Source organism: Bufo gargarizans, chromosome 5 (genome assembly GCF_014858855.1).
Source record: "Bufo gargarizans isolate SCDJY-AF-19 chromosome 5, ASM1485885v1, whole genome shotgun sequence".
Classification (NCBI taxonomy): Eukaryota; Metazoa; Chordata; class Amphibia; order Anura; family Bufonidae; genus Bufo; species Bufo gargarizans.
Window position 1 is genome coordinate 452,836,730 of NC_058084.1, and position 275,003 is coordinate 453,111,732.

Genomic DNA, 275,003 nt, shown 5'->3' on the forward strand with positions numbered 1-275,003 from the left:
TCCCCCCCTCTATGAGTGATGAGCAGCCTGAGCTCTCCGGCTTCCGACCCTTCTTTTCGCGCTGCCGAATCAGACCGAGTCACGTGACCCGAGAATGTCACGTGACCCAGTGACGTCATGAGGTCCGTTTCCTGTATGGAGTTTAGCCGCTGGCCTTTCTGATTGGCTGCCTCTCCGCCGGTGTTGGTTGAGTGCGGCACGTGACCGGTGCGGGGGACTGAGCGGAGTCGGTGAGTGTTTTTTTGGGGGGGGGTCTGTCTGGCGTTGGGATAAAGTGGAGACAGACGTATGGGAGAAATGAGTCAGCATAGGGGATGTGCACTACAACAGTCAGCCTTCTGAACAGAGAATGATAACGCATCTGTTCCACCTTGCTGACGGTTTCCATGCAGACACCATAGCTGTTCTGTTGCCAGAATGCCAGCCTAAAGGACCGGGAGGAGTGATTCGCAAACAGGGGCGTCCATTTAATATTTTAATAGTTCAACATTTGAGCCTCTCGGTTCCAGGTCACCAGTGTCGGGGGGGGAGGTGGTGTCTGAGTATATGGAGAATATCTATCCCGTATGGGGGTCTAGGACGCAATAAAAATAAAGCAAATAGCGCCATGCCTGTCTGTGTCTGGTACTGCAGGTCAATGCCAAAATTGAATACCTGCAATACCAGACACAGCCGTGGCTAAAGGTGGTGCTATTTTTGGGAAAAGATCAGACCGTTTAAAGGGCTAATTAAAATCCTTATAGTGCGATTATTCAATATATAGTGCTCTTACATTTTTCTGTGGCTTAGTTTCTTTAAAAATTGACTTTTATAATATGTTAATTACCTGGCTACCAGCAAGTATGGCGGTTACTTGCTGGTAGCCGCCGCATCCTCCTTTAAAAAAAACGCCCCCTCCTTCTTCGGCTGGCCCTGTCTACGTTCCAAATCTCGCACCTGTGCCGTACCGGTATTCAGTCGGCGCAGGCTTGCTCAGCCGCTCCTTCCTCAGTGCGCCTGCGCTGATGACGTCACATCTACACCAGGCGCACTGAGGAAGGAGCGGCCGAGCGAGCGTCGTCCTCTCAGTGCGCCGACTGAAGACTGGTACGGCGCAGGCGCGATATTTGAAACGCAGACAGGGCCAGCCGAAGGAGGAGAGCGCTCGCTGGCCCTGTCAATCAACAGGAGGAGGGGGCGTCTTTTTGAAAGGAGGATGCGGCGGCTACCAGCAAGTTACCGCCCTACTTGCTGGTAGGCAGGTAATTAACATATTATAAAAGTGCGGTTTTTAAAGAAACTAAACCACAGAAAAGGCTAAGAGCACTATATATTGAATAATCGCACTATAAGGATTTTAATTAGCCCAAAAATGACTTTTGGGGGGTGACAGAAGCCCTTTAAAGGGGTTGTCCAGGTATACCCTTAATCTAATATTGACATCTGAGCACTGGTTGTACTGTTGCCGAGCAGACGGCCAGCGAGGACATGGAAGGTACCGATAGAAACATGGGGCGATCGTGGACCTTAGAAGTCAGAAAGGTTGTCTGGCTTTGGAGCTGTTAACCCCTTGGGGGTCTCTCCTGAACGTAAAATAACCCCACCAACCTGTCCACGGTCAGGTCGTCGCTCTGTTCCATCCACTTCAGTCCCCGCAAGACCGGGAAGCGGCTTGGTCCCATTGTGGTCACAGTGGCTTGCACAGCATTGATGTACCATTCAAGCTGCTGAGGCCTATGATTGGCTGCAGTGATGATGGGACCCGGCCACTTATTAGTCCTGCGGGTACCAAAGTGGCTGGGAACAGAGCGGCGTTGGGACTGCAGACAGGTGAGTGAGTTTTTCTATGTCCAGGGGGACAGGGGAGACCCCCAGGGGTTGTCAGTCAAAAAATGTACTTCACATATTGATCAATAAAGTAAATTTTGTTCGTATCTTTGTTTTGTATATCTCAGAGGAACCCTTCACCCGTGTTGCCAAGATGGCCGCCAAGGTTGCCAAAGGGGCCATACGCAAAGCCAAACCAGTAGTGTCTAAGACCTCTCTGAACAGCCCGTATCGGAAGATCTGGACCCCGGTGGTGGGAGATGACATGCAGTTCATCCTGAGAACATTGGTGGAAAAGTTTGAGCAACTTGGACTGAAAAAGATCGAGACGCACATTAAATCCTCAAAAGGCAAAAAGCGCAGAAAAACGAAACCTTCAGATGGAAACGGTATTGATTCTGTCAAAGAAGAGAAAGACCCCGACACAGAGACCCCGAAAGACGAGGCACCGAAGATGGGATGGACCCACGTGGAGCTTCGGAAACTCCTGGCCATAGGGATTAATGAGGTGACCCGCGCTCTGGAGAAAAACCAACTGGACCTGGTGATGGTGTGCAAGTCCGCCAAGCCGGAGATGATCACCAAGCACATCATCGAGCTCAGCTTCAGCCGGGAGGTCCCCGCCTGCCAGCTGCCGCGGCTCAGCGAGAACATGGCGCCGGCTCTTGGCCTGAACTCTGTGCTGGCGCTGGGCTTCAGAAGAAGCTCCGATGTGTTTCGGGAGCAAGTAGAAGCCATCTTGCCACTAGTGCCGCCGTTACACGTCCCGTGGCTCCAGGCCAGTTGGAGGAAAAACAAAGTGGTCCCTGCATCGGTGGAAGAGGAAAAACCTGAAGACGAGGGCCCCGTGACTCCGGCCTCCCCCAGAAAACGGAAGAGCTCCCCCCTCACCGAGCCGACGGCTGAGGTGAATCTGCAGGAGCTCAAAGTCAAGAAGATCGTCCCGAACCCCAACAAGAAACGGAAGGTTAAAGTGAAGAAATCGCTCGGTAAAAAGTAACGTCGTTCCGGCTCCAGTAAACTGAGAGAATATAAGACTCGTTTTTTATTATTTTTACAGCAAACTTCAAATGTATTTTTTCAGAGATTTGAGCGAAAACTGTTGCGTTCCTGTGTCTTGGGGGGTGTAGTAAAAATCCTGCATTCTGTGATAAGCGTCCAGTGTCTTCCCTTTTCATCCCAGTCCGGCAGCTCTATTGATTCCTGCTGAAATCCAGCACTGCTTCCTCCCTTACTGATGGTGGCGCTATTGTACTACAGTATTCCCAGCTTTCCTTGCGGTATAATTGATGGGGTTTGGCCTGATGAACACGACCGTTTGTATTTTGTGGTCTGCAAAATGCAGATGACTTCCTTGTCGCATTTTCTTCTTTTTTTGCGGACACATTGATTTCAATAGGTCTGTGGTCTGCATTTTGCGACCAAGTATAGGACATGTTCTATATTTTTGCGAAATGGACATACGGATGCAGAAGGCACACGGATGATAAGAGTGCTTTTCGCATCTGTATGTCCATTCCGTAAAAGATAGAATATGTCTACAAAATGCGGATCACGGACCCATTGAAGGCAATGGGTGCACACAAAAAAAAACTGATGCAACACAGACGTATCCATGTTTTGCGGACCGCAAAATACAGTCATGTGAATGAGGTCTTCTTCATTTTGATAAAGGGTCATGCACACGACTATAGGGCCGCCGCATGCGGATGGTGGACCCGTTCACTTGAATAGAGTCCTTGGTCTACATCCGACGGTTCACACCGCAAAAAAGTTGTGCGTGCACTACTTTTTTGCGGTGTAGAGGCACGGACAGAAACCCCACGGAATCACTCCATAGGATTCCGTGCCTCCATTCCCCTCAAACCCCTGCGGAAATGCAGCAGTGTTGCACAAATGCGTGACTGCTTCTCCATTCACTTCTGTGGGGCTGGTGGAGGTAGATGGGCGCCATACCGCCAAAGTCCCATAGAAGTGAATGAACACTGAACACCTGACTTATCAAAACTGGTGTAACGGGCTTAGTTGTCCCTAGCAGCCAATCAGATCCCACCTTTCATTTATCAGAACTCCTTTGGAAAATTGAAAGGTGGAATCTGATTGGTTGTTATGGGGAACTAAACCAGTTTTGATAAATCGGGGCCTATATGTCCCTATGTGTTTACATCAGACAACAAGCATGAAGACATTGATGAATCTCCCCCACAGAGCTGTCAATCCACCGATTCTCTCCGTAGGCTTAGTTCAAAGTGGGTTCCGTGCTTAAAATGCGTGCAATTCACCTCCCGTGGGGGAAAACCGCACGGTAATTTAGATGCCATGTTTTAGTTTGCACCAAATCCACATCCAAAGTTCTCATTAAGGGCTCTTTCACACTTGCGTTGTCCGGATCCGGCATAGAGTTCCGTCGTCGGGGTTCTATGCCGGAAGAATCCTGATCAGTTTTATCCTAATGCATTCTGAATGGAGTGAAATCTGTTCAGGATGCATCAGGATGTCTTCAGTTCCAGAGCGGAACGTTTTTTGGCCGGAGAAAATACCGCAGCATGCTGCGCTTTTTGCTCCGGCCAAAAATCCTGAAGACTTGCCGCAAGGCCGGATCCGGAATTAATGCCCATTGAAAGGCATTGATCCGGATCCGGCCTTAAGCTAAACGTCGTTTCGGCGCATTGCCGGATCCGACGTTTAGCTTTTTTAGAGTGGTTACCATGGCTGCCGGGACGCTAAAGTCCTGGCAGCCATGGTAAAGTATAGTGGGGAGCGAGGGAGCAGCATACTTACCGTCCGTGCGGCTCCCCGGGCGCTCCAGAGTGACGTCAGGGCGCCCCAAGCGCATGGATCACGTGATCGCATGGCACGTCATCCATGCGCACGGGGCGCTCTGACGTCACTCGAGCGCCCCGGGAGCCGCACGGACTGTAAGTATACCGCTCCCCCGCTCCCCGCTCCTACTATGGCAACCAGGACATTAATAGCGTCCTGGCTACCATAGTAACACTGAACGCATTTTGAAGACGGATCCGTCTTCAAATGCTTTCAGTACACTTGCGTTTTTCCGGATCCGGCGTGTAATTCCGGCAAGTGGAGTACACGCCGGATCCGGACAACGCAAGTGTGAAAGGGCCCTTAAAAGAGTAGAATCAAGAACCGCAAGGAATTTGGAAGCTAATTCTGCGTCCGTCATCTACATAGCTACTACTGTGGATTTTACCTCAACGAAAATCCACACATAATACCTTTTGTTGTACATGATAAAACTGTCCGCCTGCAGCCACCACTAGGGGGAGCTCTCCCCAGTGGAGGCTGTAGAAAAATGCCCTGGTTTTATCTGAAGAGCAGGAGGCGTCTAGGCATCTACCCTGTCCCTCCTCCATTCCAGGCCCCATAGTAGTGGTGTGCCTCCGTGGTGGCTACATTCCAGGGGAGGTTTACTACGACCAGCCTTTCATACGCCCTTCAGCTCTCATATTGCCATCAGAGGAAGGAAGAGCCGGAAGCTTGTGAATATGACTCCTCGGCTTGCCATCTCTGGATGGGACTCCTCACACGACCCTCCATCAGCGGCCATTTTGGCACCAGGGTGTTGGCAAGCCTGTCTTGTGCCTTAATGAACCAGCGATTGTATATATTTTTTTTTTTGGGGTGGGGGCAGGGTCGCCTTTCAGGAGCTATAACTTCTCCTATCCTCAGGATAGGTCGTTAATATCGGATGAGCAGGGGTCTGATACCCAGCAGAGATGGCTGTGTGGCGTGCAAACGCAACCTCCCCGGGGAGATAGGTCATCAATATTAAAATCTGGGAAAACCTCTTTAAGGAGTTCACTTTTTGGCATATATAACATGATGCGAGTCGTTTATTAAGGCAATTGTGACTATATTTTCAACTAAAATAGTCACAAGTCCCTTTTAACACCGTGTTGGGCGGAGCGGGGGCATGCCTGCCAAAACAACGCCAGCCAGGAGCTGGCGTAGTTTATTTGCCAGGTACACGGACTGCCATGGATGCGCCTAATTTATTACGAGGCGAAAAGGGGAAGCTAAGACCAGCGTAGTAAATGTGCCCCGAAAACGTTATTCTCTTGGTCAGTTGTCAGAAATATTAGGCAGAAAAGAATCAATATTGTAAAGGCCTATACATCTTTATTTACAGATTGGTATATAGACATCATGGTAGCCATGTTTGTCTGCTTTCTAGAAGGTCAATGCAAGTTTAATCTTGGACAGAAAATTACTAGGAAAGAGTTAGGGTACTTTCACACTAGCGTTTTTGTTTTCCGGTATTGAGTTCCGTCCTAGGGGCTCTATACCGGACAAAAACTGATCAGTTTTATCCTAATGCATTCTGAATGGAGAACATTCCGTTCAGGATGCATCAGTTCAGTCCCTCTTATGTTTTTTGGCTGGAGAAAATACCGCAGCATGCAGCAGTTTTCTCTCCAGTCAAAAATCCTGATTACTTAATTTCCAATAAAATGCATTAATGCTGGATCTGGCCCCAAGTGTTTCGGCAAAATGGATCCGGTTTTGCGGTCTGCGCATGAGAAAAAAAATAAACACCGGATCCGTTTTTCCGGGTGACAACCGGAAAGACAGATCCGGTATTGCAATGCATTTGTGAGACGGATCCGGATCTGTCTCGCAAATGCATCCGTTTACGTCCTGATTGTCGGAATCCTCTGCCGCAAGTGTTTAAAGGTCCCCTTAGAAATCTTTACATAAACATTCCCAGGTTGTAAACTGTGGGGGATTCCAACAGGTACCATGAAATACACTTCATGGGATCATGGCTTTACAAAAGACAATGAACAAATGACGGAATGTTCTAAAGATTTTTTTTTTCTCTATCACTGAATAGAAAAGGGGGTATTATTGTATCATGATATCATATGCAACATTTTGATGTTTAGATATATATTTTGTATACAATTGTTTCCCTCTTGTCTTCAACTCAGCGCAGATAGCAAATTCTTGTTAATTTTTGATTTGTGGAAATAAGGCCTCTTTCACACTTGCGTTGTCCAGATCCGGCGTGTACTCCATTTGCCGGAATTACACGCCGGATCCGGGAAAACGCAAGTGAACTGAAAACATTTGAAGACGGATCAGTCTTCAAAATGCGTTCAGTGTTACTATGGCAGCCAGGACGCTATTAAAGTCCTGGTTGCCATAGTAGGAGTGGGGAGCGGGGGAGCGGTATACTTACCGTCCGTGCGGCTCCCGGGGCGCTCCAGAGTGACGTCAGGGCGCCCCATGCGCATGGATGACGTGATCAATGCGATCACGTGATCCATGCGCGTGGGGCGCCCTGACGTCACTCTGGAGCGCCCCGGGAGCCGCACGGACGGTAAGTATACTGCTCCCCCGCTCCCCGCTACACTTTACCATGGCAAACAGGACTTTAGCGTCCCGGCAGCCATGGTAACCATTCAGAAAAAGCTAAACGTCGGATCCGGCAATGCGCCGAAACAACGTTTAGCTTAAGGCCGGATCCGGATTAATGCCTTTCAATGGGCATTAATTCCGGATCCGGCCTTGCGGCAAGTGTTCAGGATTTTTGGCCGGAGCAAAAAGCGCAGCATGCTGCAGTATTTTCTCCGGCCAAAAAACGTTCCGGTCCTGAACTGAAGACATCCTGATGCATCCTGAACGGATTTCTCTCCATTCAGAATGCATCAGGATAAAACTGATCAGGATTCTTCCGGCATAGAGCCCCGACGACGGAACTCTATGCCGGAAGACAAGAACGCAGGTGTGAAAGGGCCCTAAGTTGGAATCTCCTCCATTACAGATCCTTGCTTGTTTTCATAAATCGAAAACTGTTTATCAGAGCAGTATAAACATTCAGACACAGTACAATTACAGATTAGTGTTAATTACAGATTTTTTACGTTTTACTAGTTTTAGGCCTCATGCACACGACAGTTTTTTTTCACGGTCCGAAAAAACGGGGTCCGTGGGTCCGTGATCCGTGACCGTTTTTTCGTCCGTGGGTCTTCCTTGATTTTTGGAGGATCCACGGACATGAAAAAAAAGTCGTTTTGGTGTCCGCCTGGCCGTGCGGAGCCAAACGGATCCGTCCTGAATTTCAATGCAAGTCAATGGGGACGGATCCGTTTGATGTTGACACAATATGGTGCCATTTCAAACGGATCCGTCCCCATTGACTTTCAATGTAAAGTCTGGAGTTCTTTTATACCATCGGATTGGAGTTTTCTCCAATCCGATGGTATATTTTAACTTGAAGCGTCCCCATCACCATGGGAACGCCTCTATGTTAGAATATACTGTCGGATATGAGCTACTTCGTGAACCTCAGATCCGACAGTATATTCTAACACAGAGGCGTTCCCATGGTGATGGGGACGCTTCAGGTTAGAATATACTGAAAAACTGTGTACATGACTGCCCCCTGCTGCCTGGCAGGTGCTGCCAGGCAGCAGGGGGCAGACCCCCCCCCCCCTGTTTTTAACTCATTGGTGGCCAGTGCGGCCGCCCCCCCTCCCTCCCCTGTAGTTAACTCATTGGTGGCCAGTGCGGCCGCCCCCCCCCCCCCTCCCTCCCCTGTGCGGCCGCCCCCCCCCTCCCTCCCCTGTAGTAAACTCGTTGGTGGCCAGTGGGCCCCCCCTCCGTCCGCTATAGATAACTCATTGGTGTCCAGTGGGCCCCCCCTCCGTTCGCTATAGATAACTCATTGGTGTCCAGTGGCCCCCCCTCCCTCCGCTATAGATAACTCATTGGTGTCCAGTGGGCCCCCCCTCCCTCCGCTGTAGATAACTCGTTGGTGGCCAGTGGGCCCTCTCCCCTCCCTCCCCCTCCTAATTAAAATCGCCCCCCTATCATTGGTGGCAGTGGTGAGTACCGTTCGGAGTCCCAGTGTAATCGCTGGGGCTCCGATCGGTAACCATGGCAACCGGGACGCTACTGCAGTCCCGGTTGCCATGGTAGCTTAGCAATTTGTAGAAGCTTCATACTTACCTGAAGAGCTGCGATGTCTGTGACCGGCCGGGAGCTCCTCCTACTGGTAAGTGACAGGTCTGTGCGGCGCATTGCTTATAGCACAGACCTTTCACTTACCAGTAGGAGGAGCTCCCGGCCGGTCACAGACATCGCTGCTCTTCAGGTAAGTATAAAGCTTCTACAAATTGCTAAGCTACCATGGCAACCGGGACTGCAGTAGCGTCCCGGTTGCCATGGTTACCGATCGGAGCCCCAGCGATTACACTGGGACTCCGATCGGTACTCACCACTGCCACCAATGATAGGGGGGCGATTTTAATTAGGAGGGGGTGGGAGGGGAGAGGGCCCACTGGCCACCAATGAGTTATCTATAGCGGACGGAGGGGGGGCCCACTGGACACCAATGAGTTATTTATAGCGGACGGAGGGGGGGCCCACTGGACACCAATGAGTTATCTATAGCGGACGGAGGGGGGGCCCACTGGACACCAATGACTTATCTATAGCGGACGGAGGGGGGGCCCACTGGACACCAATTAGTTAACTACAGGGGAGGGAGGGGGGGCTGGCTACCAAGAAGTTAACTACAGGGGAGGGGGGGGGGGGGCGGCCGCACTGGCCACAAATGAGTTAAAAACAGGGGGGGGGGGGTCTGCCCCCTGCTGCCTGGCAGCACCTGCCAGGCAGCAGGGGGCAGTCATGTACACAGTTTTTCAGTATATTCTAACCTGAAGCGTCCCCATCACAATGGGAACGCCTCTGTGTTAGAATATACTGTCGGATCTGAGTTTTCACGAAGTGAAAACTCACCTCTGAAAAAGCTTTTATGCAGACGGATCTTCGGATCCGTCTGTATGAAAGCAACCTACGGCCACGGATCACGGACACGGATGCCAATCTTGTGTGCATCCGTGTTCTTTCACGGACCCATTGACTTGAATGGGTCCGTGAACCGTTGTCCGTCAAAAAAATAGGACAGGTCATATTTTTTGGACGGACAGGATACACGGATCACGGCCTCGGCTGCAAAACGGTGCATTTTCCGATTTTTCCACGGACCCATTGAAAGTCAATGGGTCCGCGAAAAAAAACGGAAAACGGCACAACGGCCACGGATGCACACAACGGTCGTGTGCATGAGGCCTTATACAATGAAAACCCTTTATTTTTAAAGAAGAAAATTATTTTGTATCCCAAGACCCTTAACTTTTTTTTTTTTCTTTCTACGTCGCTATTTCAGGCCTTGATTTTTGCAGGATGACTTGTAGTTTTCGTTGGAATAATTTTTGGGTACATAACACTTTTTGAGCAGTTTTTATTCCATTGTAGTTTTTATTATTTTGGTTGGGAATAAGCAAAGAGCAATTCTGGCTTTTTTTTTTCATGATAATTGTGTAGAGCGGCCGAGTACAGCGCTCGGATATCTCCAGAATTCCTGGCCAACTACTCCATTCATTTCAGGGGGGCTGCAGACGATACGGGACCCATTCTTGTGAACATTTGGTTCCTAACTGTAATATCCCCACTGAACTAATAGCTAGCCCTCTATAGGGTTGGACGATATTAAAAATATTCCCACGATAACGATATTAAGAAATTTATCGCAATAACGATATATATCGCGATAAATGCCCATTTAGAAGAAAAAAAACACTTGGGGCCACAAGAAGACGTTATACTGTATGGGGGCAGCCACAATGAGGTGTTATACTGTATGGGGGCAGCCACAAGGAGACGTTACACTGTATGGGGCAGCCACAAGGAGACGTTACACTGTATGGGGCAGCCACAAGGAGACGTTATACTGTATGGGGACAGCCACAAGGAGGCGTTACACTGTATGGGGCAGCCACAAGGAGACGTTACACTGTATGGGGCAGCCACAAGGAGACGTTACACTGTATGGGGGCAGCCACAAGGAGACGTTATACTGTATGGGGCAGCCACAAGGAGACGTTACACTGTATGGGGCAGCCACAAGGAGACGTTACACTGTATGGGGGCAGCCACAAGGAGATGTTACACTGTATGGAAACAGCCTCAAGGAGACACTACTGTATGGGGGCAGCCACAAGGAGACATTATACTGTATGGGGCAGCCACAAGGAGACGTTACACTGTATGGGGGCAGCCACAAGGAGACGTTACACTGTATGGGGGCAGCCACAAGGAGACGTTACACTGTATGGGGGCAGCCACAAGGAGACGTTACACTGTATGGGGCAGCCACAAGGAGACGTTACACTGTATGGGGCAGCCACAAGGAGACGTTACACTGTATGGGGCAGCCACAAGGAGACGTTACACTGTATGGGGCAGCCACAAGGAGACGTTATACTGTATGGGGGCAGCCACAAGGAGACGTTACACTGTATGGGGCAGCCACAAGGAGACGTTACACTGTATGGGGCAGCCACAAGGAGGCGTTATACTGTATGGGGCAGCCACAAGGAGGCGTTATACTGTATGGGGCAGCCACAAGGAGACGTTACACTGTATGGGGGCAGCCACAAGGAGACGTTATACTGTATGGGGCAGCCACAAGGAGACGTTACACTGTATGGGGCAGCCACAAGGAGACGTTACACTGTATGGGGGCAGCCACAAGGAGATGTTACACTGTATGGAAACAGCCTCAAGGAGACACTACTGTATGGGGGCAGCCACAAGGAGACATTATACTGTATGGGGCAGCCACAAGGAGACGTTACACTGTATGGGGGCAGCCACAAGGAGACGTTACACTGTATGGGGGCAGCCACAAGGAGACGTTACACTGTATGGGGGCAGCCACAAGGAGACGTTACACTGTATGGGGCAGCCACAAGGAGACGTTACACTGTATGGGGCAGCCACAAGGAGACGTTACACTTTATGGGGGCAGCCACAAGGAGATGTTACACTGTATGGGAACAGCCTCAAGGAGACACTACTGCATGGGGGCAGCCACAAGGAGGCGTTACACTGTATGGGGGCAGCCACAAGGAGACGTTACACTGTATGGGAACAGCCTCAAGGAGACACTACTGTATGGGGCAGCCACAAGGAGGCGTTACACTGTATGGGGGCAGCCACAAGGAGATGTTACACTGTATGGGGGCAGCCACAAGGAGACATTATACTGTATGGGGGCCACAAGGAGACACTATACTGTATGGGGGCAGCCACAAGGAGGCGTTACACTGTATGGGGGCAGCCACAAGGAGGCGTTACACTGTATGGGGGCAGCCACAAGGAGACGTTACACTGTTGGGGCGGCCACAAGGAGACGTTACACTGTATGGGGGCAGCCACAAGGAGACATTATACTGTATGGGGGCAGCCACAAGGAGACATTATACTGTATGGGGGCAGCCACAAGGAGACATTATACTGTATGGGGGCAGCCACAAGGAGACGTTACACTGTATGGGGGCGGCCACAAGGAGACGTTACACTGTATGGGGGCAGCCACAAGGAGACACTACGGTATGGGGGCAACCACAAGGAGACATTATACTGTATGGGACCAGCCACAACGAGACACTATACTGTATGGGGGCAGCCACAAGGAGACGTTATACTGTATGGGGACAGCCACAAGGAGACACTATACTGTATGGGGGCAGCCACAAGGAGACACTATACTGTATGGGGGCAGCCACAAGGAGGCGTTACACTGTATGGGGGCAGCCACAAGGAGGCGTTACACTGTATGGGGGCAGCCACAAGGAGACGTTACACTGTTGGGGCGGCCACAAGGAGACGTTACACTGTATGGGGGCAGCCACAAGGAGACATTATACTGTATGGGGGCAGCCACAAGGAGACATTATACTGTATGGGGGCAGCCACAAGGAGACATTATACTGTATGGGGGCAGCCACAAGGAGACGTTACACTGTATGGGGGCGGCCACAAGGAGACGTTACACTGTATGGGGGCAGCCACAAGGAGACACTACGGTATGGGGGCAACCACAAGGAGACATTATACTGTATGGGACCAGCCACAACGAGACACTATACTGTATGGGGGCAGCCACAAGGAGACGTTATACTGTATGGGGACAGCCACAAGGAGACGTTAATTGTTATACTTTTATGTCATTTTTCACCATTTCGGGTATCTGTAACTAGTCAATTGACTTCTAGTAACAACAAAAACATTACAGGGTTAATTCTGTACCAGAACGAGTGGTTTATAGTAGGGAGGTCCCGATACCAATTATAACAATTAAATAAATAACACATTTATTTTGTGACCACTGACCAACCAAAAGTCCAAAAATCAGCCCCCCAGCCTCTCATGTGCCCCCCAGCCTCTGATCACCCCCCCTTATTAATCATTGGTGGCAGTGGCCACAGGGTCCCCCCCCCCATCATTGGTGGCAGTGGGCAGTGCGCGCCCCCCTCCCTCCCCAGTATTAATCATTGGTGGCAGTGGCCACAGTGTCCCCCTCCCATCATTGGTGGCAGTGGGCAGTTCCGATCGGAGTCCCAGCAGTGTAATGCTGGGGCTCTGATCGGTTACCATGGCAGCCAGGACGCTACTGAAGTCCTGGCTGCCATGGTATGTTAGTGAGCAGCATTATACTTACGTGCACCGTTGCCGCCGGTTGCTCCTTCTTCTGTCTGTGCGGCGCATTGCTAATGCTTATAGCATTAGCAATGCGCCGCACAGACCTATGAGAAGAAGGGGCGGCCACGGCGCACGTGAGTATAATGCTGCTCACTAACATACCATGGCAGCCAGGACTTCAGTAGCGTCCTGGCTGCCGTGGTAACTGATCGGAGCCCCAGCATTACACTGCTGGGACTCAGATCGGAACTGCCCACTGCCACCAATGATGGAAGGGGGAGGGGGACCCTGTGGCCACTGCCACCAATGATTAATACTAGGGAGGGAGGGGGGGCACACTGCCCACTGCCACCAATGCAGAGCCTGAAGAACATTCCCGACCTCTGAGAGGACGCTGTGATCCGCGCAATTAACCCCTCAGGTGCCACACCCGAGGGGTTAATTGCGCGGATCACAGCGTCCTCTCAGAGGTCGGGTGCCGGGAATGCGAGTCACAGAATTCCTTCCCTCACGCCGAACTGCTAAGAGTGCCGCCGCAAGCGGCCAGCAGGTATCGGCAGTGGTATCGGGGACATTTGCACGAGTACAAGTACTCTGCAAATGTCCAGTATCGGTTCATGCTGGGGCAGGCGGCCGCGGACGCAGATTTTGAAGCGGTCAGCGCACATGACATGTCAGCGCATATCGCAGTTTTTTTAATACCGCGGTATATCGTGATACCGGTATATAGCCCAACCCTAGCCCCCTATCCATGGGATCCCTTCAAACAACCGGAATACCCCTTTAAAGAGCACCTATCAGCACAATCGGGCATGTTGCCTGAAAAGGTTTATCATGCTGAGTAAAATGATTCTTGTTAGATTCGGTTGCAGTGTTACCAAGAAAGTAGACTTGTATTCTTCATGCAAATTAGATCAGCAGGATCACTCCTACCACACAGTATACCTGGATTACTAGGGTTGCTCCTGCTGACTCATGCTCTTTGAAATAAAACTCCACAATTCCCCCTACAAGAGTGGCAGCCGCACAGTGCTCCCCATAACAGTGCTAACCACACACTGCTCCACATAAGGACTGTTTCACATGAGCGTGTGCAGTCCGGAAATCAGTCTCCGTGTGTGAGCGTGATCCTTACACAGGATCATAATATCCGTATAATTCTGTGTCAGTAAGGTCATGCAGAGGCACACAGCATTATAAATCAGTATAATGCCGTGTGATCCTGGAAGACGAGCAGTGTCCAGAACGGAGGATCACGCTGACGCACGGAATGTGATTTCTGGACTGCACTCGTCTGAATGAGCCCTAACAGTGCTAACCTCACCTTCCAACTCTTGAAAAACACAAAGAGGGACATTACAATTTTTTCATACTAGGCCACGCCTCCAACCCCCCTCCTTCCCCCCCAAAAAAACATAACTATCCACACCTAGTCCCCTTAATGCCCCCACATAGTAATTATTCCCCCTTTGTGCCAGCACATAGTAGTAATACCCACATTGTGCCCCCGTCACAGTAATAATGCCCACATTGTGCCCCTCACCGTAGTTATGCCTATTTTGTGCCCTCTTCATAGCAGTAATGCTCACATGTGCCACCCCCCACAGTAACTATGCCCAGATATAACCAGATGTGCCCCCTTCACAGTAGCTATGCCCAGATATGTGCCCCCTCACAGTAGTGATGGTCAGATATGTGCCCCCTTCACAGTAGTTATGCCTAGATGTGCCCCTCACACTAGCTATGGCCAGATGCCCACTCACAGTAGCTATGCCAGATATATGCCCCCTTCACAATAGTTATGGACAGATATGTGCCCCCTCACAGTAGTTATGCCCACATATGTGCCACCCCACAGTAGTTTTGCCAGATATGTGCCCCTTCACAATAGTTATGGACAGATATGTGCCCCTCACAGTAGCTATGCCAGATATGTGCCCCCTAACAGTAGTTATGTCCAGATATGAGCCCTATTTACAGGAAGATAAAAACAAAATGGTAAATGCTCACCTGGTTCCTCGGATGATCACAGCTCCCAGCAGCAGGATACAATCACATATCGCACTGCTGTGTAGGAGGAGAAGCAAAGAGGCCGATTCCACTGATCCTCCTCCACAGAACATCAGTGCAATGTGTGAGGGCATGGTGCTGCTGCTGGGGAGCGCCGGCAGCTGAACGGTGAAGCGGAGAGTAGACGGATCCCTGCTTCACCATTACAATCAGAGCGGGACATACCTCATCCATTTCAGGACAGTGGGACAGCCACTGAAATCCAGGACTGTCCTGCCGGATCCGGGACGGTTGGGAGGTATGCAGTACTCATCATATCAGTTCCAGTCATAAAGTGCATCCCATAGTAGCGCCAACCACACAGTGCTCCACATAACAGTGCTAGCCAAACAGTGCTTCCTGCACACAACAGTGCCAACTTAAAGGGGTTGTGTCACTTCAGCAAATAGCATTTATTATGTAGAGAAAGTTAATACAAGGCTCTTACTAATGTATTGTTATTATCCATATTGCTTCCTTACCTGGCTGGATCCATTTTTCCATCACATTATGCACTGCTCGTTTCCATGGTTACGACCACCCTGCAACACATCAGTGTGGTCATACTTGCACACTATAGAAAAAAGCACCAGCCTATGTGAGCTCCCACGGTCCCGGCCACCAGCGAGGCCAGCAGTTTTTCCTATAATGTGCAAGCACGACCACCACTGATAGATTGCAGGGTGGTCGTAACTAGGGGTGAGTGAATCGAGCTTAGGATCCAAGATCCGAAGTCGATTCGTTCCCTAACTTTGTTTTAATGCTTTACAGGGACAGACCTGTCTCCGTTGTGTTGATGTGAACAGTGAAGGGTATGGTAAAGTCCCGGAATAGGGGTATATCTCACCCAGATTCCTCAACTGGGTGAGGTAAGATCCAGAATGGCGCTGGCATCAGCAAGCATAGTTGCTGGTGCTATTTTTATTTATTTGTTGTATGGGCTGAATTTATTTGGATTGGGAAGGTAGGTTTGGTAGTGGGTCCTTTCCTTTCCCCCCTATTCCAGGGAAGATTTTCCCCTAGCATGAGGGATTGCCAGGTGTAATCCAACTGGGATCGTTAGTGGGAAGTAAAAGCCCATCCCAGACTATCAGTCTGGGGAGAGAGTGATTTGGAACAGAGACCTGCAGAGGCTCTGAGTGGTCTCAGCCAGGAGGACTTAGGGGCCACAAGGCTATGTGAAGCTTGATCTCTTCCCAGTGTGGACTGTTGATTGATGAGCGGACCTACTAAGGACTTGGAGCCTGAGACCCTGACCCTAAGGCTACTTTCACACTTGCGTTAGGAGCGGATCCGTCTGGTGTCTGCACAGACGGATCCGCTCCTATAATGCAAACGCTTGCATCCGTTCAGAACGGATCCGTCTGCATAACTGTTTATTTCAGATCTGATTTTTCACTTCGGAAAACTCAGATCCGACAGTATATTCTAAACACAGAAGCGTTCCCATGGTGATGGGGACGCTTCTAGTTAGAATATACTGAGAACTGTGTACATGACTGCCCCCTGCTGCCTGGCAGATGCTGCCAGGCAGCAGGGGGCAGACCCCCCCCCCCTGTATTTAACTTATTGGTGGCCAGTGCGGCCCCCCCTCCCTCCCCAGTATTAATTGTAACCAGTGCGGCCCCCCTCCCTCTATATTCATCGGTGGCCAGTGCGGATTCCCAGTATTAAATATGACCAGTGCGGCCTCCCCCTCCCCAGTATTAAATATGACCAGTGCGGCCCCCCTCCCTCTATATTCATTGGTGGCCGGCCAGTGCGGATTCCAAGTATTGTGACCAGTGCCGCCTCCCCTCTCCCCCCCCCCTAATTAAAATCACCCCCCCCCCATCATTGGTGGCAGCGGAGAGTAACGATCGGAGTCCCAGTTTAAATCGCTAGGGCTCCGATCGGTTACCATGGCAACCAAGACGCTATTGCAGTCCTGGCTGCCATGGTTACTTGGCAATAAATACAAGCATTATACTTACCTGAAGAGCTGCGATGTCTGTGTCCGGCCGGGAGCTCCTCCTACTGGTAAGTGAAAGGTCTGTGCGGCGCATTGCCTATAGCACAGACCTATCACTTACCAGTAGGAGGAGCTCCCGGCCGGTCAGACATCGCAGCTCTTCAGGTAAGTATAATGCTTGTATTTATTGCTAAGTAACCATGGCAGCCAGGACTGCAATAGCGTCTTGGTTGCCATGGTAACCGATTGGTAACCGATCGGAGCCCCAGCGATTTAAACTGGGACTCCGATCGGTACTCTCCGCTGCCACCAATGATGGGGGGGTGATTTTAATTAGGGGGGGGGGGAGAGGGGAGGCCGCACTGGTCACAATACTTGGAATCCGCACTGGCCGGCCACCAATGAATATAGAGGGAGGGGGCCGCACTGGTCATATTTAATACTGGGGAGGGAGGGAGGGAGGGGGAGGCCGCACTGGTCATATTTAATACTGGGAATCCGCACTGGCCACCGATGAATATAGAGGGAGGGGGGCTGCACTGGCTACAATTAATACTGGGGAGGGAGGGGGGGCCGCACTGGCCACCAATAAGTTAATTACAGGAGGAGGAGGGGTCTGCCCCCTGCTGCCTGGCAGCATCTGCCAGGCAGCAGGGGGCAGTCATGTACACAGTTCTCAGTATATTCTAACATGAAGCGTCCCCATCACCATGGGAACGCCTCTGTGTTAGAATATACTGTCGGATCTGAGTTTTACGATGTAACTCAAATCCGATGGTATATTCTAACATAGAGGCGTTCCCATGGTGATGGGGATGCTTCAAGTTAAAATATACCATCGGATCGGAGAAAACTCCGATCTGATGGTATATTAATAGGGACTCCTGACTTTACATTGAAAGTCAATGGGGGACGGATCCGTTTGAAATTGCACCATATTGTGTCAACGTCAAACGGATCCGTCCCCATTGACTTGCATTGTAAGTCTGGACGGATCCGTTTGGCTCCGCACGGCCAGGCGGACACGAAAACGCTGCAAGCTGCGTTCGGGTGTCCGCCTGCTGAGCGGAGCGGAGGCCAAACGGTGCCAAACTGATGCATTCTGAGCGGATCCGCATCCACTCAGAATGCATTGCGGCTGTACGGATCCGTTCGGGCGCCGCTTGTGAGAGCCTTCAAACGGAACTCACAAGCGGAGCCCCGAACGCTAGTGTGAAAGTAGCCTAAGCTGTGTTCTTTAGGTGAGTCAGGGATATGATGTTTATATTAGCAAGTGCCTAGACGGGCTGGTGTTTATTTTGTATTGTTTATGCTGGTGAAAATAAACCATCATTTGGACTTTAATCCTGGTGTCCGTGAAGAAATCTGTTATTCGCACCCCCTAAGAGAAGGCGATCCTTTACACCGTACAGCATTAAAATGTGTGGGCTTTGGTGAGGCAAACTTTAAGTGTTAAGTCGCACAAGACTTCGGTGAAGAACTTTGCCCATCGATTCTACAACTTTAATTTCCTTTTAAAACAGCAATCCGAAGTCGGCTTCAGTACCTTTAATAGTCAGAATGTCATCACACGTTGTGCACCCCTGGTCTAGAAGAAAAATAACCCAGGATCCCAGTTTTTGAACTTTTAATATTTGTGTTTTTACTGGCAAGGCTGAGGGGCCACGAGGCTATGTGAAGCCTGATCTCTTCCCAGTGTGGACTGTTGGTTGATGAGAGGACCGACTAAGGGCTTGGAGCCTGAGACCCTGACCCTAAGCTGTGTTCTTGAGGTGAGTCAGAGATATGAAGTGCCTAGAAAGGCAGGTGTTTATTTTGTATTGTTTATGTTTGGGCTGGTGAAAATAAACCGTCATTTGGACTGTAACCCCTTTCCGCCCAGCACAGTAATAATACGGTGCAGCGGGACGTGACTTGCCGCCCAGCACAGTACTATTATGGCGTGCTGATCGGGCGGGTGCAGGAGCTGCGCCCGACCAATCAGCTGCAGGGGACCGGCTGTTCCAGTTAGCCGGAACCCTGCTATATGCTCCGGCATCGGTAAAAACACAGATGCCAGCTCATTAACCCCTTCTATGCCGCGGTCAGCTCTGACCGCGACATAGAAGGGGTTTGCTGCGGGTGAGGGAGCTGTGGCGGGGACCCGATGGATGGGAAGGCAGCCCGATGCCGTGCAGAGGCTGCCCAATGCCTTGCACGGCATTGGGACCTGCCTTCTACGGGTGCCCAGGAGATCCAGCTGACGAAGCTGAGGCGAAACGCACGTTGAGATTCCTTTCCGGACCTGTGCTGCTTCTTTCACCCCCATCATGTCTTGCGGTATACATTAATGTTATTATAATTATTTATTTGGCTCAGTTTTCCCTTACACTATAGGGCCTTGCATTGCTATTTCTTGAGGGACTTACTTTTTTCTCTCTTGCTCTTATTATTAGCTCTTGCCGTACTTCTGTCCTCGGCTATTGTCTCTATCAGAGCAATAGGTTTCACCCCTTTGGGACTGTTATATGCTTAGAGGACACTTGAATGTTATATACTGGGCCTTATATCATCGGTATTATCTCCATGATTGGATTATGTATGTATGTTTTATCTGTGTTCGACATGTTCTACAACTTTTGGTGGGTTTTAGCGGCATAGGCCAGTGGATTCTGGCACTTGTCTTTCTGCTGGTGTTCCCTGTTATTTCTATTTTTATGTATATTTGATATGCTATGTATTTATTGGAAGATAATAAAATAAATTATATTTTGGATTATTTTGGGCATTTTTTTGTTGTTGTTTGTTAACAACAGTGCAGGTATATATTGGTTTCTAATTTGTGCCCATACTCATTGTGTTACATATTGAGGCTTGTTTTTGGTTTTGCTCGTAGGCAACCTGTTAGTGTATTACTCAGTGTCATACACTAACAGGCAATGCATTGCAATACAGATGTATTGTAATGCATTGCAGAGGGGATCAGACCCCCAAAAGTTAAGGTCAGAAATAAAGTAAAAAAAGAAGAAAATGCCCCTTTCCCCTGATCTTATAATAAAAAATCGAAAAACCACACATATTAGGTATTTCCGCGTCTGTAACGATTGGCTCTATAAATATATCACATGATCCACCCTGTCCGATAAACACTATTTAAATCACAAAAAGTGCAACACCAAGCGATCAAAAAGGCGTTTGTCACACAAAATTATACCAATAAAACTGTCACTTCATCCCGCAGAAAATGAGCCCCTACATAAGAAAATCGCAAAACAAAACACAAAAAAAAACTATAGCTCTCAGAACATGGAGACACTAAAACATCATTTTTTGTTTCAAATATGCTATTATTGTGTTAAAGTGAAATAAATAAAAAAAAGTATACACATGACCTAACCCCTCAGATGAACACCGTAAAAAAAAAAAAACTGTATAAAAAAAAGCTATTTTTGTCACCTTATATCACAAAAATTGCAACACCAAGCGATCAAAAAGGCATATGCCCCCCAAAATACTACCAATCAAACTGTCACCTCATCCTGCAAAAAATTAGACCCCTACCTAAGACAATCGGTCAAAAAATCAAAAAGCTATGGCTCTCAGACTATGGAGACACTAAAACATAATTTTTTTTGTTTCAAAAATGCTATTATTGTGTAAAACTTTAATAAAAAGTATACATATTAGGTATTGCCACGTCCGTAACGATCTGCTCTATAAAAATATCACATGACCTAACCCCTCAGGGGATCGCTGTAAAAATAAATAAATAAAAACTGCAAAAATTACCACATTTTTGGTCACATTGCCGAAACCTGAAAACCCACCTCTTCAGACAAGCCTACAACCAGTGACCCTGCTGCCTCTATACCGCCATGACCAGCTTCACCTACTGTGTCCTTCTCCCATACCATGTAGATTGTAAGCCCTCACGGGCAGGGCCCTCTCTCCTTCTGTACCAGTTTGTAACTCATCTTGTTTATGATTAGTGCAATTGTCTGCATTATGTATGTGCACCGCTTATCCTATGTACAGCGCTATGGAATGAATGGCGCTTTAATAATAAATAATAATAATAATAATAAAGTGTAATAATGAATGATCAAAAAAAATCATATGTACCCTACCCAAAAATGGTACCAATAAAAACATCAACTCTTCCTGCAAAAAACGAGCGCCTGCACAAGACGATCGGCAGAAAAATAAAAAAAATAAGGCGTAAAGAAAATGGAGACACAAAAACATATTTTCTTTTCAAAAATGCTTTGTTATGTAAAACTGAAACAAACAAGCAAAGAAAGTAGACATATTTGATATCATTGCGTCTGTAACAACATGCTCCTTAAAAATACCACATGATCTACCCTGTCAGATGAATGTTATAAAAAATTAAAAACAGCCATTTTTTTGTTACCTTGCCTCACAAAAAACTTAATATAGAGCAATTAAAAATCATATGTACCCCTAAATAGTACCCAAAAAACTCTCATCTTATCCCATAGTTTCCAAAATGGGGTCACTTTTGGGAGTTTCTATTGTAGGGGTGCATCAGGGGGGCTTCAAATGGGACAAAACCAGCAAAATCTGCCTTCCAAAAACCATATGGCGTTCCTTTCCTTCTGTGCCCTGCCGTACGTCCTTAAATCAGTTTACGACCACATGTGGGGTGTTTCTGTAAAACGCAGAATCAGCGTAATAAATATTGATTTTTGTTTGGCTGTTAACCCTCGATGTGTTAAAGAAAAAAATTTATTAAAATAAAAAATCTGCCAAAAAAGTTAAAAATTTGAAATTTCATCTCCATTTTCCTTTAATTCCTTTCACAACGTTTGTAAAATCAGTTTTGAGTAGCTTGAGGGGTGTAGTTTATACAACTGGGTCATTTATGGGGAGTTTCCACTATGTAAGCCCCACAAAGTGACTTTAGACCCGAACTTGTCCTTAAAAAGTGGGTTTTGGAAATTTTCTTAAAAAATGTAAGAATTTCTTCAAAAAATCCAAGCCTTCTAACGTCCTAAAAAAATTAAATGACATTTCCAAAGTGATTCCAACATAAAGTAGACATATGGGGAATGTTAAGTAATAAATATTTTATGAGGTATCACCTTCTGTTTTAAAAGCAGAGAAATTTAGAAAATTGGGAATTTTTCAAAATTTTTGGTACATTTGGGATTTTTTCATAAATTAAGGTGAAATATATTGACTCAAATGTATGACTATCATGAAGTACAATGGGCCAGATTTATCATTAGCTCAGGTCAGAATAATGGAGTGAAAAAGTCCCCAAAAAAGTCCCAAACGCTAAAACTGCGCACAAATTTGCGACTTTTTTCTGCTCTGCACTATGCTCGCCAGTTTCTGAAAGTGGGCGTGTTTTCTTATGTAAATTAATCTCTAGACAGATTTATTATTGGGACTATTTAAAAAGTCGCAAAAAAGTTGCAAAAAAGTTGCAATTTCACTCCAGTGAGGACCATGCTTATCTTATGAGACTTTTTAATAGAACATGCGACTTTTTCATAAAAACGTGTGACTTTTTCGTAAAGATGTGCAACTTTTGTAAAGCTGCTTACTGACGGATAAACTGCTACCATCAAACCACATTTATTACAGTCTTAAAGGGCCGATCATATAAAACTGACTTTAGCCATATGTTAAAGTGGAGTGAGCTGTCAGAGTAATGATAAATCTGGCCCAATGTGTCTCGAGAAAACATTCTCAGAATGGCTTGGATAAATAATAGTGTTCCAAAGTTAATACCACATAAAAGTGACATATGTCGGATTTGCAAAAAATGGCCCGGGCAGTAAGGTGAAAACTGGCCCGGGGTAGAAAGGGTTAATCTTGGTGTCCGTGAAGAAATCTGTGATTGTGACCCCCTGAGAAAAGGTGATCCCGTACAATTGGTGGAGGATGCGGGCAATACAGAAGGCAAGATATGATGTTGGCTGAAAATGCCCAGATACATGAAATATATGATGATGATGCACCACTTTTCCTTTGCAGGCTGTGATCAGGGAAGAAGGAAGAAGCTCCCCCTGCTGGTAAAAATGTATGTGATTTGACAATGCTGATTGATAATGTTGGTAGCACAGAGCTGAGGGAACCCACTGTGGTAAATGTGTAGGAAAGTGTTGCAGTGCTAGAAGGTGTACCACACAAACCAGATGCAGATAAGCAGTTTCCACAGTGTTCTATGGATTATGAGCTCATGTGCAGTGTTGACATACGAAGGTATCGTGACATACGAGGTGATCCAGGCCGATGAAGGAGTGCCTGGGTGGGTTCATGAAGTGAACCGGATTGAGTACCGGAAGGACCGGGAATCATTGGTGGCCACACATAGTGATATTGAGAATGTGTCGCAACCAATTCCCACTGAGAAAGCAGAAGAGACAGTTTACGGCCCGAAGTCTGCTCTGGGTAAACAGCCAGTGAGGTACCTGAGCAGAAGGCTGACTCCCATAAAATACTGGGCGTGCTAACTTGGGTGTGGCAGACTAAAGGGAAAAGTGTAACACTGGCCACATCTTCCGGAGGACACGGTGCGATGTGGAAAAATGCGGTCGGAAAAAGAGGGGGGGAGGGATATGTGGTTATGTGGATAGTGAAGGGTATGGTAAAGTCCCAGAAGAGGGGTATATATCACTCAGATTCCTCAACTGGGTGAGGTAAGTAAGATCCAGAATGGCGCTGGCTTCAGCAAACATAGTTGCTGGAGCTATTTTTCTTTATTTGTTGTATGGGCTGGATTTTATTTGGATTAGGAAAGTGGGTTTATTTTGTATTGTTTATGTGTGGCCAGGTGAAAATAAACCGTCATTTGGACGTTAATCCTGGTGTCTGTGAAGAAATCTGTTATATTAAGTGGATCTTTTACACCGTACAGCATTAAAATGTGTGGGTTTTGGTGAGGCAAAGTTCGCAAACTTTGCCCATCGATTTAAAACAGCAATTTGGCTTAAGTACCTTTAATAGTCAGAATGTCATCACACGTTGTGCACCCCTGGTCTAGAAGAAAAATAACCCAGTATCCCAGTTTTTAAACTTATAATATTTGTGTTTTTACTGCCAAGGCTTAACAGTTCCTCGCAATCACATTATTTGTTATGAAGTCAACTATGTTATCTAAGTTTATGTTTTGCTTTCTTTTACTTCCCTGTACTGCTGATGGATTCATGCTATACTATCAACAGGTGGAGTCACTACATCTACTACATGAGATATCCTACATCAGTTCCCAGTAATCATTATCTTCCTTCTTATGAATCGGGACTAAACACAGTCACTGAGCTGCAGGGGTTAAAAGTTTGTTCTCAGAAGTTCTCCGCCCTTTGTAGGAAGTAAAGAAACCTTTTCACTTTCGATTCCTGCTCTTCCTCACTACAATGGCGTCTGCTGACCTGAGGGACGAGCTGAACTGCTCCATCTGCCTGAGCCTTTATACGGATCCCATATCCCTGAGATGTGGACACAACTTCTGCCGCTCATGTATTGTAAGTGTGCTGGATGCACAGGAGGCAGGCGGAGTGTATTCCTGTCCTGACTGCAGAGCGGAATATCCAGAGCGTCCGGCCCTGGAGAAGAACAGGACGCTAAGTAATATAGTGGAGCGTTTCTTATCTACTCAGCCTGATATGGAGAAGATCAGAACCTTCTGTAGTTACTGCACAAAGTCTCCTGTACCAGCTGTGAAGTCATGTCTGCAGTGTGAGAACTCTCTATGTGATGACCACCTGACCATCCACAACCAGACGATGGATCACGTATTATCAGAACCCACCAGCTCCTTTGAAAACAAAAAATGTTCCATTCACAAGAAGGTTCTGGAGTATTACTGCCCAGAGGATGATACTTGTCTATGTGTGTCTTGCTGTCTGGTTGGCACGCATAGGGGTCATCAGGTGGAACTTCTAGATGAGGCTTCAGAGAAGAAGAAAAAGAAACTGAAGAAATACCTGGATGAAGTAAACCCACAAAGAGCAGAAATAAATGCAAGAATTCAGAGGCTGCACAATCATAGGAGGAAAATCCATGAGAAGGCCTCTGAGAAGAGGAAGAACATCAATAAGTTATTTATAAACATTAAGGAGCAACTGGAAATTGCAGAAAAGAAGGTTCTGAGTGAGATCTCCAGGCAGGAGATTAAGATGGTGTCTCAGATAGATGATCTGATCAAGAAGATGGAAATAAAAGAGGACGAGCTGTCCAGGAAGATGCATCATGGGGAGGAGATGTTTCGTGTCACTGACCGAATAAGACTCTTACAAGAAAGTGACATTACAGTATGTAGTCCTGGAGATGACGAGGGCACAGGTGGAGATGGTGGACAAACTAATTCTGAGGAGGTGGGACTGGTCCCAGAACAAGCTGAAGTTCATGTGTTTGATAAAGTGCAGGATAATGAGACTGACCCAAAAACCGTCCTAAAAGAATCAGACCAAAGAGCATCCCTTAGTGACAAGAGCGTGGTGACAGAAAAAGCTGCAGTCAGTGACGATGAGATGGCTGATGATCTGGAAAATGTTCTAATCCCATCAATTTTACACCAATCTATTAAGGATGTTGTCACCTATGTAAGATCAGCGTTCGAGATCCATGTTCCTGACATATTGCTGGATGTGGACACGGTTCATACATGGGTGGCATTGTCAGAAGATCTGAGAACAGCATTACATTTGAAAGAAAACCAGAGCCGACCAGAATCTCCAGAAAGGTTTCAGACATACTGCCAGGTATTAAGCCGATGTAGCTTCTCCTCAGGACGACATTACTGGGAAGTAGAGTGGAACCAGATAGGAGATTGTGGCATCCAGTGGCGTAACTACCGGGGAAGCAGCTGCTTCGGGGCCCGGGCTGCCAAGGGGGCCCGGCGCCCCGGCAGCGTGTGTGACAGTTTATTTTTAAGTTAGTTAAATATCGTGTTCAGGGCCCCTTCACAGCAGCCGCTAGTGTGATCTAATTTTACTGTCTGCTAAAGTCTCCTGGTCTGGGATTCGAACCCACAACCTCCAATCTATCAGTGAATCAGTGGCAAAGCATTTACCCTCACAGCCATAAAGGCTGCATTACAACTGACTGTAAAAAAAAAAAAAAATACATCTATACACATGACAGCTGCCCAAACACACCTAGCACTGCTATATCTGTATATGACAGCTGTCCCTGCACACTCAGCTCTGCTATATCTCTATATATGACAGCTGCCCCAGCAAACCCAGCTCTACTACATCTATACACATGACAGCTGCCAAAACACAGCCAGCTCTGCTACATCTATACACATGACAGCTGCCCCCAACACACCAGGCACTGCTATATCTCTATATGACAGCTGTCCCAGCACACTCAGCTCTGCTATATCTCTATATATGACAGCTGCCCCAGCAAACCCAGCTCTACTACATCTATACACATGACAGCTGCCGAAACACAGCCAGATCTGCTACATCTATACACATGACAGCTGCCCCCAACACACCAGCACTGCTATATATCTATATGACAGCTGTCCCAGCACACTCAGCTCTGCTATATCTCTATATATGACAGCTGCCCCAGCAAACCCAGCTCTACTACATCTATACACATGACAGATGCCTAAACACACCCAGCTCTGCTACATCTATACACATGACAGCTGCACCAGCACACTCAGCTCTGCTATATCTCTATATATGACAGCTGCCCCAGTAAACCCAGCTCTACTACATCTATACATGACAGATGCCCAAACACACCCAGCTCTACTACATCTATACACATGACAGCTGCCGAAACACAGCCAGCTCTGCTACATCTATACACATGACAGCTGCCCCAACACACCAGCACTGCTATATATCTATATGACAGCTGTCCCAGCACGCTCAGCTCTGCTATATCTCTATATGACAGTTGCCCCAGCAAACCCAGCTCTACTACATCTATACACATGACAGATGCCTAAACACACCCAGCTCTGCTACATCTATACACATGACAGCTATCATATATAGAGATATAGCAGAGCTGAGTGTGCTGGAACAGCTGTCATATAGAGATATATCTGAGATACTGCTATATCTGTATATGACAGCTGTCTCAGCACATTCAGCTCTGCTACATCTCTATATATGAGCAGCTGCCATGTGTATAGATGTACACTTAGCCAGCTATAACAGTAGAAGTCTCATATTTTTTCAGCCAGCATCAAGGCAGCTCCTATGGTCTAGTGGTTAGCTGCTCTGCCTCTGAAGCAGAAGGTCGTGGGTTCGAATCCCAGCAGACTCTTTTCTGAAATACAAGCACTGACTCCATATAAGAACATACAGGGCGGGACCACAATACAAGGCGGGACACAGGAAGAGGCTGCATCGCATCGCTGACATGGAGGTAAGTAGAAGTGTTTATTGTTTTTTTTTTTTAATACCCACTGTTACTGCCATGGGGGGAGCGGAAGGCACCTGATACTGGCACATGGGGGGGAGTGGGGTTGGCACCTGATACTGGCTAGGGGGGGGGGGGGAGAGAGGCACTTGATACTGGCACTTTTTTTGTGGTGGTGGTGGGGGGGAAGATGGCACTATGATACTGGGACATGGGGGGGGGGAGGCACCTGATACTGGCACCTGGAGGGGAGAGGGGGGGTTGGCACTTGATACTGGCACATGGGGGGGGAGGCACCTGATACTGGCACATGGGGAGGGGGGAGGGAGAGAGGCACTTGATATTGGCACTTTTTAGTGGGGGGGGGGAGAGATGGCACTATGATACTGGGACATGGGGGGGAGGAGAGAGGCACTTGATACTGGCATGTGGGGGGGGGGGGGTTGGCACTATGATACTGGCACATGGGGGGAGAGGCACTTAATACTGGCACTTTTTTGCGGGGGAGATGGCACTATGATACTGGCACATGGGGGGAAGAGAGAGGCACTTGATACTGGCACATGGGGGGTGGGAAGGAGAGAGGCACTTGATACTGGCACATGGGGGGAGATGGCACTATGATACTGGGACATGTGGGGGGGGGGAGAGGCACTTGATACTGGCACATTATTGGGGGCATTATGGGGGACACTAGGCTGGCAGCCTATCAGAGGCTGGGCACTGAGGGGCATCTACTGGGGCACTATATATGGGGCATTTTATACTGGTACATTTTGGGGGGCACTAGCAGGAAGGGGGGAGAGGAGCACTATGGGGGAATTTACTGGGGGCACTATATAGGGGTATTTTATACTGGCACACTATGGGGGCACTATGGGGACATTAGCTCAACTGGGGGCATTACAAGGGTGTATTTTTTGCACTGTCACATTATAAGGAGAATTATTACTACTGGGGGGGGGGGGGGCATTATGGTGGGTTTTATTACTGCCCCATGGTATGACCCCCTAGTAGCAGCACCGGCCTCTCCCTGCTTTGCTATCCCACTGCCCCTTCTCCAAATCCTTATTATAAAATCTTTCTCATTAGGATAAAACACAACATCAGCTCCGCCGAGCACCCGGCCAAGTGTGGAAGTGGCGTCCGAGATCCCCAAGGGCCGAGCCAAGTAACTGTAAGTGTTCATGTGGAGTATGTTTATGTTATGCACATATAGCCTACACTGTGCCCCACAATGTACAGTATACTGCTACACTGTGCCCCACAATATACAGTATACCGCTACACTGTGCCCCACAATATACAGTATACCTCTACACTGTGCCTCACAATATACAGTATACTGCTACTGTGCCACACAATATACAGTATACCTCTACACTGTGCCACACAATATACAGTATACCGCTACACTGTGCGACACAATATACAGTATACCTCTACACTGTGCCTCACAATATACCGCTACACTGTGCCACACAATATACAGTATACCGCTACACTGTGCCTCACAATATACCTCTACACTGTGCCACACAATATACAGTATACCTCTACACTGTGCCACACAATATACAGTATACCGCTACACTGTGCCACACAATATACAGTATACCGCTACACTGTGCGACACAATATACAGTATACCTCTACACTGTGCCTCACAATATACCTCAACACTGTGCCACACAATATACAGTATACCGCTACACTGTGCCTCACAATATACCTCTACACTGTGCCACACAATATACAGTATACCGCTACACTGTGCCTCACAATATACCTCTACACTGTGCCACACAATATACAGTATACCTCTACACTGTGCCACACAATATACAGTATACCTCTATACTGTGCCACACAATACACAGTATACCGCTACACTGTGCCCCACAATATACAGTATACCTCTACACTGTGCCACACGATATACAGTATACCGCTACACTGTGCCACACAATATACAGTATACCTCTATACTGTGCCACACAATATACAGTATACCTCTACACTGTGCCCCACAATATACAGTATACCTCTACACTGTGCCCCACAATATACAGTATACCGCTACACTGTGCCCCACAATGTACAGTATACCTCTACACTGTGCCCCACAATGTACAGTATACCTCTACACTGTGCCCCACAATATACAGTATACCGCTACACTGTGCCAAAGGAGTGGGGTTTACACAGGAGGAGGGAGGTGCGAAGCGCGCTGAGGGGGGCCCTTACAAATATTTGCTGTGGGGCCCAGTCACTTCTAGTTACGCCCCTGTTCCTAATAATTCTTTAGGTGAGTGTATATGTGCTACCGAACAGTAGTTTTGCCAGATATGTGCCCCTTCACAATAATTATGGGCAGATATGTGCCCCCTCACAGTAGCTATGCCAGATATGTGCCCCCTAACAGTAGTTCCGTCCAGATATGAGCCTCATTCACAGGAAGAAAAAACTAAATGGTAAATGCTCACCTGGTTCCTCGGATGATCACAGCTCCCAGCAGCAGGATACAATCACATATCGCACTGCTGTGTAGGAGGAGAAGCAAAGAGGCCGATTCCACTGATCCTCCTCCACAGAACATCAGTGCAATGTGTGAGGGCATGGTGCTGCTGCTGGGGAGCGCCGGCAGCCGAATGGTGAAGCGGAGAGTAGACGGATCCCTGCTTCACCATTACAATCAGAGCGGGACATACCTCATCCGTTACAGGACAGTGGGACAGCCACTGAAATCCAGGACTGTCCTGCCGGATCCGGGACGGTTGGGAGGTATGCAGTACTCATCATATCAGTTACAGTCATAAAGTGCATCCCATAGTAGCGCCAACCACACAGTGCTCCACATAACAGTGCTTCCTGCACACAACAGTGCCAACTTAAAGGGGGTTTTGTCACTTCAGAAAATAGCATTTATTATGTAGAGAAAGTTAATACAAAGCTCTTACTAATGTATTATTATCCATATTGCTTCCTTACCTGGCTGGATCAATTTTTCCATCACATTATACACTGCTCGTTTCCATGGTTACGACCACCCTGCCATCCATCAGTGTGGTCATGCTTGCACACTATAGCACCAGACTATGTGAGCTCCCACTGTCTCGGCCACCAGCGAGGCCAGCAGTTTTTCCTATAGTGTGCAAGCATGGCCACCACTGATAGATTGCAGGGTGGTCGTAACTAGGGGTGAGTGAATCGCGCTTAGGATCCTAGATCTGAATTCGATTCGTTCCCCAACTTTGTTTTAATGCTTTACAGGGACAGACCTGTCTCCGTACAGCATTACAATGTGTGGGCTTTGGTGAGGCAAACTTCGCTAAGTGTGAAGTCGCACAAGACTTCGGTGAAGAACTTTGCCCATCGATTCTACAAAAGACAGCAATCCGAAGTCGGCTTCAGTACCTTTAATAGTCAGAATGTCATCACACGTTGTGCCCCCCTGGTCTAGAGGAAAAATAACCCAGGATCCCAGTTTTTGAACTTTTAATATTTGTGTTTTTACTGGCAATGCTTAACAGACTTAGGCCTCATGCACACGGACGTATATTCTTTCTGTGTTCCTTCCGTTTTTTTTGCGGACCGTATACGGAACCATTCATTTCAATGGGTCTGCAAAAGAAAAACGAAAGTTGCTCCATGTGTATTCCATTTTCGTATGTCCGTATTTCCATTCTGCAAAAAAAAATAAATAGAACATGTCCTATTATTTTCCGCATTACGGACTAGAATAGGACTGTTCTATTAGGGGCCAGCTGTTCCGTTCCGCAAAATACGGAATGCACACGGACGTTATCCGTATTTTATGCGGACCACAAAATACATACGGTCGTGTGCATAAGACCTTACATGGCAGGCCTGGAGGTCATGATTAGACTTTGGGCTACCAGACCATTCTATCAGTTCCTCGCAATCACATTATTTGTTATGAAGTCAACTATGTTATCTACTTTTATGTTTTTATCTTTCTTTTACTTCCCTGTACTGCTGATGGATTCTTCCTATGCTATGAAAAGGTGGAGTCACTACATCTACTACATGAGGAATCCTACACCAGATCCCAGTAATCATTGTCTTCCTCCTTATGAATCAGGACTAAACACAGTCCCTGAGCTGAAGGGGTTAATAGTTTGCTCTCAGAAGATCTCCGCCCTTTGTAGGAAGTGAAGAAACCTTTTCACTTTCGATTCCTGCTCTTCCTCACTACAATGGCGTCTGCTGAGCTGAGGGACGAGCTGAACTGCTCCATCTGCCTGAGCCTCTATACGGATCCCGTATCCCTGAGATGTGGACACAACTTCTGCCGCTTCGTGTATTGTAAGTGTGCTGGATGCACAGGAGGCAGGCGGAGTGTATTCCTGTCCTGACTGCAGAGCGGAATATCCAGAGCGTCCGGCCCTGGAGAAGAACAGGAAGCTAAGTAATATAGTGGAGTGTTTCTTATCTACTCAGCCTGATATGGAGAAGACCAGAACCTTCTGTAGTTACTGCACAAAGTCTCCTGTACCAGCTGTGAAGTCATGTCTGCAGTGTGAGAACTCTCTATGTGATGACCACCTGACCGTCCACAACCAGACGATGGATCATGTATTATCAGAACCCACCAGCTCCTTTGGAATGAAAAAATGTTCCATCCACAAGAAGGTTCTGGAGTATTACTGCCCGCAGGACGCGGCTTGTCTATGTGTGTCTTGTTGTCTGTTCGGCAAGCACAGGGGACATCAGGTGGAACATCTAGGTGAAGCTTCAGAAAAGAAGAAGAAGAAACTGAGGAAATATCTGGATAAACTAAACCCACAAAGAGCAGAAATAAATGCAAGTATTCAGAGGCTGCACAATCATAAGGGGAAAATCCATGAGAAAGCCTCTGAGAAGAGGAAGAACATCAATAAGTTATTTATAAACATTAAGGAGCAACTGGAAATTGCAGAAAAGAAGGTTCTGAGCGAGATCTCCAGGCAGGAGATTAAGATGGTGTCCCAGATAGATGATCTGATGAAGAAGATGGAAATAAAAGAGGACGAGCTGTCCAGGAAGATGCATCATGTGGAGGAGATGTGTCGTATCACTGACCCAATAAGACTCTTACAAGAAAGTGACATTACAGTATGTAGTCCTGGAGAGGATGAGGACACAGGTGGAGATGGTGGACAGACTAATTCTGAGGAGGTGGGACTGGTCCCAGGACAAGCTGAAGTTCATGTGTTTGATAATGAGACTGACCCAAAAACCGTCCTACAAGAATCAGACCAAAGAGCATCCCTTAGTGACAAGAGCGTGGTGACAGAAGAAGCTTCAGTCAGAGACGATGAGATGGCTGATGATCTGGAAGATGTTCTGATCTCATCAATTTTACACCGATCTATGAAGGATGTTGTCACTTATGTAACATCAGAGTTCGGGATCCATGTTCCTGACATACTGCTGGATGTGGACACGGCTCATACAGACATGGGATTATCAGAAGATCTGAGAACAGCAACAGATTTGGACATAAATCAGGGCCGACTAAAATCTCCAGGAAGGTTCCAGACATACTGCCAGGTATTAAGCAGATGTAGCTTCTCCTCAGGAAGACATTACTGGGAGGTAGAGTGGAACCAGGCAGGATACTGGGGCATCGGAATGTCCTATCCCAGTATAGAAAGGAATGGTTATCAGTCTGGTATTGCCTATAACGATAAATCTTGGTGTTTGATTCTGTCTGATAAAACATGTTCAGCATATCACAACTCAGTAAACCTAGTCCTTGAAGTAAATCCAACTTGTCCAACACTTGGAGTCTTCTTAGACTATGAGGCCGGGACGTCTGTCCTTCTACCAGCTGTGTGACCCCATCAGACACTTGCACACCTTCCGCGCCTCCTTCACTGAACCCTTACATGTTATCCTCTATGTCGATGGAGCCTCTGTTAAAATAAGAAGCTGAGTCCCATGCTGCCCACATTATAATCACTATATCGATCTGTAGAAAAGTTACCCTCAGCAGGACCTTCTGAGAACACAAAACATATGGCAGCTGCCATTTTTCCTGTTTGATTTGTTTTTTCCTTCTTTGGAGATTGGGGGGGCATTTTTCATGAGGTGAAATTTGAAGTCAGTTTTTCTTGAGTCTGTGTTTGGAGTACTTTCTGCCACATTTATTAAATGTCACATGTTGTTTGATAAATTTGTCTTGTCCTTAAACCTAGAACTCTTGTCTAGAAAAGCTTCTCCACTTTTCTTACTTCACTCTCCTCCTAGATTGAGATTGCGACTTAAAAAAAAAGTCTTAATGATAAATTTGGAGTGAAAGTCATTAACATAACTAGGCTACTTTCACATTGCCGTTTCGGGGTCCGCTGGTGAGATCCGTTCAGGGCTCTCACAAGCGGCCCAAAACGGATCAGTTTTGCCCTAATGCATTCTGAACGGAAAAGGATCCGCTCAGAATGCATCAGTTCGCCTCCGATCCATCAACAATCTGCTCTGGAGACGGACACCAAAATGCTGCTTGGTGTCCGCTTGATAATGCGGAGCCAAACGGATCTGTCCTGACTTACAATGTAATTCAATGGGACGGATCCGTTTTCACTGACACAATATGGTGCAATTGAAAACGGATCCGTCCTCTATTGACTTTCAATGGTGTTCAGGACGGCTCTGTTATGACTTTGTTCATGATAATGCAAACGGATCCGTTCTGAACGGATACAAGCATTTGCATTATCGGTGCGGATCCATCTGTGCAGATACAAGACGGATCCGCACCAGACGCATATGTGAAAGTCGCCCTAACCACACCCACTTTTCCACCCACATTACGAAACTGGAGTGAGTGGTGTAAAAAAGAAAAAAGCCAGAATTCTGGAGAGAAATCACGATAAATCAGGGCCAAGATGCAATAGCATCAATGCTTGATCCGAATGGACATTTTAAAGGGGTTTTCTGGGGAGAATTTGTTAACGGGCCAGAAACTGTTAGCCCCTTTAGTGACATTCACGTACATGTTGGCGGGTTTTAAATATGGCGCCCACTCCGCTAATGGTGACAGCCTATAAGACGCACCCTTGTTTACAAATAAACTAAGAAAGGGTTACTTTGTATCAATTTATTTCATTAACAAAAGCTGATACTTCATCTAGTACTTTTCCTTCATCTACAACTACCAGACAAACAATCTTATCAACCTCATTACAACTATCAGACTAAAACATAGCCCCTTCTTATTAACCCTTTCAATACCAACTTCCTTAATAACTGAACCAGATGATAAAAAGCAAACCGGTTCAAACAACTTCTAATATCAAACCCATAACCCTATTATTTCCCCAATCCTAAGGATGGCTTCGCACGATGTGGCTTTTGTTGCAGAATTTTCTACGACTGAAAATCGTTTCCATTCATTTGAATGGGGCGGCAAGCGGTGAAGTGACTTTCAGTTGCAGTAATTTCAGCGTGTGAGGACACCTAAGTCTTCCATTACTCAAAGACTAAGGGGATCATTCACTAAGATGAAATACGCCTAAATTAGACGTATTTCAGGGGCAGATGGCAGCCTTCCGCAGCGGTATATGATCTGGCAGTGACGGCGGGCGGTTGCGCTGTGTGACTCTTGTATATGAGCATCCATTGGATCATGTATGCAACCTAAAACAAGTTGTGAATAATACATTTCACCGATTAATGGCAAATTGAATCAGCTGTGTGCAGCAATTTTTTCTATTACGGACTACGACTAACAAGTCTTTTGCGAGCACCAGCGACAACGGTGTGCAATGCTTCACTTTGTGATCAATATCAGATCGGCTGTCACCCCCGCCAATCAGCTGTTTGAAGAGAAGGTTTGCGTCGTGCCAGCGCTGCCTCCTCTTCGCTGTTTACCTTCTCGCTGTTGCATCTGTAATTACACCCAAGCCGTCCCATTCATGTCAATGGTACAGGATCGCTTCTATACAAGTGTATGGGAACATTCCGTACCATTGACATGAATGGGACGGCTTGGGTGTAATTACAGATGCAACGGCAAAAAAGGTAAACAGTGAAGAGGAGGCGGCACGGCGCGCGCCTTCCCTTCAAACAGCTGATCGGCGGGGGTGCCGGGTGTCCGACCCCAGCCGATCTGATATTGATGACCTATCCTGAGGATAGCTTTATAAGAGCTTTGTTGCACTCCGTATTGGTCCAGCTGTGAATAGGGTTCCCACCCCAGTTACAGTTGATTAAAGATCACAGCATTAGAGCTTCGGTTGAAATGCTTTTATTTTTGCATTAATTAGATAGACATGTGGCAATCTCGTGTGAACATTTTCGGCACATAGGCCTTCGTCAGACACTATGCCGCAGTCGGTAGCCTGGATAGAAGGAGGATGTACACACCTGGTGAGTTGGTGCATGTAGCACTACAGAGTAAGTGGTGTGCCGAAAACGTTCACACGAGATTGCCACATGTCGCATTCAACCGAAGCTCTAATGCTGTGATCTTTAATCAACTATCCTGCGGATAGGTCATCAATAAATATAACTTGGACAACTCCTTTAAACCAGTGAATGCAAGTTATCATTTTGCTTTTACAGTATATTTTTTTCTCGAAACTTTATTGTTGATTTCGATAAAAATTTTGTTGATTTTTCTCTGTATATTCAAAAAACTGCATAATGGCGTTCTAGACCTGCAGGACCTACTAGTTCACAAGGTGTTTCCATGTTTTGTCTTCCACACTCCTTTAGGCCTCCTGCACACGACCGTTGTGTGCACCCGTGGCCGTTGTCCCGTTTAACGTGTTTTTCTGCGGTCCCATTGACTTTCAATGGGTCCGTGGAAAAATCGGAAACTGCACCGTTTGGCAGCCGCGTCCGTGATCCGTGTTTCCTGGCCGTGAAAAAAATATGACCTGTCCTATTTTTTTCACGGCCAACGGTTCACGGACCCATTCAAGTCAATGGGTCCGTGAAAATCACGGATGCACACAAGATTGGCATCCGTGTCCGTGATCCGTGTCCGTGATCCGTGTCCGTTTTTTCCTATTATTTCAATGGCAAACTTGACTTAGATTTTTTTTTCATTTTTCATGTCCGTGGATCCTCCAAAAATCACGGCAGACCCACAGAAGAAAAAAACGGGCATGGCTCACGGTACAACGGAACCACGTTTTGCGGGACGTTAAAAAATACTGTCGTGTGCAGGAGGCCTTAGCATCATCAAATTACACTTCTAACCATCATTATGGTAGCAAACATACAGTTTAGCTGGAGCTGGAGTAGTTAATTTGCCAGGTGCACGGACTGCCATGGATGCGCCTAATTTATGACGAGGCGAAAAGGGAAAGCTAAGACCAGCGTAGTAAATGTGCCCCGAAAGCGTTATTCTCTTGGTCAGTACAATTACAGATTGTTTTGTTTGTTTTTTTTACGTTTTACTAGTTTTATACAATGAAAACCCTTTATTTTTAAAGAAGAAAATTATTTTGTATCCCAAGACCCATAACTTTTTTCTTTTTCTTTCTACGTATATCTATTTCAGGACTTGATTTTTTGCAGGATGACTTGTAGTTTTCGTTGGAATCATTTTTGGGTACATAACACTTTTTGAGCAGTTTTTATTCCATTGCAGTTTTTATTATTTTGGTGGGGAATAAGCAAAGAGCAATTCTGGCTTTTTTTTTCATGGTAATTGTGTAGAGCGGCCGAGTACAGCGCTCGGCTATCTGCAGAATTCCCAGGCCAGCTACTCCATTCATTTCAGGGGGGCTGCAGACGATACGGGACCCCCATTCTTGTGAACATTTGGGTCCTAACTGTAATATCCCCACTGAACTAATAGCTAGCCCACTATCCACGGGATCCCTTCAAACAACCGGAATACCCCTTTAAAGAGCACCTATCAGCACAATCGGGCATGTTGCCTGAAAAGGTTTATCATGCTGAGTAAAATGATTCTTGTTAGATTCGGTTGCAGTGTTGAGAAAACAGACTTGTATTCTTCATGCAAATTAGGTCAGCAGGATCGCTCCTACCACACAGTATACCTGGATTAATAGGGTTGCTCCTGCTGACTCATGCTCTTTGAAATAAAACTCCACAATTCCCCCTACAAGAGTGGCAGCCGCACAGAAACATAACTATCCACACCTAGTCCCTTTAATGCCCCCACATAGTAATTATTCCCCCTTTGTGCCAGCACATAGTCATGCCCACATTGTGCCCCGTCACAGTAATAATGCCCACATTGTGCCCCTCACCGTAGTTATGCCCACATTGTGCCCTCTTCACAGCAGTAATGCTCACATGTGCCACCCTCACAGTAGCTATGCCCAGATGTGCCCCCTTCACAGTAGTTATGCCCAGATGTGCCCCCTTCACAGTAGTTGTACCCAGATGTGCCCCCTTCACAGTAGTTGTACCCAGATATGTGCCCCTCACAGTAGTTATGGCTAGATATGTGCCCCTTACTAGTTATGGACAAATGCCCACTCACAGTAGTTATGCCCACATATGTGCTACCTCACAGTAGTTTTGCCAGATATGTGCCCCTTCACGATAGTTATGTCCAGATATGTGCCCCTTACTAGTTATGGACAAATGCCCACTCACAGTAGTTATGCCCACATATGTGCTACCTCACAGTAGTTTTGCCAGATATGTGCCCCTTCACGATAGTTATGGGCAGATATGTGCCCCCTCACAGTAGCTATGCCAGATATGTGCCCCCTAAGAGTAGTTCTGTCCAGATATGAGCTCCATTCACAGGAAGAAAAAAACAAAATGGTAAATACTCACCTGGTTCCTCCGATGATCACAGCTCCCAGCAGCAGGATACAATCACATATCGCACTGCTGTGTAGGAGGAGAAGCAAAGAGGCCGATTCCACTGATCCTCCTCCACAGAACATCAGTGCAATGTGTGAGGGCATGGTGCTGCTGCTGGGGAGCGCCGGCAGCCTGAATGGTGAAGCGGAGAGTAGACGGATCCCTGCTTCACCATTACAATCAGAGCGGGACATACCTCATCTGTTACGGGTGTAAAGGGGGAATATTAATCACCAATATTTATGCAAATATCGATAATATTCATAAATAGGAGGAGCCATCTATTGATGACTCCACCTATTTATACCTTTATATAATAACACAATACTTTCAGTTTGCCTTACACTACCAGCTAATCACTAAACTAGCTGCATGCGCCTTACTAACTACCGCTAGTAACCACGCGTTACACAGTAGGTACAAATAACACACAATATTTATTAACACCTACAGTACACAACGCACGCAATAGACTAACAATACAGTACTAAACTACACTAGACAATCCCAAATTCCACCCCACACACTAGCTATACAATACAATAATACATTTACATACACACAACTATCGGTAACCCACCCGCCTGGCTACTTACTGTCTCTACGGGGTACAAGGGGTTAAACACAATTGTGGCACTGCAGGGATACAGGGAGTGCAGAATTATTAGGCAAGTTGTATTTTTGAGGATTAATTTTATTATTGAACAACAACCATGTTCTCAATGAACCCAAAAAACTCATTAATATCAAAGCTGAATATTTTTGGAAGTAGTTTTTAGTTTGTTTTTAGTTTTAGCTATTTTAGGGGGATATCTGTGTGTGCAGGTGACTATTACTGTGCATAATTATTAGGCAACTTAACAAAAAACAAATATATACCCATTTCAATTATTTATTTTTACCAGTGAAACCAATATAACATCTCAACATTCACAAATATACATTTCTGACATTCAAAAACAAAACAAAAACAAATCAGTGACCAATATAGCCACCTTTCTTTGCAAGGACACTCAAAAGCCTGCCATCCATGGATTCTGTCAGTGTTTTGATCTGTTCACCATCAACATTGCGTGCAGCAGCAACCACAGCCTCCCAGACACTGTTCAGAGAGGTGTACTGTTTTCCCTCCTTGTAAATCTCACATTTGATGATGGACCACAGGTTCGCAATGGGGTTCAGATCAGGTGAACAAGGAGGCCATGTCATTAGATTTTCTTCTTTTATACCCTTTCTTGCCAGCCACGCTGTGGAGTACTTGGACGCGTGTGATGGAGCATTGTCCTGCATGAAAATCATGTTTTTCTTGAAGGATGCAGACTTCTTCCTGTACCACTGCTTGAAGAAGGTGTCTTCCAGAAACTGGCAGTAGGACTGGGAGTTGAGCTTGACTCCATCCTCAACCCGAAAAGGCCTCACAAGCTCATCTTTGATGATACCAGCCCAAACCAGTATTCCACCTCCACCTTGCTGGTGTCTGAGTCGGACTGGAGCTCTCTGCCCTTTACCAATCCAGCCACGGGCCCATCCATCTGGCCCATCAAGACTCACTCTCATTTCATCAGTCCATAAAACCTTAGAAAAATCAGTCTTGAGATATTTCTTGGCCCAGTCTTGACGTTTCAGCTTGTGTGTCTTGTTCAGTGGTGGTCGTCTTTCAGCCTTTCTTACCTTGGCCATGTCTCTGAGTATTGCACACCTTGTGCTTTTGGGCACTCCAGTGATGTTGCAGCTCTGAAATATGGCCAAACTGGTGGCAAGTGGCATCTTGGCAGCTGCACGCTTGACTTTTCTCAGTTCATGGGCAGTTATTTTGCGCCTTGGTTTTTCCACACGCTTCTTGCGACCCTGTTGACTATTTTGAATGAAACGCTTGATTGTTCGATGATCACGCTTCAGAAGCTTTGCAATTTTAAGAGTGCTGCATCCCTCTGCAAGATATCTCACTATTTTTGACTTTTCTGAGCCTGTCAAGTCCTTCTTTTGACCCATTTTGCCAAAGGAAAGGAAGTTGCCTAATAATTATGCACACCTGATATAGGGTGTTGATGTCATTAGACCACACCCCTTCTCATTACAGAGATGCACATCACCTAATATGCTTAATTGGTAGTAGGCTTTCGAGCCTATACAGCTTGGAGTAAGACAACATGCATAAAGAGGATGATGTGGTCAAAATACTCATTTGCCTAATAATTCTGCACTCCCTGTATATGACGCGTTCCGGCCAGCCAATCACTGTAATACCAATAGACAACAAGACTACTGGCATTACAGTGATGGCAGTAGTTACCTGCATGTTTATTGGCTGCTTAGCAGCCGCGAAATGTGCGGAAAGGAGACTCGAACATGGCGCTCAAGCGCATGCGGTACTCGGCCGAGTACCACCATGTGCCGAGCATAGAAATGCTCAAGCCGAACAGTTATTTGGCCGTGCATGCTCGCTTAACACTAGTCCTGTATATTACACTGCACCCCATGTATAGTCCTGTATATTATACTGCACCTCATGTATAGTCCTGTATATTACACTGCACCCCATGTATAGTCCTGTATATTACACTGCACCCCATGTATAGTCCTGTATATTACACTGCACCCCATGTATAGTCCTGTATATTACGCTCCACCCCATGTATAGTCCTGTATATTACACTGCACCCCATGTATAGTCCTGTATATTACACTCCACCCCATGTATAGTCCTGTATATTACACTCCACCCCATGTATAGTCCTGTAAATTACACTACACCCCATGTATAGTCCTGTAAATTACACTACACCCCATGTATAGTCCTGTATATTACACTGCACCCCATGTATAGTCCTGTATATTATACTCCACCCCATGTATAGTCCTGTATATTACACTGCACCCCATGTATAGTCCTGTATATTATACTGCACCCCATGTATAGTCCTGTATATTACACTGCACCTTATGTATAGTCCTGTATATTACACTGCACCCCATGTATAGTCCTGTATATTACACTCCACCCCATGTATAGTCCTGTATATTACACTGCACCCCATGTATAGTCCTGTATATTACACTACACCCCATGTATAGTCCTGTATTTTACACTGCACCTTATGTATAGTCCTGTATATTACACTGCACCCCATGTATAGTCCTGTATATTATACTGCACCTCATGTATAGTCCTGTATATTACACTGCACCCCATGTATAGTCCTTTATATTATACTGCACCCCATGTATAGTCCTGTATATTATACTGTACCTCATGTATAGTCCTCAATATTACACTGCACCCCATGTATAGTCCTGTATATTATACTGCACCCCATGTATAGTCCTGTATATTATACTGCACCCCATGTATAGTCCTGTAAATTACACTGCACCCCATGTATAGTCCTGTAAATTACACTGCACCCCATGTATAGTCCTGTATATTACACTGCACCCCATGTATAGTCCTGTATACTATACTGCACCCCATGTATAGTCCTGTATATTACACTACACCCCATGTATAGTCCTGTATTTACACTGCACCCTATGTATAGTCCTGTATATTACACTGCACCCCATGTATAGTCCTGTATTATACTGCACCCCATGTATAGTCCTGTATATTACACTGCACCCCATGTATAGTCCTGTATATTACACTGCACCCCATGTATAGTCCTGTATATTATACTTCACCCCATGTATAGTCCTGTATATTATACTGCACCTCAAGTATAGTCCTGTATATTACACTGCACCCCATGTATAGTCCTGTATATTACACTGCACCCCATGTATAGTCCTGTATATTACACTCCACCCCATGTATAGTCCTGTATTTTACACTGCACCTTATGTATAGTCCTGTATATTACACTGCACCCCATGTATAGTCCTGTATATTACACTGCACCCCATGTATAATCCTGTATATTACACTGCACCCCATGTATAGTCCTGTATATTACACTGCACCCCATGTATAGTCCTGTATATTATACTTCACCCCATGTATAGTCCTGTATATTATACTGCACCTCAAGTATAGTCCTGTATACTATACTGCACCCCATGTATAGTCCTGTAAATTACACTGCACCCCATGTATAGTCCTGTATATTACACTACACCCCATGTATAGTCCTGTATTTTACACTGCACCTTATGTATAGTCCTGTATATTACACTGCACCCCATGTATAGTCCTGTATATTACACTGCACCCCATGTATAGTCCTGTATATTATACTGCACCCCATGTATAGTCCTGTATATTACACTGCACCCCATGTATAGTCCTGTATATTACACTGCACCCCATGTATAGTCCTGTATATTACACTGCACCCCATGTATAGTCCTGTATATTACACTGCACCCCATGTATAGTCCTGTATATTACACTGCACCCCATGTATAGTCCTGTATATTACACTGTGCCCCATGTATAGTCCTGTATATTACACTCCACCCCATGTATAGTCCTGTATATTACACTCCACCCCATGTATAGTCCTGTATATTACACTGCACCCCATGTATAGTCCTGTATATTACACTACACCCCATGTATAGTCCTGTATTTTACACTGCACCTTATGTATAGTCCTGTATATTACACTGCACCCCATGTATAGTCCTGTATATTACACTCCACCCCATGTATAGTCCTGTATATTACACTGCACCCCATGTATAGTCCTGTATTTTACACTGCACATTATGTATAGTCCTGTATATTACGCTGCACCCCATGCAAAGTCCTGTATATTACACTCCACCCCATGTATAGTCCTGTATATTGTACTGCACCCCATGTATAGTCCTGTATATTACACTGCACCCCATGTATAGTCCTATATATTACACTCCACCCCATGTATAGTCCTGTATAATATACTGCACCTCATGTATAGTCCTGTATAATATACTGCACCCCATGTATAGTCCTGTATATTACACTGCACCCCATGTATAGACCTGTATATTACGCTGCACCCCATGTATAGTCCTGTATATTACACTGCACCCCATGTCTAGTCCTGTATATTACACTGCATCCCATGTATAGTCCTGTATATTACACTGCACCCCATGTATAGACCTGTATATTACACTGCACCCCATGTATAGTCCTGTATATTACATTGCACCCCATGTATAGTCCTGTATATTATACTGCACCCCATGTATAGTCCTGTATATTACACTGCACCCCATGTATAGTCCTGTATATTACACTGCACCCCATGTATAGTCCTGTATTTTACACTGCACCCCATGTATAGTCCTGTATATTACACTGCACCCCATGTATAGTCCTGTATATTACACTGCACCCCATGTATAGCCCTGTATATTACACTGCCCCCCATGTATAGTCCTGTATATTACGCTCCACCCCATGTATAGTCCTGTATATTACGCTCCACCCCATGTATAGTCCTGTATATTACGCTGCACCCCATGCATAGTCCTGTATATTACACTGCACCCCATGTGTAGTCCTGTATATTACACTACACCTCATGTATAGTCCTGTATATTACATTGCACCCCATGTATAGTCCTGTGTATTACATTGCACCTCATGTATAGTCCTGTATATTATACTGCACCTCATGTATAGTCCTGTATATTACACTGCACCCCATGTATAGTCCTGTATATTACACTGCACCCCATGTATAGTCCTGTATATTACACAATAATCCACTGTAAAGTATCAGAAATATATTTAAAATGTTGCTTTATTGTGAAAATCTTACATCTTATGAACAATTTATTACCCCCTTCGTCTCACACACAATTTATCTCTCCTATTATCTTGTACGTAATTTATCACTCCCACCATCTCACAATGTATAACTCCCACCATCTCAAACATCTGGTCAGATTAACAGTAAAACTGTCTTTGTTGCCCACAGCGACCAATCACTGCGCAGCTTTAATTTTCAAAGAGCCAAGTACGAACTGAAAGCTGCGCTGTGATTGGCTTCTATAGGGATCAGATTTTCCTGGGGTCATATATCCTACCCCTCATCCCAAAATATATGTGAAGAGAATGAAGAAACATGATGAAAATTTCAGGCAAGAACATGTATGTACACGATGTGATATCAAAAAAGTGAGTCCAGTACATTCAATATGGCCGCTCTCATGCTAAGGCACTTCTTGTGATGTCATCAATAGATGCTTGTCCCCCTGCCCCCCCCCTCCTCTGGCTTGACCTTTTTACTTGTGATGTCATAATGGGCATGACTCGCTTACTTATGACATAATAATCAGGGGGTGTGGTCTAATCACATAAATAGGGGCCACGCCCTGACAGCAGTGTCAGTATCTCTAGCTGGCTCTCACCATGGGGAAGAAGAGGAGGTTGACGATTCCTGTGGTGAACGCTGTAGAGAAGATGGATGTCGGCCCTCGACAGTATCCCGACGACGTTGACATGGAGTCCGATCACGAGGACGACAAAATGGATGTTGGCCCTCGCCAATATCCGGAGGATGTGGAGATGGAGGACCTTCCGGGGAAAACCACCAACATCAGAGCCTTAAGTACCCGGAAGAGAAAGCGGCCATCTTGCATAATCTGCCGCCGGCTTTAACATCTGCCGATAGGCCCTTGCTATACCATCTGCCCCATGGCCACCATTTAACATCTGCTGCTTGGCCCCACTTACCATCTGCCGCCTGGGGCCATTTACCATCTGCGGCTTGGGGCCATTTACCATCTGCAGCTTGGGGCCCATTTACCATTTACCATCTACCCCTTGGGGCCCACTTACCATCTTATCCTAGGGGCCCACTTACCATCTACCCCTTTGGGCCCATTTACCATCTACCCCTTGGGGCCCACTTACCATCTACCGATGGTTTTTACCATCCAAACCATCTGAAATTCCAGTGAAGATGAGCAGAGCACCACCAGGTCCGGTAAGTTTGGCCGCTTCCCTCCGTCTTCTCCTTGTGTTTTTGTAAACAGTTTTTTTTATTTGGGTATTTTCTCTTCTAGGATCCGATTACAAAATAACATCAGGAACCTCTGGTGACAATATTCTGTCCCTGAAAATCTGCCAGAGGTGCGACCCCCGACCTCCTCTCTATAAGTTAGCGGACCTGAATCCAGCCAATCCCGAAGACGGAGCTAGAGCCGCAAAACAATGCACTTAAAACCTAAAACCTTTTATAAATAAACATAGCATTTTAAAAAAAAGAAAAAAACTGTGTTTTATTTCTCTTAATTATCAAATTGCATAAATCGTACTCAGCTCATTTTCTATGGGTATCCTAAGGGTATATTATGTAAGCTCAGAGCTGGATCCTGAGGGGGATAGTTCCCTATTTTTAAAAGCGTTATATTTAAAGTCACACATTTTTGCATAAAATCTGGGTGTGTCAAAAACTGCCACTTTTAGTATGGCAGAAAACTAGCACAAATCTCAAAATAAATGATCCCCCAGGTAATACTCCATCTACTAGTTTTATCTCCACTAAGGGTATGTTAATAAAGTGTGAGCCCATTACATTCAAGATGGCCGCTCTGATGCTAAGCCACCCTTTGTGATGTCATCATTAGAATCCTAGCATGGTTACACTTTTTGTGATGTCACCATTAGAATCCTGGCACGATAACGCTTCTTGTTTCCTTAGAAACACTATCTGTGATGTCATCGGCTAGAGAGTCTGAGTGTCATAATCAGTGGCATGACTCCGGGGCATAGATAGGGGGTCAGCTACATGGAGAGCACCCGACAGTTTAGGGAGGGTGATGAGGGACTGGTGGTGCTCCCCCCCCCCTTTTTCCCCTTCCTAGGTTATAGTCAGGCCTCCTGCTCTTCTGGTGGTAGGTTTGGGTAGGGCAGGGTTAATGGGGGCTGGGAAGGAGTGTGAGGGGTTAATGGAGGGTGGTATTGCCAGTAAGCAGGAAGGGGAGGTGGTTGTAGTTAGGGGTATATATACGCCCCCTTCTGCCCCTGCCTCTTCCTCTTTTCCGGAGAAGGCAAGCTGGCCCGCCCTCCCTCCCCTTTTGATGGTGTTGGTTTGCCTTGTGTTTGGTTGGTCATATTGTTTTTCTTTCTCGAGGTCCCTGAGTTGCTGCGGAATTCGGAAGTCACAGCTGGCGGCAATGTGGAGAACAGGAGCATAATCGGAGCTGAGTTGGCGCACGTGCCCTCTGGTGTTCAGGGATTGGCACACCGCACAGAAGGAGTGGTTGGAGGAGGAGTTTAAATTTGCCTGTTTAACGTGAGCTGTGGCCGACAATCACCCAGTAAAAGAGTTAAACATTTGAACGGTGTCCGTGTCCTTGTGTTTTAGGATAAATGGGATATGGGGTGGGGCCTGAAGGTAGGTCCTATTCTAACCCAGGTGTTTTCCTGAATACCAACAGTCCTGCAACCTTTTGTAGCGCAACTGATTGACTTTAACTATTAAATGACAGCTGCAGTCCACAAGATTGTATTCAACTGAATGCATTCATTTAGATTGCAGCTGTAGTTCAATAGTTAAAATCAATAAGTTGCACTACAAAAAGTTGCAGTGTAGCCACAGCCTAAGGCCTCATGCACACGGTCGTTGCTCGGCCGTTCCATGTATTGGGGACTGCAATTTGCGGTCCCCAGTGCACGGGCACTAACCATGTGGCTGCTGTGACGAATCCAGACTCATTCAACTTGAATGGGTCCGTGATCCAGTCCTCACTAGGGCTGCAGCTATTGATTATTTTAGTAAGCAAGTATTCTACCGATTAATCCAATGATTAATCGATTACTCTAATAAGAGAAAACTAATTAAAAGAACGTTTTCTACAAAAACTCACCAGCCCCCCTGCCATCAGTCTCCCCTCCCTTGTGCCATCAGCTCCCCCCTCCCTTTTGCCATTAGTTCCTCCCCCAGTGCCATTAGCTTACTCCCCCAGTGCCATCACTTGCTCCCCCCAGTCCCCCCTCCAATGCAATTTGTTCCTCCAGCAGTGCCACCAGTTCCCCCTCCAATGCCACCAGCCCCCCCATGTCATCAGTTGCTTCCCCTCCCAGTGCCAACAGCATCCCCTCCAATGCTACCAGCTTCTCCCCCAATACCACCAGCTCCCTCCAGTGCCATCAGTTCCCCCACTCCCCCTCCTAGCCATCAGTGCCCAGCTGCAGCGCCAGTGAACTAAAATGTTCTGACGATTTGTGTACGTCAGGATCCAGTGCAGCGCTGTGCGGGCAGGCGGGTGACAACGGAGCGTGAGTGATAGCAAGCTCTTCACTTACACTCCGTGGTCACATGGCACAAACGAATCATCGATGCAAAAAATTTGCATCAAGGATTTTCTGGTGTCGATTTAATGGATTAATTCGAGTAATCGTTTTAGCTCTAGTCCTCACCACAAAAAAATAAGTTCTATTTTTTTTCATTTGTGGTGCAAACGCATGGACAGAAAACCCATAGTGCTTACATGGGGTTCTGTGCCTCCGTTCTGCACCATACCTCCCGATTTGCAGAGCATTTCAAGTGAATGGGTCTGCATCCGTGATCAGTGAGCACACGGTCAGAGCCCGATTTTTGTGTGCTGCAATATGGGCCACGGCCGCAGTGGGGGGGCACACTGGGGGCCAGGACAAAAGTAGGGGGGGGGGCAGCTATAACAACGATACATTTACACAAGTACGCTTAGAAATGCTGCGATACTTTACCCAATACCTAAAACCGCAACAGAGAAGAAAAGTCCTGCTGTCTGTGGATGACACTGCTATGGGGGGGGGGGGGGGATCTATGGATGACACTGCTATGGGGGGGATCTGTGGATGCCACATACCGTATATAGCATCTTATGCTATATGTGTCATCCACAGATCCACCCCATGACAGTGTCATCCCCATTTCCCCCTCCATAACAGTGTCATCCACAGATCTCCCTCCCCGCCTCTCACAGGAGTGTACATTTGACATTTCTAAACTGTAATCCATATCCTGCAGTAACTTTAACTTTAAAGCGGCCGCCAGGGGCGTAACTACAAGTGACTGGGCCCCACAGCAAATATTTGTAAGGGCCTCTCCAGCGCGCTTCGCACCTCCCTCCTCCTGTGTAAACCCCACTCCTTTGGCACAGTGTAGCGGTATACTGTACATTGTGGGGCACAGTGTAGGCTATATGTGTATAACAAACATATTTCATATGAAAACTTACAGTTACTTGGCCCTTGGGGATCTCGGACACCACTTCATAATAAGGATTTGGAGAAGGGGCAGAGGGATAGCAGAGCAGGGAGAGGCTGGTGCTGCTACTAGGGGGTCATACCATGGGGGAAGTAATAAAGCCCACTATAATGCCCCCCCCCAGTAGTAATAATTCTCCTTATAATGTGGCAAAAATACCCCCTTGTAATGCCTCCAGTTGAGCTAATGTCCCCATAGTGCCCCCATAATGTGCCAGTATAAAATGCCCCATATATAGTGCCCCAGTAGATGCCCCTCAGTGTCCGGCCTCTGATAGGCTGCCGGCCTAGTGTCCCCCATAATGCCCCCCAATAATGTGCCAGTAAGTGTCCCCATAGATGCCCCCCATCATGTGCCAGTAGTATCAAGTGCCTCTCTCCCCCCCCCACATGTCCCAGTATCATAGTGCCACCCCCCCCAATGTGCCAGTATCAAGTGCCTCTCTCCTTCCCACCCCCCATGTGCCAGTATCATAGTGCCAAACCCCCCTATGTGCCAGTATCAAGTGCCTCTCTCTTCCCCCTTATGTGCCAGTATCAGGTGCCAACCCCCCCTCCCCCCAGGTGCCAGTATCAGGTGCCTCCCCCCCCATGTGCCAGTATCAGGTGCCAACCCCCCCTCCCCCCTAGGTGCCAGTATCAAGTGCCTCTCTCCCCCCCATGTCCCAGTATCATAGTGCCATCTCCCCCCCCCCCACAAAAAAAGTGCCAGTATCAAGTGCCTCTCTCCTCCCCCCCCCACATGTCCCAGTATCATAGTCCCATCTCCCCCCCAATGTGCCAGTATCAAGTGCCTCTCTCTTCCCCCCCATGTTTCAGTATCATAGTGCCATCTCCCCCCCCCCCCAAAAAAAGTGGCAGTATCAAGCGCCTCTCCCTATGTGCCAGTATCAAGTGCCTCTTTCCTCCCCCCCATGTCCCAGTATAATAAACACTTCTACTTACCTCCATGTCAGCGATGCAATGCAGCCTCTTCCTGTATGTCCATATATGGAGTCAGTGCTTGTATTTCAGAAAAGTTTCTGCTGGGATTCGAACCCATGACCTTTTGTACCAGAGGCAAAGGACTTAACCACAAGCCCATAAGAGCTGCCTTGCTGCTGACTGAAGAAATATGAGACTTCTACTGTTATAGCTGGCTAAGTGTACATCTATACACATGACAGCTGCTCATATATAGAGATATAACAGAGCTGAGTGTGCTGGGACAGCTGTCATATAGAGACATAGCAGTGCTGGGTGTGTTGGGGCAGCTGTCATGTGTATAGATGTACACTTAGCCAGCTATAACAGTAGAAGTCTCAGGTTTTTTTTTTCAATCAGTTGCAATGCAGCCTTTATGGTTGTGTGGGTAAATGCTTTGCCACTGATACATTCAAGGTTGTGGGTTTGAATCCCAGACACAGTAGGAGACTTTAGGAGACAGTAAGATTAGATCACATTAGCGAGGGGGCCTGGTCTGCTGCAGCTGCTGCTGTGAAGGGGCCCTGAACAGTAAGACAAGAATTGATATTTAACTAACTTGAAAATAAACTGTCACACACGCTGCCGGGGCGCCAGGTCACAGTAGTTTTGGGATGCCTCTGTAATCACTTTCACAGAAGCTGGGACAGGCTACAGACACCAGTACAACTACATTAAGCTGAGAGCTATACATTCCACATTATTTGTGAGACCGTTGTAAATGTGTTTATCTTTCTTTTTATTTTGTTCCTTATAGAGCTCTCACTAAATTGATAAATGACAAGAAAAATAACTGGGACTTGTGTTTAGATGCAACATTATTTTCCACAAGGTCGAAGGTCCAAACAACAACCACATTTTCACCCTTTCTCTTGATGTACGGCAGGGAGGCAGTTTTCCCGCCGAGGTTCCTGTTGAACTGCCGGTGAGTTGTTACTGTTTTTTTCTGTGTCCGCTACAGTAAAATATTTGAGTATAGTATATGTAATAATTGTTTAAATACAGATCTCGCCTCGTTCTGCTTGCGTTATTCAACATAAAGTGGCACATAAAATTGTCATAACATTGAACCAGAAATAAGTTTGTTAAAGAGAAGAAATTACCTTCTTCTACAGAAAACTTCCACTTAGGCCTCGTTCACATCACCATTTCTCCTTTCCGTTCTCCGGCCCCGTTGAGGAGCAGAAGAACGGAAAGGACGGATTCTGCAGATAACTGAGACCTAACTGAGCGTAACGGAGCCTAAGGACCCCATAGACTATAATGGGGTCTGTTCGGTGTCCGCTCAGACTTTCGTCTCATATTCTGAGCAGACACCGAACGGACCCCATTGTAGTCTAAGGGGTCTTTAGGCTCCGTTACGCTCAGTTAGGTCTCAGTTATCTGCAGAATCCGTCCTTTCCGTTCTCCTGCTCCTCAACGGAGCCGGAGAACGGAAAGGAGAAACGGTGATGTGAACGAGGCCTTAGCTGATTCATAACACATGCTGCAGACATGACGTAACCTTCATCTTCTAGTGATTATGAAGCGTGGACCACCCAGAGAGAGAGATCATTATATTATATAGAGACTGCCTTCCTGATGCCATACAGCTTTTCTTTACAGGTGAATGAACTTTCTCCATGTTGGATACCACACTGGCTTCTCTTAGCCAGTTTCAAATTTTAACTGTAATTTCTCATTATACATATAAATGTTACTTTTGTATAAATAATAACCGCATTTGCTGCATCCCATTTTATGACATCGCTGCAACTCTATAGCGTGGGAGGATGAAACGACAACATGAGATGGTGGATTTTAGAGTAAAAAACACAAAGAAAACTCAGTTTCTCTTATTGAACACAGATTAAAGGACCTTTTTGGCGTTATAATTATTTTTTTTTGGGACACTATATAAATTGAGAAATGGGGTTATGACTCTTTGTTTTAAAGGAAAACTAGTGATAGGAATATCAAACTGTATTGCTAACACTGTAGTTCCATCTGCTCCATTTTTGTCAGTTACCAGATTGCTGGTAAGGCCTCGCCAACATCTGCACCCTCCAGCGCACGGATTTGGGCTTCCCCATCGGAAAGCATTAACTCAGTGCTTTTCTATAGGGTTTTTAAAGACACTGGTTGTGCTCATGCAAAACGTGAGGATGTCCCGTGTCATTTTACGTAGTTAGCCTCCGTGGCCGTTTGCTACACAGCCAATAGAGTATGAATTAACCTTGAAAGGTAATTAATAATTAGCATTGCAGGGTTCAGGGGACATGGGCACTACACCCAAACAGTGTCCCTGTAAAGAGAAACTTCTTACTGTACTTATTGTTATCTTTTGGAAGTCATCACAGTTGTAATCAAAACTCTGCATAGGCCCAGTGACAGGAGGACCGATGTGCACCATAAATGATCATAGGATGTCCTAACGTCATGGATTGTTTGGTAAAGTGCCAGTTTGAGGTTGCTCTCCGGCCTTCATCCAGCAGAGAGGTGAACACTGTCGCCGACACAATGCATTCCTGATACAACTGCTGGAATTTGTTCTCACCCGCAACGTCTTTCTTTTTGACCAACACATCTACCACCAGCTCAGGGGCGTCGCTATGGGCAGTCCTTGTGCCCCGACGTTTGCTAACTTGTACCTGGGCTGGTGGGAGAAGGAGGTTGTGTTTGGTGATGCCATGGAGCAATACACATCAAATGTGCAACTGTGGATCAGGTACATCGATGATGTGCTGATACTGTGGAAAGGGACACGAGAGCATTTTATGGCATTTGTGGCAACACTAAATGTGAACCAGATGGGTCTGTTTTTCACGTTCGAGGTACAAGAACAACAGATTGCATTTTTGGATCTAATGATTACCATTGGCACTGACAGGAAGATCACTACGAACCTATTCAGGAAGAAAACATCGACTAATAATCTCCTGCATTGGGAAAGTGGTCATCCACTGGCCCTCAAAAGAGGTATCCCGAAAGGTCAGTACCTGAGGGCCAGGAGGAACTGTTCAGAGCTGGGGGACTTTAGAGCCGTCGCTTCTGACCTAAGAGTCCGATTTATGAATCGGGGGTACCCAGAATATACTCTAAAGAATGCGTTCCATCACTCTATGAGTACAGACCGTACACGGCTCTTAGTTCCAAAACCTAGAAATTGTGATGACCCTACACCCAGAATTGTCGCAACGTTCGATAAAGCCCATAAAAACGTCCGCGACATTTTACAGAACCATTGGTCCATATTGCAATCAGACCCAGATATTGGTGAGCTTGTTCCGGATTATCCTTCAATTACGTATAGACGCAGCTCTAACTTACGTGACCGCCTGGTACACAGCCTATATACACAACCGCAGCCTGAGACCTGGTTGAAAAATACTCTAAAAGGTAATTTCCCTTGCGGTTCATGTATTATTTGCAAGTATATCTTGAAAGGCGGATTTTTTACCAGTAATACAACGGGAAAAAGATACAAAATACTCTCATTTATTAGATGTACGTCTATAGGTATTGTGTATCTGATTAGTTGTCGTTGCGGCTCACAATACGTTGGTAAAACCAAACGTGAAATGAGACGTAGATTTTGAGAACATATGTCTGATATCCGGAACAAGCGCGACACATCAGTGGCACGTCATGTATGTGAGATGCATGACGGTAACCCTGATGTGTTGAAAATACAGGGAATTGATCAAGTGAAAACATCTGTTCGTGGAGGTGATATTGATATACCCCTCCTACGCAAAGAAGCAATGTGGACTTATAAGTTGCAGACGGTTCAACCACAGGGGCTTAATGAGGCCATATCATTTGCCAGCTTTATTTGATGTATCAGCCACACTATAATCTGGGAGGATGTGCTGTATCCCAGTTTTTGAGTTGCATGTTTGCTGTTACTGTATTGCTCCATGGCATTATTTACTTATTACTTTTTTTCATTTTTTCATTTTTCAGTGCATTTATGTTTGTGCATGGTTGTATATCATAACGCACATCATTTGGCTATGGTTGATTTGTTTGTTTTGATTTTGAGGTCAGTAACAAGGCTATAGCCTGGATTGTGTGGTATTTGCCCTTCCCCGCTGGTGGTATACAGCTCAGACGGTGATCGGCATTAGCTACTTCAGAGACCGCTATGCTTTGTGGGTCTCGATTGCTGGAAACGTCTCTGTATCATCAGACAATATATGGGCCGCAATTATATTTCCCCAATAAATTGCGCGAGTGCGCTATACTTGCCGAGAGGGGTAAGCATCAGAACGGCTTCCTCCGGTCAGAGGACGGAACTAATTAGTCCGCCCCCTAGCTCTGATTGGTTCAGGAACCGCACACCCCTCTCGATAGGCGGGGCTTCGGCCATATGACGTCGGCGTGTGTCTGGCCGCGCGCGGCCATTACAACGCCGTAGCCATAACACGCTACAGTGTGGCAATCTCGTCCTGCTAAAGGCATATTAGCTCCTGAAGATACGTGACAGTTACATGTCGCGTTGAAACGCGTAGAGCTGCTGCTATCTGTTGGAGCACGGCTCTCTAGGCAGGGTGCACCTGATGCAATAATAGATCCTGAAGCCTGAGAGTGTGTATGTGACGCATGAATGGAGCCAAAATATACTGGCTATGAGTGATTGTGTTTAGCCTCGATTTACTGGCTTCAGGTGCAGGGTTGTAACGTATATACTGGCCGCAGCGGCACACAAAAACTGATCATATCACTGCACTACATGGTAATGTGAACATGTCCTTTGAGACCCTTCTATGTAGTGACAGTGCGATCAAGTGTGTGTAGTATTATGCGACCGATGACCTAAGTGGCGCAACCGCACCTGTAATTAAACACATCTCTCAGTACTACTAGTACACTAGCGTCCATTTACAGCGAATCCGTGCTCCAAATCTGGACTTGCATATTAGCTACCACCAGCTAGCAAGTAATTTTTTAGCCCAGTCTCTCACCTGTCCAGAGGATTTATTTATGACCGTCCTCTGTACCGCTGTGAAACTGGTGCCTGATGGTCACAGTTGTGACATATAGTCTTTTGCCCCCTTTTAAACGGACTACAATAAAAGGTTGTTTTGTTCATTTTTAAACGTTCATCAGGCTGTGAATTTATTGCTCTCCAGTGTCCCACAATAATTAACAGGTTAATGTTATGTACAGATAAACATTTCACTGCACAGACAAATTATTGTGGATTTCTAAATTGTTAATAGTTTTAATGTTTTTCAAAGTGGCAGTAAAAAAATAATACTTGACAAACTATGTTTAACTTCAAATTTAACATAAAAGTGAAAAAGCCTATACATTAGATAGATAATAATTGCACACGTGGCCTATTGTCAGATATTGTTAGCCGCTCTTTACTCTTAAGAGGCTCCATATCCTCCTAGGGCTTGGATGAGGCTGTGATGATCTTCCTTCACAGAACAGCCCTTCGGTCTCCAATAGTCTCTTATGCAGGGACTCCTCGAGGCGGTTTGCTCCTTCCCTCTGGAGCGGTTCAAAAATAAAATAGGTCAAACTCACCAAATCTTTAGCAGAAAGCATATTACAATCTATATCTGTTATATTATTAAACACTACAATTTCCATGTTGAGGATAGAAGGCGTAGAATAGAAAGAATGAGAGCTCTTTCCATTTTGACTTGAAGCATCTATATCACCCCCATATGCAGGGCCGGATTAAGAGCATCATGGGCCTGGTGCTGAGGATTTTGCTGGGCCTTTTTATGGAAATATATACATAATATGTAAAATCATAAATAACATAACACATTAAAGGGATACCGTCACCAGGTTTCACCCCTGTCAGCTAAAAATATGCTGATGTTCAGGGCGTCTTCACGATTCCTAATGTGGGCTTATAAATGTCATATGTGGGCTTATTTAGCTAAAAAACAGCTTTTACTAACCTGTCAGTCAAACAAATAAGGTGCCCGAGGGGATGTTAATGGATGCAAGGTGCCGTCTGCACCCGCCACCGTTCGTGCCAGACTTCTGCGCCGCCTCCCGCCCTCCCCCTCCTGCTGTAAGATCTCGCGCATACAAGGGTTGAGCGAAGTGCCGGCGCATGAGCACTTTGCTGTAAGAAGCCAAATGGAGAAGTCCGCACGGCGCATCAGGCAGAGCCCTGTGCGCAAAATCTTACAGCAGAAGAAGGGGGAGGGAGGCGCAGAAGTCTGGAAAGGCGGCGCTGGGCACGAATGGCGGCGGGTGCAGACTGCACCTTGCTCCATTAACATCCCCTTGGGCACCTTATTTGTTTGACTGACAGGTTAGTAAAAGCAGTTTTTTTAGCTAAATAAGCCCACAGATTACATTTATAAGCCCACATTAGGAATCATGAAGACGCCCTGAACATCAGCATATTTTTAGCTGAGGGGTGAAACCTGGTGACAGAATCTCTTTAAAGAAATTACTGTTTCTAGCTGCTGTGGACTGTGGACTAGCAGCTAGAAACAGTAATTTCTTTGTGTTGTTATTTAGACTGAGCTCAGTCTCAGCATGCTTAGGCTACTTTCACACTAGCGTTCGGCTGTCCACTTGTGAGCTCCGTTTGAAGGTTCTCACGAGCGGACCCGAACGCAGCCGTCCAGCCCTAATACATTCTGAGTGGACACGGATGCGCTCAGAATGCATCAGTCTGGCACCGTTCAGGCTCCGCTCAGCAGACGGACACCTGAACGCTGCTTGCAACGTTCGGGTGTCCGCCTGGCCGTGCGGAAGCAAGCGGATCCGTCCAGACTTACAATGTAAGGCTACTTTCACACTCATATAATGCAGACGGTGGCTCCGTTCAGAACGGATCCATCTGCATTATATTGTCAAAAAAAATGTCTGTGAAATTAGCCTGAACGGATCCGTCCAGACTTTTACATTGAAAGTCAATGGGGGACGGATCTGTTTGAGGATTGAGCCATATTGTGTCATCTTCAAACGGATCCGTCCCCATTGACTTAGGCTACTTTCACACTAGCGTTCGGGTGTCCGCTTGTGAGCTCCGTTTGAAGGGGCTCACAAGCGGACCCGAACGCTTCCGTCCAGCCCTGATGCAGTCTGAGTGGACGCGGATCCGCTCAGAATGCATCAGTCTGGCACTGTTTGTCCTCCGCTCAGCAGGCAGACACCTGAACGCTGCTTGCAGCGTTCAGGTGTCCGCCTGGCCGTGCGGAGGCAAGCGGATCCGTCCAGACTTACAATGTAAGTCAATGGGGACGGATCCGTTTGAAGATGACACAATATGGCTCAATCTTCAAACGGATCCGTCCCCCATTGACTTTCAATGTAAAAGTCTGGACAAATCCGTTCAGGCTACTTTCACAGACATTTTTTTGACAATATAATGCAGACGGATCCGTTCTGAACGGAGCCACCATTTGCATTATATGAACGGATCCGTTCAGAATGGATCCGCTCTGAACCGAACGCTAGTGTGAAAGTAGCCTTTTAGCCAGTCAGTAATTTTCATAGTGCTGTTCTGATTTATGGACACAGCTCTCAGCATGCTTAGCCAGCCTTCTATCTGGCTGTGCTTCTTGAGAGTCACAGTCCACAGGCTGTTTCTGAGCCTGCTGAGAGCTGTGTCCATAAATCATAACAGCACTATGATTGCCCTGATACACTCATCTAGTTGGAAGGCAGGGCATCTCATACCTGCTGCAGCCTGCCTCCAGAAGCTCCTGCTGCTGCCTGCTGTCTCCGGCTCTCCGTGTGGTGTGTGGGCTGCCTGTGACCCTGTGACCCAGCGCCTGTGGGCCGTCGCCGTCCTGGTCGAAACTGTGGTGCAGGAGGAATAATCGCGGGCACACTACTGAGTTCATATCTGGCGGGCATTATTTATAGGAACCGCACCAGCTGTTCTGACGTCCTGCCTCCGGCTGTGACGTATATCCGGTGGCAGTGGCAGGACGTGAGAGCAGCTGGTGCTGTTCCTGTAATGACGCGGCCCGCCAGATATGAACTCAGTGCGCCCGCGATTATCCCTCCTGCACCATGCGGATGCGATGCGCTGTGTACAAATCGGCAAAAGGCCGCTCCCGACGGCCTTTTGCCTGGCACGGATGGGCCTATTTTATGGTAGGGGCCTGGAGCTGCAGCTCCATCAGCCCCTACGTTAATCCGGCCCTGCCCATATGTTAAGACAAAATAGGGTCAACTTTATCTTAAGTATTTTTGCTTAACAAAAGGCAGAGGTACCTAGGGTCCCCTTGAGCATGCTTGTGAGTAGAGCGATTCCGTTGGCTCCAGGAGATGAAGAGGACCTTATGAAAGAAGATGGCAGTGCATACAAAGGACAGTTTAATCCAAGTAAAACCTACCTTCACATGCCCTCCATGGAATACAAGTGTAACAGTGACCAGCTGGAGTCTTTGCATAATACGTAAAAACCACAGAAGGTGACAGAGCCATTTTTATTATGTTGATGAGGAACCTACTGAAACAAGTTTACGATTCAGTTTTAACATATTTCTGGAGACTAAATTGGTCTTCAGTGCAGTGGGGGAGGCAGGAGCGCTCCTGAATCCACAGCCACGACAGAGGGCTGTAGTGCAGAACTACTACTGGTTATGGTTCTTGGAGGGTTCTTTGCGTGCACATACGAAAGTAATCACACAACAGTCCAAACACCACCTGATTTAAGTGACTTGGACTATATAACCCTAGATTTCACCTTTGATGGATCCCAATAAGTATCAGCGGTGTTTAGGTGATACGGGCGCTTCATTCTCCACAGTCACAGGATTCGTGGTAACCACATAAGTATTCGTCACTCACATTAGTCGCATTGGCACATGGATATACATGTGAGCAGTAACGCCATGTCAAGGCTTCAACCCTTGTTACTGACCATTCATAGACATTTGGTACTCCAGATGTTTTGGACTACACCTCCCATGATGCTTTTCCAGCATTAAGAGAAATGTATTTCCCAGCAGCTGGAGTGCCAAAGGTTACCAACCTCTGAACTAGACGGTGATCACGGTGCACAATGTTGAAGTCTCTGTGCAAACTGGAAAAGCTTTTCACATGGACATGAGCATCAAAGATGGCGCCTCTTCATCCGCCTCGTGTTCCATAGGAGAACATGCTGGTCCAAGTTGTCTCACACACAAAAAAAAAATATATGGTTAGAGTTAATGGCATGACAGACACAGTGCATGCAGATCTGTGTGCAACATATATACAGCAGACAGACACAAGGATTATGGGGGCCACACAGTATTAAATAAAATAATTGGCAGTGTTATACATACACAATGCACAGACGGAGATTACAGAATTCAGGGACAGATTGGGTTGCAGATGTGGGGCAGTCCCTCTGGCTGGGGTGCAGTGACCGATAGATTGGGGTGCAGTCTCTCATCCATCCCTAGTGAGTGACTCGATGGCTGGGCTTTTGTTACAAAAAATATGGCATGGCTTTGAGATATTGCAAATAAATATTTTGTTGTCAAACTAGGGTTGCACACAGGCCTCATATACTGTGCGGCCCCTCCATCCAATACACTGTCCCACCAATGTACTGCCGAGACCCCACCCCCAATATGCTGCATAACACCCCCCTAATATACTGCTCCATTCCCCTCCAATATACTGCACAAATCCCCCCAATATACTGCACAAATCCCCCCAATATACTGCTCAAATCCCCCCAATATACTGCTCAAATCCCCCCAATATACTGCTCAAATCCCCCCAATATACTGCTCAAATCCCCACAATATACTGATCAAATCCCCCCAATATACTGCTCAAATCCCCACAATATACTGATCAAATCCCCCCAAATATACTGCTCAAATCCCCCCAATATACTGCTCAAATCCCCCCAATATACTGCACAAATCCCCACAATATACTGATCAAATCCTCCCCAATATACTGCTCAAATCCCCCACAATATACTGCACAAATCCCCCCAATATACTGCACAAATCCCCCCAATATACTGCTCAAATCCCCCCAATATACTGCTCAAATCCCCACAATATACTGCTCAAATCCCCCCCAATATACTGCACAAATCCCCACAATATACTGCTCAAATCCCCCCCAATATACTGCACAAATCCCCCCAATATACTGCTCAAATCCCCCCAATATACTGCTCAAATCCCCACAATATACTGCTCAAATCCCCCCCAATATACTGCACAAATCCCCACAATATACTGATCAAATCCCCACAATATACTGATCAAATCCCCCCAAATATACTGCACAAATCCTCCCAATATACTGCACAAATCCCCCCTATATACTGCACAAATTCCGCCAATATACTGCACAAATCCCACCAGTATACTGCACAAACCCCCCAATATACTGCACAAATCCCCCCAATATACTGCACAAATCCCCCCAATATACTGCACAAATCCCCCCTAATATGCTGCTAAAATCCCCCAATATACTGATCAAATCCTCCCAATATATTGCTCAAATCCCCCCCAATATACTGTACAAATCCCCCCCAATATGCTCATCAAATCCCCTCCAATATGTTGCACCCACCCCCGGATGGCTGATAGTGCTGGGGGCAGGGAGAGACCAACCTGATCAAAGCCAGCCAGCAATGACCCCCAATATGCTGCACCCACCAACCCAAAAAGAGCAATGCCCCCCCAATAAGCTGCACCCTCCAACCCAAATGGAGCAATGCCCCCCAATAAGCTGCACCCTCCAACCCAAATGGAGCAATGCCCCCCAATAAGCTGCACACACCCCCCGGATGGCTGATAGTGCTGGGAGCAGGGAGAGACCGACCTGATCCTGATCGGACCCAGCCAGCAATGCATCTGAAGCGCGCTGTGTACACACGTGCGCATTGTGAGGGTAAGGAGAAAAGACAGTCAGATCTCCCTACCCCTGAGGTCGCACACGCGGTGTCAGTGAGTCAGCGCTCCCTGTAATTTCCGTGCTGTGGTAGTGTGCTTGCGCTGAGGCGCACCCCCCCAGAAGTTGAGGCGCACCCCCCCAGAAGTTGAGGCGCACCCCCCCAGAAGTTGAGGCGCACACCCCAGGAAGTCACGAGGGGTAAGGTATTTTCACGAAGTAAGGATTTTTGTTAGAACACCGGCCTTCACTCAAACTGCCTAAGCCTGCCCAGCCTTAGGCTACTTTCACACTTGCGGCAGTGTGATCCGTCGTCGGAACTGCCCGCCGCATCCACCGATCTGGCTGTGACTGAAAGCATTTGTGAGACGGATCCAGATGCGGATCCGTCTCACAAATGTATTGCAAGAACGGATCCGTCTCTCCGCTTGTCATGAAGATAGATGGATCCGTCTTGCACCTTTTTTTAAAAATTTTACCGATCTGCGCATGCGCAGGCTGGAAGGACGGATCCTGCATTCTTGTATTTTGAATGCCGGATCCGGCACTAATACATTCCTATGGGGAAAAATGCAAGATCCGGCATTCAGGCAAGTCTTCAATTTTTTTTGCTGGAGATAAAACTGTAGCATGCTGCGGTATTATCTCCGTCCTGATCAGTCAAACAACTGAACTGAAGACATCCTGATGCATCCTGGACAGATTACTCTCCATTCAGAATGCATGGGGATATGTCTGATCAGTTCTTTTCCGGTATAGAGCCCCTGTGACGGAACTCTATGCCGGAAAAGAAAAACGCTTTAGGTGAGGATGAATTAGCGAGATGGGAAAACCCCTTTAACCCCATTTAAAAAAAAATATCACATTCCAAGAGCTATAACTTTTTATTTTTTTCATCCATGTACTTGTATGAGGTCCTAATTTTTGCAGGACAAGTTATAGTTTTTAATGCACCATTTTGGGTACATGTGATGATTGATTAAAGCCAGCTGTTTAGCTAAAACCAATTTTGTTTACGTCAGTAAAAAGGCGTATTAGTGGTCACTAATCAGGCTGACATGGCAGGCGGAGGCCATCATTAGGCTTTGGGCTACCAGACCATTCTATCAGTTCCTCGCAATCACATTATTTGTTATGAAGTCAACTCTGTTATCTACTTTTATGTTTTGCTTTCTTTTACTTCCCTGTACTGCTGATGGATTCATGCTATACTATCAACAGGTGGAGTCACTACATCTACTACATGAGGAATCCTACACCAGATCCCAGTAATCATCTGGACTAAACACACTCCCTGAGCTGCAGGGGTTAATAGTTTGTTCTCAGAAGATCTCCGCCCTCTGTAGGAAGTGAAGAAACCTTTTCACTTTCGATTCCTGCTCTTCCTCACTACAATGGCGTCTGCTGAGCTGAGGGACGAGCTGAACTGCTCCATCTGCCTGAGCCTCTATACGGATCCCGTATCCCTGAGATGTGGACACAACTTCTGCCGCTGGTGTATTGTAAGTGTGCTGGATGCACAGGAGGCAGACGGAGTGTATTCCTGTCCTGACTGCAGAGCAGAATATCCAGAGCGTCCGGCCCTGGAGAAGAACAGGAAGCTAAGTAATATAGTAGAGCGTTTCTTATCTACTCAGCCTGATATGGAGAAGATCAGAACCTTCTGTAGTTACTGCACAAAGTCTCCTGTACCAGCTGTGAGGTCATGTCTGCAGTGTGAGAACTCTCTATGTGATGACCACCTGACCGTTCACAACCAGACGATGGATCATGTATTATCAGAACCCACCAGCTCCTTTGGCAACAAAAAATGTTCCATCCACAAGAAGGTTCTGGAGTATTACTGCCCGCAGGACGCGGCTTGTCTATGTGTGTCTTGCTGTCTGGTTGGCAAGCACAGGGGACATCAGGTGGAACTTCTAGATGAGGCTTCAGAGAAGAAGAAAAAGAAACTGAAGAAATATCTGGATGAAGTAAACCCACAACGAGCAGAAATAAATGCAAGAATTCAGAGGCTGCACAATCATAAGGAGACAATCCATGAGAAAGCCTCTGAGAAGAGGAAGAACATGAATAAGTTATTTATAAACATTAAGGAGCAACTGGAAATTGCAGAAAAGAAGGTTCTGAGCGAGATCTCCAGGCAGGAGATTAAGATAGTGTCCCAGATAGATGATCTGATGAAGAAGATGGAAATAAAAGAGGACGAGCTGTCCAGGATGTTGCATCATGTGGAGGAGATGTGTCGTATCACTGACCCAATAAGACTCTTACAAGAAAGTGACATTACAGTATGTAGTCCTGGAGAGGATGAGGACACAGGTGGAGATGGTGGACAGATGAATTCTGAGGAGGTGGGACTGGTCCCAGGACAAGCTGAAGTTCATGTGTTTGATAATGAGACTGACTCAAAAACCATCCTACAAGAATCAGACCAAAGAGCATCCCTTAGTGACAAGAGCGTGGTGACAGAAGAAGCTGCAGTCAGTGACGATGAGATGGCTGATGATTTGAAAGATGTTTTGATCTCATCAATTTTACACCGATCTATGAAGGATGTTGTCACCTATGTAACATCAGAGCTCGGGGTCCATGTTCCTGACATACTGCTGGATGTGGACACGGCTGATCCAGACATGGGGTTATCAGAAGATCTGAGAACAGCAACAGATTTGGACATAAATCAGGGCCGACCAGAATCTTCCGGAAGGTTCCAGGAATACTGCCAGGTATTAAGTCGATGTAGCTTCTCCTCAGGAAGACATTACTGGGAGGTAGAGTGGAACCAGGCAGGAGATTGTGGCATCGGAATGTCCTATCCCAGTATAGAAAGGAATGGTCATAAGTCTAGTATAGGCAATAATGATAAATCTTGGTGTTTGTTTCTTTCTGAAAAAAGACATTTAGCATTGCATAACTCAGTCAAAATAATCCTTGATGTAAATCCAACTTGTCCAACATTTGGAGTCTTCTTAGACTATGAGGCCGGGCGTCTGTCCTTCTACGAGCTGTGTGACCCCATCAGACACTTGCACACCTTCCGCGCCTCCTTCACTGAACCCTTACATGTTATCCTCTATGTTTTCAACAGAGCCTCTGTTAAAATAAGAAGCTGAGTCCCATGCCGCCCACATTGTAATCACTATATCGATCTGTAGAAAAGTTACCTTCAGCAGGACCTTCTGAGAACACAAAACATATGGAAGCTGCCATTTTTCCAGTTTGATATATTTTTTTCCTTCTTTGGAGATGGTGGGGGGATGATTTATCATGAGGTGAATATTTGAAGTCAGTTTTTCTTAATGAACCAGCGATTGTTGTTTTTTTCGGGGGGTGAGGGCAGGGTCGCCTTTCAAGAACTATAAGGCCTCTTTCACACGGGCGTCGTGTGTGAGGGCCAGATAGGATGCGGGTGCGTCGCGGAAAAAAGCGTGATTTTTCCACATGAGTGCAAAGCGTTTTAATGCGTTTTGCACGCATGTGAGAAAAATGTTTGGTACCCAGACCCGAACCCGGAATTCTTCACAGAAGTTCGGGTTTGGGATCGGTGTTGTGTAAATTTTATTATTTTCCCTTATAACATGGTAATAATGGAAAATAATAGCATTCTTAATACAGAATGCTAAGTAAATTAGGGATGGAGGGGTTAAAAAAATAAATAAAATTAAAGTCACCTCATCCACTTGTTCGCGCAGCCCGGCTTGTCTTCTTTCTTCTTCATTTAGGACCTGGGAAAAAAGGACCTTTGGTGAGGTCACTGCGCTCATCACACGGTCCATCACATGGTCCATGGTTGTTAGATTCGGTTGCAGTGTTCCCAAGAAAATAGACTTGTATTCTTCATGCAAATTAGGTCAGCAGGATCACTCCTACCACACAGTATACCTGGATTACTAGGGTTGCTCCTGCTGACTCATGCTCTTTGAAATAAAACTCCACAATTCCCCCTACAAGAGTGGCAGCCGCACAGTGCTCCCCATAACAGTGCTAACCACACACTGCCCGACATAAGGACTGTTTCACACGAGCGTGTGCAGTCCGGAAATCAGTCTCCGTGTGTGAGCGTGATCCTTATACAGGATCATAATATCTGTATAATTCTGTATCCGTAAGGTCATGCAGAGGCACACAGCATTATAAATCAGTATAATGCCGTGTGATCCTGGAAGACGAGCAGTGTCCAGAACGGAGGATCACGCTGACGCACGGAATGTGGTTTCTGGACTGCACTGAATGAGCCCTAACAGTGCTAACCTCACCTTCCAACTTTTAAAAAACACAAAGAGGGACATTATTTACAATTTTTTCATACTAGGCCACGCCTCTAACCCCCCAAAACGTAACTATCCACACCTAGTCCCCTTAATGCCCCTGTATAATATCCATATAATTCTGTATCCGTAAGGTCATGCAGAGGCACACAGCATTATAAATCATAGTAATTATTCCCCCTTTGTGCCAGCACATAGTATCAGGGCCGGACTGGGGATAAAAACCAGCCCTGGAGAAAGTGTCACACCAGCCCCACAGCGTCGCGTCCTTATTCACTTGTTTATAAAAGGGGAAAGCATTCATTTTAAAACACGTGTGTAAACACGAATATGAACTTTGCCCCCACAATAGTCCTTTTGTAGAACCCCCATTGTGTATATTATCACAGTAGACCAGCTTTTCCCAACCAGGATGCCTCTGGCTGTTGCAGAACTACAACTCTCAGCATGCCCAGACATAGCAATATGGCAATCACTAAAAAAGAGATGCTTGCTAAAACAAAAGTGTGTATGAACTCAGCATCCTGCGAGGGGGTAGAGAAGCCTGACCTTTCAGTTACCAGGCTTCCATACTGTTACAAACTTGGTGTTGTGGCCTTTGACTCAAAGTTTGAATCAAGGGGCACAGCGTCAAGTCTGCAACATGACGGAAGTCTGCGAATCAAATGTCAGGCTGTAGTGCTAAGAGCTTGTGTAGCAGAAGCCGGGCATTTGATTTCCCAGGCTTCTGTCATGGATGGTACAGCTGGGCCCTTTGACCTCAGGGCACAACCTGTGCATATGTATTTTACAGAAGACTGGCAAATCAAATGCCAGGTTTCTACTCATACTGACTGGCTGCAGGTATGGCCAGGCCGAGCCACACGAATTTTATAGGCTTGCAGGAGTTTGGGGGATCTTTGGATGGCACTGTTATGGAGGGGATCTGTGGATGACACTTATGGAGGGGATCTGTGGATGACACTTATGGAGGGGATCTGTGGATGGCACTGTTATGGAGGGGATCTGTGGATGACACTTATGGAGGGGATCTGTGGATGACACTTATGGAGGGGATCTGTGGATGACACTTATGGAGGGGATCTGTGGATGACACTTATGGAGGGGATCTGTGGATGACACTTATGGAGGGGATCTGTGGATGACACTGTTAGGCCTCATGCACACGACAGTATTTTTTCACGGTCCGCAAAAACGGGGTCCGTAGGTCCGTGATCCGTGACCGTTTTTTCGTCCGTGGGTCTTCCTTGATTTTTGGAGGATCCACGGACATGAAAAAAAAATCGTTTTGGTGTCCGCCTGGCCGTGCGGAGCCAAACGGATCCGTCCTGAATTACAATGCAAGTCAATGGGGACGGATCCGTTTGACGTTGACACAATATGGTGCAATTGCAAACGGATCCGTCCCCATTGACTTTCAATGTAAAGTCAGGAGTGTCAGACGGATCCGCTCATATAATGCAGACGGTGGCTCCGTTCAGTACGGATCCGTCTGCATTATATTGTTAAAATATTTCTAAGTGTGAAAATAGCCTCAGACGGATCCGTCCAGACTTTACATTGAAAGTCAATGGGGGACGGATCCGTTTGAAAATTGAGCCACAGTGTGTCATCTTCAAACGGATCCGTCCCCATTGACTAAGGCTACTTTCACACTAGCGTTCGGGCGGATCCGTTCTGAACGGATCCGCTCATATTAATGCAGACGGAGGCTCCGTTCAGTACGGATCCGTCTGCATTAATAACTTTAAAAAAATTCGCAAGTGCGCAAGTGCGAAAGTAGCCTGCGCGGATCCGTTCAGACTTTCAATGTAAAGTCAATGGGGGACGGATCTGCTTGAAGATTGAGCCACATTGTGGCATCTTCAAACGGATCCGTCCCCATTGACTTACATTGAAAGTCTGGACGGATCCGCACGGATCCGCACGCCTCCGAACGGCCAGGCGGACACCCGAACGCTGCAAGCAGCGTTCAGCTGTCCGCCTGTCCGTGCGGAGGCGAGCGGAGCGGAGGCTGAACGCCGCCAGACTGATGCAGTCTGAGCGGATCCGCCTCCATTCAGACTGCATCAGGGCTGGACGGCTGCGTTCGGGTCCGCTCGTGAGCTCCTTCAAACGGAGCTCACGAACGGAAGCCCGAACGCTAGTGTGAAAGTAGCCTTACATTGTAAGTCTGGACGGATCCGCTTGCCTCCGCACGGCCAGGCGGACACCCGAACGCTGCAAGCAGCGTTCAGGTGTCCGCCTGCTGAGCGGAGGCCAAACGCTGCCAGACTGATGCATTCTGAGAGGATACGCGTTCACTCAGAATGCATTAGGTCTGGATGGATGTGTTCGGGGCCGCTTGTGAGAGCCTTCAAACGGAGCTCACAAGCGGACACCCGAACATTTTAACTTGAAGCGTCCCCATCACCATGGGAACGCCTCTATGTTAGAATATACTGTCGGATATCAGCTACATCGTGAAACTCAGATCCGACAGTATATTCTAACACAGAGGCGTTCCCATGGTGATGGGGACGCTTCAGGTTAGAATATACTAAAAAACTGTGTACATGACTGCCCCCTGCTGCCTGGCAGGTGCTGCTAGGCAGCAGGGGGCAGACCCCCCCCTTCCTGTTTTTAACTCATTGGTGGCCAGTGGCCCCCCCTCCCTCCCCTGTAGTTAACTCGTTGGTGGCCAGTGTGCGCCCCCCCCCCCCGCCCGACACTGTTATGGAGGGTACCTGTGGATGACACTGTTATGGGGGGGGGATCTGTGGATGACACTGTTATGGAGGGTACCTGTGGATGACACTGTTATGGGGGGGGGATCTGTGGATGACACTGTTATGGAGGGGACCTGTGGATGACACTGTTATGGAGGGGACCTGTGGATGACACTGTTATGGAGGGGACCTGTGGATGACACTGTTATGGAGGGGACCTGTGGATGACACTGTTATGGAGGGGACCTGTGGATGACACTGTTATGGAGGGGACCTGTGGATGACACTGTTATGGAGGGGACCTGTGGATGACACTGTTATGGAGGGGACCTGTGGATGACACTGTTATGGAGGGGACCTGTGGATGACACTGTTATGGAGGGGACCTGTGGATGACACTGTTATGGAGGGGACCTGTGGATGACACTGTTATTTAGGGGACCTGTGGATGACACTGTCATTTAGGGGACCTGTGGATGACACTGTTATGGAGGGGATCTGTGGATGACACTGTTATGGAGGGGATCTGTGGATGACACTGTTGCAGAGGGGATCTGTGGATGGCACTGTTATGGGGGATCTGTGGATGACACTGTTATGGGGGATCTGTGGATGGCACTATTATGGGGGATCTGTGGATGACACAGTTATGGGGGATCTGTGAATGGCACTGTTATGGGGGATCTGTGGATGGCACTGTTATAAAGGATCTGTGGATGACACTGTTATGGGGATCTGTGGTTGGCACTGTTATGGGGGATGTGTGCTATGACACATAGGGCCATGAGGGGGGCCAGCATAAGATGCTATATGTGTGAATGACACACATATAGCATATTATGCTGGTCCCTCTCATGGCCCTATGTGTCACAGCATTACTTTATTAATGTCCCCTCATGTGTCCTAAACCGCGCACATATCTTTGTATGCAAAGTCTTTCTTTACTGCTGAAACACTCGCTTTTCTATTTAAACTCCTGTTGATAAAATCACCAGCCTCTGTACTCCGCCTCCTACCTGACACACAGCCCTGAACACCGGTGTAACATTACATTACCCTACTTCGTGAGATTTCCCTACCTCGTAACTTCTGGTCGCACCGGAAATGACATGAGGAGGCGTACCGGAGTTGTGCCGATCTGCGCATGTGCAAAACGACGGTTTAGGGAAATCTCACAGCGGAGTTCAGCTGACACCAGGACACTGCGCATGCTCCGGAGAGCCTCACCAGCCTTAGAGAAGGTAAAAATTACGGTCCAGTGCGCAAGCGCGGCTAACTACAGAACATTCATCCGATCTCCGCACCTGCGCAGTGTGGGGGTAGGGAGATCTGATGGCCATTCTTTCTGTTATATATAGATATATTTATTTAACAGAAAAAATGGCCATCAGATCTCCCTACCCCCACACTGCGCAGGCGCGGAGCTTGGATGGATGTTCTGTAGTTAGCCGTGCTTGCGCACTGGGCCATAATTTTTCCCTACTCTAAGGCTGGTGAGGCTCTCCGGCGTATGCGCAGTGTCCCGGTGTCAGCTGAACTCCGCTGTGAGATTTCCCTAAACCGTCGTTTTGCACATGCGCAGGTCGGCACAACTCCGGTACGCCTCCTCGCGTCATTTCCGGTGCGACCGGAAGTTACAAGGTAGGGAAATCTCACGAAGTAGGGTAATGTAACGTTACACCGGATGACAGCTCTGCACAAGCAGCAGCTACCAGGCTAAAGGACCTTCCGTGATGTCATGATCACATGATCAGTCACATGTGTGGGAGGAGTCAGGCTCCGGGCAATGTCTGTGCCAGTGTTCTGCCAAATCTCTATACAGGGAGTGCAGAATTATTAGGCAAGTTGTATTTTTGAGGATTAATTTTATTATTGAACAACAACCATGTTCTCAATGAACCCAAAAAACTCATTAATATCAAAGCTGAATATTTTTGGAAGTAGTTTTTAGTTTGTTTTTAGTTTTAGCTATTTTAGGGGGATATCTGTGTGTGCAGGTGACTATTACTGTACATAATTATTAGGCAACTTAACAAAAAACAAATATATACCCATTTCAATTATTTATTTTTACCAGTGAAACCAATATAACATCTCAACATTCACAAATATACATTTCTGACATTCAAAAACAAAACAAAAACAAATCAGTGACCAATATAGCCAGCTTTCTTTGCAAGGACACTCAAAAGCCTGCCATCCATGGATTCTGTCAGTGTTTTGATCTGTTCACCATCAACATTGCGTGCAGCAGCAACCACAGCCTCCCAGACACTGTTCAGAGAGGTGTACTGTTTTCCCTCCTTGTAAATCTCACATTTGATGATGGACCACAGGTTCTCAATGGGGTTCAGATCAGGTGAACAAGGAGGCCATGTCATTAGATTTTCTTCTTTTATACCCTTTCTTGCCAGCCACGTTGTGGAGTACTTGGACGCGTGTGATGGAGCATTGTCCTGCATGAAAATCATGTTTCTCTTACCTTGCAGACTTCTTCCTGTACCACTGCTTGAAGAAGGTGTCTTCCAGAAACTGGCAGTAGGACTGGGAGTTGAGCTTGACTCCATCCTCAACCCAAAAAGGCCCCACAAGCTCATCTTTGATGAAACCAGCCCAAACCAGTACTCCACCTCCACCTTGCTGGCGTCTGAGTCGGACTGGAGCTCTCTGCCCTTTACCAATCCAGCCATCTGGCCCATCAAGACTCACTCTCATTTCATCAGTCCATAAAACCTTAGAAAAATCAGTCTTGAGATATTTCTTGGCCCAGTCTTGACGTTTCAGCTTGTGTGTCTTGTTCAGTGGTGGTCGTCTTTCAGCCTTTCTTACCTTGGCCATGTCTCTGAGTATTGCCCACCTTGTGCTTTTGGGCACTCCAGTGATGTTGCAGCTCTGAAATATGGCCAAACTGGTGGCAAGTGGCATCTTGGCAGCTGCACGCTTGACTTTTCTCAGTTCATGGGCAGTTATTTTGCGCCTTGGTTTTTCCACACGCTTCTTGCGACCCTGTTGACTATTTTGAATGAAACGCTTGATTGTTCGATGATCACGCTTCAGAAGCTTTGCAATTTTAAGAGTGCTGCATCCCTCTGCAAGATATCTCACTATTTTTGACCTTTCTGAGCCTGTCAAGTCCTTCTTTTGACCCATTTTGCCAAAGGAAAGGAAGTTGCCTAATAATTATGCACACCTGATATAGGGTGTTGATGTCATTAGACCACACCCCTTCTCATTACAGAGATGCACATCACCTAATATGCTTAATTGGTAGTAGGCTTTCGAGCCTATACAGCTTGGAGTAAGACAACATGCATAAAGAGGATGATGTGGTCAAAATACTCATTTGCCTAATAATTCTGCACGTAGTGTACCTTGCGAAAAGTCTATACCTGAAGTGGCGCGGCTGCACAGGAATCAGCGGGAGGAGGGTGTGCACGGTGCTGCGCAAGCGCACATCCACTGGCTTAACAAATAATTATTGCAGCACCGCGATAGAAGTACTTCATACACCACGCGTGCGCATTTAGGGGTATAGAGATTTTGCAGCACAAAATGTTTCATCAGATCTCCCTACCCCTGAGTGCGCAGACGCCCACAAATCATCAGTTGCAGTTCAGCTCTACTATGTGCTGATCTCGGTATCCAGCACTCAGCTCTGCGGTAAGGATGAACTGCAACTGATGATTTGTGCGCGCCTGCGCACTCAGGGGTAGGGAGATCTGATGAAACATTTTCTGCTGCAAAATCTCTATACCCCTAAGTGCGCACGCGCGGTGTACGAAGTACTTCTATCGCGGCGCTGCAATAATTCTTTGCTAAGCCGGTGGATGTGCGCTTGCACAACACCGCGCACACCCTCCTCCAGCTGATTCCTGTGGGGCTGCGGCACTTCCGGTATAGACTTTTCGCAAGGTATAGAGATTTAGCAGAACACCGGAGACTGCTGTTGGGGGCGGGGGAGGGGCTCCTCTCTCTGTCAGTCACTCACTCTGTATAATATATACTGCAGCAGCCAAGGAGCCTACTCGCTGTCGGCACGGCCGGCCGTGCTGCAGTCAAGGCTACCGGCCTAACGGGAATTTTCCCGGTATCCCGGTAGACCAGTCCAGCCCTGCATAGTAGTAATGCCCACATTGTGCCCCCATCACAGAAATAATGCCCACATTGTGCCCCTCACCATAGTTATGCCCACTTTGTGCCCTCTTCACAGCAGTAATGCTCACATGTGCCTCCCGTCACAGTAGCTATGTCCAGATATGCCCCTTCACAGTAGCTGTACCCAGATGTGCCCCCTTTACAGTAGCTATGCCCAGATATGTGCCCCTCACAGTAGTTATGGTAACATATGTTCCCCCTCACAGTACACTTTACAGGGACAGACCTGTCTCCGTACAGCATTACAATGTGTGGGCTTTGGTGAGGCAAACTTCGCTAAGTGTGAAGTCGCACAAGACTTTGGTGAAGAACTTTGCCCATCGATTCTACAACTTTAAAGACAGCAATCCGAAGTCGGCTTCAGTACCTTTAATAGTCAGAATGTCATCACACGTTGTGCCCCCCTGGTCTAGAAGAAAAATAACCCAGGATCCCAGTTTTTGAACTTTTAATATTTGTGTTTTTACTGGCAAGGCTTAACAGGCTTAGGCTTTAAATGAGTTTTTCAGAAACAGCACACCGATGTAGTTTGTAATTCAACCTTTATTTACCAGTGGTATATTCTCAAGTTATTTTATGACATTTATTGCTGTCTGCAACGTTTCGGGCCCATTTGGTGCCCTTTGTCAAGCTATAAATGCAAAAAAATAAACACAGGACAATATAATTAAAAACAGAAAGGAAGAAAATTCATGTACACATCAGTCGGAATTCATATACATATATATATCTCAGTTCGCATGAAACATATTGTATTATTACTCCTTGGTAGATGGGAATTTCATCCATGATTTAACTATTTTTTCAATGAATCATTCATAATTCATATCCTTCAAAGGACTGTAGCTCATATATGAGTGCTAAGTTAATATCAATTACTAGCATGATTAGACAAATATATGAGAAGTACCCGCATACATCCATTCATGTTTTCATGTCTTATCTGTTATGAATTATGAACTGTGATTTCTCATGAATTTTACTCCAATCATGTTAGTTTCGATTCTGATGCACATATACGCAAAGAACAAACCCCCTCCCCCGCAACCCCTCTTTACATGAATGGATGTATGCGGGTACTTCTCATATATTTGTCTAATCATGCTAGTAATTGATATTAACTTAGCACTCATATATGAGCTACAGTCCTTTGAAGGATATGAATTATGAATGATTCATTGAAAAAATAGTTAAATCATGGATGAAATTCCCATCTACCAAGGAGTAATAATACAATATGTTTCATGCGAACTGAGATATATATATGTATATGAATTCCGACTGATGTGTACATGAATTTTCTTCCTTTCTGTTTTTAATTATATTGTCCTGTGTTTATTTTTTTGCATTTATAGCTTGACAAAGGGCACCAAATGGGCCCGAAACGTTGCAGACAGCAATAAATGTCATAAAATAACTTGAGAATATACCACTGGTAAATAAAGGTTGAATTACAAACTACATCGGTGTGCTGTTTCTGAAAAACTCATTTAAAGCTATAATCTCACTCCGCGGGTGGAAGGAGGCAATAAGAGACGAGCACCCACAAAAGCCATCCAAATTAGACGTGTGCTGAGGTGTCATTACGATTAACAGGCTTAGGCCTCATGCACACGGACGTATATTCTTTCCGTGTCCCTTCCGGTTTTTTTGCGGACCGTATGCGGAACTATTAATTTCAATGGGTCTGCAAAAAAACCGGAAGTTACTCCATGTGTATTCCGTTTCCGTGTGTCCGTATTTCCATTCCGCATTACGGACTAGAATAGTACTGTTCTATTAGGGGCCAGCTGTTCCTTTCCGCAAAATACGGAATGCACACGGACGTTATCCGTAATTTTTGCGGACCACAAAACACATACGGTCGTGTGCATGAGGCCTTACATGGCAGGCCTGGAGGTCATCATTAGACTTTGGGCTAACAGACCATTCAATCAGTTCCTCGCAATCACATTATTTGTTATGAAGTCAACTCTGTTATCTACTTTTATGTTTTGCTTTCTTTTACTTCCCTGTACTGCTGATGGATTCTTCCTATGCTATGAAAAGGTGGAGTCACTACATTTACTACATGAGGAATCCTACACCAGATCCCAGTAATAATTGTCTTCCTCCTTATGAATTGTTGTGGTAAAAATATTAATAGTTGTAATCAGCCCGCATCATAGTTAGTGTAAGGAAAAGGCAACTCCATCTTCCCTCAGCCGCAGCCATGATAACCACACAAATGCTACCATCTTCATTCAACTCTCCTGAGCATACTCCTCCCTCCTCCATTGCCCAGTAGCCGTCCTTTATTGACTAAAACAAAAGGTGTAAAAGGGGCTGGCCCAAGACAAGGATACAGGAAGTGATGACATATCAAAGGACAGGGAGGGGCAGCCAATGTGGCTGTGCAGACAATGACACACCCCATACAAACACATGTATACAATAATCTACCATTACCACTGAGAGACATGATGACAATCTATAAAACACACACACATCCTAAGATAAAATGTCCGCATAATAAAATTTCCACAACAGTCCCTCCTCTTTGTCATATGCTCCCCAGTGTCCCTTGACGAATCTTGATCTTCTTCTTTGCAAAAAAAAACTGTCTTGTCTACGAAAAGTCCTGAATCCATAAAACAAATAGAAAACAGAAAGTCAATCTTGACACGTAGCTTCTTTTCTTCGGGAGGTGACGTTTCGCGTTGGTCGCCGGCTGGTTTGGAATCCTCTGCATCTGGTCCATGGTTTGGTCTTCAGGGCGTCTTGTCTGTTCGGGCTTCGGTATATCAGTCGATTAGACATCAGGAACATCTCACTCCGGCGTATAGAAGGAATGGAGACAAAAAACATAAGTATATGTCCTATTTCCTTTCGCCCGGATCCAATGGAAAACCAGTGAGCCCCAAGACCTCCCAAAGTTTTAAAAAGGATTCTGACTCTCACTAATCATAGCTCCGCCCCTGCCCTGCTCCTGTCAGTATGGGCCTGACCCTTGTCAATGGTGTCTGCTAGCCTGGCATAACCATATACCTTCCTCACAACTGGAGGATCCCAAATCTACGGGTCGCCTAGCTGCCCGGACACCCATACAGGATTAACAAGCGAGGAGCAGGAGCCAGAGCTAATATTAATATCGTCTATCAACAAATGCCTCCTTGTAACAAATAAACAAAAGTGATACTCTGCATTCTTTGACTTAGTTGAGCAGCTTCTTGCAGTGACCGGTGTGGATCCAGTTGTCTCGTCCCTCGAACTTCAGAGAGGTTGGCGTCATCAGCAGCACCTGGAATGGCCCAAGATATCTCGGCTCTAGTCCCGTCCTCGGATGTTTCTTTAGCACGACCCAATCACCTGGTTGGCTAGAATGAACACTGGTTATTGAGTCTGGGTCCGGGAGCAATTCCCGAACCCGGTGGTGGACATCAGGTGATAACCCGTGGGGCTGCCTGGAGGGATACCTGATGGAATAAAAGGGTTACAGCGGAACATTCAGGCCATGGATCGGACCGTGATTTTTACCTACTTTGCAAAAATCTGACCCAAGTACCAGCAAAGAAAAGGCAGTTGTGATTGATTGACATTTGAGAGGTTAGAAAGTTTGAAGATCGTTGATTTCTGCACCACTTTCCCCCCTTCTCATCGGCCTTAAAACCAGGACGAAGAGAAGCTGGATTAGCATAGTGCATCGTCTCAAGGTTAGATGGAGAGATGACGGAGGGATGAGAGAGAGAGATAGAGAAAGAGAAAAAGAAAAGCTCTTCTCTTGGACTCTGCAGTCTTAGCGGGATGGGAGTACATGACAGTGTTAGTTCGCACTGTCTGGGACTTTTGAATGTCCTGTTGCTGGAGATCGATGGATTCGTGCAGCCACAGTTCTGCTTTCTGGAGGGAACCATGGCTTTGGAGTCTAGTGGGGAATTACGGACGAACTTTTTCCCAATCCAGACCTCAAAGGTCCCTTCTTTGGGGATGATCCACTCTGAACCTACAGTCCCTTGGTGCCAATCTTTGAGGGGGCTTAACAACTCCTCCTCTATAGATGGATTTCATGTACTGCTTGGCTCTCCTATAGTAGTCAGAAGTGGTACCCTTCTGATCCCTAATTTTCCCTAAACCCATGCTCGAGCATAAATTTTCCTGCGACCTACGCACGGAATTTTCTAAAAGTAGGTGCGTCCACCTCCAGTGTCCTGCGACAAACGCCTGGACGGCTGCTACTCCTCTTCGTTCGCCTCTGAGTTGCCCTAGGGTTTCTGGCACCGACACACGGACTCCGTTCACCCTAGATAGACCTCAGGAAAAGGAGTAATCAGTGTGAGGAAAGGGCTCTCGCCGACACACGGCGGCCCTCTGAGTCTCCTAATGAGATATACCAGCCTCGGTTTTGGCTCTGAATAGTGACCTGACCACAGGATAGGGCTTCCAATTGACCTGGAGTAGAAAAGGGAGGTGCACAGAGAACACACAGTGCCTTCTGTGGGGACGAGGGGTGCACAGGAAACAAACACACAGTACTCCTGTGGGGAATGGGGTTACTCACATAGCTATTGGTATGCCCAGGTGATATACATCACCTTGTCTCCTTAAAAAAAAATGCTCATCAACTCACTTTCCTTTGCCGATATGATTCTATATAGTCAAGCTGAACAGCACACGAAGCCCTTTTTGCAGTGACTGATCAAAAACCTCTCTCAGCAGCAACCCTTGAATTCAGACAGTAGTTCCCACACAATATCATGAGACCCCCAGTACTCCTAACCAAATCTACAGAGAAAAGAGAGGAGAGAGAGAGAGAAAGCAGCAAATATGCAATAAAAACCTAAAAAATAAAAATGAGTAAAAGAAGAAAAATGTAAATATAAATTAATCAAAGAAATACCCACACAAAAATAGACAAATATAACTGAAAAAAATAAAAAAAGGAAAAAACACTTGATTATCTACATTGAGCTTCAGTAAAAAATTAATTTTACCTTAAAACCCAAAACTCATGCAAAAACTAAACCCTTAGGAACACATACAATTGTATAGGACTGAATTAACAAATCAATGTCCTGGAGGGTTCCCCTGAAACCGTACAGGAGAAATTCCTACCCACCCAGTAATTGAAATGTTAATTTTTCCCCAGCCCCAAACAGCTTCAGATTCATTTGACCAGAGAAGCAGGATTTAACATCACAAGGTCCCAAAACCGGTTTCTTTCACATTTTAACCGTTCATATTTTGATTTAAAATCTGCTTCACTGATCCAAGATCTTGGCTGTCCCTGCGTTCTCTGCCTTTGCAAAGAAGCATCGCTGGGACCACTACCCCACCTCGCCGAATAAGCCACTTGACTTCTAGGTGTGGTTCTGGGGTACTCAACATACCTGTGTCTGTTGCCATTAGCAACATTACAATATCGTGCAATGTGACCGTATTCCCTGCATGAGAAACAAAGGATAGCTCGCCTCCCTCCACAATAACTTGCACATGGCGATTTGAATTGGCGCACAACATTAACCATCCTAGCATGAGTAGCTCCCACATTACGATCTGTATTGAGTCCACTTACCACGGACTCATCTGAGGAATCTTCTGGCATTGTGTTAACACTTCCAGCTCCAGGGTCAGACAAATTGTCCATCTCCATCCCTGAATCGGTTCCACTATCTGAACCACAATCCTCAGACTTCTCCGTGCTTACAGCCCATACATTTCCTCTAATCCCAGACACATTACTCTCTAACGGTTGTTTCAATAACTCTGGCAATTCCCTTACAGCACCCAGTGCATGCATCAGGCTTCCAGATAAACCTTCATTCTCCTTGCACCAGAAAACAAACACCACAATGGTTGCTACAAAAAACAAAACACTAGTACTAGTTGTCCCAATACTTTTGGCACAGAACTACAAGTACCTCCTTTCTACACTGTAATACCCACATTAATTATGCCAAACAAGTCTACAATTCAGTGTAACAGCCACAGATACACAAACATTAAGCAGAATCATCAACTATAGGACGATTTCACCACTAAACTGCCACTAATGCTCACACAATGGTTCCTGTATCAGACTGGTCACTGAGCTATAACATAACCGAACACTAAACCGATATCAGCACAAAACTTATTAAAACAAAATCAAACTGTACATAGAAAGGTTACAAAAAGACAAGATAACTATTCAACAAAACTAACATTTCAGGCAAAAATAATCAAATCGCTTCCCATAGCAAACTAATTAAGATGGCCGACAAACTTAAAGATGGCCGACAAGCATGGTAAAGATGGCCGACAAGCATGGTAAAGATGGCCGACAAGCATGGTAAAGATGGCCGACAAGCATGGTAAAGATGGCCGACAAGCATGGTCACACAAAGGAAATCAAGATAGTGTCTACAATATCCAGCAATAAAAACAGTTTTTATATTTCCCTATGTTTAAACCAGAGAAAAACCTCCACTCTATGGGTGATTTACAGGCTAACAATACAAAAACCACTCTGAACGCTGTCTCTAATGTACAGACACTAAAACCAATTGCTGCCTCTATAAAATCGCCTCTTACAAAATCACAGTAACATAAAAGTTAAGAAGTTACAAAAAACACAATTCCCTGTCCTGCTCATCATACAATCTCTGTACAATCAACACAATGGAAAAACACTTACCCCATTCCTTACACCACTCGATGCGGCAGACAACAACCACATAGGTTGTTTGAACAGATTTTTCTTTCCTCTGATACCAGCAGATTGGAGGACACAGATTTCAGTTCACAAAGAGCAAAACTTTCTCAAAAATGAGAGTAAAGAAAAGGATATTACCTTATGCCGGCCTTTTTTGCTTTTTGAAAATTAAATTGTGTCTCCTTTTAAGTTCTGCTGATAACAGGGAAAAAAATTATTTCCTTCCTGAGCTCGCCATCTGTTGTGGTAAAAATATTAATAGTTGTAATCAGCCCGCATCATAGTTAGTGTAAGGAAAAGGCAACTCCATCTTCCCTCAGCCGCAGCCTGTTAACCACACAAATGCTACCATCTTCATTCAACTCTCCTGTGCATATCCTCCCTCCTCCATGCCCAGTGCGTCCTTTATTGACTAAAACAAAAGGTGTAAAAGGGGCTGGCCCAAGACAAGGATACAGGAAGTGATGACATATCAAAGGACAGGGAGGGGCAGCCAATGTGGCTGTGCAGACAATGGACACACCCCATACAAACACATGTATACAATAATCTACCATTACCACTGAGAGACATGATGACAATCTATAAAACACACACACATCCTAAGATAAAATGTCCGCATAATAAAATTTCCACAACAGAATCAGGACTAAACACAGTCCCTGAGCTGCAGGGGTTAATAGTTTGTTCTCAGAAGATCTCCGCCCTCTGCAGGAAGTGAAGAAACCTTTTCACTTTCGATTCCTGCTCTTCCTCACTACAATGGCGTCTGCTGAGCTGAGGGACGAGCTGAACTGCTCCATCTGCCTGAGCCTTTATACGGATCCCGTATCCCTGAGATGTGGACACAACTTCTGCCGCTCGTGTATTGTAAGTGTGCTGGATGCACAGGAGGCAGGCGGAGTGTATTCCTGTCCTGACTGCAGAGCGGAATATCCAGAGCGTCCGGCCCTGGAGAAGAACAGGAAGCTAAGTAATATAGTGGAGCGTTTCTTATCTACTCAGCCTGATATGGAGAAGACCAGAACCTTCTGTAGTTACTGCACAAAGTCTCCTGTACCGGCTGTGAAGTCATGTCTGCAGTGTGAGAACTCTCTATGTGATGACCACCTGACCGTCCACAACCAGACGATGGACCATGTATTATCAGAACCCACCAGCTTCTTTGGCAACAAAAAATGTTCCATCCACAAGAAGGTTCTGGAGTATTACTGCCCGCAGGACGCGGCTTGTCTATGTGTGTCTTGCTGTCTGGTTGGCACGCATAGGGGTCATCAGGTGGAACTTCTAGAAGAGGCTCCGGAGAAGAAGAAAAAGAAACTGAAGAAATACCTGAATGAAGTAAACCCACAAAGAGCAGAAATAAATGCAAGAATTCAGAGGCTGCACAATCAGAAGGGGAAAATCCATGAGAAAGCCTCTGAGAAGAGGAAGAACATCAATAAGTTATTTATAAACATTAAGGAGCAACTGGAAATTGCAGAAAAGAAGGTTCTGAGCGAGATCTCCAGGCAGGAGATTAAGATGGTGTCCCAGATAGATGATCTGATGAAGAAGATGGAAATAAAAGAGGACGAGCTGTCCAGGAAGATGCATCATGTGGAGGAGATGTGTCGTATCACTGACCCAATAAGACTCTTACAAGAAAGCGACATTACAGTATGTAGTCCTGGAGATGATGAGGGCACAGGTGGAGATGGTGGACAGATGAATTCTGAGGAGGTGGGACTGGTCCCAGGACAAGCTGAAGTTCACGTGCTTGATAATGACACTGACCCAAAAAACATCCTACAAGAATCAGACCAAATAGCATCCCTTAGTGACAAGAGAGTGGTGACAGAAGAAGCTGCAGTTAGAGACAATGAGATGGCTGATGATCTGGAAGATGTTTTGATCTCATCAATTTTACACCGATCTTTGAAGGATGTTATCACCTATGTAACATCAGAGTTCGGGATCCATGTTCCTGACACATTGCTGGATGTGGACACGGCTCATACAAATATGGGATTATCAGAAGATCTGAGAACAGCAACAAATTTGGAAGAAAACCAGGGCCTACCAGAATCGCCAGGAAGGTTCCAGATATACTGCCAGGTATTAAGCAGATGTAGCTTCTCCTCAGGAAGACATTACTGGGAGGTAGAGTGGAACCAGGCAGGAAAATGGGGCATTGGAATGTGTTACCCCAGTATAGAAAGGAATGGTTATCCGTCTGGTATAGACCATAACGATAAATCTTGGTGTTTGTTTCTCTATGATAAAAATTGTTCAGCATATCACAACTCAGTCAACCTAGTCCTTGATGTAAATCCAACTTGTCCAACATTTGGAGTCTTCTTAGACTATGAGGCCGGGCGTCTGTCCTTCTACGAACTGTGTGATCCCATCAGACACTTGCACACCTTCCGCGCCTCTTTCGCTGAACCCTTACATGTTATCCTCTATGTTTTTAAAGGAGCCTCTGTTAAAATAAAAAGCTGAGCCCCATGTCGTCCACATTATAATTACTATATGGATCTGTAGAACAGTAACCCTCAGCAGGACCTTCTAAGAACACATAACATATGGCAGCTGCCATTTTTCATGTTTGATTTATTTTTTTCCTCCTTTGGAGATGGTGGGGGGGGGGGGGGGCGATTTATCATGAGAAGAATATTTGAAGTCAGTTTTTCTTGAGTGTGTTTGGAGTACTTTATGCCACATTTATCAAATGTCACATGTTGTTTGAAAAATTTGTCTTGTCCTTAGGCCTTATGCACATGTCCGTTGTGTGTTTTGCGGTCCGCAAAACACAGATGGTGTCCCTGTGCGTTCCGCAATTTGCCATTGATATAACTGCCTATTCTTGTCCGCAAAATGGACAAGAATAGCACAGGTTATTTATTTTTTTGCGGGACCACAGAACGGAGCAACGGATGCGGACAGCACACAAAGTGCTATCCCCATCTTTTGTGGCCCCATTGAAGTGAATGGGTCCTCATCCAAGCCGCAAAAATTGCAGCTCGCATGCGGGCCAAAACAACGGCCGTGTGCATAAGGCCTTAAACCTAGCACTTTTGTCAAGAAAAGCTTCTCCACTTTTCTTACTTCACTCCCCTCCTAGATTGAGATTGTGACTTTTAACCACCTCAGCTCCCCTAGTTTAAACACCCTTAATGACCAGACCACTTTTTACAATTCTGCACTACACTACTTTCACCGTTTATTGCTCGGTCATGCAACTTACCACCCAAATTAATTTTACCTCCTTTTCTTCTCACTAATAGAGCTTTCATTTGGTGGTATTTTATTGCTGCTGATATTTTAACTTTTTTTGTTATTAATCAAAATTTACCAATATTTTTGCAAAAAAATGACATTTTTCACTTTCAGTTGTAATTTTTTTTTTTTAAACTACATTTCTATATAAATTTTTCTCTAAATTTATTGTTCTACATGTCTTTGATAAAAAAAAAAGTGGTTTGGGTAAAAGTTATAATGTTTACAAACTATGGTACAAAAATGTGAAATTCCGCTTTTTGAAGCAGCTCTGACTTTCTGAGCACCTGTCATGTTTCCTGAGGTTCTACAATAGACAGTATAAAAACCCCACAAATGACCCCATTTCGGAAAGTAGACACCCTAAGGTATTCGCTGATGGGCATAGTGAGTTCATAGAACTTTTTATTTTTTGTCACAAGTTAGCGAAAAATGATGATTTTTTCATTTTTATGTTTTTCCTTACAAAGTCTCATATTCCACTAACTTGTGACAAAAAATAAAAACTTCCATGAACTCACTATGCCCATCACAAAATACCTTGGGGTGTCTTCTTTCCAAAATGGGGTCACTTGTGGGGTAGTTATACTGCCCTGGCATTTTAGGGGCCCTAATGCGTGAGAAGTATGTGTACAAAATGTGTAAAAAATGCCCTGTGAAATCCGAAAGGTACTCATTGGAATGTGGGCCCCTTTGCCCACCTAGGCTGCAAAAAAGTGTCACACATGTGGTATCGCCGTACTCAGGAGAAGTCGGGCAATGTGTTTTGGGGTGTCTTTTTACACATACCCATGCTGGGTGAGATAAATATCTCTGTCAAATGACAACTTTGTATAAAAAAAATGGGAAAAGTTGTCTTTTAGAGAGATATTTCTCTCACCCAGCATGGGTATATGTAAAAAGACACATTGCCCAACTTCTTCTGAGTATGGCGATACCACATGTGTGACACTTTTTTGCAGCCTAGGTGGGCAAAGGGGCCCACATTCCAAAGAGCACCTTTAGGATTCCACAGGGCATTTTTTACACATTTTGATTTCAAACTACTTCTCACGCATTAGGGCCCCTAAAATGCCAGGGCAGTATAAATACCCGACAAGTGACCCCATTTTGGAAAGAAGACACCCCAAGGTATTTCGTGATGGGCAAAGTGAGTTCATGAAAGTTTTTATTTTTTGTCACAAGTTAGTGGAATATGAGACTTTGTAAGAAAAAAAATAAAATGAAAAAAATCATCATTTTCCGCTAACTTGTGACAAAAAATAAAAAGTTCTATGAACTCACTATGCCCATCAGCAAATACCTTAGGGTGTCTACTTTCCGAAATGGGGTCATTTGTGGGATAGTTATACTGTCCTGGCATTTTAGGGGCCCTAATGCGTGAGAAGTAGTTTGAAATCCAAATGTGTTAAAAATGCCCTGTGAAATCCTAAAGGTGCTCTTTAGAATGTGGGCCCCTTTGCCCACCTAGGCTGCAAAAAAGTGTCAGACATGTGGTATCGCCGTACTCGGAAGAAGTAGGGCAATGTGTTTTGGTGTGTATTTTTACATATACCCATGCTGGGTGAGAGAAATATCTCTCTAAAAGTCAACTTTTACCATTTTTTTAATACAAAGTTGCCATTATAGAGCTATTTCCCTCACCCAGCATGGGTATATGTAAAAAGACACCCCAAAACACATTGCCCTACTTCTTCTGAGTACGGCGATACCACATGTGTGACACTTTTTTGCAGCCTAGATGCGCCAAGGGGCCCAAATTCCTTTTAGGAGGGCATTTTTAGACATTTGGATCCCAGACTTCTTCTCGCGCTTTAGGGCCCCTAAAATGCCAGGGCATTATAAATACCCCACATGTGACCCCATTTTGGAAAGAAGACACCCCAAGGTATTCAATGAGGGGCATGGCGAGTTCATAGAAGATTTTTCTTTTTTGGGCACAAGGTAGCAGAAATAGATTTTTTATTATTTTTTGTTTATTCTCACAAAGTCTCCCTTTCCGCTAACTTGGGACAAAAAGTTCAATCTTTCATGGACTCAATATACCCCTCAGTGAATACCTTGAGGTGTCCTCTTTCCGAAATGGGGTCACATGTGGGGTATTTATACTGCCCTAGCATTTTAGGGGCCCTAAAGCGTGAGAAGAAGTCTGGAATATGAATGTCTAAAAAAGTTTACGCATTTGGATTCCGTGAGGGGTATGGTGAGTTCATGTGAGATTTTATTTTTTGTCACAAGTTAGTGGAATATGAGACTTTGTAAGAAAAAAAAAATCAATATCTGCTAACTTGTGCCAAAAAACACATACGGACGTCTGAATGGAGCCTTACAGGGGGGTGATCAATGACAGGGGGGTGATCACCCCATATAGACTCCCTGATCACCCCTCTGTAAGGCTCCATTCAGAGGTCCTTATGTGTTTTGCGGATCTACGGATCGGATCCGCATAACACATACGGACCTCTGAATGGAGCCTTACAGGGGGGTGATCAATGACAATGGGGTGATCAGGGAGTCTATATGGGGTGATCACCCCCCTGTAAGGCTCCATTCAGAGGTCCCTATGTGTTTTGTGGATCTGATCCGTGGATCCATAAAACACATACGGACCTCTGAATGGAGCCTTACAGGGGGGGTGATCAATGACAGGGGGTGATCAGGGAGTCTATATGGGTATCACGACCGGTGTGTCTATCACATACGTGACACAGAGGGAGGGAAAGAGGAAGGCCCTGTCCAAGGGAGAGGGAAAGGTGGTGACCCCTATCTCACCTTGAGGCTGGCACCTGACTGCCCTAACGTCCCTAGACGGGTTCCTCACCCGTACACCGATCACGTGCCTAAAACCCTGGCTTTCCCTAAGATGAGCCCTAGATAGTGAATAGGGCGGTGGGAACACTACTCCGCACCACTAGCTCTAAAGGAAAACACCAAGGGGAGGACAGACAATACAGACTAAACATATAATCCCAGGTGGGCGACAACAGAAGACAACAAAAAGCCCAACAGGGATCCGGAGGATAACACTCTGGAACAACAACCAGGATTTACAGCTCCAGTGGGTCAGTATAGAAGTCCAGGCAGGAAGCTCTATATCTGGCAACCAGAGAAGTGAGAGAGGAGAATATAAGGAGGTTGGGAGTGACAGACAAGAAACAGCTGAGGAGGAGAAGCTACGGATCCCTGAGTGAGACAAAAAGGATTGCAAGGCAAACACAGAAAACTATCATTAAGAAACAACGTGATCTTTAGACATAGAGCGCGCAGTCACCCGCTGCGACTTCCTGACCCCGGGTATAACGGAGTCAGACGTGGCTCTTGACACCCTCGTGACAGTACCCCCCCTTTCACGAGGTGGCCTCCGGACACTCAGGACCAGGTCTCTCAGGATGAGAGGCATGGAAAGCCTGAACTAACCTGTTGGCGTTTACCTCTGACGCTGGAACCCACATTCTTTCCTTGGGACCGTAACCCCTCCAATGCACCAGATACTGAAGAGAGCGGAGGACCAAACGAGAATTAACAATTTTGGATATTTGAAACTCCAGATTACCATCCACAATAACCGGAGGAGGTGGCAGCGGTGATGGTTCTAGAGGCGGAATATACTTCTTGAGTAACGACTTATTGAAGACGTTATGGATCTTAAAAGTCTGAGGTAGCTCCAGGCGAAAAGCCACGGGGTTAATGACGGCTACTATTTTATAAGGACCAATGAACTTAGGACCCAGTTTCCAAGAGGGAACCTTCAACTTAATATTCCTAGTAGACAACCACACAGTCATTCACTCCTAGGTCCGGACCTGGCGACCGTTTCTTATCAGCCATGCATTTATATTTACCTCCCATATTTTTCAAGTTAGCTTGCACCTTCTGCCATACCGATGAAAGAGATGACGAAAACCGTTCCTCTTCGGGAACCCCAGAAGACCCCCCCTCTTTGAAAGTACAGAATTGGGGATGAAAACCATATGCACCAAGAAATGGTGACTTGCCAGTGGATTCCTGACGGCGATTATTTATGGCAAACTCGGCTAACGGTAAATATGATGACCACACCTCTTGGTTTTCAGACACAAAACACCTTAGATATGTCTCAAGGTTTTGGTTGGTACGCTCAGTCTGTCCATTGGACCGAGGATGAAAAGCTGAGGAAAAGGACAAGTGTACCCCCAAACGGGAACAAAAAGCTTTCCAAAACTTAGAAATAAACTGGGTTCCCCGATCCGAAACCACATCGGAAGGGACCCCGTGAAGCTTCACAATTTCACTGATAAACACCTGAGCAAGAGTCTTAGCATTAGGAAGTGCGGGTAACGCAATAAAGTGTACCATTTTGCTAAACCTGTCTACTACTACCAAGATAACAGTTTTACTCGCAGACAAAAGGTAAGTCAGTGATGAAATCCATTGACAGATGTGTCCATGGCCTATTGGGGATGACAAGTGGCAATAAAGACCCTGCTGGACGTGTATGAGAGACTTTTGCGTGTGCACAAGTAGAACAAGTAGACACAAAATCCATTACATCCTGACACAACCTTGGCCACCAAAAACGACGAGACAATAGCTCCAAGGTTGCTTTACTACCCGGGTGCCCAGCAAGTGCCGAATTATGATGTTCCTTTGATAATTCGAGACGCAGGTTTAACGGTACAAACAATTTCTCTGAGGGGCAAGAGGCCGGGGCGTCCCCCTGGGCCTCTAACACCTTCCCCTCCAGAACAGAGTGTACAGCAGAGACAACCACTCCTCTTTGTAAAATGGGTACCGGATCACTAACATTACCCCCTCCAGGGAAACTACGAGATAATGCGTCTGCCTTGGTATTTTTTGCCCCAGGACGATAGGTGATAAAAAAGTTAAATCTGGTAAAGAATAGCGACCACCTAGCTTGTCTAGGGGTGAGACGCTTAGCCGATTCGAGGTACAGAAGGTTTTTGTGATCCGTAATCACCGTGACGGGGTGGATTGCTCCCTCTAAGAAGTGACGCCACTCTTCAAACGCCAGTTTAATCGCCAACAGTTCCCTATTTCCAATATCATAGTTCTTTTCAGCTGTAGATAACTTTTTGGAAAAGAAAGCGCAAGTACGCCATTTGCCAGGAGACTGACCCTGAGACAATACAGCTCCCACCTCTGACGCATCTACTTCAACAATAAAAGGCTGGGAGACATCAGGTTAAATTAGAACAGGTGCCGAGGTAAATCTCTCTTTTAGAGAGGAAAATGCAATTTTAGCGGCGTCAGACCATTTAGAAAAATCAGTCCCCTTCCTAGTCATGTCAGTAAGGGGTTTAACGATCACCGAATAATTTTTAATGAACTTTCTATAGAAATTTGCGAAACCCAAAAACCGTTGTAGAGCTTTAAGGTTCTCAGGAAGATCCCAATCTAAAATTGCCTGGACCTTCCTAGGATCCATATGGAAACCTGAAGCAGATAATAGATATCCCAGGAACTGTATTTCCTGAACTGCAAAGACACATTTTTCAATTTTCGCATATAATTTATTCGTCCGTAGGACCTGCAGTACCTGTCTGACATGTACTTCATGTGTTTTCAGATCAGCCGAATAAATTAAGATATCATCTAGGTATATCACCACAAACCTGCCGATAAGGCCTCTCTTACACTTGCGTTGTCCGGATCCGGCGTGTACTCCACTTGCCGGAGGTACACGCCGGATCCGGAAAAACGCAAGTGTACTGAAAGCATTTTAAGACAGATCCGTCTTCAAAATGCTTTCAGTGTTACTATGGCAGCCAGGACGCTATTAAAGTCCTGGTTGCCATAGTAGGAGCGGGGAGCGGTATACTTACAGTCCGTGCGGCTCCCGGGGCGCTCCAGAATGACGTCAGAGCGCCCCATGCGCATGGATGACGTGCCATGCGATCACGTCATCCATGCGCCTGGGGCGCCCTGACGTCACTCTGGAGCGCCCCGGGAGCCGCACGGACGGTAAGTATGCTGCTCCCCCGCTCCCCGCTACACTTTACCATGGCTGCCAGGACTTTTGCGTCCCGGCAGCCATGGTAACCATTAAGAAAAAGCTAAACGTCGTATCCGGCAATGCGCCGAAACGAAGTTTAGGTTAAGGCCGGATCAATGCCTTTTAATGGGCATTAATTCCGGATCCGGCCTTGCGGCAAGTGTTCAGGATTTTTGGCCGGAGCAAAAAGCACAGCATGCTGCGGTATTTTCTCCGGCCAAAAAACGTTCCGTTCTGGTGGCCACCCGACGGCTTAGGGAGGGTGGGCAGGGAATGGTGGCCCTTCCCCCCCCTGTTTCCTACCCCTTTAATATATACTTCCTCTGATGCCCGTTCCGGTGGGCATGCAGGGGTTAATATAGGGTTCCGGTTAGGAGAGTGGGCGGTCAGCCGGGAGGGCATATATGCCACTGTCCCGCCTTCCCTCTTCCTCTTTGAGCGGAAGCGCTTTGTGGTCTGCAGCGCTCTGTCCGCATGGAGATGGCCGCCTCAGATGCCCCTCTGCTGGAGGCTTTGAGGGCGAGATTAGCTGAGGGAGGTGAGGGATGGCTGCGCTCATTTCTGAGCAGCCTCGGTTCCCCTCAATCTTCCTCCTCCCCTGGCTTGGCGTGCGCCCCTGCGGAGGTAATGCCCGTCGATCCCGATACTGCGGTGGGGGGCCGGCGGTCTGCTCGGCACATCCGCCCCCCCGCTAGGTTCGGGTACAGTCCCCCCCCTTCATTTCCACTTACCCTGACTGCTCCGGCCGGCGCTGATGTCTCTCATGCTGGCCGGCAGGTCCCCTGTGCTGCCGAGTCAGCGGTGGCTCCGCCCCTTCCGGTTCCCTCTCCTCACATGTCCCGTCCTGCTGCCGCTTGTTTAACTGCGGCTTGGAGCGGTGGTATAGTTATGGGTGCTCAGGCCAGCAGCTCCTCCTCCCGGAGTCTCCCTCTCACCCCCCCAGCATCTCAGTCCTTGCCCCCTCATGCTCCCCAGGGACAGCAGCAATTAGATGGGGCTCTGCCACCAGCTGCAGTTGTGGAAGTGGCCGCCCCTCTGTCTCATAATGACAATGGGGTGCGGGTGGAACCCCTTTCTGCCCCTGCAGTTCATGCTTACCCGCTGCCGCCTCCCCTTTCCCTTCCCCAGGGGTCACGCCAGCGCAGGGTTCGGTCCAGCTCGTCGTCCTCCTCCCCGGAGAGCAGAAGACGCGTTCGGCGAGGTTCCCGCAGGCGTCACTCCCGCCGCAGGTCTGATGGCTCGGCGCGGAGCAGGCGCTCCAGATCCTCCAGATGGCGTTCGCCGTCCTCCTCTGAAGGGTCGATGGCTGCGTCGGGGGAGTCTGGTCAAGCAGTTCGTTCGCGTCGCGCTGGGCGGTCGCGTCCTCGGTCATCCAGGGTCCGTGGCCTGGCTCCTACGGCGTCTGTGCAGCCTGAGGTTCCGATGCCTGCTGCTCCGGTGATTCCTGTCTCTTCTTCCGGTGAGTGCCATTCTGTGGGTATATTGGGGGCGGGGGCGGGGGAAACGAACACGGCTGAGTTATTGAAGATGTTGTTGGATCGGTTGCAGCCGCCTGCCCAGGTTCAGGGACCCCCCTCCTAGCGTTAAACAGGCGCCCGTGCTTGCGGGAGTTCACAAGGATTCATGTTATTGCGGGGTTAGCCTCCTTGGTTCCCACCTGGAGGAAGCGGTTAGGGAAAAGGTGTGGGCTAACCAGTATGTGGATGTTTGGTCCCTCATATCGGTTGACCAACACACGGTGGATAAGGAAAGGCGTTTTTCGGATAGACCTTCTGAGCGTAGACCCCGGGTGGCCAAGACCATGAACAATTGGTTGCATCCTGAGCGATGTTCCGAGCTGTTCGTTTATCAGGATATTATTTATAGTGCTTATAAATCGCACGGGGGCAGTGCCTGGTGGCGGTATGATGAGGAGTTTCGTCGTCGGTTGGCGTTACACCCGGAGATGGGGTGGGGGGTTAAGGCGACGGATGTGTGGTTGAGGTTAATGGTTGTGCAGAGGCCCCCTCCCTTTCCAGCGGCGGCCGCTGGTTCAGAGGGATCACCTTCCCATGGACCGGTGGCCGTCCGTAGCCCCGGGTCCTGCTGGTTATTTAACGAAGGAAGCTGCAGGTTCGCCGGGTTGTGTAGATTCAAGCATGAGTGCTCCGCCTGCGGAGGCCCTCATCCCGCTAATAAGTGTACCCGCCCCACAGTTAGGCCAGCCAAACAGTTTGAGCAAGGGGGTTTTAAGGACCCCGGTGAGCGTGGCAGAGATGGGCCCCTGGTTAGACAGGTACCCCAATAAACAGGCTGCGGCTCAACTCCGTTTTGGTTTTTCCTTCGGGTTTTTTATCCCTTTTGTTCTTAATCGTTCTCCGGTTTTTTCGGATAACTTGAAGTCGGCTCGGGAGCTACCAGATGTTCTTAGGGACAAGGTCTTTAAGGAGGTTTCATTGGGTAGGATTAAGGGTCCTTTTGATGTGTTACCATTCCCTAATTTGCGAGTCTCTCCGCTGGGCGTTGTCCCTAAGAAAGAACCGGGTAAGTTCAGGTTGATTCATCATCTATCTCACCCGAAGGGTTCGTCAGTTAATGATGCCATTAGTCCGGAGGATGCCTCGGTGTCTTATGTCTCCTTTGACCGTGCGGTTGCGTTGGTCAGGGAGGCGGGCAAAGGGGCCCTCCTGGCTAAGTCGGATATTGAATCAGCTTTCCGTCTGCTTCCTGTTCACCCTGATTGTTTTCATTTACTAGGTTGCTGTGTAGACGGTAAGTTTTACTATGACACCTGTCTCCCTATGGGTTGTTCCATTTCATGTCATTATTTTGAGTTGTTTGGTTCCTTTCTGGAATGGGTCATCCGTTATGAGTCGGGCTCTACGTCAGTTTTGCACTATTTGGATGACTTTCTTTTTGTTTCTCCAGGGTCTGGTGATGGTTGCTTGTTATTGCTGAATCTGTTTTTGGAGAGGATGGCGCAGTTTGGGGTTCCGATTTCCATGGAGAAAACAGAAGGCCCGGTCACGTGTTTGTCGTTTCTGGGTATTGAGATTGACACAGTTGATATGGTTTTTCGGTTGCCAGGTGATAAGCTTCAGAAGCTTTTAGATTTAATTGATGGGTTTTTGGCAGTTAAGAAGGTTACTCTCCTGCAGATGCAGTCTCTTTTGGGCCTCTTGTGCTTTGCTTGTAGGGTGATGCCCATGGGCCGTGTTTTTGCCCGCCGTTTATCTTTAGCCACCAGGGGTGTTCAGTCCCCCCGTCATCGCATCCGGATCACTGCGTCACTGAAGGAGGACTTGCGGGTCTGGAAGGCTTTTCTACAATCTTTCAATGGTCATACCTGTTACATGTCTGTGGTTACCCCTAACTCTGAACTGTCTCTGTTTTCGGATGCTTCCGGGTCATGTGGTTTTGGTACGATTTTGGGGGTGGAATGGTGTGCCGGCGAGTGGCCTGACGCCTGGCGATCGGCTGGTTTGTGCAAGAACCTTACGTTATTGGAGTTGTTCCCGATTGTGGTGTCGGTGGAGTTGTGGAGGGACCGGCTAGCCAATAAGCATGTTTCTTTTTGGACGGACAATTTGAGTGTGGTTTATGCTGTCAATACCTTGTCTTCCTCTTCTCTCCCGGTTCTGGCGTTGCTCCGGCATCTCGTACTTCGGTGCCTCGAATGTAATATCTATTTTAGGGCTCGTCATGTTCCAGGTGTTGATAATAAAATTGCTGATGCTCTTTCCCGTTTTCGTTGGCAGGATTTCAGGTCTTTTCTTCCGGGAGCGGATTTGGAGGGCAGGGAATGCCCGTCGTACCTGTGGGACCTGGTGGACAGGAGCTGATGTCGCTGGTTCGATCGTCTGTTTCCCCGGCGACTTGGCAAGCGCATGGTAAGGCGTGGGCTGAGTGGTGGGAAATGGTGGATGACAGGGACGTGGTTTCCCGGGATGACCTACGATTGGATGTCACAATTGATTGGTTATTGCGCTTGCGGGCTACAAGAGTTTCTGCAGCGGCTGCGTAACGACGCCTGGCTGGTGTCGCCTTTCATTTCAAATTGCGCGGATGGGTAGATGTGACTAAGCAGTTCATTATCCGTCAGGCCATGAAGGGTTGGAGAAAGGAGTTAGTCTCTCGGGAGAGCCGAAGACCGATCTCGTTTAACTTGCTGGGTAGGCTTCTGTCCAGGCTTCCTGAAGTTTGCACGTTACCTTTTGAGGTAGCGTTGTTTTCGTGTAGTTTTAGCGTAGCCTTCTTTGCGGCCCTGAAGTTGGGAGAATTGGTTGCCCCTTCTGGTAGCAAGCCAGGGGGTCTTTCTTGTCAGGACGTGGTGTTAGGTAATGATTCTTTGAGGATTCGGGTCCGACGGTCTAAGACGGACCAGTTTGGCAGGGGTGCCTGGATTCCGCTATATCCGGTGTCTGGTATTTCTTGCCCTGTTAGGTTAGTGGGTAGCTATAGTTTAGTTTGCCCGGAGTGCCGTAATTTCTTTGCGCATGCGGACGGTTCTCCCTTGACCAAATTCCAGTTTACCCGGGTTTTGAGGTCTTGTTTGGAGTTAGTTGGGGTGAATCCCAGGGAGTTCGGTACTCATTCATTCCGTATTGGGGCGGCCAGGGCAGGTTTACCCGAATCGGAGGTTATGAGAATTGGCAGGTGGAAGTCAGCCTGCTTTGCAAGGTATATTAGACCGGACCTTCTGTTATAAAAAAAAAAAAGATATGGGAAGAGTGTTGTTATAATTTATTTATGTACATTTTACTTGTATGAGATGCTCAATATGATGGTTGTTTGCAGGTCTCTTGGTTTTGTATGGCGTTTGCTTGGTGCTAACTCTTTTTTCTTGCAGGTCCTGGGCGTCCGGCCGTGTGGATCGTGGGCCATTCGTATGTTTTCTGGGCGGCTCAGAGAGCTGATTGCCGACCTGGGGGGAGGTCCCTCGGCTTCCGTGAGGTGGACGTAGCCTGGAGAGGAATCCGGGGTTTGCGATGGGCTCAGCTCCTGTCTCAAGTGGTCAAAATCGGTTCGCAGGCCAGTGGCCCGGTTATTTAAGTTTTACATGCTGGGGGGAACGATATGGGTTCTGTTCCCCTGGTGGAATTGTTGACCCTCATCAGGTCCGATTTGGAGCGTTTTCCTTCATTTTTTCGTGAGGTGGTCCTGGTCTGGTCTGAGGTTGTTCCTCGGGTGGTATGGCAGGGTGGGGAGGCGGTCGAGAGGTGTAGGAGAACGATTAATGCCTGTATTTCCCGTTTCGTCAGGTCCCGGGGTGGTGTGGTTGTCAGACACCGGCAGCTTGAGGGCGATAACCGTTCATTGATGAGGCCCGATGGGGTACACCTGAATGATATAGGTTTAGATATCTTCCTTTCAGGTATCCAGGATGGGGTGGAGCAGGCCATGTTTTTGTTGGGTGGTGGTCGGAGCCCCGTTTGAGGGCGGTGCTCCTCCTTGGCGGCTAGTTATTGCAGCGTAAAGGTGTTGGAGGAAAAATGGGCGGATCCGCACGCTGGGATACCAGCGGCTGGTGGAGAGCACGGTTCAAGGTTATAGTTTTGCCGTTTGAATAAAGCTGTGGCCGATTACCACCAAACAAAATAAAAGGTTAAAAGTTGAACGGTGTCAGTGTCGTTATTGAAGGGGTTAGTGTCACTACCAGAGCTTTGAGACGTTCTCACAGCTCTGTGTCTCCACCCCTGTGATGATGTCACTTAGAGTTTGGAGGTGTTCTCACTGTTCTGTTTCTCCGCCCCTGTGATGAGGTCTTTACTCCCAGCTGTTCCTCCTGCGTTTGATTTCCCTGCCTTTAAATCACCCCTCCTCCTATTGCAGGGCGTGGATTATATTTCTCTTTTCAGTTGTAGCTCTGCCTTGAGTATCTTCACTTGTTAAGCTATTAGTTCTCTGGACCTGTGTTCTGTTGCTGCAAGCACTCCGGATATTGCCAGCGGCCCTTGGATCCGTCTTCTCTACGGCTGCAGCTCCATCAGCTAAGTGTGCAGACATTGTTGTGTACCTGGTGATTTTCTGACTGGATCTGAGGTGGCCACGGTTCCCTCCATATTCTGAGCAGGGCATCGGTGGCCGTGCCTCTTCCACTATTGTAGGGGTTACAGGGCTCATCAGTCTTAGGCACGCGGGCATGTCTCGTTCCACCACATGGATCCGGGCATGTGCTTTAGCAGCATAGGGAGAGTGTTGAGGGTCTGACAGGGGTCACCCTTTCTCTTCCCTAGTTTGGGTCCGGTCAGTAGCTCTTTTTACTGTGTATGCTCTTGTTACCCTTAAACAGCCATGACATTATAATCCACCAAAACCGTCCTTGTTGACATGGATCCGCTTTCTGGCTTGGTTGACCGCATGCAGGGTCTTTCTTTGGAAGTAGCGGATCTCCGTCAATCTGTGACTCAGCTACAAGCATTGGGCTCTGCTCCGGCTCATGGAGTCTGTTGCAAGCCAAAGGTCTCACTTCCGGAAACGTTCTCCGGGGCCAGTGAGAATTTTGTTCGCTTCAGAGAGGCATGTAAACTCCATTTTTGTTTGTGTCCCCACTCCTCTGGTAATGAGGAACAGAGGGTGAGGATTGTCATCTCCCTGCTCAGGGGTAATGCTCAGACTTGGGCTTTTTCGCTGCCATCAGGGGATCCTTCCCTTCGATCCGTGGAAAGATTTTTTGTGGCCCTGGGGCAGATATATGATGACCCGGATCGTGTTGCTCTGGCAGAATCGAACTTACGTGTTTTATGCCAGAACAAACTGTCTGCGGAGCTTTATTGTTCTGAATTTCGGAGATGGGCAGCTGATTCAGGCTGGAATGATGCTGCACTCCGAAGTCAGTTCTGTCATGGTCTCTCAGAGGGTTTGAAAGATGCCTTTGCTTTCCATGAGAGACCAACGTCCTTAGAGTCTGCCATGTCATTGGCGGTACGCCTTGACAGGCGTCTAAGGGAAAGAAACAAGACCTCTCCGTCCAGCCATTGTCAGTCTAGGGGCAATGGTGCGGACTCATTCAGTATGCAGGGGTCTCATCCTGTCTCGCTCCCCTCTGAGGAGGAGCCCATGCAGCTAGGCCGACTTGCCCCTGATAAAAGAGGATTTAGTCCTCAGAATATGGTGTGTTTTTGTTGTGGGGGCATAGGTCATTTGGCAAATGTTTGTCCGTCTAGGAGATTCCTGAACTGTACTAAGAGTGATAATAAGAGAAAAACCTCAAGAGGTAGATCATCAAGTTCTGCTTCATCTGCTACTTTGGGCAAAGTTGATGTGGGAATTGATGCTATTCCTCTGACCTGCAGTTCCCGTTTTCTCCTGTCTGCCAGGGTGGCGCTAGAGAGCAAAGTCATTCCTTGTGAGATTTTTGTCGATAGTGGAGCGGCCGTCAATCTTATTGACACTCAATTTGTAGCCTTGCATGGTTTTCAGGTTTGTACATTAGAAAAGGATATACCTGTTTTTGCTATTGACTCTGCCCCACTCTCGCAGAGATCTCTGAAAGGCATTGTTCACAATATCCGGCTAGCTATAGGTGACACTCATGTGGAGGAGATATCTTGTTTTGTCCTTAACGGATTGCCTTCTCTCTAGTTTTGGGGCTACCCTGGCTCACTAGACATAACCCCACTATTGATTGGCAAGGAAGGCAAATAAATGAGTGGAGTGACTTTTGTAGAGAGAATTGTCTCACAGCGACTTTTGCAGAGGTGTCTACTAAAACTCTGCCATCATTTCTCTCTGATTTCTCGGATGTGTTTTCCGAGAGCGGTGTTCAGGAGCTACCTCCTCACCGGGAGTTTGACTGTCCCATTAACCTCATTCCCGGCGCCAAGCTGCCAAAAGCACGCCTCTACAATCTCTCACAACCGGAAAGACTCGCAATGCGAACCTATATCTCCGAGAGTCTCGAGAAGGGGCATATTCGTCCCTCAAAGTCACCTGTTGCGCGGGTTTTTTTTTTGTTAAAAAAAAAGATGGCTCTCTGAGACCTTGCTTAGATTTTAGGGAGCTGAACCGTATCACGATTCGCGATCCCTATCCCCTTCCTCTGATCCCGGACCTCTTCAACCAAATTGTTGGGGCCAAGGTGTTTTCCAAATTGGATCTGAGAGGCGCGTACAACCTGGTCAGGGTCAGAGAGGGGGATGAATGGAAAACGGCCTTTAATACCCCTAACGGGCATTTCGAGAATCTCGTTATGCCTTTCGGCCTGATGAATGCTCCGGCCGTCTTTCAGCATTTTGTTAATAGTATTTTCTATCATTTAAAGGGAACCTGTCACCGGGATTTTGTGTATAGAGCTGAGGACATGGGTTGCTAGATGGCCGCTAGCACGTCCGCAATACCCAGTCCCCATAGCTCTGTGTGCTTTTATTGTGTCAAAAAATCGATTTGATACATATGCAAATTAACCTGAGATGAGTCCTGTCCCTGACTGATCTCATGTACAGGACTCATCTCAGGGTAATTTGCATATGTATCAAATCGATTTTTTGACACAATAAAAGCACACAGAGCTATGGGGACTGGGTATTGCGGATGTGCTAGGGGTGATCTTGCAACCCATGTCCTCAGCTCTATACCCAAAATCCCGGTGACAGATTCCCTTTAATGGGGAAATTTGTATTGGTGTATCTTGATGATATTTTGATTTTTTCCCCTGATGTTCAGACCCATCAGGATCATCTTTTTCAGGTCCTGCAGATACTGCGGGAAAATAAACTGTATGCCAAGCTGGAGAAATGTCTTTTTATGGTATCGGAGATTCAATTTCTGGGTTTTCTCCTCTCTGCTTCTGGTTTTCGCATGGATCCGGAGAAGGTCCGTGCCGTGCTGGATTGGGAGCTTCCTGAAAATCAGAAGGCATTGATGCGCTTTCTGGGTTTTGCTAACTACTACAGAAAGTTCATTTTGAATTATTCCTCTATTGTCAAACCCCTTGCTGACATGACAAAAAAGGGGGCGGATTTTTCCTCTTGGTCGGAGGAAGCGCTTGCAGCCTTTTCTAAGATTAAAGAGAGTTTTGCGTCTGCTCCCATCTTGGTGCATCCCGATGTTTCCTTATCTTTTATTGTTGAGGTGGATGCTTCCGAGGTGGGTGTGGGTGCAGTTTTGTCCCAGGGCCCCTCTCCTGCCAAATGGCGACCTTGTGCCTTTTTCTCTAGAAAACTCTCCCCGGCAGAGAGAAACTATGATGTGGGAGATAGGGAGTTGTTGGCCATCAAGTTGGATTTCGAGGAATGGCGCCATTGGTTGGAGGGGGCCAGGCACCCTATCACCGTTTTTACCGACCATAAGAATCTGGCGTACTTGGAGTCGGCCAGGCGTATGAATCCGAGACAGGCCAGATGGTCTCTGTTCTTCTCCAGATTCAATTTTGTTGTTACTTTCCGCCCTGGGATCAAGAATGTGAAGGCTGATGCTGTCTCTCGCTGTTTTCCGGGAGGAGGAAACTCTGAAGACCCGGGTCCCATTTTGGCGGAGGGGGTAGTTGTTTCTGCTCTATATTCCGATTTGGAGGCCGAGGTCCAGGCTGCCCAGTCTGAGGCACCTGCCCGTTGTCCCTCCGGGAAGTTGTTCGTGCCTCCTGAGCTACGTCACAAACTCTTTAAGGAACATCATGATACAGTTCTTGCTGGTCACCCCGGGAGTAGAGCCACGGTAGATCTCATTGCTCGGAGATTTTGGTGGCCGGCTCTTCGTAAGTCTGTGGAGGGTTTTGTGGCGGCTTGTGAGACGTGCGCTCGCGCTAAGGTCCCTCGTTCACGACCTTCAGGTTCCCTTCTCCCGTTACCCATACCTTCCCGTCCTTGGACACACCTGTCCATGGACTTTATCACGGATCTTCCTCGTTTCTCGGGGAAGTCGGTGATCCTGGTGGTCATGGACCATTTTAACAAGATGGCTCATTTCGTTCCTTTCCCTGGTTTACCCAATGCTAAAACGTTGGCGCAAGCTTTTGTCGACCATATTGTTAAATTGCACGGCATTCCCTCTGATATTGTTTCCGATAGAGGCACGCAGTTTGTGTCCAGGTTCTGGAAGGCTTTCTGTTCTCGCCTGGGGGTTCGGCTGTCCTTCTCTACTGCTTTTCACCCGCAGTCGAATGGTCAGACTGAGCGCCTCAATCAGAATCTGGAGACATATTTGCTCTGTTTTGTGGCAGAGAACCAGGAGGATTGGTGTTCATTTCTCCCTCTTGCTGAGTTTGCTTTGAACAACCGTCGTCAGGAATCTTCTGATAAGTCACCATTTTTTGGTGCATATGGGTTCCATCCGCAGTTTGGGACATTCTCGGGAGGGGCTCTTTCTGGTTTACCTGAGGAGGAGAGATTTTCCTCGTCTTTGTCTACCATTTGGCAAAAGATTCAGAGTAATCTCAGAAAGATGAGTGAGAAGTATAAGCGTGTGGCTGATAAGAGACGTGTGCCTGGTCCGGACCTGAATGTGGGTGATCTGGTGTGGTTGTCTACAAGAAATATTAAACTGAAGGTTCCCTCCTGGAAATTGGGTCCCAAGTTTATTGGGCCTTATAAAATTTTGTCAGTCATCAATCCTGTTGCCTTCCGCCTTGATCTTCCACGGGTTTGGAAGATACATAATGTATTCCACAGATCTCTCTTAAAACCATATGTCCAGCCCACGGTACCCTCCTCTTTGCCGCCTCCTCCGATTTTGGTTGATGGCAATCTGGAGTTTGAGGTTTCCAGAATTGTGGACTCTCGCATTGTCCGCGGTTCTCTTCGGTACCTCGTTCATTGGAAGGGTTATGGTCCTGAGGAGAGGATGTGGGTTCCAATGTCGGACATTAAAGCCACTCGCCTTATCAGGGCATTTCATAGGGCTCATCCTGGGAAGGTGGGTCCTGGGTGTCCGGAGTCCACCCGTAGAAGGGGGGGGTAGTGTCACTACCAGAGCTTTGAGACGTTCTCACAGCTCTGTGTCTTCACCCCTGTGATGATGTCACTTAGAGTTTGGAGGTGTTCTCACTGTTCTGTTTCTCCGCCCCTGTGATGAGGTCTTTACTCCCAGCTGTTCCTCCTGCGTTTGATTTCCCTGCCTTTAAATCACCCCTCCTCCTATTGCAGGGCGTGGATTATACTTCTCTTTTCAGTTGTAGCTCTGCCTTGAGTATCTTCACTTGTTAAGCTATTAGTTCTCTGGACCTGTGTTCTGTTGCTGCAAGCACTCCGGATATTGCCAGCGGCCCTTGGATCCGTCTTCTCTACGGCTGCAGCTCCATCAGCTAAGTGTGCAGACATTGTTGTGTACCTGGTGATTTTCTGACTGGATCTGAGGTGGCCACGGTTCCCTCCATATTCTGAGCAGGGCATCGGTGGCCGTGCCTCTTCCACTATTGTAGGGGTTACAGGGCTCATCAGTCTTAGGCACGCGGGCATGCCTCGTTCCACCACATGGATCCGGGCATGTGCTTTAGCAGCATAGGGAGAGTGTTGAGGGTCTGACAGGGGTCACCCTTTCTCTTCCCTAGTTTGGGTCCGGTCAGTAGCTCTTTTTACTGTGTATGCTCTTGTTACCCTTAAACAGCCATGACAGTTAGTTGGGGTTGGTATGCGGGGCTAGAGGAAGGTTCGGAGTTCCCCTTCCCATTCCTTATGGTGCAAACAGTCTGGTGGCCACCCGACGGCTTAGCGAGGGTGGGCAGGGACTGGTGGCCCTCCCCCCCCCCTGTTTCCTACCCCTTTAATATATACTTCCTCTGATGCCCGTTCCGGTGGGCCTGCAGGGGTTAATATAGGGTTCCGGTTAGGAGAGTGGGCGGTCAGCCGGGAGGGCATATATGCCACTGTCCCGCCTTCCCTCTTCCTCTTTGAGTGGAAGCGCTTTGTCCCTCCCTCCCCTGTGAGTTGATAGTTTGGTTCTTGGTTCGGATGGTGTGCTCAGAAGTGATTCGGGGGAACGGTTATAGGGGCAAAGTGCCTCTTTGGAATGTTTAAAGTCACAGCTGGCGGCTAGTTATTGCAGCGTAAAGGTGTTGGAGGAAAAATGGGCGGATCCGCCCGCTGGGATACCAGCGGCTGGCGGAGAGCACGGTTCAAGGTTATAGTTTTGCCGTTTGAATAAAGCTGTGGCCGATTACCACCCAACAAAATAAAAGGTTAAAAGTTGAACGGTGTCAGTGTCGTTATTGAAGGGGTTAGTTGGGGTTGGTATGCGGGGCTAGAGGAAGGTTAGTTATGGTGCCAACAGTCCGGAACTGAAGACATCCTGATGCATCCTAAACGGATTTCACTCCATTCAGAACGCATTAGGATACTCCTGATCAGGATTCTTCCGGCATAGAGCCCTGACGACGGAACTCTATGCCGGAAGACAAGAACGCAAGTGTGAAAGAGCCCTAAGATGACTAAAAATATCATTAACGAAATGTTGGAAGACAGCAGGAGCATTGGTCAGACCGAAAGGCATGACTAAATTTTCATAATGCCCCTCAGGGGTGTTAAAAGCTGTCTTCCACTCATCCCCTTCCTTGATACAAATCAGATTGTAGGCCCCCCTAAGATCAAGTTTGGAGAACCACCTAGCACCCGCAATCTGATTAAAAAGGTCAGGAATGAGAGGAAGAGGGTATGGGTCTCGGATGGTTATCCGGTTTAGCTCGCGGAAATCTAGGCAAGGACGCAGGCCCCCATCTTGCTTTTTAACAAAGAAAAACCCTGCAGCCACGGGTGAAGAAGAGGGTCTGATGTGTCCCTTAGCCAGACTCTCGGAGATATAATCCTTCATGGCTTGTCTCTTGGGACCCGAAAGATTATATAACCTGGTCTTGGGTAATTTTGCACCGGGAATCAGGTTAACCGGGCAATCATAAGGACGATGAGGTGGTAACTTCTGACAACCCTTTTCAGAAAAAACTTCCTCAAAGTCCGAAATAAATGTAGGTAGGGTAGCTATGGAGGCGACTAAGCAATTGCTATTTAAGCAATTCTCTCTGCAATGCTCACTCCACTCCAATATCTCCCTGGCCTGCCAATCCACCACTGGATTGTGCGCTACCAACCAGGGAAGACCCAATACCACAGGAGAGGGAAGGCCCTCCAGAACGCAACATGAAAGACACTCATTATGGTGGTCCCCTACCCGAAGGTGTAAGTTATGGACAATTTGAGTGAGGTTTCTCTGAGACAGAGGAGCAGAATCAATAGCGAATATGGGAATAGGGCTCTGCAGCGTACAGAGAGACAAACCCATAGTGCGGGCAAAATGGGCATCTATCAAATTTACCCCTGCTCCACTGTCTAGAAAGAAAGAAATAGTCTCCGTCTTAACACCAAAAACAATAACCGCTGGCAACACAAATTGAGATGTTCGTATGGAGGAAACGTATACCCCCCGGCTGACATCCTCCGCACAGCCTGGGGTTAGTAGTTTTCCGACGGTCTTTTGTTTTTGAGAAAGGAGGGACAGACATTAATGAAATGACCCCTCCCCCCACAGAAAAAACAAGCCCCACGCCTACGGCGAGCCTCAGGAGGATGGACCTGACGAGTAGTTCCTCCTAGCTGCATTGGCTCGTCTAAGTCAGTACAGACTAACTGCTGCTTGGGAGGGGTTACCAATTGCTCAGGAATTTTCAATCTCTCCCTAAGACGTCTATCTATTCTGATAGAGAGGGACATAACAGCATCCAGGGAAAGGGGGTCTCATACAGCGCAAGCGCATCCTTAACCCTTTCGGATAACCCAGAGCAGAACTGACTCCTGAGAGCCGGGTCGTTCCACTGAGTATCCGTAGCCCACCTACGAAACTCTGAGCAATATTCCTCTGCTGGCCGATCTCCCTGTATGAGTCTCCGTAACTTCGACTCAGCCAGGGCGACTCGGTCAGGGTCATCATATATGAGACCCAAGGCCCCAAAAAATTCATCCACTGACCGGAGAGCCTGGGAACCAGGGGGTAAAGAGAATGCCCAGGATTGCGGGTCCCCCTGAAGCAGGGAAATAACAATCCCCACCCGCTGTTCTTCATTACCTGAGGAGTAAGGGCGCAGCTTAAAATATAATTTACAGGCCTCACGGAACGTCACAAATTTTTCCCTTCCCCCAGAAAATCTGTCAGGAAGAACAACCTTGGGTTCTGCAACAACCTGGTTACCCATAGCAACCACTGGGCTTGCGGTCTGCTGCATTTGCTGCTGTTGCAGGAGGACAGACGCCTTCAATCCTGCCACCTCCAAAGACAGGCCTTAAAGTTGTTTTGCCAAAGCAGCAAAAGGATCCATACTGGATTCTAAATAGAGAGAGAAAAAGAAAAAAAAATTTTTTTTTCTTTCTTCCCCAAAAATAAGGGCCAGATATAATATCACGACCGGCGTGCCGATCACATACGTGACACAGAGGGAGGGAAAGAGGAAGGCCCTGTCCAAGGGAGAGGGAAAGGTGGTGACCCCTATCTCACCTTGAGGCTGGCAACTGACTGCCCTGACGTCCCTAGACGGGTTCCTCACCCGTACACCGATCGCGTGCCTAAAACCCTGGCTTTCCCTAAGATGAGCCCTAGATAGTGAATAGGGCGGTGGGAACACTACTCCGCACCACTAACTCTAAAGGAAAACACCAAGGGGAGGACAGACAATATAGACTAAACATATAATCCCAGGTGGGCGACAACAGAAGACAACAAAAAGCCCAACAGGGATCCGGAGGGTAACGCTCTGGAACAACAACCAGGAATCACAGCTCCAGTGGGTCAGTATAGATGTCCAGGCAGGAAGCTCTATATCTGGCAACCAGAGAAGTGAGAGAGGAGAATATAAGGAGGTTTGGGAGTGGCAGACAAGAAACAGCTGAGGAGGAGAAGCTACGGATCCCTGAGTGAGACAAAAAGGATTGCAAGGCAAACACAGAAAACTATCATTAAGAAACAACGTGATCTTTAGACATAGAGCGCGCAGCCACCCGCTGCGACTTCCTGACCCCGGGTATAACGGAGTCAGACGTGGCTCTTGACACCCTCATGACAATGGGGTGATCACCCCCCTCTAAGGCTCCATTCAGATGTCCGTATGTGTTTTGCGGATCCACACAAAACACGGACACCTCGGATCCGCAAAACACATACGGACATCTGAATGGAGCCTTCCAGGGGGGTAATCAATGACGGGGGGTGATCAGGGAGTCTATATAGGGTCATCAGGGGTTAATAAGGGGTTAATAAGTGATGGGGGGGGGGGTTTAGTGGTGTTTGGTGCTACTTTACTGAGCTGCCTGTGTCCTTTGGTGGTCAATCCAAGCAAAAGGGACCACCAGAGGACGAGGTAGCAGGTATATTAGACGCTGTTATCAAAACAGCGTCTAATATACCTTTTAGGGGTTAAAAAAATCGCATCTACAGCCTGCCAGCGAGCGATCGCCGCTGGCAGGCTGTAGATCAGCTAGTTTACCTGCACTTCCTGTGAACGTGCACGCCTGTGTGCTCGCGTTCACAGGAAATCTCGCGTCTCGCGAGAAGATGCCCCGGCGCGTCCAGGAGGAATAACAGGGCCGCCGCAAAGACGCAATCCTGCGTGCGGCGGTCCTGAGGCGGTTAAAAAAAGGCCTAATGATAAATCTGTAGTGAAAGTCATTAACATAACTAACCACACCCACTTTTCCACCCACATTACGAAACTGGAGTGAAATCATGATAAATCAGGGCCAAGATGGAAATTTTAACCACTTAAGGACCACAGGTTTATACCCCCCTAGTGACCAGGCCCTTTTTTACAAATCGGCACTTCACAACTTTAGCGGTTTATTGCTCGGTCATGCAACTTACCACCCAAATGAATTTTACCTCCTTTTCTTCTCACTAATAGAGCTTTCATTTGGTGGTATTTCATTGCTGCTGACATTTTTACTTTTTTTGTTATTAATCGAAATTTAACGAAATTTTTGCAAAAAAATGAAATTTTTCACTTTCAGTTGTAATTTTTTTTTTCAAAAAACGACATCCATATATACATTTTTCTCTAAATTTATTGTTTTACATGTCTTTGATAAAAAAAATGTTTGGGTAAAAAAAAAATCGTTTGGGTAAAAGCTATAGCGTTTACAAACTATGGTACAAAAATGTGAATTTCCGCTTTTTGAAGCAGCTCTGATTTTCTGAGCACCTGTCATGTTTCCTGAGGTTCTACAATGTTCAGACAGTAGAAAAACCCCACAAATGACCCCATTTCGGAAAGTAGACACCCTAAGGTATTCGCTGATGGGCATAGTGAGTTCATAGAACTTTTTATTTTTTGTCACAAGTTAGCGGAAAATTAGGCAATTAGGGGCCCTAATGCGTGAGAAGTAGTTTGAAATCAAAATGTGTAAAAAATTACCTGTGAAATCCTAAAGGTGCTCTTTGGAATGTGGGCCCCTTTGCCCACCTAGGATGCAAAAAAGTGTGACACATCTGGTATCGCCGTACTCAGGAGAAGTTGGGCAATGTGTTTTGGGGTGTCATTTTACATATACCCATGCTGGGTGAGATAAATATCTCGGTCAAATGCTAACTTTGTATAAAAAAATGGGAAAAGTTGTCTTTTGCCAAGATATTTCTCTCACCCAGCATGGGTATATGTAAAATGCATTTTGCACGCGCGTGAAAAAAAGCTGAATGTGGTACCCAGACCCGAGCCCGGACTTCTTCACTGAAGTTCGGGTTTGGGTTCGGTGTTATGTAGATGCTATTATTTTCCCTTATAACATGGTTATAAGGGAAAAAAATACCATTCCTAATACAGAATGATTAGTAAAATGTTGCTTGAGGGGTTAAAAAAATAAAATAATTAACTCGCCTCATCTAATTGATCGCGCAGCCGGCATCGTCTTCTTTCAGGACCTGCAAAAGGACCTTTGATGATGTAATCGCGCTCACCACGTGGATCCTCCTATCTTCATTCAGCAGGACCTGCGCTGACGTCACCACGTGGTGAGCTCGATTACGTCATCAAAGGTCCTTTTGCAGGTCCTGAAAGAAGAAGAAAGAAGACGATGCCGGCTGCTCGATCAAGTGGATGAGGTGAGTTCATTTTTTTAACCCCTCAAGCAACATTGTACTAATCATTCTGTATTAAAGGGGTTGTCCAGGTTCAGAGCTGAACCTGGACATCCCTCCATTTTCACCCCGCAGCCCCCCTGACATGAGCATCGGAGCAGTTCATGCTCCGATGCTCTCCTTTGCCCTGCGCTAAATCGCGCAGGGCAAAGGCATTTTTCTGAGTTCCGGTGACATACCGGGCTCTCCATGGAGCTGACAGGAACCCCGGTGACGTCACCGGCACTGATGGGCGGGATTTGGCTCTGCCCTAGCCAGTAAAACGGCTAGGGCAGAGCTAAAGCCCGCCCCTCAGAGCCGGTGACGTCACCGAACACACTGCTGGGCGGAAGTTACCGCCCGGCAGTGTGTTATTGTAAACACAAGAGCCTGTGCCCTGCGCGATCTAGCGCAGGGCACGGGAGCGCATCGGAGCATGAGATGCTCCGATGCCAGGCTCAGGAGGGCTGCCGGGGTGAAAATAAGGGTATGTCCGGGTTCAGCTCTGAACCCGGACAACCCCTTTAAGAATGCTATTATTTTCCCTTATAACAATGTTATAAAGGAAAATAATACAGTGAATTTACTTTAATGGAGTCCGGGGTTGCTCATCCCTATCATCTCCTAGCAACCATGTGTGAAAATCGCACCGCATCCTCACTTGCTTGCGGATGCTTACGATTTTCACGCATCCCCATTCATTTCTATGAACCCGAGTTGCATGAAAACCGCAGAATATAGAACATGCTGCGATTTTTCACGCAACACACAAGTGATGCGTGAAAATCGACGCTCCTCTGTGCAGCCCCATTGAAGTGAATGGATCCGGATTCAGTGCGGGTGCAATGCGTTCACCTCACGCATTGTACCCGTGCGGAAAACTTGCTCGTGTTAAAGGGGCCTAAGTCTTCCATTACGCAAAGACTAAGGGGGTCATTTACTAAGCTGAATTACTCCTATATTAGGCATATTTCAGGGGCAGATGGCATCGCAGTGGTTAGTTGCAGCGCTATCTGCGATTTCGCCCCGCTCACGCCAGTTCTAAAATTGTGGGCGGGGAAGGGGACAGGACGGCAGGCCCGGCTCATTCACCATTTTCTGCGCCTGTTTTAGGCGTAGAAAAAGGTCTACATGTAAGACAGCTCAGAAGTCGTCCTACATTTAGAACTGGCGCTGGATGCCCCGAAGTCATGGGGAGGCCGGCGTCTCTTCATAACTTCGGTGGAACCACTGCCGACTATGGGACTTTATGAAGACTGGCGTCTAAAACACCGATCTTAATAAATGTGCCCCTAACTCGCCATACCGGACTCATCTCTTCCAAACACACAGAGGAGACAAACAATAGTTTTCCATTAGTGAGGTATGCAGGCCGACTCTCCATCCCTAAAAACACCACAAACAGCATATTCACCAATGGTAATGCCGCACACATTGCAACATTCAGGACCCGCTCTCTGATTAAAACAAATAAATAAATAATCCGCGTGCACAATGGTCATTCAAACATTTTGATCAACGCTTTAAACCAGTGAATGCAAGTCAGCATTTTGGTTTTACAGTATTTTTTTTCTTGAAACTTTATTTAAAACCTTTTGATGATTTTCTCTGTATATTCAAACAACATAATGACGTTCTAGACCTGCAGGCCTTCGGGTACTCTCACACTAGCATTTTTCTTTTCTGGCATAAAGTTCCATCCTAAAAGAACTGATCAGGTTTATCCGCATGCATTCTGAATGGAGAGTAATATGTTCAGGATGCATCAGGACGTCTTCAGCTCAGTCTTCTTGACGTTTTAGGACGGAGATAATACCGCAGCTGCTGCAGTTTTCTCTCCGGCCCAAAAAACTGAACACTTTCCGGAATGCCGGATCCGGCATTAATTTACATTGAAATCTATTAGTGCTGGATCCGGCATTAAAAATACTGCAATGCCAGATCTGTCCTTCCGGTCTGTGCATGCGCAGACCTTTAAAAATGTGAAAAAATATATAGAAACGGATCCGTTTGTGCATATGACAAAGGGACAGACGGATCTGTTTTTGCAATACATTTGTGAGACGGATCCGCATCCGTCTACAAATGCTGTCCGTTTGCATGCAGATTGCCTGATTCGGCAGGCAGTTATGGCAACGGAACTGCTTGCCGGATCGCTCTGCCGCAAGTGTGAAAGTAGCCTTACTAGTTCACAAGGTGTTTCCATTTTTTATCTTCCACACTCTTTCACACTAGTGTTTTTTTTTGCGGATCAGTCATGGATCTGCAAAAACGCTTCCGTTACAATAATACAAGGGCATGCATCCGTCATGAACGGATCCGGTTGTATTATGTCTTCTATAGCCATGACGGATCCGTCTTGAACACCATTGAAAGTCAATGGAGGACGGATCCGTTTTCTATTGTGTCAGAGAAAATGGATCCGTCCCCATTGACTTACATTGTGCGTCAGGACGGATCCGTTTGGCTCAGTTTCGTCAAGTGGACAGCAAAACCCTGTCTGGTGTCGGCCTCCAGAGCAGAATGGTGACTGATCGGAGGCAAACGGATGCATTCTGAGCGGATCCTTTTCCATGCAGAATGCATTAGGGAAAAACGGATCAGTTTTGGACCGCGTGTGAGAGCCCTGAACGGATCTCACAAACAGAAACCAAAACGCCAGTGTGATAGTAGCCTTACACTTATAACCATCATTATGGTAGCAAACATACAGTTTAGCCAAGATCATTCTTTTTCTGAAAATGTATCTTTTTGAAAAACAAAAAACGTTTCTCATGTCCCATAAAACTTCTTTAACACCTGCAATAAGACGGCTTATAAGACGCATCTCTGTTACTAAAATACCAGGAAAGAGTTACTTTGTAACAATTACCTCAATTAACCAATGAATCATTACTCTAACTTTATGCAATACTATTGGTTAGGCTATATTAAGCTAATTATCTATCCTTACCTATTTAACCCCCCTTTTTCCTTATTAACCCTTTCAATACTAGCTTACCATTTTAACCTATCAACCTTACTTCTATCTGTATCTCAGCAATCACCTCTAACTTTGTCCCGCTACCTTCCTGTCTTATTTATCACCAATAGCTTATTGCCCTGAGATTTCCACCCATAACATAAAGCAGACGGACACAAAGCTTTACGCCAAAACCCAGGAGTGCAAGCCAACAACCTATCCATACCGTAATCAAAGAAGTCAAGCTTTTGTATCACCCAAAGAGTCCAAAAAGAGTCAAAAAAGAACAACCTCAAAGCTAAGAAAACTTAGGCTACTTTCACACTAGCGTTTTAGTTTTCCGGTATTGAGTTCCGTCATAGGCATTTTTTCTCTATTCATTGTCAAGGGGGACAAAACCGAACTGAACAGAACGGAGCGCTCCGAAATGCATTCTGTTCTGTTTAGTTGCGTTCCCATTACCTTAGGCTACTCTCACACTAGCGTTTTTACTGGATCCGGCAGGGTTCAGCAAAAACGCTTCCGTTACTGATAATACAACCATCTGCATCCGTTATGAACGGATCCGGTTGTATTATCTTAAACATAGTCAAGACGGATCCATCATGAACTCCATTGAAAGTCAATGGGGGACGGATCTGTTTTCTATTGTGTCAGATTGTGTCAGAGAAAACGGATCCGTTCTGTTGTGGTAAAATATTAATAGTTGTGATCAGCCCGCATCATAGTTAGTGTAAGGAAAAGGCAACTCCATCTTCCCTCAGCCGCAGCCAGAGAACCACACAAATGCTACCATCTTCATTAAATTCTGAGCAACTCCTCCTCCCTCCTTGCCCAGTATCCGTCTTTTATTGACTACCACAAAAGGTGTACAAGGGGCTGGCCCAAGACAAGGATACAGGAAGTGATGACATATCAAAGGACAGGGAGGGGCAGCCAATGTGGCTGTGCAGACAATGGACACACCCCATACAAACACATGTATACAATAATCTACCATTACCACTGAGAGACATGATGACAATCTATAAAACACACACACATCCTAAGATAAAATGTCCGCATAATAAAATTTCCACAACAGTCCCTCCTCTTTGTCATATGCTCCCCAGTGTCCCTTGACAAATCTTGATCTTCTTCTTTGCAAAAAAAAACAGTCTTGTCTACGAAAAGTCCTGAATCCATAAAACAAAACAGATGATGGAAAACAGAAAGTCAATCTTGACACGTAGCTTCTTTTCTTCGGGTGGTGACTTAGGAGGTGGCGTTTTGCGTTGGTCGCCGGCTGGTTTGGGATCCTCTGCATCCGGTCCATGGTTTGGTCTTCAGGGCGTCTTGTCTGTTTGGACTTCGGTATATCAGTTGATTAGACATCAGGAACATCTCACTCCGGCGTATAGAAGGAATGGAGACAAAAAAACATAAGTATATGCCCTATTTCCTTTCGCCCGGATCCAATGGAAAACCAGTGAGCCCCAAGACCTCCCAAAGTTTTAAAAAGGATTCTGACTCTCACTAGTCATAGCTCCGCCCCTGCCCTGCTCCTGTCAGTATGGGCCTGACCCTTGTCAATGGTGTCTGCTAGCCTGGCATAACCATATACCTTCCTCACAACTGAAGGATCCCAAATCTACGGGTCGCCTAGCTGCCCGGACACCCATACAGGATTAACAAGCGAGGAGCAGGAGCCAGAGCTAATATTAATATTGTCTATCAACAAATGCCTCCTTGTAACAAACAAAAGTGATACTCTGCATTCTTTGACTTAGTTGAGCAGCTTCTTGCAGTGACCGGTGTGGATCCAGTTGTCTCGTCCCTCGAACTTCAGAGAAGTTGGCCGTCATCAGCATCACCTGGAATGGCCCAAGATATCTCGGCTCTAGTCCCGTCCCCGGATGTTTCTTTAGCACGACCCAATCACCTGGTTGGCTAGAATGAACACTGGTTATTGAGTCTGGGTCCGGGAGCAATTCCCGAACCCGGTGGTGGACATCGGGTGATAACCCGTGGGGCTGCCTGGAGGCATACCTGATGGAATAAAAGGGTTACAGCGGAACATTCAGGCCATGGATCGGCCATGATTTTTACCTACTTTGCAAAAATCTGACCCAAGTACCAGCAAAGAAAAGGCAGTTGTGATTGATTGACATTTGAGAGGTTAGAAAGTTTGAAGATCGTTGATTTCTGCACCACTTTCCCCCCTTCTCATCGGCCTTAAACCAGGACGAAGAGAAGCTGGATTAGCATAGTGCATCGTCTCAAGGTTAGATGGAGAGATGACGGAGGGATGAGAGAGAGATAGAGAAAGAGAAAAAGAAAAGCTCTTCTCTTGGACTCTGCAGTCTTAGCGGGATGGGAGTACATGACAGTGTTAGTTCGCACTGTCTGGGACTTTTGAATGTCCTGTTGCTGGAGATCGATGGATTCGTGCAGCCACAGTTCTGCTTTCTGGAGGGAACCATGGCTTTGGAGTCTAGTGGGGAAATTACGGACAAACTTTTTTCCAATCCAGACCTCAAAGGTCCCTTCTTTGGGGATGATCCACTCTGAACCTACAGTCCCTTGGTGCCAATCTTTGAGGGGGCTTAACAACTCCTCCTCTATAGATGGATTTCATGTACTGCTTGGCTTTCCTATAGTAGTCAGAAGTGGGACCCTTCTGATCCCTAATTTTCCCTAAACCCATGCTCGAGCATAAATTTTCCTGCGACCTACGCACGGAATTTTCTAAAAGTAGGTGCGTCCACCTCCAGTGTCCTGCGACAAACGCCTGGACGGCTGCTACTCCTCTTCGTTCGCCTCTGAGTTGCCCTAGGGTTTCTGGCACCGACACACGGACTCCGTTCACCCTAGATAGACCTCAGGAAAAGGAGTAATCAGTGTGAGGAAAAGGGCTCTCGCCGACACACGGCGGCCCTCTGAGTCTCCTAATGAGATATACCAGCCTCGGTTTTGGCTCTGAATAGTGACCTGACCACGGGATAGGGCTTCCAATTGACCTGGAGTGGAAAAGGGGGGTGCACAGAGAACACACAGTACCCTCTGTGGGGACGAGGGGTGCACAGGAAACAAACACACAGTACTCCTGTGGGGAATGGGGTTACTCACATAGCTATTGGTATGCCCAGGTGATATACATCACCTTGTCTCCTTAAAAAAAAATGCTCATCAACTCACTTTCCTTTGCCGATATGATTCTATATAGTCAAGCTGAACAGCACACGAAGCCCTTTTTGCAGTGACTGATCAAAAACCTCTCGCTCAGCAGCAGCCCTTGAATTCAGACAGTAGTTCCCACACAATATCATGAGACCCCAGTACTCCTAACCAAATCACGGACTCATCTGAGGAATCTTCTGGCCTTGTGTTAACACTTCCAGCTCCAGGGTCAGACAAATTGTCCACCTCCATCCCTGAATCGGTTCCACTATCTGAACCACAATCCTCAGACTTCTCCGTGCTTACAGCCCATACATTGCCTCTAATCCCAGACACATTACTCTCCAACGGTTGTTTCAATAACTCTGGCAATTCCCTTACAGCACCCTGTGCATGCATCAGGCTTCCAGATAAACCTTCATTCTACTTTCCATTGCACCAGAAAACAAACACCACAATGGTTGCTACAAAAAACAAAACACTAGTACTAGTTGTCCCAATACTTTTGGCACAGAACTACAAGTACCTCCTTTCTACACTGTAATACCCACATTAATTATGCCAAACAAGTCTACAATTCAGTGTAACAGCCACAGATACACAAACATTAAGCAGAATCATCAACTATAGGACGATTTCACCACTAAACTGCCACTAATGCTCACACAATGGTTCCTGTATCAGACTGGTCACTGAGCTATAACATAACCGAACACTAAACCGATATCCAGCACAAAACTTATTAAAACAAAATCAAACTGTACATAGAAAGGTTACAAAAAGACAAGATAACTATTCAACAAAACTAACATTTCAGGCAAAAACAATCAAATCGCTTTCCATAGCAAACTGACAAAGATGGCCGACAAGCATGGTAAAGATGGCCGACAAGCATGGTAAAGATGGCCGACAAGCATGGTAAAGATGGCCGACAAGCATGGTAAAGATGGCCGACAAGCATGGTCACACAAAGGAAATCAAGATAGTGTCTACAATATCTAGCAATAAAAACAGTTTTTATATTTCCCTATGTTTAAACCAGAGCACAACCTCCACTCTATGGGTGATTTACAGGCTAACAATACAAAAACCACTCTGAACGCTGTCTCTAATGTACAGACACTAAAACCAATTGCTGCCTCTATAAAATCGCCTCTTACAAAATCACAGTAACATAAAAGTTAAGAAGTTACAAAAAAACACAATTCCCTGTACTATTCAGCACACAATCTCTGTACAATCAACACAATGGAAAAACACTTACCTTATCCCTACACCCTCTGATGCGGCCGACAACAACCACATAGGTTGTTTGAACAGATTTTTCCTTCCTCTGATACCAGCAGATTGGAGGACACAGATTTCAGTTCACAAAGAGCAAAACTTTCTCAAAAATGAGAGTAAAGAAAAGGATATTACCTTATGCCGGCCTTTTTTGCTTTTTGAAAATTAAATTGTGTCTCCTTTTAAGTTCTGCTGATAACAGGGAAAAAAATTATTTCCTTCCTGAGCTCGCCATCTGTTGTGGTAAAAATATTAATAGTTGTAATCAGCCCGCATCATAGTTAGTGTAAGGAAAAGGCAACTCCATCTTCCCTCAGCCGCAGCCTGTTAACCACACAAATGCTACCATCTTCATTAAATTCTGAGCAACTCCTCCTCCCTCCTTGCCCAGTATCCGTCTTTTATTGACTACCACAAGACAAGGATACAGGAAGTGATGACATATCAAAGGACAGGGAGGGGCAGCCAATGTGGCTGTGCAGACAATGGACACACCCCATACAAACACATGTATACAATAATCTACCATTACCACTGAGAGACATGATGACAATCTATAAAACACACACACATCCTAAGATAAAATGTCCGCATAATAAAATTTCCACAACAGTTCCCATTGACTTACATTGTGGGTCATGCCGGATCCGTCTTGCTTCGCACCACATCGCGGACAGAAAACTGCAGCATGCTGAGGTTTGCTCTCTGGTATGTGAGCGCAACCAAATGGAACGGAATACATTTTGGAGCACTCCGTTCTGTTCAGTTACGTTTTGACCCCATTGACAATGAATGGGGACAAAACAGAAGCGTTTGTTTAGGGTATTAAGACCATATGACGGATCTCAATACCGGAAAATGTTAACGCTAGTGTGAAAGTAGCCTAACGCCTGTCAATTATTCAATTAAAGCACTAATTATTTTCCAAACATTTTAGAGAAGGGGCAGTTCCAAAATAAGTGTAGGAAGCTTTCCTTCCCACCACAACCCTCTCTAGGTCATACATCTGTTCTAACCGAATCTCCTTTTTTCTGAAGTTCCCTCTCGGAGGACAGCATGCATCCCCATCCATACAACAGCTTTCTGCCACGCAGACTCTTACTTCTCCATACTTTTTCCACTTGAGCTCCACTCAGTAAATTAATATCACACATCAAATCTTTTTCACGCACGTCCTTCAACAGTTTCTTTTATAGTCACCCGCACCTACTGCGTCCTTCTCCCACACCATGTAGAGTGTAAGCCCTCACGGGCATGGCCCTCTCTCCTTCTCTACCAGTCTGTAACCCGTCTTGTTTATGCTTAGTGCAATGGTCTGTATTATGTATGTGCACCCCTTATCACATGTACAGCGCTATGGAATGAATGGCGCATTAATAATAAATAATAATAATATTCATCATATCATTCATACTTAGATTGTGAAGATCATGTTTTCTTATAAATTGCTCAACCGCAATATAATGTTTAGAAACCGTATCACCTAAAGGGATGTTTCTGTATCAGGGTATCCAGTGTGAGCGCGTCAGCATCCATCCTGCTTTGTAGTTTCACATTTCTGCTGCTATGGTTTATTTTTACCTATTTGTGCTTTAGAATTAATCATTAAATAAACCTCTAGGTCTAGAAAACCAATTCCACCTTTATTCCGTTCTTTGACTACATGCTCTCTCTTCAAACGCTCCATCTTACCAGGGGAACCCAAAAATTGCTTGATTTAACTTTTTGGTCATTTTCACAGATGGTGGGAAGACAATAGCGACATATAAAATCATTGAGAGGATGACTGCTCTAACTATTAGGCTCCATTCAGACGTCCGCAAATGGGTCTGCATCCGTTCCGCAATAAGGGAGCGGGTGCGGACCTATTCATTCTAAATGGGGAAGAACGGAATGCGGAGAGCACACTATGTGCTATCCGCATTTGCGGAGCATGGCCCCGAACTTCCGGGCCGCGGCTCCTCCAAAAAATAGAACATGTCCTATTCTTGACAAGAATATGCAGTTTTATGGGGGGTGCCAGCCGGGTGTATTGCGGATCCGCAATACACCAAGGACGTGTGAATGGACCCTTAAAGGGGTTGTCCAGATTCAGAGCTGAACCCCTCAGGCCCCCCTGATATGAGCATCGGAGCATGCTCTGATGCTCTCCCTTCCCCTGAACTGAATCGCACGGCAAAGGCATTTTTTGGGGAGATCCAGTGATGTACCGGGCTCTCCATAGGGACTGCTAGGCGGAGGCTTCCCGGTGACATTACTGGCACTAAGAGGTGAGCTTTAGTACTGCCGTAACCTGTAAAACAGCTAGGTCAGCGCTAAAGCTCGTCCATCAGAGCCGGTGACATCATCAGGAACACTGCTAGCCAGAAGCCTCCGCCCAGCAGTGTGCCGTTGTAAACGGATAAAGCCTTAGCGATACAGCGCAGGGCAATGAAATGATCCGATGCTCATGTCAGGGGGTCAGAGGGGTGAAGATGGGGATATGTCTAGGTTTAACTCTGAACCCGGACTACCCCTTTAATGTTTTACCAGTAAAAGTTAAAATTCTCATCCTCCAAAACTTTAGTTTGTTTGCAATTCTTATTCCGAGTTTGTTTCAGCTCTCTTTACCCATCAAGTCATTATCAAAGACTACACCCAGCACGATCCAGTGTCGCTGTCGTGCAACGCCCGCGCCCGAGGGGTGCTATGTGAGTGTAATGGAGGTGGTATGCCAAGTGAGGGTAGTAGTACTCACAGTTCAGTTGTTCCCTGGGCCGGCCTGCAGTGGAGGGGAAGACAGCACTAAATCCTCCGGGGCACTCTCTATTGCAGGGAACACCAACCATATGGTGGCTGAGGTGCCCTTGATGGTAATGGGTATTTAAGGTGCGTTTGCGGCCGGGCCCCTGTGTTGTTCGTGACGCCAGCACCGTAAGGTGCAAATGTTGAGAGTAGTAGAAAGGATGAGGAGTCCGTTGTAATAAACAGTTGAACATTTACTTAAATCAAATGTATTAAGACCGTTGGTACAGTTCTTCAGTACAGTACAATTGTATGGCATAAAGGAGTATTCAGAAATTAGTTTAGCTGTAATCCTTACAACAGGTCTGGCAATTGTCAGTTGAGGAGTTTTCCTAATACTGTTACTTTACAGGCAAGACAAAAGTTCTCTTCGTAAATAGCTCTAGCACTCAGGTACTGAATATAATGGTTTCCTTACTTTATATTGAGCAATCCAATAAGGGCATTCTTCCTCGTGGCAGGCAAACTCTCTGCTACATTATCCTTATGCAGGATGCTCTCCTAAAGTATTCAGGTTCACTATGTCCCGGAAGGCATTTAGTGAAAAAGGATAATTATGGACTTTAATCATCCAGTTGGGTCCCAGTAACTTTAAGTTCCTCCTGGTCACTGGTGCTTGTGAAGTCCCTTGGCTAGACTCCGCTCTAATCTTCACTAGACTTGCTCCATATTCGTACATAGACTTACTTGTCTGTGCTGGGCTGCTGTGACTACTTGGTCTGTCCTCTCCAGGCTTGATCAGGGCCCAGAGGAAAGAAAGGTCTGAGCCTGCTCTGCTCCTCCATACACTTCCTTCTCCTCTCTGCTTCCTATTTTCTTCTACTACACACTCTCCACTGAGTCAGCAAACCCCAAGCTATATATAGTATGTGGCGCCAGAACCACATAGGGGGAATAGATGTAATGATAATGCCAGCCTGAACTTAGGAATTGCAATAAATTAATTACATATACAGAAATTTAAGGGGACCACTTATACACACATAAGTAGGACACTGCAGTCTGATCCTCCAAACCTTTTCAAACTACATTTACTCCAATTTAGGCTACATGCACACGACCGTTGTGTGTTTTGCGGTCCATATGCATTCCGCAATTTGCGGAACGGCACAGACAGCCATTAATATAACTGCCTATTCTTGTCCGCGAAATGCACAAGAATACGACAGGTTATATTTTTTTGGGGACCACGGAATGGAGCAACGGATGCGGACAGCACACGGAGTGCTGTCCGCATCTTTTGCGGCACCATTGAAGTAAATGGGTCCGCATCAGAGGCGCAAAAACTGCGGCTCGGATGCGGACCAAAACAAAGGTTGTGTGCATGTAGCCTAAAGGTTTCAGGGAATACCATTTGGGTCAATGCATTAAACATAAAATCCTGGCTCCCTCTGTCAAAGGCTTTTTCAAAGTCAATACCAAATACAATCAGGCTTTTCTTTCTCTCTTGACAATTATCAATTATATCTCGCAGAAGATTCAGATTATCGGTTATTCTCCTTTCCGGCATCACACATACTTGTTCTTCACCAATCACACTAGTAATCATCTCGCCTGGTCTATTCGCCATTACTTTTGCAAGGATTTTATAATCGACATTTAGTAAAGTGATCTGACGCCAGTTACTCAATATTTATTCTGCCCCTTTTTTGTCGATCGGGACAACCGCCCCATCTTTCATAGAGTCACACAGCAATCCATTCTACACCATCTAATCACCACACAAATGTCTTTGCCAATTACCGTTTATAGTGAGCTTGGTTCTGCGCTGTATTCATGTAATGAGCTTGGTTCTGGTGCTGTATTCATGTAATGAGCTTGGTTCTGGTGCTGTATTTATGTAATGAGCTTGGTTCTGCGCTGTATTTATGTTCCTTGCTTGGTTCTTGTCGTATATCTTCTATATAAAAAGAATCTTCATATAAAAGAGAGAGAAAAAAATATACCCAAAAATTATATCATCCTTCAGGCGATTATGTCCGCCTGAAGGATCATATAATTCCGGTGCTGTATTCATGTAATGAGCTTGGTCCTGGTGCTGTATTTATGTACCGGGCTTGGTTCTTGTAATGTATTTAATGTAATGAGCTTGGTATTTCACCACCAGTTCCATTCACTGCTAAGGGACTTCTGAAAATAACCAGTGCTCAGCTATTTCTGAAAGTCCCATAATGGTGAATTGAAGGGTGGTCGTGCATGGTTGTGGAGATGTGTGTGTGTGAGGGGTGGGGGCACCAAAAAGACTTCTCGCACAGAGTAACATGTAAACGAAGACCGGCCCTGTCTGCAGCAGAGGAGCATTTTTTTGTTGGATTATCCTGTGCAACAATATTGTCACAACATTGCTGGTTACGATTTAGCCACCAATACGGTATTTTATGTTTGTAATTGAATTATTAAAGTCTGTGAATGTTTTAATAAGGTATTAAGGTTTTGTACAAAACATACAGGGTAATACAGCGCCCCATACCTCTTATCCAGTGATGCCTCCTCTGATATAGGCTTCTCTTTCCTCATCTTCTCCATTCTGACCAGACCACCATGATGATTTCTTTCAGCCATCTCTTGTTTCTATTAGTATAAAATAGCCGGCTGTATATCAATTATAGAACTACATTTATTTTATATAGAGTATCCATAAATCACAACTATTTACCCCAATAAAAAACTTTAACCCCTTCCCGACCAGCGCCGTAATAGTACGGCGCAGCAGGACATGACTTGCCGCCCAGCGCCGTACTATTACGGCGGGCTAATCGGGTGGGTTCAGGAGTTGCGCCCGCCCAATCAGCGGCAGGGGTGACTGATAGCCGTACCCCTGCTGTATGCGCTGGCATCAGTGAAATCTCTGATGCCGACGCATTAACCTTTGATGTGCCGCGGTCCGTGTTGGCAAGGAAGGCAGCCCAGGGGCGGACATACCGCCTGTGCAGCCGGTGTGGCTGCACAGGGGCCCAAAGCAGGAGGGGGCCCCTTCTTACCAGCAGCAGGGGGAGATGAGCGCTTCCATTGTTGAAGCGCTCATCTCTATTCATCTGTATCGCTGTCCTTAGGACGGCGATACGGATGGATGCTGCGTTGGGGCAGGGGAGAGGCGTCTCCCTCACCCAGTCCTCTCATAGGCTACACAATCTTGCAAAACTGCAGAGAATCAGCGGGACACAAACCGCTGCATGCCTGAGTTTGTGTCCGGCCAATTCCATGCATTCTCTGCCTGATCAGGTGGCCGGAGCGTAGTGCTGCAGGGGCGAAAGTAGCCTTAACCTGTATGTTTTGTATTGCTATAAGTAATGTTAGGACGGAATAGGTTATGTTGAGAACTTGGGGGGGGGGGGGGGTTGGACAGGCACATTCTTTGCACAGGGGCCCTCTGCTGTCTGTGTCCGCCCCTGAGGCAGCCCGATGCCTTACTTAGGCATCGTGGCTACCTTCTGTGACAGCCTGTGAGATCCAGCCCCCTGGATCTCATAGGCAAGCTGGCTGTAAAAGTATTACACTTCTAATACACTCGTGAGATTGTGAGCCAGCTTTCTTTGTTCAAAGTTTGTATATAATTGTTATTTGGCATTTCTGCCACTAGATGCCACTGTTTCGCAGTTACAACGAGTGTATTCTGGGATTTGAATATATAAAATAGATGATGACTAGAGTTGAGAGAACACCTGGATGTTCGGGTTCGAGAAGTTCGGCCGAACTTCCCGGAAATGTTCGGGTTCGGGATCCGAACCCGAACCCCATTGAAGTCAATGGGGACCCGAACTTTTCGGTACTAAAAAGGCTGTAAAACAGCCCAGGAAAGGGCTAGAGGGCTGCAAAAGGCAGCAACATGTAGGTAAATCCCCTGCAAACAAATGTGGATAGGGAAATGAATTAAAATAAAAATTAAATAAATAAAAATTAACCAAAATCAATTGGAGAGAGGTCCCATAGCAGAGAATCTGGCTTCACGTCACCCACCACTGGAACAGTCCATTCTCAGATATTTAGGCCCCGGCACCCAGGCAGAGGAGAGAGGTCCCGTAACAGAGAATCTGTCTTCATGTCAGCAGAGAATCAGTCTGCATGTCATAGCAGAGAATCAGGCTTCACGTCAGCCACCACTGCAACAGTCCATTGTCATATATTTAGGCCCAGCACACACACAGGCAGAGGAGAGAGGTCCCGTAACAGAGGATCTGGCTTCATGTCAGCAGAGAATCAGTCTGCATGTCATAGCAGAGAATCATGCTTCACGTCACCCAACATTGGAACAGTCCATTGGCATATATTTAGGCCCAGCACCCAGGCAGAGGAGAGAGGTCCCGTAACAGAGAATCTGGCTTCATGTCAGCAGAGAATCAGTCTGCATGTCATAGCAGAGAATCAGGCTTCACGTCAGCCACCACTGCAACAGTCCATTGGCATATATTTAGGCCCCGGCACCCAGACAGAGGAGATGTTCATTCAACTTTGGGTAGCCTCGCAATATAATGGTAAAATGAAAATAAAAAGAGGATTGAATGAGGAAGTGCCCTGGAGTCCAATAATATATGGTTAAGGGGAGGTAGTTAATGTCTAATCTGCACAAGGGACGGACAGGTCCTGTGGGATCCATGCCTGGTTCATTTTTATGAACGTCAGCTTGTCCACATTGGCTGTAGACAGGCGGCTGCGTTTGTCTGTAATGACGCCCCCTGCCGTGCTGAATACACATTCAGACAAAACGCTGGCCGCCGGGCAGGCCAGCACCTCCAAGGCATAAAAGGCTAGCTCTGGCCACGTGGACAATTTAGAGACCCAGAAGTTGAATGGGGCCGAACCATCAGTCAGTACGTGGAGGGGTGTGCACACGTACTGTTCCACCATGTTAGTGAAATGTTGCCTCCTGCTAACACGTTGCATAACAGGTGGTGGTGCAGTTAGCTGTGGCGTGTTGACAAAAGTAACGACAGATTTAGCGGGATATAAATTTGAGGCCTAGTATTTAGGCGCTGGGTGACCGGTATGGATTTACTGACAGAATTAGACTTGGAAATGCACAGTAGCGTGTGTGTGAAGTTATTCTGAATGACCCTATGTGCACCTTGAATATTATATACCCTTTTAGGGATAGATTTCAAATAGCTCTGATACAGCAGAAACCACTAAATTATGAAATTGCTAAATTGGGAATTGTATTTCAACCCAGAACACAAAATGTGCTTTGACGGACACTAAATAACTTGCCCAGCCACAACAGTACAGCGGTAACGACAGATTTAGCGGGATATACATTTGAGGCCTAGTATTTAGGCGCTGGGTGACCGGTATGGATTTACTGACAGAATTAGACTGGGATATGGCCAAAAAATAACCACACTATTGCTGGTTAAATGCACTTGGTGTGACAGCTTGACCAACCACACTACTGAGGGTTAAATGCACTTGGTGACGGGCGCAGCTTGCCCCTGATGTAGTATATGGCCAAAAAATAAACAGACTATTGCTGGTTAAATGCACTTGGTGTGACAGCTTCACCCTGATGTAGGCTTTAGCCAAAAAACAACCACACCATTGAGGGTTAAATGCACTTGGTCGCAGCTTGTGCTGGCGCACCACAAGACACAAAATGGCCGCCGATCACCCCAGAAAAAAGTGACTGACAAACGGTCTGGGCAGCCTAAAAACAGTGAGCAATTGAATTTCAGCAGCTCAATGACCCACAGCTGCAGATCGATCGATTAATCAAGTCCTTTGGAGGAGTTAATCTGCCTAATCTCGCCCTACTGTCGCAGCCGCAACCTCTCCCTACGCTGATCAGAGCAGAGTGACGGGCGGCGCTATGTGACTCCAGCTTAAATAGAGGCTGGGTCACATGGTGCTTTGGCCAATCACAGCCATGCCAATAGTAGGCATGGCTGTGACGGTCTCTTGGAGCAAGTAGTATGACGCTTGTTGATTGGCTGCTTTGCAGCCTTTCAAAAAGCGCCAAGAAAGCATCAAAAAGCACCAAGAAAGCGACGAACACCGAACCCGGACTTTTACGAAAATGTCCGGGTTCGGGTCCGTGTCACGGACACCCCAAAATTCGGTACGAACCCGAACTATACAGTTCGAGTTCGCTCATCCCTAATGATGACTCATGCAGGCTGTTTTTGTGAGGAGAACCAGGAAGTTAAGGTGCTGACATCTTGAGAGGATTGTGTGTGAAGGAGGCCATCTCGTTACATCCTGGCTGCAGGGAGCCTGAAAGTGATCGTAGTTGCGGAAAGGAGAGACTGATCGCTGCTTACTATTTGATCCTGCTTGTTGGAGAAAGGATTGCTTCCAAGAAGGCTGCTGTGAGCTGTGTAGTGAAACATCATCTACCTCGGCAAGGCCGCATTTCTGTAAAGGGACTTGTGGCCATCCCGGTCAAAGCCACCCTCTGAAACCGAAGGGAATCAAGTCTGTGAACCCGTTTATGCTTCATAGTTCATCAGGGACTCCAGTACTAGAAACCAAGTTTAGGCCTGCAAGTAGTTAGGTAGATAGGGTTCTATTTTTGCTAGACTGCACAGAATTTTTCTGCAGCGCGGTAATGACTTGTAGGCTCTGCTGTGTCCGCCACCGGCTAGGTTTGTCCCCTTTTGCGGCACAGCACAACTCATCCTGCTGAGTTCTCAAATCATCATTATTCTTACTTTCCTCTACTTTATTGCCAATTCCACCGTCAGTAGATGCATCTTTACAGATCGCAGCATCTGTGGTTGGAACTTCACTAGTACAATTATATGACAATAGTCTGTGAAAGACCTTCAGCATATGGAAAATATTCCTTATTTTCTCGGTCTCTTTTCTGACTAAAATACGCATACAGTAGTCTATCTTGTTTTCCTTTTCACATTCTGCATGTAAATCAAACCATATCTTCTGCAAATCATACTTTTCGCTAGGCTTAAATGTAAATTGTAATCTACTCTTATCAGCAATAGAATGTATTATTTCCATACTGACAACCTCAGTAGATTCAAGGCTGGGCTTCTGTCAAAAGCACATCTTGGTATGTCTGGCACTTGTTGTCCTCCTTCAGAAGTTTCCTCTTCGATTCTCCGACTTATTAAAGCTTGATAATAATTTTTTGAGTTCAAGCTTGAATATGCATCGGTATGGTAGCTCGCCAATTGTAATATGTCTCCAAATGTAAAATATAGAAAAACCACGGGGTGCTCTTCCCCGTTGAGCTCTTGGGAAAGCACAGCCCCTAGTCCTACTCCCGAGGCATCTGTTTGAACTACAAACTCCCGCTTGAAGTCGGGCGTCACCAGAACTGGGGACTCACATAGGGCCGACTTCAAACGGGAGAACGCCTCCTCCTCCTTCTCCCCCCAGCGAACCATCACCGACTTTCTACCCTTCAAGAGGCCGGTTAACGGGGCTGCCAAGGTGGCAAAATGGGGAATGAACCTCATGTAGTACCCAATCAGGCCCAAAAATGACCGTACTTGCTTGGACGTACGAGGCCTGGGCCAATTAAGGATTGCTTCAACTTTATTCACTTGGGGCCTAATGACTCCGCGTCCAATCACATACCCCAAATAGCGAGCTTCCTCTAGTCCCACCGAGCATTTTTTTGGGTTGGCAGTTAACCCCGCCTTCCTTAGAGAATTTATCACTGCCTGAAGTTTTGACAAATGACCCTCCCAGTCTGGGCTAAACACGACTATATCATCCAGATACGCGGAGGTATACTGGTGATGGGGCTTGAGGACGACATCCATCAGACGCTGGAACGTAGCCGGAGCGCCATGCAACCCAAAAGGCAACACCCTATACTGAAAAAGCCCCTCCGGGGTGACAAAGGCCGTCTTCTCCTTTGCCGCCTCCGTCAGAGGTACCTGCCAGTAGCCCTTCGTGAGATCTAGGATCGAAAAATACCGGGCTTTTCCCAGCCGCTCTATCAACTCGTCTACCCGAGGCATGGGATAGGCGTCAAATTTTGATACCTCATTCAATTTCCTAAAATCATTACAGAACCGTAATGAACCATCCGGTTTGGGAATAAGGACAATCGGGCTAGCCCACTCGCTCTTTGACTCTTCTATGACCCCTAGACGTAGCATCGATCTTACCTCCTGCGAAATGGCCTGTCGCCGAGCCTCCGGTACTCGGTATGGTCTTAGGCGGACTTTCACCCGAGGCTCGGTGACAATGTCATGCTCGATCAAGGTGGTACGTCCAGGAAGGTCAGAGAATACGTCCCTATTCCGACTAACAAATTCTTTCACCTCTTGTGCTTGTTTGGTCGACAGTCCGTCCCCTATCGTCACCCCAGCGGCGTTCTCCGGAACACCTGGTGACCCCGGGTCACTCCCTGACGTCCCGACAGAGGGCGGGCTGTCTGCAAACAAATTCTCTCTGTCTCTCCAAGGTTTTAGTAGATTCACATGATATACCTGTTAGGGCTTCCGCCTCCCTGGCTGGTATATCCTGTAATCAACTGGGCCCACCTTCTCCTTAACTTCATAGGGTCCTTGCCACCGGGCCAAGAATTTACTCTCGACCGTGGGCACGAGTACAAGAACTCGGTCCCCCGGGTGAAATGTCCTTACCCGGGCGGTTCGGTTATATACCCGACTCTGGGCCAGAGTTACCAGGCTCCCAGAGTCCAGCAGGGCCTGCACAGAGTGTCCATTAACAACGACATCACACACCGGAGGGGTGTCCGCCGCCAGCAGGGGGTCAGCTATATACACAGGTTGGGCATAAAAAGAGGACCGGCAAGCGAACCCGCAGTCCATGGGTTCGGATGCCCTAGGGCAGTTGGATGCCACATGTCCCCAGTCCTGACAATGCCAACATCTGATCCTCGCAGCCTCCCTCCTCCCCAGGGTATTCCTCCCACGGACTGGAGATCCACTCCCCTCCTTATGTGGTGGGATCCCTTTTTCAGGATCCCGGGTCGGCAACGGGGGCTGACGTGACTTCGGTAGTACCGCTGAGTCCCGCACCAAATCCTGAGTGGCCATATACCTCTCCACCAGGCTAACCAGTTGTTCCAGGTTGCCTGGATCGCCTTGTCCCACCCAGCGCTGTATGGCTCTCGGGAGGGTACGCACGAACCTGTCGACCACAACCCTTTCAACCATCTGAGAAGTGCTCAATATTTCAGGCTGAAGCCATTTTTTTACTAGGTGAAGTAAGTCATAGGCTTGTGACCGGGCGGGTCGGGACTCGGCAAACACCCACTGATACACCCTGTGCGCTCGCACATAGGTGTTTACCCCCAACCTGGCCAACACCTCAGTTTTTAGCCTCTCATAGTCCTTGGCCTCATCGCAGCTAAGGTCAAAATAGGCCTTTTGTGCGTCCCCCACCAGAAAAGGCGCCACCACCTCGGCCCACTGCTCCAACGGCAGCCTCTCTTGCTCCGCAGTTCTTTCGAATACCATCAGGAATGCCTCTATATCATCTCCCGGACCCATTTTCCTCAGGGCGGATCGGACTTTGTCCCTGGCGGTAGACACAGTCGGGGTTGTCGCAGTTGAAACTCCTTGCAGGGATGTTCGCACGACTCTTGCATGGCTACCAGCTGCTGCATTAGGAGAGTGTTTGTTTGCTGCTTTGCACACATAGCCTCCTCATGTCTTTTTTGCTGTAGCTCATTACTTTCCCTCTGAGCCTGCAATGCCTGTTGCTGCTGTACATTACTCTGAATCAGGTGATTAATGGCCTCCTCCATCTTGTCAGGAACCATAAAACTTGCAGGCCTGATATATGACATGCAGTCCAACACGACTTTTGCCTCAGGCCTGCCTCACTGCAGGAATGCCCGCTCCAAGCCACCAATTGTGGGGATGTGCTCGTGGTAGGCTACGGTAGCGGCGGCAGTATTGAGGCAATCACAGACAGTCTTTGTGATACACCGTGACTTTATTCACACCAAAGGCATAACAGGCAATGTGCAGACCACACAGGGGCATATTCACATAGTGCATAAAACAAAAGTCCTTCCATAGAAAATAAACAGCAGGTTTGAGTCACCTTGGTTTGGACAGACCACAGCAGTTCTGCAGGCTTGTGAGCTACCTGCCTTTGTCTCCCTCAGGCCAGAGCCCCTTCGGCTCGTAGCACCACAGGTCCCAGGCTATCCTTCAATGTGTGCTGCGCCCAGACTCTCCTTCACCAGCACTCACTCTGTCTGTGGAAATCTCCAGCACAGCAAGACACACCCCACCCCCATCATCAGCAGGCTGGGTTCTTAAAGGCCCAGCTCCACCAAAAACCTGGGCTGGCCGTGGGGAACAGGCACCCCCCCCACTCTTTACCTGTTCCCAGTAAGAACCGGCCCGGACACGCTGCGCCAGCAGCATTCGCCGCTGTAACCGCAATGATCCGGTTCTTACTCCACCGAGGCCAGGACCTCTGGTGGCACGTATCGTCCGTCCATTATTATTCCGGGGACTCTCCTACAATACATTATGGAAAAAAAATATTTGTTGTCACTAATATTTTTCCCAATATCTGGGCCTGACACACAGATGCTATTGCAGCACAGATATGACAATTCACTGCAGGGACCGTTTATAGGAAAAATATGGATAAATTATGGAAAAAATATAATTGTTTTCAATAATATTCTTCCTATCTCTGCCCCTGACACACAGAAAGTTTTGCTGAACAGATGTCACAAGTCACTGCAGACACCCTCTATAGAAAAAGAATCGCAAAGTATGGGAAAAAAAAAAAATCGAAGACTTTGCAAGATTAAGTTGCTGCCACCACACACAATAAGTCTTTAAAAGGACTTTTGGGTCTTTGAAAAGTTTTAAATGGAATAAATTGCAATCACAAACTCCCTACACTATCTGTCCCTTCCTAAGCGCAGCTCTCCCTGACTCGCAATGAGCCGAACCCGCGTCATCGGGTGCTATATATATATATATATATATATATACACTACGTGCAGAATTATTAGGCAAATGAGTATTTTGACCACATCATCCTCTTTATGCATGTTGTCTTACTCCAAGCTGTATAGGCTCGAAAGCCTACTACCAATTAAGCATATTAGGTGATGTGCATCTCTGTAATGAGAAGGGGTGTGGTCTAATGACATCAACACCCTATATCAGGTGTGCATAATTATTAGGCAACTTCCTTTCCTTTGGCAAAATGGGGCAAAAGAAGGACTTGACAGGCTCAGAAAAGTCAAAAATAGTGAGATATCTTGCAGAGGAATGCAGCACTCTTAAAATTGCAAAGCTTCTGAAGCGTGATCATCGAACAATCAAGCGTTTCATTCAAAATAGTCAACAGGGTCGCAAGAAGCGTGTGGAAAAACCAAGGCGCAAAATAACTGCCCATGAACTGAGAAAAGTCAAGCGTGCAGCTGCCAAGATGCCACTTGCCACCAGTTTGGCCATATTTCAGAGCTGCAACATCACTGGAGTGCCCAAAAGCACAAGGTGTGCAATACTCAGAGACATGGCCAAGGTAAGAAAGGCTGAAAGACGACCACCACTGAACAAGACACACAAGCTGAAACGTCAAGACTGGGCCAAGAAATATCTCAAGACTGATTTTTCTAAGGTTTTATGGACTGATGAAATGAGAGTGAGTCTTGATGGGCCAGATGGCTGGATTGGTAAAGGGCAGAGAGCTCCATGTCCGACTCAGACGCCAGCAAGGTGGAGGTGGAGTACTGGTTTGGGCTGGTATCATCAAAGATGAGCTTGTGGGGCCTTTTTGGGTTGAGGATGGAGTCAAGCTCAACTCCCAGTCCTACTGCCAGTTTCTGGAAGACACCTTCTTCAAGCAGTGGTACAGGAAGAAGTCTGCAAGGTAAGAAAAACATGATTTTCATGCAGGACAATGCTCCATCACACGCGTCCAAGTACTCCACAACGTGGCTGGCAAGAAAGGGTATAAAAGAAGAAAATCTAATGACATGGCCTCCTTGTTCACCTGATCTGAACCCCATTGAGAACCTGTGGTCCATCATCAAATGTGAGATTTACAAGGAGGGAAAACAGTACACCTCTCTGAACAGTGTCTGGGTGGCTGTGGTTGCTGCTGCACGCAATGTTGATGGTGAACAGATCAAAACACTGACAGAATCCATGGATGGCAGGCTTTTGAGTGTCCTTGCAAAGAAAGGTGGCTATATTGGTCACTGATTTGTTTTTGTTTTGTTTTTGAATGTCAGAAATGTATATTTGTGAATGTTGAGATGTTATATTGGTTTCACTGGTAAAAATAAATAATTGAAATAGGTATATTGTGACGAAACCAACCTCGCCACGGTGTTTTGGAGGGGGCTGGTTGCCAGCCTCCTGCCTCAGGATTATGGCCCATACTAACTTTAAAGAAGACAGGCCGGCCGCACAGCTTAAATCTGTCTTTGGAATTGTATTTTGTTATGTGAGGGTACCCAGATGGCTAGTTTAATTGTATTCGTGTGGTCTGAGTGCCATTCGCCTAATGATATGCACTCAGACTTGAGCTATCTGGGAATATGTTAAATGTCTGTGGTTGCTAGGAGGGTGTGACATTGTGTGTTTAAATGGTGATGTCTGTCCTGTTGTCTCCACATGTGTATTGGTGATCTCCCCTTTGTCCTGAGAGATAATTGGATTGTCCCTCGGTTGTCTCTGGGGCAGAGAGGAGGAAACCATGATGCATTGTGGGGATGTGTTGTATCCGTTCGGTGTGTCGCAGTCTCCATTCTGGTCCCCTGGGGGCGTGTCTACCAGATGGGGACCTGCATAAATACAGGCGGGTAGCCCTCAATAAAGTGTTCCTGTTTTATCCTTCATCATGTTGAGACTGGTGTTTGGATAACTGATCAAAACTGGGGGATTGCTATACGCTGAAGATTTGCTATACTCCCCTGGCATAACTACTAGCTCTTGTAAGAGCTGTTCCTGCTCTCTGGCTGTAGGAGAGGTTCACCCACTGGAGCCTGGAGCCTTGTCGTAGGTCCAGCGTGGGTGGAGGACGGTGAGACCCCAACCAAGCTGCGGCGGTTCCTGGGGTCTGCAGGGCGTACGGTGTCAAGTGGAGTGCTTGGAGTCCTCGGAAAGCACTAGGAGCATCTATCGATGGAGGTACCCGGTCGGGGTGCTAGGAGATCCGTTACATATATATTTGTTTTTTGTTACGTTGCCTAATAATTATGTACAGTAATAGTCACCTGCACACACAGATATCCCCCTAAAATAGCTAAAACTAAAAACAAACTAAAAACTACTTCCAAAAATATTCAGCTTTGATATTAATGAGTTTTTTGGGTTCATTGAGAACATGGTTGTTGTTCAATAATAAAATTAATCCTCAAAAATACAACTTGCCTAATAATTCTGCACTCCCTGTATATATATATATATATAGAATAAAGAATGACACCGCAGCACATCCGTTTGGTGAAAAAAGTGGGACCCTTTATTCACCTATGCGACGTTTCGGTCCGCTTGCTTGATAATGGTCCCAGCAAGCGGACTGAAACGTCGCATAGGTGAATAAAGGGTCCCACTTTTTTCACCAAACGGATGTGCTGCGGTGTCATTCTTTATTCTATATGATACACCTTGGAAAGGTGTCTTCACCGCTGGCACCCAAACAATCCACTACCAGGAGTGCTGCCTTGAATATCCATCCCTATATATACAGGTCCTTCTAAAAAAATTTGCATATTGTGATAAAGTTCATTATTTTCTGTAATGTACTGATAAACATTAGACTTTCATATATTTTAGATTCATTACACACAACTGAAGTAGTTCAAGCCTTTTATTGTTTTAATATTGATGATTTTGGCATACAGCTCATGAAAACCCAAATTTCCTATCTCAAAAAAATAGCATATTTCATCCGACCAATAAAAGAAAAGTGTTTTTAATACAAAAAAAGTCAACCTTCAAATAATTATGTTCAGTTATGCACTGGGTCGGGACTCCTTTTGCAGAAATGACTGCTTCAATGCGGCGTGGCATGGAGGCAATCAGCCTGTGGCACTGCTGAGGTGTTATGGAGGCCCAGGATGCTTCGATAGCGGCCTTAAGCTCATCCAGAGTGTTGGGTCTTGCGTCTCTCAACTTTCTCTTCCCAATATCCCACAGATTCTCTATGGGGTTCAGGTCAGGAGAGTTGGCAGGCCAATTGAGCACAGTAATACCATGGTCAGTAAACCATTTACCAGTGGTTTTGGCACTGTGAGCAGGTGCCAGGTCGTGCTGAAAAATGAAATCTTCATCTCCATAAAGCTTTTCAGCAGATGGAAGCATGAAGTGCTCCAAAATCTCCTGATAGCGGCTGCATTGACCCTGCCCTTGATAAAACACAGTGGACCAACACCAGCAGCTGACATGGCACCCCAGACCATCACTGACTGTGGGTACTTGACACTGGACTTCAGGCATTTTGGCATTTCCCTCTCCCCAGTCTTCCTCCAGACTCTGGCACCTTGATTTCCGAATGACATGCAACAGTCCAGTGCTGCTTCTCTGTAGCCCAGGTCAGGCGCTTCTGCCGCTGTTTCTGGTTCAAAAGTGGCTTGACCTGGGGAATGCGGCACCTGTAGCCCATTTCCTGCACACACCTGTACACGGTGGCTCTGGATGTTTCTACTCCAGACTCAGTCCACTGCTTCCGCAGGTCCCCCAAGGTCTGGAATCGGTCCTTCTCCACAATCTTCCTCAGGGTCCGGTCACCTCTTCTCGTTGTGCAGCGTTTTCTGCCACACTTTTTCCTTCCCACAGACTTCCCACTGAGGTGCCTTGATACAGCACTCTGGGAACAGCCTATTCGTTCAGAAATGTCTTTCTGTGTCTTACCCTCTTGCTTGAGGGTGTCAATGATGGCCTTCTGGAGAGCAGTCAGGTCGGCAGTCTTACCCATGATTGCGGTTTTGAGTAATGAACCAGGCTGGGAGTTTTTAAAAGCCTCAGGAATCTTTTGCAGGTGTTTAGAGTTAATTAGTTGATTCAGATGATTAGGTTAATAGCTTGTTTAGAGAACCTTTTCATGATATGCTAATTTTTTGTGATAGGAATTTTGGGTTTTCATGAGCTGTATGCCAAAATCATCAATATTAAAACAATAAAAGGCTTGAACTACTTCAGTTGTGTGTAATGAATCTAAAATATATGAAAGTCTAATGTTTATCAGTACATTACAGAAAATAATGAACTTTATCACAAAATGCAAATTTTTTTAGTAGGACCTGTGTATATATATATATACAGGGAGTGCAGAATTATTAGGCAAGTTGTATTTTTGAGGATTAATTTTATTATTGAACAACAACCATGTTCTCAATGAACCCAAAAAACTCATTAATATCAAAGCTGAATATTTTTGGAAGTAGTTTTTAGTTTGTTTTTAGTTTTAGCTATTTTAGGGGGATATCTGTGTGTGCAGGTGACTATTACTGTGCATAATTATTAGGCAACTTAACAAAAAACAAATATATACCCATTTCAATTATTTATTTTTACCAGTGAAACCAATATAACATCTCAACATTCACAAATATACATTTCTGACATTCAAAAACAAAACAAAAACAAATCAGTGACCAATATAGCCACCTTTCTTTGCAAGGACACTCAAAAGCCTGCCATCCATGGATTCTGTCAGTGTTTTGATCTGTTCACCATCAACATTGCGTGCAGCAGCAACCACAGCCTCCCAGACACTGTTCAGAGAGGTGTACTGTTTTCCCTCCTTGTAAATCTCACATTTGATGATGGACCACAGGTTCTCAATGGGTTCAGATCAGGTGAACAAGGAGGCCATGTCATTAGATTTTCTTCTTTTATACCCTTTCTTGCCAGCCACGCTGTGGAGTACTTGGACGCGTGTGATGGAGCATTGTCCTGCATGAAAATCATGTTTTTCTTGAAGGATGCAGACTTCTTCCTGTACCACTGCTTGAAGAAGGTGTCTTCCAGAAACTGGCAGTAGGACTGGGAGTTGAGCTTGACTCCATCCTCAACCCGAAAAGGCCTCACAAGCTCATCTTTGATGATACCAGCCCAAACCAGTACTCCACCTCCACCTTGCTGGTGTCTGAGTCGGACTGGAGCTCTCTGCCCTTTACCAATCCAGCCACGGGCCCATCCATCTGGCCCATCAAGACTCACTCTCATTTCATCAGTCCATAAAACCTTAGAAAAATCAGTCTTGAGATATTTCTTGGCCCAGTCTTGACGTTTCAGCTTGTGTGTCTTGTTCAGTGGTGGTCGTCTTTCAGCCTTTCTTACCTTGGCCATGTCTCTGAGTATTGCACACCTTGTGCTTTTGGGCACTCCAGTGATGTTGCAGCTCTGAAATATGGCCAAACTGGTGGCAAGTGGCATCTTGGCAGCTGCACGCTTGACTTTTCTCAGTTCATGGGCAGTTATTTTGCGCCTTGGTTTTTCCACACGCTTCTTGCGACCCTGTTGACTATTTTGAATGAAACGCTTGATTGTTCGATGATCACGCTTCAGAAGCTTTGCAATTTTAAGAGTGCTGCATCCCTCTGCAAGATATCTCACTATTTTTGACTTTTCTGAGCCTGTCAAGTCCTTCTTTTGCCCCATTTTGCCAAAGGAAAGGAAGTTGCCTAATAATTATGCACACCTGATATAGGGTGTTGATGTCATTAGACCACACCCCTTCTCATTACAGAGATGCACATCACCTAATATGCTTAATTGGTAGTAGGCTTTCGAGCCTATACAGCTTGGAGTAAGACAACATGCATAAAGAGGATGATGTGGTCAAAATACTCATTTGCCTAATAATTCTGCACTCCCTGTATATGACGCGTTCCGGCCAGCCAATCACTGTAATACCAATAGACAACAAGACTACTGGCATTACAGTGATGGCAGTAGTTACCTGCATGTTTATTGGCTGCTTAGCAGCCGCGAAATGTGCGGAAAGGAGACTCGAACATGGCGCTCAAGCGCATGCGGTACTCGGCCGAGTACCACCATGTGCCGAGCATAGAAATGCTGAAGCCGAACAGTTATCTGGCCCTGCATGCTCGCTCAACACTAGTCCTGTATATTACACTGCACCCCATGTATAGTCCTGTATATTATACTGCACCTCATGTATAGTCCTGTATATTACACTGCACCCCATGTATAGTCCTGTATATTACACTGCACCCCATGTATAGTCCTGTATATTACACTGCACCCCATGTATAGTCCTGTATATTACACTGCACCCCATGTATAGTCCTGTATATTATACTGCACCCATGTATAGTCCTGTATATTATACTGCACCCCATGTATAGTCCTGTATATTACACTGCACCCCATGTATAGTCCTGTATATTACACTGCACCCCATGTATAGTCCTGTATATTACACTGCACCCCATGTATAGTCCTGTATATTACACTGCACCCCATGTATAATCCTGTATATTATACTTCACCCATGTATAGTCCTGTATATTACACTCCAGCCCATGTATAGTCCTGTATATTACACTGCACCCCATGTATAGTCCTGTATATTACACTGCACCCCATGTATAGTCCTGTATATTAACTGCACCCCATGTATAGTCCCTGTATATTACACTGCACCCCATGTATAGTCCTGTATATTACGCTCACCCCATGTATAGTCCTGTATATTACAACTGCACCCCATGTATAGTCCTGTATATTACACTCCACCCCATGTATAGTCCTGTATATTACACTCCACCCCATGTATAGTCCTGTATATTACACTACAACACCCCATGTATAGTCCTGTATATTACACTGCACCCCATGTATAGTCCTGTATATTATACTCCACCCCATGTATAGTCCTGTATATTACACTGCACCCCATGTATAGTCCTGTAGATTATACTGCACCCCATGTATAGTCCTGTATATATACTGCACCCCATGTAGTCCTGTATATTACACTGCAACCCTTATGTATAGTCCTGTATATTACACTGCACCCCATGTATAGTCCCTGTATATTACACTCCACCCCATGTATAGTCCTGTATATTACACTGCACCCCATGTATAGTCCTGTATATTATACTGCACCCCATGTATAGTCCTGTATATTACACTGCACCCCATGTATAGTCCTGTATTTTACACTACACCCCATGTATAGTCCTGTATTTTACACTGCAACCTTATGTATAGTCCTGTTTATTACACTGCACCCCATGTATAGTCCTGTATATTACACTGCACCTCATGTATAGTCCTGTATATTACACTGCACCCCATGTATAGTCCTGTATATTATACTGCACCTCATGTATAGTCCTGTATATTACACTGCAACCCCATGTATAGTCCTTACCCCATGTAGTCCTGTTATTACACTGCACCCATGTATAGTCCTGTATATTACACTGCACCCCATGTATAGTCCTGTATATTACACTGCACCCATGTATAGTCCTGTATATTACACTGCACCTCATGTATAGTCCTGTATATTACACTGCACCCCATGTATAGTCCTGTATATTACACTGCACCCCATGTATAGTCCGGTATATTACACTGCACCCCATGTATAGTCCTGTATATTACACTGCACCCCATGTATAGTCCTGTATATTACACTGCACCCATGTATAGTCCTGTATATTACACTCGCACCCCATGTATAGTCCTGTATATTACACTGCACCCCATGTATAGTCCTGTATATTACACTGCACCCCATGTATAGTCCTGTATATTACACTGCACCCCATGTATAGTCCTGTATATTACACTGCACCCCATGTATAGTCCTGTATATTACGCTCCACCCCATGTATAGTCCTGTATATTACACTGCACCCCATGTATAGTCCGTGTATATTACCTGCACCCCATGTATAGTCCTGTATATTTACACTGCACCCATGTATAGTCCTGTATATTACACTGCACCCCTATGTATAGTCCTGTATATTACCTGCACCCACTGCACCCATGTATAGTCCTGTATATTTACACTACACCCCATGTATAGTCCTGTATATTACACTGCAGCCCTATGTATAGTCCTGTATATATACTGCACCCATGTATAGTCCTGTATATTTACACTGCACCCCATGTATATCCTGTATTGCACTGCACCCCAGGTATAGTCCTGTATAGTACACTGCACCCCATGTATAGTCCCTGTATATTACACTGCAACCCCAGGTATAGTCCTGTATATTACACTGACCCCAGGTATAGTCCCTGTATATTACTGCACCCCATGTATAGTCCTGTATATTACACTGCCACCCATGTATAGTCCTGTATATTTACACTGCACCCCATGTATAGTCCTGTATATTACTACGGCACCCATGTATAGTCCTGTATATTACACGCACCCATGTATAGTCCTGTATATTACACTGCACCCCATGTATAGTCCTGTATATTACACTGCACCCCATGTAATAGTTCCTGTAATTACACTGCAACCCCATGTATAGTCCTGTATATTACACTGCACCCCATGTATAGTCCTGTATATTACAGCTGCCACCCCATGTATAGTCCTGTATATTACACTGCACCCATGTATAGTCCTGTATATTACACTCACACCCATGTATAGTCCTGTATATTTACACTCACCCCATGTATAGTCCTGTTATTATACTGCACACACCCATGTATAGTCCTGTATATTTCACTACTGGCACTTAGTGTATAGGCCTGTATATTACACTGCACACCATGTATCCTGTATTACAATCCACCCTGTATAGCCTGTATATTACCTGCACTCCCATTTAGTCCTGGTATACTGCACCCAATGTATTCCTGTATATTAACACCTGAACCCCATGTATAGTCCTGTATTTTTACACTACACCGCCCATGTATAGTCCTGTATTTTACACTGCACCTTCATGTATAGTCCCTGTTTATTACACTGCACCCCATGTATAGCCTGTTATATTACACTGCAACTCATTTATAGGTCCTGGATATTACACTGCACCCCTGTATCTTCCTGTATATTATACTGCATCCTCAATGTATAGTCCTGTATATTACACTGCACCCCTATGTATAGTCCTGTATATTATACTGCACCCCATGTATAGTCCTGTATATTACACTGCACCCCATGTATAGTCCTGTATATTACTGCACCCCATGTATAGTCCTGTATATTAACTGCACCCCATGTATAGTCCTGTATATTATACTGCACCCCATGTATAGTCCTGTATATTACACTGCACCCCATGTATAGTCCTGTATATTACACTGCACCCATGTATAGTCCTGTATATTACACTGCACCCCATGTATAGTCCTGTATATTACACTGCACCCCATGTATAGTCCTGTATATTACACTGCACCCCATGTATAGTCCTGTATATTATACTGCACCCCATGTATAGTCCTGTATATTACACTGCACCCCATGTATAGTCCTGTATATTACACTACCCCATGTATAGTCCTGTATATTACACTGCACCCCATGTATAGTCCGTTATTACACGCACCCATGTATAGTCCTGTATATTACACTGCACCCATGTATAGTCCTGTATATTACACTGCACCCCATGTATAGTCCTGTATATTATACTGCACCCATGTATAGTCCTGTATATTACACTGCACCCCATGTATAGTCCTGTATATTACTGCACCCCATGTATAGTCCTGTATATTATACTGCACCCCATGTATAGTCCTGTATATTACACTGCACCCCATGTATAGTCCTGTATATTACACTGCACCCATGTATGTCCTGTATATTACCTGCACCCCATGTATAGTCCTGTATATTACACTGCACCCCATGTATAGTCCTGTATATTACTGCACCCCATGTATAGTCCTGTATTACACTGCACCCCATGTATAGTCCTGTATATTACACTGCACCCCATGTATAGTCCTGTATATTACACTGCACCCCATGTATAGTCCTGTATATTACACTGCACCCCATGTATAGTCCTGTATATTACACTGCACCCATGTATAGTCCTGTATATTACACTGCACCCCATGTATAGTCCTGTATATTACACTGCACCCCATGTATAGTCCTGTATATTACACTGCACCCCATGTATAGTCCTGTTATTATACTGCACCCCATGTATTCCTGTATATTACACTGCACCCCATGTATAGTCCTGTATATTACACTGCACCCCATGTATAGTCCTGTATATTACACTGCACCCCATGTATAGTCCTGTATATTACACTGCCCCCATGTATAGTCCTGTATATTATACTGCACCCCATGTATAGTCCTGTATATTACACTGCACCCCATGTTAACCCTGTTATATTAAACTACCCCATGTATAGTCCTGTATATTACACTGCACCCCATGTATAGTCCTGTATATTACACTGCACCCCATGTATAGTCCTGTATATTACACTGCACCCCATGTATAGTCCTGTATATTACACTGCACCCCATGTATAGTCCTGTATTTACACTGCACCCCATGTGTATAGTCCTGTATATTACTGCACCCCATGTAAGTCCTGTATATTACACTGCACCCCATGTATAGTCCTGTATATTACTGCACCCCATGTATAGTCCTGTATATTACACTGCACCCCATGTATAGTCCTGTATATTACACTGCACCCCATGTATAGTCTGTATATTACACTGCACCCATGTATAGTCCTGTATATTACTGCACCCCATGTATAGTCCTGTATATACCTGCACCCCATGTATAGTCCTGTATATTACACTGCACCCCATGTATAGTCCTGTATATTATACTGCACCCCATGTATAGTCCTGTATATTACACTGCACCCCATGTATAGTCCTGTATATTACACTGCACCCCATGTATAGTCCTGTATATTACACTGCACCCCATGTATAGTCCTGTATATTACACTGCACCCCATGTATAGTCCTGTATATACTGCACCCCATGTATAGTCCTGTATATCACTGCACCCCATGTATAGTCCTGTATATTACACTGCACCCCATGTATAGTCCTGTATATTACACTGCACCCCATGTATAGTCCTGTATATTACACTGCACCCCTGTATAGTCCTGTATATTACCTGCCACCCCATGTATAGTCCTGTATATTACTACTGCACCCCATGTATAGCCGTGTATATTACTACTGGCACCAATGTGTATAGTCCTGTATATTACACTGCACCCCATGTGCATAGTCCTGTTAAATTACACTGCCACCCCATGTATGAGTAGTCCTGTATTATTGTACACTGAACCCCATGTATAGGTCCTGTATATTATCACTGCACCCCATGTACTAGGGGGGGGGGGGGGTCCCCCCCTGTATAATATACTGCACCCTCATGTATAGTCCTGTATATATACTACACCCCATGTATAGATCCTGTATATTACACTCGCAAGCCCTATGTCTAGTCCTGTATATTACACTGCACCCCATGTATCGTCCTGTATATTACACTGCACCCCATGTATAGTACTGTATATTATACTGCAACCCCATGTATAGTCCTGTATATTACACTGCACCCCATGTATAGTCCTGGATATTATACTGCACCCCATGTATAGTCCTGTATATTACTACTTCACCCCATGTATAGTCCTGTATATATTACCACTGCACCCCATGTATAGTCTGTATATTACACTGCACCCCATGTATAGTCCTGTATATTTACACTGCACCCCTGTATAGTCCTGTATATTACACTGCAGACCATGTATAGTCCTGTATATTACTACTGCACCCCTGTATAGTCCCTGTATATTACACTGCACCCCATGATAGTCTGTATATTAAACTGCACCCATGTATCTGTATAATACAATTCACCCCAATGTATAGTCCTGTATATTACATGCCCCCAGTAAAATCATGTATATTACAATCACCCCATGTATAGTCCTGTATATACACTGCACCAATGTATGTCCTGTTATATACCTGCACCCAATGTATGCCTGTATAATACCCTCCACACCATGTATAGTCTGTATATTACATGCACCCATGTAAAGTACTGTATATTACACTCACCATGTATAGTCTTTATATTACACTGCACATCATGTATAGTCCTGTATATTTACACTGACCCCATGTATAGTCCTGTATATTGCACCCACCCATGTATAGTCCTGTATATTTACACTGCACCCCAGTATCGTCATGATCAATCCACCCAATGTAGAGTCCTGTATATTACTACTGCACCTCAGTATAGTCTGATATTACACTGCACCCAAGTATAGTCCTGTATATTACACTCCACCCCAGTATAGTCCTGTATATTACATGCACCCAATGTATAGTCCTGTATTTACACTCTCACCCCATGTATAGTCCTGTCAGTACACCTGCACCCTATGTATAGTCTGTATATTACACTGCACCCCATGTACAGTCCTGTATATTACACTGCACCCCATGTATAGTCCTGTATATTACACTGCACCCCATGTATAGTCCTGTATATTACACTGCATCCCCATGTATAGTCCTGTATATTATACTGCACCCCATGTATAGTCCTGTATATTACACTGCACCCCATGTATAGTCCTGTATATTACACTGCACCCCATGTATAGTCGTATATTACACTGCACCCCATGTATAGTCCTGTATATTATACTGCACCCCATGTATAGTCCTGTATATTACACTGCACCCCATGTATAGGCCTGTATATTACACTGCCACCCATGTATAGTCCTGTATATTACACTGCCCCCATGTATAGTCCTGTATATTACGCTGCACCCCATGTATAGTCCTGTATATTACACTGCACCCCATGTATAGTCCTGTATATTACACTGCACCCATGTATAGTCCTGTATATTACACTGCACCCCATGTATAGTCCTGTATATTACACTACCCTCATGTATAGTCCTGTATATTACATTGCACCCCATGTATAGTCCTGTATATTACATTGCACCTCATGTATAGTCCTGTATATTACACTGCACCTCATGTATAGTCCTGTATATTACACTGCACCCCATGTATAGTCCTGTATATTACACTGCACCCCATGTATAGTCCTGTATATTACACTGCACCCCATGTATAGTCCTGTATATTACACTGCACCCCATGTATAGTCCTGTATATTACACTGCACCCCATGTATAGTCCTGGATATTACACTGCACCTCATGTATAGTCCTGGATATTACACAATAATCCACTGTAAAGTATCAGAAATATATTTAAAATGTTGCTTTATTGTGAAAATCTTACATCTTATGAACAATTTATCACCCCCTTCGTCTCACACACAATTTATCTCTCCTATTATCTTGTACGTAATTTATCACTCCCACCATCTCACAATGTATAACTCCCACCATCTCAAACATCTGGTCAGATTAACAGTAAAACTGTCTTTGTTGCCCACAGCGACCAATCACTGCGCAGCTTTAATTTTCAAAGAGCCAAGTATGAACTGAAAGCTGCGCTGTGATTGGCTTCTATAGGGATCAGATTTTCCTGGGGTCATATATCCTACCCCTCATCCCAAAATATATGTGAAGAGAATGAAGAAACATGATGAAAATTTCAGGCAAGAACATGTATGTACATGATGTGATATTAAAAAAGTGAGTCCAGTACATTCAATATGGCCGCTCTCATGCTAAGGCACTTCTTGTGATGTCATCAATAGATGCTTGTCCCCCTGCCCCCCCTCCTCTGGCTTGACCTTTTTACTTGTGATGTCATAATGGGCATGACTCGCTTACTTATGACATAATAATCAGGGGGTGTGGTCTAATCACATAAATAGGGGCCACGCCCTGACAGCAGTGTCAGTATCTCTAGCTGGCTCTCACCATGGGGAAGAAGAGGAGGTTGACGATTCCTGTGGTGAACGCTGTAGAGAAGATGGATGTCGGCCCTCGACAGTATCCCGACGACGTTGACATGGAGTCCGATCACGAGGACGACAAAATGGATGTTGGCCCTCGCCAATATCCGGAGGATGTGGAGATGGAGGACCTTCCGGGGAAAACCACCAACATCAGGGCCTTAAGTACCCGGAAGAGAAAGCGGCCATCTTGCATAATCTGCCGCCGGCTTTAACATCTGCCGATAGGCCCTTGCTATACCATCTGCCCCATGGCCACCATTTAACATCTGCTGCTTGGCCCCACTTACCATCTGCCGCCTGGGGCCATTTACCATCTGCGGCTTGGGGCCATTTACCATCTGCAGCTTGGGGCCCACTTACCATCTTATCCTAGGGGCCCACTTACCATCTACCCCTTTGGGCCCATTTACCATCTACCCCTTGGGGCCCACTTACCATCTACCGATGGTTTTTACCATCCAAACCATCTGAAATTCCAGTGAAGATGAGCAGAGCACCACCAGGTCCGGAAAGTTTGGCCGCTTCCCTCCGTCTTCTCCTTGTGTTTTTGTAAACAGTTTTTTTTTATTTGGGTATTTTCTCTTCTAGGATCCGATTACAAAATAACATCAGGAACCTCTGGTGACAATATTCTGTCCCTGAAAATCTGCCAGAGGTGCGACCCCCGACCTCCTCTCTATAAGTTAGCGGACCTGAATCCAGCCAATCCCGAAGACGGAGCTAGAGCCGCAAAACAATGCACTTAAAACCTAAAACCTTTTATAAATAAACATAGCATTTCTTTTTTTAAAGAAAAAAACGGTGTTTTATTTCTCTTAATTATCAAATTGCATAAATCGTACTCAGCTCCTATTTTCTATGGGTATCCTAAGGGTATATTATGTAAGCTCAGAGCTGGATCCTGAGGGGGCGAGTTCCCTATTTTTAAAAGCGTTATATTTAAAGTCACACATTTTTGCATAAAATCTGGGTGTGTCAAAAACTGCCACTTTTAGTATGGCAGAAAACTAGCACAAATCTCAAAATAAATGATCCCCCAGGTAATACTCCATCTACTAGTTTTATCTCCATTAAGGGTATTTTAATAAAGTGTGAGCCCATTACATTCAAGATGGCCGCTCTGATGCTAAGCCACCCTTTGTGATGTCATCATTAGAATCCTAGCATGGTTACACTTTTTGTGATGTCACCATTAGAATCCTGGTACGATAACGCTTCTTGTTTCCTTAGAAACACTATCTGTGATGTCACCGGCTAGAGAGTCTGAGTGTCATAATCAGTGGCATGACTCCGGGGCATAGATAGGGGGTCAGCTACACTGCAACCTTTTGTAGCGCATATGATTGACTTTAACTATTAAATGACAGCTGCAGTCCACAAGATTGTATTCAACTGAATGCATTCATTTAGATTGCAGCTGTAGTTCAATAGTTAAAATCAATAAGTTGCGCTACAAAAAGTTGCAGTGTAGCCACAGCCTAAGGCCTCATGCACACGGTCATTGCTCGGCCGTTCCATGTATTGGGGACTGCAATTTGCGGTCCCCAGTGCACGGGCACTAACCATGTGGCTGCTGTGACGAATCCAGACTCATTCAACTTGGGTCTGTGATCCGTCCTCACTAGGGCTGCAGCTATTGATTATTTTAGTAAGCAAGTATTCTACCAATTAATCCAACGATTAATCGATTACTCTAATAAGAGAAAACTAATTAAAAGAATGTTTTCTACAAAAATTCACCAGCCCCCTGCCATCAGTCTCCCCTCCCTTGTGCCATCAGCTCCCCCCTCCCTTGTGCCATCAGTTCCCACTCCCTTTTGCCATTAGTTCCTCCCCCAGTTCTATTAGCTTACCCCCCAGTGCCATCAATTGCTCCCCCCATTTCCCCCTCCAATGCCATCAGTTCCCCCTCCAATGCAATTTGTTCCTCCAGCAGTGCCACCAGTTCCCCCTCCAATGCAATTTGTTCCTCCAGCAGTGCCACCAGTTCCCCCTCCAATGCCACCAGCTCCCCCATGTCATCAGTTGCTTCCCCCCCCAGTGCCAACAGCATCCCCTCCAATGCTACCAGCTTCTCCCCCAATGCCACCAGCTCCCTCCAGTGCCATCAGTTCCCCCACTCCCCCTCCCAGCTATCAGTGCCCAGCCGCAGCGCCAGTGAACTAAAATGTTCTGACGATTTGTGTACGTCAGGATCCAGTGCAGCGCTGTGCGGGCAGGCGGGTGACAACGGAGCGTGAGTGATAGCAAGCTCTTCACTCACACTACGTGGTCACATGGCACAAACGAATCATCGATGCAAAAAATTTGCATCGAGGATTTTCTGGTGTCGATTTAATGGATTAATTCGAGTAATCGTTTTAGCCCTAGTCCTCACCACAAAAAAAGAAGTTCTATTTTTTTTTATTTGTGGTGCAAAGGCATGGACAGAAAACCCATAGTGCTTACATGGGGTTCTGTGCCTCCGTTCTGCACCATACCTCCCGATTTGCAGAGCATTTCAAGTGAATGGGTCTGCATCCGTGATCCAGTGAGCACACGGTCAGAGCCCGATTTTTGCGTGCTGCAATATGGGCCACGGCCGCAGTGGCGTCTCTAGCTTTCAAATTTTGGGGGGGCACACTGGAGGCCAGGACAAAAGTAGGGGGGCAGCTATAACAACGATACATTTACACAAGTACGCTTAGAAATGCTGCGATACTTTACCCAATACCTAAAACCGCAACAGGGAAGAAAAGTCCAGCTGTCTGTGGATGACACTTTTATAGAGAGGGGGATCTGTGGATGACACTGCTATGGGGGGGATCTGTGGATGACACTGCTATGGGGGGGATCTGTGGATGCCACATACCGTATATAGTATCTTATGCTATATGTGTCATCCACAGATCCACCCCATGACAGTGTCATCCCCATTTCCCCCTCCATAACAGTGTCATCCACAGATCTCCCTCCCCGCCTCTCACAGGAGTGTACATTTGACATTTCTAAACTGTAATCCATATCCTGCAGTAACTTTAACTTTAAAGCGGCCGCCAGGGGCGTAACTAGAAGTGACTGGACCCCACAGCAAATATTTGTAAGGCCCCCTCCAGCGCGCTTCGCACCTCCCTCCTCCTGTGTAAACCCCACTCCTTTGGCACAGTGTAGCGGTATACTGTACATTGTGGGGCACAGTGTAGGCTATATGTGTATAACAAACATATTTCATATGAAAACTTACAGTTACTTGGCCCTTGGGGATCTCGGACGCCACTTCCACACTTTGGCCGGGGGCTCGGCGGAGCTGATGTTGTGCTTTATCCTAATGAGAAAGATTTCATAATAAGGAGTTGGAGAAGGGGCAGAGGGATAGCAGAGCAGGGAGAGGCTGGTGCTGCTACTAGGGGGTCATACTATGGGGGAAGTAATAAAACCCACTATAATGCCCCCCCCCAGTAGTAATAATTATCCTTATAATGTGGCAAAAATACCCCCTTGTAATGCCTCCAGTTGAGCTAATGTCCCCATAGTGCCCCCATAATGTGCCAGTATAAAATACCCCTATATAGTGCCCCCAGTAAATTCCCCCATAGTGCTCCTCTCCCCCCTTCCTGCTAGTGCCCCTCATAATGTACCAGTATAAAATGCCCCATATATAGTGCCCCAGTAGATGCCCCTCAGTGTCCGGCCTCTGATAGGCTGCCGGCCTAGTGTCCCCCATAATGCCCCCCAATAATGTGCCAGTAAGTGTCCCCATAGATGCCCCCCCATCATGTGCCAGTAGTATCAAGTGCCTCTCTCTTCCCCCCCACATGCCCCAGTATCATAGTGCCACCCCCCCAATGTGCCAGTATCAAGTGCCTCTCTCTTCCCCCCCATGTGCCAGTATCAGGTGCCAACCCCCCCTCCCCCCCAGTTGCCAGTATCAGGTGCCCCCCCCATGTGCCAGTATCAGGTGCCAACCCTTCCTCCCCCCACTAGGTGCCAGTATCAAGTGCCTTCCTCCCCCCCATGTCTAATTATCATAGTGCCACCCCCCCACACACAAAAAGTGCCAGTATCAAGTGCCTCTCTCCTCCCCCCCATATGTCCCAGTTTCATAGTGCCATCCCCCCCCAATGTGCCAATAGCTAGTGCCTCTCTCCTTCCCACCCCCCATGTGCCAGTATCAAGTGCCTCTCTCTTCCCCCCCCATGTCCCAGTATCATAGTGCCATCTCCCCCCCCCAAAAAAAAGTTGCAGTATCAAGTGCCTCTCCCCCCATGTGCCAGTATCATAGTGCCAAACCCACCCATGTGCCAGTATCAGGTGCCAACCCCTCTCCCCCCCCCCTGTGCCAGTATCAGGTGCCATCCCCCCTCCCCCCTCCCCCCTCCCCCCATGTGCCAGTATCAAGTGCCTCCCGCTCCCCCCATGGCAGTAACAGTCGGGTATTAAAAAATAATAATAAACACCTCTACTCTCCTCCATGTCAGCGATGCGATGTATGTTCATATATGGAGTCAGTGCTTGTATTTCAGAAAATTTTCTGCTGGGATTTGAACCCACAACCTTCTGTATCAGAGGCACAGCACTTAACCACAAGCCCATAAAAGCTGCCTTGCTGCTGACTGAAGAAATATGAGACTTCTACTGTGCTGAGTGTGCTGGGACAGCTGTCATATAGAGATATAGCAGTGCTGGGTATGTTGGGGCAGCAGTCATGTGTATAGATGTACACTTAGCCAGCTATAACAGTAGAAGTCTCTGTTTTTTTTCAATCAGTTGCAATGCAGCCTTTATGGTTGAGTGGGTAAATGCTTTGCCACTGATACATTCAAGGTTGTGGGTTTGAATCCCAGACACGGAAGGAGACAGTAAGATTAGATCACATTAGCGAGGGGCCCTGATCTGCTGCTGCTGTGAAGGGGCCCTGAACAGTAAGACAAGAATTGATATCTAACTAACTTAAAAATAAACTGTCACACACGCTGCCGGGGCGCCAGGTCACAGTAGATTTGGAATGCCTCTGTAATCACTTTCACAGTAGGGCCCTCCTAACAAGTCACACACACACACACGTGCCTACTACCTGTGCTCTTCCAATTTATGGGTTCCCTTGTCCTCTCCTACCAGCATCACAGCAGTGATGCCCCCACACCAGCATCAAGCCTACTCTGGGACGTCACGAAACCTTGTTTCCTTGCTACTGCCAATGCTCTGAGAACTTGGTTGCACCACAGAGCAGAGCCTTGGTAAAAGGAAAATGTGCAGGAAGACTCAGGACAGAAGATGACGTGGACAGACACAAAAAGGGTATGGGAAAATACAGGAGGCCTGAGAGGCATCCACAGAAAGACAAGAAAATGGGAGGAGTACAGACCGACAGAGAAGGACAAGACACACAACAATCATGGAACAAGCTGAGACAGAGGTACCTGTTCTTCCCACATGCCCCAGTCCTCCAAACTCACAATCAATTGTTGGCAAAAAAAAACTTATCTGATTGGCCTCCCAGTATAGACTGAGCCTGAGGTCCACCAGCCTGGGTCAAAGTTGTACAAAGCTATAAGGGTGGCTGCACATGGTTTGTATAAAAAGCCTCCCTATAGTGAGGATGATACTGAGAGAATACTAAAAAAGGAGTACTGGCAAAGCAGGCGCATAGCTAGGGAGGCAGCCGAAACATGTGAGTCAAGGCCAAGGGGAAGGGGGGGGGGATCAAAAAGCCACAGTATCTTTTCCTAGGGCAGTGGTGGCGAACCTATGGCACGGGTGCCAGAGGCGGCACTCAAAGCCCTCTCTGTGGGCACCCGCACCCTGGAAAAAGTCTATGGTGTACCAATATGCCTTAGACTTCTGCTATTCATTAGAGCAGGGCGCACTATGAACAGCACAGGCAGCGCACTGAATGTATGCAGGCTATTATAGCTAAATGATAAAGTACATGGAAGATATACTATACTGGACTATAGTATTGCCGTGTTGGCACTCTGCGATAAATAAGTGGGTTTTGGGTTGCAGTTTGGGCACTCGGTCTTTAAAAGGTTCTCCATCACTGGCCTAGGGTGTCAGAAAGCCTAGATACCTTTCTGTGGCAAACCCTGGCTTTTAGGCACCCCTTGGCAGTGATGGCCAGTTCGCAGTGTTCGCCAGCAAACACATGCGGGCTGCCATCTTTAGTAAGATAGACTCACCCGCCCGGCGATGCACAGTTAAGTCCTTACCTGTGCTGGGAGCCTTTCTGAAATCAAACACAGTCACCGGGAGCAGGCAGTTCAGAGAACAGCCCGATGAAGGCCCCTGGCAGCTGTTCTCGGAACCGCCTGTTCCCTGTGACTGCGTTTGATTTCAGACCGGCACAGGTAAGGGCTTACCTGTGCATTGCCGGACAGGTGAGTCTACCTTACTAAAGATGGCAGCCCGCATGTGTTCGCTGGCGAACACTGTGAACTGGCCATCAGTGCCCCTTGGTTACCGTTGTGGGTGGTGTGATGGTCCTGCCTTCTGGTGTACAGAGTCTTTTGTTAGACAGGCTGGAAGACATGACGGTGTGTGCCGCTACCAAAAGGCAACTGTGCTATGGTCTGACCTCTAAGAGAAGGCAGAAGAGACATTTACAGACTGTTGGGGACCATTTAAGAGAGTGCGTGGACTAAGTCAGCAAAAGGTACCACACATTTATGGTTTTGGACTTTGGCGCCCGCCACACCTCTAAGACAGATTGGCCACCCGTTGAAGTTCTGCACCCTGCAGACTGGGCATTTCAGAAAGGTGTATTGAGAGTTACTTCACGCCTGTGGTCAACTGGTAAGATTGCATAGTGTATATAGAGAGACTTAGAGGGGATTATCACCTTCCCTGCCCATTTGGGAAAAGCCTGCTCTGTGAAATACCTGAGAACTGTGCCGGCTGCATGTGTATGTGCTACAACCTCCATCATCCACTCAGTAGAGAGAGACTGCCTCCACCATCCGCCAGCCCTCCTGCCTTGCTGCTTATCTAACACCAAGGGCACTCCAGCCACCACCAGGCAGGAGCCCCCAAAGGTCCAGGGTCTGTCCTGAGGAGAAGGCTAAGTTGTGCCCCTTCCATGCACGGCCTACGGAGCGCCATGGTGAGGGCTGACACTGTGAGTACAACTCCCACCATCATTGCCACAACCATCACTACACTACTCCCACCCGGGGCCCGATGCACATGCACCTGAACAGGGTTTCTGCAAAAGAGAATTTCCACTTATTTTCCGCAGAAAACACAAGGATTTGTCCCATTGTATGATAGCGGGGGTAATGAATCCTTGCAAAGATCTGCAGCAGTTCAATCCACAGAAATACGAGGGTCAGGCCCAAATTTCTTGTTTAGAAAATTTGTCAGATTTTATTCTTAAGTGTGAACATGGCCAAAGAGTCCCTGCAAAAAATATCCATATAGTAGTGACTATTATACACTGAGTTCTAGCATGCAGCCAGTACTGGTGTATAAAACAACCACAGTATGTCACCACGGAGCCGCAGGCAGCCACATTTATGTCCTATGAATTATTATATTATATATAAATTATAATGAAACTGCAGAACAGCACGGGAGGCAGTTATAGGGCAGATTTAGGTCTAGGTCAGGGGGTCGGAGGCCCCACACAGCAGAAAGGAGCTGCAGATTCTACATTCACAGAACTCAAGGGGGAAGTCGCAGTGTAGTAACCACCCGACCTGTGCAGATCTACAAACTACATCTCCCAGAATGCCTGCGAGCAGAAGAGGCGGCGCCGTACCCGGACTGACCAATCAGATACAATTTCCGACTTTGCGTTCCAAAAATTAAGTCAAATCTTGGAACGCAGCTCAGCCAGTGTTCTGCCCAAAATCCTTACTTCGGCAAAATACCTTACCCCTCGTGACTTCCGGGGATGTGCGCCTCAGTGCAAGCGCATGGGTAAAGTAAAATTACATGGCACGGACAACGCGCGTGCGCACTCAGTGGTAGGGAGATCTGACGGTCTTTTCTCCTTACCATCACACTGCGCACGTGCGGATTGTCAAATCTCCTTACCCTCACAATGCGCACGTGTGTACACAGCGCGCTTTAGATGCATTGCTGGCTTCGATCAGGATCAGGTCGGTCTCTCCCTGCTCTCAGCCATCTGGGGGTGTGGGTGCAGCATATTGGGGGGGGGGGGATTTAATCAGTATATTGGGGGGGATTTGATCAGTATATTGGGGGGGATTTAATCAGTGTATTGGGGGGGATTTAATCAGTATATTGGGGGGATTTGTGCAGTATATTGGGGGAGGATTTGAGCAGTATATTGGGGGTGGGGATTTGTGCAGTATATTGGGGGGATTTGTGCAGTATATTGGGGGGGATTGTGCAGCATATCGGGGGAGGGGTGCCCATTCCTTGCCCTCTTGAATTAGAGCGTTTAAATAATATATGACATTTTTTATTTATTTATTTTTATTTCATTTGCAGATTGGTTGTGTGTATAAGCAGTGTTTAGGCGACATAAATTGCATTCAGGAATCAGGATTAATCTCGTATAAAGTAGCATTGTCTTTAAATGTCGTTATCTTTATCTTTGTGCATTTATCTTTTTCTGGGACAGTGGTCCATAGATGACCCCCTGCAGTGCAGGGACATTTTCAGAAAACATTGTTATTAAATGATAGTCACCATAGTACATCAGACGGGGGAAACCATGAATCCAGTAACAGACTCCACTCTGTCTCCCTGATTGTATACAGAGGATATGCCTGCACCGCCGGGGGTGATCTTTCTGATGTTTTATGTTGGCTAGCATTTGATAATATTGTGTAACACAAACAGCCGTGTGTTACATATGTAACGTGTATATGTTGTGCTGTGTATAACATTTGCTGTACGCTGGCCCAGGAAAGAACTCTATGAGAGCAGGGACAGGCTACAGAAACCAGTACAACTACATTAGGCCTCATGCACACGACCATTGTTTGCATCCGTGGCCGTTGTGCCGTTTTCCGTTTTTTTTCGCTGACCCATTGACTTTCAATGGGTCCGTGGAAAAATCGGAAAATGCACCGTTTTGCAGCCGAGACCGTGATCCGTGTTTCCTGTCCGTCAAAAAAATATGACCTGTCCTATTTTTTTGACGGACAACGGTTCACGGACCCATTCAAGTCAATGGGTCCGTGAAAGAACACGGATGCACACAAGATTGGCATCCGTGTCCGTGATCCGTGGCCGTAGGTTACTTTCATACAGACGGATCCGAAGATCCGTCTGCATAAAAGCTTTTTCAGAGGTGAGTTTTCACTTCGTGAAAACTCAGATCCGACAGTATATTCTAACACAGAGGCGTTCCCATGGTGATGGGGACGCTTCAGGTTAGAATATACTGAAAAACTGTGTACATGACCCCCCCCCCCCCGTTTTTAACTCATTGGTGGCCAGTGCGGCCGCCCCCCCCCCTCCCTCCCCTGTAGTTAACTCATTGGTGTCCAGTGGGCCCCCCCTCCCTCCCCTGTAGTAAACTCATTGGTGTCCAGTGGGCCCCCCCTCCCTCCCCTGTAGTTAACTCATTGGTGTCCAGTGGGCCCCCCTCCCTCCCCTGTAGTTAACTCATTGGTGTCCAGTGGGCCCCCCCTCCCTCCGCTGTAGATAACTCGTTGGTGGCCAGTGGGCCCCCCTCCCTCCCCCTCCTAATTAAAATTGCCCCCCCTTTCATTGGTCGCAGTGGAGATTACCGATCGGAGTCCCAGTGTAATCGCTGGGGCTCCGATCGGTAACCATGGCAACCGGGACGCTACTGCAGTCCCGGTTGCCATGGTTGCTTAGCAATTTGTAGAAGCATTATACTAACCTGCGAGCTGCGATGTCTGTGACCGGCCGGGAGCTCCTCCTACTGGTAAGTTACAGGTCTGTGCGGCGCATTGCTTAATGATCTGTCACTTACCAGTAGGAGGAGCTCCCGGCCGGACACAGACAGCGCAGCTCGCAGGTTAGTATAATGCTTCTACAAATTGCTAAGCAACCATGGCAACCGGGACTGCAGTAGCGTCCCGGTTGCCATGGTTACCGATCGGAGCCCCAGCAATTACACTGGGACTCCGATCGGTAATCTCCACTGCCACCAATGATAGGGGGGGAGATTTTAATTAGGAGGGGGAGGGAGGGGAGAGGGTCAACTGGACACCAATGAGTTAACTACAGGGGAGGGAGGGGGGGCCCACTGGACACCAATGAGTTAACTACAGGGGAGGGAGGGGGGCCCACTGGACACCAATGAGTTAACTACAGGGGAGGGAAGGGGGCGGCCGCACTGGCCACCAATGAGTTAACTACAGGGGAGGGGGGGGCGGCCGCACTGGCCACCAATGAGTTAAAAACAGGGGGGGGGGTCTGCCCCCTGCTGCCTGCAGCACCTGCCAGGCAGCAGGGGGCAGTCATGTACACAGTTTTTCAGTATATTCTAACCTAAAGCGTCCCCATCACCATGGGAACGCCTCTGTGTTAGAATATACTGTCGGATCTGAGTTTCACGATGTAGCTCATATCCGACAGTATATTCTAACATAGAGGCGTTCCCATGGTGATGGGGACGCTTCAAGTTAAAATGTTCGGGTGTCCGCCTGGCCGTGCGGAGGCAAGCGGATCCGTCCAGACTTACAATGTAAGTCAATGGGGACGGATCTGTTTGAAGTTGACACAATATGGCTCAATTTTCAAACTGATCCGTCCCCCATTGACTTTCAATGTAAAGTCTGGACGGATCCGTCTGAGGCTACTTTCACACTTAGAAATGTTTTAACAATATAATGCAGACGGATCCGTTCTGAACGGAGCCACCGTCTGCATTATATGAACGCAGGGACTCCTGACTTTACATTGAAAGTCAATGGGGACGGATCCGTTTGCAATTGCACCATATTGTGTCAACGTCAAACAGATCCGTCCCCATTGACTTGCATTGTAATTCAGGACGGATCCGTTTGGCTCCGCACGGCCAGGCGGACACCAAAACGACTTTTTTTTCATGTCCGTGGATCCTCCAAAAATCAAGGAAGACCCACGGACGAAAAAACGGTCACGGATCACGGACCTACGGACCCCGTTTTTGTTGACCGTGAAAAAAAACTGTCGTGTGCATGAGGCCTTAAGCTGAGAGCTATACATTCCACATTGTTTGTGAGACCGTTGTAAATGTGTTTATCTTTCTTTTTATTTTGTTCCTTATAGAGCTCTCACTAAATTGGTGAATGACAAGCAAAATAACTGGGACTTGTGTTGAGATGTAACATTATTTTCCACAAGTTCGAAGGTCCAAACAACAACCACATTTTCACCCTTTCTCTTGATGTACGGCAGGGAGGCAGTTTTCCGCGCCGAGGTTCCTGTTGAACTGCCGGTGAGTTGTTACTGTTTTTTTCTGTGTCCGCTCAATATTTGAGTATAGTATATGTAATAATTGTTTAAATACAGATCTCGCCTCGTTCTGCTTGCGTTATTCAACATAAAGTGGCACATAAAATTGTCATAACATTGAACCAGAAATAAGTTTGTTAGTTAAAGAGAAGAGAAGAGATTACCTTCTTCTACAGAAAACTTCCACTTAGGCCTCGTTCACATCACCGTTTCTCCTTTCCGTTCTCCGGCTCCGTTGAGGAGCAGAAGAACGGAAAGGACGGATTCTGCAGATAACTGAGACCTAACTGAGCGTAACGGAGCCTAAAGACCCCATAGACTATAATGGGGTCCGTTCGGTGTTCGCTCAGATTTTCGTCTCATATTCTGAGCAGACACCGAACGGACCCCATTATAGTCTATGGGGTCTTTAGGCTCCGTTACGCTCAGTTAGGTCTCAGTTATCTGCAGAATCTGTCCTTTCCGTTCTTCTGCTCCTCAACGGAGCCGGAGAACGGAAAGGAGAAACGGTGAAGTGAACGAGGCCTTAGCTGATTCATAACACATGCTGCAGACATGACGTAACCTTCATCTTCTAGTGATTATGAAGCGTGGACCACCCAGAGAGAGAGATCATTATATTATATAGAGACTGCCTTCCTGATGCCATACAGCTTTTCTTTACAGGTGAATGAACTTTCTCCATGTTGGATACCACACTGGCTTCTCTTAGCCAGTTTCAAATTTTAACTGTAATTTCTCATTATACGTATAAAGTCTAAACTGCATATTAATTTTAAAGAAATAAAGTATATTGCACACACCTTGACATGCTATTTTTGTTACTTTTGTATAAATAATAACCGCATTTGCTGCATCCCATTTTATGACATCGCTGCAATTCTATAGCGTGGGAGGATGAAACGACAACATGAGATGGTGGATTTTAGAGTAGAAAACACAAAGAAAACACAGATTAAAGGACCTTTTTGGCGTTATAATTTTTTGGGACACTTTATAAATTGAGAATGGGGGTTATGACTCTTTGTTTTAAAGGAAAACTAGTGCTGGGAATATCAAACCGTATTGCTAACACTATAGTTCCATCTGCTCCATTTTTGTCAGTTACCAGATTGCTGGTAAGGCCTCGCCAACATCTGCACCCTCCAGCGCACGCATTTGGGCTTCCGCATCGGAAAGCATTAACTCAGTGCTTTTCTATAGGGTTTTTAAAGACACTGGTTGTGCTCAACGTGAGGATGTCCCGTGTCATTTTATGTAGTTAGCCTCCGTGGCCGTTTGCTACACAGCCAATAGAGTATGAATTAACCTTGAAAGGTACTTAATAATTAGCATTGCAGGGTTCAGGGGACATGGGCACTACACCCAAACAGTGTCCCTGTAAAGAGAAACTTCTTACTGTACTTATTGTTATCTTTTCGAAGTCACCACAGTTGTAAGCAAAACTCTGCATAGGCCCAGTGACAGGAGGACCGATGTGCACCATAAATGATCATAGGATGTCCTAACGTCATGGATTGTTTGGTAAAGTGCCAGTTTGAGGTTGCTCTCCAGTGTCCCACAATAATTAACAGGTTAACGTTATGTACAGATAAACATTTCACCGCACAGACAAATTATTGTGGATTTCTAAATTGTTAATAGTTTTAATGTTTTTAAAAGTTGCAGTAAAAGAATAATACTTGACAAACTATATTTAATTTCAAATTTAACATAAAAGTGAAAAAGCCTATACATTAGATACATAATAATTGCACACGTGGCCTATTATCAGATATTGTTAGCCGCTCTTTACTCTTAAGAGGCTTCATATCCTCCTAGGGCTTGGATGAGGCTGTGATGATCTTCCTTCACAGAACAGCCCTTCGGTCTCCAATAGTCTCTTATGCAGGGACTCCTCAAGGCGGTTTGCTCCTTCCCTCTGGAGCTGTTCAAAAATAAAATAGTTCAAACTCACCAAATCTTTAGCAGAAAGCATATTACAATCTATATCTGTTATATTATTAAACACTACAATTTCCATGTTGAGGATAGGAGGCGTAGAATAGAAAGAACGAGAGCTCTTTCCATTTTGACTTGAAGCATCTATATCACCCCCATATGTTAAGACAAAATAGGGTCAACTTCATCTTAAGTATTTTTGCTTAACAAAAGGCAGAGGTACCTAGGGTCCCCTTGGGCATGCTTGTGAGTAGAGCGATTCCGTTGGCTCCAGGAGATGAAGAGGACCTTGTGAAAGAAGATGGCAGTGCATACAAAGGACAGTTTAATCCAACTAAAACCTACCTTCACATGCCCTCCATGGAATACAAGTGTAACAGTGACCAGCTGGAGTCTTTGCATAATACGTAAAAACCACAGAAGGTGACAGAGCCGTTTTTTATTATAATTTGCATTTATATCGTGTAAAGTTATGCCGCAGCGCTTTACAATATTATTAATGGTGAAATTAAACAATATATGTGACCATTATAACATTTTATAGGAACAATATGTTGATGAGGAACCTACTGAAACAAGTTTCCGATTCAGTTTTCACATATTTCTGGAGACTAAATTGGTCTTCAGTGCAGTGGGGGAGGCAGGAGCGCTCCTGAATCCACAGCCACGACAGAGGGCTGTAGTGCAGAACTACTACTGGGTATGGATCTTGGAGTGTTCTTTGCGTGCACATACGAAAGTAATCACACTACAGTCCAAACACCACCTGATTTAAGTGACTTGGACTATATAACCCTAGATTTTATTCCAGGACACGGAGGCTCCTATTGCTGTCTCTCTCTTTACTGTGTTTCCATAGCAGCAAAGAAAAAAAAACACCTTAAACATGCAGTAACTATGGCAACAAGCACCACCCTGTCCCTCCCAGTGTCCATATAACCCCTAGTCACACTGGAGCAGTCCTCTTTCTTTGCTGCTCCAGTTAAGTATACACTTCCGTAGCAGTTGTCTTATGCCCTGAGGTGTTCCCATTTGGGCACTCCTTAGGGCATTTTATCTAATTTTATCTCATTTTATCTCATTTTATCTCATTATTGTAATATTGTGATATCTACTGTTTATCAACCTGAAGGTTTTCCTTACTAGTGTACGTTTTTTCGTTTACATATAGATTTCTATATATATATTCTTTTTCCTTTCGGTTGCCTCTCCTCTCCCCGCCGTTTGCGGCGTTTCTCTGCTTCGGCTGGGGAGGAATAGGCTCACCGTTTCTTCCTTTCTATCATAGCGGGGTAGTACCCTCTTACCCCTCGTTGTCCCCAGGCCTGCGCTGCTCGTCCGCGCTTTTGGGAGGAGGCGGCGCCATTTCGCGCGCTTCTTCTCCTTCTTCTTTGTTCTCCTCCTCTCTTCTCGCGAGATCTCGGGTGCTAACTGCGGCCAAGGTCTCGCGGGATTTCGTGCGGCGCGCTGTTCAGGAGCGGTTCTTCTGCCTCAGTTGGTCCAGGGGCCACGTTTCTCCCTCACCCAGGAGATCTAGTGTCCCTACCAGGGAACCTCCTATAGTGGATGCCCAGAGCTTGGCCATTCAGCGCTCATTATCAAGCGCTATCATGTCTGCCATGGGGTCCATGTCCACAGCAATTTCACAATCTGTGACCCAAGCCCTAGCCATTCAGCCCCCTCATGCCTCCAGAACAACAGAGAACGATGGCATTGTTCCATCCACTGACGACGCGCTAAGGTCGCGTAAAAGAGCCTGTCCGCGCCAGGCAGAACGTGCGCGAGGTTGGAAGTCGGCGCGGTCACAGCCCGAACATGTTTCTGACTCTGATAGAGAGTCTGATGAAGAGGCACGGCACTACTCCCTGCATGGCTCAGAGGAGGATTTGACTGGGGTCGTAGTTGACCCTATTGATGTAGATTTGCCGCCACCCCCTGCTGCGGCATACCCGGATGCCCCGTCTGGGTCTGCGGATCCTCTTGTGGATCCTTTGGGGGATCTTATGTTTGACCCCAATGCTTTACACCACCCGTGGTCTTCTGAGTGGCTTCCTGCCACGCATGTAGCCCAATACATTGAGTCAATGACCCGTAAACCCCTCACCAAGGAGGCACGTACCAAACTGCGGGCTGAATGCCCTAGGCCCCATAAAGTTTGTGAGACGCCGGTGGTGGACCCAAAGATGGTCCAGTTCTTGACTAAAACAGGGTTTAATCCCCGCAAAGGCCTGGATTCTGCCCTTAGGGCATGCCAGGATAAAGTTTTGGACATCATGGGGCCACTGGCCAAGATTCTGGACATGGCCGAGGCGGCCAGGGCGGCTGGTAATCAGGTCGACCCTGAAGAATTAACTGGATGGGCTCAGAGAGCGGTTTGCCTTACGGGCAACGCTAACACATCGTTGGCTATAGAACGGCGCAAAGCGCTTCTTATGAAAATTGAGCCGAAACTGGCTAATTTGGCTATTTCTGAGGCGGGCAAGGATGCCCAAGGGCTCCTCTTTGGAGAGCCTTTTATTAAAGAGCTCGGTAAATATGTTGGGGCTTTTACTGCCCTTGATAAGGCGCAAACGTCTATGCGTAAGGTTTTCCCAAACCGTTTTTCTGCCAGGGCCGGCAGTTTCAGGGGCCGTCTGCCCGGCCGTTCCTCCTCCTATGCCCATGGTTCGGGCAGAGGCTCCTTTGTCCACAGACCCTCGTTGCAGGACCAGCAACATCAACCCTCCTTTTTTCCCACCCGGGGCGGCTACAACCGCGGCAGAGGATTCCGTGGACACACTGGCTCCAGGAAACCATACGGTGAGTCATCTATTCAAGGTTCCTCCTATGTCCAATTGTCCGGTGGGGGGAAGACTCCAGTTCTTTTCCCATGCGTGGAGAAAAGTATCTTCCGACCCGTGGATTCTGTCTACGGTCAGGGGATTCGTGATCGAATTAGTGTCAAACCCTGTGGGTATTTCTCCCCCTTGTACCCGCGTGCCGTCCGGGTCCGCTCGCGCACTCATGGAATCGGAGCTCTCGGCCCTTTGGGGCAAAGGGGCAATAGAGTTGGCTCCCGGGGACTCCTTGGGGGTCTTGAGCAGCATCTTTCTGGTGCAGAAAAAAGGGGGTCAGCTGCGCCCCGTCATCAATCTGAAGGCACTGAACAGTTTCGTCAGGTACCGCCATTTCAAAATGGAAGGGATTCATCTCTTGAGGGACATGCTCCTTCCAGGAGATTGGATGGCGAAATTAGATTTGAAAGACGCGTCAAGGGATTTGTTACGTTTTGCCTGGAGAGGTCAAGTGTGGCGCTTTACGTGCCTTCCCTTTGGCCTCTCGTCCGCCCCTTGGTGTTTCACCAAGCTACTGTGCCCTGTGGTAGCCTGGTTGCGCAGTCGGGGAGTGCGTCTGATAGTATACCTGGACGACATTTTGTTCATGGCGTCCAGTCCGGTTTCCCTTCTGTCGCACCTGCGGTTGGCCACCTCCCTCATCTCCGGTCTGGGGTTCATCATCAATCAGGAGAAATCTTGTTTGATTCCGTCCACCACTATGGAATTTTTGGGTTTCCAGATCGATTCGGTCTCACAATCTCTCAGTCTGCCGCAGTCAAAGGTTCTGAGTATTCGGAAGGAGTTGAGGCACGCTCTGTCGTTACCTCAGCTATCCCTAAGACATCTGGCCCGGATAATAGGGCTTCTGGCTTCCTCCATCCAGGCAATTTTTCCGGCGCCCCTCCATTACAGGGCGCTTCAGCGCCTCAAGATTGCTCACCTTCGGGAGGGTGCATCTTATGCCGATACAATCGTGCTGGATACAGAGACCAGGCACGAGCTGAGCTGGTGGATCCACAACCTCTCAATGTGGAACGGCAGAGCCATTTTTGGGCCTCAGCCGGACCTTATCATCGAGTCGGACGCCAGTCTCCATGGGTGGGGCGCACATTGCAATGGCGTCTCCACCGGGGGTCCTTGGTCCCGGAGCGAATCCCGGCTCCACATCAATTCCCTGGAGCTGCTGGCGGGATCTTTGGCGATCCGCAGCTTTGTCAACAACACGGTCAAGGTTTGTGTCAGACTCCGCATGGACAACGTGTCGGCGGTCCGGTACATCAACTTTATGGGTGGAACGCGCTCGTCAGTGCTCACTCATTTGGCCATGGATTTTTGGGACCAATGTTTCTCCAGGGGGATCATGGTGGTCGCGGAATACCTTCCGGGTCTCCACAATGTGAGAGCAGACTGGAGTTCGCGGTATCTTTCGGATGCCAGCGACTGGAAATTGGATTCCGGGGTTTTCGATGCCGTGTCATCTCGATGGGGTCCATTTTCCATCGACCTGTTTGCATCGCGCCTCAACGCTCAGCTACCCAGATTTTTCAGCTGGCGTCCGGATCCGGAGGCGGAAGCGGTGGACGCTTTCCTCCAAGAGTGGTCGACCCCAGTCCTGTACGCATTCCCTCCATTTGCTCTAATCCCGAGGGTTCTTCTCCAGATCCGCCGCCAGTCAGCGGAATTGGTTCTCATTTTGCCCCTTTGGAAGTCGCAGTCGTGGTTTCCCCACCTTCTGGATCTTCTCATCGCCGAGCCAGTCTTGCTCCCCGTTTTTCCCCACCTGCTCAGGGATCCGGCGGGTCGGTTTCATCCTCTACTCATCGACGGAACTTTACACCTCCTCGCGTGCAGAGTCTCAGGGGTCCCTGGGAGGTCTCAGGAGTTTCGGAAACGGCTCGTTTCTTGCTGGCAAGCGCTTGGGCACCCGGAACCAGACGAGCTTATCGCTCAGCTTGGGATTCCTGGCCTCGTTGGTGCCTCTCAGGGAACCTGGATCCCACTGAAGCTCCTGTAACGGCTATTTTATCATTCTTGTCTGCCTTGTTTAATGAGGGTAAGGCGTATCGGACTATTAATCTTTATAGGTCTGCCATCTCGTCTAGGCACTCGGGGTTTGAAGGTCGTCCGGCGGGCCAGCATCCCCTGGTCTGTAGATTGTTGCGGGGTTCTTGCCTGTCTCGTCCTCCGAGACCGCGTTTTTCCGCTACTTGGGATGTTTCCATCGTTTTGTCCTTCCTCCAGGATTGGCCCTCTAATGACGTCCTGTCGTTGAGGCAACTCTCGGCTAAGTTGGTCACCCTCTTGTGCTTGATCTCCTGCAAGAGGGTTTCTGACGTCCGGGCGTTGGATCATGATGCACGATCCTTCTCGCCTGTGGGTGTGACGTTTAATATCTCCCGGCGTACGAAGACAAACATTCGCTCGGTGTCCTATCTGTATTTTCCGGAGTCTCCGCAACTTTGTCCTGGCATTTGTCTGCAGGAATACAAACGTCGTACCTGTATGTTGCGTGTTCCTGAGTTTCCTCATCTCTTTATTTCCTTTCGTAGACCTTTTCACCCGGTGACCAGCGTTACCCTTTCGCGTTGGGTCAAATGGGTTTTATCCCTGGCGGGTATTCATACCTCCATTTTTATGGCTCATTCGGTTCGCAGTGCCTCTGCCACCTCTATGACGGTTTCTGGTGCCCGTTTAGAGGATGTTATGAGGTTGGCGGATTGGTCTAGAGCGTCTACCTTTCGTGAATTTTACTTCAGGCCACCATCTCATGCTTTCTCGTCTGTGGTGGCCCAGCTTTAAACTTGCAATAGGAGCCTCCGTGTCCTGGAATAAAATTTCATGATTTTACTATTCCATGACATAAAGTCATGATTTTATAAAGGACACGGAGGCGAGTATTGCCCACCCGTTTTTTCCCTCCCTAGAATATCGATTGTTTTATCTGTCATTTTGATAGCTTGATTTATTTCATTCGTATGAATCAGTTGATATGTGTCTTCCTGTGTCTGAATTGTATACTACCGTATGTATTTGCTTGGTTTTTCCTAGGTTGATGTTCAAGCCAAGATGTCCGGAATGTTCGCAGTTTCGTTGATCGAGGTTCCAGTCAGGATGTCCGGAATGTACACAGTCTCGTGGACAAGTCGGATCCGGACCTCCGTTCCAGTTGTCGGTTTCTAGTTCGGGAGACCTGAAGTCTGTTCGTCATTCATGTTTGGGCGTCCATCAGTTTGCAGTTTGTGGACCACCAAAGAAAGAGGACTGCTCCAGTGTGACTAGGGGTTATATGGACACAGGGTGGTGCTTGTTGCCATAGTTACTGCATGTTTAAGGTGTTTTTTTTTCTTTGCTGCTATGGAAACACAGTAAAGAGAGAGACAGCAATACTCGCCTCCGTGTCCTTTATAAAATCATGACTTTACGTCATGGAAAAGTAAAATCATGAAATTTCACCTTTGATGGATCCCAATAAGTATCAGCGGTGTTTAGGTGAAACAGTCACAGTATCAGCGGTGTTTAGGTGATACGGGCGCTTCATTCTCCACAGTCACAGGATTCGTGGTAACCACATAAGTATTAGTCACTCACATGGGTCGCATTGGCACATGGATATACATGTGAGCAGTAACGCCATGTCAAGGCTTCAACCCTTGTTACTGACCATTCATAGACATTTGGTACTCCAGATGTTTTGGACTACACCTCCCATGATGCTTTTCCAGCATTAGGAGAAATGTATTTCCCAGCAGCTGGAGTGCCAAAGGTTACCAACCTCTGAACTAGACGGTGATCATGATCACGGTACACAATGTTGAAGTCTCTGTGCAAACTGGAAAAGCTTTTCACATGGCAGATGACACTTTAAATGCAATACTCCACACTGGACATGAGCATCAAAGATGGCGCCTCTTCATCCGCCTCGTGTTCCATAGGAGAACATGCTGGTCCTAGTTGTCTCACACACAAAAAATATATATATGGTTAGAGTTAATGGCATGACAGACACAGTGCATGTAGATTTGTGTGCAACATACTATACAGCAGACAGACACAAGGATTATGGGAGCCACACAGTATTAAATAAAATAATTGGTAGTGCTATACATACACAATGCACAGACAGAGATTACAGAATTCAGGGACGGATTGGGTTGCAGATGTGGGGCAGTCCCTCTGGCTGGGGTGCAGTGACCGATAGATTGGGGTGCAGTCTCTCATCCATCCCTAGTGAGTGACTCGATGGCTGGGCTTTTGTTGTAAAAAATATGGCATGGCTTTGAGATATTGGAAATAAATATTTTGTTCTCAAACTAGGGTTGCACATAGGCCTCATATACTGTGCGGCCCCTCCATGCAATACACTGTCCCACCAATGTACTGCCGAGACCCCCCCCAATATGCTGCTCAAATCCCCCCCAATATACTGCACAAATCCCCCCTAATATACTGCACAAATCCCCCTGAATATACTAATCAAATCCCCCCAATATACTGATCAAATCCCCCCAATATACTGATCAAATCCCCCCAATATACTGATCAAATCCCCCCAATATACTGCACCCACCCCCTGGATGGCTGATAGTGCTGGGAGCAGGGAGAGACCGACCTGATCCTGATCGGACCCAGCCAGCAATGCATCTGAAGCGCGCTGTGTACGTACGTGCGCATTGTGAGGGTAAGGAGATTTCACAATCCGCGCATGCGCAGTGTGAGGGTAAGGAGAAAAGACTGTCAGATCTCCCTACCACTGAGGGCACACACGCGGTGTCCGTGAGTCAGCGCTCCCTGTAATTCCCGTGCCGTGGTAGTGCGCTTGCGCTGCGGTGCGCACCCCCGGAAGTTGAGGCGCACACCCCCGAAAGTTGAGGCGCACACTCCCGGAAGTCACGAGGGGTAAGGTATTTTCACGAAGTAAGGATTTTTCTTAGAACACCGGCCTTCACTCAAACTGCCTAAGCCCGGCCAGCCTTAGGAGCAGGAAACCGGGAAGTGAACAGCAGAGCTGGCTGCAGGGGAGGATGAATTAGCAAGATGGGAAAAGCCCTTTAACCCCATTTTTTTTTAAATCAATTAAAGCCAGCTGTTTAGCTAAAACCAATTTTGTTTACGTCAGTAAAAAGGCGTATTAGTGGTCACTAATCAGGCTGACATGGCAGGCGGAGGCCATCATTAGGCTTTGGGCTACCAGACCATTCAATCAGTTCCTCGCAATCACATTATTTGTTATGAAGTCAACTATGTTATCTACATTTGTGTTTTGCTTTCTTTTACTTCCCTGTACTGCTGATGGCTTCATGCTATACTATCAACAGGTGGAGTCACTACATCTACTACATGAGGAATCCTACATCAGATCCCAGTAATCATTGTCTTGCTCCTTATGAATCAGGACTAAACCCAGTCCCTGAGCTGCAGGGGTTAATAGTTTGTTCTCAGAAGTTCTCCGCCCTTTGTAGGAAGTGAAGAAACCTTTTCACTTTCGATTCCTGCTCTTCCTCACTACAATGGCGTCTGCTGAGCTTAGGGACGAGCTGAACTGCTCCATCTGCCTGAGCCTTTATACGGATCCCGTATCCCTGAGATGTGGACACAACTTCTGCCGCTGGTGTATTGTAAGTGTGCTGGATGCACAGGAGACAGGCGGAGTGTATTCCTGTCCTGACTGCAGAGCGGAATATCCAGAGCGTCCGGCCCTGGAGAAGAAAATGAAGCTAAGTAATATAGTGGAGCGTTTCTTATCTACTCAGCCTGATATGGAGAAGACCAGAACCTTCTGTAGTTACTGCACAAAGTCTCCTGTACCAGCTGTGAAGTCATGTCTGCAGTGTGAGAACTCTCTATGTGATGACCACCTGACCGTCCACAACCAGACGATGGACCATGTATTATCAGAACCCACCAGCTCCTTTGGCAACAAAAAATGTTCCATCCACAAGAAGGTTCTGGAGTATTACTGCCCGCAGGACGCGGCTTGTCTATGTGTGTCTTGCTGCCTGGTTGGCAAGCACAGGGGACACCAGGTGAAACTTCTAGATGAGACTTCAGAGAAGAAGTTATTTATAAACATTAAGGAGCAACTGGAAATTGCAGAAAAGAAGGTTCTGAGCGAGATCTCCAGGCAGAAGATTAAGATGGTGTCCAAAATAGATGATCTGATCAAGAAGATGGAAATAAAAAAGGACGAGCTGTCCAGGAAGATGCATCATGTGGAGGAGATGTGTCGCATCACTGACCCAATAAGACTCTTACAAGAAAGTGACATTACAGTATGTAGTCCTGGAGATGATAAGGACACAAGGGGTGATGGTGGACAGACTAATTCTGAGGCGGTGGGACTGGTCCCAGAACAAGCTGAAGTTCATGTGTTTGATAAACTGCAGGATAATGAGACTGACCCAAAAACCGTCCTCCAAGAATCATACCAAAGCGCATCCGTTAGTGACAAAAGCATGGTGACAGAAGAAGAAGCTGCAGTCAGTGACGATGAGATGGCTGATGATCTGGAAGATGTTTTGATCTCATCAATTTTACACCGATCTATAAAGGATGTTGTCACCTATGTAACATCAGAGCTTGAGTTCCATGTTCCTGACATACTGCTGGATGTGGACACGGCTCATACAATTATGGGGTTATCAGAAGATCTGAGAACAGCAACATATTTAGAAGAAAACCAGGGCCGACCAGAACTGCCAGAAAGGTTTCAAACATACTGCCAGGTATTAAGCCGAAGTAGCTTCTCCTCAGGACGACATTACTGGGCAGTAGAGTGGAACCAGGCAGGGAAATGGGGCATTGGAATGTGTTATCCCAGTATAGAAAGGAATGATCATCAGTCTAGTATGGCCTATAACGATAAATCTTGGTGTTTGATTCTGTCTAATAAAAGATGTTCAGCATTTCACAACTCAGTCAACCTAGGCTCTGATGTAAATCTAACTTGTCCAACACTTGGAGTCTTCTTAGACTATGAGGCCGGGCGTCTGTCCTTCTACGAGCTGTGTGACCCCATCAGACACTTGCACACCTTCCGCACTTCCTTCACTGAACCCTTACATGTTATCCTCTATGTTTTTAAAGGAGCCTCTGTTAAAATAAGAAGCTGAGTCCCACGCCGCCCACATTATAATCACCATTATGGATATGTAGAAAGCTTGCCTTCAATAGGACCCTATGAGAACGTGAAGCATATGGCAGCTGCCTGTCACGGAATGTGTACAGGAAACAAGACAACACAAAATGAATATACGACTCACTGGATCCAAAACTAAGGAACAAAAAGGGAGACCCCTGCATAAGACCTGGCACTCTCCCTTACTGCTCAGCCTATGCGAAAATCCCAATGGTAGATGATCGCATATCCTCCTACCTCGACTGTATAACACCCGAACACCCTACAATAGTGAAGGGACACGACCACCGGCTCCCTACACTAGATACGGAGGGAGTCAGGGTCACCTGGGATCCAGCAAACAGAAAAACACAAATGAATGCACAACACTTATCTTGTAGAAGACTGAGAAGTAGGATCAGCATGCACACACACTCCAGGAAGTAATATAAACCGCACACTGATGCATTATGGGGAGGAATTTAAAGGGATGCAATCAGTACAACTACATGACAGCTGAGAGAGGCTAACGAGATGAGGAACTGAAAGCAAAACAAAGGAAGCTCAAGGAGGAGGTTCTGAAAGGCATCTGTCAGAGCTTCTCAGATGTCTGGTGGTGACACTGCCATTTTTCCTGTTATATATTTTTTTCCCTTCTTTGGAGATTGGGGGGGGGGGGGGATTTATCATGAGGTGAATATTTGAAGTCAGTTTTGCTTGAGTCACTTTATCAAATGTCACATGTTGTTTTATAAATTTGTCTTGTCCTTAAACCTAGCATTTTTGTCTAGAAAAGCTTCTCCACTTTTCCTACTTCACTCTTCTCCTAGATTGAGATTGCGACTTAAAAAAAAAAAGTCTTAATGATAAATCTGGAGTGAAAGTCATTAACATAACTAACCACACCCACTTTTCCACCCACATTACGAAACTGGAGAGAGTGGTAGAAATCATGATAAATCAGGGCCAAGATCCAATAGCATCAATGCTTGATCCGAATGGAAATTTTAAAGGGGTTTTCTGGGGAGAATTTGTTAACGGGCCAGAAACTGTTAACCCCTTTAGTGACATTTTGGCGGGTTTTAAATATGGCGCCCACTCAACTTCTGGTGACAGCCTATAAGACGCACCCTTGTTTACAAATAAACGAAGAAAGGGTTACTTTGTATCAATTAATCTAATTATTTCATTAACAAAAGCTCAGACTTCATCTAGTACTTTTCCTTCATCTACAACTACCAGACAAACAATCTTATCAACCTCATCACAACTATCAGATTAAAACATAGCCCCTTCTTATTAACCCTTTCAATACCAACTTCCTTAATAACTGAACCAGGTGATAAAAAGCAAACCGGTTTAAACAACTTCTAATATCAAACCCATAACCTTATTATTTCCCCAATCCTAAGGACGCCTTCGCACGATGTGGCTTTTGTTGCAGGATTTTCTATGGCTGAAAATCGATTCCATTCATTTGACTGGGGCGGCAAGCAGTGAAGTGACTTTCAGTTGCAGTAATTTCAGCGTGTGAAGACACCTAAGTCTTCCATTACTCAAAGACTAAGGGGGTCATTTACTAAGCTGAAATACGCCTAAATTAGGCATATTTCAGGGGCAGATGGCAGCGCAGTGTAGATGGCCCCGCTCACGCCAGTTCTAAAATTGTGGGCGGGGAAGGGGACAGGACGGCAGGCCCGGCTCATTCACCATTTTCTACGCCTGTTTTAGGCATAGAAAAAGGTCTACATGTAAGACAGCTCAGAAGCCGTCCTACATTTAGAACTGGCGCTGGATGCCCCGAAGTCACGGGGAGGCCGGCGCCTCTTCATAACTTCGGTGGAACCACTGCCGACTATGGGACTTTATTAAGACTGGCGTCTAAAACACTGATCTTAATAAATGTGCCCCTAACTTGCCATACCGGACTCATTTCTTCCAAACACACAGAAGAAAGATTTCCCACGGCGCAAGGAACCGACCACGAATCAGAAGGTTATGAGTAGAAGTTTTTTATTTGCAGCGATACAACGCGTTTCAGGGAAACACTCCCCTTCATCAGGTAAAAAATGCTGCACCTGATGAAGGGGACTGTTTCCCCGAAACGCGTTGTATCGCTGCAAATAAAAGACTTCTACTCAGAACCTTATGATTCGTGGTCGGTTCCTTGCGCCATAAGAAAATCTTTGTGCACTGGAAACTCGCATCTTCTTGGGGATTTCAGGCATCTCCGTTAAGAAGACCTCCTATCCATGGCTGCAGACTGACCACCAACCGAGTTCCAGGAAGATATCCTGACAAGCTTTTCATAGAGTTGTGCCTATCAATAGCACAACAGTCCAAGGTGAGCCTTATACTAGAACCAATACTTAAGGCTACTTTCACACTAGCGTTTTTCTTTTCCGGCGCTGAGTTCCGTCCTAGGGGCTCAAATCCGGAAAAGAACTGATCAGTTTTATCCTAATGCATTCTGAATGGAGAGTCCGTCCCTGAGGATGCATCAGGATGTCTTCTGTTCAGTCTTTTTGACTGATCAGGCTTTTCAGAAAAACGTAGCATGAAGTATTTTTACCTCCGGCCAAAAATCCTGAACACTTTGACTGAACGCCTGATCAGGCTTTTTTCCCATTGACTTGCATTAACGCCGGATCCGGCGCCGTGTGTTCAGTCAAAACGGATCCGGCTTTTGCATGTTAAACCCGAAAAATAGGAAAAAAAAGTTAAAGTCCATAAATGGCGGATCCGTTTTTTCCCAATGCATTTTTCCATTGTGATCGAAAGCCTGATCAGGATTCAAATGTAATCAGTTTTCACACGTTTTTCCGGATCCGGCGGGCAGTTCCGGTGTCGGAATTGAACGCCGGTATTACCCTATGGTGCGCCTTTTTGCCTAAACAGCACAAGTTAGGGTACTTTCACACTTGCGTTGTTTGATTCCGGCAGGCAGTTCTGTTGCCTTAACTGCCTGCCTGATCAGGCAAACTGTATGCAAACGGATGTCATTTTTTCTGACTGATCAGGCATTTTTCAGACTGATCAGGATCCTGATCAGTCTGAAAAATGCCTGATCAGTCAGAAAAATGCATTGCAATACCGGATCTGTTTTTCCGGTGTCATCAGGCAAAACGGATCCGGCATTCCGGTATTTTAAATGCCGGATCCGGCACTAATACATTCCTATGGAAAAAAAATGCCGGATGCCGGCATTCAGGAAAGTCTTCAGTTTTTTCGCCGGAGATAAAACCGTAGCATGCTACGGTTTTCTCTTTTGCCTGATCAGTCAAAATGACTGAACTGAAGACATCCTGATGCATCCTGAACGGATTGCTCTCCATTCAGAATGCATGGGGATAAAACTGATCAGTTCTTTTCCGGTATAGAGCCCCTGTGACAGAACTCTATGCCGGAAAAGAAAAACGCTAATGTGAAAGTAGCCTAAAGCCTGTGTACCTGAAACACACAGAAGAGACAATCAATAATTTTCCATTAGTGAGGTATGCAGGCCGACTCTCCATCTCTAAAAACACCAGAAACAGCATATTCACCAATGGTAATGCCGCACACATTGCAACATTCAAGACCAGCTCTCTGGTTTTATATATAAAAAAATAATTAAAAAAATCAGTGTGCACAATGGTCATTTAAACATTTTGATCAATGAATGCAATTCATCATTTTGGTTTTACAGTATTATTTTTTTTTACTTTTTTTAAAACTTTTTGTTGATTTTCTCTGTATATTCAAAAAACAGCATAATGGCGTTCTAGACCTGCAGGCCTTACTAGTTCACAAGGTGATTCCATTTTTTGTCTTTCACACTCATTTACCATCATCAAATCACATCTATAACTATCATTATGGTAGCAAACATACAGTTTAATCAACATCATTCTTTTCTTAAAAACTAAAAACTAAAACATTTCTCATGTCCCATAAAACTTCTTTAACACATGCAATTATTACATGCGTATTTTTTGGCTTATAAGACGCATCTCTGTTTACTAAAATACCAGGAAAGAGTTATTTTGTAACAATTACCTCAATTAACCAAATTAATCACTACTCTAACTTTGTGCAATACTATTGGTTAGGCTATATTAAGCTAATTATCTATCCTTACCAATTTAAACACCCCCCTTGCAATAGAACTTTCTTACTTCTATCTGTATCTCAGCAATCACCTCTAACTTTGTCCCGCTACCTTCCTGTCTTATTTATCACCAATAGCTTATTGCCCTGAGATTTCTGCCCATAACATAAAGCAGACAGACACAACGCTTTACGCCAAAACCCAGGAGTGCAAGCCAACAACCTATCCATATGGTAATCAAAGAAGTCAAGCTTTTGTATCACCTAATGCTCTGAGTCCAAAAAGAACAACCTCAAAGTTCAGAAAACTTAGGCTACTTTCACACTAGCGTTTTTACTGGATACGTTATGAGCGGATCCGGTTGTATTATCTTTAACATAGCCAAGACGGATCCGTCATGAATTACATTGAAAGTCAAATGGGGGAGAAAATGGATCCGTCCCCATTGACTTGCATTGTGGGTCATGACGGATCCGTCTTGCTCCGCATCCCATGACGGAAAGAAAACCACAGCATTCTGCGGTTTGCTCTCCGGCATGAGAACGGAATGCATTTTGGAGCGTTCAGTTCTGTTCATTGACAATGAATGGGGACAAAATGGAAGCGTTTATTTCCAGTATTGAGACCCTTTGACGGATCTCAATACCGGAAAATATTAATGGTAGTGTGAAAGTAGCCTAACGCCTGTCAATTATTTAATTAAAGTGCTAAAGGGACAGTTCCAAAACAAAATACGTGTAGGAAGCTTTCCTTCCCACCACAACCCTCTCTAGGTCATACATCTGTTCTAACCAAATCTCCTTTTTTCTGAAGTTCCCTCTCGGAGGACAGCATGCATCCCCATCCATACAACAGCTTTCTGCCACGCAGACTCTTACTTCTCCATACTTTTTCCACTTGAGCTCCACTCAGTAAATTGATATCACACATAAAATCTTTTTCACGCACGTCCTTCAACTGTTTCTTTTTATATTCATCATATCATTCATACTTAGATTGTGAAGATCATGTTTTTCTATAAATTGCTCAACCGCAATATAATGTTTAGAAACCGTATCACCTAAAGGGATGTTTCTGTATCGGGGTATCCAGTGCGAGCGCGTCAGCATCCATCCTGCTTTGTATTTTAACATTTCTGCTGCTATGGTTTATTTTTACCTATTTGTGCTTTATAATTAATCATTAAATAAACCTCTAGGTCTAGAAATCCACTTCCACCTTTATTCCGGTCTTTGACTACATGCTCTCTCTTCAAACGCTCCATCTTACCAGAGGGACAAAAAAATTGCTTGATTTAACTTTTTGGTCATTTTCACAGCGACATATATAAAATGACTGAGAGGATGACTGCTTTTACTATTAAAGGGGTTGTCCAGGTTTAGCGGTGAACCCGGACATATCCCCATCTTCACCCCTCCGGCCTCCCTGATTTAATGCTTCGATGCTCTCCTTTGCCCTGCACTGAATCGCAGGGCAAAGGCATTTTTTGGAGATCCGGTGATGTACCAGGCTCTCCATAGGGACTGCTATACGGAGGCTTCCGCCCAGCAGTGAGCCCGGTGACGGCACCCGCTTACTGAACTGGGAAGGCCGAGACCTTATCCTAATCCAAGCGAGGAAAAAATAGGCTATATCATTTGAAAATGTGACCATATCGCTCTTTCCCGATTTCTCTGCGGAACTTCAGAAGAAGCGTGCCACCTTTGTATCTGTAAAGAGACGCTTAAGGGAACTTAACTTACAATATTCCATGGCGTACCCTGCTCGTTTGCGCGTTGTGGATGGCGGGAAAACAGTCTTCTTAACGGACCCCCGAGAAGCAGAGGACTGAGGGACCAGATGCCCAAGACACTCACCACCCACTTGAATGGTATTGTGGTTCTGTGAGTTCTTTCTCTTTGTCCTCCTACAGGAGAATCTCTTTATTGGACAGAGATGATATTTTTCACAGTCTACACCTTGGACTATCGGTATCGTAATTGCTTATAACTTTACCCAATTGTTACAATCCTAGTTGTCGGTACCCCCTGACTAACCAAGGGTAGCTTAATGATGTCCATCGCACTGGTTATTCTTTATAGCTCTATGACTAAGTTAAGAGAAACCGGTAAGATACCTGCATAGATATTTCACCACATTACACTATGCAGGTCCCCGACCTTGTAGCCACAAAGATGGTTTCTACATCTTTTAGGGTACTTTCACACTTGCGTTGCTTGATTCCGGCAGGCAGTTCCGTTACAGATCAGGCAAACTGTATGCAAACGGATGTAATTTTTTCTGACTGATCAGGCATTTTTCAGACTGATCAGGTTCCTGATCAGTCAGAAAAATGCATTGCTATGCCGGATCCGTTTTTCCGGTGTCATCAGGCAAAAGGGATCCGTTTTTTTTTTGTTTTTTTTTTCATTTTTAAAGGTCTGCGCATGCGCAGACCGGAAGGACGGATCCGGCATTCCGGTATTTTGAATGCCGGATCCGGCACTAATACATTCCTATGGCATTCAGGCAAGTCTTCATTTTTTTCCGCCGGAGATAAAAGCGTAGCATGCTACGGTTTTCTCTTTTGCCTGATCAGTCAAAACGACTGAACTGAAGACATCCTAATACAAACTGAATGGATTACTCTCCATTCAGAATGCATGGGGATATGCCTGATCAGTTATTTTCCGGTATAGAACCCCTGTGACGGAACTCTATGCCGGAAAAGAAAAACGCAAGTGTGAAAGTACCCTTATACAGTTTCTACAGTTTTGGTTATTTACGTTTTGTTCTATATTATTTCTTTTTGTTAAGGTATGGCACAGAGGCATTAGACACAGAATACATAGGGTAGCTCAATTAAGGGAGTGGAATGTGATGTTAAGTCGACCATGCTCTTCAGATACTGGATATCCTGCAGTTGTTACAATGACACATCCATGGCCACCTTAAATGTGATGTCCTGGAATGTGAGGGGATTTGGAGGCCCCAGAAAAAGGATAGCAGACTTCTCTCATGTCCGTAAATATAATCCCCATATTCTTGGTCTACAGGAGATACATTTAACATCAGACACGGCAGGGAGGCTTAGGAAACCATGGGTACAATGGTCAGTACATGCATACGGAAATTCATACTCCAAAGTATCCTTGTTGATACACCGTACTATTCGCTGGGAAACACAGAAGACAATAGTGGACCCTGATGGAAATATATTTTTGTCTTTGCATACATTAACTGCATCCCATACATAGTGTTAAATATATATAACCCCCCACCCGCCAATGTCTCATCCTACAAGCAGCAGCAGGATTTGCAGCGCAATACCCTGACACTAGACTGATATGCATGGGAGACTTCAACATGGTAATGGACAGCCATCTAGACAGATTTCATGCTGAGGCAGATGGGACAGGCCAGCAGTCTTCTCACGCCGCGTTGTCAAGATTAGTTACTGAGATGGGTTGGGTAGATTTATGGAGGGAACGACATCCTAGACAAGAAATATACTCTTGTTTTACACGGGGAGCATTGTCGAGGATAGATTATATATTCGGCACAACCTCCACATATGTTCAATATGGTCCACAAGGGGTGGCGGATCATGCACCCATAGTGGCGAGGTTGATACTGGCTGATACCACGAGATCTGTGGCTAACCTTCGCATCCACCCCTTCTGGGTGACCCTTATGACAACTAACAATCATATACCAGACCAACTCAATATGTTCCTGGAGGCAGGGGCGGACATATCGCCTGTGCAGCCGGTTCAGCTGCACAGGCGCCCGGCGTGTGAGGGGTCCCATTCATACTAGTGAGCACTTCTGGAAGCGCTTACTAGTATGAATGGGCCCCATCTAGTATGCAAGAGAGAGGCGCTTACTTACCCCTCCAGCTCCGCTTCCTCCCTGGTCTCCTCCAGCCTGACTGCGTTCAGCGCACACTATGACCTGACGCTGTACGCAGTCAGGTCACGTGACTGTGCAGCGCAGGCTGTTGGAGACCAGCAGGGCAGGAAACCCCGGCGGACATGGAGAGCAGCGGAGCAGGAGAGGTAAGTTTAAATGACAGTATTTATTTTTTGTCTGATCTGAGGTCTGATGAGGGCGCCTGTCACATCGATATGGGGGGCCTGAATAAATAATTAACAACTGATATTAGGGGGGCTCCTCCTAACTCTGGGGGTTCTGAGCAAGTGACATATGGGGGGGCCTGAGCAATTGACATATGGGGGCCCTGCCTATTTTATATACTGGCAGACATGGGGGGCACTATGGGGGCCCTATCTTGTATACTGGCACACATGGGGGGCACTATGGAGGGGGAGGAGCAATATAGGGGCCCTATTTTATATACTGGCACACATGGGGGGCACTATGGAGAAGGGGGGAAAGGAGCACTATGGGGGCATCTTCTGGGGCCCTATCTTATATACTGGCAGACATGGGGGGGCACTATGGAGGGGAGGAGCACTATGGGGACCCTATCTTATATACTGGCACACATGGGGGGGCACTATGGAGAAGGGGGGAAAGGAGCACTATGGGGGCATCTTCTGGGGGCATCTTCTGGGGTCCTATCTTTTATACTGTCAGACATGGGGGGGCACTATGGAGGGGAGGAGCACTTTGGGGGCCCTATCTTATATACTAGCACACATGGGGGGGCACTATGGAGAAGGGAGAGCATCTATGGGGCATCTACTGGGGACCTTATCTTATATACTGGCACACATGGGGGGCACTATGGAGAAGGGAGGAAAGGAGCACTATGGGGGCATCTTCTCGGGCCCTATCTTATATACTGTCAGACATGGGGGGGCACTATGGAGGGGAGCACTTTGGGGGCCCTATCTTATATACTAGCACACATGGGGGGGCACTATGGAGAAGGGGGAGCATCTATGGGGCATCTACTGGGGACCCTATCTTATATACTGGCACACATGGGGGGCACTATGGAGAAGGGGGAGAGGAGCACTATTGGGGTCATTATATAGGGGAATTATACTGGCACACATTATAGGGCATTTTATACTGGCACATTGTCAGGTACCATGGGGATAAAGGGAGGTGCACTATTGGGGCAGGATATAGGAGTATTTTATACTGGCGCAAATGATAGGGCACTATGGGGACCTTGACTTAACTGGGGGCACTAAGAGGTTATTTGGGCACACAATAAGGGGCATTGGCACACATGAGGGCACTATGGGGACCTTGTCTCAACTGGGGGCACTAAGAGTTTTTTTGGGCACACAGTAAGGGGCATTGGCACACATTATGAGGGCACTATGGGGACATTGGCTCTACAGGGGGCACTAAGAGGAGGTATGTTTTATACTGCCACACAACAGGGCACTTTTATTTTTACTGTAACACATTATATTACTACCGTGGGCATTATGGTGGGCTTTATTACAGTTGAGGGACTATGAGGAACATGAATACTAGTATGAGCACTATGGGAGTATTATTACTTCTGGGACACAGTGGGGAAATTATTACTGTAGGGGCACTATTATTACTATGTGCTGTCTGGTAGATAATTATTTCTATTGGTGGGACTTTGGGGAGCAGTATTACTGTGGGGGCACCCTGGCACGGTATCAGCTTAGCACAATTATTTTTGGGGAACATTATGCTTACACTATTAGTGTCAGAGACACTGTTTCCTGGGCACAGTTATTTTTTAGGACACTGTGTGCCAATAATTATTGAAGGGGAACTATCTGTGTGTAACCTGTATAGGGAGCACAGCGGGCACAGTATTGGGGGTGGCAGGATGGGGTGTTCAGAAGGTGGGAGGATGATGGAAAAGTAGGAAACTAAGATGTCTGTCAAACTCTGCAGAGAGAAGAGATGGCTGAAAAATCATCATGGCGGTGTGGTCTGAAAGAAGAAGATGAGGACAGAGAACATCTACATCAAAGGAGACGTCACTGGATATAAGAGGTGGCGCTGTATTAGGCTACTTTCACATCTGCGTTAGGCTACTTTCACACTTGCGGCAGTGTGATCCGGCGGGCAGTTCCGTCGTCGGAACTGGCCGCCGGATCCGCCGATCTGCTGCTGCCTGAAAGCATTTGTGAGACGGATCCGGATGCGGATCCGTCTCACAAATGCATTGCAAGGACGGATCCGTCTCTCCGCTTGTCATGCGGACCGACGGATCCGTCTTGTACATTTTTCGCATTTTTACCGATCTGCGCATGCGCATGCCGGAACGACGGATCCGGCATTCCGGTATTCTGAATGCCGGATCCGGCGCTAATACATTCCTATGGGAAAAAATGCCGGATCCGGCGTTCAGGCATTTTTTCAGTTTTTTTCGCCGGAGAAAAAACCGTAGCATGCTACGGTTTTCTCTTTTGCCTGATCAGTCAAAACGACTGAACTGAAGACATCCTGATGCAAACTGAACGGATTACTCTCCATTCAGAATGCATGGGGATATGCCTGATCAGTTCTTTTCCGGTATAGAGCCCCTGTGACGGAACTCTATGCCGGAAAAGAAAAACGCTAGTGTGAAAGTACCCTAAGTGATTCTGGCAGGCTGTTCCAGCAGAGAATAGCCTGCTGGAATTTACTGGATCCGGCACTGCTGGATGCAGACCGAATGTCCGCCAGCCCCATTGACTATGATGGGGTACGGCAGAGATCCGGCCACAATCTGGCAAAAATGCAGAGAATCAGCGGGACACAAACTGTTGCATGCCTGAGTTTGTGCCCGGCCGATTCCTTGCATTTTCTGCCAGAGCGTAGTGCCGCAGGTGTGAAAGTAGCCTTGCCCAGTATGTTTTGTATTGCTATAAGTAATGTTAGGACGGAATAGGTTAGGTTGCGAATTTGTCTTGGGGCGGGGGGGCTCAGGCAATTCTTTGCACAGGGGCCCTCTGCTGTCTGTGTCCCCCCCTGCCCGGAGGTACATGATAATTCAACGGATGACCTGTTGCTATGGGAGACGTTGAAAGCTTATATACGCGGCTGCTTTAAATCCTTCATATCCTATATTAAAAAAGATGCACAACGTAAGGAGGAGGAACTGAGTCGCCAATATAAAGAGGCAGAGAGCCGATACACTTCTAACCCCACTGAGGACAGCAGAAGGGAGTGGATGCAGGAGGGGGAGGCAATTTATGATACACCTTAGAGAGAGAAGTGATCGTAAGCTGTTTTTCCTTAAACAACAAACATTTGAATTGGGTAACCCGGCAGGTAAAATACTGGCCCATGTGGTGCGGAGCAACACAGCAGCCCCATCAGTGTTGCACCTACACACTACAGGGGGTACCTTGGTCGAGGAGGCTGAGGGAATAGTGACTAGATTCCAAGAATTTTACCGAGACCTGTATAGATCTATGGTGCAATATACCCGCCCTGAATTGGATAACTATCTTCAGGAAGTTACTTACCCATAGCTGAGTAACCAGGATAGAGAGCTCCTCGATGGAGAGAGAACACTAGAGGAAGTTCAGATTGCTATAAAAGGAGTAACCCCGGGGAAGTCACCTGGGCCAGATGGCATCCCGCTAGAAGTGTACTCCAAGTGTATTGACGTTCTGGGACCACAAGTACACAAAATGTATCTGGCAGCACAGCAACAAGGGGCCTCCCAGAATCTTTGTATGATGCTTCTATAGTGGTGCTGGAATGCGGCTCTTACAGGACTATTTCCCTGTTGAATATAGATTACAAAATCCTCACTAAGATATTAGCTAATAGATTGAATAAAGTAATCCCTGCTATTGTACATGGGGATCAATCCAGCTTCATTCCGGGACGATCAACATCGAGCAATATAAGAAGGGCACAGGTCATTGCTCAGGTGGGAGTGAGGGGACATAAACAATGGGACTTAGCCTCCTTAGACACGGCCAAAGCATTCGACCCAGTGCAATGGCCATACCTATTAGATGTACTGAAACACTTCGGCTTTGGTCCGGTCTTCATCAAATGGATCTCTATAATAAAAGGAAGGAAGGAGGCCAGAGGAAGCGCATACAAGCGCGAAACGGCCGTTGCCATTTTTTTAAATTTGCATTTATCTTGTCTGTCCCGCTGACCCAATGTTTACTCACTTGCAGAATAATGAAGGGCAAAAATATGGAGAGAATATGGAATACTCACCTTGAAAGATTTATATGACAATGGGGTCCTATATTCTTTTGTGCAACTACAGGAAAATTTTGGAATCTTGCGCATTAACTTTTTTAGATATCTACAAGTGCACCACGCTCTCCACGCACAGTTTCAGGATAGTAGATCAGCCATATTGACTTATCCACTGATAGGGATACTTAATACACAAGGACCCAGGGGAATTATATCAGCTCTATATACCCACCTACTGAGAAACCCAATGGCTTTACACCCTTTGACGGTTGAAACTAAATGGAGGGAATTCTTCCCTCATTTATGTGTAGAAGACTGGCAGGAGGCATTGGAGTCTCCCTTAAAGATTTTGCCCTCTATTAATAATAGGCTAATACAACTATTAATTCTACATAGATGTTACTTGACCCCTACCAGATTGTATAAGATGGGTAGAGTACCACATACTAGGTGTCATAGATGTGCATAGACAAACGCCGATTTCTGGCATATGATGTGGGAATGTAGCTACATTAAATCTTTCTGGCGGGGAGTTGTTAATACTTTAACCACTATGATCCCCAGCCCTATCTCTTTCTATCCCAAGGTGTGCCTACCGGGGATGCTGGAGGAAGAGGTATGGCCCCACCATATTAGGATATTCTTGAGGGAAACCGTGTTCCTTGCGAGGAAAGCAATAGCACTTAGATGGATGGTGGATCGACCGCCCACTATAGGACAATAGAAATCCCTGGTCAACCAAATTATTCCTTTTGAAAATGTAGTATTTAAATATAGGAAATGCTCACAAAAATTCTAGAAGGTGTGGGGAACGTGGTGCTCATCATCTCTGACACTGCCCAACTCCAGACACTTACATTCAGACATGCCAACTCTATAATGCTGTAAAACACTCCCCAAAGGAATCTTTGTTACACAAGATTTTGACTTTATTGAATGAAATACATGGAAGTGCATAATGTTATCCCAATTTAGTCTGACACTGGCCCAGATTCAGGTAGATTTGCCCATTACTTACACCTGAGCCGCTCAGCTGAATTTCTCTGCGCTGGAGCAATTTTGCCAAATTGCCACCTGATTCAGGAATCGTTTGTTCATTTAATTTGCTCCTGTTTAAGGCAAAGCTGAGGGCGCAAGGCCGTGCAAGTCAAAGTGGGTGTGCCCCTATGTAAATGAGGAATTTTCGGCTCAGCAGAGGTTTGCTAGCATAATTTCAGGGCAAATCCTGCTCAGCTGCTTGCACTGAGCAAATAAATAGGAGCAGACTTGCGCAGGTTCTTTGCTGAATTTCATCCTGCTTTTTCCTACCCCCCCCTGAGCAAGGAAATTCAGCCCTTTTGCAAGACATGGCACCTCCCAAAGGGACCAAAATAAGGAAGGCCAACTTTGTGGCTGCAGAGATGGACATCCTGATTGCTGCACTCCAGCAGCATAAGGAAGTCCTATATGGTGCCCAGCGGGCAAACACCACCATTGCCCAAAGGAGGGCTATATATGAAGCCATTGCCCTGGACATCAATGCCCTGGGTAATGAAGTGCGTACCTGGGATGACATTTGGCCATCTTTTGCTAACTTGCCCCTGCTTTTAACAGGAGCAAGTTTGCCCAGGGAAAAAAGCTTGCACGCTTCCAGCGCAAGATGCGCATCACACGCGCATGTTTCTGAATCATCGGCAGTACCTAATTTGCATATTCGCTGAGGGAATTCCATGAAGGCGCAACTTACACCCCGCGCAAAATTGCACGAAAATTGCGCAGGAACAGCTAGGCTGCGTGCGCGGGAAAATGGCCGCATTTCAGGCTTAACTGGTTTACAGAATCAGCCGCAAATTTGCATAGGAGCAAATCAGTACTTGCGCGGCGCAAATCACACTTGTTCCCGCGCAAGTGCTTCTTGAATCTGGGCCACTGTGTATAAGCAATGTAACGCTAGAATCACTTCTTGTAACATAGTAACACAGTAACATAGTACATAAGGCCGAAAAAAGACATTTGTACATCCAGTTCGGCCTGTTATCCTGCAAGTTGATCCAGAGGAAAGCAAAAAAAAAATGTGAGGTAGAAGCCAATTTTCCCCACTTTAGGGGAATAAAAAATTCCTTCCCGACTCCAATCAGGCATCAGAATAACTCCCTGGATCAGCGACCCCTCTCTAGTAGCTATAGCCTGTAATATTATTACACCCCAGAAATACATCCAGGCCCCTCTTGAATTCCTTTATTGTACTCACCATCACCACCTCCTCAGGCAGAGAGCTCCATAGTCTCACTGCTCTTACCGTAAAGAATCCTCTTCTATGTTTGTGCACAAACCTTCCTTCCTCCAGACACAGAGGATGTCCCCTCGTCACAGTCCTGGGGATAAATAGATGATGGGAGAGATCTCTGTACTGACCCCTGATATATTTATACATAGTAATTAGATCTCCCCTCAGTCATCTTTTTTCTAAAGTGAATAACCCTAATTTTGATAATCTTTCAGGGTACTGTAGTTTCCCCATTCCAGTTATTACTTTAGTTGCCCTCCTCTGGACCCTCTCCAGCTCTGCTATGTCTGCCTTGTTCACAGGAGCCCAGAACTGTACACAGTACTCCATGTGTGGTCTGACTAGTGATTTGTAAAGTGGTAGGACTATGTTCTTATCACGGGCATCTATGCTCCTTTTGATGCAACCCATTATCTTATTGGCCTTGGCAGCAGCTGCCTGATACTGTTTTTTGCAGCTTAGTTTGCTGTTTATTAAAATTCCTAGATCCTTTTCCATGTCAGTGTTACCGAGTGTTTTACCATTTAGTATGTACGGGTGACTTGCATTATTCCTTCCCATCTGCATAACTTTACATTTGTCAGAGTTAAACCTCATCTGCCACTTATCTGCCCAAGCCTCCAATCTATCCAGATCCCTCTGTAGTAGTATCATTCCTATTGTATGTACTAACTAATGCCATACCTTCTTGTTTATACTTTAATAAAACGAGTTTAAAGAAAAAAATTCCCAGTTGGGGGTTGAAAGGTCAGGAGAGATTTGAGGCCAGAGGAAAAGCCTGGTGGTCTGTCAGAACTGTGAGAGGACCTGGCGTTGTGACTAGTTTAAGTTTAGATGCAAACTTGCCCCAAGACATAGCCAGAGAAAGTATGAGTGGAGAAGGTTGAGGGTGGAGCATCTAGGTCTGTGAGGAGGATGAGAGCCAAAAAATACAGCCAAGTGTGGCGCTGTTTCATGTTCTATCTCCACCCATAGTTTCGTAGAGCGATTATGAAGAAGGTCAAGGACACAGTTTGCAATCGCTGCCCTGTAGTACGTGAGAAAGTTGGGGAGGCCAGCTCCGCCAGAGGTCTTTGGACATGTCAGCAGACTGTAACTCAACCTCACCCGAGAGTTCTTCCATATAAATTGAGAGGTCAGTCTCCTAAGGCGGGCAAAAAATGCTTGAAGGAACCCACATGGGATCGTCTGAAATAGATACAGTAGTCTGGGCAAAATGTCCATCTTAAGGGCGTTGATTTTACCAAAACAGGAGATTTGGAGAGAAGACCACCAATGGAGACTCAGCTCAATTGATCTCAGTATGGGTTTATAATTAAAATTAAAATGGTGGAAAGGATTTGCAGGTAGGTGGACACCTAGGTACTTAATGGATTGTGTAGCCTATTGGAAGGAAAATTCTTCCCTAAGTTGGGTGACTTCTCGGTGGGGGAGGGTGATGTTCAGTAATTCTGACTTTTGGATATTCATCTTGAAGTTGCTGAGACGTCCACAGAGCTCGAATTCACCCAGCCTAGGTGATGATAAATATAAGAGGAGGTCATCTGCAAACAATGACAGTTTGTGTTCGGTTTTACCTATTTGTATTACCTTAATGGACTGGTTTGCTCTAAGGGCAATAGCTAGTGACTCCATAACTAGGATGTATAGGCAGGGCCATCTTTAACGCGGGGCAAAAGGGGCAGCTGCTCTGGGCCCAGTTGCTCCTAGGGGGCCCAAGGCAGCTGCCTCTTGAGTCCCGCTGGCCACTGCCCACAATTGCCGGCTCCGTGTCCCGATCCTATCCTACTATGCATGGCTCGCATAGTGAAGGACTTACCCATAGGTGAAAGCTCTATACCAGGGGTACTCAACTGGTGGACCGCGGTCCAAATCCGGACCGCGGTTGCCAGCGGTCCGGACCCCTGCATGCAGTCGCTTGCTAAAGGTGCCAGCTCTCACGGGGGTGTCAATGCAGATGGAAGCGGTCATTGCTAGAGTGCTGGGAGCTGCGGTCCTGTCACTCACCGCTCAGCTTCCCGCGCTCCTCCCCTCCTTCAGGCCAGCGGCGCTCTGAATGGTGAAGTAGGAAGACTTCTCCCGCTCCACCATTCAGCCTGCAGGCATGGATCGCGCTGCCGTCCTGTGTAGGAGGAGCCTGCAGCTCGGAAATCTGCTTAAGCCTGCCCACATAGTTCTGTAGAGTGATCTGTGTCTGCAGGGGAGAGAGGACTGTGAGCTGCAGGAACGGGACAAGGTGAGTAGGTACTGTAGTTTTTTTTTGTTTCTTTGTTTCTTTTTTTTAACACAGAGGGGGCACATTTGGCATTTCTACTCTGGAGGGGGCACAATGGGCATTGAAAATGTGAAGGGGGCACAATGGGCATTTCTACACTGGAGCGGGCACAATGGGCATTGCTAATGTTAAGGGGGCACAATGGGCATTTCTACTCTGGAGGGGGCACAATGGGCATTTCTACTCTGGAGGGGGCACAATGGGCATTTCTATTCTGGAGGGGGCACAATGGGTATTTCTACTCTGGAGGGGGCACATTGGGTATTTCTGCTCTGGAGGGGGCACAGTGGGCATTGCTAATGTGAAGGGGGCACAATAGGCATTTCTACTCTGGAGGGGGAACAAAGTGCATTTCTACTCTGGAGGGGGCACAATGGGCATTTCTACTCTGGAGGGAGCACAATGGGCATTTCTACTCTGGAGGGGGCACAATGGGAATTTCTATTCTGGATTGGGCACAATGGGCATTTCTATTCTGGAGGGGGCACAATGGGCATTTATACTCTGGAGGGGGCACAATGGGCATTTCTACTCTGAAGGGGGCACAAAGGGTATTTATACTCTGGAGGGGGCACAATGGGCATTTTTACTCTGGAGGGGGAACAATGGGCATTTCTACTCTGGAGGGGGCACAATAGGCATTGCTAATGTGAAGGGGAAAAATGGGCATTTCTACTATGGAGGGGGCACAATGGGCATTGCTAATGTGAAGGGGGCACAATGGGCACTTCTACTATGGAGGGTGCACAGTGCACAGAGGGCATTACTACTCTGAAGGGGGCACAGAAGGCATTATTACTGTGAAGGGGCACAATAGGCATTACTAGCACAGAGGGCATTACTACTATTAAGGGGGCACAATGGGGATTTCTACTATGGAAGGGGCAGAGAGGGCATTATCACTGTGAATGGGGCACAGCGGGCATTTTTACTGTGAAGGGGGCACAATGGGCATTATTGATGGGGCACAATGGGTATTATTACTGTGAATGGGGCGCAATGGGGATTATTACTGTGAAGGGGGCACAATGGGGATTATTACTGTGAAGGGGGCACAAAGAGGGCATTACAATTGTGAAGGGGCACAGATAGGGCATTAGTACTGTGAGGGGGCACTTAGGGTATTCATACTCTGTGGGGAGGAACTAAGGAGGCATCGCAATGTGTCAGGGGCACTAAGGAGCATCATAATGTGTGGCGGCACCAAGGGATCACCGTGCTGTGAGGGTGCACTTATGGGTATCATACTCTGTGGAGCACTAAAGGGATATCATACTGTCTAAGGGCCATTAAAGGGGCATCATTATTGTTAGGGGGCACTGAAAGGACATTTTTACTGTTTGGTGAGCAGAAAGGAGATTAGGTGGGCTTGGGGGTGTGGATTATTGTAACAAAAATAATAATAATAATGCAGCGCTACACACCAATGGTGTTGTCCCTCCTTATATATTTTTATGTTTTGCAACTCGGACCTTCATCCTACAGCAGACTCAGGTATGTGGACCTTTACAAAAAGTACTTGAGTACTCCTGCTCTATACTCACATCTTCCTGGTCCTCGGCTCTCCGCTGTGAAGGCTGCGCAGATGTGAGGTTGTGCTGTGACCTTACGCTGTGCGCGTCAGTTCACGGCACTGCAAATAAAACACATAGTTATGGGTCGGCGCTAATTGTTTTCCCCTAGATGAATGCTCACAAGCGGTCCCTCTCCTGGAGCCGTCTCTCCTTACTCCTGGCTTTTGGCTTCCTCGATCCCTGAACCGACCGGCAATAGAAACTTTTTCTTCCTTCAAAAGGACATAAATATAGTGCAGACCCGCAAAGAAACAGGTTCACCGTGCTTTTATTGTACTTACAAGACCATTTCTTGCCACATCACATATACAAAGTTTTTGTGTACCTCTGCCCGACCCGGGTTTTGCTACCAGCTTCGTCTGGGGCGTCCTGATTTCACATTCCTTAGGGCAGTATTTATTATCCGTCCCACCAATCACATGTTCTCCCAACCCCCTGTATCACCGGGATTTGGCTTTGATACATTACCTATCCATAAAACAACTCACACATATTTGTTTCAACTTCCAACAATAAAAATAGACATTGCAATTATAAATATTTAAATGCATATCCATCTACCGTTCATAAAAACTACTGTACTACTGCAACATCCTCCTCTGTGGCCTCCCGTCTAGCACTCTCGCACCCCTCCAATCTATCCTCAACTCCGCTGCCCGACTAATCCACCTCTCACCCTATTACTCCACCTGTCCCCTCTGCCAATCCCTTCACTGACTCCCTATTGCCCAGCGAATTCACTTCAAAGTACTGACAAATACATACAAGGCCGTCCATAACCTGTCCCCTCCCTACATCTCTGAGCTACTTTCCCGATACTTCCCCACACGCACTCTCCGATCCTTACAAGACCTCCTTCTCTCCTCTTATCGCCTCTTCCCACAATCGCCTCCAGGATTTCTCCTGTGCCTCCCCCATACTCTGGAACTCGCTTCCCCAACATATCGGACTCTCACCTACAGTGGAATCCTTCAAAAGAAACCTGAAAACCCACCTCTTCAGACAAGCCTACAACCAGTGACTCTGCTGCCTCTATACCGCCATGACCAGCTTCACCCGCACCTACTGCGTCCTTCTCCCCAGTGGCATAGCGTGGGTTGCCAGCACCCGGGGCAAGCCAAAAATTGCTGGCAACCCAGCAATTTTTGGCTTGCCCCGGGTGCTGGCAACCCACGCTATGCCACTGGGGAGAAGGACGCAGTAGGTGCGGGTGAAGCTGGTCATGGCGGTATAGAGGCAGCAGAGTCACTGGTTGTAGGCTTGTCTGAAGAGGTGGGTTTTCAGGTTTCTTTTGAAGGATTCCACTGTAGGTGACCTGAAGTCTGGGGCCGAATGCGGCAGTATGGGCCAAATTCTCAATCTTCTCCCCCAACCCTACCATGAAACAGATATGTGGATGGACATTACTATTACAGTAGAATACCGCACCATACCTGTTACATCCAGTGACGTCTCCTGTGATGTAGACTCTCCTCGACGTCTTCATTCAGAGATAAGACCGCCATGATAACTTCTTTCAGCCGCTTCTCGTCTCTATATTATATTAATATTATATTATATTAATAATAAAGAGGGGGCCATTATATTAATAACAAAGAGGGGGCCATTACATTAATAATAAAGAGGGGGCCATTATATTAGCAAAGAGGGGGCCATTACATTAATAATAAAGAGGGGGCCATTATATTAATAACAAAGAGGGGGTCATTATATAAATAACAAAGAGGGGGTCATTATATTAATAATAAAGAGGGGGTCATTACATTAATAACAAAGAGGGGGTCATTATATTAATAACAAAGAGGGGGTCATGATATTAATAATAAAGAGGGGGCCATTGTATTAATAATAAAGAGGGGGTCATTACATTAATAATAAAGAGGGGGTCATTACATTAATAATAAAGAGGGGGCCATTACATTAATAATAAAGAGGGGGCCATTATATTAGCAAAGAGGGGCCATTACATTAATAATAAAGAGGGGGGCATTACATTAATAACAAAGAGGGGGTCATTATATTAATAACAAAGAGGGGGTCATTATATAAATAACAAAGAGGGGGTCATTATATTAATAATAAAGAGGGGGTCATTACATTAATAACAAAGAGGGGGTCATTATATTAATAACAAAGAGGGGGTCATGATATTAATAATAAAGAGGGGCCATTACATTAATAATAAAGAGGGGGTCATTACATTAATAATAAAGAGGGGGTCATTACATTAATAATAAAGAGGGGGCCATTACATTAATAATAAAGAGGGGGCCATTATATTAGCAAAGAGGGGCCATTACATTAATAATAAAGAGGGGGGCATTACATTAATAACAAAGAGGGGGTCATTATATAAATAACAAAGAGGGGGTCATTATATTAATAATAAAGAGGGGGTCATCACATTAATAATAAAGAGGGGCCATTACATTAATAATAAATAGGGGGCCATTGTATTAATAATAAAGAGGGGGTCATTACATTAATAATAAAGAGGGGGTCATTACATTAATAATAAAGAGGGGGTCATTACATTAATAATAAAGAGGGGGCCATTACATTAATAATAAAGAGGGGGCCATTATATTAGCAAAGAGGGGCCATTACATTAATAATAAAGAGGGGGGCATTACATTAATAATAAAGAGGGGGCCATTATATTAGCAAAGAGGGGCCATTACATTAATAATAAAGAGGGGGTCATTATATTAATAACAAAGAGGGGGTCATTATATAAATAACAAAGAGGGGGTCATTATATTAATAATAAAGAGGGGGTCATCACATTAATAATAAAGAGGGGCCATTACATTAATAATAAATAGGGGGCCAGTACATTAATAACAAAGAGGGGGTCATTACATTAATAACAAAGAGGAGGTCATTATATTAATAACAAAGAGGGGGTCATGATATTAATAATAAAGAGGGGCCATTACATTAATAATAAAGAGGGGGCCATTATATTAGCAAAGAGGGGGCCATTACATTAATAATAAAGAGGGGGGCATTACATTCATAACAAAGAGGGGGTCATTATATAAATAACAAAGAGGGGCCATTACATTAATAATAAAGAGGGGGTCATTATATTAATAGTAAAGAGGGGGCCATTATATTAATAACAAAGAGGAGATCATTATATTAATAATAAAGAGGGGCCATTACATTAATAATAAAGAGGGGGCCATTATATTAATAATAAAGAGGGGGTCATTACATTAATAATGAAGAGGGGGTCATTACATTAATAATAATGTACTGGCCCCCTCTTTATTATTAATATAATGGCCCCCTTTTTATTAATAATGTACTGGCCCCCTCTTTGCTAATGTAATGTCCCCCTCTTTGTTATTAATGTACTGGCCCCCCTCTTTGCTAATATAATCGCCCCTCTTATTACTGTGCCAATGCCATTGAATAGGATAGCCTTTCTGCTCCAGTCCTCTCCTCTCCCACCCCCCATACTGCCCCCAGAGCCTCTGCAATTAGGTAAGGTAACATAAAAAAAAAATACTTACCTATCTCCATCCCCGCTTGGTCACAAACGCCTCACTGTGCCTTCCTGCGCCGCGTCATCGCGTCATCTCGCGAGACCCGACGCAGGAGGTCACAGTGAGGTTATCGTGACCGAGTCCTGCATCGCTCTACTGCCTTATAGGCTTCAGGCCACTAGGCCTGAAGCCTATGGGGCATAACGAAGGGGACGGGAGCCATAGGCTCCTGTAGCCCTCATTGAAATTTCGGCTGCCTGGCGCCCCCCTGCAATTTGGCGCCCGGGGCAACGGCCCCTCCGCCCCCCCCCCCCCCCCCCCCACGCTACGCCCCTGCTTCTCCCACACCATGTAGATTGTAAGCCCTCACGGGCAGGGCCCTCTCTCCTTCTCTACCAGTCTGTAACTCATCTTGTTTATGATTAGTGCAATTGTCTGTATTATGTATGTGCACCGCTTATCACATGTACAGCGCTATGGAAGGAATGGCGCTTTAATAATAATAATAATAATAATAAAAACACATATATCATGCAATTTACCATCATCCAAGTTTCCTTTCAAAACACTCTCTTTCCTCAACTACTTCTTTCAAACTTCTTGCAAGTTACAACATCCACTATAAAGATATATAAAATAAATGTTATACTTAGATCTTCCATCTAGCTCATGGGCTCTTAGCTCATCACGGGCATACCATATTCTCCTTAATAGCAGTGCACTCAACAGGAGCCTACCTTATTTCTCCTAATAGGGCATCTTTCCTCAGATGTCTGCTCCACATTTCCCAAAGCTTACTTCAGGACATGCGTCCAGAACAATTCAAGGTAAAAAAAACTACACCCTTCCTATATTTAAATCCTAAACACATAACTTTTATAATCAAGTTCAGCTTGAAAATATACGCTCTCCATCCCCTTACTGGCCTCCCTAAGAAGGAATACGCAATTCTCTGACTTTATATCCCACTCAATATTCATACCTGCGGGCTGTAAGGTATTCCTATTATATATCCACTGAGCTTCTATTTTATTGATCTGCTTTACCGGGTCCCCTCCAATTTTTCTGTACCAATTCTACCCCCATAAATTTCAGACCTGACGGGTTTTTCTGATGTACTTTCTTAACATGTGCGGACACACTATGGGAGTCCAGGCCTTTCCTGATATTCCTAATATGTTTGTTCATCCTTACTTTTAGTTTTCTAAGGGTCCTCCCCACATATTGGAGTTTACAGGGGCATTCAGGAACATATATTACCCCTGCACTCTCGCAGGATAGCTTTCCTTTTACAAACCGGATTCCAAAAAAGTTGGGACACTATACAAATCGTGAATAAAAACTGAATGCAATGATGTGGAGGTGCCAACTTCTAATATTTTATTCAGAATAGAACATAAATCACGGAACAAAAGTTTAAACTGAGAAAATGTACCATTTTAAGGGGAAAATATGTTGAATCAGAATTTCATGGTGTCAACAAATCCCCAAAAAGTTGGGACAAGGCCATTTTCACCACTGTGTGGCATCTCCCCTTCTTCTTACAACACTCAACAGACGTCTGGGGACCGAGGAGACCAGTTTCTCAAGTTTAGAAATAGGAATGCTCTCCCATTCTTGTCTAATACAGACCTCTAACTGTTCAATCGTCTTGGGCCTTCTTTGTTGCACCTTCCTCTTTATGATGCGCCAAATGTTCTCTATAGGTGAAAGATCTGGACTGCAGACTGGCCATTTCAGTACCCGGATCCTTCTCCTACGCAGCCATGATGTTGTGATTGATGCAGAATGTGGTCTGGCATTATCTTGTTGAAAAATGCAGGGTCTTCCCTGAAAGAGATGACGTCTGGATGGGAGCATATGTTGTTCTAGAACCTGAATATATTTTTCTGCATTGATGGTGCCTTTCCAGACATGCAAGCTGCCCATGCCACACGCACTCATGCAACCCCATACCATCAGAGATGCAGGCTTCTGAACTGAGCGTTGATAACAACTTGGGTTGTCCTTGTCCTCTTTGGTCCGGATGACATGGTGTCCCAGATTTCCAAAAAGAACTTTGAATCGTGACTCGTCTGACCACAGAACAGTCTTCCATTTTGCCACACTCCATCTTAAATGATCCCTGGCCCAGTGAAAACGCCTGAGCTTGTGGATCTTGCTTAGAAATGGCTTCTTCTTTGCACTATAGAGTTTCAGCTGGCAACGGCGGATGGCACGGTGGATTGTGTTCACTGGCAATGGTTTCTGGAAGTATTCCTGAGCCCATTCTGTGATTTCCTTTACAATAGCATTCCTGTTTGTGGTGCAGTGTCGTTTAAGGGCCCGGAGATCACGGGCATCCAGGATGGTTTTACGGCCTTGACCCTTACGCACAGAGATTGTTCCAGATTCTCTGAATCTTCGGATGATGTTATGCACAGTTGATGATGATAGATGCAAAGTCTTTGCAATTTTTTCGCTGGGTAACACCTTTCTGATATTGCTCCACTATCTTTCTGCGCAACATTGTGGGAATTGGTGATCCTCTACCCATCTTGGCTTCTGAGAGACACTGCCACTCTGAGAAGCTCTTTTTATACCCAATCATGTTGCCAATTGACCTAATTAGTGTTAATTGGTCTTCCAGCTCTTCGTTATGCTCAAATTTACTTTTTCCAGCCTCTTATTGCTACTTGTCCCAACTTTTTGGGGATTTGTTGACACCAGGAAAATTGTAATCAACGTATTTTTCCTTTAAAATGATACATTTACTCGGATTAAACGTTTGATCTGTCATCTACGTTCCATTACAAATAAAATACTGACATTTGCCATCTCCACATCATTGCATTCAGTTTTTATTCACAATTTGTTTAGTGTCCCAACTTTTTGGGAATCCGGTTTGTACACTGCACCCCATGTATAGTCCTGTATATTACACTGCACCTCATGTATAGTCCTGTATATTATACTGCACCCCATGTATAGTCCTGTATATTACATTGCACCTCATGTATAGTCCTGTATATTACACTGCACCCCATGTATAGTCCTGTATATTACACTGCACGCCAGGTATAGTCCTGTATATTGTACTGCACCCCATGTATAGTCCTGTATATTACGCTGCACCCCATGTATAGTCCTGTATATTACACTGCACCTCATGTATAGTCCTGTATATTACACTGCACCCCATGTATAGTCCTGTATATTACATTGCACCCCATGTATAGTCCTGTATATTACACTGCACCTCATGTATAGTCCTGTATATTACACTGCACCCCATGTATAGTCCTGTATATTACACTGCACCCCATGTATAGTCCTGTATATTACACTGCACCTCATGTATAGTCCTGTATATTACATTGCACCCCATGTATAGTCCTGTATATTACACTGCACCTCATGTATAGTCCTGTATATTACATTGCACTCCATGTATAGTCCTGTATATTACATTGCACCCCATGTATAGTCCTGTATATTACACTGCACCTCATGTATAGTCCTGTATATTACACTGCACCCCATGTATAGTCCTGTATATTACACTGCACCCCATGTATAGTCCTGTATATTACACTGCACCTCATGTATAGTCCTGTATATTACATTGCACCTCATGTATAGTCCTGTATATTACATTGCACCCCATGTATAGTCCTGTATATTACACTGCACCCATGTATAGTCCTGTATATTACACTGCACCCATGTATAGTCCAGTATATTACACTGCACCCTGTATAGTTCCTGTATATACTGTACCTCATGTATAGTCCTGTATATTACATTGCACCTCATGTATAGTCCTGTATATTAACTGTACCTCATGTATAGTCCTGTATATTACAGTTGCACCTCATGTATAGTCCTGTATATTACACTGCACCCATGTATAGTCCAGTATATTATACTGTACCTCATGTATAGTCCCTGTATATTACACTGCACCTCATGTATAGTCCTGTAATATTACTGTACCTCATGTATAGTCCTGTATATTACATTGCACCTCATGTATAGTCCTGTATATTACACTGCACCCAATGTATAGTCCTGTATATTACACTGCACCCCATGTTAGTCCTGTATATTACACTGCACCCCATGTATAGTCCTGTATATTACACTCCACCCCATGTATAGTCCTGTATATTACACTGCACCCCATGTATAGTCCTGTATATTACACTGCCCCCATGTATAGTCCTGTATATTACACTCCACCCCATGTATAGTCCTGTATATTACACTGCACCCCATGTATAGTCCTGTATATTATACTGTACCTCATGTATAGTCCTGTATATTACACTCCACCCCATGTATAGTCCAGTATATTACTCTGCACCCCATGTATAGTCCTGTATATTATACTGTACCTCATGTATAGTCCTGTATATTACACTGCACCTCATGTATAGTCCTGTATATTACACTGCACCCCATGTATAGTCCTGTATATTACACTGCACCCCATGTATAGTCCTGTATATTACACTGCACCCCATGTATAGTCCTGTATATTACATTGCACCCCATGTATAGTCCTGTATATTACACTGCACCTCATGTATAGTCCTGTATATTACACTGCACCCCATGTATAGTCCTGTATATTACATTGCACCCCATGTATAGTCCTGTATATTACACTGCACCTCATGTATAGTCCTGTATATTACACTGCACCCCATGTATAGTCCTGTATATTACACTGCACCCCATGTATAGTCCTGTATATTACACTGCACCTCATGTATAGTCCTGTATATTACATTGCACCTCATGTATAGTCCTGTATATTACATTGCACCCCATGTATAGTCCTGTATATTACACTGCACCCCATGTATAGTCCTGTATATTACACTGCACCCCATGTATAGTCCTGTATATTACACTGCACCCCATGTATAGTCCAGTATATTACACTGCACCCCATGTATAGTCCTGTATATTATACTGTACCTCATGTATAGTCCTGTATATTACATTGCACCTCATGTATAGTCCTGTATATTATACTGTACCTCATGTATAGTCCTGTATATTACATTGCACCTCATGTATAGTCCTGTATATTACACTGCACCCCATGTATAGTCCAGTATATTATACTGTACCTCATGTATAGTCCTGTATATTACACTGCACCTCATGTATAGTCCTGTATATTATACTGTACCTCATGTATAGTCCTGTATATTACATTGCACCTCATGTATAGTCCTGTATATTACACTGCACCCCATGTATAGTCCAGTATATTACTCTGCACCCCATGTATAGTCCTGTATATTATACTGTACCTCATGTATAGTCCTGTATATTACACTGCACCTCATGTATAGTCCTGTATATTACACTGCACCCCATGTATAGTCCTGTATATTACACTGCACCCCATGCATAGTCCAGTATACTACACTGCACCCCATGTATAGTCCTGTATATTATACTGCACCCCATGTATAGTCCTGTATATCACACTGCACCCCATGTATAGTCCTGTATATTATACTGCACCCCATGTATAGTCCTGTATTTTTCACTGCACCTCATGTATAGTCCTGTATATTACACTCCACCCCATGTATAGTCCTGTATATTACACTCCACCCCATGTATAGTCCTGTATATTACACTCCACCCCATGTATAGTCCTGTATATTATACTGCACCCCATGTATAGTCCTGTATATTACACTGCACCCCATGTATAGTCCTGTATATTACACTCCACCCCATGTATAGTCCTGTATATTACACTGCACCCCATGTATAGTCCTGTATATTATACTGTACCTCATGTATAGTCCTGTATATTACACTCCACCCCATGTATAGTCCAGTATATTACTCTGCACCCCATGTATAGTCCTGTATATTATACTGTACCTCATGTATAGTCCTGTATATTACACTGCACCTCATGTATAGTCCTGTATATTACACTGCACCCCATGTATAGTCCTGTATATTACATTGCACCCCATGTATAGTCCTGTATATTACACTGCACCCCATGTATAGTCCTGTATATTACACTGCACCCCATGTATAGTCCTGTATATTACACTGCACCCCATGTATAGTCCTGTATATTACATTGCACCCCATGTATAGTCCTGTATATTACACTGCACCTCATGTATAGTCCTGTATATTACACTGCACTCCATGTATAGTCCTGTATATTACACTGCACCCCATGTATAGTCCTGTATATTACATTGCACCCCATGTATAGTCCTGTATATTACATTGCACCCCATGTATAGTCCTGTATATTACACTGCACCTCATGTATAGTCCTGTATATTACACTGCACCCCATGTATAGTCCTGTATATTACACTGCACCCCATGTATAGTCCTGTATATTACACTGCACCTCATGTATAGTCCTGTATATTACATTGCACCTCATGTATAGTCCTGTATATTACATTGCACCCCATGTATAGTCCTGTATATTACACTGCACCCCATGTATAGTCCTGTATATTACACTGCACCCCATGTATAGTCCTGTATATTACACTGCACCCCATGTATAGTCCAGTATATTACACTGCACCCCATGTATAGTCCTGTATATTATACTGTACCTCATGTATAGTCCTGTATATTACATTGCACCTCATGTATAGTCCTGTATATTATACTGTACCTCATGTATAGTCCTGTATATTACATTGCACCTCATGTATAGTCCTGTATATTACACTGCACCCCATGTATAGTCCAGTATATTATACTGTACCTCATGTATAGTCCTGTATATTACACTGCACCTCATGTATAGTCCTGTATATTATACTGTACCTCATGTATAGTCCTGTATATTACATTGCACCTCATGTATAGTCCTGTATATTACACTGCACCCCATGTATAGTCCAGTATATTACTCTGCACCCCATGTATAGTCCTGTATATTATACTGTACCTCATGTATAGTCCTGTATATTACACTGCACCTCATGTATAGTCCTGTATATTACACTGCACCCCATGTATAGTCCTGTATATTACACTGCACCCCATGCATAGTCCAGTATACTACACTGCACCCCATGTATAGTCCTGTATATTATACTGCACCCCATGTATAGTCCTGTATATTACACTGCACCCCATGTATAGTCCTGTATATTATACTGCACCCCATGTATAGTCCTGTATTTTTCACTGCACCTCATGTATAGTCCTGTATATTACACTCCACCCCATGTATAGTCCTGTATATTACACTCCACCCCATGTATAGTCCTGTATATTACACTCCACCCCATGTATAGTCCTGTATATTACACTCCACCCCATGTATAGTCCTGTATATTATACTGCACCCCATGTATAGTCCTGTATATTACATTGCACCCCATGTATAGTCCTGTATATTACACTCCACCCCATGTATAGTCCTGTATATTACACTCCACCCCAAGTTTAGTCCTGTATATATTATACTGCACCCCATGCATAGTCCTGTATATTACATTGCACCCCATGTATAGTCCTGTATATTACACTGCACCTCTTGTATAGTCCTGTATATTACACTGCATCTCATGAATAGTCCTGTATATTACACTGCACCCCATGTATAGTCCTGTATATTACACTGCACCTCATGTATAGTCCTGTATATTATACTGCACCCCATGTATAGTCCTGTATATTACACTGCACCTCATGTATAGTCCTGTATATTACACTGCACCTCATGTATAGTCCTGTATATTACACTCCACCCCATGTATAGTCCTGTATATTACACTGCACCCCATGTATAGTCCTGTATATTACACTGCACCCCATGTATAGTCCTGTATTTTACACTGCACCTCATGTATAGTCCTGTATATTACACTACACCCCATGTATAGTCCTGTATATTACACTGCACCCCATGTATAGTCCTGTATATTACACTGCACCCCATGTATAGTCCTGTATATTACACTGCACCTCATGTATAGTCCTGTATATTACACTGCACCCCATGTATAGTCCTGTATATTACACTGCACCCCATGTATAGTCCTGGATATTACACTGCACCCCATGTATAGTCCTGTATATTACACTGCACCTCATGTCTAGTCCTGTATATTACATTGCACCCCATGTATAGTCCTGTATATTACACTGCACCTCATGTATAGTCCTGTATATTACACTGCACCTCATGTATAGTCCTGTATATTACACTGCACCCCATGTATAGTCCTGTATATTACACTGCACCTCATGTATAGTCCTGTATATTACACTGCACCTCATGTATAGTCCTGTATATTACACTGCACCCCATGTATAGTCCTGGATATTACATTGCACCCCATGTATAGTCCTGTATATTACACTGCACCTCATGTATAGTCCTGTATATTACACTGCACCCCATGTATAGTCCTGTATATTACACTGCACCCCATGTATAGTCCTGTATATTACACTGCACCCCATGTATAGTCCTGTATATTACACTGCACCCCATGTATAGTCCTGTATATTACACTGCACCTCATGTATAGTCCTGGATATTACACAATAATCCACTGTAAAGTATCAGAAATATATTTAAAATGTTGCTTTATTGTGAAAATCTTACATCTTATGAACAATTTATCACCCCCTTCGTCTCACACACAATTTATCTCTCCTATTATCTTGTACGTAATTTATCACTCCCACCATCTCACAATGTATAACTCCCACCATCTCAAACATCTGGTCCGATTAACAGTAAAACTGTCTTTGTTGCCCATAGCGACCAATCACAGCGCAGCTTTAATTTTCAAAGAGCCAAGTATGAACTGAAAGCTGCGCTGTGATTGGCTTCTATAGGGATCAGATTTTCCTGGGGTCATATATCCTACCCCTCATCCCAAAATATATGTGAAGAGAATGAAGAAACATGATGAAAATTTCAGGCAAGAACATGTATGTACATGATGTGATATTAAAAAAGTGAGTCCAGTACATTCAATATGGCCGCTCTCATGCTAAGGCACTTCTTGTGATGTCATCAATAGATGCTTGTCCCCCTGCCCCCCCTCCTCTGGCTTGACCTTTTTACTTGTGATGTCATAATGGGCATGACTCGCTTACTTATGACATAATAATCAGGGGGTGTGGTCTAATCACATAAATAGGGCTCACGCCCTGACAGCAGTGTCAGTATCTCTAGCTGGCTCTCACCATGGGGAAGAAGAGGAGGTTGACGATTCCTGTGGTGAACGCTGTAGAGAAGATGGATGTCGGCCCTCGACAGTATCCCGACGACGTTGACATGGAGTCCGATCACGAGGACGACAAAATGGATGTTGGCCCTCGCCAATATCCGGAGGATGTGGAGATGGAGGACCTTCCGGGGAAAACCACCAACATCAGGGCCTTAAGTACCCGGAAGAGAAAGCGGCCATCTTGTATAATCTGCCGCCGGCTTTAACATCTGCCGATAGGCCCTTGCTATACCATCTGCCCCATGGCCACCATTTAACATCTGCTGCTTGGCCTCACTTACCATCTGCCGCCTGGGGCCATTTACCATCTGCGGCTTGGGGCCATTTACCATCTTATCCTTGGGGCCCACTTACCATCTACCCCTTTGGGCCCACTTACCATCTTATCCTAGGGGCCCACTTACCATCTACCCCTTTGGGCCCATTTACCATCTACCCCTTGGGGCCCACTTACCATCTACCCCTTGGGGCCCATTTACCATCTACAGATGGTTTTTACCATCCAAACCATCTGAAATTCCAGTGAAGATGAGCAGAGCACCACCAGGTCCGGTAAGTTTGGCCGCTTCCCTCCGTCTTCTCCTTGTGTTTTTGTAAACAGTTTTTTTTATTTGGGTATTTTCTCTTCTAGGATCCGATTACAAAATAACATCAGGAACCTCTGGTGACAATATTCTGTCCCTGAAAATCTGCCAGAGGTGCAACCCCCGACCTCCTCTCTATAAGTTAGCGGACCTGAATCCAGCCAATCCCGAAGACGGAGCTAGAGCCGCAAAACAATGCACTTAAAACCTAAAACCTAAAACCTTTTATAAATAAACATAGCGTTTTAAAAACTAGAAAAAATTGTGTTTTATTTCTCCTTATTATCAAATTGCATAAATCGTACTCAGCTCCTATTTTGTATGGGTATCCTAAGGGTATATTATGTAAGCTCAGAGCTGGATCCTGAGGGGGCGAGTTCCCTATTTTTAAAAGCGTTATATTTAAAGTCACACATTTTTGCATAAAATCTGGGTGTGTCAAAAACTGCCACTTTTAGTATGGCAGAAAACTAGCACAAATCTCAAAATAAATGATCCCCCAGGTTATACTCCATCTACTAGTTTTATCTCCATTAAGGGTATGTTAATAAAGTGTGAGCCGATTACATTCAAGATGGCCGCTCTGATGCTAAGCCACCCTTTGTGATGTCATCATTAGAATCCTAGCATGGTTACACTTTTTGTGATGTCACCATTAGAATCCTGGCACGATAACGCTTCTTGTTTCCTTAGAAACACTATCTGTGATGTCATCAGCTAGAGAGTCTGAGTGTCATAATCAGTGGCATGACTCCGGGGCATAGATAGGGGGTCAGCTACACTGCAACCTTTTGTAGCGCAACTGATTGACTTTAACTATTAAATGACAGCTGCAGTCCACAAGATTGTATTCAACTGAATGCATTCATTTAGATTGCAGCTGTAGTTCAATAGTTAAAATCAATCAGTTGCGCTAAAAAAAAGTTGCAGTGTAGCCACAGCCTAAGGCCTCATGCACACGTCAGTATTTTTTCACGGTCCGCAAAAACGGGGTCCGTGACCGTTTTTTCGTCCGTGGGTATTCCTTGATTTTTGGAGGATCCACGGACATGAAAAAAAAGTCGTTTTGGTGTCCGCCTGGCCGTGCGGAGCCAAACGGATCCGTCCTAAAATTTCAATGCATGTCAATGGGGACAGATCCGTTTGACGTTGACACAATATGGTGCCATTTCAAACGGATCCGTCCCCATTGACTTTCAATGTAAAGTCTGGAGTCCCTTTTATACCTTCGGATCGGAGTTTTCTCCAATCCGATGGTATATTTTAACTTGAAGCGTCCCCATCACCATGGGAACGCCTCTATGTTAGAATATACTGTCGGATATGAGTTAGATCGTGAAAACTCATTTCCGACAGTATATTCTAACACAGAGGCGTTCCCATGGTGATGGGGACGCTTCTAGTTAGAATATACTACAAACTGTGTACATGACTGTTCCCTGCTGCCTGGCAGCACCCGATCTCTTACAGGGGGCCGTGATCAGCACAATTAACCCCTCAGGTGCTGCACCTGAAGGGGTTAATTGTACTATCATATCCCCCTGTAAGAGATCAGGGCTGCCAGGCAGCAGGGGGCAGACCCCCCCCCTCCCCAGTTTGAATATCATTGGTGGCCAGTGCGGCTGCAACACGCCAGACCTGCAGGGTATAGCGAAGTGAGGTCACGGTTATGGGCAAACGAGGGTTGCTCACTGTATTGGAGAACCCTGTGCAGGCATGTGGCAGTGAAGGAGAGGTAGACACGGTTCCTCTGGGGCACACTCTGTATGTAGGGACCAGGCCTTATGGTGGATGAGGTGCCCTGGATGTTACGGGTATTTTGAGTGCCTGGGGCAAGGTCCCTTTAGGTTCGTGACGCCAGTGCCTGTGACGGTGGCACACCGGTTTTCAATAGCAATAAGTGAGGTACACAGGTGGTATAGTGAACCAAACGTTGCTTTACTTAACAGTCCAACTTTATACATCAAGTACAGAAGGGGTTAATGCAGTCCTTTACAGTTCCAAAAGCACAGCAGGTTTATCACAGCAGGTTTCTATCTTGCAAGATACGTGGAGGGTATATATATTTAATGCTTGGCAGTGCTATGCTGCTCTATCCCCACAGCTATTCTAGCTGGCTGGATCCCAAGGCCCGGATGCCTATTCGCTGGCTTAAAGGGAACCTGTCACCCAAAAATCGCCTATTAAGCTGTTTACAGTACCTTATAGTGCTGTATACTCGTTTCTTGATGCACTTTTTGTTCGTTTTCCCGCATGTCTGCTCATTCAGAAATCGATGTTATATTCAGCTGCTGCCCCGTGCTTCAAGTCAGGCTTGAAGTCACGGGGGCAGCGGCCTCGGCGTCTTACATGGCCCTCTCCCCGCCCCCCAGATGCCGGGCGCGGGCGCGTTTGATACAGGATGTCGGGCGCATGCGCAGTGCGGCGAAAGTAAGACGGCGCGTAGTACGCGCGGCAGCCGGGACCGCGCTCCTGCCGCCCTTTACTGCGCATGCGGCCGTTGAGCGCGGTCCCGGATTCGGAGTTCGGCTGTCAGTAACAGAGGCAGGGGGCGGGGAGAGGGCCATGTAAGACGCCGAGGCCGCTGCCCCCGTGACTTCAAGCCTGACTTGAAGCACGGGGCAGCAGCTGAATATAACATCGATTTCTGAATGAGCAGACATGCGGGAAAACGAACAAAAAGTGCATCAAGAAACGAGTATACAGCACTATAAGGTACTGTAAACAGCTTAATAGGCGATTTTTGGGTGACAGGTTCCCTTTAAATCCTTGGTAAGAATTCCTTCCTCCAGTATTGGCGCTTTGCTTCCTGGCTGTATCTCTCTCTCTGCTTCAGCTGACAGGTGACAGCGGGTTGCTCCCAGGAGGTGCTGTTCTACTACTGGGGTATCTCAACTCAGCTATCCTTAGCCTCAGGAGCTTCAGGCTGACGAGGTAACTCCTCTAGTCCCCTGGAATACACTAACTCTCCCCTGTCTGGGCCTTCCTATATATATCTAGGGCTCTCTAGCTCCCTCTAACGTCTGGGAGGCTAAACTACACCCTGACAGGCCTGACACCCAGATAACACAGGGAAAAACATGCACATGACATTCAATGCAATGAAACACATTAACTTGTGTAGTGCCCACCTTTACCTAGTGGGACACTACACGGCCCCCCCCCCCTCCCTCCCTCTATTGTAATAATAGGTTGGTGGCACAGTGTGCTCCCCCCATCGGCCCCCCTTCCTCCCTCTATTGTAATAATTCGTTGGTGGCACAGTGTACGCCCCCTCTCCGCCCTCCCTTCCTCCCTCTATTGTAATAATTCGTTGGTGGCACAGTGTGCGCCCCCCCCCCGGCCCCCCCCTTCCTCCCTCTATTGTAATAAATCGTTGGTGGGACAGTGTGCGCCCCCTATTGGCCCCCCTCCCTCTATAGCATTAACAACATTGGTGGCCTGTGTGCGGCCTCCCATCTCCCCCCCGATCATTGGTGGCAGCGGGTTACTTAGCAATAGTACAATAGTAAAAGATTCATACTTACCTGGGAGCTGCGATGTCTGTGTCCGGCCGGGAGCTCCACCTACTGGTAAGTGACAGTTCATTTAGCAATGCGCCGCACAGACCTGTCACTTACCAGTAGGTGAAGCTCCTGCCCGGACACAGACATCGCAGCAGCTAGCAGGTAAGTATGAATCTTCTACTATTGTACTATTGCTAAGGAACCATGGCAACCAGGACTGCAGTGGTTACCGATCGGAGCCCCAGCGATTAAACTGGGACTCCGATCGGAACTCCGCTGCCACCAATGATCGGGGGGGGGGAGATGGGAGGCCGCACACTGGCCACCAATGTTGTTAATGCTATAGAGAGAGTGGGGGTGCCGATGGGGGCGCACACTGTGCCACCAACAAATTATTACAATAGAGGGAGGAAGGGGGGGGGCGGGTGGGCGGTTGGGGGGGCGCACACTGTGCCACCAACAAATTATTACAATAGAGGGAGGAAGGGGGGGCGCACACTGTGCCACCAACCTATTATTACAATAGAGGGAGGGGGGCGATGGGGGGCCGCACACTGTGCCACCAACCTATTATTACAATAGAGGGAGGGAGGGGGGGGGCCGCACTGGCCACCAATGATATTCAAACTGAGGAGGGGGGGGTCTGCCCCCTGCTGCCTGGCAGCCCTGATCTCTTACAGGGGGATATGATAGTACAATTAACCCCTTCAGGTGCCGCACCTGAAGGGGTTAATTGTGCTGATCACGGCCCCCTGTAAGAGATCGGGTGCTGCCAGGCAGCAGGGGGACAGTCTTGTACACAGTTTGTAGTGTATTCTAACATATTCTGTGTTAGAATATACTGTCGGATATGAGTTTTCACGAAGTGAAAACTTAGATCTGAAAAAGCTTTTATGCAGACGGATCTTTGGATCCGTCTGTATGAAAGTAACCTACGGTCACGGATAGCGGACACGGATGCCAATCTTGTGAGCATCCGTGTTCTTTCACGGACCCATTGACTTGAATGGGTCCGTGAACCGTTGTCCGTCAAAAAAATTGGACAGGTCATATTTTTTGGATGGACAGGATACACGGATCACGGTCTCGGCTGCAAAACGGTGCATTTTCCGATTTTTCCACGGACCCATTGAAAGTCACAACGGCCCAAAACGGCACAACGGCCACGGATGCATACAGCGGTCGTGTGCATGAGGCCTAAGGCCTCATGCACACGGTCGTTGCTCGGCCCGTTCCATGTATTGGGGACTGCAATTTGCGGTCCCCAATGCACGGACACTAACCATGTGGCTGCTGTGACGAATCCAGACTCATTCAACTTGAATGGGTCCGTGATCCGCCCTCACTAGGGCTGCAGCTATTGATTATTTTAGTAAGCAAGTATTCTACCAATTAATCCAACGATTAATCGATTACTCTAATAAGAGAAAACGAATTAAAAGAACGTTTTCTACAAAAACTCACCAGCCCCCCTGCCATCAGTCTCCCCTCCCTTGTGCCATCAGCTCCCCCCTCCCTTGTGCCATCAGTTCCCACTCCCTTTTGCCATTAGCTCCTCCCCCCAGTGCCATTAGCTTACCCCCCAGTGCCATCAGTTGCTCCCCCTAGTTCCCCCTCCAATGCCATCAGTTCCCCCTCCAATGCAATTTGTTCCTCCAGCAGTGCCACCAGTTCCCCCTCCAATGCCACCAGCCCCCCATGTCATCAGTTGCTTCCCCTCCCAGTGCCAACAGCATCCCCTCCAATGCTACCAGCTTCTCCCCCAGTGCCATCAGTTCCCCCACTCCCCCTCCTAGCCATCAGTGCCCAGCTGCAGCGCCAGTGAACTAAAATGTTCTGACGATTTGTGTACGTCAGGATCCAGTGCAGCGCTGTGCGGGCAGGCGGGTGAACACGGAGCGTGAGTGATAGCAAGCTCTTCACTCACACTCCGTGGTCACATGGCACAAACGAATCATCGATGCCAAAAATTTGCATCGAGGATTTTTTTGTGTCGATTTAATGGATTAATTCGAGTAATCGTTTTAGCCTTTTGTGGTGCAAATGCATGGACAGAAGACCCATAGTGCTTACATGGTGTTCTGTGCCTCCGTTCTGCACCATTCCTCCTGATTTGCGGAGCATTTAAAGTGAATGGGTCTGCATCCGTGATCCAGTGAGCACACGGTCAGAGCCCGATTTTTGTGTGCTGCAATATGGGCCACGGCCGGCAATGGTTGTGTGCATGAGGCCTAAGGCTCAGGGCCAATTCTAGCTTTTCTGCTGTCTGACGAAAAATAAAATGGCGCCCCTTCCCATTAAAAATCAAAGGTAGGAAAGCAAAATAGCTTACTAGTAGCCCACAAAGGCCAATAATAATAAACCGCTCCTCTTTTGTTTCTTTGGTATATACCGCACACATAAATATATTCAGTATCTCACAAAAGTGATTACACCTCTCACCTTTTTGTAAATACCGTATTTTATTCTATCTTTTCATGGGACAGCACTGAAGAGCTGACACTTTGATACAATATAAAGCAGTCAGTGTACGGCTTGTAAATTGGGTGTGCCCTCAAAATAACTCAACACGCAGCCATTAATGTCTAAACCGCTGGCAACAAAAGTGAGTACACTCCTGACTGAAAATGACCAAATTGTGCTCAATTTGTAATTTTCCCTCCCCGGTGTCATGTGACTCATTAGTGTTAGGCCTCTTTCACACGAACGGGTGTCCCCCGTGGCCGTGCTGCGAACCGCAAATTGCAATCCGCAATGCATGAGCACCTGCTGTGGTCCAGCCGCATGCGAATTGCGACCCCATTCACTTGAATGGGTTCCGTGATCCCTCCATTCCGCAAAAAGATAGAACAAGTTCTATTTTTTTGCGGAACGGAACCCCACAGAAGCACTCTGCAGTGCTTCCGTTCCGCATCTCCGGATTTGCGGACCTATTCAAGTGAATGCGTCCGCACCATGATGCGAAATGCACACAGCCGGTGCCCCATGTATTGCGGACCCGCCATATGCCTGCCACATTATGGCCATGAAGGACACACGTTCGTGTATGGAGAGCAGGTGTATTAGATTTGGTGTTCTCGCTCTCACACTCTCTCATACTGGTTACTGGAAGTTCAACATGGCTTCTCATGGCAAAGAACTCTCTGAGGATCTGAAAAAACGAATAGTTGCTCTACATAAAGATGGCCTAGGCTGTAAGAAGTTTGCCAACACCCTGACACTGAGCTGCAGCACGTTGGCCAAGACCATACAGTGGTTTAACAAGACAGGTTCCACTAAGAGCAGGCCTCGCCTGAGAAGTTGAGTACACGTGCCCAGCGTCATATCCAGAGGTCGTATGTGTAAGGTATGTCAAAAATAGGCACCCGATAGAAATTAAATTAATACACATTAGGGTACTTTCTCACTGGCGTTTTTCTTTTCCGGCACTGAGTTCCGTCAAAAGGACTCAGGGCTCTTTCACACCTGCATTCTTTTCTTCCGGCATAGAGTTCTGTCGTCGGGGCTCTATGCCGGAAGAATCCTGATCAGGATTATCCCAATGCATTCTGAATGGAGTGAAATCCGTTCAGGATGCATCAGGATGTCTTCAGTTCCGGACCGGAACGTTTTTTGGCCGGAGAAAATACTGCAGCATGCTGCGCTTTTTGCTCCGGCCAAAAATACTGAACACTTGCCGCAAGGCCGGATCCGGAATTAATGCCCATTGAAAGGCATTGATCCAGATCCGGCCTTAAGCTAAACGTCGTTTCGGCGCATTGCCGGATCCGACGTTTAGCTTTTTCTGAATGGTTACCATGGCTGCCAGGACGCTAAAGTCCTGGCAGCCATGGTAAAGTGTAGCGGGGAGCAGGGGAGCGGTATACTTACCGTCCGTGCGGCTCCCGGGGCGCTCCAGAGTGACGTCAGGGCGCCCCACGTGCATGGATGACGTGATCGCATGGCACGCTATCCATGCGCATGGGGCGCTCTGACGTCATTCTGGAGCGCCCCAGGAGCCGCACGGACGGTAAGTATACCGCTCCCCCACTACTACTATGGCAACCAGGACTTTAATAGCGTCCTGGCTGCCATAGTAACACTGAACGCATTTTGAAGACGGATCCGTCTTCAAATGCTTTCAGTTCACTTGCGGTGTTACGGATCCGGCGTGTAATTCCGGCAAATGGAGTACACGCCGGATCCGGACAACGCAAGTGTGAAAGAGGCCTTAGTTAGGACACCATAAAACTGGTGACAGGTTCCTTTTAAAATCTTTTTAATTTCAAAGCAAATGAAGAGAAAAATAATGTATAAAAAGTGCTGAGAAAATGTAAAAAAAAAATCCCCAAATCTCTCACCGATCCCAGTGCTCCCATTCCAGCTCTTCCCGACCCCTCTGGTCTATACTTCCTTGCGCCTCTTGACATGCAGAAAAATGGCTGCTCAGCCAATCACTGGTTGAGGTGGTCACGCCCTAGGCCAGTCATTTCTTGTATTTCCCAGGCCGTAAAACCGGTGTAACACTCAAAAGCAAGAAAAGAGCAGAACCCCCTTCCTATTTTGGACTGACATCCCGCACCCCTGGCGATCAGCTGTTCTGCAGGGGCTCCATCCATTGTGTAGTGGGAGGAGATGATGCCCTTCAATGGGAGCAGCACTGCAGTAACCGGCTCTGTCCACTGCACAATAGATGGCGCTGTGGAGTTCCAGGGCTGGAGCTACTGCAGAACAGCTGATCGGCCCGGGTGTGAGGGGGGGGGGGTCAGACCGCCGCTCTATCTGATAGTGATGACCGATCCAGAGGAACCAGATAAAATGCGATGTCTCACTAAAAAGGACCAGTCCCGTCACTGCACCTGTACTCACCTCCATGGCCTGTGAAGTAACAGCCAGAGAATGGAGACTTACCTCTACCACAAAGGTATCAATGATGTTATCCTGAGGGAAAAACCTGTGAGACACCTCCTCTTCATCCAAGACTGGAGCGAGGTGACACTTCCTTCCTTCTCCATTGGTCTTATCCCTGAAGACTTTGTGACCTTACAAGGGACATGCCCATTCTTGGTGCAGATTCCGCACCGAATCCACACCCCATTGAACTGGATAGGATAAAGAAGCATGGAATTTTGAAGCCGATTCTGCATCAGTTTTTTAGCACAGAAAAAACTCCATGTGAACTCATCCTTAGGATACACACATACGACATATTTTATGTGGATTTTCCAATTTTTGGGAAGTTTTTGGTGCGTTCCATACCAAATGTGAGGATTTTGTTGCAGATTTGGACACGGATTTGCCCCAGAGGGTGAAATCTGCAGTAAAAATCCCCCCCAAAAATTGGCATGCTGCGGATTTCTAAATCAGCACTGCAGGTCAATCTCTGCACTGTGTACATGAGAGCTTGAAAATCTTATTTATCTAGCTGGTACTGTATTAGGCCCCCTGCACACGAATGTGTGCACCCCGTGGTCGTGCTGTGGCCCGCAAAATGCGGTCCGCAATGCATGAACACAGTCCGTGGGGCAGCCGCAGCGGATCGCGGACCCACTCACTTTAATGGGTCCTCGATCCGGCCATTCCGCAAAAAGATAGGACATGTTCTATCTTTTTGCGGAACAGAGGTACGGGACGAAACCCCATGGAAGCACTCCGTAGTGCTTCCGTAGGGTTCCGTTCCGTGCTTCCGTTCCGCATCTCCGGATTTGCGGACCCATTCAAGTGAATGGGTCCACATCTGTGATGCGGAATGCCCACGGAACGGCACCCGTGTAATGCGGTGCGCAATACGGCAACGGGAAGCACATGTTCGTGTGCAGGGGGCCTGTGGATTTTCCTGAAGAGAAATCAGCACATAATATGTACCGTGCGTATATACCCTTGTAGTACATGATAAAACTGGCTGCCTGTAGCCACCACTAGGGGGAGCTCAGTGCATAAGAATATATACAGTATAGCTATCACTGGACTCAATGGAAGCTGTAAAATCTCTTTGCACTGAGCTTTCCCTGGTGGTGGTTGTAGGAAAATTCCTTGGCTTTAGTTCAAGAACAAGAGACATCTATAGTGGGACGGGCCCTCCATTATTCCAGGCCCCATAGTAGTGGTGTGCCTCCGTGGTGACTACATTCCAGGACGTAATAAATATTGGGGGAGATTTACTATGACCAGCGTTTCATGCTCCCTTCAGCTCTCTTCTTATTGCCATCAGAGGCAGGAAGAGCCTGGAGCTTGTGAATATGAGGACTCCTTGGCTCTCTCTCTCTGTGGATGGGACTCCTCACATCAGCCTCCATCAGCAGTCGCTGTGGGACCTAAGTGTCGGCTCCATTAGTAATAGCCATACGGTAACCTGTAAACAATCCATGTCAAGTCAGATAATATGACTCCTCTGCGGTTTCCCTGGCCGCCCATATGTGGCCGTACCATAATCCAGGGGACAGCAACCTTCGGCGCATCGGCTGTTGTGAAGCTACAACTCCAAGCATGCACGGCTGCTCAGGTGGTCTCTGGACGCCCATGTAAGTGGATGGAACACACTGGGAGTTGTAGTTTTACAACTGATGTATTATCAAGGGTTTCTGACCCCTTCTCTTACCTGTATTGGGAAAACAAGGGTCATCTGTTCCTTTATTTAGATCTGGATCTCTACTGAGGGCCTAAGGAAGCACTGACAGATTCAGAGCTCTCGAGTCAGCCCTGCAATAGGCATAACACAACTACAAGAGCACCAGCTACCCAGTGCCAACCAACCATTATAGTGCCAACCACTCATTGCTTCCCATAATAGTGCCAGCTACACAGTGCTCCCCACAACAGTGCCAGCTACTCAGTGCTCCCCATAACAGTGCCAACCATTCAGTGCTCCCCACAACAGTGCTAACTACTTAGTGCTCCCCATAACAGTGCCAGCTACTCAGTGCTCTCTATAACAGTGCCAACTACTCAGTACTCCCCATAACAGTGCCAACTACTTAGTGCTCCCCATAACAGTGCCAGCTACTCAGTGCTCCCCATAACAGTGCCAGCTACTCCGTGCTCCCCATAACAGTGCCAACTACGCAGTGCTCCCCATAACAGTACCAACTACTCAGTGCTCCCCACAACAGTGCCAACCACTCAGTGCTCCCCATAACAGTGCCATCTACTCAGTGCTCTCCATAACAGTGCCAACTACGCAGTGCTCCCCATAACAGTACCAACTACGCAGTGCTCCCCACAACAGTGCCAACCACTCAGTGCTCCCCATAACAGTGCCAGCTACTCAGTGCTCCCCATAACAGTGCCAACTACTCAGTGCTCCCCATAACAGTGCCAGCTACTTAGTGCTCTCTATAACAGTGCCAACTACTTAGTGCTCCCCATAACAGTGCCAGCTACTCAGTGCTCCCCATAACAGTACCAACTACGCAGTGCTCCCCACAACAGTGCCAACCACTCAGTGCTCCCCATAACAGTGCCATCTACTCAGTGCTCTCCATAACAGTGCCAACTACTCAGTGCTCCCCATAACAGTGCCAGCTACTTAGTGCTCTCTATAACAGTGCCAACTACTTAGTGCTCCCCATAACAGTGCCAGCTACTCAGTGCTCTCTATAACAGTGCCAACTACTTAGTGCTCCCCATAACAGTGCCAGCTACTCAGTGCTCCCCATAACAGTACCAACTACGCAGTGCTCCCCACAACAGTGCCAACCACTCAGTGCTCCCCATAACAGTGCCATCTACTCAGTGCTCTCCATAACAGTGCCAACTACTCAGTGCTCCCCATAACAGTGCCAGCTACTTAGTGCTCTCTATAACAGTGCCAACTACTTAGTGCTCCCCATAACAGTGCCAGCTACTCAGTGCTCCCCATAACAGTGCCAGCTACTCAGTGCTCCCAATAACAGTTCCAACCACTCGGTGCTCCCCATAACAGTGCCAGCTACTCAGTGCTCCCCATAACAGTGCCAGCTACTCAGTGCTCCCAATAACAGTGCCAGCTACTCAGTGCTCCCAATAACAGTGCCAACCACTCAGTGCTCCCCATAACAGTGACAGCTACTCAGTGCTCCCCATAACAGTGCCAACTACTTAGTGCTCCCCATAACAGTGCCAACTACTTAGTGCTCCCCATAACAGTGCCAACTACTCAGTGCTCCCCATAACAGTGCCAGCTACTCAGTGCTCCCTATAACAGTGCCAGCTACTCAGTGCTCCCATAACAGTGCCCCATAACAGTGACAACTACTCAGTGCTCCCCATAACAGTGACAGCTACTTAGTGCTCCCCATAACAGTGCCAACTACTCAGTGCACCCCATAACAGTGCCAGATACTCAGTGTTCCCCATAACAGTGCCAACTACTCAATGCTCCCCATAATAGTGGCATATACTCAGTGCTCGCCATATTAGTACCAACCACACCCTGCTCTCCATAACAGTGCCAACTAGACAATGCACCCCATAACAGTGCCAGCCACACTGCTTCCCATCATAGTATCAGCCGCATGATGCTCTCCATTAGAGTGCCAGCCACAGAGTACACCCCATAACAGTGGCAACCCCATAGCATTGAAAGCCACACAGTGTAGCCCAGTACCAACCACTCAGTGTTTCCTATAAAAGTACCAACCACTCAGTGCTCCTCATAACAGTGCCAGTCACACTACTTCCCATTTTAGTGTCAGCTGCACGATGCTCCCCATCAAAGTTTCAGTTACACAGTGCACCCCATAACAGTGCCATTCACACAATGATCCCCATAACAGCACCAGTAATACAGTGCAACCCATAACAGTGTCTACCCCACGATGTTCCCCATGACAGTTCCAGCCAAACAGTGCTTCCTGTCCACAACAGTATCAAGCTAATGGGAAGAATGTCATCACCGGCTGCATGTGGCCCCTGGGCATATGTTGTGCACCCCTGATCTAGGTGAACCCAGCATCCAAGTTTAAGAACTTTGAATATTTAAAGGGAACCTGCCACAGGGATTTTGGGTATAGAGCTGAGGACATGGGTTGCTAGATAGCCGCTAGGACATCTGTAATACCCAGTCCCCATAGCTGTCACGGCTGTAAGTGAGCAACACACAGTAAATAGCAACTGACCGGACCCAAACTAAGGAGGATAAAGGGTGACCCCTGTCCGACCCTAAAAGCTCTCCCTAAGCTGCTATGCACATGTCCAGATCCATATGGTGGATCGAGACATGCCCGCGTACCTCAGGCTGATGACCACTGAAACCCCTACAATAGTGGAAGGGGCACGGCCACCGGTGCCCTGCTCAGTATATGGATGGAACCAGGGTCGCCTTGGATCCAGTCAGCAAAGAAACAGAAACACACAATGTCTGAACACTTATCTGAAGGAGCTGCAGCTGCAGTGAAAACAGATCCAAAGTCAGCAGACAATATCCAAAGTACTTGCTTCAGCAGAACACAGATCCAGTGAAAAGATATCACACAGGTGAAGCTACTCAAGCGAGAGATACAGCTCAAATGAAAAGTATAATCCGCACCTCTACAAAGGAGGAGGGGTGATTTAAAGGCAGCGAAATCAAACACAGGAGAGACAGCTGGGAGGAAGGAAACCGAAAGTAAAGACCTCATCACAGGGGCGGAGAAACAGAGCAGAGGGAACTTCTCCAAGCTCTAGTAGTGACATCATCACAGGGGTGGAGAAACAGAGCTGTGAGAACGTCTCAAAGCTCTGGTAGTGACAATAGCTCTGTGTGCTTTTATTGTGTAAAAAAAAACGATTTGATACATATGCAAATTAACCTGAGATGAGTCCTGTCCCTGAGATGAGTCAGGGACAGGACTTGCAATGGAGCACAGGACTGCGGTACGGTTACACTGACCCTAAATTATGCAGTGGGTCAGGAGGATAATAGTCTGTATTTTGTTTGTGACGCCAATTTCAGCGTGCGCAGGGTACTGTCACAGGGCCCTTTAAGGTGTTATAACACACGCCCCAGGTTAGGAATGCCAGAGTGGTGTATTGTCTCTGTATGGTGGTGATAATGGTGTCAACGGTGTCTCCTACCTGGGTACGGCTGGACTCCTGGATCCTGGCTCACTTGCAATAAATTAAGTGTAGTGATACTAGGAGTAATAGAGGAATTTGCAGCAGAATTTGATGTCCAGACCTTTAGGTGAAGTTCAAACTTTTCTTTACTGATTGTAACTTTTTATCCAAGCAAGGTACAGCTTTTGTCTTAGGTCCCAGCAGGTATTGGCAATGGTTGGCAGGAATTTATCTTCTGCTCTAGCAACCTGGGGCTTGCAGGAAAGGACGTCTGCTTTGTTAGCTCTAAACATATGGTAGGAATTTGGTTTCTGCACTGTCTATCTTCTGCTGTATGGGGACTGACTAGCTGAGGAGGAATGGCTTCTCCTAGGTCTCTGGACTTTACTCACAGTTATCTTCACAGGGTATGCTTTCTTCCTGGAACTCTGGAGTTTGTCTGCTTGCTTCATCCAGCTGAGGCTGCAGGGCTCAGGCTGGGGATGGGGATCAATGTCTCAGCTGAGACAAGATCCTGGCTTTCTTCTCTATATCTGGAGCTCCTAACATGCACACCCTACCCCTAGCAGGGGGTGGGCTACACTCACTCTAACTTCCTTCTCTCCTCATGCTGCAGGATGTGGGCACAGCCCACGCTGCTCACAGAGGGGGAGCTAAGCTGGAACAAACTATTCCAGCTTAGATGTACTAAACTGAACCTAAGTCCTTGCTAACACATTGCTGCCACCTGCTGGTAAACATGGAAATTATAGCAATATACATTTAACATGGTTTATAATGCACATCTGTGAAGATATCATGTAAAATCACATCAGATGACAAGGTTAAGATTGTAGCGGGGTAGAAGAGTTTAGTAACGCAACTCTGGGGTGTTACAGACTCATCTCAGATTAATTTGCATATGTATCAAATCAGTTTTTTTAGACAATAAAAGCACACAGAGCTATGGGGACTGGGTATTACGGATGTGCTAGCGGCAATCTAGCAACCCATGTTCTCAGCTCTATACACAAAATCCCGGTGACAGGTTCCCTTTAAATTTATGTTTTATTTTAAATATTTCTAAAAATGTTATTAACCTTTTTACTCTTTGACAGTTTTTTTTATTCCCACTAGAGCATTCTCTCAACTCCTCAGAGCCCACCTGCCGGTCATGATTTTAGAATATCTGACAGAATGTCACCTGTGGTAAGTCCTGATGCATTGACACTTATTATATCACCTGCTCAATACTGAGGTAATCCTGAAAATATGACTGACAGGTGGGGCCTGAGGACTGGAATTAAGGAACAGGAAGATCATTTGTATAATGTATTGCAATACTCCTGGCACAGCCTAACGGGCTTCTTTACATGGCAGGCCTGGAGGCCATCGCTAGTCCATGAGCTGTCATAACATCTGCTCTGTGTCTCGTGACACATTTGCAAGTCAACTTTTCTATGTAATTAAGTACTGTCAGTGCTCTGCTGTTTTTTCCTTGCACTGGTGGATTCTTCATATGTTATGAACAGGTGGAGTCACTACATCTAATACTTGTGGAATCCTAAGCCAGATTGTAACTGCAGGGGTTAATAGTTTGTTCTCAGAAGATCTCCACCCTCAGAAGATCTCCGCCCTTTGTAGGAAGTAAAGAAATCTTTTTACTTTCGATTCCTGCTCTTCCGTGCTACAATGGCGTCTGCTGACCTGAGGGACGAGCTGAACTGCTCCATCTGCCTGAACCTCTATACGGATCCCGTATCCCTGAGATGTGGACACAACTTCTGCCGCTCGTGTATTGTAAGTGTGCTGGATGCACAGGAGGCAGGCGGAGTGTATTCCTGTCCTGACTGCAGAGTGGAATATCCAGAACATCCGGCCCTGGAGAAGAACAGTAAGCTAAGTAATATAGTGAAGCGTTTCTTATCTACTCAGCCTGATATGGATAAGACCAGAACCTTCTGTAGTTACTGCACAAAGTCTCCTGTACCAGCTGTGAAGTCATGTCTGCAGTGTGAGAACTCTCTATGTGATGACCACCTGACCGTCCACAACCAGACGATGGATCATGTATTATCAGAACCCACCAGCTCATTTGGCAACAAAAAATGTTCCATCCACAAGAAGGTTCTGGAGTATTACTGCCCGCAGGACATAACTTTTCTCTGTGTGTCTTGCTGTCTGGTCGGCAAACACAGGGGACACCAGGTGGAACTTCTAGATGAGGCTTCAGAGAAGAAGAAACAGAAACTGAGGCAATATCTGAATGAACTAAACCCACAAAAAGCAGAAATTCAGACAAGAATCCAGAGTTTGCACAATCATAAGGTGAAAATCCAGAAGAAAGTCTCTGAGAAGAGGAAGAACGTTAATAAGTTATTTATGAACATTAAGGAACAACTGGAAATTGCAGAAAATAAAGTTCTGAGCAAGATTTCCAGGCAGGAGATTGAGATGGTGTCCAAGATATCTGATCTGATCAAAAAGATGGAAATAAAAGAGGACAAGCTGTCCAGGAAGATGTGTCAGATGGAGAAGATGTGTTGTGTCACTGACCCAATAAGACTATTACAAGAAAGTGACATTACAGTATCTAGTCGTGGAGATGATGAGGACACAAGAGAAGATAGTGGACAGATCAATGCTGAAGAGGTGGGACTGGTCCCAGGAGAAGATGAAGTTCATGTACCTGACCCCAAAGTGCAGGATAATGGGACTGACCCAAAAAGTGTCCTAGAAGAATCAGACCAAAGAGCATCCCTTAGTGATAACAGTGTGGAGGCAGAAGAAGAAGCTCCAGTCAGTGACAATGAGATGGCTGATGATCTGGAAGATGTTCTGATCTCATCAATATTACACCGATCTATGAAGGATGTTGTCACCTATGTAACATCAGAGCTCAGGTTCCATGTTCCAGACATCTTGCTGGATGTGGACACGGCTCATACAAAGATGGTGTTATCAGAAGATATGAAAACAGCAACAGATTTGAAAGAAAACCAGGGCCGACCAGAAATGCCAGGAAGGTTTCAGAGTTACAACCAGATATTAAGCAGATGTAGTTTCTCCTCAGGAAGACATTACTATGAGGTAGAGTGGAACCAGATGGGACAATGCGGCATTGGAATGTGTTATCCCAGTATAGAAAGAAATGGATATCAGTCTGGTATTGCACAGAATGATAAATCTTGGTGTTTGGCCATGTGTGATAAAAAGTGTTCAGCATTTCACAACTCGGTTATCCTAATCCCTGATGTTAATCCAATTTGTCCAACACTTGGAGTCTTCTTAGATTATGAGGCCGGGCGTCTGTCCTTCTACCAGCTGTGTGACCCCATCAGACACTTGCACACCTTCCGTGCTTCCTTCACTGAACCCTTACATGTTATCCTGTATGTTCTTGATGAAGCCTCTGTTAAAATAAGAAGCTGAGTCCCATGTTGCCCACATTATAATCACTATATAGATATGTAGAAAGCTTCAGCAGGACCTTCTGAGAACATGAAGCATATAGCAATTTCTTGGAGATAAGATGTAGCAGCATTAATGTTTTATCCGAATATAAATTTTACAGGGAGTTTGTCACTTACAAAATTGGTTTCAAAGTAAGCATACCACCATGCAGGAGCCCTAAGAAATAACTGTACCTTTCTTGTGAAAATCTGGTCCTCTAATCCTGAGAAATGCTTCTTTTAATTCTTATACAAATAAGATTTTCAGGGCACCATCGCTTAGCCAGTAAAGTGTCACAGTGTCTCGCCCTCTCGTTTGATTGTCAGTGCAAATGACGCAAGGGAATTTAGTTGCACCAAACAGAGCAGCCCTGCCTATGGTGCACCGAAAATGATGGTATGCTTACTTTTTGGTTTTGGAGGTGCCAGTCTGTCGCTTTACCTCCACTGATCCCTCAGTGCGGACAATTTCCACTTTATGTCCTGGCTCAACACACCAGAAATGCCAGTAACAGGGCACTGGGCCTATCACAGGCTTTACTGGTGACTCACCTCATCAGTAACTGGATAAATTAGGCTGTCATGGTAGCAGTGATGGGGATCGGTGGAGGTCCGTAATGCTTTTTATTTTCTAAACTTTCTCTGAAAAACCCTATAATGGGGGAGATGTCCTGAGATTGATAACTGTTGATCATTAGAGGGTTATTCCAATCGGATGAAGTGGTGGTAGATAGGTAGAATATGTGATTTCCCCGTCGACTGCCGGGACCCCCGATGATCCTGAGAGCAGCGCTGACTGTATTATCAGGGGGGCAGTATGTAAAGCTGAGGTTTTGTCTGACCGGAAGGAGCTTTTACATGTATAATACTTATTCCTTTTTTGTATGATTACAGTGGAGCACTTCTCTGTTTCTCATGGTCTTTCTTAATAAACATGTAAATTGGGGGTTGTAGTATCTGATCGGTGAAGAAGGATGAACTGTGCGGACCCATCAGCAGAAGACACAACTGATCTCAGATGTGGTTTATTCATTAAAACCAGCGCAGAAGACAGAGGCGACCAAATCCCTGCTTCACAGATTCCCCGTATAATGACAAGTTCTGTAATGCTCTAATATCATTTTGTATTTCATTTCCTCGCTAGAGTCTGTTTGCTCAACAAAAAGAAACAGCCGGCACTCCACTATTCATGCGCGGTGCACGTGTCAGGGTCGGCAACCCGCAAATACACAAAGGAGAAGACCCACACTCGCTGAAATAGAGGCAATGCATCTATTTCAGCAAGTGCCGGTCTTTTCCTTTGTAGAATTTGTTTTCTGTCAGTGAATGGAGACTGTAAAGGCTGATGATCTAACCCAGGGGTTACTCACACATGCAGGCCACATGCACCCCCCGAGTTAATTATCTGCGATACGTCAAGGAAGGAGGGGGCATTATTATTTTAACTAATGAGTGCTTCCATCGTAAAAAGCTTTCATTAGTAAAGGACTGGAGGCCCAGGGAGTGATGAGTATGGCTGTGCTGACATTACATAACGATCCCTGGTCCTCATCTCTAGGTGCCAGAGCAGGCCTATGTCCTGAAAGTGTACCGCTTCAGGACGTAGATTGTGTAGGCGCACACTATGACCTGATGCTGTGCAATGCCAGGACACAGTGCTGCGTGAAGAGCCAGAGTGGTGGCAGCCCCTGGAGGATGACATTAGACCCTAGTATCCTGGGGGTTAATAAGACCCTAGTATCCTGGGGGTTAATAAGACCCTAGTATCCTGGGGGGTCCAGGGCTATGCAAAGCAGTCAGGTGGAGCCACGTGATAAAGTGCAGAGTCAGATACTCTATACTGGACTTATAATGGATTATCCAGAGACCAGTATAGTAATCTGACCCAGGACTATATCACTGGACTATACCTGGCTGCTGTGCCATATGTGAGACAACCCTAATTCTGAAGCATCACCATCACAGGGGCATAAATAAGATATCCAAGTAGGACTCCCAATATCCCAAATCCGAGGCTGATATTTTCCGCGAGACCTTCTGCCGCTGTGTCCCATGACAACGCTTCCTAACCAGCTGGCAGTATAGTCACTGACTGAAGGCCTTGTACACAGGCTGATGATTGGAAAAATGTTCGTTCCTATGCACGATTTTTTCCGAGCATTGCCGGGAGTAAACATGTCCATTGATCAGAAGATAATGGTGTAAACGCTCATTTATTGGATAAGCGCTACTTTTTTACAGACATAAGAATTATTATTTGTTCACAGGGATGTGCTGCCGACAAATTCAAACTGAACGGGGAAGAACAGTCGCGTTAACGATTGTTCGTTCCTAGACACTTTGCATGTTATGATTATTGCTTAAGGGGTCAGGCACACGACCGTGTGCTTGCCGGGCCTGTTCTGAGGACCGCAGATTGCGGTCCGCAATGCACGGGCGCCTACCGTGGGGCAGCCGCATGCGGATCGCGGACCAATTTACTTGATGGTCCACACCGCAAAAAAGTAGTGCATGCACTACTTTTTTGCGTTGTGGAGGCACGGCCAGAAACAAGTGAATTGGTCCGCATCCGTGATGCAGGGTGCACACGGCTGGTGCCCCATGTATTGCGGACCCGCCGTTTGGGGGCCGCAATACAGCCACACGGGCAACGGCCGTGTGAATGAGCCCTAAAGGGGTAGTCCCATTAAGACAACTCATCCCCTATCCTGTGTTTCAGGCGTGCTCAACCTGCGGCCCTCCAGCTGTTGCAAAACTACAACTCCCAGCGTGCCCTAATAGCTGTAGGCTGTCCATGCATGCTGGGAGTTGTAGTTTTGCAACAGCTAGAGGGTCGCAGGTTGGACATCCCTGCTGTGTTTGATCGGCGGAGGTCTGACTGCCGGATTCCCTGGTGATCAAAATAATGGCGCTCATCTTACTCTGAAAGGAGCGGTGGAGCCCCCAAAGAGCTGAAATGTTTGCTGTCCCATTCAAACAGGGGAACACAGTGGGGACCCCAGAGACTGGGCCCCTCGCCGATCAGACAATTATCCAATATCCTGTGGATAGGGGATTAACCTTTGTAATCGGACAACCCCTTTAAATAGAGCGTAAATAAGCGTCAATTGAGATTCTGCATCGTCAACTGGTGCTCGTTACTGCCTGGAAATCTGCCCGTGTAAGGCCTCATGCTCACGGCCGTTGCCCGTCCGTATTGCGGCCTGCATATACACGGGCACCGGCCGTGTGCACCCCGCGTCATGGATGTGGACCCATTCACTTGAATGGGTCCACAATCCGGAAGATGCGGTGCGGAACGGAAGCACGGATTGGAAGCCCACGGAAGCACTCCGTAGTGTTTCTGTCCATGCCTCCGCATCGCAAGAAAATTGAACATGTTCTATTTTTTTGCAGTGCGGATGGATCACAGACCCATTCAAGTTGAATGGGTCTCGATCCATCCCGGCCTCCGCGCGGATATCGCCCGTGCATTGTGGACCGCAAATTGCGGTCCTCAATGCACGGAACGGCCGCACAACTGCCGTGTGCATGAGGCCTAAAAGAACCATTACATGGAGCAAAGAACTGGAGTAAATCGAGTAAAGAACTGGACAAGGAGCAGGAAGTGTTGTCATAGGGCAGGGGTGGCCAACCTGTGGCTCGCAAGCCGCATGCGGCTCCTCGCACCTTCATTTACGGCTCGCAGAGGAGCGCGCTCTCCTCTACATATGCGGCTTGCAGGGGAGCGGGCCAGCTATTCCTGTACTAGGGATGTCGCTCGCAGGTATCGAACTATCAGCAGCACAGGGGAGAAGAAAGCAGTCCCCCCTCCCTCCTATGCTGCTGCCGCTGCCGCCAGCAATGAGAGCGCAGAGGAAAAGAGGAGGGAAGGGGCTGTGGCTGCTGCCACCAATGAAGTTAACTCACTCATTTATTCAAATACAGGAGGCGGGTGCTGGCTGCAGAATCATATAGCCGGCTCCCGACCTCTATGAGAGGGAAGTCATCTGAGCATAAGGCGGTCATCTGAGCATAGGGCGGTCGTCTGAGCATGGGGCGGTCATCTGAGCATTGGGTGGTCATCTGAGCATTGGGCGGTCATCTGAGCATTGGGCGGTCATCTGAGCATTGGGTGGTCATCTGAGCATTGGGCGGTCATCTGAGCATGGGCGGTCATCTGAGCATGGGGCGGTCGTCTGAGCATGGGGCGGTCATCTGAGCATTGGGCGGTCATCTGAGCATTGGGCGGTCATCTGAGCATGGGGCGGTCATCTGACCATGGGGCGGTCATCTGACCATGGGGCGGTCATCTGAGCATAGGGCGGTCATCTGAGCATTGGGCGGTCATCTGAGCATGGGGCGGTCATCTGAGCATTGGGCGGTCATCTGAGCATAGGGCGGTCATCTGAGCATATGGGCGGTCATCTGAGCATAGGGCGGTCATCTGAGCATAGGGCGGTCATCTGAGCATAGGGCGGTCATCTGAGCATGGGGCGGTCATCTGAGCATGGGGCGGTCATCTGAGCATGGGGCGGTCATCTGAGCATGGGGCGGTCATCTGAGCATGGGGCGTTCATCTGAGCATGGGGCGGTCATCTGAGCATGGGGCGGTCATCTGAGCATGGGGCGGTCATCTGAGCATGGGGCGGTCATCTGAGCATGGGGCGGTCATCTGAGCATGGGGCGGTCATCTGAGCATGGGGCGGTCATCTGAGCATGGGCAGTCATCTGAGCATAGGGCGGTCATCTGAGCATAGGGCGGTCATCTGAGCATGGGGCGGTCATCTGAGCATAGGGCGGTCATCTGAGCATAGGGCGGTCATCTGAGCATGGGCGGTCATCTGAGCATGGGGCGGTCATCTGAGCATGGGGCGGTCATCTGAGCATGGGGCGGTCATCTGAGCATGGGGCGGTCATCTGAGCATTGGGTGTCATCTGAGCATGGGGCGGTCATCTGAGCATAGGGCGGTCATCTGAGAAATCTTGAAACAAATTGTGAAAAACAAAGATTGCCAGAATTCTCACTACAGGTAGGAAAGGTGGTTTAAATGCACTTTTAAATGTTTGATAACTCAATTGCAGTAATACTGTCGTGTGCACGCATATTTGTGTAAATCTATAGCTTGTGGCTCCTCGCAGTCATAAGTTGTTTTTTTTCTGGCTCTTTGTGTCTGTAAGGTTGGCCACCCCTGTCATAGGGGCACAGAAGCTCATCTAACACAGGGTTTATTAATTACCCACATTAGGGTCCATTTACACATCCGCAATTCTGTTTCGCATTTTGCGGAAACGGAATTGCGGACCCATTCATTTCTATGGGGCCGCACGATGTGGACAAGATTAGGCATATTCTATTATAGTGCCGGCGATGTGCGGTTGGCAAAATGCGGAACGCACATTGCAGGTGTCCGTGTTTTGCGGATCCGTGAATTCACAAAACACATACGGATGTGTGTATGGACCCTTATAGGAGCATTCAGTGTCTGATTAAAGGGATCTCCTTGTTTTTTGGTCATTTCAATACGTTTTACTTAAGGTTCTGAATGGAATTAAAACTTTGGCAGGGAAACAGCAAAAGGAGGACATGAAGGCGACACCGCCGAGCACACGGCGAATGTTCTTACCATATTTACTAGAAACATGACATCAGCTCGCCCACGGATCAAGTGAGCAGATTTTAGTATTGGCAGTTCTAGAGACACAGCGAGGTGATCCTTGGACTGACTCTTCTCCCGGCAACGGACAATTTCCCGGATTTAATGACACAGACAAGCTTTAAAGCAGAGACCAGGGCGGGCGCTAACATTACAGACATCGGGTGGCACTGGCCAGTTATCCACTGTCATTCATTTCTGGCCCTCTGACAACCGCATAGTGGAGACGCTCCATTCGACAGGTGCATTCCCAAATCGGAAAAAGTTTATTCTACACCAGAGTGGTGTTACTACTTCTGCACCTTGCTACTGTCTCTATTGGTCTAACCTCATGTCATCATATGCTTTTATTCCAGGTCCTCCACAATGTGCATTTCTAATGTTATGTAACTGTTCATGTAAAGTGCCTGGTTCACCAGCAGGTGGCAGCAAACCCAGCAGAGCTGTAATTATGTGGAATGGAGCTAACCATTCCATTCTAACCCATTCTAACCATTCCATTCTAAGGTGGTCGAATCCTACTTCCTGCAGTAAGGGTGGGGCAGAAATTATAGTCAGTCTAGTTTACCCCCAGCTAGGGGAAGGGTGTGCAGGGGCACATCTCTGCTGGATGTGCCCACGCCAGCCAGAGCACCCTCAGCTCTGCTGGCCATGGAGGCCACAGCTTGAAGCCTCAGGAGCCAGGAGGAAAATTCCCTGGCATAACCTAGAGTCAGACTACAGAGAAGAAGTGCAGCATACAGAAGAAGCTGAGTTATACAGCCAGCGATAAACAGATATAGCAGAGTGGAGTTTGCCTGCCAGTTTCATGCTAAAGCCTGCTGGGACCAAGACAAAGCTTGAAGACTGTTTCTGATGAATGTTTATTCAAGTAAAGCTGCTGTTCAACTACATACAAGGTCTATACCACTCGACAATTCCTACACTTGGGACGCGTTTTATATAGAGAGGGCCCTGGGAGGAGGCCGCCCGTTGCACATCCAATCCGTAGTCCGATCCATATAAAAAATGATGGTGACGTGAAGACCGTAGGACCGGTCGTGTTTAACCCTTTCCACACGTATAGGAATGTGTGCTTCAGCTTGACTTTTGCTCTGTGGGGTGGATTTTCTCCTGTAAATAAAGTGTGTGTACCAGAAGTAAATGACGACGGCGCTGTATAATGTCTGTGTGGTGGCAAAGCTCCCCGGCCGCTGCGTCCTGCAATGCCAACTACTGACTGCTCGGCATAACAGAGTCAGCCATATAGTGCCAACTACATGATGCACCTCATAACAGTGCCATAACACTGTACAGCCTATAACAGTCCCAACCACACAATACTCCCCATAAGATGTTTGGTCTTTTCAATGCAACATCTTTCAAGTGCAACTCTGAGTGCACATACCGGATTATACCAGAATGTAATATTAGGGATATGGAATCCACTTTGTCTTCACTGCCTTCTGACCATCACCCAATTCTCTCCTCTCCAGTCAGCCTGGAGAAAGCTGCTGCAACCTGCTGCAAGACGGGATCCCTTGCGGGTGCAGAGACAGGCAGCACCTCTGGCTTAAGGGGTTCTGGTAGGCAAGCGAGGGGCGCCTGTGGAAGCTTCCAAGGTAAGACATAGGGTTGCACCCTGGGATTAAAGGTCAACTCAGGTGCAGTTACGCCAACCACTGGGCCAGGCGGTGAGGTCGCAGACGTAGTCATCCCCTCTGGGGCCTTGTTAGTGATGGCAGATGCTTCCACGGGAGCGGGCTTAAGCCGGTGGCCATCTTAGTTTAAGAAGTGGCAGCTGTCTCTGCACAAGTTGGGAGACCTGGATCTCCGGTGGGTAACTCTCGTACACTGGTTCTTCTCCAATGGTCAACTGATCCCACTTTGGCTGCGGCACTCTCAACGCCATCTTTCTCTCAGCCATGATGCAGACAGGAAGAGAGGATGGAGTCTATGCGGAGGAGTCTTCACTCCCTGGGCTTGGCATGCAGAGTTCTTGGTGGGCAGGATTTAGGTTTCCCGCTTCTAGAGGGGTGTAGTCAGCATTTTTGCACTCCTGAGAGGGCGTTCCTGTGTTTTCCCGCTTCTGAGGTACATGAAGAAGCTGCGCCATTACAGAAATATGGCGAATTAACCCTTGGAGTGCTGGCGCTGTGAGCAGAGACTGGCTCAGGTCAGTCCTGATATCCAGAAATGATGAGAACATCGGGGAAATAGCGCTGCCACATTACTGACTGGATGAAGAATATCGCAGAAGATATTTTATGTGTCTGTATCTTCATTAAAACATTAAAGAGTAACTAAACTTTTATACGATTTTTTTATATGTTGTCCCTGACCTCCTAAAAAATCTTTTTCTAATATACTTTATTTATTCGTTTTCTATTTTTACCATACTTTTTCACCCCTAAAGCTCATCGTTCACTGGTGCGCTAAATCTCAGTTCTCCCTACACCGCTGGCTGTCAGCAGTGTACAGAGTATTAGTTTTATGAATGGGGCCGCAGCAGCGCAGGAAGTACGGGCAGGAGCGCTCATTGCTGCCCCTGCCCGTACTCCCTGGACTATTACTAACTGCTGGCATAGCACATGGGTACCCTGTACCCATGTACTATGCCAGGATTAGATGAGCGGAGCGGGCTCCTGCTTCTGCCTGATCCGCTAAGCTAAGAGAGCTGACATGCAGTGGGCACTCCTGCCCGTACTCCCTGCGCTGTTTCGGCCCCATTCATAAAATGAGTACTCCGTACACCACTGACAGATCAGTGAATGGTGCGCTTTAGGGGTGAAAAAGTACGGTAAAAATAGAAAACTAATAAATAAAGTATATTAGAAAAATATTTTTTAGGGGGGTAGGGACAACATATTAAAAGTTAGTACAAAAGTTTAGTTACTCTTTAATTATTACTCCAGTGATAATACTCATCAGGCAGATAGATGAGCAGATACTGTCCATGGAGAGGCAGCAGCCCCGGGCATATAAAGCAGTGTCATCCAGCTTTCCATAGACTCTGAGTGACATATATTCCTCCCCCAGTCTCTCATCCAGTACTAAGTATCACAGTGGTCATGGACGTGTCTGGATCTGGCATTAGGCCCATGAAGCAGAAAGCCCAGTATGAACAATACTATAGGTCCATGTAAATGAAGGATCATCTGTCTATAATTTCCACTAGTCAAAGTTTTGTCACTTTTGATGGTAAGAATCGCAGAGTGTGCTGCACCCTGATTGATGGATGTGATAACTCTCAGAAATGTGAGCCCTTTCTCGCTGTCATGGTCTTACCTTCTTACTGTTCTCCTTCGTTTGACATGTGCTGGCGGCCATCTTGGTTTCTGGGTTTCTTGTAGCCTCCCACCCTGCGGCTTCTCCTTCCCACTGGGAGGAGCTGGATGCCTAGCTCATATATATAGGAGGTCTGTGGCTTCAGTTCCTTGCTTGGTCCTCCTGTGTTCACATGCTTCTAAGACTGCTGCTGCTTCTGGTTCCTGATCCTGGCCTCGTCTGACTACCCCGTTGGTTCCTGATCCCGGCTTCGTCTGACTACCCTGCTGGTTCCTGATCCAGGCTTCGTCTGACTACCCTTCTGGTTCCTGACCTCTGTCTACGCAAGACCCTGCTTCGGTTTAGCCATCCGTTTGGACTTTTGCTTACAGCTTGATTTTCAATAAAGCCTTCTTATTTCCACTTATCTCTTGTTGTACGTCTGGTTCATGGTTCCATGACATTAGGACCAAGCCATGAATTTTGACGGTACAGGGCCATCCTCGCTACCTACGCTGGTTGCCAGACTTGATCAGCAGGATCACCTGTTGGGTCGGTTCGCTGTGGCGTTGCAAACCCTGCTTGAACGCACGGCTCATTTCGCTTCCGTTGCCGATGGGTCGGTTGTCGCTCCTGGGCCCGCTCCTACTGCCGCTCCGGTTGTTGCGCCAGAGTCTACCCGACACCTGTTGCTGCGCCTGCGGTGTCTCGGGGTATGACCGGTTCTGCCCCCCTTCCACAGTGCTTTGGGGGAGAGCCAACTCAGTGCCGAGGTTTCCTTAACCAGGTGGGCATTTATTTCGAGTTGCTGCCACATGCCTTTCCTACTGAGAGATCAAAGGTGGGCTTCTTGATCTCGCTGCTCTCGGACAAGGCCTTGGCCTGGGCCAGCCCTTTATGGGAGAACAACAATCCGGTGGTTGCCGAGTTTTCCGGTTTTGTTGCTTCTCTTCGGAAGGTATTCGATGTGCCGGCTCGTGCTGCCTCTGCTGCGAAGCTCCTTATGTCCATCAGACAGGGTTCACGATCCGTAGCTGAATACGCCATTGAGTTTCGTACCCTGGCAGCAGAGGTGGGCTGGAATAATGAGGCTCTGGTCGCTGCTTTCTCTCATGGTCTCTCGGATGTCTTGAAGGATGAGGTTGCAGCTAAGGACCTACCAGTGGAGCTCGAGTCTCTTATTTCTTTCCTGATTTTGATTGACACCAGACTCAGGGAGAGACCTTCCTTTAAGGAGAGCCTGCGGAGGTCTTCTAACAGATTGGCGCCTACGTTTGCTGTCCCACCCGTGCCTCCCTCTCCTCCCACGCCTCCTGGGGATGACTCGTCTGGGGGTGAACCCATGCAGCTGGGGTTTGCTCGCCTGTCCGAGGGGGAGAGGGTACTCCGGAGACGCGAGGGCCGATGCATGTACTGTGGTCTCGGTGGGCATTTTCGGTTGGCATGTCCGAACCGTCCGGGAAACGCTCGCACCTGAGATCCTGTCGGGGGCAGATCTTGGGTGGAGTCTCCTCGTCCCCGGTTTCCCGTGTTGACAAACCACTGATTACTGTTGTCCTCTCCTGGGTCGGGGGCTCGGTGACGACCCAGGCGTTGGTGGACTCTGGTGCTGGTGGTTTGTTCATTGATAGTGTGTTCGCTGCCGCCAATTCCATTCCTCTGCAGCCTCGAGGTTCCCCACTGGCTCTTGAGGCGATAGACGGCAGACCCCTTCTGCCGCCACACGTGACTCAAGAGACCCTTCCAGTGGGGATAGCCATTGGTGCCGTTCACAGAGAGTCGGTCTGTCTCCAGGTGATTTCGTCTCCACACTACTCGGTGGTCTTGGGGTACCCCTGGCTCCAGAAGCATAATCCGACTTTCGATTGGAGATCGGCCGAGATCCTCTCGTGGTCACCGCAGTGTGGGGCTAGTTGCATCCATGGGCCTGTCAAGTTGCTGTGTACTTCCTCGGACTCTCTGTTGCCTCCTGAATACGAAGAGTACCGGGATGTATTCGATAAGGTGCGCGCGGTTGCCCTACCTCCGCACCGCCCATACGATTGTGCCATAGAGTTACAATCTGGTGCCGTTCCTCCTCGTGGCAAAGTCTATCCACTGTCGGTAGCGGAGAATGAGGCCATGGAGGAGTACGTGAGGGAGGCGCTTTCACGCGGACACATTCGCAAATCCTCGTCCCCGGCAGGGGCTGGATTTTTCTTTGTGAAAAAGAAGGGCGGTGAGTTGAGGCCTTGCATCGATTACAGGGGTCTCAATCGCATCACGATCAAGAACGCTTACCCGATACCCTTGATTTCCGAGCTGTTCGATCGCCTCAAAGGGGCCACGGTCTTTACCAAACTCGACCTGAGGGCGGCATATAACCTGGTAAGGATCAAGTCGGGCGATGAGTGGAAGACCGCGTTTAACACCAGGACCGGTCATTATGAATCCTTGGTCATGCCCTTTGGGTTGTGCAATGCGCCCGCAGTCTTCCAGGAATTCATCAACGATGTTTTCCGTGACCTGTTGCAGCAGTGTGTGGTGGTCTATTTGGATGACATCTTGGTATATTCTGAATCCATGGAGGCCCACATTATGGATGTCAGACGAGTGTTGCAACGGTTACGAGAGAACAGGCTGTTCGGTAAGCTTGAGAAATGCGAATTTCACCGATCCCAGGTAACCTTCTTAGGTTACATCATTTCCGCTGAGGGGTTCTCCATGGATCCTGAGAAGGTTTCGGCTGTCTTACAGTGGCCCCAGCCCAGTGGTCTCCGTGCCCTGCAGCGCTTTTTGGTCTTCGCCAATTATTATCGGAAGTTCATCAGGGACTTTTCTATGCTAGCCAAGCCTCTCACGGATCTGACCAGGAAGGGCAGTAATTTCCAGGTCTGGCCGCTCGAGGCCATCCGAGCTTTTGAGGCTCTAAAGTCCGCCTTTGTGTCGGCTCCGATTCTGTCGCATCCCAACCCTGGGTTGCCCTTTGTCCTCGAGGTGGACGCGTCTGAGACGGGAGTAGGCGCCCTTCTGTCTCAGCGTAGAACACCAGGGGGTCCTCTGCTTCCTTGTGGGTTTTACTCCCGGAAACTGTCTTCCGCGGAGTGCAACTATCAGATTGGTGACAGGGAGTTATTGGCCATCGTGCAGGCCCTTAAAGAATGGAGGCACTTGCTCGAGGGGTCGGTGGTTCCGGTTCTCATCCTGACGGACCACAAGAATCTGACCTACCTTTCTGAGGCCAAGAGATTGACACCACGTCAGGCCAGATGGGCTCTGTTCTTGTCACGTTTTAATTACGTGGTCTCCTACCTACCCGGTTCCAAGAACATCAGAGCGAATGCCTTATCACGGCAGTACTCCGAGCTGTCCGGGGAGGAGTCGATTCAGACTTCGGTCATACCTCCAGCCTGACCTCTCCCCTGGGTGAGCAGATTTTGGCGGCTCAATCTGGTGCTCCCTCTGGGAGACCCAACGGCAGGTGTTTTGTGCCTGAGGAGTTGCGCACTCGGTTGTTGCGAACCTACCATAACTCCAAGGCCGCGGCGCATCCTGGAAAGAATCAGCTGTCCTGGGCTGTTTCACGTCTGTTCTGGTGGCCTTCTCTACGTTCCGACATCGCCGCATATGTAGCGGCATGCTCCGTTTGTGCCCAGAGTAAGTCCCCTCGGCACCTTCCGTTGGGCCTTTTGCAACCCATAGCCACCGGGGAGCGCCCATGGTCACACCTGGGGATGGATTTCATTGTGGACCTCCCTGCATCCCGAGGCCATACGGTCATTCTCATGATTGTGGATCGGTTTTCCAAAATGTGCCACTGTGTTCCTCTCAAGAAGTTACCCTCTGCACAAGAGTTGGCCACGATTTTCGCCAGGGAGGTCTTCCGGTTGCACGGTTTGCCCAAGGAGATTGTGTCGGATCGGGGGAGTCAGTTTGTGTCCAGGTTCTGGCGCGCCTTTTGCTCCCAGTTGGGGATTCATCTCTCTTTCTCCTCGGCCTACCACCCTCAGTCCAATGGGGCTGCAGAACGATCCAATCAGGCCTTGGAGCAATTCCTTCGTTGCTATGTCTCCGATCACCAAGACAATTGGGTTGACCTCCTGCCTTGGGCTGAGTTTGCCAGGAACACGGCGGTGAACTCTTCCTCTGGGACGTCTCCCTTCATGGCCAATTATGGGTTCCAACCTGCCGTGTTACCGGAGGTATTCTCTCCCCAGGATATTCCGGCTATGGAGGATCACCTTTCCGTCCTACGTGCTTCTTGGGTACAGATCCAGAGGTCCCTTGAGGTCTCTGCGCAGCGCCAGAGACTCCAGGCTGATCACAGATGAGCGCCCGCTCCTTCCTACCAGGTCGGAGACCGTGTATGGTTGTCCACCCGCAACCTCAACCTTCGAGTGCCCACTCCCAAGCTGGCGCCTCGCTTTGTTGGTCCCTTCCGAGTGCTTCGCAGGGTAAACCCGGTAGCCTATGCCCTTGCGCTTCCTCCTGGCATGCGGATCTCCAACGTGTTTCATGTCTCCCTGTTGAAGCCATTGGTGTGTAATCGTTTCACTTCCTCGGTTCCTCGGCCCCGTCCGGTCCAAGTGGGCAAACGTGAGGAATATGAGGTGAGCAATATCCTGGACTCACGCCTGGTCCGCGGTCGGTTGCAGTTTTTGGTCCATTGGCGTGGTTATGGTCCAGAGGAGCGTTCCTGGGTTCCCTCCGCAGATGTCCATGCTCCTGCTTTGCTCCGAGCCTTCCACGCACGCTTCCCTCAGAAACCGTTCCTTACTCCGCGGAGGAGGGGCCCTTGAGGGGGAGGTACTGTCATGGTCTTACCTTCTTACTGTTCTCCTTCGTTTGACATGTGCTGGCGGCCATCTTGGTTTCTGGGTTTCTTGTAGCCTCCCACCCTGCGGCTTCTCCTTCCCACTGGGAGGAGCTGGATGCCTAGCTCATATATATAGGAGGTCTGTGGCTTCAGTTCCTTGCTTGGTCCTCCTGTGTTCACATGCTTCTAAGACTGCTGCTGCTTCTGGTTCCTGATCCTGGCCTCGTCTGACTACCCCGTTGGTTCCTGATCCCGGCTTCATCTGACTACCCTGCTGGTTCCTGATCCAGGCTTCGTCTGACTACCCTTCTGGTTCCTGACCTCTGTCTACGCAAGACCCTGCTTCGGTTTAGCCATCCGTTTGGACTTTTGCTTACAGCTTGATTTTCAATAAAGCCTTCTTATTTCCACTTATCTCTTGTTGTACGTCTGGTTCATGGTTCCATGACACTCGCACCGCAATAAAAGCAATAGTCAATTTTCAGGGTTTGTACACAGTTCTTTAGCCTTGTAGTAGTGTTAGACACACAATTCGATCCTGTTCGTGACGCCACTTTTAATGCAGTGGACAGGTACGGGTGGATAATATTCTGTATTTGTCATGACGCCAATTGCAGCCTGCACAGGGTAATACCCCAGGGCCATTCCAAAGTGTTATAATGCACGTCCCAGATTAGGAATGCCAGAGTGGTGTAATGGCCTATAATGTCTCTGTAGTTTTGTGGTAGTTGTGTCACGGTGTCTCCTACCTGGGTACGGCTGGACTCCTGGCTCACTTGCAATAAATTTGAGTGTAGTAACAGTAGGAGTAATAGAGGAACTTTGCAGAATAAATGATGTCCAGACCTTTAGATGAAGTTCAAACGTTGCTTTACTTGAAATAACTTGCATCCAAACAGTATACAGCTTTGGTCTCTTGGTCCCAGCAGGTTTTGGCAATGATTGGCAGGAATGAGTACTTCTGCTTTAAATGTGGAGCTTGCAGGATAACTGCTTGGTAGCTCGGTAACTGTGGCAGGATTAGCTTCTACACTTATCTGGTACCTTCTGCTGTGTGGGGACAGTCTAGCTGAGGAGAAATAGGCTTCTCCTAGAACTCTGGACTTATCTCACAGATGGATTCTCAGGGGATGCTTTCTTCCTGGAACTCTGGAGTTTGGCTGTAGTTTCTGCTCTCTTCATCCAGCAGACCTGAAAGTGCTCAGACTGGGTATATGGCCACGTCTCAGCCGAGACTATGTCCTTGCTGTCTTCCCTAAGAAGGGGTTCTCCTGCACACTATCACAGCCTTCCTCTAGCAGGAAGGGGGGAGCTGGCACTGACTTAAACTTCCTTCTCCACCCACACTGCAGGATGTGGGTCCAGCCCACCTCTCCACAGATGGGGAGCTAAGCTGGAATAAACCATTCCAGCTCAGATACACTAAACACTAACCTGCCAATGAGTTGCTGCCACCTGCTGGAAAACCAGGATAATTACATGAACAATTGCATTTAACATAGCTTTATATGCACATTTGTGGAGGACATGAGCAAAATCATATCTAATGACAATATAAAGGCTCTTAGAAGATAGTAGTGGGGTAGAGGCATGTAGTAACAAAACCCTGGGGTGTTACAAATGCACCCTTAGTTTTTCACTTTCAGAAACATCTGACGTCATTAGTATTGATCAGAGGGGGCCCAAGTGCTGAGACCCCCACCAAATGCTAAAATGAAGTGGTAGAAATGCTCAGCTGAGGGGCGTGCCCCTTCATTTCTGATCACTCTCCTTGGACAGCGGAGCGAGCAGTGTATGGATTTCTAGGAGTTTGTGCACCTCTTGCTTCTCTCCAAGGAGAGCTGATCAGAAACAGAAGATGACATCACTCAGCTGAGCGCTCCTGCCTCTTCATTATAGTGATCGGTGTGAAGTCTCAGTACCTGGGCCCCCACTGATCAAGACTTATCACATGTGGAAAGTTTCTGAAAAGTTATCACATTTCTGAGAGTTATCACATCCATCAATCAGGGTGCAGCACACTCTGCGATTCTTACCATCAAAAGTGACAAAACTTTGACTAGTGGAAATTATAGACAGATGATCCTTCATTTACATGGACCTATAGTATTGTTCATACTGGGCTTCCTGCTTCATGGGCCTAATGCCAGATCCAGACACGTCCATGACCACTGTGATACTTAGTACTGGATGAGAGACTGGGGGAGGAATATATGTCACTCAGAGTCTATGGAAAGCTGGATGACACTGCTTTATATGCCCGGGGCTGCTGCCTCTCCATGGACAGTATCTGCTCATCTATCTGCCTGATGAGTATTATCACTGGAGTAATAATTAAAGAGTAACTAAACTTTTGTACTAACTTTTAATATGTTGTCCCTAGCCCCCTAAAAAGTATTTTTCTAATATACTTTATTTATTAGTTTTCAATTTTTACCGTACTTTTTCACCCTAAAGCGCACCATTCACTGGTGCGCTAAAACTTAGTTCTTCCTACACCGCTGATCTGTCAGTGGTGTACGGAGTACTCATTTTATGAATGGGGCCGAAACAGCGCAGGGAGTACAGGCAGGAGCGCCCACTGCATGTCAGCTCTCTTAGCTTAGCGGATCAGGCAGAAGCAGGAGCCCGCTCAGCTCATCTAATCCTGGCTTAGTACATGGGTACAGGGTACCCATGTGCTATGCCAGCAGTTAGTAATAGTCCAGGGAGTACGGGCAGGGGCAGCAATGAGCGCTCCTGCCCGTACTTCCTGCGCTGCTGCGGCCCCATTCATAAAACGAGTACTCTGTACACCGCTGACAGCCAGCGGTGTAGGGAGAACGGAGTTTTAGCGCACCAGTGAATGATGAGCTTTAGGGGTGAAAAAGTATGGTAAAAATAGAAAACGAATAAATAAAGTATATTAGAAAAAGATTTTTTAGGAGGTCAGGGACAACATATAAAAAAAATCGTATAAAAGTTTAGTTACTCTTTAATGTTTTAATGAAGATACAGACACATAAAATATCTTCTGCGATATTCTTCATCCAGTCAGTAATGTGGCAGCGCTATTTCCCCAATGTTCTCATCATTTCTGGATATCAGGACTGACCTGAGCCAGTCTCTGTTCACACAGAGATGTCATGTCCACCTGATGTACGACCACTGCAGCCAATCACTGGTGGTGACGTCACTGCTATAGTCAGTCATCGGCTGATTAATAGGGGTGCCATGTGTCAGACCCCCACTATTCTTATATTGATGACCTATCCTGTGAATAGATCTGGAGCCCAGAGAACCCTTTTAAAGTTGGCGCTGATACAACTCAGCCGTTTAAAAAAATAAATAAATAAATGGTTTCTCTTATGGCATTTTATTTTTTAAAACTCCTCTTTAGTTTTTGATGTAGTTTTTGGACCAAAGCCCGGTGTATTCAGCAAGATGGAGTAGTATAATTCCTCCCTTTATATTTTCCCTTCCTTTTGGATTCATTTTTGGTTTTATAAATAAAAAAATGGAAGAAAAACTGACACAAACACTGCAGATAAAAAAGCCATGTGTAAAACAACTCTTAGGATCCATTCACATGTCCGCAACTGTTTTGCGGTCCGCAAATTGCAGATCGGCAAAACACAGACACCGGCCATGTGCGTTCAGCATTTTGTGGACCGCACATGGCCGGCACTATAGTAGAAATGCCTTTTCTTGTCCGTGTCTGTGGACAAGAATAGGACATGTTCTATTTTTTTGCGGGGCTGCGGAACGGAAGTGTGGATGCGGACAGCACACTGTGTGCTGTCTGCATCTATTGCGGCCCCATTGAAAATGAATGGGTCCGCATCCATTCCGCAAAATTGTAGAACGGATGCAGAACCATTTTGCAGACATGTGAATGGACCATTATTCTAAGGAACTACCATCACAGGGGCATAAATAGGCAGATATCCAAGGAGGACTCCCAATATCCAAAATCCGAGGCTGATATTTTCCACGAGACCTTCTTCCGCTGTGTCCCATGACAACACTTCCTGACCAACTGGCAGTATAGTCACTGACTGAAGGCCTTGATGATCGTGTGAAGGAACATTCCATTGCCGGGTGTAAACATGTCCATTGATCAGAAGACAATGGAGTAAACGCTCGTTTATCGGATGATCGCTACTTTTATACAGACATAAGAATTATTGTTTGTTGGCTCATGTAAACGGGATGTGCTGCTGACAAATGCAAAGTGAACACGGACAAAGAATTGTGATAATGACTGTTTCCCTTACGTCCTAACCTAGCCCCTCCAACCCTGTGTTTTTTGTTCTGTCCTGTGTGGATTTGGACAGATAGTTTGCTTTGCTTTTGTTTTCTTGTCACGTTTCTGTTTTTCATTCTTTATGCTGGGCGTCCTAAATTGTTCCGGGAGGTGAATAAGGGGCAGCATTAAAGGGGTTGTCCAGGCTTTTTCTATTGATGACCTCTCCTCCTCCTAAAGTTAAAACATCTATAGCCATATTTAGATCTTCAAGCAGATTGCTTATATGTGGGAAGTACCAGAGATTTATCTCAGGGTAATCAGATTCAGTGCTAAGATGGAAATATTCCTTTTCCTGTATTAGGAGGACAATCTCTTGGCAGCAGATACCCTGTACATTCCTTGGAGGTACAGGCTGGTCTACAGGTTCCCTCCAGTTTCCAGCATACCTAGGGTATTGATGAAAATCGGGTTAGACCAAGCCATGTTACAGCCATCATACCATTTGGGCTGAAGAGTCATGGTTCTCAACTCATGCAGATGAGTCAAGGGTTTTACTGACACCAGTGTAGCCTCTGGGCCACTCAACTCTGCCAAGATCTAGAAAGATTCAGTCTGACAGCCTGAAGGCTGACCAGCCTCTATTTCTATCTAAAGGCCTCTCTGATACATAGTAACAGTTTATAAGGCCGAAAAAAGACACCTGTCCATCCAGTTAGACCTGTTAATTAATAGCTTTGCTTTCTCCTCGTCGCTCTCTGCAACTTCCCCCTCATTGCTCTGTACAGGGCAGACACCTTCAGATTTATACTTTTTACCATTAATATAATTGAAGAACATTTTAGGATTAGTTTTGCTCTCTTTGGCAATTAATCTCTCGGTCTCTAGTTTGACTGCTTTTATTTGTTTTTTACATATTCATTTTTTTTCCTTATAGTTTTTCAGTGCTTCCTCGCTACCCTCCTGTTTTAGTGATTTAAATGCTTTCTTTTTGTCATTTATTGCTTTCTTTACAGTTCTATTTATCCACATTGGTTTCTTCTTGTTCCTTAACCTTTTATTCCCATAAGGTATGTACCTCTCACAATTAGATTTTAGGATGCTTTTAAAAATATCCCATTTTGTGGCTGTATTTTTATTTTTGAGGACTTTGTCCCAGTTAGTTTGGCCTATGGCCTCTCTTAGTTGGCTAAATTTAGCTTTTTTGAAGTTTGGTATATTTGTTCCTTCCTGAAGAAACGCTCTTTTGAATGACAATTGGAAGGTTATTTTTTTTAATCAATAATTTTTATTGAATGGTATATTGTGAATGAGACAGTTTACAAATTATGCATACTGAACATAAATAATATTACATACAAAATAAAGAATAACAGAAGGTACCAAAATGTGTATAGAAGAATATACAATCAGAGTATGCAGCATGTGCCGTAAGTACAAACATTAGGTCTAGCGCTTCTTACACAGTATAGCAAGGAAATACGTCTCAAGCGCAAGTGTACATTATATGTATACCTCAAATCTAAAGCAGGTAGTGCGGGAGTGGAACCGCATATGTGCTGGACAACCAAAGTAACCATGTGTTGTGTGTTGCTATTCTATTTTTCATAGAGGAGACAAAGGTGAACTCGTAGTGCATATGGTAATTAACCAAACCAACGACTTCGCTAGTTGATAGGGACTGTAAACCTTTCCATTGACGAGCAATCACTTTTTTAGCTGCTGAGAGGATATGAGCTACTATGTTCCTGCTATCATTAGGTATCTCCCCTAGACAGATGCTAAGAATCGCCAACTCCGGGGTCAGTATCCCCTTGACCCCTGAAACCTCCTCTATTATTTTTGACACTGACGCCCAGAAATGAGTTAAGGCAGTGCAGCTCCACCACATATGATACGGCGTACCAACCTGACCGCACCCTCTCCAACACAATGGTGAGTAATCCGGATTGGTATGAGCTAATCTGTTTGGGGTGAGGTACCATCTCAATTGGATTTTTCTGTTTTGCTCAGCATGGTTTATGCATTTCGAGGATTTGATGGACCAAAATAAGGCGTCAAACCATTCATCCAGCGTAAATTCTTTCCCCATTTCAGTCTCCCACCTGGACATGAAGGGCTTTTTAATTTCTCCTTCTGATGATTGCATAAGAGAATACCAATAAGAGAGGCTGGAATGAGGATGTGCACCCACACTGAGAATCTTGCTAAGTGGATCTCGCCCATTTACTTCTATATCTAAAGTGAGTGATGAAAGAAAGTGACGAATCTGAAGATACTGGTAAAATACAGAGTTAGGTAAGTTAAAGCTAGAATGCAAAGACTCAAAAAGGAACGTAAGACAGAATGCTCAAACAGGCTCCCCAAAGTATCTATCCCACAATTTAGCCAACCTGTAAGTTGAAGCGTGGGGATGTGGTACTCAATGACTGATATAGGAAACTGCTTCTTCTCTATAGAGAAGGGTGCTTTATTTTTGAATGCATGGGCCCAGGCAAATATAGAAGCTTGCATCGTATCTAGTGGCAAGGGGAAAACAAAAGGTTTCAGTAAATATGCTGCCAGCAGCGACTTCAAAGATCTCCTCTTAACATAAACCTCCTCAATTGTTAACCATTTATGTGGCGAGGATGGGGACCACCATTCCATAGACTGATCCAATAGGTTGGCCAAAAATTAACTGTAGAGGTCAGGAACCCCCAATCCCCCTTTCCTGAGAGCTGAAAATAACACACTTTTACTGATCCTGGGATGAGAACCTCCCCATATGAACCCCATCATGTCATCCTGCAACTGTTTAATATAAGCCCTAGGGAATTTCAACGGGATACATCTGAATATGTACAAGATCTTTGGGAGCACCAGCATCTTTACTATGTTCATTTTAGCTATCCATGAAAGTACCCCTTTGCCAAATTTGGAGTAGCCTTTTTGCAGTTCAGACCTTAATAGCTTATGATTAAGCGAAATCATGCCTGGTAATGAGCTGGATAGCTCCACTCCCAAATATCTTATCGATTCAGATGCCCAGTTGAAAGGGTACTTTTCACCAAGGTCTTGATGCATGCTAGCAGGTACATTAATTGAGAGTACATTGGTTTTACTAACATTCAGCTTATAATATGATACGGATGAATACTGGTCCAAAATTTCTAGTGCAGCTGGTAATGAGATTAAAGGGTTAGCGAGCGTCAGAATGACATCATCAGCATACAATCCAATGCAGTGCGAATACTTCCCCACTGCAATCCCTGACATCCGCGCACAGCTATGCATTTTCTCAGCCATAGGTTCCATCACTAGCGCGAATATCACGGGTGACAGCGGGCACCCCTGCCTAGTCCCGTTGGTAATTGAGAAAGGGGCAGACAAAAAACCTGAAGCTAGAACGTTCGCGCTTGGCGCCGTGTATAGACCTAAGATAGCTTGCAGGAAATGGCCCTCAAACCCAAATTTCCTGAGAGTCTGGTCCAGGAACCCCCAGTGCACTCTGTCGAATGCTTTTTCAGCGTCTAAGGATACAAAGATCGTGGGGGCCCTGGACCAACCTGCAATTTGGATTAGGTCTATCATTTTCCTAGTACCATCCCTGCACTGCCTTCCTGGCACAAAGCCAACCTGATCCTGATTAATCAGGGCTTGTAATACAGTGCTGAGACGAGTGGCGAGTAACTTAGCAAACAGCTTGAGATCAGCATTCAGTAGGGAGATTGGTCTGAAGTTTTCAGGGGCATCCGGGGATTTCCCTGGCTTAGGCAGAGTGACTACAGTGGCTTTAAGCATTTCTGGGGGGATATTCCCCGATAGCAGAAATGAGTTATACAGTTTGGTTAAATAGGGGATTAGTGTTGAGTGAAATGTTTTATAATATTCCACTGGAAAACCGTCAGGTCCAGGGGCCTTGTTGGACGGAGTGGCATTTACGTTTTTTAAAATCTCTTCTGGGGTGAATGGCCTATATAGACCGCATAGTTCATCTGCAGAGACTCTGGGTAGCTTAAGGGAGTCCAGATACGCGGAGATTGCCTCCATGGATGGTTGTACGGTGTTACCGTCCGCCCGCAGATTATATAGGGAGGAATAGTACGAAGCGAAGGCGTCAGTTATTTCTTGTGGGCGGGTAAATACTTTATCTTTGTATTTTAAGCTTGTTATTCTAGCTGCGGCTTTATTACTTTTCAGTCTGCGCGCCGAAAGCGCACCTGCTCTATCCCCGGCATGATAAAAGTTGAACTGTAACCGTTTCATCCCTAGTTCTGGTCGGTAAAGGAGGATAGTTCTCAGTGCAGATCTACACTCCTGAAGAGATGCTAACGTAATGTGATTATTATTTATTTTATGACATTGTTCCGCATTTTGCAAGCGAATAAGGGCGTCCTGTATTGCCTGGAATCTGTTTCTATTCACTCTCGCCGCTAGCTGCAGCAGGACCCCTCTCATAAATGCCTTGTGCGTGAGCCAAAGAGTATTTACACTGATGTCAGGGAGATCATTAAATGCCAAAAATTCCTGCATAGTGTCTGTTATCCCTTTGACCCTATCCGGACATTTGAGCAGATAGGTGTTCATTCTCCATTGTGGTCTGGGTAGGCCAGGAACACCGTCATCTATAACAATACTAACTGGAGCATGATCTGACCAGGTCGCTCCCCCAATGTCGGACCGTACGACCCTATGCAGGAGGCTTTTAGAGACTAGAATGTAATCAATGCGAGACTGAGATAGGTGTGTGGTAGATATATACGTAAAATCACACTCATTACTATGTTGGTAGCGCCAGATATCATGAAACGCAGACTCATACAGTGTAGATTGAAGCTCTGCACGACGACACCCTTGTGCAGACTTAAAATCCAGTGTTGCATTCACCGGAATGTTAAAATCCCTCCCATTATGACCTCTCCTTCCGCCAATTTCTCCACTTCCTGCAGAAGGCCACCTGTCCGACATTAGGGGCGTAGACAGACACCAAAGTGAACGGTTTACTGTCCAACGTACACAGTAGAATGACATATCTCCCCGCCGAGTCAGTTATACATTTCTTAAAGGAGAAGGTGATTGCAGACTTTACCCCAATAAGTACCCCTGCATTCCTTTATTTCCTAGTATGTGAGTGAAATAAGACTGGAAAATCTTTATGTTTGCATCTGAATGCATCTTTGACCAACAAATGCGTTTCCTGCAATAATATGACATCACATTTAGCTTTAGAGGCTTCTGACCAAAGTTGTGTACGTCTGAATGGGGAGTTCAGACCACGCACATTAACCCCTTAGTGACCACCCATACGTGTTTTTACGGCGGTCACTAAGGGGCCTTAGGCTGGGCCGCCGCGTTTTTACGGCGGCCGGGTCTAAGCGCTGCACGGCTCCCCCGTGCAGCGGGGAGCGCGGACCCGGCTCTCACATGAGAGCCAGGGCCCTGCTCTAACAGCCCGGACCGGCAGAAGTGCCGATCCGGGCTGTTTAACCCTTTACATGCCGGGCGCAATGGCGCCCGCTGCATGTAAAGTGGTGACAGAGGGAGCGGATCCCTCTGTCTCCCATCAGCACCCCGAAAATGAGATTGCGGGGTGCTGATGTGTTCGGAAGCTTACCTTGCTTCCGTTCAGGGCCCCGAGCCTGTCTTCCGTTATCTCCAGCAGGCTGTGCCTCTCTGGCGCAGCCTGCTGGTCAATGTTTGAAATGCATTGCTATTGAAATGTAATGCTTTATAGAGATAATGCATTACATTTTAAAAGCAATCAAAATACTGTATATTATAGTCCCCTTGTGGGACTTTTAAGTAGTAAAAAAAATAGAAAAAAAATACACATTTATTAAATTAAAAAAATTTCATAAAATAAAAAAATATGCTTTTTTTCCATTGAAAATACGCTTTTCAATGAAAAAAATTGCAAAAAGAAAACATCCCCGATATGTTTGGTATTGCCGCGTCCGTAACGACCCGGACTACATAAATATTACATAAATTATCCCCTATGGTGAACGCCGTGAAAAAAAAAACGGAATAACAAGCGATCAAAAAGCGCCATTTACTCCAAAATGATACCAATTAAAAATACAGGTTGTCCCTCAAAAATTAAGCCCTCACACAACTCCATAGAAAAAGAAAAAAAAAAGTTGTGGGTCTTGTGAAGTGGCAATGCAAAATCATTTTTTTGGTTAATAAAAGGGGTTTTATTGGGAAAAAAAAGTAGTAAAACGTAAAAAAATTATAAGTATTTAGTATCACTGTAATCGTACTGACCCAGAGAATAAAGATATTATGTTATTTTTACCGAAAAATGAACGCCGTAAAATTTATAATGTAAAAACGCAGTGGCAGTATTGCTATTTTTCCCCATCTCCCTCCCAGAAAGAGTTAATAAAAGTTAATCAAAGTTATGTGTACCCCAAAATGGTGCCATTAAAAACTACAACTTGTCCCGTGTAGCGGATTGTATTTAGCCTGGCCTGTTTGGATCATGTAGGACGACATTCGGTTGATTGTATGGCTATGTATTGTAAACTGTAATGTTTACTGTGTTGGATGCATTGCTTTTCTGTGCCTCCTCCCTTCCCCCTTTATTTTTCCTGTCCCATTCTTTTCCCAGCAGGGTGTGGTCTCAGGGACACTGGGAGACCAGTAATCTAGCTGCTCTATCCCTCCTCCATCTCCCATCAGCCCTTGCTATTGTCTGTCCCCACCCTTCCTTGTACCATGGTCAGAGGCGTACATAGGAATCACTGGGCCCCATAGCAAAAATCTGAATTGGGCCCCTTAACCCCGCCCACTATCCACCATGGCCCCTCCCACTTCCTGACTTTGCTCCTCCCATGCCACACCCCCATTAAATAAATTTATACATGACCTACAGAAACTGTTAGGGGTTTCCTGGGGGTGACCTGTCACATGGGATATCTGCTGCAGCCTGCAGGTCTCCTTATTTGGGGTGCCATGTTAGGCTACTTTCACACTTGCGTTCGGGTCTCCGCTTGTGAGTTCCGTTTGAAGGTTCTCACAAGCGGCACCGAACGGATCCGTCCAGCCCTAATGCATTCTGAGTGGATGCGGATCCGCTCAGAATGCATCAGTATGGCACCGTTTGACCTCCGCTCCGCTCAGCAGGCGGACACCTGAACGCTGCTTGCAGCATTCGGGTGTCTGCCTGGCCGTGCGGAGGCAAACGGATCCGTCCAGACTTACAATGTAAGTCAATGGGGACGGATCCGTTTGAAGTTGACACAGTATGGCTCAATTTTCAAACGGATCCGTCCCCCATTGACTTTCAATGTAAAGTCAAAACGGATCCGTTTGCACTATCATGAACAAAAAAAAAATATGTTTTTTTTTTTTGTTCATGTTAATGCAAACGGATCCGTTCTGAACGGATCTAAGCGTTTGCATTATAGGTGCGGATCCGTCTGTGCAGACACCAGACAGATCCGCTCTGAACGCAAGTGTGAAAGTAGCCTTAAAGGGAATCTGTCACTAGCAATTTACCCCCAATTTTTTTTTTCGTGAATCCATGTTTAACAGAGTACCTGTTTTCCATCTGTCTTGTTCTTTTGATTGCGAGTCTTGTAATTTCTTCAAAAAATCGATTCTTATGATATGCAAATGAAGCTGTAAGGAGCCCAGAGGGGCGTTATTCTTTCTCCACGGTGCCCAGGAACGCCCCTCTGAAGTGCCGTGCCCGGCTAAGTTTGAAAACTAATAACGCCTCCAAGTTCATCTAAATCGCCTCCCAGAGGCACGGCTAAGTGCCGCTCTGCGGCAAACACCCGATCCTCCTCTCGTCGGCGTCCCAAATCCCGCGCAGGCGCAGTGCCGGCGATTGCCTGCGCCTGCGCTCTGATAATACGGCTGAGGGCAACAGCTTCAACATCGTCACTGGGCTCGGCGCATGCCCAGTGACGATGTTGAAGCTGTTGCCCTCAGCCGTATTATCAGAGCGCAGGCGCAGGCAATCGCCGGCACTGCGCCTGCGCGGGATTTGGGACGCCGACGAGAGGAGGATCGGGTGTTTGCAGACCGCGCTGAGGAGGGGGGCGGGTGTCTAGGGCCTTAGCCGCGCCTCTGGGAGGCGATTCAGCTAAACATGGGGGGGGCCCTGGGGAGAAAAGCAGCCGCATAGCCGGCTACAGGTCATGAGTGGGCGGGGCCTTATCTGCGCTACGGGCCCCCCAGTGCCGCGGGCCCCATAGCAGTGGCGTGGTCTGCCTCTATGGGCGGTACGCCACTGACCATGGTCATCTATGTGCCCCATTGTATGTAAATAAGGCTGTTGGGGGGTTTAAAGTGTGTGCCATGTCCAAATAAAGTTAGTTCTGCTCCTGATGCTGTGTGTCGTCCAGTCATTGGGATTGCTGTTGGGATATTATTGGGACTATTTTGCCTGCTGGAATTACTACTCTATGGATTTATGATACTTGTTCCTGAGCCTCACTGGGATTTTAGGTGGAGATTGGCTGTGGAATATCAGCTCTACGCTACATCCCGTAAAAAACAAGCCCTCATAAAGCTATATAGACAAAAAAAATAAAAAAGTTATAGCTCTTGGAACGAGACCATGAAAAAAGACAAACGCTTAGTCATAAAGGCCCAAACAGGCTTGGTCACTAAGGGGTTAAGGGATAATACTTTCAGCCCCATTTCTCATGCACAGAAAGACTTTGTGTCGCATAGCTCCTCAATATCACATGGGAACCCTCTGAGGCTAACACATACTCAGCACTAGCTACATACATGATAGGCATTGGTACCAACAAAAAAATAAAACAAAGCAAATGAAAAATAAAAATAAACGTTAACTGTAGTGTGGTCATTAAGGCCTAACTGGCCCGACCAGATAAATGTAGGTCTAGAGACCTATAAAACAAGTCCAGTAGGGGCAAAAAAGAGACGAACTTAGCTCCTTATGCAACACGCCAGACCTGCAGGGTATGACGAAGTGAGGTCACAGTTATGGGCAATCGAGGGTACTCACTATATTTGAAGAACCCTGGGCAGGCGCGTGGCAGTGAAGGAGAGGTAGACACAGTTCCTCTGGGGCACGCTCTGTAGATAGGGACCAGGCCTGATGGTAGTTGAGGTGCCCTGGATGTTACAGGTATTTTGTGTGCCTGGGGCAAGGTCCCTGTGGTATTCGTGACGCCAGTGCCTTTGGCCGGTGGCACGCCGGTTGGTGGTTGGAATGATGAAGGTACACAAGTATATAGTGAACCAAAACGTAAACTTTACTGGACAATCCAACTTTGTACAGCAGGTGTAGCACAGTCTTTAGATTATTACAGTTCCACAAAAAGGGGCTTATTCACAAGTATGGCAGGCAATAGTCATGCAAGTTACACTGAGGGTAAATTCGACAAGCACTCAGCAGCAGGTTGTACCTTTCTCAGAATCACTGTACACTGTCCTTTATAGAACTCCTGCTCTGGCTTTATATCTCCCAAGGCCCGGATGCCTAAAAGGGTGGCTTATATCCTTGGTTACTTTCTTCCTCAGGTAATATACTACTTGCTATGGTTCCTAAGTTCCTCTGCCTATCAGGGGCACTTGGCTTACCCTGGGTCGCCTCCTCCTATCAGGTGGGTAACTGTCGGTTTCTCCCAGGAGGTTGAATCCTGCAACTGGGGTATCTTCAGAGCTAACTTAGGCTCTCTTGTTCTTCAGGCAAGCTGGAGCTTCTCAACAGCCTCCTGGACATCACTAGCAGCCAGGGCTATCCAGCTGCATGTCAGGAGCAGGCTTCTTAACCTGTGTCTTCTCAGACTCCTGGCTCTGCACTCCCTCTCCCTGTCTGGGCCTGGACATTTATACTAGGGGCTCCCTATCTCCCTCTTGTGTCTGGGATGTCTAACTACACCCAACTAGGCCTGCTGCTGCATTAGACAGGGGTACATTGCATATAACAACACATTAAAACATACATTAAATACGGAATTAAATATGACATTTCTGTTCCTTGTGAGTAGGAGCAACGCGCACACCAATTGACCCTTGTGTAGTGCCCACCCATACCTAGTGGGACACTACACTTACTACGGACTAACATTGGAAATTGTGATCAGTCAATCGACTACCCCTTGTCAGAGGAAACTCACATATCAAGCAACGTCCCAATCTGGAGGAATCCTGTCTGGACACGAGGTGGGCTCCTTTGCTTTGTGGAGAACTTCACTCATGATACCCCATTCGCTCAGACGCTTTACCGCCCCTTGCGGTGAATTGAAGATCTGCAAGCCGCCATTATAAGTGACCAGTAACTTCACTGGGAAACCCCAGCGAAACTTTATTTGATGTTACCGTAGAGTAGCTGTTATCGGGGCAAACTCCCTTCTTTTTGCGAGAGTAGCTGCAGAGAGGTCTGCATAGACCGCAATACCCTTAAAGTCCTCCGTCGGAGTCGGATTTTGCCTCAGGACTCTCAGGAACGCATCTTTGATGGTGTAGAAGTGGATCCTGGCAATGGTATCACGTGGCAGAGATGGATTGAGACCCTTAGGCTTAGGCACTCTGTGGATACGGTCTATAATCAAGTCCCTTTCAGTAGTTTCAGGCAGTGCGGCTTTAATAAGTTGTTGCAAAAAACGCTCCAGCTCATTCGCTTCCACAGACTCAGGAATTCCGCGAATTCTGACGTTATTCCGTCTATGTCTGTCTTCCAGGTCTTGAAGTTTAGCCGTTAATTTGGCTATGTCTTCCTCCATAGTCTCATTAGCATCTATTAGAGTATTGTGGGAGGAGGCGAATTCGGCCATTTTGGTCTCCATGTGGGACGTGCGCTCCCCGATGCTCTGTATATCCGTTCTGAGGTCTTTTAGAAGCCCCAACATGTCCTCTTTCATAGAGGAATGTAAGCTCTCCAGCATGGAGCGCATGATGTCTGCTGTTAGATGTGTGGAATCGAGGGCTTCCCTCTCAGTCCCGCGCTTATCAGCAGAGTAACACGCAGATGGCACTGGCGTTCCCGCCTGAGAGGCCGGCGTGCAGGCCGGCGCTGCTTTGCCGAAGAATTCGGTCAGTTTGGCCGGGGCAGGACGCCTCCTGACTTTCCCCATGGCTAAAGCAGTATATTAGGCTTCTAAGAGATGCGAAATACCTCAGGAGTAGTAGCTGTGAGCCGCTGGAAGAATGTTATGTCCGGAGCAGACGCGCTATGCGACCGGCGCCATCAGCGTGCAGGCCACGCCCCCGACTGAGAAGTAGAATCCTATCTGTCGACAATTGGAAGGTTATTACTTTATGGTCACTATTTCCCAGGTGTCCCCCAACCTGCACATCTGTTGTTCTGTCAGGCCTATTGGTTAGTACTAAGTCCAGTATGGCCGTCCCTCTAGTCGGGTCCTGAACCAGTTGGGGAAGGTAATTGTCTTTGGTTATTGCCAAGAACCTGTTTCCTTTAGGAGATATACAGCTTTCAGTTTCCCAGTCTATATCTGGGTAGTTGAAGTCCCCCATAATAACCACCTCATTATGATTTGCCGCCTCATCTATCTCGTTTAGTAGCAGATTTTCTGTGGACTCTGGTATATTAGGTTGTTTATAGTAAACTGCCTATTAGTAATTTATTATTGTTTTTGCCTCCATGTATTTCTACCCACAGTGACTCCACATGTTCCTGTCCCTCACTTATATCTTCTCGGACTGTGGGCTTTAGACAGGACTTTACATAAAGGCAAACCCCTCCCCCTCTCCGGTTTTGGCGATCCTTTCTAAACAGACTGTAATCTTGTACATTAACTGCCCAGTCATAGCCATCATCCAGCCATGTCTCAGTTATTCCCACTATGTCATAGTCCTCCCCATAGAGTGCATGCTTAGTGAGCAGCAAACTCTTTTCCAAATTGTTAACGCTTCTCAGTGTTGAAACTCGACCAGTTAGATACTCGATGTGCGATTCCAAATAAGCAATTTGAGATATGCACCCTCAAACGGCTGTTCCAGAACTGCATACATTAGACAAAATGTGCACTGGACTGCGCTGTCAGTAATGGAACACATACTAAATAGGGATTACGCAAGAAAAGAGAAAAATACAATACAATGCAGTGATAAGAATTTTATTTACTGTAGTCCCCTCATAAAGTCCCTGAATCTCAAGTCATGAAATCTAAAGTCACACACTTAATACAAACACACACACGAACGCTCACAAACTCGTGATGTTTGTCTGCTTGTATAAGTGCAGCTCTCAAACCAGACTGCTTTTTTATTCTCTGGATTCAAAGGACTGAGCTGCCCTCAAGATTGGCTATTTAACCTCCTCAGGACCTCCGCACGCAGGATTGCGTCCTTGCGGCGGCCCTGTTCCTCCTGGACGCGCCGATGCGTCCTCTCGCAAGAGGCGAGATTTCCTGTGAACGCGCGCACACAGGAGCGCGCGTTCACAGGAACCGAAGGTAAACGAGTTCATCTACAGCCTGCCAGCGGCGATCGTTCGCTGGCAGGCTGTAGATGCAATTTTTTTTTAACCCCTGAAAGGTATATCAGACGCTGTTTTGTTAACAGCGTCTGATATACCTGCTACCAGGTCCTCTGGTGGTCGCTTTTGCTTGGATCGACCACCAGAGGACACAGGCAACTCTGTAATAAGAGGCACCAAGCACCACACTACACCCCCCCTGTCACTTATTAACCCCTTATTAACCCCTGATCACCCCCCTGTCATTGATCACCCCCCTGTAAGGCTCCATTCAGACGTCCGTATGTGTTTTGCGGATCCGTGGAAACACGGACACCGCGGATCTGCAAAACACGGACACCGGCAATGTGCTTTCCGCATTTTGCGGATCCGCACATTGCCAGAACTATATAGAAAATGCCTTTTCTTGTCCGAAATTGCGGACAAGAATAGGACATGTTCTATAGGCTCTACAAAAAACGCAGTGTTCGCCCGATCAGGCCTGATCTTGTGCGCACACTTGCGTTCAGTCCGCCCCACCGCAGTGACAATATTTTTTTTTCTGATCACTGCAAAAACACCATAAAATCGCTGCGGCGCTATAAAGATCACTTTTGAGGGCATGCGAGTTCATAGAAGATTTTTTTTTTTGGCACAAGTTAGCGGAAATTTTTTTTTTGTTTTTTCTTACAAAGTCTCATATTCCACTAACTTGTGACAAAAAATAAAATCTCACATGAACCATACCCCTCACGGAATCCAAATGCGTAAAATTTTTTAGACATTTATATTCCAGACCATGCCCCTCACGGAATACCTTGGGGTGTCTTCTTTACAAAATGGGGTCACTTATGGGGTATTTATACTGCCCTGGCATTTTAGGGGCCCTAAAGCGTGAGAATCCAAATGCCTAAAAATGCCCTCCTAAAAGATACTCATTGGAATTTGGGCCCCTTTGCACACCTAGGCTGCAAAAAAGTGTCACACATGTGGTATCGCCGTACTCAGGAGAAGTAGGGCAATGTGTTTTGGGGTGTATTTTTACATATACCCATGCTGGGTGAGATAAATATCTCTGTAAAATGACAACTTTGTATAAAAAAATTGGAAAAGTTGTCTTTTAGAGAGATATTTCTCTCACCCAGCATGGGAATATGTAAAAAGATACCCCAAAACACATTGCCCTACTTCTTATGAGTACGGCGATACCACATGTGTGACACTTTTTTGCAGCCAAGATGCGTAAAGGGGCCCAAATTCCAATGAGTACTTTCAGGATTTCACAGGGCATTTTTACGCATTTGGATTCCAAACTACTTCTCACGCTTTAGGGCCCCTAAAATGCCCGGGCAGTATAAATACCCCACAAGTGACCCCATTTTGGAAAGAAGACACCCCAAGGTATTCCGTGAGGGGTATGGTGAGTTCATGTAAAATTTTATTTTTTGTCACAAGTTAGTGGAATATGAGACTTTGTAAGAAAAAAAAAAAACATTTTCCGCTAACTTGTGACAAAAAATAAAAACTTCCATGAACTCACTATGCCCATCAGCGAATACCTTAGGGTGTCTACTTTCTGAAATGGGGTCATTTGTGGGGTGTTTCTACTGTCTGGGCATTGTAGAACCTCAGGAAACATGACAGGTGCTCAGAAAGTCAAAGTGTGTAAATTCACATTTTTGCACCATAGTTTGTAAACGCTATAACTTTTACCCAAACCAATAAATATACACTTATTGCATTTTTTTTATCAAAAACATGTAGAACAATAAATTTAGAGAAAAATGTATATAGAAATGTAGTTTTAATTGAAAAATTTTACAACAGAAAGTGAAAAAAAAAATGTTTTGCAAAAATTTTGGGTAATTTCGATTAATATAAAAAAAAGTTAAAATGTCAGCAGCAATGAAGGAGGCAAAATTCATTTGGGTGGTAAGTTGCATGACCGAGCAATAAACCGTGAAAGTAGTGTAGTGCAGAATTGTAAAAAGTGGTCTGGTCATTAAGGGGGTTTAAGCTAGGGGGGCTGAAGTGATTAAAGAGGACCTTTCACCGCTCCTGACATGCCTGTTTTAATAGCTTTACGTATTCCCCATGTAATAACAATTCTGGAGCATCCATTCTTGTGTCTCTATGTTGTGCTATTCCTTTATTATTTCTACTATAAGTTATGAATGAATTGCTAGCAGTCTGCAGTAAGGGTACAGAGGGGAGGTAACTAGTTGGGTGTGTACCTGCACAGTCTGACAATGGCAGCACTGATTGGATAGAGTGATACTGTGCAGGGACACGCCCCCCCCCAACTGGTTACCTCCCCTCTGTACCATTACTGCAGACTGCTAGCAATTCATTCATACCTTCTAGTACAAATAATACAGGAATGGCACAACAGAGAGCCATAAGAATAGATGCTCCAGAATTGTTATTACATGGGGAATGCATGAATCTAATAAAACAGGAATGTCAGAGTGGTGAAAGGTCCTCTTTAACTTCTAATTAGATAGCCACACCCTAATTACTCACCTGTGCAACACCTTGGAGAAGGAAGAGAAAATAAATAAATAAAAACAAACATATAATCACAGTAGACTCTCAGCTGCTCTGAAATAAACCTGGCAGCAAAAGCAAGTCACAGTGTATAAACTAGACTGCACTGGTCTGACTTGGTATAGAGTACAATAAAGTCAAGCACAGCCACTCAGCAATGCACACAAATAATTTAGCTCAAACAGATACTCCCTCACATGATCTAAAGTCACGCACTTAAAATAAAAACACACTTGAAATCAAACACGCAAAAGCTCACAAACTCCCGTTGTTTGTCTGCTTGTATAAGTGCAGCTCTCAAACCAGACTGCTTTTTTTCCTCTGGATTCAGAGTAGTCATAAAGACCATGCCACATTTTGGGTCTCAATCTACCAAAAGGTTGTGTTTCCCAACACATTAATCAAGTAAAAGGGTGTAACTGGAGACTTCCCCCACTGCAGATACTACAACCTGAAGAGGTTCAGTCTGACAGCTTTAAAGGTTGACCAGTCTCTATTACCATCCAGAGGCCTCTCTGATTCAGTCATGAAGACTTTTCCACACTTTGGGTCCCAATCTACCAAATGGTCATACTTACCAAGTCACTTAAATGAGTCAAGGGTGTGAATAGAGATTTCCCCCACTGCAGATCGTATGTCTACGGCACTAAACTCTGCCAAGACCTGATGAAGTTCAGTCTCATAGCCTGAAGATTGATCAGCCTCTATTACTATCTAGAGGCCTCTCTGATTCAGTCATGAAAACCTTGCTACACTCTGGTCTCCAATCCATAAAAAAGTAATTTTGTTCCCAACTCATTCAGCTGAGTCAGGGGTATAACTGACGACTTCTCCCAGTGAAAATCATGTTTATCTAGAGCACTCCACTCTGCCATGACCTGTGGAGACTCAACCGGACAGCCACTATAGCAACCTAGTGGCCTCTTAGACATAGTCATGAAGACTTTGTCAAAGCCAGGTCTCAATCTACTTAAAGGGCTTACACAAGAATCAAGTGAATTTCTTCAGCTTGAATGCTACTCAAAGAGTGGATAGTTTTAAACCACATATTAACAACCTGGTAGGCTTCTTGCAGGAAGAATTTGGAAAAGGCCCGTGTGTATCAACCTAAAGCGTCAGCATTTTGGCCATTCTGCAAATATATCCTTGTCACAAGAGTCTTTGATAAAAAGGTTGAAAGGTTTGCTAAGATGTGGCCTTCCATATTCAGAATGTGTGTCAAAATAGGACTTGGCATATGTTCTAACATCATCTCCCTTTAAACCTCTGGATGAGGTCCGACATACATATCTAGCCTAAAGAGGTTATTTCCATCAAGCCATCACATCTGCCGTGAGATAAGAGGAGATCCTAGTCTTGTCATCAGTGGATCTGTACTTCAGATTCCTCCCTGACAAGGTTTTTTTCTAATGGTATTATCAGACTTTACTCCAAAATGATTGTTCTTTGGTAACTATAATCAGGTATTTTCCTTCCAGTGTCTGTTATGAGCTTTCCTCTAATGAGGAATATAATCTCCATTCCCTAGATCTTTTAGAATGTTAGGATCCCGAAAATCCCATTTGGAGGGATCTTCATGGGATTATGATTATCCCCAGGGCTAGTATTGAGTTTTTGGAGGGAATCTTCCCATCAAGATAGTGTTTCCTGCCAGAACTCAGTGGTCAAGTTGGCTAAATTTAGCTCGGTTGCTGGGTAAGGGAAGAATACGGGTGATTGGCTAGTGTAGGGATCCTATAGGGGAATGGTTGCTGGGGCTAGGAAGTTTTGGGTCCCCAGCAACAAGTAGGGCATTGGAGGATAGGCCTGGGGTGGTGGGGTAGATTTTGTATATAATACGAGGTGGCGGTATTAGGCTGTCTGCCAAGCTGTGCGTTAGGATCCAGCTGCCCCGCCCGCCCTCCTTTATTTGTTGTTTTGTCATGGTCACTTTATTAAAAGAAGGGGTAAGGTCGCTCGCCAATAAGTGGCAAGCGGACAAGTTGAATCAGGTATTTAGGTCGAGTTTATGGCTGGCCTAATCAGTGGTTATTATTAATGGAATGTATATGGTTATATAATATTGAGCTGTTCTTTAATAAAGTTGGCCGTGGCCTAAATTAATCCATTATATAAGGTCTCCATGTGTCTTTTATTTTATGGGTAGTAGGTTTCAAGTTGGGTGAATGGGGTTCAGTATAATCTATAATCCCATGTCCTGCGATCTGTTTAGGCTGGAGTAAAGAGATCAGGAAGGTTGAGAATTTATTATTTAAATTCAGGAAGGAACAATACACTTAATAGCCACCATTCATACCCTTGATAGATATTTTATGGCTAGACTAGTCCACTTTTTCAAAATTTGGTTCTGCCTAATTCTGTTAGAGACCCTTTTAGAGCAGTGTCCACCTGTTGGGCTAATGAAGTCTGACCTTGCTGGATCAGATTTTTGCGAGTAGCATGGAGCTCGCACCGTATGTTGGATTTACGGTTCTCAGAAGAGACTGCTCTGTGGCAATCTATTTGAGTTCTACCACACAAGAAGGCCCTCCCTATGGGGATACTTCTTGTCAATTCCCCATTATTGTGCTGCTGGTTAGGATGTAAGGGAAGCGTTGATTTAGAACGTTAATCTATTTTGCCTTAGTCCCAACAGCAGCACAAGCTTACTTCCCTAAGTATGTTACCTCTTTATAATTGTTACGACCAGTGGGTAGAACCCACTGGTCAAACCAGAGAATGTGGATTCTCTGTGTCAACTAAGGGATGGCAGCCACTAACCCGTAGGGTGTTATTCAGCACTCTCACAGGAGACAGGACAGAACTCAGCAAGCAAGAAACTGAACCACTACCTAAAGGATTAGCTAATATGGTTGACAGCTGACTCACTGAGTCAGACAACAGGTAACGCTCCAATAGCGCAAGTTGCAGTTAGAACCGCAGTAAGTGTGAACTGAGTCTAATAGCAGACACGGTGGTGAGAAGTGGTATTGAACAGAACACTGGTGTAAAGGCAGTAGCTGATGATGATGAGGATGATGATGGTCAGAGGCAGAAGATGAAGCATGGTCAGAGACAATCCAGAGGTCAGAAGCCAGTATCAGGGCTGAGGACTCTATCAATCACAATCATTGTGTTCTCCATTTTAAATCAGGACTAAACACAGTCTCTGAGCTGCAGGGGTTAAAAGTTTGTTCTCATAAGATCTCCGCCCTTCGTAGGTAGAAAAACCTGTCCACTTTCGAGTCCTGCTCTTCCTTGCTACAATGGCATCTGCTGAGCTGAGGGACAAGCTGAACTGCTCCATCTGCCTCGAGCCTCTATACGGATCCCATATCACTGAGATGTGGACACAACTTCTGCCGCTCGTGCATTGTAAGTGTGCTGGATGCACAGGAGGCAGGTGGAGTGTATTCCTGTCCTGACTGCAGAGCGGAATATCCAGAGCGTCCGGCCCTGGAGAAGAACAGGAAGCTAAGTAATATAGTGGAGTGTTTCTTATTTACTCAGCCTGATATGGAGAAGACCAGAACCTTCTGTAGTTACTGCACAAAGTCTCCTGTACCAGCTGTGAAGTCATGTCTGCAGTGTGAGAACTCTCTATGTGATGACCACGTGACCATCCACAACCAGACGATGGACCATGTATTAACAGAACCCACCAGTTCCTTTGGAAAGAAAAAATGTTCCATCCACAAGAAGGTTCTGAAGTATTACTGCCTGCAGGACGCAACTTGTCTATGTGTGTCTTGCTGTCTATTCGACAAGCACAGGGGACACCAGGTGGAACGTCTAGATGAGGCTTCAGAGAAGAAGAGAAAGAACTTGATAAAATATCTGGATGAACTAAACCCACAGAAAGCAAGCATTCTGGCAAAAATCCATAGTCTGCACAATGATAAGGGGAGAATACAGAAGAAAGCCTCTGAGAAGAGGAAGAACATCAATAAGTTATTTATTAACATTAAGGAGCAACTGGAAATTGCAGAAAACAAAGTTCTGAATAAGATCTCCAGGCAGGAGAATAAGATGTTGTCCCAGATAGATGATCGGATCAAGAAAATGGAAATAGAGAAGGATGAGCTGTCCAGGAAGATACGTCACATGGAGGAGATGTTTCATGTCACTGACCCAATAAGACTCTTACAGGAAAGTGACATTACAGTATGTAGTAGTAAGGAGGACACAAGGGGAGAGGGTGGACAGATGATCAATTCTGAGGAGGTGGGACTGGTCCCAGGAGAAGCTGAAGTTCATATATCTGACCCCAAAGTGCATGATAATGGTTATGACTCAAAAACTGTCCTACAGTTATCAGACCAAAGAGCATCCCTTAGTGAGAAGAGTGTGGAGGCAGAAGAAGAAAAAGCTGCAGTCAGTGATGAGATGGCTGATGATCTGGAAGATGTTCTGATCTCATCAATATTACACCAATCTATGAAGGATGTTGTCACCTATGTAACATCAGAGCTCGGGATCCATGTTCCTGACATACTGCTGGATGTGGACACGGCTCATACATGGGTGGCATTGTCAGAAGATCTGAGAACAGCATTACGTTTGAAAGAAAACCAGGGCCGACCAGAATCTCCAGGAAGGTTCCAGACATACTGCCAGGTATTAAGCAGATGTAGCTTCTCCTCAGGACGACATTACTGGGAGGTAGTGTGGAACCAGAAAGGAGCCTGTGGCATCGGAATGTCCTATCCCAGTATAGAAAGGAATGGTTATCAGTCTGGTATGGACCATAACGATAAATCTTGGTGTTTGTTTCTGTCTGATAAAAAATGTTCAGCATTTCACAACTCAGTAAACCTAGTCCTTGAAGTAAATCCAACTTGTCCAACACTTGGAGTCTTCTTAGACTATGAGGCCGGGCGTCTGTCCTTCTACCAGCTGTGTGACCCCATCAGACACTTACACACCTTCCGCGCCTCATTCACTGAACCCTTACATGTTATCCTCTATGTTTTTAAAGGAGCCTCTGTTAAAATAAGAAGCTGAGACCTATGCCGCCCACATTATATTCACTATATGGATATGTAGAAAGCCTATCTTTGGTAGGACCCTCTGATATGATATTCCAGTTCCCATTTTTCCCGTTTGATTTTTTTTTTGTCTTCCTTAGGGCTAAGATGTAGCAGCATCAATGGTTGATCCAAATGGAAATTTTAAAGGGAATTTGTAACCTACAAAATCGGTTTCAAAGTAAGCATACCGCCATGTTGGACAGGAGCCCCGAGAAATAACCAGCACTTTTCTTGTAAAAATCCAGTCCTGAGAAATGCTTCTTTTTGGTGTGCTGCACTGTGGGTGGGGCCGCTCCAATAGGCACACTATCTTGTTGCCAGTAACGTCTCGCAATGTCTCACCCTCTTGTTTGAGTGACAGTTCCTTTAAATTTCAGAGGAATCCAAGTGCACCAAACAGAGTGGCCCTGCCCATGGTGCACCGAAAACCTTATTTGCCTTAAAAATAGAGGACTTGATTTTCAGAAGAATGGTGTGGCTATCTTTTGGGTACCTAGCTTACATTGTTGTATGTTTATTTTGAAACAGATTTTGGAGGTGACAGACTGTCTTTAAAAGGATTTTCTGGGGGGAATCTTTAAAAAAAAATTGGCCACAAACTTAAAAATGAAGTATAATTAACCTCCACTGATCCCTCACCACTGACGCTCGCCCTTGTTTTTAAAACCAAAGATATCAGGAAAGAGCTGCTCGGCAAATCACTGGCCTTACTGGTGACTCGCCTCATCAGTGATTGGCTAAGCAAATCTATCCTGGCAGCACCGGTGGGGATCGGTGAAGGTCTGTAATCATTTTTTTAAAAAGGTTTCTGGCCATTTTTTTTAATTATAAGAAAAACGGTAGGCACTCCTCTTACTGGTTTTGCATGTGACACTATTCATTTATTTAAAACAACATCAGACAAATATAAATAAGTCAAGCCCAAGGGGTAAGGAAAAATATATATAAAATTAAAAATAATACGATAAATTACACTAAAATACTAAATAGTCAATTGAAATCCATGTATAAGATGATCCTATTATGAATTGTTACTCCAATATGGTGAGAAAATATCATGCATGATTAAATAGTGCTTAATATTCAGCAATTATCATACTGGTTATTTCATATGCATTAGTATGTATCGTATCAGATGGTACTCCAGATAGTATTTCAGACTATATTAATAGAATGATGTAGGTATAATAATATAACTTATCTGTATACCTATACTGCAAGTTACGTGAGATTTTGATTTGTCCAAAAGTCTCTGGTAATCAAATAGTTAAAATAGCGAGTATTGCAGTGATCACTCCACAGTGTTCAGAAAATAACTGAGCATAACTGAGTATTCAGCCAATTATCTGTGTTCAGTAGGTAGAGTTATCTGTGTAACATCAGCGATGTATCACTTGCGGTGGACTCGTAATATTGTAATGTATGGGGTAGTGCACTTACCCCCTCCCGCTAATGTTGGAACGTTGGATATTTGGTACGGAGGTTCTTACCGCACCATGCTTGTATAGGGTTTCTCCTGCACCAAGTCCACGTGCTTGCGAGTCTCAACCCGTTCGTTCCCAAGCGTCTGATTCACAGCTGGGTGCGGTGTACTGCTTCCTCCTTCGTTCCAAATATGTCGGCCAAGGTAATTAGCTGAAAAATGGAAGCTTCCACTTGTGTCCTAGGTCCGGACCATATAAATCAAGATACATGTTAACACTGTATGACTGCCAGACGCTCCTTCCTCAGTGGACATACAGTATATGAAACATTGCCATCTTTTTATATAGTGCTGGTTGCAGAGTGCGATTGCATTTGTGTTTTTACGCTTGTATCTGTATTTCGCCATAGCAATCTGCACCTGCATACAGGGTTGTGCGGGCTGAACCCCCCACATTTTTCTCTTTGTAGTATATATTGGAGGCGTGGCGATCTCCAAGCAGTCATGCATACCTGACCAGTTAGTCTGCCCTGGAGGCTGGTTTTAAAGTCAGTATAAAACTGAGTCTGCTTATATAGCACCTACCAGTAGCCATTTGGCTCCAGGAGAAGTATATAGTTGGCTCAGCATGCATGTTGGTACTTGCATCCCTGGATCCGATGAAAGCTGTAATGGCACCGGACGGGGTTAAAAGCAGAGTGTGCTTGGCGTGCATGCTGTGCCTGCGCTCCCTGGACTTTGTGTGGCTGTCATGGCCCATAACAGGTAGGAACTAGTGTTAGGGACCACTCATGGAGGCGACCTTGACGTGGTGAGTGGCTTATTACGCTTTGGCCAAAATGTACACCAATGCCCCATTCAACATCCAGCATAAAGGCAGGGCAGAGTGCTGGTTTGCAGAGTGCCATTGCATTTGTGTTTTTACGCTTGTATGTGTATTTCGCTATAGCAATGTGCACCTGCATACAGGGTTGTGCAGGCTGAACCCCTCACATCTTTTATAATATGATGATATTTTAAAAAGGTGGTCTGGATCCATCACTAGCTGGGCTATATACAAAGCCCGTATGTGGATCGTCCAATCACATATTGTTTCATAGGGGGTAACATACTCTAGTTATTGACCCCTGTGGTTTTTATATGATTTTCATGCGTTTTTTTCTCTTAGCATGCGTTATTCTATTTCGTATAGTTTCTTACTTATTATACCGTATATATAGACTGAAAGGGTACATTGAAAAAACAAAAGCAAAACAATAACATTTAAGGGACCAATTAGTTCTCTAATAAATTCTAAAGATGTACGGCTACTTTCACACTTGCGGCAGAGGATTCCGGCAGGCAGTTACGTCGCCGGAACTGTGTGCCGGATCCGGCAATCCTGGCGCAAACGGATGGCATTTGTCAGACGAATCCGTATGCGTATCCGTCTGACAAATGCATTGAAATACCGGATCCGTGTCTCCTGTGTCATCCGGAAAAAACGGATCCGGTATTATTATTTTTTGCATGTTTAAAGGTCTGCGCATGCACAGACTAGAAAACCGGATCCGTTTTGCCGGATCCGGCACTAATGCAGTTCAATAGAAATTAATGCTGCTGTATTTTCTCCGGCCAAAAAACGTAAGATGGGACTGAACTAATGGATCCTGATGCATCCTGAACGGATTGCTCTCCATTCAGAAGCATTAGCATAAAACTGATCAGTTTTTTTCCCGGTATTGAGCTCCTGTGACGGAATTCAATACCGGAAAAGAAAAACCCTAGTGTGAAAGTACCCGTATATGACTACTACAATACATGGGTACGTTTGGATGTTTCTCTAATAATCTTGATGACAAAAAAGTAGTGGAGAATAATGGAGGATGATAGAGGGGGGATAGAAAATTCTCGCTAGAAAACCCCTATAAGGGGGGGGGGGGGGTAGTTATAAAGGGGTATTCCAATCTTATAAGTGGTGCTATATGAGTAGACTGTGATCACCTCCTCGATTGCCGGGACCCCCTGTGATGCTGAGAGCGGTGCTGGTTTAGCGCAGGCAGGTGACGGTATTATCATGGTGCAGTAGCAGGTTTTGCTCGACTGGAAGGAACATGTGGAAAATATATAGTTTGTATGATTATAGTGGAGCACTTCTCTGTTTCTCATGGTCTTCCTTAATACACATGTAAATTGGGGGTTGTAGTATCTGATCAGTGTAGAACATTGAACTGTACGGACCCATCAGCAGAAGACACATCTGATATGTGGTTTGTTTGTTAAAACCAGCGCAGAAGACAGCGGCGACTAAATCCCTGCTTCACAGAAGAGCACGGAGTTAATTTGCTATATAATGACAAGTTTTGTAATGCTGTAATCTGTTTGCTGTCAATGAATGGAGAATGTAAAACAGTAAGGCCTCTTGTACACGAACGTTGTGCATCCGTTCCGTGCATTGGGGACCGCAATTTGCACGGGCAACGTCCATGCGGTGGCCGGGACGGATCGAGACCCATTCAACTGGAATGGGTCCGTGATCTGTCCGCACCGCAAAAAAATAGAACAAGTTGTATTTTTTGCGGGGCAGAGGCATGGACAGAAACACCACGGAAGCACTCCGTAGTGCTTCCGTGGGGTTCTGATCCGTGCTTCCATTCCGCATCTCCATGATTGCGGACCTGTATGCGGGCCGCAATACGGCCACGGGCACACAGCGTTCGTGTGCAAGAGGCCTAAAGGTCCCTTTACATGGGCTGACTCAGCAGGCAATTATCGTGAATGAACCGTTCATTCCCAGTAATTGCCTGCTTGTCGGAGGAGGTGAGAGCCGCATTTGTGTGCAGCAGTCATCTCTTCCATGTGGGAACAAACGATCATGGCTGGGATCGCTCACCCCCATTGTTTCTGGCCAGCAAGCGGCTCCTTGTTCACACAGGGCAGTCTGCAGCCCAGAAGTGATTCTTTCACCCGATGAATGAGCCTTTGCTCATTCATCCGGTGATCAGCGGCGCCTTTATACAGGGCAATTATCAGGAATGCTCCTTCCTGATAATTGCCCTGTTCATCGGCCCATGTAAAGGGGTCTTAATTGATGGTCTAACTGCTCCAGTTATGTGCAACTACGCCGAGTGCACTCTGTGGCAGGGCACCCACTTGTGACCCTCAAGAACCATCTAATTCACTTGCCATGAATAGCCATCATCAGGAAACCCCTTTAATGATATGGGTCCCAGCTGGCAAAAAAAATAAAAGGTTTATCGGACGCGATAAATATCAAGGATCCCTCCATAGACTAGATCATTGTAGGCAGTCTCCATCAATTTTCTCAGGACTGGCCGACATCTAATGTGTATGAGGAGGACCTTTCTACTATACACCCGCTCCTCCAACAGCAGGTGCAGGGAAAGAATGATTGGGCGCTTGGATTTCAAAATGTCCGATTTTTTTGTTCTCCGCGAATATAGGCGGCTGCCAATCTGAGCATGCATGTGTATGTGGGGCTTGGGAGAGATAGCAGTCTGCCTAAAGAGCGTTTGATTGACGCTATCTGAAACTGACGACCTATCTAGCTGGACATACTGTAGGTCGTCAGGTTACTATACACGTGAAACACTAGGTGGCACCATTATAATAAAGTAAAGAGAATATCTCACAAGTGGAGCATTTTTGTAGCAAAATAAATTACATAAATTACTCATTTTTCCTGCTGAATTATATTAAGATAACAGTTAATGATGTATGGAAGAAACTGCTGTATATACAGTAAAGAAATTATATATGAGGTAAAAGAGGCAACGGAGATTACTGGAGGCTTTTAGTGTGGAAGGGGCTAAGATAAGGGGATTTTTTATTATGTTGCTAAATGTGGTTCTTTTGTATATTGTGTGTTATGAAAAACCCAATAAAAACTTTCTGATGAAAAAATAACATGCCTTTAATTGGCACACAATGTGCTTTAGAAAATTGATGCGGTGACTAGAACTATATTTATAAAGGACTTGCAGCATTTTCGTGATATATGCGACAGCCGTGACTGAGCCTGAAATGGTGGCGCCATTTCTGAGGTTCAGAATAATAAGACCTTCATGAGGTTGTACAACGAGAAGGACGATTAGTACTCTCTAAGAGGACTATCCCAGGAACACCATTTATCATGTACCGGTGGGGGTCCGACCACTGGGGCCCCCAGCAATACGGAGAACGGGGATTCCCAGGTGCCCTGTATGAATGGAGCAGTAGTGCACATGTTGTTCTATCGCTCCATTGACTTCTATACGACTGACGTACATAACACTCCACCAGTCACCTAGAGGTCAATGGGGCGGTGCATCAACATTCCCAGGATTCCCGAGTGGCCTGCCTTGAATTTTTTTTGTCTCCTCAATGTGAGGGACAACCTATGAGGCAGCTGACGCAGTTTCACAATATGAGGATCTAGTCAAACATCTCCCCATATCTCAGCTTCCAGGCCAGGTAGGTCCAGTCTCACCTTTTCAGACTCCATAGCCGGGCATCTCCAGTTGAACAAGTAGTACTGCAAATTACCGTCACCTATGCCAAACTTCAGACCGCTGCAGATCAGATAGTGATGGCCGATCACTAAAAATGACTGAGACTTACCTCTACCACAAAGGTATCAATGATGTGATCCTGAGGGAAAAACCAGTGTTACGCCTCCTCTTCATCCAAGACTGGAGCGAGGTGAAACTGGCTCAAATAGTTATTTAACCCCTTAGTGACCGCACACATTTTTTTGTAATTCAGATTCCAAGAGCTATAACTTTTCAGTTTTTTCATCAATGTACTTGTATGAGGTCTTATTTCTTGCAGGACAAGTTATAGTTTTTAATGCACCATTTTGGTTACATGTGATGATTTTAAAGCAAGCTGTTTAGCTAAAACCCCCTTCGTTTACATCAGTGAAAAGGCGCATTAGTGATCACTAAGGGGGTTTGTAATAACTTCTGGACCATCGGGACGTCTTTCTTCTCCATTGGTCTTAGCCCCGCAGTCTTTGTAACCTTAAAAAAAGGGGCACACCCATTCTTGGTGCAGATTCTGCACCAAATCCACATCCCATTGCAATGGAGAGGATAAAAAAACATGGAATTTTGAAACAGATTCTGTGTTATTTTTTCAGCTATTTTTTAAAAAAAATTTCCAGGTTTTTCCTGTGTTTCCATACCAAATCCACATGTATTACATGAGGATTTTATCACGGATTTGGCCAAGAGTAGAAATTCCAACGAAAAAGTGACAGGCTGTGGATGTTAAAATCTGCACTGTAAGGAAAAAAAATCATTACTAATCAGATAATATGACCCCTCTGCGGTTTGCCTGGCCGCCCCATGTGGCGGTACCATAAACCAGGGGACAGCAACCTTCGGCGCACCGGCTGTTGTGAAGCTACAACTCCAAGCATGCACAGCTGCTCAGGTGGTCTCTGAACACCCATTTAAGTAAATGGAGCATGCTGGGAGTTGTAGTTTCACAATGGATGAATTATCAAGGGTTCCTGACCCCTTTTCTAACCAGTGTTGGGAAAACAAGGGTCATCTGTTCCTTTGTTTAGATATTGAACCCTACTGAGAGCCTAAGAAAGCTCCAATAGATTCAGAGCTCTTGAGTCAGCCCTGCACTAGCTACTTAGTGCTCCCAACAACAGTGCCAGCTACTCAGCGCTCCCCATCACAGTGCCAGCTACTCAGCGCTCCCCATCACAGTGCCAGCTACTCAGCGCTCCCCACAACAGTGCCAGCTACTCAGCGCTCCCAACAACAGTGCCAGCTACTCAGCGCTCCCAACAACAGTGCCAGCTACTCAGCGCTCCCCAGAACAGTGCCAGCTACTCAGCGCTCCCCATAACTGCCAAGCACACAGTGCAGCCCATAACATTGCCAACCAAACAATGCTTCCTATAACAGTGCCAGCCACACAGTGCAGCCCATAACATTGCCAACCAAACAATGCTTCCTATAACAGTGCCAGCCACACAGTGCAGCCCATAACATTGCCAACCAAACAATGCTTCCTATAACAGTGCCAGCCACACAGTGCAGCCCATAACAGTGCCAACCACACAATTCTCACAACAGTACCGAACACTCAGTGCTTCCCACCAGTGCCAAATACACAATGTACCCCATAACATTGCCAACCACACAGTGTAGCCCATAACAGTACCAACTACCGGTACTCAGAATGTCATCACCGGCTGCATGTGGTCCCCAGACACCCCTGGTCAAGGTGAAACCAGCATCTCAGTTTTAGAACTTTTAATGTTTATGTTTGTTTTTCTTGTCTGTGTGTCTTGCTGTCTGGTTCAGATCCACAGGCGTAGTTTGTGCCTTTTAAACAGAGGGGTGCACCATAGGGTAATATTATATAAATCAGATAAGTATTGATTCCAGAATAATACTCACCTTGCGAAGTTGTACTAACAGTAGGCACAACTCTATATAAAGCTCATCGGGATGTATACTGGAATCCCAGATAGCGGTTGGTCTGCAGCCACTGATGGAGGTCTTCCTATCGGAGATGCCTAAAGTCCCCAGGAGATGCAAACTATCCAAAACACTAGATTCTCACACGGCGCAAGAAACCAACCACAGCCCAGATAGTTGAAGGTTGAGGTCTTTATTGCAGATATACAACATGTTTTGGGGAATCTCTCCCCTTCATCAGGTAAAACACTGCATATATACACACACACGTAAAAAAAAACGCCAAAAAGTGTTTAAAAGGGTGGGGAGGGGGTGGTCCCAGGGCTGATCTTAGTTCCTATAAGGCATTTTGTTTAAATTAATAAAAAATATATAATCTAAGGATACATTGGTGGTTCAGGTGGTGTGCGGTGGAAAATGATTACAAATTACTGTAAAAATGTCCAAAAGTCCTGGAACGATCGTTCTGAATATGGGGGGGGGGGGGGGGGGTCACGTGACCGGAGTGCCGATCAAGTGACCTCGCTCAGCACCGCGTGGTGCTCTGTAACCAAGTAAAAAAAAAATCCAGAGTTTGCACAATGATAAGGATAAAATCCAAGAGAAAGTCTGAGAAGAGGAAGATTAATAAATTATTTATAAACATTAACCCCTTCAAACATTATGATGTAAAGGTATGTCATTGCGTGACAGGGGATGTAGCCGCTCCATACGAACGATCTGCCGGCTATATGATACAGCCGGCATCCGGCCGCACTAACAGGAAGTGGCGATCGCGACGCCCCTTCCATTCAACCCCTCAGGTGCCGCGATCAAGGCTGATTGCGGCACCTGTGACGTGATGCGCCTCCATCTTTCTTCCAATCGGAGCCCCTGCAGTGAAATCGCGGGGCTCCGATCGGTTGCCATGGCAGCATGGACGAGGCACAGCGCAGAATGGAGTGTGTAAGAATCCTATTCACCATAATAGATCTCTATTATCGTGAATAGGAGACGGGATCAAAAGATCCCATGTACGAGACCCCTATGGGGGCTAATTGCTGTAAAAAAAAAAGTTAAGGTTTAAAAAAAAACACCACTATATTAAAAGTTTGAATCACCACCCTTTCCCAAATTTACATATAAAACATTTTTTTCTAATACAAAACATGGTAAATTAAATGGTGGCATTAAAAAATGCATCTGGTCCGGCAAAAAATAAGCCCTCATATAGCTATGTGAACGGAGAAATAAAAAAGTTATGGCTTTTGGAACATGACAGAGGACAAAACAAAAATGTAAAAATGAAAATAGGCCTGGTCTTGAAGGGGTTAAGGAGCAACTGGAAATTGCAGAAAATAAAGTTCTGAGGGAGATCTCCAGGCAGGAGATGAAGATTTTGTCCCAGATATCTGATCTGATGAGGAAGATGGAAATAAAAGGACGAGCTGTCCAGAAAGATGTGTCACATGGAGATGTGTCTTGTCATCGACCCAATAAGACTCTTACAAGAAAGTTACATTACAGTATGTAGTCCTGGAGAGGATGAGGACACAGGTGGAGATGGTGGACAGATGAATTCTGAGGAGGAGGGACTGGTCCCAGGACAAGCTGAAGTTTAAGCGTCTGACCCCAAAGTGCAGAATAATGAGAGATCCAAAAACTACAACAGACCAAAGAGCATGGTGACAGAAGAAGCTGCAGTCAGTGACGATGAGATGGCTGATGATCTGGAAAGTTCTGATCTCATCAATATTACACCGATCTATGAAGGATGTTGTCACTTATGTAACATCAGAGCTCGGGATCCATGTTCCTGACATATTGCTGGATGTGGACACAGCTCATACAAAGATGGGGTTATCAGAAGATCTGAGAACAGCAAATCGATTCAGATGAAAACCAGGGCCGACCAGAATCACCAGGAAGGTTTCAGATGCACTGCCAGGTATTAAACAGATGTAGCTTCTCCTCAGGAAGACATTACTGGGAGGAAGTGGAACCAGATAGGATATTGTGGCATCGGACTGTTTTATCCCAGAATAGAAAGGAATGGAGATCAGTCTAGTATAACATGTAATGATAGATCTTGGCTTTTGTTTGTCTGATAAAAGATTTTCAGCATATCACAACTCAGTCAACATAAATGATATAAATCTAACTTGTCCAACACTTGGAGTCTTCTTAGACTATGAGGCCGGGCGTCTGTCCTTCTACGAGCTGTGTGACCCCATCAGACACTTGCACACCTTCCGCGCTTCCTTCACTGAACCCTTACATGTTATCCACCGTTTTTTTAAAAGGAGCCTCAGTTAAACTAAGTGTTATGCAAGCGGGTGTGGACCCACTGCACCACTGACTGGGTATACTCTGGAGGGGCTTGACTAAGCAACTACCTGGTCTTCACTAAATCCTCTGATGGATCAGCATAGGCTTGGGCCGTTAGGGTAGTTGCTAGGTGCCACTCCCGAGCAGTCCCCGAGTCAGTGGCAGCTGACCAGGGGGTCAGAGATACTGGTGCAAGCACCGAGAGGAAGTACATGGTCAGGGCAGGCAGAGATCAAGCAAGGTCCATAAACAAAGTCCGAGGTGGGCATCAAACCAAGCAAGGTCCGTAAACAAAGTCAAAGGTCAGAGGCAGGCGGCAAACAGGCAAAATCCGATCATTCCAAAAGCATGGTCCGGTACACACTTGTCACTAGACAAGCTAGTAACCATGAGTTGCTCAGGCACCTTCTTGTAGTGGGAAGCGCCTTTAAATACTTCCTGCAATCCAGCCATAGGCTGGTGAGACAGAGGGCGTGTACGTGCGGCCTCACAAGGGAGGAGAGACACACCTGTACAAGCCCTAACAAACAGTACAGGGCTCCAGCAGGAAGTAAACTCTGGCATGGAGCACAGATGCAACAGTTAAGCTTGTCAGCACGGCGCATGGCAGCAGGAGGGAAAGAGGGAGCCCAGCGCCCGTGGGTAGGGGCAGCAAGGCCGGCATGGACCTCTGGGCTAACACTAAGAAGCTGAGTCCCATGCCGACCACATTATAACCACTATATGGATATGTACAAAGCTTGTCTTCAGCAGGACCTTCTAAGAATATAAAGCATATAGTAGCTGACATTTTTCCCATTTGGTTTCTTTTGTCTTCCTTGGAGATAAGATGTAGAAGCATCAATGCTTGATCCGAATGGAAATTTTAAAGTGAGTTTATAACCTACAAAAATTAGATTCAAAGTAAGCATACCGCCATGTAGGGCGGGAGCTCTAAGGGTCCATTCACACATCCGTAAGCAAAACACGGACACCGGCAATGCGCACATCGCCGGCACTGATAGAAAATGCCTTTTTTTTGTCCGCAATTGCGGACAAGAATAGGACATATTCTATTTTTTGGCGGAACGGAAGTGCGGATCCGCAAATGCGGATGCGGACAGCACATTCCGGCCCCATTGAAAGTGAAGGGGTCTGTACCTGTTCCGCAAAATTGCTAAACGGATGTGGACCCATTTTGCGGACGTGTGAATGGACTCTATGAGTTCACACTTCAGTTATTTGATCAATTATTTCCATCAGTAGTGAAGCCTACTCTGGTGTAATGGAAATATCCGCACCTGTTCTGTGTTTTTGACCGAAACCTGGTTTTGGTTCACAATAACTGATTGAAATAACTGATCAAATAACTGAAGTGTGAACTCAGCCTAAGAAATAATCGGGCATGGTCCTTTAATCGCTGCATTGGCTCCTATACGACTGATGTAGATAACACTCCACCAGTCACCTAGAGGTTAATGGGGTGGTGAATCAACATTAACACGAGGCACTTGGGGCCCCCAGCGAACTGACATTCATCAGCTATCCTGTGTATAGGTGATACCTGCTATACAGGAGTAACCCTTTTAAAGGGGTTATCCTGGAAATGATAATAATGAAGCAGTGTCTGCGGAGGGGGTGCAGGGCTGCTGGGGGCCACACTCTCATTGTAGCAGCCCTGCACTGCCCTCAACTACTGATGGTCACTGACCTGTGAGTTCCCACTGTCAGCTCTGTGTTTCCCCTGTGCCCAGTGTGTGAGCTCCTTGTGCTCCTTCTGTGTGTGATCCCTGTGCCAGCTCTGTGTGCTACCTGTGCCAAGTGTGTGAGCTCCCTGTGCCAAGTGTGTGAGCTCCTTGTGCCCCCTCTGTGTGTGATTCCTGTGCCCCCTCTGTGTGTGATTCCTGTGCCCCCTCTCGGTGTGCTCCCTGTGCCCCCTCTGGGTGTGCTTCCTGTGCTCCCTCTGTGTGTGATCCCTGTGCCCCCTCTATGTGAGCTCCTTGTGCCCCCTCTGTGTTATCCCTGTGCCCCCTCTGTGTGAGCTCCCTGTGCCCCCTCTGTGTGTGCTCCCTGTGCCCCCTCTGTGTGTGATCCCTGTGCACGCTCTGTGTGATCCGTGTGATCCCTGTGCACGCTCTGTGTGATCCCTGTGCCCCCTCTGTGTGTGATCCCTGTGCCAGCTCTGTGTGCTGCCTGTGCCAAGTGTGTGAGCTCCCTGTGCCCGCTCTGTGTGCTCCCTGTGCCAAGTGTGTGAGCTCCTTGTGCCCCCTCTGTGTGTGATTCCTGTGCCCCCTCTCAGTGTGCTCCCTGTGCCCCCTCTGGGTGTGCCCCCTCTGGGTGTGCTCCCTGTGCTCCCTCTGTGTGTGATCCCTGTGCCCCCTCTGTGTGAGCTCCTTGTGCCCCCTCTGTGTTATCCCTGTGCCCCCTCTGTGTGAGCTCCTTGTGCCCCCTCTGTGTGTGCTCCCTGTGCCCCCTCTGTGTGTGATCCCTGTGCACGCTCTGTGTGATCCGTGCCCCCACTGTGTGTGATCCCTGTGCACGCTCTGTGTGATCCCTGTGCCCCCTCTGTGTGTGATCCCTGTGCCCACTCTGTGTGCTCCCTGTGCCCCCTCTGGGTGTGCTCCCTCTGTGTGTGATCCCTGTGCCCCCTCTGTGTGAGCTCCTTGTGCCCCCTCTGTGTGTGATCCCTGTGCCCGCTCTGTGTGCTTCCTGTGCCCCCTCTGTGTGAGCTCCCTGTGCTTCCTGTGCCCCCTCTGTGTGAGCTCCCTGTGCCCCCTCTGTGTGAGCTCCTTGTGCCCCCTCTGTGTGTGCTCCCTGTGCCCCCTCTGTGTGTGATCCCTGTGCACGCTCTGTGTGATCCCTGTGCCCCCACTGTGTGTGATCCCTGTGCACGCTCTGTGTGATCCCTGTGCCCCCTCTGTGTGTGATCCCTGTGCCCGCTCTGTGTGCTCCCTGTGCCCCCTCTGGGTGTGCTCCCTCTGTGTGTGATCCCTGTGCCCCCTCTGTGTTATCTCTGTGCCCCCTCTGTGTGAGCTCCTTGTGCCCCCTCTGTGTGTGATCCCTGTGCACGCTCTGTGTGATCCCTGTGCCCGCTCTGTGTGCTTCCTGTGCCCCCTCTGTGTGAGCTCCCTGTGCTTCCTGTGCCCCCTCTGTGTGAGCTCCCTGTGCCCGCTCTGTGTGCTTCCTGTGACCCCACTGTGAGCTCCTTGTGTCCTGTAGGCTCCGTGTGACTCCAGGGCACAACCAAACGTCATGCTCGTGTGGTGCTTGTGACGTGGCCGTGCTGCATTCAATTACCGCATGGCTGTCTGGGCCATAGAGGGCTCTAGTTAAACTAATGAAGATGACATTGTAAACCTGGCCGCTGTGCATTCACCCCCCCCTCCCCACATCCACTACTGTCCACCTCTTACTCTGATCTCATATCACTGGTAGTGACCAATATATATTTACTAGAAGCTGCTTACCTACCAGATGAGCAGTTAAAGGGGTTCTCCGGGTTCCAGATATTGACCTCTCCTCAGGATAAGTCATCGATATTAGATCAGCACCCTCGCTGATCAGTTGTTTCGGGCAGCCCTTGTACAGAGGCCTCCGTACAGTGTAGTGGCCAGGCCGAGTACTACAGCTCAACGACTATGCAAAGTGAATGAGAGGAGAGCTTCAGTGAGTCGGCGCTGGAGACTTCTGCTCCGTACACTGTTAGCCACCAACACCGCGGAGCCTGGTGAACCCCTTTAAAGTGTAACTGTATAGTACTGTTATATAAATATACTAGCCGAAGGACCCGGCTTCACACGGGTATATTTCATCTATTTCATTTAATGTTTCTGTGTGTCGTTAAAAGATATCACAAGAAAATTTCGACTAGCACATTCTTATTCAGTCATAGGTGCATATCCATAAAGCAAACATGGTTGATAAAAAATAAAAAAATAAATTGAATAATGGCTGCACACACATTCAAGCAGTAAAGCTAAGAAATGGGGATCATTCTAAATTCAAGTGGTAATATACCTACTATAAATGGATCAATGGAAGCTCTTAGCGGACATTTTGATCAAACTTGTGTCAGGCCCATCTACCAAGCGTCAAGGTGGCTTCTGCAGACGGGTCCCTATCACTAATATACCGCCTCTCTTGGACTTATCCAAGTCCACTTTTTCAGGGCAGTGTTTTTTTTTATTTTATCAACCATGTTTGCTTTATGGATATACACCTATGACTATGAATAAGAATGTGCCAGTATAAATTTTCTTGTAGTATTTATTGAGGGTAGCGCCTCTTTTAGACTGAGCAAACGCCCATCTGCCAGGGGCTTCTGAGGTTACAATTTGCCAAAGAGCACATTGACGGCCTAAAGAGACATTTTGTGGACTGATGAGTAAGATTGTTCATTTTGGGTCTAGTGGCCGGAGACAGTTTGTCAGACGACCCCCAAACACTAAATTCAGCCCCAGTGCACTGTGAAGACAGTGAAGCATGGTGGACCAGCATCGTGATATGGGGATGTTTCTCATACTACGGTGTTGGGCCTATTTATCACAGACCAGGGATCGTGGATCAGTTTGAATACATCAGAATACTTGAAGAGGTCCTGCTGCCTTATGCTGGAGAGGAAATGCCCTTAAAATGGGTGTTCCAACAAGACAACGACCCCAAACACACCAGTAAACGTGCAACATCTTGGTTCCAGACCAACAAGATTGACGTTATGGAGTGGCCAGCCCAATCCCCGGAGGAGTGGGGTGGGCTGTGATGGGGGGTGTGGCTTCATGGAGGTGGGCGTGTTTTGGGGAATTGGAGGCGTGGCCGGTGAGGTTCAGCTTTCTGGGGTGAAGCCAGTGGCCACCCTATGGCTGAGACTGCTTGCACTGACTGGTGGCTGTGACTGAGAGTGCTGGCTGGGGCTGGTGGCTGAGACTGCTGGCTGTAGCTGAGACCGCTGGCACTGTGACTGGTGGCTGTGGCACTGGCTGAGACTGCTTGCACTGACTGGTGGCTGTGACTGAGACTGCTGGCTGTAGCTGAGAGTGCTGGCTGTGGCTGGTGCCTGAGACTGCTGGCACTGTGACTGGTGGCTGTGGCACTGGCTGAGACTGTTGGCACTGTGACTGGTGGCACTGACTTGTGGCTATGGCTGAGACTGCTGGCACTGTGACTGGTGGCTGAGACTGCTGGCTGTGGCTAGCGGTACGGGCCGGCGGGTGACCACGGAGCGGTGAGTAATAGCAAGCGCTTAACTCCTGCTCCGTGGTTTTTGTGTCAAATAACTCGATTCAATTGAGTAATTGTTTCAGCCCTAGTATAGTGTACCCTATAGTCCTCTCTGAGACCTCTCAGTGGTCCAAGGTACTTACATAGAAAAACTAATAACAAAACCCTGTTTCTGACCCTTATGTTAAAACATAACTTTCATTTGATTGCTCTAATTCCTAAACACCTAAAAAACGTGCTGTTTCTCTAGATGACCTTACGTCGATAGTAGTGTTAATAGAGCCTCAAAGGTCTGCTTTTACAGACCCTTGAGACTCTATTAACACTGCTATCAACATAAGGTCTAGAGAAACAGCAGGTTTTGAATTCTTTTTTTTTCCTTTAGGTGTTTAGGTATTAGAGCAATCAAATGAAAGTCTCTTGGCCATTAGTTTTTCCCATTCATAAACCTCCACATTGAGCTCCCAGCAGCAGATAGAAGCCTGCGGGGCACGCTGGGACTTCTGGTGTGACATCACCTGGGCACATGGTCTTTGCTCAGCAGAGGCTCCGTTCCCACCATGCTGTCCCTGGTACTTCATGCACAGCTGGCAATGGCGCAGAGTGGCGCGCGCTCCCCGTTTTCAGGAAGCTGCTGCTGTGTTCAGCGCGCGAGAGAAGGGGGGTGTGAGAGGATCACGCTGGACTGTACAGAGCTCTGTAATTGGAGCTTTCAGGCACCAGCAATATTGCTGCGCTGCCTGTGCCGTTCACAGCGCTCATGAATGGAAGTGAAATTATTGTGTGTACGCATTAGATATGTTTTAGGGAGTAAAACTGACTGTACAGGCGTCTATGACGCTTTTACAGGCGTTATTGCGATCTCTGTGCAGGGTCATGTGACTGTGGGGGCTGAGAGTGAGGGGGTGACTTGGGGCAAAGTCAAGAGAGAAGGTGTGGACGGCACGCCGGTGTGGGCGGTGCAGGCAGTGTGTGGAACGTCGTGTCTTGGCCAGCGTGCCGCGCATGCGCACTTCAATTATCAGCACATGGACACAGCGCACGCACACAGGGCTTTTATTATGTAGGATGTGTGGTTTAAGGGGGGTCCAGCTACATTCCTTGCACAGGGGCCCTCTGCTGTCTGTCCCTGCCCCTGGATAATCTACCCCATCTCTCCCTAGAAGCCCTGCATTCTTCTCCCCCTCCAGCCATCTGCATTGTATAGGACCGGATTACTGTACGTTTTTCATGAACCTACAGGATCTGATTTTCTATGTCAAGTCCACAAAGATGAAGCAGAGCTGCATTCGTATGGTGGGGTAGGTTTACCTGCAGTTTTATGTTACTCGAGAACACATGGTGCAGAGCCGGGGACACTCCAGACCCGGCCCGAGGCAAGCTGGTTCCTCACTGGCTTCTGTGCTCAGACAGGCAGCGGACGGCTAGGTGCGGAGCCCAGAGTGTATGCGGCGCTGATCATGTATGGGTGGGGCGAGCAGCGGTACCCATCCCTTATCACAGACAAAAAGAGGATGAGAGAGCCACTGCTCTGCCCTGCTGCCTCTGGCTTGGAGGAATCAGCACACGGCGCGGCAGGCTGCGTTACCGCAGTGTTCTGCTCCAGGCTCGGTGCTGATTGGAAATCTGTACCCGGTATGGAAACTGAGAGCAGACCGGTGCGGGCGGTGAGTGGAGCGCTGTGTGCCGGGTAGTCTGCGCGCTGTGCACTTCAATAATTGGCACGCACGGACACCAGCCCTGAGCACGCACATGGGGCTTTTATTAGTATTGATATACCCTAAATATATGTTCACATCCCTGCTATTTCACACTGATCAGCATGACCAGCGCCATCAGGGAGTGATTCTGCTGTATGCTTGCTTGCGCGCTGAATACCTAACCAGCTGCCGGGAGATGCATGACAGCGAGCAGTAAGCTCTCACTTTTGTCAATGCAGGGAGAAGTATATGCTATAGCTGTAGTGTAATATATAGTCTATAGGGGCAGGTGGTATATAACTACCCTACCCCTATATATTATACTGCAGTATATACCTGCCCCTATAGACTGTATATTACACTACAGCTATAGCATATAACTACCCTACCCCTATATATTATACTGCAGCATATAACTGACCCTATAGACTATATATTACACTACCCCTATATATTATACTGCAGCATATAACTGACCCTATAGACTGTATATTACACTCCAGCTATGGCATATAACTACCCTACCCCTATATATTATACTGCAGCATATAACTGACCCTATAGACTGTATATTACACTACAGCTATAGCATCTAACTGTTTCTGGCCGGCCGTGTGTTATTGAAAACAAAAGAGACCTTGCCCTGCACGATTTAGCGCAGGGCAAGGGAGCGCATCGGAGCATGAGATGCTCCGATGCTAGGCTCGGGGGGCTGCCTGGGTGAAAATATGGGTAGGTCCGGGTTCAGCTCTGAACCCGGACAACCCCTTTAATTTATTTCAGTAATTCTATTTGAAATGTGAAACTCATATATTCTACAGATCCATTACACACAGACTGACTCTTTCAAGCGGTTATTTATTTTAACCCTTTCAACCCCAGAGTTTTTTTTTTTGTTTCTGTGTTTTCAATTTTTACTCCTTGTGTTTACGGTGTTCCCTATGCAATAAAACTGACATGTTACTTTCACTCTCTGTGTGAGTACAGTTATGGCGATACCACATATGTATACTTTTTCTTGCCTTTTAATACTGGAAAAAAAAGAAAACTTTGAAAAAACTTTTTTTCTTTTCGTCGTTATATTCTGACCCCTATAACATTTTTGTAGTTATGTACATGAAGCTCTGTGAAAGCTCAATTTGTTTGTGGGGCGACCTGTACTTTTCATTGAAACCATTTTGATGTGTACGGTAGTTATTTTGTTCACTTTTTATAAAAATTTTAGTGGGAGGTGAAGGGATGATGTTTATTTTTATTATTTATGTATTTTGATTTGGGGGAAATGGGGGAGTAATAAAAATATTAATATTTAAAAAAATAAATACATTTTTAACACTTTTTTTTTTTTTTTTTTCAATAGCGTCCATAGGGAACTATAAGAAGCAATCATTAGATTGCTTTTCTCATAGACTTCAATGCATTAGCATTGGAGCCTATGTGGATTACATTATGTTCCTATGGAGCCCTGCCAGAGACATGCTCTCCATACGAACTTATGTGGCAGTCTCTGATCATTCAGGAGCACCGAGGCTGCCGCACTCAACATCTAGCTCCCCTGAAACGCGCACTTCAGGGTTTTTGTGCTCCTAGATGCCGTGGTCCCATTTGACCACGACATCTGAGGGGTTAAACGTATGTGATTGATGTTACAGTTGATCCCATACATTAGTCTTGGGTGTTTGCTGTTTAAAACAGCAGGCAACTGGTGGCTATGGCACCCACTGTGCTCTCAAGTGGGCGGCGTCTTAAAAAATATGCTAGTTGGGAAGGGGTTAATATTGATGATTATGGCTTATAGTTAATGAAAACACAAAAGTCAGTATTTGAATATTGTGAAAAAGTTCAAAATTGTACACTCATAGGGGGAGATTTATCAAGAATGGTTAATTGCCCATAGCAACCAATCAGATTCCACCTTCCATTTTTCAGAGCTTGTTTCGAAAATGAAAGGATGAATCTGATTGGTTGCTATGGGCCACTAAGCCAATTTTCCTTAGCCCCAGTTTTGATAAATGTCCCCCATGGCGTCACACTCTAATCAGTTAATCAACACAAAACCCCTACTAAGGTTTCGTAAGTCTAGTTCAGTAGGCTACAGAATCATAGGGAATAAATATAGAGAAGTTGTCCAGAGGACAGTCATTGACACCCTTCAGAAGGAGTGGAAGCCAACAAAAGGTCATTGCTAAAGAAGCTGGCTGTTCATAGAGTGCAGTATCCAAACATATTAATGGAAAGTGGAGTGGAAGAAAAAAAATGTGGTAGGAAAAGGTGCATGAGCAACAGAGATACCGCAGGAGCGACTAGAACAGTTCATAAGGAAAGGTTTAGGGTAAAAAATATACATAAACCTCTTATATGTATGTACACTAATGCCAGAAGCCTGACTAATAAAACTGGTGAACTGGAATTAGTGATGTGTGAGGAGGACTATGACATAGTGGGAATAACTGAGACATGGCTGGATGATAGCTATGACATAGTGGGAATAACTGAGACATGGCTGGATGATAGCTATGACTGGGCGGTTAATGTACAAGGTTACAGTCTGTTTAGAAAGGATCGCCAAAACCGGAGAGGGGGAGGGGTCTGCCTTTATGTAAAGTCCTGTCTAAAGCCCACAGTCCGAGAAGATATAAGTGAGGGACAGGAACATGTGGGGTCACTGTGGGTAGAGATACATGGCGCTAAAAACAATAATAAAATAATAATAGGAGTTTATTCTAAACCACCTAATATACCAGAGTCCACAGAAAATCTACTACTAAACGGGATAGACGAGGCGGCAAATCATAATGAGGTGGTTATTATGAGGGACTTCAACTATCCAGATATAGACTGGAAAACTAAAACCTGTACATCTCATAAAGGAAACAGGTTCTTGGCAATAACTAGGGATGAGTGAATTTCATTTTTTTAAGTTCGTGTGCAGGTTCGTATTGTGGTATTTACGGAATTGCATTATGGATTCCGTTACCACTGACCATAATGCAATTCCATGACGGAATGCATAACTGAATGCCTTTAGAGACATTCCGTCATTATAGAAGTCTATGGCCAGAAAAATGGATTCGTCCAGCATAACGTAAACCGGACGGATCCATTATGCAGGCCATATACTTCTATTATAACGGAATGCCTCTAGAACTTCAAACTATGAAATTCGCTCATCCCTAGCAATAACCAAAGACAATTACCTTTCTCAACTGGTTCATGACCCGACTAGAGGGACAGCCATACTGGACTTAGTATTAACCAATAGACCTGACAGAACAACAGATGTGCAGGTTGGGGGACACCTGGGAAATAGTGACCATAAAGTAATAACCTTCCAATTATCATTCAAAGGAGTGTTTCTTCTGTGAGGAACAAAAATACCAAACTTTTTTTTTAAAAAAGCTAAATTTAGCCAACTAAGAGAGTCCATATGCATAACTAACTCGGACAAAATCCTCAAAAAAAAAATATATATATATAAAAATAGACAAATTCCTGGGACCAAAGGGCATACACCCCTGTATCCTAAGATAATTTAGTAATGTCACAGCCAGACCCTTATTTCTGATATTTGCAGACTCTATACTGACAGGGAGTGTTCCACAGGATTGGCGCATAGCAAATGCGGTGCCAATATTCAAAAAGGGTCCAAAAACAGACCCCAGAAACTATAGGCCAGGAAAATTAACATCTGTCGTGGGTAAACTGAAGGTTCTCTGAGAGATGCTATCTTGGAGTACGTCAATGGAAATAAGCAAATAACGCCATATCAGCATGGCTTCATGAGGGATCGGTCATGTCAAACTAATTTAATCAGTTTCTATGAGGAGGTAAGTTCTAGACTTGACAGCGGCGAATCAATGGATGTCGTGTATCTGGACTTCTCCAAAGCATTTGACACTGTACCACATAAAAGGTTAGTATATAAAATGAGAATGCTCGGACTGGGAGAAAACGTCTGTATGTGGGTAAGTAACTGGCTCAGTGATAGAAAACAGAGGGTGGTTATTAACGGTACAAACTCAGATCGGGTCACTGTCACTAGTGGGGTACCTCAGGGGTCAGTATTGGGCCCTATTCTCTTCAATATATTTATTAATGATCTTGTAGAAGGCTTGCATAGTAAAATATAATTTTTTCCAGATGACACTAAACTGTGTACAGTAATTAACATGGAAGAGGACAGTATAGTGTGTGTGTATATATATATATATATATATATATATACACATACATACACACACTACAAAGGACAGTACACTACATATATTTAAAATACTACAGTATACTATAACTATATATATATATATATATATATATATATATATATATATATATATAGGTATCTCAAAGAAGAGGCAGCACTCCAGGATAATATGAAACAGTGGCCCGCTTTATTTCCCCTGTGCAACGTTTCAACTGCTCATTGCAGTCTTTCTCAAGCTTGAGAAAGACTGCAATGAGCAGTTGAAACGTTGCACAGGGGAAATAAAGCGGGCCACTGTTTCATTTTATCCTGGAGTGCTGCCTCTTCTTTGAGATACCTACAATTATTGACCGAACAGCCTAAGGTCAGAGGATCCTGCACCCGGCTTCATCCATAAGTAGTGCTGCTGCTCTCTCTTTGCACTATATATATATATATATATATACACACACACTACAGATAACAGTATAGTGTATATATACTACAGAGGGATCTGGATAGATTGGAGGCTTGGGCAGATAAGTGGCAGATGAGGTTTAACACTGACAAATGTAAGGTTATGCACATGGGAAGGAATAATGCAAGTCACCAGTACATACTAAATGGTAAAACACTCGGTAACACTGACATGGAAAAAGGACCTAGACATTTTTGTGAACAGCAAACTAAGCTGTAAAAACCAGTGTCAGGCAGCTGATGCCAAGGCCAATAAGATAATGGGTTGCATCAAAAGGAGCATAGATGCCCGTGATAAGAACATAGTCCTACCACTTTACAAATCACTAGTCAGACCACACATGGAGGACTGTGTACAGTTCTGGGCTCCTGTAAACAAGGCAGACATAGAGCTGGAGAGGGTTCAGATGAGGGCAACTAAAGTAATAACTGGAATGGGGCGACTACAGTACCCTATAAGATTATCAAAATTAGGGTTATTCACTTTAGAAAAAAGACGACTGAGAGGAGATCTAATTACTATGTATAAATATATCAGGGGTCAGTACAGAGATCACTCCAATCATCCATTTATCCCCAGGACTGTGACGAGGGGACACTCTCTACGTCTGGAGGAAAGGTTTGTACAGAAAGATAGGATTCTTTGCGGTAAGAGCAGTGAGACTATGGAACTCTCTGCCTGAGGAGGTGGTGATGGTGAGTACAATAAGAGTTCAAGAGGGGCCTGGATGTATTTCTGGAGGGTAATAATATTACAGGCTATAGCTTCTAGAGAGGGGTCGCTGATCCAGGCAGTTATTCTGATTGGAGTCAGGAAGGAGTTTTTTTCCCCTAAAGTGGGGAAAATTGGCTTCTACTTCACAGGGTTTTTTGCCTTCTTCTGGATCAACCTGCAAGATAACAGGCTGAGTTTGATGGACAAATGTCTTTTTTTCAGCTTTATAAACTCTTGTTACTATATATATTTATATGTTACTAGAATTGTCAAGAAAAATTGGAAGAGTGTTATATGTTGCTAGAAAGTTAATCGCCTTGCATTGGATACAGACAGCGCCGCCCACCTTAGGCGAATTCTTAGGTACAGTTGACACGATGCTAAGTTATAAGAGAGTGGTGTATCAGAAACACGGCTGCCCGGCAAAGTTTGAGAAACTATGGGAACCGTGGCTGTCGTTTCGACGTCTGAATAGGAATGTGTAGCGGTATGCCTTTGTAACTTTCATGCTAACTTGGGGTAGGAAGGGAAGGGTGGGGGGATGGGTGGAAATTTGAGTGCTGCTTACCGTTGGGTAACTTGATTGATGTTAGCCATATGAGAAATATGTTTCTGTGTCTTCTCTGTTTGTGATTTGTACAACAGTGTATTTGCATTGTAAACGCTCAATAAAAAAAGATCTGATTTAAAAAAGAATTGTCAAGAAAAGGCCCTTCAAAAATTTTCGGGAGATTCACAAGGAGTGGGCTGCGGCTGTAGTCAAGGCTTCAAGAGCCGCCACACACAGACACATCCAGGACATGGGCTACAACTGGTGCATTCCTTGTGTCAAGGCACTCATGAACTCGAGACATTATCAGAGGCGTCTTAGCCGAGTTCAGGAGAAAAAGGACTGGACTGCTGCTCAGTGGTCCAAACCCTGTTTTCAGATTAACAAAATTTTGCATTTCATTTGGAAATCAATGTCCCAGAGTCTGGGGGAAGAGTGGAGAAGCACACAATCAAAGTTGCTTGAGGTCCAGGGTGACGATTCCACAGTCAGTGATGGTTTGGGGAGCCATGTCATCTGCTAGTGTTGGTCCACTGTGTTATATCAAGTCCAGAGTCAGTGCAGCCGTCTACCAGGAAATGTTAGAGCACTTCATGCTTCCCTATGCTGACAAGCTTTATGGAGATGCAGATTTTTCAGCAGGACTTGGCTCCTGCCCACACTGCCAACAGCACCAATACCTGGTGTAATAACCATGATATCACTGCTTGATTGGCCAGAAAACTTGCCAGATCTAAACCCCATAGAGAATCTATGGGATATTGTCAAGAGGAAGATGAAGGACATCAGACCCAACAATGCTGACGAGCTGAAGGTCGATATCAAAGCAACCAGAGCTTCCATAACACCTCAGCAGTGGCACAGGCTGATCTCCTCCATGCCACGCCGCGCTGATGCAGTAATATATGAAAAGGGAGCCCTGGCCAAGTACTCAGTGCATATACTGGACAGGCTTTTCAGTAAGTCAACATTTCTGTATTAAAATTATTTTTTTTAATTGGTCTTACATAATATTCAAATTTTCTGAGATCCTGACTTTTGGGTTTTCATTAGCTGTAAGCCGCAATCATCAACATTAAAAGAAACAAACACTGGCAATAGATCATTGTGTGTAATAAATCTATAGAATATGTGAGGTTCACTTTTAGAACTGATTTACTGAAAAAAAATAAAAAATTAACTTTTTGATAGTATTCTAAGTTATTGAGATGCACCTGTAAATCCTGTAGAATAGCTTCTCCCTGCAGTCACCATAGTGAGCGGCGGCTGGTTGGTTATTCAGCAGAATCACTCACCGATAGCGCTGGCCCCGCTGATCAGTGACAAATAGCAAGGAGAATAAATGTATATTTGGGGATATTCATCTATTGTCCAGTATGTGAGGGAGCAGCCGTCTTCGCTCAGTCCTGCACTCTATTGTACTAGGAAGAGATGTGCCTTAGAAGTGCTCATTTCGAGAGCGTCACTTAGGGGGCATTCACACGACCAAGCAGTGTTTTGCAGTCCGCAATTTGCGGAACAGAATGGCCGAGGCGTTATAGAAATGCCTATTCTTGTCTGTGATTGTGGACAACAATAGGACATGCTTTATATTTTTTTGTAGGGCCACGTAACAGTGTGCTGTCCGCATTTGTTGCGGATCCATTGAAATGAATGGGTCTCCACCCGCTCCACAAAATTGCGGAACGGATGCGGACCCATTCATACGGTGGTGTGAAAGAGCCCTAAGGGACATTTCTGGGCAAGTTTTCTACTATGAATATACAATTTCTCTAAATGGAATGTACTAGAAAAATGTTCCCCATCACTGTCCCTACACATTAGAAAAAAAACAAAAAAACATGACATTTAAACTTTAAAAATGTTTCTAAAATAAAATTTTACGGGGTTAAAAACTCTTTTTAAGAGCGTTTTCACCCATGGAATTTTTTTTTATTTTTATTTTTAAAAAACTCATTTTTTGATGCAGTTTTTTGGGGTCCTTCCTTTCCATTTTTCTTACCTTTGAATTTTAGCTTAAAGGGGTTATCCAATCCCTATAATGCCCCCCAAAATACCTGGGTACCACATACAGGTTATACTTACCCTGCTCCCCCCCCCCCCTCCTCCTAATGCCCACACGGCCGCCACTGCATCGCCCCATCTCGCGGATCAAAACACCCTGCGACGGGGAGAGGCAGCAGCGGCTGTGCAGGCATCAGGAGCAACACGGGTGCCGGGGAGCGGGGTAAGTATAACCTGTATCTGGTGCATTTTGGGGAGCATTAAAGGGGTAGGATAACTCATTTAAAAATAGGAATTAGACTCACCAGTAATTCAGTTTCCAGAGAGTCCCTCATGACAGCACAACAGGAGGTTGTTCCCCTTTGACCTTCTTGGGACAGGAATCAGAGGGGTTCAAAGCTCCCTCCCATCTCCACCCACCAGTGTTCTCCCAGATTACTCCACCTGGAAGGCTGCAACCGATTTATTAAAATCATAAGAAAATCGTACATGCAATATTCACACAGTGGCTAGTAAGGGAGGGAACGTACGGGTGCTGTCATGAGGGAATCTCTGGAAACCGAATTACAGGTAAGTCTAATTCCTATTTTCCAGCTCATCCTTCATGACAGCAACACAGGAGACGTACCGACTTATAATATAGGGGAAAGACCAAGTCTAAGGACAACATCTCTCAGATATTTATCATTAGATAAAAATATCATTTCCTAGAAACAGGAATAAACCTGAGACAGAAACTTTTTGATTCTGCCATTTTATCTTGATGACAGAATTTGTGAACCCAGTCGTAACTCTGAAATGTCTCTTTATCTGCATCCTTGATCAACAGTCCTACCTCTGTTTATGGACTTAATTAGAGGAAGAATAATCATCTTATTAGAC

At 46.3% G+C, this 275,003-nt stretch overlaps 8 protein-coding genes across 9 annotated transcripts; all 8 read left to right on the forward strand.

The window, feature by feature from the left end:
• Window positions 1-108: 108 nt before the first annotated feature.
• RPP38 (ribonuclease P/MRP subunit p38) lies at window positions 109-2,954 on the forward strand. The gene is made up of 2 exons (XM_044294672.1): window positions 109-230; window positions 1,935-2,954. Exon 2 carries the CDS (start codon window positions 1,961-1,963, stop codon window positions 2,804-2,806), a length of 846 nt encoding a protein of 281 aa, XP_044150607.1. The 5' UTR covers window positions 109-230; window positions 1,935-1,960; the 3' UTR covers window positions 2,807-2,954.
• Window positions 2,955-24,690: 21,736 nt separating this feature from the next.
• LOC122939511 (E3 ubiquitin/ISG15 ligase TRIM25-like) lies at window positions 24,691-31,093 on the forward strand. Its single transcript, XM_044295579.1, has 2 exons — window positions 24,691-26,037; window positions 30,944-31,093. Exons 1-2 carry the CDS (start codon window positions 24,691-24,693, stop codon window positions 31,091-31,093), a joined length of 1,497 nt encoding a protein of 498 aa, XP_044151514.1.
• A 905-nt stretch (window positions 31,094-31,998) lies between these two features.
• Window positions 31,999-46,689, forward strand: LOC122939512 (tripartite motif-containing protein 16-like). The gene is made up of 2 exons (XM_044295580.1): window positions 31,999-33,226; window positions 46,543-46,689. Exons 1-2 carry the CDS (start codon window positions 32,141-32,143, stop codon window positions 46,687-46,689), a joined length of 1,233 nt encoding a protein of 410 aa, XP_044151515.1. The 5' UTR covers window positions 31,999-32,140.
• Window positions 46,690-61,779: 15,090 nt separating this feature from the next.
• On the forward strand, window positions 61,780-158,914 carry LOC122937902 (E3 ubiquitin/ISG15 ligase TRIM25-like). 2 transcript variants are annotated; one of them, XR_006389944.1, is made up of 3 exons: window positions 61,780-63,181; window positions 150,678-150,846; window positions 158,669-158,914. XR_006389944.1 is itself a non-coding variant. In XM_044293084.1 (1 exon), the coding sequence occupies exon 1, from the start codon at window positions 61,847-61,849 to the stop codon at window positions 63,566-63,568; it is 1,722 nt and encodes a 573-aa protein (XP_044149019.1). In that variant the 5' UTR covers window positions 61,784-61,846; the 3' UTR covers window positions 63,569-63,937. The 2 variants fall into 2 exon arrangements, 1 of the variants encoding a protein (XP_044149019.1); XM_044293084.1 differs by lacking the exons at window positions 150,678-150,846; window positions 158,669-158,914 and having other exon boundaries at window positions 61,784-63,937.
• Window positions 78,900-80,875, forward strand: LOC122937903 (E3 ubiquitin/ISG15 ligase TRIM25-like). Its single transcript, XM_044293085.1, has one exon. It carries the CDS (start codon window positions 79,019-79,021, stop codon window positions 80,738-80,740), a length of 1,722 nt encoding a protein of 573 aa, XP_044149020.1. The 5' UTR covers window positions 78,900-79,018; the 3' UTR covers window positions 80,741-80,875.
• A 2,213-nt stretch (window positions 158,915-161,127) lies between the features above and the next one.
• On the forward strand, window positions 161,128-162,729 carry LOC122939514 (E3 ubiquitin/ISG15 ligase TRIM25-like). The gene has a single exon (XM_044295581.1). The coding sequence runs from the start codon at window positions 161,128-161,130 to the stop codon at window positions 162,727-162,729; it is 1,602 nt and encodes a 533-aa protein (XP_044151516.1).
• Window positions 162,730-209,525: 46,796 nt separating this feature from the next.
• LOC122938331 (E3 ubiquitin/ISG15 ligase TRIM25-like) lies at window positions 209,526-212,244 on the forward strand. Its single transcript, XM_044293781.1, has one exon. It carries the CDS (start codon window positions 209,539-209,541, stop codon window positions 211,276-211,278), a length of 1,740 nt encoding a protein of 579 aa, XP_044149716.1. The 5' UTR covers window positions 209,526-209,538; the 3' UTR covers window positions 211,279-212,244.
• A 35,126-nt stretch (window positions 212,245-247,370) lies between these two features.
• LOC122938710 (E3 ubiquitin/ISG15 ligase TRIM25-like) lies at window positions 247,371-249,933 on the forward strand. Its single transcript, XM_044294408.1, has one exon. The coding sequence runs from the start codon at window positions 247,631-247,633 to the stop codon at window positions 249,116-249,118; it is 1,488 nt and encodes a 495-aa protein (XP_044150343.1). The 5' UTR covers window positions 247,371-247,630; the 3' UTR covers window positions 249,119-249,933.
• The last annotated feature ends 25,070 nt before the right edge of the window (window positions 249,934-275,003 follow it).

What these genes read in the sequence shown, in the direction of transcription:
- LOC122938710 (XM_044294408.1), top strand. Translation starts at nt 247,631, where the DNA reads ATGGAGAAGACCAGAACCTTCTGTAGTTACTGCACAAAGTCTCCTGTA.
- LOC122938331 (XM_044293781.1), top strand. Translation starts at nt 209,539, where the DNA reads ATGGCGTCTGCTGACCTGAGGGACGAGCTGAACTGCTCCATCTGCCTG.
- RPP38 (XM_044294672.1), top strand. Translation starts at nt 1,961, where the DNA reads ATGGCCGCCAAGGTTGCCAAAGGGGCCATACGCAAAGCCAAACCAGTA.
- LOC122939512 (XM_044295580.1), top strand. Translation starts at nt 32,141, where the DNA reads ATGGAGAAGACCAGAACCTTCTGTAGTTACTGCACAAAGTCTCCTGTA. An exon ending in GGTTCCAGACATACTGCCAG is followed by an intron (nt 33,227 to 46,542) that starts GTATTAAGCAGA and finishes TTCTTTCTCGAG; the next exon opens with GTCCCTGAGTTGCTGCGGAA.
- LOC122937903 (XM_044293085.1), top strand. Translation starts at nt 79,019, where the DNA reads ATGGCGTCTGCTGAGCTGAGGGACGAGCTGAACTGCTCCATCTGCCTG.
- LOC122939511 (XM_044295579.1), top strand. Translation starts at nt 24,691, where the DNA reads ATGGCGTCTGCTGACCTGAGGGACGAGCTGAACTGCTCCATCTGCCTG. An exon ending in GGTTTCAGACATACTGCCAG is followed by an intron (nt 26,038 to 30,943) that starts GTATTAAGCCGA and finishes AATGCTTTACAG; the next exon opens with GGACAGACCTGTCTCCGTAC.
- LOC122937902 (XM_044293084.1), top strand. Translation starts at nt 61,847, where the DNA reads ATGGCGTCTGCTGAGCTGAGGGACGAGCTGAACTGCTCCATCTGCCTG.
- LOC122939514 (XM_044295581.1), top strand. Translation starts at nt 161,128, where the DNA reads ATGGCGTCTGCTGAGCTTAGGGACGAGCTGAACTGCTCCATCTGCCTG.